This window comes from Thermothielavioides terrestris, chromosome 1, assembly GCF_000226115.1.
Source record: "Thermothielavioides terrestris NRRL 8126 chromosome 1, complete sequence".
Lineage (NCBI taxonomy): Eukaryota > Fungi > Ascomycota > Sordariomycetes > Sordariales > Chaetomiaceae > Thermothielavioides > Thermothielavioides terrestris.
Genome location: NC_016457.1, coordinates 1,613,508 through 1,854,567, shown reverse-complemented (window position 1 = coordinate 1,854,567; position 241,060 = coordinate 1,613,508). Strand labels below are relative to the sequence as shown.

The 241,060-nt window shown below is 57.6% G+C and overlaps 73 protein-coding genes across 73 annotated transcripts; 36 read left to right on the top strand and 37 right to left on the bottom strand.

The window, feature by feature from the left end:
* Nucleotides 1–1,648: 1,648 nt before the first annotated feature.
* On the top strand, nucleotides 1,649–2,717 carry THITE_2107095 (transcription factor-like protein). The gene has a single exon (XM_003648948.1). It carries the CDS (start codon nucleotides 1,825–1,827, stop codon nucleotides 2,665–2,667), a length of 843 nt encoding a protein of 280 aa, XP_003648996.1. The 5' UTR covers nucleotides 1,649–1,824; the 3' UTR covers nucleotides 2,668–2,717.
* A 3,235-nt stretch (nucleotides 2,718–5,952) lies between these two features.
* On the top strand, nucleotides 5,953–7,214 carry THITE_2107093 (uncharacterized protein). The gene is made up of 2 exons (XM_003648947.1): nucleotides 5,953–6,181; nucleotides 6,243–7,214. The coding sequence occupies exons 1-2, from the start codon at nucleotides 6,156–6,158 to the stop codon at nucleotides 7,108–7,110; spliced, it is 894 nt and encodes a 297-aa protein (XP_003648995.1). The 5' UTR covers nucleotides 5,953–6,155; the 3' UTR covers nucleotides 7,111–7,214.
* Nucleotides 7,215–7,529: 315 nt separating this feature from the next.
* THITE_2107090 (uncharacterized protein) lies at nucleotides 7,530–11,737 on the top strand. Its single transcript, XM_003648946.1, has 6 exons — nucleotides 7,530–8,761; nucleotides 8,850–8,980; nucleotides 9,031–9,119; nucleotides 9,169–10,002; nucleotides 10,057–10,475; nucleotides 10,537–11,737. The coding sequence occupies exons 1-6, from the start codon at nucleotides 7,704–7,706 to the stop codon at nucleotides 11,480–11,482; spliced, it is 3,477 nt and encodes a 1,158-aa protein (XP_003648994.1). The 5' UTR covers nucleotides 7,530–7,703; the 3' UTR covers nucleotides 11,483–11,737.
* Nucleotides 11,738–12,417: 680 nt separating this feature from the next.
* Nucleotides 12,418–14,641, bottom strand: THITE_120585 (uncharacterized protein; the record flags this gene model as incomplete). Its single annotated transcript, XM_003648945.1, has 4 exons — nucleotides 12,418–13,609; nucleotides 13,662–14,037; nucleotides 14,101–14,261; nucleotides 14,331–14,641. The coding sequence occupies 4 exons, from the start codon at nucleotides 14,639–14,641 to the stop codon at nucleotides 12,418–12,420; spliced, it is 2,040 nt and encodes a 679-aa protein (XP_003648993.1).
* A 2,911-nt stretch (nucleotides 14,642–17,552) lies between these two features.
* Nucleotides 17,553–18,997, bottom strand: THITE_2107087 (uncharacterized protein). Its single transcript, XM_003648944.1, has 3 exons — nucleotides 18,233–18,997; nucleotides 17,916–18,051; nucleotides 17,553–17,840 (listed from the first exon to the last, which is right to left on the bottom strand). Exons 1-3 carry the CDS (start codon nucleotides 18,728–18,730, stop codon nucleotides 17,638–17,640), a joined length of 837 nt encoding a protein of 278 aa, XP_003648992.1. The 5' UTR covers nucleotides 18,731–18,997; the 3' UTR covers nucleotides 17,553–17,637.
* Nucleotides 18,998–19,723, bottom strand: THITE_2107085 (uncharacterized protein). The gene is made up of 2 exons (XM_003648943.1): nucleotides 19,505–19,723; nucleotides 18,998–19,443 (listed from the first exon to the last, which is right to left on the bottom strand). The coding sequence occupies exons 1-2, from the start codon at nucleotides 19,624–19,626 to the stop codon at nucleotides 19,350–19,352; spliced, it is 216 nt and encodes a 71-aa protein (XP_003648991.1). The 5' UTR covers nucleotides 19,627–19,723; the 3' UTR covers nucleotides 18,998–19,349.
* On the top strand, nucleotides 19,715–20,258 carry THITE_2107084 (uncharacterized protein). Its single transcript, XM_003648942.1, has one exon. The coding sequence runs from the start codon at nucleotides 19,817–19,819 to the stop codon at nucleotides 19,994–19,996; it is 180 nt and encodes a 59-aa protein (XP_003648990.1). The 5' UTR covers nucleotides 19,715–19,816; the 3' UTR covers nucleotides 19,997–20,258.
* Nucleotides 20,259–21,812: 1,554 nt separating this feature from the next.
* THITE_2038228 (60S ribosomal protein L43) lies at nucleotides 21,813–22,327 on the bottom strand (the record flags this gene model as incomplete). The annotated part of the gene is made up of 4 exons (XM_003648941.1): nucleotides 21,813–21,891; nucleotides 21,956–22,054; nucleotides 22,137–22,202; nucleotides 22,278–22,327. Coding segments are annotated over 4 exons (294 nt in total), but the record flags the coding sequence as incomplete, so codon positions are not given.
* Nucleotides 22,328–23,207: 880 nt separating this feature from the next.
* THITE_108026 (uncharacterized protein) lies at nucleotides 23,208–24,663 on the top strand. The gene has a single exon (XM_003648940.1). It carries the CDS (start codon nucleotides 23,355–23,357, stop codon nucleotides 23,664–23,666), a length of 312 nt encoding a protein of 103 aa, XP_003648988.1. The 5' UTR covers nucleotides 23,208–23,354; the 3' UTR covers nucleotides 23,667–24,663.
* Nucleotides 24,664–25,673: 1,010 nt separating this feature from the next.
* THITE_2107079 (uncharacterized protein) lies at nucleotides 25,674–27,509 on the top strand. The gene is made up of 3 exons (XM_003648939.1): nucleotides 25,674–26,135; nucleotides 26,293–27,010; nucleotides 27,111–27,509. The coding sequence occupies exons 1-3, from the start codon at nucleotides 26,056–26,058 to the stop codon at nucleotides 27,402–27,404; spliced, it is 1,092 nt and encodes a 363-aa protein (XP_003648987.1). The 5' UTR covers nucleotides 25,674–26,055; the 3' UTR covers nucleotides 27,405–27,509.
* Nucleotides 27,510–28,533: 1,024 nt separating this feature from the next.
* Nucleotides 28,534–30,934, bottom strand: THITE_2107076 (uncharacterized protein). Its single transcript, XM_003648938.1, has one exon. It carries the CDS (start codon nucleotides 30,727–30,729, stop codon nucleotides 28,648–28,650), a length of 2,082 nt encoding a protein of 693 aa, XP_003648986.1. The 5' UTR covers nucleotides 30,730–30,934; the 3' UTR covers nucleotides 28,534–28,647.
* Nucleotides 30,935–34,472: 3,538 nt separating this feature from the next.
* Nucleotides 34,473–36,160, top strand: THITE_2140896 (uncharacterized protein; the record flags this gene model as incomplete). Its single annotated transcript, XM_003648937.1, has 3 exons — nucleotides 34,473–34,804; nucleotides 34,960–34,994; nucleotides 35,076–36,160. The coding sequence occupies 3 exons, from the start codon at nucleotides 34,473–34,475 to the stop codon at nucleotides 36,158–36,160; spliced, it is 1,452 nt and encodes a 483-aa protein (XP_003648985.1).
* On the bottom strand, nucleotides 36,104–37,419 carry THITE_2073494 (uncharacterized protein). Its single transcript, XM_003648936.1, has 2 exons — nucleotides 37,158–37,419; nucleotides 36,104–37,069 (listed from the first exon to the last, which is right to left on the bottom strand). The coding sequence occupies exons 1-2, from the start codon at nucleotides 37,164–37,166 to the stop codon at nucleotides 36,338–36,340; spliced, it is 741 nt and encodes a 246-aa protein (XP_003648984.1). The 5' UTR covers nucleotides 37,167–37,419; the 3' UTR covers nucleotides 36,104–36,337.
* A 6,611-nt stretch (nucleotides 37,420–44,030) lies between these two features.
* Nucleotides 44,031–53,234, top strand: THITE_2084158 (uncharacterized protein; the record flags this gene model as incomplete). Its single annotated transcript, XM_003648935.1, has 2 exons — nucleotides 44,031–44,037; nucleotides 53,077–53,234. The coding sequence occupies 2 exons, from the start codon at nucleotides 44,031–44,033 to the stop codon at nucleotides 53,232–53,234; spliced, it is 165 nt and encodes a 54-aa protein (XP_003648983.1).
* A 99-nt stretch (nucleotides 53,235–53,333) lies between these two features.
* Nucleotides 53,334–56,671, bottom strand: THITE_2107069 (uncharacterized protein). The gene has a single exon (XM_003648934.1). It carries the CDS (start codon nucleotides 56,286–56,288, stop codon nucleotides 53,589–53,591), a length of 2,700 nt encoding a protein of 899 aa, XP_003648982.1. The 5' UTR covers nucleotides 56,289–56,671; the 3' UTR covers nucleotides 53,334–53,588.
* A 569-nt stretch (nucleotides 56,672–57,240) lies between these two features.
* On the bottom strand, nucleotides 57,241–59,082 carry THITE_2107066 (uncharacterized protein). Its single transcript, XM_003648933.1, has 2 exons — nucleotides 58,271–59,082; nucleotides 57,241–58,212 (listed from the first exon to the last, which is right to left on the bottom strand). Exons 1-2 carry the CDS (start codon nucleotides 58,782–58,784, stop codon nucleotides 57,578–57,580), a joined length of 1,149 nt encoding a protein of 382 aa, XP_003648981.1. The 5' UTR covers nucleotides 58,785–59,082; the 3' UTR covers nucleotides 57,241–57,577.
* A 173-nt stretch (nucleotides 59,083–59,255) lies between these two features.
* Nucleotides 59,256–60,164, top strand: THITE_2169241 (40S ribosomal protein S29). Its single transcript, XM_003648932.1, has 3 exons — nucleotides 59,256–59,425; nucleotides 59,540–59,639; nucleotides 59,743–60,164. The coding sequence occupies exons 1-3, from the start codon at nucleotides 59,364–59,366 to the stop codon at nucleotides 59,749–59,751; spliced, it is 171 nt and encodes a 56-aa protein (XP_003648980.1). The 5' UTR covers nucleotides 59,256–59,363; the 3' UTR covers nucleotides 59,752–60,164.
* On the bottom strand, nucleotides 60,146–62,309 carry THITE_2107061 (uncharacterized protein). Its single transcript, XM_003648931.1, has 3 exons — nucleotides 61,993–62,309; nucleotides 61,909–61,937; nucleotides 60,146–61,837 (listed from the first exon to the last, which is right to left on the bottom strand). The coding sequence occupies exons 1-3, from the start codon at nucleotides 62,159–62,161 to the stop codon at nucleotides 60,704–60,706; spliced, it is 1,332 nt and encodes a 443-aa protein (XP_003648979.1). The 5' UTR covers nucleotides 62,162–62,309; the 3' UTR covers nucleotides 60,146–60,703.
* Nucleotides 62,310–64,217: 1,908 nt separating this feature from the next.
* On the top strand, nucleotides 64,218–65,591 carry THITE_133795 (uncharacterized protein; the record flags this gene model as incomplete). The annotated part of the gene is made up of 5 exons (XM_003648930.1): nucleotides 64,218–64,311; nucleotides 64,385–64,614; nucleotides 64,674–64,875; nucleotides 64,998–65,117; nucleotides 65,299–65,591. 5 exons carry the CDS (start codon nucleotides 64,218–64,220, stop codon nucleotides 65,589–65,591), a joined length of 939 nt encoding a protein of 312 aa, XP_003648978.1.
* Nucleotides 65,592–66,119: 528 nt separating this feature from the next.
* On the bottom strand, nucleotides 66,120–68,864 carry THITE_2107058 (uncharacterized protein). The gene is made up of 3 exons (XM_003648929.1): nucleotides 68,450–68,864; nucleotides 66,944–68,378; nucleotides 66,120–66,839 (listed from the first exon to the last, which is right to left on the bottom strand). Exons 1-3 carry the CDS (start codon nucleotides 68,534–68,536, stop codon nucleotides 66,394–66,396), a joined length of 1,968 nt encoding a protein of 655 aa, XP_003648977.1. The 5' UTR covers nucleotides 68,537–68,864; the 3' UTR covers nucleotides 66,120–66,393.
* Nucleotides 68,865–69,371: 507 nt separating this feature from the next.
* On the top strand, nucleotides 69,372–70,889 carry THITE_2107054 (uncharacterized protein). The gene is made up of 5 exons (XM_003648928.1): nucleotides 69,372–69,525; nucleotides 69,641–70,091; nucleotides 70,172–70,375; nucleotides 70,441–70,499; nucleotides 70,577–70,889. Exons 1-5 carry the CDS (start codon nucleotides 69,476–69,478, stop codon nucleotides 70,692–70,694), a joined length of 882 nt encoding a protein of 293 aa, XP_003648976.1. The 5' UTR covers nucleotides 69,372–69,475; the 3' UTR covers nucleotides 70,695–70,889.
* A 7,176-nt stretch (nucleotides 70,890–78,065) lies between these two features.
* On the top strand, nucleotides 78,066–79,767 carry THITE_2107049 (uncharacterized protein). The gene has a single exon (XM_003648927.1). It carries the CDS (start codon nucleotides 78,261–78,263, stop codon nucleotides 79,515–79,517), a length of 1,257 nt encoding a protein of 418 aa, XP_003648975.1. The 5' UTR covers nucleotides 78,066–78,260; the 3' UTR covers nucleotides 79,518–79,767.
* A 390-nt stretch (nucleotides 79,768–80,157) lies between these two features.
* THITE_2107047 (uncharacterized protein) lies at nucleotides 80,158–82,290 on the top strand. The gene is made up of 4 exons (XM_003648926.1): nucleotides 80,158–80,479; nucleotides 80,609–80,691; nucleotides 80,770–81,072; nucleotides 81,148–82,290. The coding sequence occupies exons 1-4, from the start codon at nucleotides 80,466–80,468 to the stop codon at nucleotides 82,092–82,094; spliced, it is 1,347 nt and encodes a 448-aa protein (XP_003648974.1). The 5' UTR covers nucleotides 80,158–80,465; the 3' UTR covers nucleotides 82,095–82,290.
* Nucleotides 82,291–83,356: 1,066 nt separating this feature from the next.
* THITE_2107044 (uncharacterized protein) lies at nucleotides 83,357–84,281 on the top strand. Its single transcript, XM_003648925.1, has one exon. The coding sequence runs from the start codon at nucleotides 83,461–83,463 to the stop codon at nucleotides 84,121–84,123; it is 663 nt and encodes a 220-aa protein (XP_003648973.1). The 5' UTR covers nucleotides 83,357–83,460; the 3' UTR covers nucleotides 84,124–84,281.
* A 176-nt stretch (nucleotides 84,282–84,457) lies between these two features.
* THITE_133791 (uncharacterized protein) lies at nucleotides 84,458–86,027 on the top strand. Its single transcript, XM_003648924.1, has 8 exons — nucleotides 84,458–84,614; nucleotides 84,684–84,771; nucleotides 84,828–84,899; nucleotides 84,971–85,004; nucleotides 85,070–85,280; nucleotides 85,341–85,432; nucleotides 85,492–85,653; nucleotides 85,707–86,027. The coding sequence occupies exons 1-8, from the start codon at nucleotides 84,590–84,592 to the stop codon at nucleotides 85,791–85,793; spliced, it is 771 nt and encodes a 256-aa protein (XP_003648972.1). The 5' UTR covers nucleotides 84,458–84,589; the 3' UTR covers nucleotides 85,794–86,027.
* Nucleotides 86,028–86,362: 335 nt separating this feature from the next.
* On the top strand, nucleotides 86,363–87,519 carry THITE_120565 (uncharacterized protein; the record flags this gene model as incomplete). The annotated part of the gene is made up of 3 exons (XM_003648923.1): nucleotides 86,363–86,441; nucleotides 86,751–86,946; nucleotides 87,060–87,519. The coding sequence occupies 3 exons, from the start codon at nucleotides 86,363–86,365 to the stop codon at nucleotides 87,517–87,519; spliced, it is 735 nt and encodes a 244-aa protein (XP_003648971.1).
* Nucleotides 87,520–87,946: 427 nt separating this feature from the next.
* Nucleotides 87,947–89,470, bottom strand: THITE_2107031 (uncharacterized protein). Its single transcript, XM_003648922.1, has 2 exons — nucleotides 88,750–89,470; nucleotides 87,947–88,609 (listed from the first exon to the last, which is right to left on the bottom strand). The coding sequence occupies exons 1-2, from the start codon at nucleotides 89,267–89,269 to the stop codon at nucleotides 88,182–88,184; spliced, it is 948 nt and encodes a 315-aa protein (XP_003648970.1). The 5' UTR covers nucleotides 89,270–89,470; the 3' UTR covers nucleotides 87,947–88,181.
* Nucleotides 89,471–91,331: 1,861 nt separating this feature from the next.
* On the top strand, nucleotides 91,332–93,488 carry THITE_2107028 (uncharacterized protein). The gene is made up of 2 exons (XM_003648921.1): nucleotides 91,332–91,942; nucleotides 92,003–93,488. Exons 1-2 carry the CDS (start codon nucleotides 91,618–91,620, stop codon nucleotides 93,268–93,270), a joined length of 1,593 nt encoding a protein of 530 aa, XP_003648969.1. The 5' UTR covers nucleotides 91,332–91,617; the 3' UTR covers nucleotides 93,271–93,488.
* A 166-nt stretch (nucleotides 93,489–93,654) lies between these two features.
* THITE_2107025 (uncharacterized protein) lies at nucleotides 93,655–96,301 on the bottom strand. Its single transcript, XM_003648920.1, has 2 exons — nucleotides 95,883–96,301; nucleotides 93,655–95,796 (listed from the first exon to the last, which is right to left on the bottom strand). The coding sequence occupies exons 1-2, from the start codon at nucleotides 96,133–96,135 to the stop codon at nucleotides 94,040–94,042; spliced, it is 2,010 nt and encodes a 669-aa protein (XP_003648968.1). The 5' UTR covers nucleotides 96,136–96,301; the 3' UTR covers nucleotides 93,655–94,039.
* A 453-nt stretch (nucleotides 96,302–96,754) lies between these two features.
* Nucleotides 96,755–98,703, bottom strand: THITE_2042644 (uncharacterized protein; the record flags this gene model as incomplete). The annotated part of the gene is made up of 4 exons (XM_003648919.1): nucleotides 96,755–98,135; nucleotides 98,202–98,311; nucleotides 98,367–98,425; nucleotides 98,490–98,703. 4 exons carry the CDS (start codon nucleotides 98,701–98,703, stop codon nucleotides 96,755–96,757), a joined length of 1,764 nt encoding a protein of 587 aa, XP_003648967.1.
* Nucleotides 98,704–99,311: 608 nt separating this feature from the next.
* Nucleotides 99,312–100,829, bottom strand: THITE_2107023 (uncharacterized protein). The gene has a single exon (XM_003648918.1). The coding sequence runs from the start codon at nucleotides 100,605–100,607 to the stop codon at nucleotides 99,795–99,797; it is 813 nt and encodes a 270-aa protein (XP_003648966.1). The 5' UTR covers nucleotides 100,608–100,829; the 3' UTR covers nucleotides 99,312–99,794.
* Nucleotides 100,830–100,988: 159 nt separating this feature from the next.
* Nucleotides 100,989–103,474, top strand: THITE_2107018 (uncharacterized protein). Its single transcript, XM_003648917.1, has 3 exons — nucleotides 100,989–101,550; nucleotides 101,620–103,012; nucleotides 103,103–103,474. The coding sequence occupies exons 1-3, from the start codon at nucleotides 101,319–101,321 to the stop codon at nucleotides 103,158–103,160; spliced, it is 1,683 nt and encodes a 560-aa protein (XP_003648965.1). The 5' UTR covers nucleotides 100,989–101,318; the 3' UTR covers nucleotides 103,161–103,474.
* THITE_2107016 (uncharacterized protein) lies at nucleotides 103,475–105,372 on the bottom strand. Its single transcript, XM_003648916.1, has one exon. The coding sequence runs from the start codon at nucleotides 105,198–105,200 to the stop codon at nucleotides 103,788–103,790; it is 1,413 nt and encodes a 470-aa protein (XP_003648964.1). The 5' UTR covers nucleotides 105,201–105,372; the 3' UTR covers nucleotides 103,475–103,787.
* A 362-nt stretch (nucleotides 105,373–105,734) lies between these two features.
* Nucleotides 105,735–107,301, top strand: THITE_2107012 (uncharacterized protein). Its single transcript, XM_003648915.1, has 6 exons — nucleotides 105,735–106,068; nucleotides 106,130–106,183; nucleotides 106,276–106,371; nucleotides 106,462–106,686; nucleotides 106,761–106,863; nucleotides 106,913–107,301. The coding sequence occupies exons 1-6, from the start codon at nucleotides 106,039–106,041 to the stop codon at nucleotides 107,020–107,022; spliced, it is 618 nt and encodes a 205-aa protein (XP_003648963.1). The 5' UTR covers nucleotides 105,735–106,038; the 3' UTR covers nucleotides 107,023–107,301.
* Nucleotides 107,302–107,829: 528 nt separating this feature from the next.
* THITE_2061844 (uncharacterized protein) lies at nucleotides 107,830–109,552 on the top strand. Its single transcript, XM_003648914.1, has 4 exons — nucleotides 107,830–108,135; nucleotides 108,206–108,994; nucleotides 109,056–109,097; nucleotides 109,152–109,552. Exons 1-4 carry the CDS (start codon nucleotides 107,944–107,946, stop codon nucleotides 109,422–109,424), a joined length of 1,296 nt encoding a protein of 431 aa, XP_003648962.1. The 5' UTR covers nucleotides 107,830–107,943; the 3' UTR covers nucleotides 109,425–109,552.
* A 2,221-nt stretch (nucleotides 109,553–111,773) lies between these two features.
* THITE_120558 (uncharacterized protein) lies at nucleotides 111,774–114,171 on the bottom strand (the record flags this gene model as incomplete). The annotated part of the gene is made up of 4 exons (XM_003648913.1): nucleotides 111,774–112,031; nucleotides 112,152–113,281; nucleotides 113,338–113,448; nucleotides 113,514–114,171. The coding sequence occupies 4 exons, from the start codon at nucleotides 114,169–114,171 to the stop codon at nucleotides 111,774–111,776; spliced, it is 2,157 nt and encodes a 718-aa protein (XP_003648961.1).
* Nucleotides 114,172–114,698: 527 nt separating this feature from the next.
* On the top strand, nucleotides 114,699–117,728 carry THITE_2107005 (uncharacterized protein). The gene is made up of 6 exons (XM_003648912.1): nucleotides 114,699–115,076; nucleotides 115,145–115,441; nucleotides 115,504–115,783; nucleotides 115,834–117,000; nucleotides 117,052–117,386; nucleotides 117,457–117,728. Exons 1-6 carry the CDS (start codon nucleotides 114,909–114,911, stop codon nucleotides 117,676–117,678), a joined length of 2,469 nt encoding a protein of 822 aa, XP_003648960.1. The 5' UTR covers nucleotides 114,699–114,908; the 3' UTR covers nucleotides 117,679–117,728.
* THITE_2107001 (uncharacterized protein) lies at nucleotides 117,728–119,400 on the bottom strand. The gene is made up of 4 exons (XM_003648911.1): nucleotides 118,942–119,400; nucleotides 118,091–118,867; nucleotides 117,946–118,005; nucleotides 117,728–117,889 (listed from the first exon to the last, which is right to left on the bottom strand). Exons 1-4 carry the CDS (start codon nucleotides 119,190–119,192, stop codon nucleotides 117,778–117,780), a joined length of 1,200 nt encoding a protein of 399 aa, XP_003648959.1. The 5' UTR covers nucleotides 119,193–119,400; the 3' UTR covers nucleotides 117,728–117,777.
* Nucleotides 119,401–120,264: 864 nt separating this feature from the next.
* THITE_2040709 (uncharacterized protein) lies at nucleotides 120,265–124,128 on the top strand (the record flags this gene model as incomplete). Its single annotated transcript, XM_003648910.1, has 4 exons — nucleotides 120,265–120,296; nucleotides 120,359–122,769; nucleotides 122,837–123,456; nucleotides 123,847–124,128. The coding sequence occupies 4 exons, from the start codon at nucleotides 120,265–120,267 to the stop codon at nucleotides 124,126–124,128; spliced, it is 3,345 nt and encodes a 1,114-aa protein (XP_003648958.1).
* A 1,022-nt stretch (nucleotides 124,129–125,150) lies between these two features.
* On the bottom strand, nucleotides 125,151–125,557 carry THITE_2107000 (uncharacterized protein). Its single transcript, XM_003648909.1, has one exon. The coding sequence runs from the start codon at nucleotides 125,353–125,355 to the stop codon at nucleotides 125,179–125,181; it is 177 nt and encodes a 58-aa protein (XP_003648957.1). The 5' UTR covers nucleotides 125,356–125,557; the 3' UTR covers nucleotides 125,151–125,178.
* Nucleotides 125,558–126,763: 1,206 nt separating this feature from the next.
* THITE_2084134 (uncharacterized protein) lies at nucleotides 126,764–127,109 on the bottom strand (the record flags this gene model as incomplete). Its single annotated transcript, XM_003648908.1, has 2 exons — nucleotides 126,764–126,944; nucleotides 127,060–127,109. 2 exons carry the CDS (start codon nucleotides 127,107–127,109, stop codon nucleotides 126,764–126,766), a joined length of 231 nt encoding a protein of 76 aa, XP_003648956.1.
* Nucleotides 127,110–128,312: 1,203 nt separating this feature from the next.
* Nucleotides 128,313–130,314, top strand: THITE_2148749 (uncharacterized protein; the record flags this gene model as incomplete). The annotated part of the gene is made up of 3 exons (XM_003648907.1): nucleotides 128,313–128,385; nucleotides 128,590–128,762; nucleotides 128,822–130,314. The coding sequence occupies 3 exons, from the start codon at nucleotides 128,313–128,315 to the stop codon at nucleotides 129,776–129,778; spliced, it is 1,203 nt and encodes a 400-aa protein (XP_003648955.1). The 3' UTR covers nucleotides 129,779–130,314.
* Nucleotides 130,315–130,796: 482 nt separating this feature from the next.
* THITE_2106996 (uncharacterized protein) lies at nucleotides 130,797–131,888 on the bottom strand. The gene has a single exon (XM_003648906.1). The coding sequence runs from the start codon at nucleotides 131,517–131,519 to the stop codon at nucleotides 130,893–130,895; it is 627 nt and encodes a 208-aa protein (XP_003648954.1). The 5' UTR covers nucleotides 131,520–131,888; the 3' UTR covers nucleotides 130,797–130,892.
* A 1,012-nt stretch (nucleotides 131,889–132,900) lies between these two features.
* Nucleotides 132,901–133,324, bottom strand: THITE_2106995 (uncharacterized protein). Its single transcript, XM_003648905.1, has one exon. It carries the CDS (start codon nucleotides 133,187–133,189, stop codon nucleotides 132,935–132,937), a length of 255 nt encoding a protein of 84 aa, XP_003648953.1. The 5' UTR covers nucleotides 133,190–133,324; the 3' UTR covers nucleotides 132,901–132,934.
* A 37-nt stretch (nucleotides 133,325–133,361) lies between these two features.
* Nucleotides 133,362–134,021, bottom strand: THITE_2084131 (uncharacterized protein; the record flags this gene model as incomplete). Its single annotated transcript, XM_003648904.1, has 3 exons — nucleotides 133,362–133,636; nucleotides 133,744–133,885; nucleotides 133,941–134,021. The coding sequence occupies 3 exons, from the start codon at nucleotides 134,019–134,021 to the stop codon at nucleotides 133,362–133,364; spliced, it is 498 nt and encodes a 165-aa protein (XP_003648952.1).
* Nucleotides 134,022–134,834: 813 nt separating this feature from the next.
* On the top strand, nucleotides 134,835–135,994 carry THITE_2106993 (uncharacterized protein). Its single transcript, XM_003648903.1, has 2 exons — nucleotides 134,835–135,333; nucleotides 135,420–135,994. Exons 1-2 carry the CDS (start codon nucleotides 135,107–135,109, stop codon nucleotides 135,826–135,828), a joined length of 636 nt encoding a protein of 211 aa, XP_003648951.1. The 5' UTR covers nucleotides 134,835–135,106; the 3' UTR covers nucleotides 135,829–135,994.
* THITE_2106992 (uncharacterized protein) lies at nucleotides 135,995–137,894 on the top strand (the record flags this gene model as incomplete). Its single annotated transcript, XM_003648902.1, has 1 exon — nucleotides 135,995–137,894. A coding segment is annotated over exon 1 (1,492 nt), but the record flags the coding sequence as incomplete, so codon positions are not given.
* Nucleotides 137,866–139,780, bottom strand: THITE_2106989 (uncharacterized protein). The gene is made up of 4 exons (XM_003648901.1): nucleotides 139,346–139,780; nucleotides 139,122–139,287; nucleotides 137,946–139,072; nucleotides 137,866–137,890 (listed from the first exon to the last, which is right to left on the bottom strand). The coding sequence occupies exons 1-3, from the start codon at nucleotides 139,584–139,586 to the stop codon at nucleotides 138,130–138,132; spliced, it is 1,350 nt and encodes a 449-aa protein (XP_003648949.1). The 5' UTR covers nucleotides 139,587–139,780; the 3' UTR covers nucleotides 137,866–137,890; nucleotides 137,946–138,129.
* Nucleotides 139,781–141,289: 1,509 nt separating this feature from the next.
* THITE_2106983 (uncharacterized protein) lies at nucleotides 141,290–145,331 on the bottom strand. Its single transcript, XM_003648900.1, has 6 exons — nucleotides 144,420–145,331; nucleotides 144,113–144,360; nucleotides 143,992–144,054; nucleotides 143,422–143,937; nucleotides 142,820–143,360; nucleotides 141,290–142,767 (listed from the first exon to the last, which is right to left on the bottom strand). The coding sequence occupies exons 1-6, from the start codon at nucleotides 145,102–145,104 to the stop codon at nucleotides 141,500–141,502; spliced, it is 3,321 nt and encodes a 1,106-aa protein (XP_003648948.1). The 5' UTR covers nucleotides 145,105–145,331; the 3' UTR covers nucleotides 141,290–141,499.
* A 933-nt stretch (nucleotides 145,332–146,264) lies between these two features.
* Nucleotides 146,265–147,277, bottom strand: THITE_2106978 (uncharacterized protein). Its single transcript, XM_003648899.1, has 2 exons — nucleotides 147,070–147,277; nucleotides 146,265–146,990 (listed from the first exon to the last, which is right to left on the bottom strand). The coding sequence occupies exons 1-2, from the start codon at nucleotides 147,112–147,114 to the stop codon at nucleotides 146,385–146,387; spliced, it is 651 nt and encodes a 216-aa protein (XP_003648947.1). The 5' UTR covers nucleotides 147,115–147,277; the 3' UTR covers nucleotides 146,265–146,384.
* Nucleotides 147,278–150,006: 2,729 nt separating this feature from the next.
* On the top strand, nucleotides 150,007–151,688 carry THITE_2152817 (uncharacterized protein). Its single transcript, XM_003648898.1, has 3 exons — nucleotides 150,007–150,215; nucleotides 150,338–150,795; nucleotides 150,881–151,688. The coding sequence occupies exons 1-3, from the start codon at nucleotides 150,144–150,146 to the stop codon at nucleotides 151,149–151,151; spliced, it is 801 nt and encodes a 266-aa protein (XP_003648946.1). The 5' UTR covers nucleotides 150,007–150,143; the 3' UTR covers nucleotides 151,152–151,688.
* A 218-nt stretch (nucleotides 151,689–151,906) lies between these two features.
* On the bottom strand, nucleotides 151,907–155,232 carry THITE_2106972 (uncharacterized protein). The gene is made up of 3 exons (XM_003648897.1): nucleotides 154,737–155,232; nucleotides 152,633–154,672; nucleotides 151,907–152,554 (listed from the first exon to the last, which is right to left on the bottom strand). Exons 1-3 carry the CDS (start codon nucleotides 155,044–155,046, stop codon nucleotides 152,079–152,081), a joined length of 2,826 nt encoding a protein of 941 aa, XP_003648945.1. The 5' UTR covers nucleotides 155,047–155,232; the 3' UTR covers nucleotides 151,907–152,078.
* Nucleotides 155,233–156,271: 1,039 nt separating this feature from the next.
* THITE_2106971 (uncharacterized protein) lies at nucleotides 156,272–158,209 on the top strand. Its single transcript, XM_003648896.1, has 4 exons — nucleotides 156,272–156,380; nucleotides 156,449–156,544; nucleotides 156,623–157,367; nucleotides 157,422–158,209. Exons 1-4 carry the CDS (start codon nucleotides 156,366–156,368, stop codon nucleotides 158,084–158,086), a joined length of 1,521 nt encoding a protein of 506 aa, XP_003648944.1. The 5' UTR covers nucleotides 156,272–156,365; the 3' UTR covers nucleotides 158,087–158,209.
* Nucleotides 158,210–158,534: 325 nt separating this feature from the next.
* On the bottom strand, nucleotides 158,535–160,358 carry THITE_2041542 (uncharacterized protein; the record flags this gene model as incomplete). The annotated part of the gene is made up of 3 exons (XM_003648895.1): nucleotides 158,535–158,654; nucleotides 158,805–159,920; nucleotides 160,008–160,358. The coding sequence occupies 3 exons, from the start codon at nucleotides 160,356–160,358 to the stop codon at nucleotides 158,535–158,537; spliced, it is 1,587 nt and encodes a 528-aa protein (XP_003648943.1).
* A 617-nt stretch (nucleotides 160,359–160,975) lies between these two features.
* Nucleotides 160,976–163,054, bottom strand: THITE_2106969 (uncharacterized protein). The gene is made up of 3 exons (XM_003648894.1): nucleotides 162,428–163,054; nucleotides 161,882–162,353; nucleotides 160,976–161,806 (listed from the first exon to the last, which is right to left on the bottom strand). Exons 1-3 carry the CDS (start codon nucleotides 162,669–162,671, stop codon nucleotides 161,239–161,241), a joined length of 1,284 nt encoding a protein of 427 aa, XP_003648942.1. The 5' UTR covers nucleotides 162,672–163,054; the 3' UTR covers nucleotides 160,976–161,238.
* A 62-nt stretch (nucleotides 163,055–163,116) lies between these two features.
* Nucleotides 163,117–164,826, top strand: THITE_2106967 (uncharacterized protein). Its single transcript, XM_003648893.1, has 3 exons — nucleotides 163,117–163,385; nucleotides 163,460–163,591; nucleotides 163,655–164,826. The coding sequence occupies exons 1-3, from the start codon at nucleotides 163,341–163,343 to the stop codon at nucleotides 164,498–164,500; spliced, it is 1,023 nt and encodes a 340-aa protein (XP_003648941.1). The 5' UTR covers nucleotides 163,117–163,340; the 3' UTR covers nucleotides 164,501–164,826.
* Nucleotides 164,827–166,165: 1,339 nt separating this feature from the next.
* THITE_120545 (uncharacterized protein) lies at nucleotides 166,166–167,122 on the bottom strand (the record flags this gene model as incomplete). Its single annotated transcript, XM_003648892.1, has 1 exon — nucleotides 166,166–167,122. One exon carries the CDS (start codon nucleotides 167,120–167,122, stop codon nucleotides 166,166–166,168), a length of 957 nt encoding a protein of 318 aa, XP_003648940.1.
* A 1,442-nt stretch (nucleotides 167,123–168,564) lies between these two features.
* On the bottom strand, nucleotides 168,565–169,805 carry THITE_2106964 (uncharacterized protein). The gene is made up of 3 exons (XM_003648891.1): nucleotides 169,365–169,805; nucleotides 169,001–169,273; nucleotides 168,565–168,878 (listed from the first exon to the last, which is right to left on the bottom strand). The coding sequence occupies exons 1-3, from the start codon at nucleotides 169,565–169,567 to the stop codon at nucleotides 168,755–168,757; spliced, it is 600 nt and encodes a 199-aa protein (XP_003648939.1). The 5' UTR covers nucleotides 169,568–169,805; the 3' UTR covers nucleotides 168,565–168,754.
* Nucleotides 169,806–172,585: 2,780 nt separating this feature from the next.
* THITE_2040998 (uncharacterized protein) lies at nucleotides 172,586–173,741 on the top strand (the record flags this gene model as incomplete). The annotated part of the gene is made up of 2 exons (XM_003648890.1): nucleotides 172,586–172,980; nucleotides 173,045–173,741. Coding segments are annotated over 2 exons (1,092 nt in total), but the record flags the coding sequence as incomplete, so codon positions are not given.
* A 1,231-nt stretch (nucleotides 173,742–174,972) lies between these two features.
* Nucleotides 174,973–177,305, top strand: THITE_2040898 (uncharacterized protein; the record flags this gene model as incomplete). Its single annotated transcript, XM_003648889.1, has 8 exons — nucleotides 174,973–175,122; nucleotides 175,200–175,232; nucleotides 175,322–175,351; nucleotides 175,413–175,516; nucleotides 175,602–175,920; nucleotides 176,010–176,577; nucleotides 176,663–176,818; nucleotides 176,950–177,305. The coding sequence occupies 8 exons, from the start codon at nucleotides 174,973–174,975 to the stop codon at nucleotides 177,303–177,305; spliced, it is 1,716 nt and encodes a 571-aa protein (XP_003648937.1).
* A 3,215-nt stretch (nucleotides 177,306–180,520) lies between these two features.
* Nucleotides 180,521–182,005, bottom strand: THITE_162453 (uncharacterized protein). Its single transcript, XM_003648888.1, has 3 exons — nucleotides 181,808–182,005; nucleotides 181,592–181,745; nucleotides 180,521–181,519 (listed from the first exon to the last, which is right to left on the bottom strand). Exons 1-3 carry the CDS (start codon nucleotides 181,832–181,834, stop codon nucleotides 180,615–180,617), a joined length of 1,086 nt encoding a protein of 361 aa, XP_003648936.1. The 5' UTR covers nucleotides 181,835–182,005; the 3' UTR covers nucleotides 180,521–180,614.
* Nucleotides 182,006–184,983: 2,978 nt separating this feature from the next.
* On the top strand, nucleotides 184,984–186,826 carry THITE_2106958 (uncharacterized protein). Its single transcript, XM_003648887.1, has one exon. The coding sequence runs from the start codon at nucleotides 185,612–185,614 to the stop codon at nucleotides 186,509–186,511; it is 900 nt and encodes a 299-aa protein (XP_003648935.1). The 5' UTR covers nucleotides 184,984–185,611; the 3' UTR covers nucleotides 186,512–186,826.
* Nucleotides 186,827–193,611: 6,785 nt separating this feature from the next.
* THITE_2106957 (uncharacterized protein) lies at nucleotides 193,612–196,357 on the top strand. The gene is made up of 2 exons (XM_003648886.1): nucleotides 193,612–193,975; nucleotides 194,200–196,357. The coding sequence occupies exon 2, from the start codon at nucleotides 194,336–194,338 to the stop codon at nucleotides 196,187–196,189; it is 1,854 nt and encodes a 617-aa protein (XP_003648934.1). The 5' UTR covers nucleotides 193,612–193,975; nucleotides 194,200–194,335; the 3' UTR covers nucleotides 196,190–196,357.
* Nucleotides 196,358–198,352: 1,995 nt separating this feature from the next.
* On the bottom strand, nucleotides 198,353–200,056 carry THITE_2106953 (uncharacterized protein). Its single transcript, XM_003648885.1, has 2 exons — nucleotides 199,042–200,056; nucleotides 198,353–198,949 (listed from the first exon to the last, which is right to left on the bottom strand). The coding sequence occupies exons 1-2, from the start codon at nucleotides 199,970–199,972 to the stop codon at nucleotides 198,621–198,623; spliced, it is 1,260 nt and encodes a 419-aa protein (XP_003648933.1). The 5' UTR covers nucleotides 199,973–200,056; the 3' UTR covers nucleotides 198,353–198,620.
* A 1,081-nt stretch (nucleotides 200,057–201,137) lies between these two features.
* Nucleotides 201,138–201,426, bottom strand: THITE_154085 (uncharacterized protein; the record flags this gene model as incomplete). The annotated part of the gene is made up of 2 exons (XM_003648884.1): nucleotides 201,138–201,300; nucleotides 201,368–201,426. The coding sequence occupies 2 exons, from the start codon at nucleotides 201,424–201,426 to the stop codon at nucleotides 201,138–201,140; spliced, it is 222 nt and encodes a 73-aa protein (XP_003648932.1).
* Nucleotides 201,427–202,875: 1,449 nt separating this feature from the next.
* On the bottom strand, nucleotides 202,876–205,511 carry THITE_2169226 (uncharacterized protein). Its single transcript, XM_003648883.1, has 4 exons — nucleotides 204,849–205,511; nucleotides 203,766–204,792; nucleotides 203,208–203,665; nucleotides 202,876–203,110 (listed from the first exon to the last, which is right to left on the bottom strand). Exons 1-2 carry the CDS (start codon nucleotides 205,010–205,012, stop codon nucleotides 203,814–203,816), a joined length of 1,143 nt encoding a protein of 380 aa, XP_003648931.1. The 5' UTR covers nucleotides 205,013–205,511; the 3' UTR covers nucleotides 202,876–203,110; nucleotides 203,208–203,665; nucleotides 203,766–203,813.
* A 586-nt stretch (nucleotides 205,512–206,097) lies between these two features.
* Nucleotides 206,098–207,203, top strand: THITE_39085 (uncharacterized protein; the record flags this gene model as incomplete). The annotated part of the gene is made up of 3 exons (XM_003648882.1): nucleotides 206,098–206,138; nucleotides 206,225–206,442; nucleotides 206,554–207,203. 3 exons carry the CDS (start codon nucleotides 206,098–206,100, stop codon nucleotides 207,201–207,203), a joined length of 909 nt encoding a protein of 302 aa, XP_003648930.1.
* An 82-nt stretch (nucleotides 207,204–207,285) lies between these two features.
* On the top strand, nucleotides 207,286–213,428 carry THITE_2106944 (uncharacterized protein). Its single transcript, XM_003648881.1, has 3 exons — nucleotides 207,286–207,364; nucleotides 207,429–207,769; nucleotides 207,965–213,428. The coding sequence occupies exons 2-3, from the start codon at nucleotides 207,700–207,702 to the stop codon at nucleotides 213,385–213,387; spliced, it is 5,493 nt and encodes a 1,830-aa protein (XP_003648929.1). The 5' UTR covers nucleotides 207,286–207,364; nucleotides 207,429–207,699; the 3' UTR covers nucleotides 213,388–213,428.
* A 1,693-nt stretch (nucleotides 213,429–215,121) lies between these two features.
* Nucleotides 215,122–216,889, bottom strand: THITE_2106942 (uncharacterized protein). The gene has a single exon (XM_003648880.1). The coding sequence runs from the start codon at nucleotides 216,657–216,659 to the stop codon at nucleotides 215,376–215,378; it is 1,284 nt and encodes a 427-aa protein (XP_003648928.1). The 5' UTR covers nucleotides 216,660–216,889; the 3' UTR covers nucleotides 215,122–215,375.
* A 626-nt stretch (nucleotides 216,890–217,515) lies between these two features.
* On the bottom strand, nucleotides 217,516–218,004 carry THITE_2041986 (uncharacterized protein; the record flags this gene model as incomplete). The annotated part of the gene is made up of 1 exon (XM_003648879.1): nucleotides 217,516–218,004. The coding sequence occupies one exon, from the start codon at nucleotides 218,002–218,004 to the stop codon at nucleotides 217,516–217,518; it is 489 nt and encodes a 162-aa protein (XP_003648927.1).
* An 846-nt stretch (nucleotides 218,005–218,850) lies between these two features.
* THITE_2020276 (uncharacterized protein) lies at nucleotides 218,851–220,007 on the top strand (the record flags this gene model as incomplete). Its single annotated transcript, XM_003648878.1, is given in 4 exon segments — nucleotides 218,851–218,969; nucleotides 219,044–219,071; nucleotides 219,086–219,660; nucleotides 219,716–220,007. Coding segments are annotated over 4 exon segments (1,014 nt in total), but the record flags the coding sequence as incomplete, so codon positions are not given.
* A 664-nt stretch (nucleotides 220,008–220,671) lies between these two features.
* On the top strand, nucleotides 220,672–223,039 carry THITE_2037471 (uncharacterized protein; the record flags this gene model as incomplete). Its single annotated transcript, XM_003648877.1, has 4 exons — nucleotides 220,672–220,828; nucleotides 220,944–222,078; nucleotides 222,130–222,643; nucleotides 222,815–223,039. 4 exons carry the CDS (start codon nucleotides 220,672–220,674, stop codon nucleotides 223,037–223,039), a joined length of 2,031 nt encoding a protein of 676 aa, XP_003648925.1.
* Nucleotides 223,040–225,082: 2,043 nt separating this feature from the next.
* On the bottom strand, nucleotides 225,083–228,731 carry THITE_2106937 (uncharacterized protein). Its single transcript, XM_003648876.1, has one exon. It carries the CDS (start codon nucleotides 228,536–228,538, stop codon nucleotides 225,206–225,208), a length of 3,333 nt encoding a protein of 1,110 aa, XP_003648924.1. The 5' UTR covers nucleotides 228,539–228,731; the 3' UTR covers nucleotides 225,083–225,205.
* Nucleotides 228,732–241,060: the final 12,329 nt, after the last annotated feature.

The following is a 241,060-nucleotide window of genomic DNA, read 5'->3' as shown; positions in this document are numbered from 1 at the left end:
ATGGAGCACGAGACAGCGCGCTGTGCAACTCGGTTGTACGCTCGAGACTTGCCTCGGTCCACAGCAGAACCGACTGCCTCTTTCTGCCACCGCCTTAGCCCGGCCTTTCGGCGGAACTTGATTGTTTCGGCTAACTACTGTGTAGAATCGAAGCCCGGCGATATCTCCAGCAGTGATTTCGTTTAACTGCACATCGTACCATTGGCCAAAGGGTCGCCAACCGTCAACCACAATCGTGGACTGTGCACCACTGTCTCTTAAGGGTTCTGATATTGGCTCGCGCGGTGCTGTGTCTGGCGCGGGGAGACCATCCCATCTCCGCCAACCGAGCCGAGCCGGGGTCCTCTGGTTTCGCCGCCGGCCGACCCCGGTTCCGGTGGAGGGTAATCTTGTGAACCGAGTTTTTTCACCCCCCTCGACCCTCGCAAGAAGAGGGGCCCTTCCGTCACTGCGCTCATTACCCAACGGTCTTCTAGAAAATTGCGGGTCGCGAAGCTGCCCGCCCACTTCACCCAGTCAGCTCTCGGAGGATTCTCGTGCTAATCAGATGCCCCTGTTCCCTCGGCCGAGCATGGTTGTTGTCCCGGACCACCTGCTGCCTCGCTCACGATTGGGCGGAGGAGGGGACCGAGGACGGGTGTGCCGTCTGGTCCGCCGTCCCTTGCCCCCGTTTCTGATCGCTTGGCCGGGCAAGACAGAGGCGCGCGCCCCTCTCCCTCCCTCCCTCCCCCCACTTGAGCATCCGCTCAGAACCCCCATCCGCATCCCCACCGATGCTGCTCGCGGTCCTGCCATTCCCCATCCAGCCGGCGCGGCGCTATTCCGACTGCTGGTGCTGATGTTTCTTCCCGCTCGGCAGAGGAAAGGGAGGGCACGTCCCCCGCAAAGTCTGTTGACCGGTCTTCCGTGCATCCGCAGTGCACTTTCGCGGACATACCGCAGTATGTACTGGTACCTAACTCCGCCCCTCCGCTTGGCGTCCCTTGCTCATTAACTAACTAGTGAGCTTGGATGTATGTACACTGCAGTATGTGTCCTTCGTTTAGAGTCTCTACCGGGCCCCATCCGCCGTCGAGATGAAGGAGAGACTGCTGTATGCTCTGCGAAGTAGGCTTCGAGTGTCTCAACGCTGCCGATGACTAGCAGTAAATGCTCAGGAAGAGAGGCGTGCAACGCATCCTTGCCTCGCTTCTTCTGAAAGGGGACGAACCCCGGCCAGGAACCTTGCCCCATCTCGACTAGCAAGGGCCTTCGGGAATGCCTGCCAGATCGCCCCCCCCGTTGCTGAACCTCCTTCCCTGTATGGTTGGAGCGGTTCTGCACCAGCACTGCACGCCGCGTTGAACATTCCCTGAGAAGTCCACCCTTGGACCTCGCCTCAGAGGGCCCCTGCCGCACCACCCTTTGGGCCCAGTGCCGAACCCTTCTCATAAAACGGGCTCCGTCCAGGACCTCCATGTATTGGCTTACACATATCAAGTACATACATACATAGAGAGTACACACTGCCCGACGACCTGGTCGCGACCTGCTGTCCGCCCCCTCGCCATCATCTCTCCTCCGGACGCCTGACCGAATCCTCGCCCTCTTTTCCTTGTAGACGAAGTCCCCTTTCGCGTTTCCGCGGAATCTCACTCACGGACCCGGCCATCGTGGGCGATTTTTTTTGTAGCCTTCCTTTCGCCGTCGGCCACAGCAGAAGAGTAGACGGGCAGGCCTCGTCGGGGTTTAATTGGTAGTCGCGTTCCGGCTTCTGTGGCGAAAACTGTCGGCTGCCCCCAGGGGACACGGCATGTTCCCATGTCAGCCACGGCCACTTACACGATGGCAGAGCTGAGGGGTGAGACGCAACACGGCAGTCTATGGTCCGGCTATGGCAACCCGGTGCAGATGGCGGGCCGGTTCAACCCCCAGGACCCGTCAGTATCAGTGCCGCCGCCGGCGTCGTCACAACTCGTCCGCCCCAGGAGCCACACGATGGACTATCCGCCGCAGTACCAGCCGGGGCGGCCCGGCCAGGAGGAGGCCGAGCCGTACGACAGATACGGGCATCCGTCCATGAGCATCCCCAGCATTAACAGCCTGAAGCGACCGTACTCGCAGGTAGACCAGGCGCCCTACACCGAGATGGTGCAGGACCTGCGGGATGACTACAAGCCGCCCAACCACGACCAGAAGCTCCTGTCGTTCAGGAAGGTGGGCGACAAGCACACCATCGTCGACGCCAAGGGCCGGATCCACGAGATGGAGATCGACGCGCAGCTGCATGGCATGTTCTTCCTCTCCGAGTTCCCCTCGACCACGAGCGACGGCACCGTGCTCAACGCCGAGTTGACGTGCTACCGGCGCAACCTCTTCCAGATCAGCGGCAGCCTGTGCTTCCCGCAGATCCCGCTGTCCGTGCTGCTCGACTCGGGCGAGACGAGCCAGATCAAGAACATGGAGGTCAGCATCTCGGCCATCGAGTCCGTCGACGGCCACCCCGTGCGCCTCATCGTCATCCCCTGGAAGACGCCGCCGCCCAACGCGCCCGAGGTCAACCAGGCGCCCGACCAGGAGCCGCCCACGCTACCGCTGATCCCGCCGTCGGAGGAGGAGGAGGAGACCGGGGGCGACCACTATGCCATCTACCCAATCGGCTGGAGGCGGCTGCAGTTTAGGATGTGAGTGCTGGGCTGCTGTCATGTCGTGTGCAGAGAAGGGGCAGGAAAAGAAAAAAGAGAGACGGAGAGGCGAGGGAGAGACAGAGATCGGGGAGAGACGGCTGCTAACCCCTGATTCTAGAGCGACGGCCAACAACGGGCGGAGAAAGGAGCTGCAGCAGCACTTTGTGTTGCACCTCAAGCTGCACGGGACGCTGGCGAACGGGCAGAAGCTGGTGCTCTCGGAGCTGACGACGGCGCCGATCGTGGTGCGCGGGAGGAGTCCGCGGAATTTCCAGGCGAGAAAGGAAATTCCGCTGCTGGGATCGAGCGCAGGCTCGCGGGGCCAGACGCTGGTGGAGACGGGCCACGGCATCGTCGCGCAGGCCGTCATCCTCAACAAGCCCCCATACGACTCGCGGCCGCGGTTGTCGAGCTTGGACGTGCCACGGTCGGCCTTCACCTTCACCGCGCCGAAGCAAATGCCGCAGAGCCCGATGCAGATGCGGTCCAAGTAAGTTATCCCCTATTCTCCTCCAAATGAAAACTCTCCGCGGCAGAGAGTCCCGTGGAGCAGCGACGGGCGAGAGGGTTACTCGGCATCGGCAAGCGGAAAAGGGGCAATCAACGCTAACCCCTCGGGCGCCAGCTCCTACCCAACAACATGGAACCCCCCGCCGCAAGTCTCGATGCCGCATACGCCCGGGTCAGCCACCTACCCGGCCTCCACCATGGCCCCAGATCCCTACCCCAAGATGCCGCTCTCCGGCGCGCCCGCCTTCACCACCGAGCCGCAGGAAATGCCGCTACAACCGACCTCGATGCCAGCCGTGCAGCTGCCCCTGACAACGGCCACCCACGACCCACACCACAGCCAACACCACCACCAGCAGCACCACCCCCACCCGCAGCACCCCCCGCAGCCCCCGATCCGCACGCAGTACGCAACCTACCCGACCTCGGCCGCGCCGCACCACCTGGCCCTCTCCGCGCCCAGCGCCGCCGCGACCCCGACCGCAACCGCGCCGCTCCTCTCGCCGGACCCGGCCGCCGCCCTCGCCGTGCCCCGCTACATCGGCGGCGGCGGCGGCGGCCCCGACGCCGGCGCCAACCCGCGCCCGTCCAAGTCGCCCCGCCACGCGAGCCACCAGTCGGCCGCCTCGTCCATCTCCACCACCAACGACGCAGCCTCCGCGACCGGCGCCGGCGGCGCGAGCGGCGGCGAGTACCGCTACGGCCCGTCGCCGGCGGCGGGTACCGGGCCCAGCGGAGGGGCCGCTGGCGGTGCTGTTGGTAGTGGTGGTGCGCCGCACGAGGTCAGTCCTCCCGGCGGGGCGCCGCCGTCGCTGCCGCTGCCGCCGCCGCACGGGCTGGTCGTGCAGCACCATGCTGCCGCGGGGCCGGGGTACGGGGACAGCGGCGGTGCGGCGGGGGCGGGGGGTCCTCATCCTGGTGGTGGTGCTGGCGGTGGTGGGAACGGTGCCGGCGCGCCCGCGCCGGCGAGGGATTACTTCCCGCCTTCGCAGGGGTGGACGACTACGGCGGGCGAGGCCGCGGCCGGCGCTGCCGCGGCGGATAGGCCGTATGGATACCCCGCGCCGGCGGGGGCTGCGGGCGCCAAGCCGGAGGTGCAGGGCCAGGGCGCCGCCGGGGTGCCGGCGCCGGGCGGGTATGGGTATGCGTGGAACACGGCGTGAGACGGTGTGTATGTGTTTGTTTCCGTGCTGGCGTGATGTGGTCTGGACCATGCGGGGTTTTGACGGGCGGCCTTCGACTCGGCTCGGCTTGGTTCAACTCTTCTGCGCTGCGGCGTCCGGTCCCATCGGCTCGACTGGAAAAAAAGGGGCAAGAAAGGCGGGATGAAGCGCAGACGACGGGCGCTTCGGTGCCATGGAGACAGTGCTGAGATGGGTTATTGTATTTTGCGGCCGGTTCGTGTTGATGGTGGTGGTGGCTTTCGTGCCTGCAAAAAACACCGTGCGGTTATCTTCCTGTTTTGTTTTGTTTCGTTTCGCGTGTCAGTGAAGGCCGGCTGGGGAGGACAGTTTCTTGTTTCTGTTTCTTTGTGCGATGTTTCACCGGTCCGGTTTGCCCTCTTGGTCCCCCCGTTTCTTCCCCGTCCCCAACTCATGTGATGTTTACTACGAGATACACTTCCATGGAGAGCAAGCGGCAGCTGTTTGGATTGATACCACCCCCTTTTGTGTTCCAAGTCCTCTCTCTCCCTGCTCATTGCCCGGTACATACAAGCTTTCAGCTTCAATCATGAGTATGTATGGTACATTACGACTGATGAGAGTGCGCGTGGTTTCTACTCTGTGCTCCTTGGGGCGTGTTATGGAGGCACGTTGGAAGGTGTCTGTTGTGTGCAAAGGAGGCACTGTACATGTACATACACATCCGCCTCATGCCTGTGTGGTAAGGTAGTTTATGGAAGGACTTCAGCGTCAAATTCTGGGCTGGAGTCCATGGCTGCTGTGCGCATTGTATGAAAAGCATGGGAACATAAATGTTCAAGCGAGCAGTCTATTTTCGTCGTAGCAAAAGACTCAACTCCAGATGAATGGGAGAAGTTTAACTCAGCTTGGAGTTTACAATTACTGGTGCTATTATTGCAACTTGGGTAATAAGACAGCCGAGGTACGGATCCAGTACACAAAGGCAGACTGCTACTCATGGGTAGCCCGAGACATCTGGTAGCCGCCCATTTTGCGACCTCGCTGTCGACTGTCTCAACATCGGCATGCCCGCATTGATCAAATCTCGGCTTTGTACCGAGTTTGGTACACTAGCCCGGGGGTTCCGAAACATCTTCTCAGGTAACGGAACTACTACTCCGCCAGTGACACGCCTGGCCTTCCTTGGCCGGCTGCGTCTTTGCCGCTTTGGCCATATGGCCGGGTCAGGGTGGACAAGCAAGGCGTACAAGTTCAGAGGCAGAGTCCCGCTTACAGTAGTTGTTGAGACAGCGTATGTCACAACTCGACTTGCGAAAATTAGCACCACCTCAAACCTGAGTGACCGCTCCAAGCGATCATTTCATTGTCGTTACGCTCTTCGACCTGGTCTGTCCTGCGTATGTGGCACGGCGACCTCGATATTCGATACTCCGGGAGCTTTTCGTCCCTTGGGTGCTTTCCACGGCGCGCCATCAAATTGCCCATCTCATCGAATTCCTGGAATCACTGGAAGGCGGCGGTTGCACCTGCTGGTGAAGGGGTATCTTGCCGCCCAGCGAGGATTTGCGAATGGATTCGTGAAAATAAAGCCACGATGCAGGAGTCGGTCCTGATTCTTAGCAGCAGGGAGTGCGGAAAGGGAGTGCGGAAATGCTTTTCAACACGCACTGGTTACTCCGTACACCTGGCTGCCAGCTGGCGGAAAACATGAACGCTTTCTGCTTGCTCACTCAACAACGGAACCCTTCGCACGGCACTCACCAAACCGCAGCAGCCAAATGAAGGGAAATCCATCCCAATTCTCGACACTCCCAACCTCCTAGCACAGCATGTCATGTTTGAGCTGCCAGATGCCAAGCGGTATGTTGATGTCCGTCGTCTGCCGAATGCCGTTAAATTCTGAGACTGACGGCCTCAGCAGAGTAAGGCGAGATGAGCTCTACGAGTCCTCGTCAGACCGGCACTCCAGTCCCGAGAGGGACGATGCAGAGGATGCTGAGCTGCGGGCCAAGCTGAACGCCCGTCTCTCCGGTCTCCTGTCAGTAGATCTGGGGCCGCCTGGCCCCGCACCAGCCACCACCAACATCGGATCCCAATCACCAGACGGCGCAAATCAAGCCGGCGTAGACTCAGAGCCGAAAGCAGCGGCAAAACCGGAATTTGAATTCCGCCTCTTCTCGACGTCGGCCCCGTCCCAGAAGGTGGTGCTCGTGCCCGATGACGAAGAATTCAAGTACGACGGGCCCGCCATCTCGCAGCGGCCGCTGTCACATTACATCCGCGGCGAGCTGACGCCGCGCGAGCGCGAGCAGTTCCGCTTCGCCGCCGTGACGGCGCACGACGTGCGGGCCTGGGCGCAGCAGCGCGCCTGGGGGCTGGAGGTGCCCTGGCGCGTGACTAAGCTGACGGTGACGGCGGTTGGTGGGAAGGGCGCAACCGGCCCCGCCGCCGCCGCTCCTGCTGCTGCGGATGGACTGTTGAGGCAGCAGTCTATCGAGGGTTCTCAGGGAATGGAGAAGACGAAAACGAAGAAAAAGACGCGGCCGGGGAAGAAGAGCAGAATCGTGCTGCGGAAGAGGAAGAAGGCGAAGGAGGAGGCGGCGGCGGCGCTGGAGAAGCAGAGAATGAGCAAGGAGGAACACTTGCGGGAGAAGAAGAAGCGGTTGAACAGGGAGAAGAAGCTGAAGAGGAGGCGGAAGGAGAAAGAGAAGAAGCTGGCTGCGAAGGGCGCCGCGGGAGAGGGAGACGGGGCCAGAGGGTCGGGATCAGAAGCGGGAAGTGCCGGGTAGGAGTAAGGCAGCATCCTCGGACACTTGGTTAGGTGGTAAAACATGCCTGTTTGGGACACTCCATTGCTAGGAACTCCAAATCTGGGGGGCATCTATGAGCCTGCCTTTGGCATCCATAAATAACCCTGGAACTAAATGCTCAAATGAAGCTGGGACATGTCGGTAAGTTGTATCTCGTTCATTTAGTGCTTGCTACCTTCAGAATTACATGCTACCAAAATGTCATCCGAAAACTGAGATGTACCAATTTTCAGTAACCTTCTGTATTACACTACATTTCCCCTCGCTTGCTCTTTCCTTCCATTCCTTCCATCGCGCCTCAACCTGTCGCACCGAACAGTTGGGCAAGAACGCACGAGCCAAGGCGAAAGTTGGCCTGGGTTAGGTGTGGACGGCAGGTGGCAGTTCTTGGCGCTAAGCACAGCAGATCCCTGCATCCCACCAGCTTAACGTTAACTAAGTCCACCGAGCTTAACGTTAGCTAAGTCTACCGTTGTATTCCGTATTTGTCGTTACTGTGTGGTGTTTCTACTTTCCCTCTTGCTGAACGCTGGCCATTACCGCCAAAAACCGGTGATGGTTCGCCAAACAACATGAACGCGCTGTGGTCATCACGCGCCTCGGGCGACGGCGCTGCAGCTGGCGAGCCGCCGGCCGCCGACCCCTCGACTGACGGAACGACGGCAGCTGCGACCGAAAACACCGAGCCTGGACCAGCTGCGCCCTCCTCGATCCCTGCCAGTCACTCGCCGAAAGGGCCCGTCCTCCAGCGGAATCAGCAGCCCTCGGCCCCTCTGCCCCCGGCCGTGCCCTCAGTCCCGGCACCCCCGATTCCGCAGCCTCACGCCAGCGCCACCGACATCGACCCGGATACCACCGACGCCAACACCAACAACGACAATCATGTCAGCGCCCTGGGGGCCCCGGGGCCAGCGCAGGGGCAGCTACCGGCTCAACCCTTCCCCCGTACCCCAGTCCAACCCCAAGGCCAGCCTCGACCTCACTCCCCACCCCAGCAGCAGCAGCAACAACAACAACAACAACCCCAGGGCCAGGGCCAGGGCCAGGGCCAACCCCAACCGCAGGACTCCCTCTCGCTCGCCCAGCTCCGTCGCATCGTCGCCGACTTCCCCCGCGCCGCCCCCGAGCCGACCGCCTACGACTACGTCTACACCGACACCTCCCCGCTCGACGAGGAGATCGACGAGTGGTTCATGTACAACTTCTGGCAGTGGGTGCGCCTGAACGCCGCCAACCGCGCCTTCCACTCCGCCTGGGGCCGCTTCGCCCCTCCGTCGTCCTCCGCCTCGACGGCGGCGGGGTCCGCCGGACAGACGGTGGTCAGTTGGGAGGAAGCCGGGGACGAGCATAGGCGGGCGTTTGTGCGGCGGCTTCTGGACGGCGTCGGCAGCGCGGATCGTATCGCGCGCGCCGAGGCCGTTGGCGCGCTCGTCTACTTGGTTCTTGGCCGGTGGACGGAGACGGTGAAGGCCGCCGGCGCGCTGAGCGCCGCCGTACTGGCGGGAAAGGCGCGGTCTGCCGCTACGCCGGTGCAGCTGGCGGCGATGAAAGAGGGCGTGCGGGTGGTGGCTGAGTGCGGGGGCATTGAGGTCGTGTGGAAGGCGCTGAGGGGCGTTTTCGAGCTGTTCTGGTAGGTTGCGTCCGACCTGGGATGGATGCGAGGCCGCAGGGAAGGTCGTAGCGAGTGTTGCTCTGCTGTGCGGTGCTGACGGAGGCAGGGCCGATGAACTCCCTCAGAACGTGCAGATGGCAGCGGAGGAGCTGATCCATCTGATGACCGTCGTGTACATGGCCATCCTGGAGGCCCTGGACGACCCCGAGGGCATGGATGAGGTCCGGCAACGGCTGGGTAAGTGTAACCCGCCGCCAATGTCGACGGCAGCACGCTGACCTTGACAGTCGGTCTCAACCCGAGCTTGGTTAGCTTCATGCTTCGTGTCACCGCCAAGCTGCGGTGGGATGAGACGGGTATTCTTCCGCAAACCCAGGTACTGTCCGCGGTCGCCCTCCACCGAGCCAAGCTGCTGACAGGCCCAGATATTGCTCCTCTTTTGGAAGTCCATCTTGCTGGTGTTCGGTGGCTCCAAAGAGATCGCCGAGACCAAACAGGCGACCAGCGAGATGGAGGGCTGCGAAGACAAGGAGACCATCACGGCCTCCCCGCTCGACTACCATATCTTCCGCCAGGAGATTACGTCCAAATATCCCGCTTACGTCCCGCCCCAGCCGCTTTTGCCCCTGGATGCAGACCAGACTTCGATCATCCCGCCTCTTCCCAACCATCCATCAAGAAATTCCGGTCAGAACGGAGGCCTATCCGGGCCTTCTGGCCACGGAGGAGGCGCCTCTATTCTCCACCAGCCCGTCCATATTGCCACTCCGGCCCCGTCACCGCCGCCTAGTCCCGGTGTAGGTGGCAAGGCCGGCAAGAAGCAGAACTACCAGACGAACCAGAACTTTCCGTTCATGTACCCGCCTCTCGACGCCACAAGCAACAGCGCGGGCGGCAAGGGAGGCGCCGCGCTCCAGGATCTGCTGGTGGGCAGGAAATGGGAGGGCAGCGACGTCCCGGCTTCGATTCTCGAGGCTGGCGAGCTCTTCTCCAAGCGAGTGCGCATGACGCGTGCAACCCGCCAGCTGTGGAACGAACGGGAGGAGTTTCTCAAGTTTGAACGCGGCTACGCAGCCGACGAGGACATCATCGACGAGCTTGACCTATCGTCGCTAACGCTGGAAGAAAAGGAGGAGCTGGGGCTGAACAAAGCAGCTGACGACCGGCCACCAAAGCCGCCCACGACAGGGGCCGACTACGGGCCTCGTGGCGTCGATCAGCGGACCAAGGAACGGCTGGATGCCGTGGAGGAGTTCTACGTGAGTCTGTCGGATTTGTCTTTGTGGTGCCTCGTCCCTCTAACTTCTCCGCAGAAAGAAGCACTTCCCCACCTCCAGTCCGTAGTCATCGTGCTTCTAAAGCAGATCATGGCGATAGCTAGCAACTTGGCCTCCCCCGCAACTGCAAACGGCCCACAAGGTCCTCCCAGTGCCCGCCCGAACGGTGGGCAGCAGGACGCGCCGAACGGCATGAATGGCGCTTCCAAGGGGGACCCTTCCTCCCCGCTAGACGCCGACGTGGACGAGCTGCGAAATAGGGAAATCGCCGCCAAGGCTGTTACGGGCATCCTGATACTGCTGCTGAAGTGGCTGAAGCTCTCTCACGTCCTCAAGTTCGAGTACTTGACTCAGCTCCTACTGGACTCTAACTATCTCCCCATGGCACTTAAGATATTCGCGATGTATGATGTCCAGCAAGTCGTCGAGAGCCGGACGGACCGGCTCGAGCACAGGTGAGCGCGCTTTCCTCGTTGCTTTTGCAGTCTTGCGGGGTTTGCCGTTGACTCCCCACAGCTTTTTCTACTTCTGCGGCTCTCGCGCAGGCGTAATCCCTCCTCAAAACACCGTCCCGAACCCGACGGCGACCGAATTTGAAGACGTCAGCGACGACGACGCCGCCCCGCCCCCCATCAAACGGCGCCGCTCACCCCCGAACGCCCCTTCCGAACCCGATGCTTCTTCTTCCACCACCTCCTCCCTCCCAGATCAATCCGTCCCAGCAGGCACCGAACAGCCGCAACAACAATCACAACCACAGCCACCCCAACAACAACAACAACCCCCTCCCCGCCCCGAAGTCGACGAGCTAGGCTGCCCGCTCAACCCGCTCCCCGCCGAGCCCATCACCGACTTCTCGCGCCGCAACTTCTTCTCGCTGATCAACTACCTGCGCATCATGCAGAAGGTGTGCAAGCGCCGCGGCCACCGCAACATGATGATGGTGCAGTACAAGTCGTCCAACATCCTGCGCAAGGCGCTGCGCGTGCCGCAGCACGAGCTGCGCCTCTACACGCTCAAGCTGTACAAGAACCAGGTGCCCTACTGCGGCCGCAAGTGGCGCCAGTCCAACATGCGCGTCATCACCGCCGTCTACCTGCACTGCCGCCCCGAGCTGCGCGACGGCTGGCTCGCCGGCGTCGACCTCGACGCCGAGGTCGAGGAGTCCCTCCCTCAGGAGCAGGCCCTGCGCAGCCTGACCCACTGGTTCAACCTGCGCCGCTACCCGGAGCACGTGGTCGCTTCTGCCGCTGGCGAGGGCGCTGCCGGTGGTGGTGGTGGCGCGTCGATGGCGCTGGTGAGGGAGGCCATGAGGGAGGAGCACGACTTCTTCGCCAAGGAGCTGGAGAAGGCCAATTTGAGCTGGCTGCTCGCGGAGCAGCAGATGGCTGGGGAAGAGGGCGGTCCCGGTGGTCCTGGGGACGGGAGCATGGCCGGGTGGGAGCAGGAAGGGTGGGGGTGAAGAGGAAGGAATGGATGCTTTTGTTGTTTTGAGTGGTTGCCATGTGTAGCATAGTTCATGTGTCTTGTGAGTGTTTCGTGGCGTTTCTCGGCTGCATACTCCTTCGGTGGCAAGTCGGCGTTTGCGCTGTCTTCAGAAACATCTTCAATGGCAAATCTGACGGATTTCTCGACGAGTTTCATCGCAACAGCCATCGGAGGGAACTGGTGGTTCCATAAGGAAGGTATGATATCTTATATATACCTATGGCCTCGTTTGACCTCGTCGTCCTCGTCAATCGTCAATATCCCCCCTGATTCAGGATTGGTTGCAAGAGAACTTGTCCCTATCTGCTTCGGGCATCTGCACTCATCGCAGAACGCAGCATGTCCGCTCCAGATTCCCTACCCTACTACTCACTCCCTTTTGGCCCTGTTTGCCCAGGATTGGTTCCTACACATGAAGTACCAAGAGAAAAGAAGAAAAACATCCTTGGCATAAGGAGGGATGAAAAAGTGATGAAAGAAGTGAATGAAACGTGACAAAAGGCCGCTGCAAGATGCTCAGCAGCAGCGACGAACGCGTACAGCTCGCTGCCCGCGGGCGGCCCGCTCATGTGGGAGACCCGTCTCTGGACACCGCCATGAAGAAACGAAAATAAAGGATGTCCTTTTAGAGGACATACGAGGAAATGAAAAAAGAGAAAGAAGAAAAAACCGTATGCCGTCACTGAGAGACGATACAAATCCCGAACAACGCCTTGCTATGAGGGACTGGTGAAATCCAAGAATGAAATGCCGGTGGTGTTTCTGTACGCTGGCGCACAGGACAGCAGGGTATTTTTTTGTGGCAGTCGTGAAACGTCCTGAGCAGTTCTCTATCAGATGGCCCTCCCAACACCAGAAAATGCTTTTGCAAATCGAGCCGCACTGTTCGGGTCGGTGCCCGTCTGTGGTCTAGATCCAGGCGCCTTTGGCATCTGCCGATGGCGGTGTCGCGTCGCCCGTGCCACGGCGGCGCGGTGGACTTCGAGGGGGAACGCCATTTGTTGTCTTCGGTACCGGCATGCTGAAGCCGACGCCCTTTGGACTCGGTAGCTTGACTTTGGTCGGGGTCTGCGGGCTGTAGACGCTCGGACTGAGGGTAACCTCCTCCTGCGGCGGTGGCTCAGCCTTGGGCACCTGGCTGTTGATCTTTGGCACCGGAGGCAGCGTCTTCATCTTCGCGTCCTTGACCGGGTCGCGCTTTGAGGTCGCGTCCGCCGGTTCCGGGGGAGGGACGGATATGGCGGCGGAAGCGTCCAATGGCCCGGGGCGCTTGGGGTTCTCCAGACCAACCGGCTTCACGACGCTGGGACAATCGAGAGTATGGGCGACATCGTCGCTCGCGGCAGTCCTATCTTGGGCCAGCGGGGGGATGTCGTCGACCGAAGATAGACGAATCCCGATCTGAACAGTTGCCGAAGACACCAGGGACGAATCTCTCCGGTGCCGCATGTTTGCGAGGTTGGCCATCGAAGGTGGCGGCTTCAAGGCGTCGGCAGGTGAATACGTAGTCGCCGGTAAAAGGACCATGGATGTTTTTGAGGCGACAGTGCTTCTCGGGAACAGAGAGTATGAGCGCTTTCGCAGGTGGCCTGCAGCCGGCATCGTAGGGATGCGAGCAGGTTCCGGTGCCTTGGGCATCAGTACGGATGCCACGGCGGAAGTGAATTTGCTTGACCGAACGGGGTTAGGGCTTCGTCGACCGTTGTGTGTGGAGGCCGACTTGGTGCTCTTGCTATCTGACGCCTCCGCCTCGTTCTCACCGCTGAGCAAAGTCACCTCGCTGTCCACCCGGCGCAGGGTCCGCGATCCTGCCACCTGGTCGTTCATGTGGCCAACCGAGCCACCGGCGTTGTCATCCGAATCGTTCGAATCGTAACGTGCCATCTTATAGAACGCCCGCCTGTTTTCGTATTCGCCGGCTTTGTCTCTGGGTCCAATGGTGGTCGCAGGGCTCGACTTGAGAAACAGGTAAAGGCCACCGGTCATCAGGCCGGAGACATTTGCCACGACCGCCGCGATCATGCCCAAAGTGAGAGCGTTGGACAATTGGCCCCGACCGTCCATGAAACCCTGGACGAAGAAGAACGGGATTAAAAACGCCTTGGAAAGATCAGCCGCAAGACATTCCGTGGCTGTTGGGGAGGCGACTCACGTTTGAAACGACGGCAAGAGCCAGATAGTACACCATCCTGGACGCAGCCACCCGGGCAGTTATCTCCACCTTAATGCTGCGGTGCAGTCTAACGCAGATTATCACGACGCAAACCAAGATAATGCCAGTAATGGCGATGAATAGTGCGAAGCAAGCGATCGAATAGTGCGAGACAAACCAAAAGAGCGAGGACAAGCAGAAGTTCGGAGAGTGGTCGAAGTCGGCGACAAGGAAGTTGGCCAGAAGGAGCAAGCCAATGATAGATAAGCAAACCGGCACATTGTACTTGCCCCTGGGTGCGAACGGCTGCTTTCGGAGGGCTCTGATGGCAACATCAATTCCAAGAACCAGCTGGGTGTAGGGAACGATGAACACAGCTGTCGGCAGTGTTAGCAAAGCACGCGCAGCACTCCACACCCGCTGTGCGCCAGCTGACGTACCTGGCAGCATAAGCTCCGCCAGCCACGTACAGCCCGGACCGAAGAGCGAGTCCAGGCCGGTAGACTGGGCCCCAGCGAAGATGAAGCTTTGAATGAAAATTCCAACGGAGAGCACAAGCGGGTAGACCTCGGCTTCAGGGACGAAGGTAAAGCCGTTACGTCTGATGCTTGTCAGCGACTGGAGCCCCCCAAGCCAGAGAGTAACACAGGATACCCGCCACAGAACTCACCTGAACCTGAAATTCCTGTCGTTCCTCCTCTTCCTGAAATAAGAATCGCACAAGATCCCCACGGCAGTGGCGAAGGCGGCTATGATGTTGAGGGAGGCTAGAACGATGGTCGACGTCCTGATTGATCTGGTGGTGTTCCACGTCACCTCGTTCAAGAAGCGCTGCCGGCTGATGGTGCGGTTGGTTTCCGACTGGAAGATGCCACTCCCCGACCTGTTGAAGTGGTCGAAGTTCGCCAGCACCCGCCTCGTGTCGTCCCGCGACTCCAGCCAGTCGACGCCCCCAAGGGCCCCGATGTATGTTGGCGACATTGGGCTATATCGGCGAGCAACCGCGAGGTTGGCGATGGCGATGAAGCCGTACCAGCGCCCTCTTGCTCGTCCGTCGTCAAGTCATCTAATCCGCCCTTGAATGATCTCGTAGACACGTCGTCTGGCGATGGCTGAGGTGGGGAGAGGTGAGGAAAGGAGGGATACGCGCGGTAGGACGAAATGGAAGAGACGCAGATTGTAATGCTATCGTCCCAAGGAGCCCGCCGTGCTAAGCAGGGGTTGGCACACTCGAGCACAACCACGGACCAGACGAAACAGTGCCCGAGCGACGCAACTCTTGCTGCCCGTCCACAGCTGGGAATGATAACAGGGGTCAGGGGACGATGAACGGGCGAATCGAAGGCGAGGAGGGCTGCGTGGAAGACGGGAAGCACGCACCCCCCACTGGCCCCCATCCAGGCTGGAAGGATCTTCCAGAAGAAGCCTGGTGCTGGTGCTGGCCAGGGACGCATTGAAGCTCGAGACGAGGCATGCTGTGAGTTCCCGGGGCGGCCGTCTGGAGAGTTAGAGATGGGACGAGACGCTGGCCAACCGGGGTTTTCCGTGCCACATCGTGGACCACAGCTAGCATAACAAGTAGCACTCGATGGATGGTGCTGCGTGTGAATAGAGTTTGGTTCAACAAACCAGCGGTCACTGACCGAGGTTTCCCGTTGGATCACGGAACCGACCAGAGTACGGATTACCTTTGGTCTAGCTCGACCGGATTGTAGCTCTCTCGAGACGTGAACAGCCAGCGAGAGGTATGTTCCCCCCACAGGAAGCGATGAGAAAACGCGGGTTGGCCGATGAGGGACGGGAGTGAATAGCCAAGTTTGGGCATCTTTACCGAGTTCGGTTCGCAGCAGCCTTCGGTCCTCGTAGCAGAAAGAAGGTGCCGGGCCTGGATGCATCACGGGGGGAGAGGTGGGGGAGTTCTTGGCGGCGCCGTGTCTCCAGGGGCCCTGATGGTTTCTGGGATCTGATGGAAAGAGCGCGATCCGGCGTCAAGCAGGAGGCTGAGGCAGGTGCGAGCCGCTGCACCCAAGCTTCCGAGCTCGCCCCGAGCTCAGGGAGCTCAACGGGCATTGGCGGGGCACCGGCAAGGCATGAGTTGCACCCTTGCGGTTGAGGCAGTTTTGTGACACGCCCAGGTTTCGCGTTCCTGCAAGAACCGCTGCTTGGCTTGAGCTCCCAAGCTCCGCTGTGGGGCGCACCTGCCCTGCATTACCGAGACCCCTGCTTTGCAGGGCTGACCCCTGCTGTGTATCAAACATGGAACCTTGCTCGCACTTCAACTCAACATCCGCAGGAAACGACGGCTTCAAGATGTCAAGTTCTCTGATGAGGCCGCATTTCTCCGACTGTGCTGCAAAGGCTGGGACATACGTTGTCTTACGTCCAACTAATTCCTGGATGATCGCCGCGATCAAGCCAGGCTATAGTGCATTCTGAACGGAGCATGACATATCGTGTAGCTGCTCTGATCCCCCAGCTTACTTCACCGTGACAAGAGGACGGGGTGCCTGCTGCCGCCCCATCAGATGAGCCGCGCTGCGTGTAGATATGATGCTGACTTTGCGAGCAGTAAGTAAGCAGTGCGGTGGAGTTTACAACGTACCTAGTAGATCTTGCGCATAAGCTGCATAGCCCACACCTACACCACTGTGTCTCCGGGGCGCCAGGCTCACATTCTCGACCTCGACTCCATTAGCCACCCACGTTTCTCGCTCGGCCCCGCGGGACCCCGCCAGTTTTTCCACCTTCAGCTTCCAAAAGACCGATCAGTCAGCCTTCAAGAAACATTCTCTCCGTAAGCCCGTCTCCAGGCATCCCAGTGGCCCCTGAATCTCCGCTATACACTACGTACTCATCTTGGTGACCCATGGGGCTGTTGCACGGATGCTCCCGCTCCAAGCTCACCAACCACTCACGTCCATCCATCCAACACCGGTACCCTGTCCTGAGTTAGGGTTTGTGTCAAAGTTTCGGAAAGCCCACTTCCCATGTCCCCGCAGACAGGGGATGTGGGTGGCCTGGGCCCTTCTGCTGCCCCCTTCCGCTACACGCCTCGAATGGAATAGTGTAGACGCACAATAGCACATGTCTCTGGTCATGCTGGCCAATCTTTGTGGGGGAGAAACATCCTGTGCAGTAGGATCAGATCGCGGCCCAAGACCATGTAATACTACCTACGTAATGTTCGCACACATTCATCCACATAGCACCGTGTGATCTAGGAGCCTGCCTCGCTCTTCTCACCGGACTCCGCCAGGTTCAACATCCGAAGCAACGGCTCGGCCGATTGCTGCTGGAACTCGGAGAATTACAGCCGCGCTGACCCACGTCTTGACAGCGGCACGGTATTAGAAGAACGGAAATCCATGGTCCCGGGCGGCGAGGCTGACAGGCCCACCTGCGGGGCCTCCCAAGAGCGGGCCCTAATGAACTGCAGGCCTTACATACATGGTTAGACGGTACACTGGACAGTAGTTGGTTTGGAGGGACCGAGCGTCGAGACATGGCCAAGGGACCTGGAAGCTGGCTCTTCCGAGATGGCGAGGGGCCCGCCTCGTCACCTACAACGGCGCCGCAATAAGGGTCGCAGATACGTGCTGCAACCGAGTTGGCCGAGGGGGTTGCTGGCCAACCTGGGTCCATGGGACTCTACACAGTAGGACTAGAAACCGTCACGGTGGCTCCTGCTTGAGAAGATGTCGCACCCCGCGGGGCCACCCAGCATGAGTTGGGCTGCCGGCGCCGCTGATATACTACGACCCTATGGTATATACATCAACAAGATTGAACCAGATCTGGTGATTGGAAGAGCTCGGTACGTAGCCTTGGTGCGCGGGAGCCCACACAGAATATCTGCGGGAGAAAAAAAAAAAAAAAAAAAAAAAAAAAAAAAAAAAAAAAAAAAAAAAAAAAAAAAAACCCGTAAGAGCAACCAGTAAAAGTGAAGATCGGGCTCATGAACCACAGTCATCCGCGCCTCATTTCGCCTTCTTCTCGCCCAGAGCCGTGGCCCTCACCCTGAACGCATCGAAGATGTCATCTGCTGCGACATAGATGGCATACAGAGGAATTACAACCCACAGCCCGTTGAAGAAAACCAGGAAAACCCATTTGTACATGAAATTGCTCGTGTCGAGATTAGCACTGGCGGTCAGCCACTCCGGCATGAAAGTCATGTATCCTGCGCGTGTCAGTCCCACTCTGCCCAGCACCGATCAACGAGTAGGGGAAAGAGCAAAACAACGCCAGAACCTACCGCCATAAAGCTCGGCCGTCGCCAGAATGATCATCACCAGATTCGCCCGCGGGCTCTTCCGCGCAATGTCGTAGCAGACCAAGCACGCCATGGGCCCAGCAAACAGCACCGTGAGGATCTCAAGGCTGAGCACAGTCTGCCCAAAAGTCAACCAAGGTCAGCATCGTCACTCCATCACCAGCAACCCTTTTTATTCCTTTTATTTTATTTTATTTCCTTTTTTTCGCACTCTTCCCTATGGCAGGCGGAAAAAAAAAAAAAAGAAAAAGAAAAAGAAAAGAAAAGAAAAGAAAAGAAAAAAGAGAGAAAAAACCTACCAAGTCAACCCCAGCCCACCGAAAATCCGCCCTCGCATACACCATCCACAGCTTCGCCAGCGGATTCTCCCCGCCCGCCTGCGGACCGTGCGCCACCGCGACCGCGCCGCCCCCCTTCAACCCGCCGCCGAGATAATTCACCGGATCAGGCCAGTAGCCCGTCCCGGTCCCCATGCCCGTCCCCGTCACACCATCACCACCACCAGCAGCTCCACCGGCAGCAGCAGAAGCAGCGAGGATGCTGCCGACGGGCGCGGCGCTAAACAGGCAGTGGTACACGAAGCTGCCCTCGAGGAGGAAGTGGATCAGGGCGTCGAAGGCGTGCCACACGAAGAGCGCGCGCAGGCGGGCCGGCGTCGCGCGCGGGTCCAGCACGCGGCGGGAGAGCGCCAGGGCGGCGAGCAGGATGGCGACGGTCGAGGCGAGCGAGGTGAGTGTTGTGGTGTCGAAGAGGGAGGGGGTTGTTGTTGGGGGTGGTGGTGGTGCTGTGGAGGACATCTTCAGGGGTGTGTTGAGCGGGGCAGAAGGCGGGTTGGGGAGGGTTGCAAGGTGGATGGTATGTTTGTTGGGTTACCACTCCTTGGGAATGAATTGTGTTCAAAGAAATGAAGAGGGGATGAGGTTGGACATTGGAATCAACGCGTTTGGCGCCAAGACTGCTTTGGCGGCCGGCGCAACCCCTGTTCAGCATCGCCTTGGCGGGGTGCTGATTGGATGAGGCGTTGATGCATGTCGGGGGAAGCTGCGACGGCAGTGCGGATTAGTCACGTTCATTTTCGCGTTGTGGAGAGCTTCCTGGACCGCACTTCCATGCCAACGCCTCGAGACGACTACATTCACACACGCCGTCACCAATAGTCGGGAACAATCTCTCGGGCAACGGATGCGTATTGTTTAACTACTTCGGAGCCAGTGGGTATTGTGATGTGATGCGATCCATCCTCTCCCAGAAACCGAACATCCCAGAGAGATAACCAGGCAAACCCCTGAGACCCATCCTCCTCAGCGACGCCTCTCCAAAAGCCAGTCCATCATGATCAACTCGAAATGTGAAGGTTTCTCGTCGTCACGCCGGGCGGCAAGCGGAAAGAGAATTGTCAGAGCCATTGCTTCCAGGTTAGTGGGTGGTGGCCTGCTTGTTGGCCTCGGCCGAAGCGTCGTGCTTCTTCTCCTTGGTCTTGTCCGAGATGGCGTCACCGGCAGCCTGGAGGCTATTGTTCGAGTTAGCAGGCAATGTTCAAGAAGCGGAACAAGAGAAACGAGGTTGCCTACCGAGTGCCGATGCCAGCGTTTTCGTCCTTGGCGACGTCCTTGTTGGCCTCCTTGGAAGCACCGTGGGTGGTGCTCTGGAGCTTGTCGGAGACGTAGTTGCCGGCGTTCTTGATGGTGTCCATGATGGGTAGTTGTGGTGGTTGTCTTGAAAGTGAGTTGTGAAGAGCTGTGCTGAAGGTCTTGGCTTGGTTCAGATGGCTGGTGTGATCATGGGAAGGAAGAAAGGATCTGAGCGGCAGGAGGAGCGAGGCTTTATACACACCATCATCGCCCCTCGTCAGGCTTGCTTGCTAGTCTGGAATCTGGCATCACATGGGGGTCAAGCGATACGTCATACATGGGATGCTCCGTCCTCCTGGCGATCGGATGAAACTGCTTTGCGGTTGTTGGAGCTCCCAGACTGAACGGAAGGCCAGCGAAGACGGGGACCTTGCAGGCCACACGGGGCACGGTGTGACGTCAAAGATGCTTGAGCTCGGTCTTGTCACATAGGACAACCGCAAACGTTGTAGTGTAAACTCAGCTCTACGGCCAGGGTAGCTCGGATACATGCTGAAGTAAGCTCCATCCTGCCTCCTCATTGGCGTCCCCGCTGTGACTCCGGCCTGGTTCGTGGCCTTCAAGTGCCCTTTTTTTCACTCGCTGTAACCTCGGCATAACCACGCACATTCCTCAGCCGACTGAGCAAGGCCGTCTTCTCCTCTGTCCTTCTCTTCTCGGCTTGCGCCCACAGTAACTCCAGAATCGATGACGTCCTCGAGGTAGAAACTGGGAAACTGCCAAGAACACCGCCCGGGGAATATCTCCCGCATCGCGCTGGCATCCTTGTCACAGACGCAAAGCGGGGCTTTATGCGGTCAATCGGATGCGTGATTGGTTGCCCTACGGGACTGACCCACTATGACGTAGCTTCTGGCTTCCTCGCCTCGAGGCGCACCCTGTCGTGTACACAACGTGTGTGTGGTAGGCACACTACTTCAATGGCTGTGCTATTGTGAAGTTTGGCCTACGAGAAGCCGACTTACGCGTTCTCGAGTAACAGCCGCCCCTGCAGTTGGCCCAGTGAGGTCATTGGCTTCGCGACCGGCCCCTGTGCCCCGCCACAGCCTGGCCCCAGACCCAGAAACACTTCAGTACGGAGCATCCATACTTCCCAAAGTACAGTATCAATGTCATTGTGGCTTGTGTTCTCGTTACTTGAATATGCTTAGGTACCTATGGGCATACCTTTGTCAAAAATGAGCACGATATAACCGCCAGGTTTGTTGCCTCGGTGCCTAGGTGGTGTGCGATACCAGCTTGCTGACAACAGCAACAGTGATCAGTGCCAGTGGACCACGAGCAGCCGTCATGTTCACACTCAGCCACACAAGTTCTCCCCCCAATTTCCATTCAAACATTCGCCGCTGGGCATTCTCGCCTGTGAACCGCGATAGAAGCTCTGTGATCTCGGTGTATCTCGGTGACGTGTGCCTCGGTCCGGTTCGCGTATGGCAGCCCCAACGAGCCGAGCCGACGATAGTTCCGGTTTTTCCATGACCGATCCATTTTCCTGGTGATCTGGTGTGACTAAGTCTCGACATGTTATTGTCCGATTTACGTCGTTATGTTCAACAAACGGCAACGTGGCCACGGGCCATGAGAAAGCAATTGGTGCGAGGTGAGTGTGGTACATGCAATACCTCCGCATGCCGCGTTCGTGGGCACTTCATCCGTACAAAAGACGGCCACGAGTCGTACTCCGGAGATGATGCGTGCGAGGAACCTAGGCAGCGGCCAAGGTAGGCATGCATCTTCGGCCCTTCCTTCATTGATGTTCTGGGGGCATATACAGAGTACGAGAGGCCAGCCAACTCGTGACATGCCAGTCTTTCACAGGAATGAGGACTGGCTAACGAGTCCCAACACTTCTGGACCAGCAGCTCCCGCACCGTGTCCTATCAAGCTTGTGTCACACCGGGAACTTTTCAGAGGGACGAGGCTAGTGATGCCAGGAGGAACACTGCACTGCTATGTGCCCGGACTTCGTGATCTGATTTCCCGGAGACATCTGAGGCGGCCCGAGAGTTGGGGTTGCTTGGAACGCACGGCTTGCAAGCGGGGAAGACCATAGGCTGGTAAGTCCCATGAATATCCCCTTTACCTTGGCTTAGGGGGTCCTGTGTAATCGACCAATCAATTCCGCGCCAACGTGGCAACACAGCAGAAGCCAATGTGAGCCTCAACAATGTCCCAAGAGCCTCCGGAAACCACCAACCTGGACGTGCCTTCTATCTCCCCGTGTGGTATGTATTCCCGTATCCATCTCTTAGCAGGGTTGCATGCAGCCCTCATGGATCTCGCGCAGGCGGCGAAGAGTGGATCGGGCGCTCGCACCAGCGAGAGTTCTGAAGCCAAAGGAGGGTTAAAATCCGTCCATGATCCCTGGAGACAGAACCACGGTGGACTCACGAGAGTTGGTAGGCTCCTCCGGTCATGGTCTTCTTGCAGCGATGGCACTCCCAGATGCCTGCAGACACGCGCTTAACGGAGAATTTACCGCAGAACGCGCTGGACAGGAAAGTTAGAGAATGCTTGGTCTCTGGGCGTTGGTCTGTTGCAGTAGGGACGAATGGATGTCGGGACCACGCACCAGGTGTAACGAGCGTGTTGCCGTATCTCCAGGCGCTTGAGTTGCTTACGGATGGAAGCGCCGTACCTGACGTCGGTCGGTCCATGTCAGGAATTGCGAGGGAGCAACGTGGACCGAAAGCCTTGCGCGAGTTGGACTAACCTCACACCGTACTTGCCCGAAATACCGACTTCTGCGGCATTGTCAGTCAGCCGACCTCGAATGGCATGGAAAGGAGAATCTTGCTGCTTGTGTGTTTTGCCATATTGGTGGCGTAGTAGGATATTTAATGCGGTTGGCAGGTGCTGGCGGCGAGAACAAGCCAAAGAGACGGGAGGAGTGTGATGGATTTATCAAAGTTTGCAGGTTGATACACCGATGCCCTAGTGTGTGCCCTAAAGTTAGGCAGAAGAAGGAAGCGCAGAGGGGAGTTTACTGTTCGGGGCAGACCACTTCGTTTTACCACATGCTCCTTCCAGTTTGAGAACAAAAGTAGTTCGAGGAGTCAGGTAAATAATGGCAGGCGTGACCGAGGGTGCCTGGGGGATCCCCAGAAACCTGGGTTAGGGATCGCTCACACGGCCCGAGAAGCTTGGAAATTCAGTAGCCAAATGCGGAAAACTAGGTAACAGGCATAAGAATGCCAAATGGGATGTTTTCTTCCTCATCTTGCCGCGCTTCTGGCCTTACAAAGTGAAGGAGGAACCCTAGGATGACCAGGCACTACCACAAGGCCAGCGACGTGATGCACACGTACCTGGTAAGTAAGCTGCCAAAAGCGCATCTGCAACATGCATTCCATTCATGTAAACCTAGCAATTCTTGAGGTTATTAGATGGAATCGCGTCCTGGCGGAAACCATCGGCCGGCCGGCCGATCATGCGGCGTAGGCCGGAAGCGGATCTTTCGGGCCGCGCCAAGACCCGAGATGCGCCGCCGGCGCTGTCTCCACTTCTCCGGGTCTCCGCCACAACCGGCATCGGCGGCACGAAGAATAGCACCTCAGGGGCAGGCTACCGTAGGCCCACATCATCCTGTTTGATGGAAAAGTGCCGCCGTCTTGCCTATGCCACAACCTCCAAGGCTGAAGCTGCCGAGTACATCAATGGCGGGGTTGACTACAACAGGGCATACAACTGGGTAACACTTGCCCAATACCGCCTCGGACTCGACCACCACCCTTGTGAGGACGCAGCCTGATACGTTGCAGCCGGAGTCCGTCTGCCGCAATCGGACCACATGGGCGCGGTTGTTTCCGACCTATCTCCCCGGAACGCCCTAACGCTGAACTGGGAGTCTCGCGTTGCGCTTCTCAGGGATTTGAGTTCCAACTTCCAAGTCGGCCGTACCTCCGCCTTCACTGCCCCAAAACTAACGATCAAAAACCACAGGCATTATATCGACCACCAGGACTGCAAGTTCCTGGGCCGATCTCAGCGCCACGGGTTCCCCCCAATCATGCTGTGCTCTGGTATCGCAAGCCCGGGCTGCGTGGCTCACGTTATCGGCGGCATCGCGCTGGTCAACGTCGAATCCATGGTGGTATGGTAACAAGTACCGCTGATCATGGTTCGGGCCATGGAGTCTAGGCGACCATGACCCCGATGGATGTCGCTGTCGTGGACGGCAAGCTGGGACCCTTCATCCTACCCGATGAACGGAATCCGACGCTCTGCATCTATGAGCCCACGTGACGAGCTCCCGTTGCTGCTGCCCACAGGACAGAACAAGTGGGGCCATTTGAAGCTTCTCGTTGGAGCCTGTGTTCGCTGGGCTTTCTTCGAACAGGAAGGGGAGGCTGCGTATCCGCGAAGAGGGCTTCAGCCGCCAAGCTGGAACCCGTGGAACACCGTCGCTCACCGACCCGGCTGCCCCGCGAGAATGGTGATGAGCGTGGACAGGGAAACGCCTCCTCGTCTCGAGTGAGGGCGGGCCCGGCCGCCTTTCATGCATGCGAAGGCAAACTTGGGTCTGGTTGAAAGCGAATGATATTGAGCAGGCTCAACGAGGTGGTGTCGCCCAAAGAGGTTGCCGGAGCCGCCAGTGAAGGCGAAGGTGATGATTCGAGTAGCAACATGTAAGAGAACTGGACCAAGTGCTTGCTTAGCAATTGCTGCATCACCACGATCTTCATCACCCAACTGTTGCACGCCGCCGCCGGCGACCAAGTACAACTTTAACTATCCGTGGAAGATCACATACCCGGCTCTCCAACAACAGCTCCAGTGGCAGGAGGCCAACAAGTATCTCGGGCATCATCCACTGCGGCTTGCCCATTTCTAGCACCGCGTTTTCGGGCCAGATCGTCATCAAACATGGCGGCGGGCGTAATCAAGTCGGCAACCCGTTACGGCAGGCGAAAACAGTGCTGCCAGGATGGTCACCGGCTTGCGGTTCGATGGAGCCGGCAACGGCGAGTGGAAATATACGTACTCAAACAGCGAGCTGGGCACCATTACGCTTGACAACGCTCTCAGCATCGCGAACTTGAGTACCGCACCGTGTCTTATTCGGCGCATCTTGGCGCTGCCGCCGTCCACAGCCCGCGCACGTCGACGGGCACCTCCTCTCGGGTACAGCGTGGGGGGCGGTAGCCCAAGCACCACCAACCCGCGGCGCGCTGATGCAGATGTAGTATTCTCCTGCAACGGCACTCTCGAGGCCTTCGCCATGGCCGCGAAGCTGCCCGCTGTACGGCTTGCCTGGCAAGAGGGCTCCTTTATCATTTGATCAAATTAGACTGCCGGTTGCAGCAAGTGTTTCGCTTTCCGATCGCCGAGCTTACTGCACGAGCTATCATAGCTTGTAAAATAAAATGAACTTCTAAAGTTTGGACGAACCAAAGTTGAGTTGCTACCCAAGGGCGAAAGAGAACCTCCAAACACAGCGCAGTGGGGCTCTTTTGTGCGGATTCCTGAAAACTCGTCTCCACTCAAAAAGCTCGGCATCTCATCATCAGTTTCGTGGCAAACATTAGTTACATTCATTACATAATCCCGCAGTGCGCCTCACCGCCCTACTCATAACTTACACAGTATTGTGGGGCGCAGCTGCGCGGGGCAAAAGCCTGGGACAACCCAGGCGATGAGGCTTGCCTTCCGATCATTGTTGCGAGGAGTGGTGTGACTTACACTAGGGATCGAAATCGCAAATGTCTCGTGTATGCATCAATTTGACCCCCCTTGTTCGGGACTCGTTTAAATCCTGCAAGCCCTGAGCCTCCTGCCTTCTTGTCGAGTGTGGCTTTACACAATAGACGCATGCCGCGGCTGCGTCACTGTCTCCAGATCCTTGGAAGCCGATAGGCTCGTCGTCGAATCTTCTAGTGTACAAACCATTACACACCCGCACGCCGACCGGGCAACACGACCGCTGCCAAGGCAATTGCAAAGCCTCGTCTTCGTGCTCCCATCAAAAGCCTCCAGTTGGCGAGAGCCTCGTCTTGCTTGGACTGTGCTCTGGCCTTCGCGAGCATTTGCAGCCCTTAATCCAAGAGTTTTACGTGATCCAAACTCCAATACCCTTTCCTTGTGCCGTACCTGCCCCTGCGAAGCATCCAGAGCTCTCTGGAGCTTTCATGTCGCCACCAATTCCTGCCGCGGGAGCCACAGCCACCATTCGCCCACTTCATTGGCATTCTAAGCTGCAACGAGCGACCTGCAGCGACTAGAATCTGCTATCCACACGCTGCCCTTTCCAATTCGACGTCGACACAACCGACCGGCATATCTTCCTGCAACCCGACCCCATCGGGGTAGCGCAGGCCAACTCACTCCGCACAAGAGCTACCCTGCTTCTGCTTGCTAGACACCGACCACAGCAATAGCAACAACAACGAACAAGTAGATCAGACGCAGCAGCAACAGCAACAACAACAGCGTCATCTCATCGATTCCGCCAACGACAGCCTCGTCGACGAACTTACGGCAAACCATCCAAGATGGTCAAGGAGACGAAGCTCTACGACCTACTGGGCATTAGCCCCTCGGCCTCACAGGACGACATCAAGAAGGCATACAGGTACGTTCGCCGCCCATTTCCTCTCCTGTGTGCTGCGCTTCGGCACCTATCATGCGTGTTTCTTCGCACGCATCTAGCTCGACATAATCTGATTTGGTTCCATCTGCTTTCATCATCACCCTTGCGCCGCGTGACCCTGTTGCTAACCCCTCACCAGGAAAGCGGCTCTAAAATACCACCCCGACAAGAACAAGGACAACCCGCAGGCCGCCGAGAAGTTCAAGGAGTGCTCGCAAGCATACGAGATCCTCTCCGACCCGGAAAAGCGCAAGATCTATGATCAGTTCGGCCTCGAGTTCATTCTGCGCGGCGGCGTCCCCCAACCCGACGGCGCTGGCGGCCCGAACCCCTTCGCCGGCGGTGCGGGCGGCATGCCCGAAGGCTTCGCCTCGTTCTTCGCCAACGCCGGCGGTCCAGGTGCGGGTGCAGGCCCGCGCTTCAGCACGTTTAACTTCCACTTCACCGATCCCGACGAGCTCTTCCGCAACACCTTCCGCGACAGCGGGCTGGGCGGCGGCATGTTCGACGACTTGTTCGGCGGCGGGGCGCGGTCGTCGACCTCGTCCACCGGCGGGCGGAGCCGCGGGCGGGGCTCCTTCGGCGAGAGCGCGCGCAGCGCCCGGGCGCCGACGCCCGAGGTGACCACCGTGGAGCGGCCGCTGCCGCTGTCGCTCGAGGACCTGTTCCAGGGCGTCACCAAGAGGATGAAGATCAAGCGCAAGATGTTCGACGCGACGGGCAAGCGCACCACGACAGACACGGTGCTGGAGGTGCCCATCAAGCCGGGTCTGAAGAAAGGCAGCAAGATCCGCTTCAAGGGCGTCGGCGATCAAGAAGAGGGTGGACAACAGGACCTGGTGTTTATCGTCGAGGAGGTAAGCCACTTTTTCCCCTCCTGTCCCTCCGCTCATTCCCCTTCCCCCCACCGACCGACTCATGAATAGATTGGATACTAAAAAAACACTTCGCACACAGAAACCACACCCGCTCTTCGTCCGCGACGGCGACGACATCATCCACACGGTCGACTTGGACCTGAAGGAGGCCCTCACGGGGTGGCAGCGCACCGTCACGACCATCGACGGCAGGAACCTCAACATCGAGAAGTCCAACCCCACCCAGCCCGGCAGCCAGGACTCGTACCCGGGCCTGGGCATGCCCATCTCCAAGAAGCCCGGCCAGCGCGGCAACTTCATCGTCAAGTACAACGTCCGCTTCCCCATCACGCTCACCCCGACGCAGAAGCAGCGGTTGAGGGACATCTTGTAGATTTTCTCACACCGCCCCGTATCTATTGCGGTGATTGGAAGCGATTTTTTTCAATGGTGGGGTGGGCTGGAAGGATATGGTGCGGGGTGACTTTGGGTGGATGGGTGGCGGCGGTCTGCTTTTCTTTCCTGGGACTCGGAGTGCATATCACAGAACATCAAAGTACAAACAGCACCTCCTCATGACGGCGGCGTTTTAGGAGTTGCGTTTTTATTGGCGCCTATCTATTTCTTTCCTTGAGGCTGGGCTGCCGGCGAGGAGGGAGGACGGTGAGGAAGAAGGGGCGATACGGGATGGTGCATCAGGAGGCTGAGACTCGAGGGCGGGAGAAGGGGAAGGAAAATCGAGTTGGATTGACTGTTTCATTTTTATTTCTTTTTCCCAAGCAATCCCAGCCATGGCTTTGAGGGCTGCCTCCGGGGTCTGGAGCCTATTGAGGCCCATGGTTGCTGTCACGAGATTGACGATCACAGCGAGACGAAGACAAAGAAGACGAGACGAAACCATTTACAAACCGTTTGCGCTTTTGATCGTGATTCTCTCTGATAATAACCAACTAGTAGGCTCTGCAAGTTGATTATAGAGTAATTAATAGAGGGGGTTAATTACTCCAGCTTCAGCTTGTTGCTCCCGTGTATCGTTGGGTACCTGATGTAGGTTGGCCATGTAACGTCAGAGAGATTGCTCTTGTTTTCTTTCTTTTCATTATACACTAGCATTCCAAACGGAATGCTTCCAACAGAGTTGTTCTCCCGTTCAGGGCAAGCATGCACCTCGCCCCTTGCGCCTTCCATCATGTTCAGATAACCAGATCGTTCCTTAGATGGGCTCAACTCGCTCAACATCGGCAGTCTCCCTTCCCTCCCTCCCTCTCTCTCTCTCGCGCGCGCATATGTACTACAAAATAATACGCGTAAAATTAGAAAGCCAAAAAGACAGAAGTCCAGAATCGAAGACAGGCCATCCGAGATCCAAGCTCGTCCTGTTTTTTTATGTCGGTTGGGAAGGGCGGTAATGTCGCGGGTGACAAGATACCCAGAAATACTGCGGTTGCCTTTTGTCAAGTCAACGGGTTGAGTGAGCGTAGCTCCTCCGCAATGTAGACGCCAATGCCAGGGCAATCAATGATATTCACCAATACCATGTACCGGGTGATATCAGGAATGTTAGGAATAAGAAGGGGAGTAAAACGCCGCCCGGGCGAGTAAGTTCAGAATGAGAAACGACTTGGAGACAGCATCGTTCACCACCTGATCTTGCTGAGCCGCGTCTTCAGATCCGGGGTACCCGTCCTCAGGTTCCTCGACCCCAGCTTTATGACGGCTGAGCGCTCACGCAGGTCGAACTCGACGGCCCGGACCATGACCCGCTTCTCTTCGGGGATGGGGACCGGGTTCGGCCGCTGCGGCCGGTGCGGGGATCGGCCGGGAGGGTACGCGCTGCCTCCGGCAGAGCTGGAAGTGACGGAAGCGGCGTCCCACTGTGCGCTTCCGAGCTCGGAGCGGGACTGCGCCAGGGGACTGCCGTTGCTCGTCGACGGGCGGGACAGCGAGGTCTGAACGGGGCTGGAGCCAGGCGTGGGGATCGTGTTGCCGTAGCCGGTGCCGTCGAAGAAGTCGATGCCTTCCTCCTCGACTTCGGCAATCCACATGCCGATCCGGGCCGTCAGCTCACTGTCCCACATCGCTTCTCTGCGGGCGCTGCTCCGCAGCAGTTGGATAGCCTGCCTGCGAATGTGCGGCTCACGACACTTAGTGGCGACGACATACAGAGGCGGGACGATGCCCAGGTCGGCGCTGAAGCTCGGCTTGATGTGGCGGGCGGCGTACTCATGGCCGCCGAAGATGTCGGGCTGGTAGCGGTGCCGGTGGCGGCAGAAGGCCGGGTCCGGACACCGCCTTGCCGCCGCTCTCCTCTCCTCGTCGCCGACCACCTCGATGGCGAGGTCAACGATGTTCTTGAAGTAGGGGACGAAGTTGTCAAAGTGCATTTCGCTGTCGCTGAAGGTCATGAGGAACAGGATCTTGCCCATGATTTGGAACATCTTGAGTACGGCGATCGCGGCCTTTTCCTGGCTGCTTACGCCCGGTGCGGTCCGGGATGCGAGGATAGGGTCGAATGCTTGGGACCAGGCCTCTATGTCCGTTTTGAACGAGACGCCGTAATGCTGTAACGATGTGGGCAGCACGCCCATGACGCCGTTTTGAGCCTGGGCAAACATAATCTCGGTGAAGCGGAGGAAGCGCTCGCAGAGCCTGTCCCATGACAGGCGAGCCTCCATGACGGATGCAAACCGGTCCGGGATGGGGTCCTGACTGATGCCGATCGGCGACGAGGCATCGGACGCGGGAGAAGCGGGATCTTGCGCCTGGCTCGAGGTTAGGCGCACGACCCACGGCTGGGGGAAGTGGAAGGCCATGTCGTAAGATTTCGCCTGTATGGCGAGGCGGGTGAACATTTGGGTGAGCTCCTCCTCGACCGGCTCTTCAGACGAAGCGAGGAAGGCCCGCCTTCTCTCGGCACGCAGCTGCTCCAGCAGCCCCAAGCCCGTCTGGATCTGAACGATGGCTTGTCTGTGGTCGCCGACAAAGGAGTCAAAGCAAGCCAGCAGCACGCTGGCCATCAACCTCGTCCTATTCGAGGTTGTCGCGGCCGACTCCCCCTTCACCAATGCGTTGCAGGCGTGGGAATACTGCCTGAAAGCCATTTCCCAGTGCCGCACCGCGCTGTCCCGGGGGTCCCTGTCCGGGTATGGCGACGCGGGAGGTGACTCGTTCGACTTCTCCAACGTCTTGTATAAGGCGCCCAGCGCCACAACGGCGTGACGGATGGCCGGCGCGGAATGGCACTCCTGCAGAACACTCCGGGTCCAGAAGGCCGAGTCGAAAAAGCCCGATAGCTCGTTGGCGGTGTGCTCACGGAACAAGTGGAAGTACTGGCCTTCCTGGTCACTGAACGGTAGGTTCATCGACGGACGGTAGAGCATGGTCACGGCAACGGGAGTGGTGGGCGTCAACGGCGGGGTGGTCCGTCGCTGGTGGTACCTCACGATTCGCCTAGGAGGCAGCTGGACCGGCTCGCGGTTCAGTGGCGTTGCGCTCGGTGCCGCGGCCACGAGCGGCTTCGGGGCGATCTTGATCTCCTCGAAGGGACGCGCGCTCCGGGGCGGCGGCGGGTAGCCGGAGCAGATTCTCTTGGATCGGACACAGTTGGCACACGCAGGTCGTTTCTCGTCGCATTTGATCCTCCGCTGCCTGCGAGCCGCGAACGTCAGCGCCGCCCAGGTGCAGGGGGCCGTTCCGCGCGGAAAACGCCAAGGGATCATGCTTACTTGCAGTTGTTACACCCAGTCTTAACCTTCGGCTTGCTCGTCCGGACGCGCTTTGGCTTCAGCGCAGCATCGCCCGAGACAGGGCTGGCGGCCACGGCCTGGGGCTGCAGAGCGCCCATCGTCGATGTCAAGAAGGCCACCGCTAACTATCGTGATCGCTCCGGCCTCGGCAGCCCGCAACGGGGCAGGTGTCCAGCTCGTCGCTCTCGGCAGTTGGCGTTCCAGCGGCACGAGCTAACCCCCAACCAATTGCGCCGCCGGGAGTGGTACGGCCCGTGTCAAGCTCGAAGAAGCAACTGGAAGCTTGCCCACCGTGTGGGACGAAGGCTCCCCTAATCCGCGCCAGTCTTGGAGAGTTCGGACGACAGACCTCGCTTACTTCGTCGCGTTCAGATGATTTACAGTCAATCGACCGTATCGGACGACGGCAGAAGGCAGGGACGGTCTGCGGCTGCAGTGGGCGAGACCTGGTAGCCGAAGGGCAACGTTGAGGCGCCGACAAGTGAAAAGATCCCGCTGGAGTCGCCCAGCTGAGGATCGGGGTCGTGGAGGGGAAAAAGAAGACAAGACGGGGTCGACATGGGGCAGTGAAGTACCAGGATCCGGGGCGAGGCTCATGGGGACTTAAAGAGCCCAAATCTGTTTGGCCGCTCGTTCTGTGGCGGCCCTTGTGCCCCCTTCTGCAGGCCCACTGATCCGCTGCGTGGATCCACTGTAGCCCACTTCCTCCCTGCCGTCAGGGTCGGGACCGCTAGCCTCATTACAGGGATCTTGTCGGTATCATTCTCTGCGGCTCGGCCTCGACCGTGGTCCACCGCTTGGACGGGTTCCTGAGAGCGATAGGTGCGCTGGTGAGGTCGAGAGTTGCACACTTGTTGTACGCGGGTCGAGGAGTTGAGCAAATGCGCAGTGCCGCTGGACTAAATTGCGGCCTTAACCAAAACCGCACCAACACGAAGAACGTTTGACGCAACGCACACAATGTGTGCGCATTCCGACATCCAGGCTGATGACTCGACGCTCTCGCGATGACCCAGGGTGGCACACGCTGAGGTGGTGGCTCTCCGCGTCAAGTCCCGGATTGGTTGGCGAAGCTTGCTTGATTGCCGAACTTCTCGCTGACGTCGAAGGCTGGGAAGGGAGCAGTTGCTGCCTTCCAGGTTTCCATCCCCGGCTGCGATTGCGTACCTCTTTCACAGTACTGCAGTATTGCCTACACAGTACCTAATGTCGTCGCCGGTCCCATCTTGGTCGGAGCGTCGACGCTGTCACGACGGACGGCGCAAAGCCACACGCTCCAGGAACGACCCGCGAGCAGCCCGCCTCAGACTCACTACCTTAGCGAGCACTGCCTCGAGACTCGCATCTTTCCATCTCCCCGCGGCTCGCCCAACTGGGTGAAAACGCGAAAAATTCCTCAGAAGCCGTTTTGTGACCAAAGTCGGGGACGATCCTCGGCTCGAGAGTGAATGCATTTCGTATGCCCTGCCCTGCCCATACTCCCGTCCAGACTCGCGGTGAAGCAGCCGAGTCTCTGCACAGTGTCAACCCTCAACCCCCTCCCCACACCCCGCCCCGCATCCGCAGCAGCATCGTCGTCACTGGCCTGTGCCGGTGAGCCGAACAACGACCCGCGATAGCGCATGAGTGTCACAGACGCCCGTGTGCGACGGCCTGGCACGTTCTTGTTTTGTCACGATTATCCACCTTGTATATTTACGGCTTGTTAATTTGCTGGGCGTCTTTGCTTGGTCGCCACTCAGGATGCGGGGTCTGCCAGTCAGAATGCCGCTTTGGTCTCCACCTATCGAGACGATCGGCTGGGCCGCTGAGTGCCGTCCGCAAGTGGTCGCCGTCCCACCACCCTGCGCCGCTCCCTTACACGGTACTGACCAGCTCGGACCTCTTCCGGCTCTTTTCTTAGCAAGGCCTGAGCCTGGCCGTGGCCCGAGATGGAACATATCTTCCGACTGTCTGTCGAACGGGCCGTTTCCGACCGCGCTTGGGTAACCACAAGGGGGGGATCACCGAGGCGGCGGGTCCGGGGGGCCCACATCGAAGGAGGCACGGCCCCTCTCGAAGACGTGCCCCATCCACTTCAGCCCTACGAGGTGCCCGCAGTTGGGGGTCGCCGTCCTGCGTCTTACTTAACGCCGTCCCAATTGGCCGTCTCCGCTGTCGACCACTCCCGCGCGCAGTCGATCGATGCAGGCGCATCCTCTGGGCCGGCAAAGGAGCCCTTCCGTGTCTGCTGTCTGCGTGCCCAAATGACTTCACGCAGGTCCGAATTTTCTATCTCCACCCCGGTCGACGTGAACCACACCCAACTTGGTGCCCCTGGTTCGGCCATCGCCGTCTCACCTCCGGGTCCTGGAACGGCCGCGGCAGCGCGGTAAATCATTGCGCCGCCGGCACAATTGAAACTTGATACCCGAAACGGAAGCCGTGTTTTCGCTGTGTGGGTTCATTATGTAGTGTACGGAAAAGGTACCTATGTAACGTTAACGGTGTTGGGAGCAAGCCATTCGCAGCCGGGAAATAAGCGAAGCCAAGCATTGTGGCTGCGGCGGGGTCTTGCGCTCCTTTCAGGTTTTGCCGTCGGGCGAAAAGCTGCCACCCCGCGCTGGCTCCTCTCACCGAACTCCAGGACATAGACGCTGCGCCACACACTCGAGACACGGGGTGGCATTGCTGAGGTGGGTTTCGAGAAGCTCACTCAAATGCGGCCAGACCAACAAGAGAGAGGCGGTGAGCCCTCCCAAACCGGCGGGACCGTGACTGTTTCGTGTCGTGGCGTGCCAAGACGGTCTAAGCTCCGGCTCTTCTCCCGCGTCAATGGTCTGCTCTATCCGGAGTGTAGTTCGACTGTGTGGTGTAACCGCGAGAAGCGCACCTCCTTCAATGGAGCGTGCCAGACACCACAGCGAAGCGCCATGTAACCTCAATAGCCCCTGTCTGCACTATGGAATCCTGCCTGCATACCTACACCAGCCGAGGAGAGGAGAAAGCGCACGAAAACCACGTAGAGCTGCTTCTGACTGCATTAGGTACTGTGGCAGCATCAACGTTACATATCTAAGGTACATAGCAGGTAGGCCGTTTGGAGAATGGCCCAAGAAAACCTGGCAGACAGGCGCCAAAGCTCCACTCCAGCTGCAGGGTGCAGGGAGCTCTCGATTCGGCCCATCTTCCTAAGCCGGGCTTGCCGCCGAGCGTGATTCGACGGCGGTGTGATGCTAAGGTGCTGCCCCCAACTCTTGGTACCCAAACGCCCGGAAACTGAGTGGCTCCGCGGCGTGCCACCGAGCATGCTTGGGTCCGCCTAATCCTCTCTCGGCCAGGGAACGACACAAGCTCGGCTGGTCCAAGGCCCTACCACGATTGAGGAACCTCCCGTATTGCGATGTGACAAGATGCCGAGGAAATCGAATCCCACTGAGGCTTCCCAGAATCCATCCCATCCGAATTAGTGTAGACGGGAGGGACCTGGGATGCAATTGAGTTCTCTGCCAACAGCATGCACGTCATAGCTACAGGACATCCCGGCCAACTAAATGGACCCCACTTTTCTTTTCATCCCAACGCCATTGCCGATCATGAACGGCGTCTCTCCGTTCATTCACCGGCCGCACTGCAAATGACAACCCCGGATAAAGAAAAACAAGACAAAATCTGACCGCAAACATAGTGTAGATTGCTCACCGCCACAAGCCCTTGTTAGCGGGGACCATCCAACCATGGCGCCGCCCACGCTAGCCGACGTGATTTTCCCAGAGCAGGCCAACCACAACTTCTCGCGCATCCTGGGCGACCTCAAGCGCTCGAACCTGTCGGTCTCGAACCGGCTGCGGTCCATCTGCCGCGACGCCGCCTTCGTGGACGACGTCGCGACCGCGCTGGGCCACCTGCCGCTGGTCGCCAACGAGCGCTGCGGCAGCTGGTACATCGACCCCGCGCGCAAGGCCGCTTCGGCCTACTTCAAGAGCACCGACGGGCACACGGGCCAGTGGAAGTTCAGTACGAGGAGGCTGAATCTGCACCTGCTGGCGTTGATTGGAGATGCGGGTGGGTATGTAGTCCGTTGACTGTGTAGCAGGTTCTCATTGAGTTTCTCTTCGATATGCGGTAGCGTAATAGTTTATCGCCCCTTCATTCCACAAAGCCCGCGCCGGACCAGTCATCCATCATTGCATAACAGTCTCTGACTCACGCCTACACCTGCAGCTGTATTATCGTTGACTCAACTCGCCGAGGCAAACGTAAACCTCCCTCCCTTCCCCCCCCCCCCCCCCCCCCCATCTTCTCTTGAAACCATCAACTGAGACAAGAAACCAATCCAGGCATGCCCGACGCGCTGAGCAAGACGGTACCGATCTGGTGCGCCGTGCTCAACCGCGCGCTCTTCCCCTCCCCCGCGGGGGCGGCCTCCCACCACGACCACCACGCGCTGGTCACCCCGCCCAACGTGGTCTCCGCGTCAGAGGCGAGCCAGATATCCGCGCTACTCCCGCAGTTCGCCGCCTCGTTCGCGGCCCTGGCCATCGACCCGGCGCCGCTGCGGCGCCAGCTGCGCCACCGCCCGCTGCGCCCCTTCTGGATCACGCCCGAGGACGACGACAACCACCTCGCGCTCGCCGCCGCCGGCGTCGCCCGCGTCGCCCGCGAGCTCGACTGCCTCCCCGTCGTGTGCTGCACCGCGTCGCGCCGCGTGGCCGGCCCCGGCGCCGAGATCGGCGAGGGCGGCGGGTATGTCCAGGGCGCGGCTGACGACACGGAGAACTGGGCGCTCGGGCTGACGCCGGCTGTGTTTTGGAGGCATCGGGAGGCGCTGTTGGGAGCGCAGGAGAGCGAGCTGCCCGCGCTGATCGCCGAGTTGGTCGCGGGGGAGAAGGAGGAGAGGGCCAGGGCGGCGGGGGAGGGGGTCGGCTGGGAGGTGAAGAGGGTGGCAGCGCCGGGGGTGTTCGTGGGCACGCTGGCTGGGAGGGGGAAGGTTCTTGCCGAAGGCGGCGCGTGCGTGGTTGCTCTCGTGTCCGGGACGACGGAGCGGAGCGAGTGGGTCAAGGGGCCGGCGCACTTGGAGGTCGGACTGGGCAAGCACAAGGCTGCGAGTCGGCAGCTGCGGGATGCGCTGCCGCTGATCTGTGAGTTCGTCTTGCGGTACCTGAGGAGGCCACAGACGGGCGAGAACCGGGTCGTGGTGCTCTGCGAGTCCGGCAGGGACCTGTCTGTGGGCGTCGCTCTCGCGATATACTGCTGGTGCTTTGACGATGCCGGAAATGTGCGATCGGATAGTGACCGTGTGACGTTCACCAAAACCTCGATCCGGGTGAGGCTTGGGCACATTGTGACGGCGCTCCCGGAAGCCAACCCCAGCCGGGCAACGCTGCAGAGCGTAAACAGTTTCTTGATGGACTGGAGAAAATAGAGGCAAAATCACCGCGACTTTCTCCCGCCGCCGTCTATCGTGTGGCTCTATTCTAAACAAAAATGTCACCCACACCCTGCTGGTGGGACATGACGATGCCATCCTGTCTAACTGACCTCGCCCCCGGAAGCCAGTCCACCGCGCCAACCGAACAAGAGAGAAAAGCAAGAATCTGATCTAGACCTCGCCCTTCTCAATCTTGGCCAGGCAGTCGTCGAACTGGCTCCAGTCCTCCATGACCACCACGGCGCCGGCTTCCCTCAAGACCTTGATCATCTTTTCCCGCTCGTCCTCCTCGTAAGGCCCCACGTAGCCGATGACCTTGATGCCGGCCCTCGTCGCGCTGAGCGTGCCGCTCTTGCTGTCCTCGACGGCGACGCACTCGCCGGGCTTTTTGCCCAGCTTCTCCATCGCATACAGATAGATGGCCGGGTTGGGCTTGCTCGTGGGCGTCGGCAGGCTCGTGGCGGCGCTGAAGATGTCGTCGCCGAAGTACTTGGCCTGGCCGACCTTCTCGACGCTGGCCTTGACGCGGCGCAGGGCGGAGCTGCTGACGACGGCCAGCCTGTAGCGGCCCGAGGCGGCGAGGCGGGCGAGCACGTCGTCGACGCCCGGGCAGGCGACGAGCTTCTCGCGCAGCTTGGCGATCACCACGTCCTCCTCGCGGCGCACGTACTCGTCCAGCTCGTCGGCGCCCAGCTCGAAGCCGTACCGCTGCTGCAGCGACGTCATCATGCCGCGGAAGTTCTGCCCCACGAACTCGATGATCAGCGTCTCGCCCGTGAAGGGCTGCTGCAGCGGCACCTGCTTGGCCGCCGCGATCTCGTTGATCAGGTCCGCGCAGCCCTCGAAGGCGAGTTCTTCCGACAGCACCAGCGTGTTGTCGCAGTCGAATAGAATCGTGTTTATCTGTCCGGGTGGGGGAGGAAGGAGCGTCAGATAGAGCCCAGCAGGGACGGGAGGCAACGGGAGAGACTGGGTAGTGGGTGTAACTTACCTTGGACATGATGACGGCTGTGGATGGATTGGGCTGCCGCAGTACGTAGGCGCGTTCTATCTTGTGTTTACGATTCGAACCGAGGTGGACCTGTCTGTCTTCGATCGGTGCCGAGGCCGCCGTGGACGCAAGAATTGGCGTGTTTCAAAACGGTTTGGTCGAAGACGCAGTGCAGACTGCGTGTTGTGCGAAAGTGTCAATTGGACATGCAGACTGCCCGGAGAAATAAATAACTAACGGCCTGCACCCTCGGGCTGCGCCTGGCGAAGGGAACAGACAAGAAACCAACACACGGGGAACTTTAACCCCGCTCCCGCGACCCTGTTCATCAACAATGGAGCCCTGGAAGAAAGCCCCTCGGCACCCCAAGGCCGGACGGGGCACCTGTCGATCTGTCGTCATAGTGGAGCTGCAGCGGGCCGGTCCCTGGAAAACCTTTGAAACTCTGGCTGCGGCCGGCCTATCAGAGAGGGCCAAACATCCGCCCAAATTTAGCGCCGCCGTTTCAAGGTGAGATGGCCTGGGTCTTGGCGGGCGTTGTGGGGCAATCCTCGATTGAGATCTTGGCGACAACGTCCTGCCGTTTCCAGATGCCGCTCAGCCGGCATGCGATGCCGCTTCTCCGAGGTTCAAAGCAAGTTTGGCGAGTGTAGGGCTATTATCTTGGAGCTGGAAAGGGGGTTATTCCCACTCTCTGTATCGGGGCTGCGAAGGAATGCCGAAGGGATCGTGGGATGCTCAGTCAATGTCAGTCCCGGAGCTCGAAGCTGACGTTAGCCTTGGCCGCGCCGACCAGGTTGAAGGACCGAGATTCATGCGGTAATCCTTGAATTCAGGGTTCAGCTGCATTTGTGGAAACCGATACCCGCCGAGATAGCCCGAGGCGTGGCCGCCGACCCCTTCAACGGCTGATGTTTACATGCACTAGTAACTATGTCTGAGAGACCTCCACCGGGAGGCGGTATCAGAACGTACCTAGCGGATCATTCACTTCTCACGCCGAAGGCGGTGCAGCATTTAACACCTCGTAGATGTGTAGGTTGAGCAGTTCCTCCTCTAGAACCTATTGACCAGGTCAGCGGCAGGGGAAGGTAGCTGATCATCCAAGAGGACCGTACGTACGTGCTTGTCGCATTTCTGTCACACTACTTGCATTACCCAACATTATACAGACAGCTATGGGTGTGTCTCTATACCTATAAACACTGGATCACCTCTGGCTTGGCCATTCTCACAGTCTTAGTTCCACATTCGATCGACCCTTGGCTCTGCGCCCGGTAGGTGCTCCAGGGAGCAGGATAGAGAGCGCTGGACAACCGATGTCCAGTGGAACGGATGGAGCCGGTCGCCATGATCCTCAGCGGCCCCGCTGATCACCAAGTGGGTTCCGCCTACACGGGATGTATATTATTGTGTGTTTCCCAGGTCTTGGTCGGGGTGAAGGGGGATGTTCAAACCCTTTGGTACCTTAGCGCGCCAGGGGGGGGTGCCAAAATGGTCACCACCAAGGTTTTACCGCCATAAGATGGTATTGTAGCTGTATAACCATATGTCTATACCAAAACCATCACGGCTATACTCGTAGAGCTAAAATTGTGAAATCCTTGGTGTTTGATTCTAGTCAGATATTCTTTCGTCGACAAAACGGTCCCTATAATAGTGTTCAATTGAGTGCGTTGTACTGCTAAGGTAGTATATCCACCCTAGCTACAATGTCTATGCTATAGCTTCTGTCCCCACTATATAGTTGACTCCATTTTCAGTTAATCTTGCTCCTATATATATATTTCTACTCGAAGGACTATTTCTATTTATAGTAATCAACTCCGACTAGCAATATAGTGTTGAATCTACATTTTATTCTAGCTAGTGATAGTATATAGATAAGGAATATATCGTAGGGGTAAAAATACCTAGTAATAACAGCTATTCTTTTCAAGGGATGTTCTTTTTTATATAAAGGAACTATACCTAGATAGGTTTTGTTATTAAGGGGGTATCGATATACGAATCAGTCTACAATTCGAGACTATTTACAATAGAGGAGATATTAGCGTATTAGATAGTCTATGATTCTCGAGACTACTTTGTAGTAGAGGGGTATCGGCATATTGGACGGGCTACAACTTGAATTGAGCTACGATAGAGAGGGTATTAACTTAGAGTCAATCTATAATTCGAGACTACTTTATAGTAGAGGCGGTATTAGTATATTAGATAGTTTATAACTTAAACTATACTATAATAGAAAGGGTTATACCCTAGGAGATAGTATAGGCTACTTTTGGTAATAGAGATAAATTAGTTAGTATTAGCTAGGAGCGTTAAGCGTATTAAGCATCTTAGATCCTAACCACCTATATTTCGAAAATTAGGCAACCACTTCTATCTATTTCTTAGGGTATTAGTACCGTCTACTCCCTATAGTATCCTATAGATTAAGGTTACCTTCGACCTTTAAGCTACTATCCTATCTAGCGACACTACCTCGAAGTCGACTAACGAGATCCTTTTAGATATCGCCCCTCTATTGCTTAGTATCAAGGCTAGTATCAAGGCTAGTATCGAGGCTACTAGTAGTATAATGACCAAGCTTATCCTATATAACACTACTATTCCAACTAAGAAGTCGGTCTTCTCGACCTTCTCTAACAACTAGCACTAGCGTACTAGACAACAACCTACTTAGTAAGTTTGAGCTTATAGGTATTCTGCCTACTCCCTACAGTGTCTTGTAGATTAAGGTTACCTTCGACCTTGATGCCAATAGTATTATATCCTATATATTAAGGTTACCTTCGACTTTGATTATAAACGTTTTAGCTCTTGAGAAGGGCATTAGCAAGACCAACTATATTACTATTATTAACGACAAGGGCCGCCTATCTAAAGAGGAGATCGAGCGTATATATATTTACTAAGGCTAAGAAGTTTAAGGAGGAGGATAAGGCTAAAGTCTATTATATTAATATAGATAAGAAGCTCAACGAGTTGGACAAGAATACGTTCTACTCTAAGATAATAAAATCGTCAACTAGCTCAACGAGTTGAATAAGAATATACTCTACTCTAAGGTTGACAAGATTGTTAGCTAGCTCGACACGCTTTGCTCTAAGATTAACAAGATTATTAGCTAGCTCGATATACTCTACTCCGAGATTGATAAGATCGTCAACTAGCTCGACGAGTTGGATAAGAATATACTCTGCTCTAGGATTAATAAAATCGTTAACTAGCTCGATAAGAACTAGCAAGCTACTTGCAAGGAGTATAAGGAGCACTAGAAGGAGCTTAAAGCTATTGCTAACCCGATTATAATAGAGTTATCCTATAGTCTACGACTTAAATACAATTTGAACTAAGCTATAGTAGAGAGGGTATCGACTAAGAGTTGGTCTTTGATTTAAGACTACTTTATAGGAGAAGGGGTATCGATATATAAGATAGTCTATGATTTAATAGAAGTAGTTTAGATTGCTAATAATTACTTATATCTGTTTTACAGTTAGTCACTAGGTTTACCGTTGCTTCTTGACTTTAAGGGTGTATATAGTAGGGTTAGTAGCTTAACGATTGTCTCTTAGGTCCTATATAAATTAGCTAAAGCAACGCAATGTATTTGACTAACTGTGAAATCGTCTAGTGGTATATCTAATGTATATAGGCAGTTAATCTAGAAGGCAATCTACGAAGTCTTTAAGACGATCTAACTACGAGATTAGTAACTATTGCGTTATATTGGCCTACTATACTAGCCTACTATAGATATCTCTAAAACTTAAGACGCTATCTCTAAACTATAAAAACCCTATCTATATTAACAGATTAAGTAAGCTTAGATACTATTTTAGCAATATCTTCTAGATCCTCTACGTCCTCTATATATATAGCTATCTCGAACTTGAAACTCTCTTAGCCGTTAGTATATATAGCCTTATCCTATAGTATAGACTTATCTAGATTCTCTATATCCTTTGGATATATAGTATTCTCAGAAGTCTCTATATCCTCCTTATATATAACTATCTTAAACTTAAAAGTCTCTTCGCCATTGGCGTATATAGCCTTATCCTATAGTATAGACTTATCTAAATCCGCTATATCCTCTATATCCTCTATATATATAGCCTTCTTAAGAGTCTCCTCGCTATTGGCGTATATAGTCTTATCTAGCGGTATAGCCTTACCTAAATCCTCTATGTCCTCCGTATAGACGGGGGGGACCTATTTCGCTAAGCCTTTGTCCTTCTTCTACCAAGGTATAGTAAAGAGGCGGATCTCTTTACGCTTAATCAACGTATATATGTTAATAGGAAACTATAGAACCTTATCGACGACTAAGGGAGAGAATAGCCTATCGTCTAGGTATCTAATAAACAAGTAGGTAACTAGTTTATCGTTATTTTAGAAGAGAGTATAGGTTAAGGAGATTCTAAATAAGGAGTATATAAGATTGTTAAGTAGCTACCTAGCCCTCCTAGGAAGTATATTATATAATGTCTCAAGCTTTAGGGAATACCTATATATTTGACTAGTAAACTAGAGACGACGTTGTAGAATCCCAAAGTAATAGGCTAGTAGGATTGTAGTATTCCCTATATAATAGGCTTTTATAATCCTACCTTAGATCTATATAATAAGCTAATTAGCCTTATTCGCCTCTACTCTCTATTTAGGGCAATAGAGCTTAAAGCGTTTAAACTTAGTATCTGCCTCTATATTGTTATTGTTATTAGGAGGTGTTGTATACTTAGTGGCCTAGTCTAAGTCAGTGTCGTTAAGTATAAAATCCTTATCTATAGGATCGTCGTTATCCAACCTAAGCTCGCTTAGATCTACGATATACTGACAATTAGGCTTTAGATTAGTATTTACGATATACTAGTAGCTAGGCTTTAAACTGATGTCGAAGCTAGTAGAGGAGCAAGGCTCTTTATATTCCATTTCCTAATATTCACTCTCATTGTTTTACAACTCTTTAGGAGCGATTACTGAGTCCTCTTTAGTTATATTAAACGCTTCCGACTCTAATTTATCTACCTTTTTATTGTTCTACTTCTTCGACTTCTTAGAGTTTTCTAGATATATAAATATTAGTATTAGGGCCTAGTTGTTAGAATAGTGTATCTTACTAAAGGGCTTAGTTATATACTCCTTTAGCTTCTTAATATAAGGAAGGACTATACTTAAGAACCAAGGCTCTATAGGATTAGATGTTAATATAACTATAAAATCGGTTAAATGTTCTAAAGGCGTCTAACTCTTTATAACCTTGTATTCCTTAGAGGAGGGTTTACACTTTTTAGTGCTAGCTTCTACCGGTATTTGTAGTATAGTAGGTTCCACTAGCTTATCTCCGTAAGGGTCATTGCGCCTTAGCTTTATAGATTTTATAGTTATAGCCTTCTTTAGCTCCTTATAAGTTTCTAGGTTAGTGTCGCTTTCGTTTTTATTAAGACCCTTGTACACTAGCTTCTTAGATCTCGTAGTTAGGGCCTTCTATAGTTTCTTATAGGTCTTAGACTATCCTACTATAATAGCGTTGTCGCTATTATCATCTTTAGCTTTATTGCTTTTTTATAATATATCTAGACTAGATATCGTTAAATAGAGTTGTCCCTTCTAGAGGTTGTTATAGTTGGATAGTATAAACGATTAACCATTGTCTATTCGAATTTACTATATAAACTAAAGTATTACTTTAGTAGCCTTGGGGTATATTGATTTGAAGAGTCTCTAGTTCTTAGCGACTTAGGTATTGTCGCTAAGACTGCTCTCTACTAGGTTATTATACGACATTAGTATACCGACGAAGTATATAAGCTCTAGGCCTTCTTCAACTAGGATCTTAGGGTCGCTAGGTTGTCGTTGCTTCTCTTTATAAGCCTATTCGGCTAGTCGATCCTAGAATATACGACTAAAGCCATTGATCTAAGAAGTGTACCGTAGCTTAGGTTTCTTATTGTCGCTTAGCACTAGCTTAGGTTTCTAATCGTTATTAGGGGGGTTGTTATCGCCTACATTCTTAGTCTTACTAATATCGGTTTTCTTATAAGGGGGTATAGTGTTTTCGATGTACTAGGAAATGTTGATTATATTAGGTTTCTAGCGATAGATAGCGTTAAAAGAAGTAGCAATGTTTTAAAGTGATGTAGGAAGGAGAATTGGATATAGGAGAAGGACTAGGTAAGAAAGTAGGTTAAACGGGTAAGAATATAGGAGAGTTGGAGGTAGAAGGAAGTTGCAGTTGACCAATTGCTTAGTATCTATAGAAACTCGAACAACTAGGAGTAGTTAGAATTATCTTACCTCTTCTTTACTTTAAGTAGGATAGAAACAATTGAATATTATATATTAATAAAGAATAATAGTAGTTGACTTAGTAACTATAAGATCGACAATTAGTAAGTAGGTCGGTGAGGTTATATAGTGTTGAGAACTAGATACTAGAAGAATAGTGTAGTTGCTAACTAGAAAAGTTAGCTAGGGTTAGATATAGTATATAGATATAGTATTCTTAGTATAAGGAAAGGTTTGGATTGATATACTGTATATTAGATACTGATTAGCTCCCTTTCCTTGGAAAGCAACTGTAAAATATCTAAAGACAAACACTAGTGTTAATAGTCGGGTAGCGATAGGTGTTTCTAGTTTATATACCGCCTTAGGAGGTACGTTAGCCTGCTATTATATCCCTTAGGTCGTAACTATATACGAGATATATAGTATCGAATATAATCTTATCGCTAGTTATATTATAGTCAAGTATACAAGACGCTAGTACAAATGTAGAACTGTTGATAGCTAGAGCTTAGTTTACTATAAGATGTCTAAGAGCAGCCTATACTAGTATATATAATTTCCTAGTCCCTAATGGTAGGTAAGTAAGGTCTATTACTTCTACCTTAAGGAATAGATGTCCTCCCCCCTCTAGTATATTATAACTATAACAACCTTTTTTTCTATAGGTGTTAGTCTAAATCAAAGCTATAAAGCTTGTCTAGCTACTTACTTCTTTTTCCTATATATAGTAATGTCTAGAGCAAATGTACTATAGCTCTAGCCCCTGCTAGCAATGTACGAGATAGCAAGTCCAAAATTACGAAGACTGTTGTATAAGCTGGTTACGTCACTCGACGTTGGTTAGGACGTAGATATTGGGATCGTTGTCTATACTTAAGAACTTCCTCTTCTCTTTCGGCTTGTACCTCCTACGTTTAGCTTTTAATAGCCGCTTTACCTTAGTAGGATCAACATAGATTGTATCTTAGAACTTCGTAGTTGCAATATTCTTCTAGCGATTAATTAGCTATTTATAGTCATATATTAGTCGACCGTCTATAGTCGCCTTAGTTAAGTGAGTTAGGCTAAGGGCGAGCTAATCTATATACTTCTTAGTAGATGTCCCAATTTCTATAAATAGCGCTGTCTATTTAGGTTAGTAAAGCTTATTAGATATATAGATAAATTATTTTATAGTTAGGCGATAGTACTTACCTTTGTACTACCTATAGACACTAGGTATACTCCTACCAATGTCGATATACCCTTTGTAGAAGTTGAAAAGCTCTATAAATAATTGGTAGTCGTAGATCTACTTTAGTTTTATATAGAGTAACTTAATAGAGATATATACTATAAACATTAGGTACTTTTCTATATACTTTTTAATAAAGGTCTGAGGGTCTATAGAAGTTAGTAGATAGCCAACGCAATAGCATTAGGTTCTATACAATAATCTTATCTAGATAGTGGTATTGCTATATAGATGTGTTACTAACGATATAGGTAGTATAATAGTTTTTAACGAAATCTAATAGTTCGCTAGTAACGTCTTAAAAGTTGAACTTGACCAATTCTTCCTTATTTATAATATATAGAGTTAGGAGGTATACGATATAGGCTATATATTCGACCATCTTAAGCTAGTCCTAGACAGCTCGCTAAATATTAGTTGGTAGCGCCTTATAGTACTTCCTCTTCTTTAGCTTCTTATTAGCTAGACTCTAGATGTTGGCTACTAGGTCGCTATGTCTAGGGGGTAACGGCTATAATCCTCTGTTAGTCTAGTCTATAGCTATACTATTTGTATACCTAAGGGTGTTCTATAAAAAAAAGGTAAGAGGTATATTCGATAGCGACAATAAGTAGACAACTTACTACGACGACCTATAGGCTAGCCTGTTCTCCGACTTAGCTCGCTAGAATAGTGAGAAGCTTCTTCCTATTTTAATCGCTTACGTCTATATTGCTTAAGTTTAGGTTATTGTATTAGACTTAGGTATATTAAGCTTATATACTAACTAAGATATTCGGAGCTAGCAATCTAAGCCCTACGTCCTACGTCTTTAGGATAAATAGGTCTAGGTCCTAGTTATCGTCGAGTATATAAGAGAGTGACCTAGTCGCTATTGCAACGAGAGTAGAGAGAGGGCTGACGATAGGATCTAATAGGCAAGGGATAGCGATAATAGATAGGAAGTATATAGGTATAGATTCTGCTTAGCGACTAGAAATTCTTATATAGGCTAAAATGTTCTAACGTTGGTAGAAGAGGTAAGAGCGATAAAGTCGCTTAGGGTAAATAGATGTATAACGGGAGCCTTATATCCAATTCGATTATAATAGCCTCAATAGCGGGGTTTCTAGATCAAGCTACTAAGTTAGGAACCTTGCCGTTAAGTTCAGTCCTTATATACACTCGACAACTTGCTCTACCTACTAAATGGGTATCGATATATTTTATAATATAGAGCTCTAGATTTATTCTTCTATTTGCCTTTTACAACCTCTATATCCTAAAGAGGTAGAACCCTTATCTAAACGACTTCTTTAAAATATAAAAATAAGTCTAGCTTAGCGAAGCCCTATCGATACTCGAAGCTATATAACAACTATAAAATTACTAGTCTTCTCGTAGTACTATAGACTAGGATAGGATTAGTCAATAGCTAGATGTAAAGTCGTTTAGTAGACTAGATGTAGACTACCTACCTAAGACATTGACTAAGCTATAAGATTACAACTCTATACTATTGTATATAAACTATGAAATTTCGGCCGATTAGCGGAATACCCTTGATACTAATAGGGAGATATAGTAGCAGATCGATACGTTAGGTTAGGATATAAGCCATTTATAATATAGGACAGGTAGTTTAGGGGTAGACACTATATATTTAGACTTATACAATACTGTTAATACCAATGTCAACAACGATTAGCAATTAGTGGATTTTATTGCTAGACTTCTTATATAAGCGCGATAGTTAGACTAGGCTAGTATAGCTAATAGCGACGGTTTCCTAGAACCTAACGAGTAGCAAGACTAACTTACTAAGTATATATTAGAATTATCGAACGAGAGGCTAGCTCTAGTCTATACAACTAGCGTATTTTCCTATTTAAAGGGTATAGAGCTTAAGGATATAACCTCTACTGTAGATAGGTACCCTATACCTTTCGATCTCTCCCTATTTAAGCTTGCTCTCGCTCTCTAGAAGAAGAAGTACAATATCTCCTGTTTAGCCTACTCCTATCTCTACAACGTCCTATAGCTCGTTAAAGACCTTGACGAGCTAAGAAGTATCTCTTCTTAGAAGGACACGTTAATATACCGACTATACTACGTCCTACTATACAATACTTTATAGAAAGCGACGATTAAGTTGGACTAAAGCATTCTCCTAAGCTAGGTAATATATACTAAGCTAATGTTGATTGTTAATCTAAAAGATATAACTCGATCTCTGCTTAGCTTGAAGTTCCTTGTCTAGAAGATCTATATTAGTATAGCTTAGGTGATGGATAAGCTTATTATAGAACCGTAGTAAGCAAGGTAGTAGAGGGAGAGTATCTAGACGATAAGTAGGAAATTCTTCTTCTACCTAGACAACAACCCTATCTTCCCCTTCGACTTTGTTAGCTTTCGGTATAGCCTAGATAGTATAGTCTATAGATATAGGAGCGGTAAATTATACGACCTTCACCTTAGCTAAGTCTACTACTATAGCCTAGATTTTAGAGATAGGCATTTTATATAACTAGTACTGTTAACCTAGTTGGTCTTTACTTAGTTAGATATAACATCTGAGATATAGAGAGCATCTTCCCTACTTTTAGCTTATCTAGCTATACCTAGCTTAATCGAGCTAATTCTTATAGAAGATTCCAAAGTTTCACTCCTCCTAAGCTAAATTGTCTCCTAACTAAACAACGTATAGCTCGACTATAACTTCGATCCTATAAGCAAAGCAGTGATAGCGACCTCTAATGCTAACCTTAACTACGACTTTATATTTATAGTATAGTATATCTTCAACTAGAGAACCAATAAATTCTAACCTTTATAGTTATCTTCTCCCTATTGAGCTAAGTTGGAGCTTTGAGCCTAGGGTAGATAGTATTTCGTCGACAACTTTGTTAGTCTAAATCGAATCTTGCTTCTCTAGAATATATTTTATAATAGATTTGGCCTCTATAATAACAACTATGTCTCTCTTATCGGCATTTATATTATTACACTGTTCTTCGAGGAGTAGTTATAGAATTAATGCGAAGAGATGTTTCTACTAACCTTTAGTCCTTTTAGTATAGAGATCTCCGATATATTCTAGTCTTTAGTCTACCTTATAAGTCTTAATTAAAGGAAGTAGATCACTGTCGACAATAAGCGTATCTTTATATATAGTTTCATCGTATATATTACTAGCGATATAGTCTTGTAGTAAAAATTGTCTAGGTATAAGTCTTATTAGGCTACCCTCCTATATCGTAGCTATTAGGTTAAGATCAACGAGAGATTAGATCTAGCGTTCGATACTATGAAAAATGGACGATATCACTAGTAATATATCGACGATATTATATATATCTAGTCTCTCCTAACCAAGTTGGCGTAATCCTTTACTAAGACTAAACTCAGTATCTACAACGATACTAAACTTATCAACAATATACTGCTACTATTCCTAGCGCTCGATATCATTTAGATATAGCTAGCAGATACTATATATTCTAAGTTCGCTAGCCTTATATAAGTGCTAACCAACTTCCTTTTTAAAGACAAAGGCTTCTTATATAAGCGGTACTAGAAGGAGATGGCCTTCGTTCTCTAGACTTTCCTATTTCTACTAGGCTAGCTAAGGATTTAGAACCCTAAGACCTATCGTAATTCTTTCTAGATAAAGGAGTATAGCTAGCTTGTCATTCTTACTCTAGTCCTAATGTCGAGCTAGCTCTAGCTAGAATATATTAAACCTAAGTTCAACTAGCTTTTGGTCAACTGTATATCCTAGTTTCTCGATATTTCTGACTTCTCCTATAGTACTAAAGCCTTCTAGCCCTATAAATAGCTTATTACTATATATTAGAAATTTGTATAGTTAGCCATTACAATCTTTAGTTGTACCTTGTCGGTTTTACCGGAGGAACTAAAACGTATTATCATTTCTAGTTGGCGAGCAGTGCAATATATATACTATGTGCTTAGCAAGGGAAAGAAAGTTGCTATATAGACCTAAAGGCAGCTTAGAGAAACCTAGAGTCGATAGCGAGCTACTACTTCTATATAGCGACGAACTACGCTACTACTACCGATGTTTTCGAATATACAATTGGTATAGTCCTACGTTGTCCCTGCTCCGTCGGTCAACCTATTGCTATCGGTCAACCTATTGCTATTGGTCAACCTATCGCCGTTGGTCATCTTATAGGCTTTAACCTAATATAAACCTATTTCTATAGATTAGAAGGGCAACGAGATTCTTAGAAAGAAGGGTCTACTAAACATCTACTAGGGTTTATATTTACTAGACGTCGCCAACGAGTATAGTTTATATCGCTTTACATTGACATTCTAAGGCGAAGACTAATATAAGTAAAAACGAACTTAGTGCCCTAACAATGGTAGGACAATAGCTAATTACAATAGGGAATTTACTTAAGATATTTTTATAATAAACTATTGAAATATAGCTTTGATCTTTATCCAATGTATAAACGACTAGCTTTTAATATCATTTATCCTTATAAGAAGCTATAAACAATGGTACTCTAAAATCTATAGTATATTTAGTGTATTTTACAAAGCTTGCCTATCTCTAGTAGTAGTATATAACCTATATTTTAGCGTTGACAACTGTTTCGACAACGCGCCTTCGCTTAAGCTCGAAGCCGATAGCAACTATAGAAACCTGCTTGCCCTTAATCGCGTTTCCTAAACCTTAGTTAAGGTGTAGAGCGATAAACTTCTTTATATACTTTCCCTTTGTAAGTAACCGAAAGATAGTAAGTTTATATAGCTTCTAAGAGACGTGTTTAGCAACAACTATAATCGAAAAGCAGTTATCTAGGGAAATAAGCCTTTCTAGTAGGCTAAGAAGGTATCCTTTGTAGTATAGTAAGTTGGGCAAGGTCGCTAGAGCTTAGGCGTATTATTAACGTTAATAGGGACTAGTCAACAAGGATTGTTTTTATAGTTAGTAACTTTATAAAAGTCTAAAAGAGAGACAACGGTCCTAAGATCGCGAAATTAGATAGGCTATTTACTTTCTACTAGACTAGTAAGATATACCTTTTTACAGTTTTGACTTTCGTAGTTTACTGAACAGAGGAGCTGATAGTCGAGGCTATCTTTGAGGCACCGATTTACAATCTGATGGACAAGCGGGGAATTGTTAGGCTCCTAAATATTCTTCCTAACTAGTTATAGATTATACAGTATATAGATAGGAGCTATATATATATTATATATAATATATATATTATATAGCAAGACAGTAGACTGAACTAGACTTTTTACAGTTAATATCAAATTAGGTAGTAGGTTATACTATAGCGCTAATATAAGACGACTATATATAGGAGAAATAACTAGGAAAAGGACCAAGGCTATTAAGCAGTACTATCGTTAAGACCTCTAACGAGCTATAGCAGGTCTCAACTATAATACGATATCTAATAGTTATAGATACTAGTTATTGTCTATTTAATGTTCCTCTACTAAGCTAGCTATACCTCTTGTTGCTACTATAAGACTAACTACGAGATTTCCAAAGTAGTATTACAACCAACCTATTAATCCTCCTCTTCTACCTAAGCGAGCATAGTACTAAGTTGCTAGGTACAATAAACATCTAAGATAGGATTATATCTAGCCTAGGTCTAACCTATATCCTAAGAAAGACACTTAACAACCTTTCCTGCTCTAATGTACTCCTCAACAACATTTTAGTACTATTCTTAAACCTAGCTAAAATATATACTATCCTTGTCGAGAGAGAGGCCTATCGGGATATTAGGTATTAAGGGCATCCGAGGACGGATAATGTACTTAGTATAGAGAGAGAAGTAAGTGGCATTGAAGTAATTGAAGGTGACATCTATAGAGTACTGCCTTTAGAAATCCTATTGGCCTTGATATAACCTCTAGAGCTAAGGGGCATTTATACACCAACTTAATCTCGCTAACCAAGGTCTTTATCTTAGCAAAATAGCTTATATAGAGTAGGGGCTAAGCTAATGGCTATAGATTTTACTGGGATAGGTTAGTTAGTATTGGATATCGTTAGGCCGTTGAGCTAAGATAAGCTAGCCTAGCTCTAAGATATAGTAGACTAAACTATAATAAGTTTAGTCCTATCTATATACTATACCTAACTAAGTCCAACATTTTCTACCCCTCTAACATCTTCTGTCTAGTTGCTATTGCTTTTCTCTATTATCCTATCCAACTAATAAAGTACATCAACTGTCTAGAAATAGAATCTACTAATTGTAATAGACTCGCTCTTTAAAGGATTACTATAACTATCTAGTTGCTAGCTATCGTCTTAATTAGCGTCGGTATACCGACGCTAGTTTTATAGTTCTAATTGTCTATAGATATAAGCGTATTCCAATATTACAACTATCTAGTTGCCAGTTACCGACGGGACTTAATAAGCGTTAAACCTATAGCTATATCATATCTTTTTTTTTAGTTATAAACCTTGATAATATATATAAGTGTATACGTTGTAACTTTCAACTACTATAAACTAACATTAAGCGATATTAGTTATAGTAGGTAGTGTAACTACTAACTATCAATCGCTAGGAACAGTTATTGCAACGTAGGAAGGACCTAATACCGGTGGCGTAACTACTAACCATTAATCGCTAAGAACGGTCTTTACAACGTAGGACTCGATATAAGATATAATAGCTTACTAAGCTAGCTAACAACTCAAAGTAAGTAAGCGCTTGCCTCCTAGTACTTGACATCTAAACTTACTCTAGTATAGGTGGTTAACTATAAAATCCTAGAGCTATAGTATCCTAGATCTAGATCTCCTATTGTATAATAGCCGATAGCTACTCGCATTACATCGAGTAAATAGAAGAGAGCTTCTTAGTAGCTAGAGATATTTCGTAGTTAGTCTTACTCCTAGTAGTATTCTTACGTCGATAAAGCGATGTAGATATATATAGTTCTTATACTTATAAGCTATCTGCTAGGCAGGTTAGACGTAATATCTAGGCAACCGAAATCTATCGCCGTTTATAGCGTCCCTCGCCTCTTTGCTTGCTATTTACTTAGTTTCGCTCGACTTCGTAGTTGCTACCGCAATACTAGGACTCTATATATTGGCTAGACTAGTTAGCTAGTTCTAAACCATTATCTATCTATCTCGCTAATAAGAGCGGATTATAACAAGTAGTATATACAACGTTGGCTCTGCAATAGGATCGATATAATAGTAAGTATATTAAGTTTATTATACTATTATAAGTATTTAGTATAATCAGCTAATCATTAACCTTTATAATAGGAGCTACTTATTCGCCTAAAAGATAAACGATATAAATATAGTATCTAGAAGCGCAATGCCGATAGAGACTACAATTCGGGATACTATCTAGCGAGGCAACAAGAGGCGGGCCAATAAAAGGTGGTACATTGAACTAGGATAGTAGATAGAGTTGCAATAGCTTGAATTAATATGTCTATCTATATATAAATTAGTACCTAGCAACGACATTACCATATAAGCCGAGAGTTATCTCAACTATAAAATATCCTTCTATTAGAACCTATTACCCTTGCCGAAGAAGATCCTCAATGCTAAGAACTAACTTATATATCGAAAATGGCTATAGTGCTTAACTGTAAAAAAGAACAAGCTCTACTAGTAGGACTGTCCTCTAGTTGTAGGATACTATCTCTTAGTTACTATATTCAGATTTGAATATAATCCTAGATCGAAGATATAGTTTAAGCTTTAAGATACATCCTTATTAGGATATCCCAAAGACAACAGTGTATTATTAATAGGGGTTAATATATAATTCTAGATATTATTTATAATATAGGATTTTATAGTTAGAAGACTATACTTAGTAGAAATGTTATATATTTAAAATAATATTATAATCTAAAATAATGTCTTCTAGAGATATCGTAGGTCTAAAGCAACAGTAACGTCTTAGGACATATACAACTGTAAGATCTATTCGAGTCAAGACCTATTGAAGCTAACGCAAACTCTTTTACTAGTAATCTCCTAGATAGAATGATTATATAGCTGTTAGATTGACTCTTCCTGAAGCTGTCTTACAGTGGGGACCGGTAGGCGTCTATTTTCCAAGCGAAATATCTTGACGCTGCAAGACGGTAACCGAGACCATTTTGCCACCCCCCCCTGGCGCGCTAAGGTACCTATGTACCGCACAGTACGTACAGCGGGCGAGGAGTTGGAACGCTTCCAGCCCAAACCTTCATCCGAACTCCGGCCGCCGCACCTTCCCGCCAGCGCTATATATACCAGTCGGCGCCTTCCCACTCCCGTCCCCCGCCATTGGGAAACGCGCTGCGTAGCTCAATGGCGGGGGCGCGGGGAGTTCGCCCGGGGCACACCTTGAAGAGGACGCTCACAAGGTCCCCCGTTCGACTCCCCGCCGGGGCGGTCGGGGCACACCTTGAAGAGGACGCTCACAAGGTCCCCCGCCGCCTATCCAATCCCCTGGGCGCCCGCCGCCCCAACCCGACCCCCCTCGCCCCCCAGGGCGCCCGCCGGGCGCACCTTTCCGGAGTAAAACCCCCCCCGGGGTTTTCGTACCTGACCACCTCCCTACCCGGGGGGGAGCTGGTCAGGGAGCTTTTTGGGTTTCCGGCTTCTTGATCAAATCGTGTTTCGTTTCCCTGACTGAGCCATACTTTTCTTTTCGAGTTGGAACTGGCATTCCAAGACTGCTTCATTACGCGTTGCTTTTTGTAGGTACTATGCATACATTCAAAATACACCCACTCTCTCCTGCATTACTTGGCCCTCAACCCAAAAACAACCATGTCTCTCATCGACAACCTGGCTCGGCGCCTCGTACATACCTCTCAGTTCATACCGACAACCCCAAATCATGAGGACCCCGCTGGCCACATTATCATCCGCCTCACAGCGGCGGCAGCTCCTCCCGGCATATCGGGCACTGCAGCTTGTACCTAAACCAGCCCTCCAAGCACTTGGTGTGGAAGATGTGCCGACACGGCGTGACCATGTAGACCCTGCGGGCAAACACGCCCACCAGCCCGCCGGCGGCCGACGGATCCTTCGCGTTAGCCCTCACGACCGGCACCTCGAGCACCTCGGTGCAGATGGCGCAGTCGATCGACCGCAGCGCCATGCCGTGCCGGCGCAGCTCCTTCTCGCGCTCCCGCCTCCTCGCTCCGTCCTCGCCTCCTCCCTCCCCGCCGCCGCCGTCCCCAAACGACCAGCTCCTCCTCCTCCCCGCGGCGACAGCAACCGGCGAGCTTGCCGCGCTGTCCCCGGCCCCGCCGCCACCCAGCCCTGCGGAGGAGGAGGAGGACGCCGCCGAGACGAGACCGATGGGCAAGCCGCCGGCCTCGGCATCGTCCTCGCGCAGGACGGGATGGTACTCCCAGACCTCGGGGGCCCAGCTGCGCGGCAGGCCGAAGCGGGGGCCGAGCACGTCCTGCACGGCCAGGACGACGAGCTGCAGCCAGAGCCAGGCGACGAGGACGGCGAACGCGACCGCGTCGGGCTCGACGAACAGGATGTTGTCGTGCCGCAGGTAGAAGTAGGCCAGCGGCAGCGCCCGCAGCGCCGACTGCCCGACCATGAAGCGCCAGGCGAGCGCCCGGCGGCTGTTGCGCCGCGCGTTGCGCCGGATCTGCGGCAGCCAGAGCGACAGGTAGGCGAACGCCAGCGCGTGGAAGAGCGCCGCGCGCGCCCGCGGCGGCCACGCCATCGACATGGCTGTCAGGATCAGGATCGCGATGCCGATCGTCACGAAGGTCCCGGTGATGGAGGCAAAGGCGCTGACCCGCGGGCGGGGAGGAGTGGTGGTTGTTGTTGCCGTTGTTGTTGTTGTTGTTGGTGGGGTGCGGGTAGTTGGCAATGTGAGGGCGGCAGCGCCTGAGGCGGCGTTCTCGGCTATTTCGGCGTCGATGTCTTGGTCGGAGGGAATGATGACTGGGGGCGAGGAAGGACGAGCAGCGCTTCCGGCGGTCACGGGGGCAGGAAGCATGCCGGGGGAAGTTGATGTGGCAGCGGCGGGGGACGGGGCCGCGGCGGGAGGGGTGCGTGATGCGTTGGCTTCGTTGGTTCTATTCTGCTCGCGCCGCCGCTCCGGCTCTTGGTGCTTGTGAATCTCGGACAGGAACCCAGCGCCGATGGCCATGGACATGAAGGCGGCAAAGGTGAGGATCAGCGAAGGGAGGAACGTGTTGGTGGCCGAGAGGCTCCAGGCCGACGAGCATGCAAAGACCAGGCCATCGGCCAGCAGCATCATAGCGATCGTCTGGAAACTGATACGCCCGAGCGTAGACGGGGTATTTGACTCCTTCATTTGCGTTTTGAGCAGCCACAGCTGTGCCATGAGAACGGCGGCGAACCCGAACATCCACGCCTTGGTCCGAGACAGCAGGACCTCTGATTTGACGCCGACGAGGTGCTGCCCCTCGACCGAAGGGAATAGCGGTGGGCCCTTGGACTCGAGGTAGTAGGCACAATCCGGAGACCATGCGACGAGCGACATGCGCAGGTCCGGGGTGCCTCTGGAGGGCGCGCCGGTGGGGAATCGGAGCTCATTCTCAAGCTGATCGACGACGGGGACCAGCTGGTCGTCGAGCCCGGTCTCGCCGATAAATATGGGGTCCAGCGGATGAAGCTGCAAATACATGATGTACTCGCAACGCGGCAGCGGAACCGAAATCTCCTCTTCGACCACCGGGGTCCAAGGGTTGCTGGGGTCCGCAAATCGCCTGCGCTCCTTCTTGCGGAGGACTTCTCCCAGAGTCCGGTTCAGCAGTTTCTGGCTCGACTGGAAGAAGTCCGGTCCGGGGGCGAGATGAGGCAGGCCAAAGATGCCGGAGAACTTTTCGGTTGTCGTCGTCAGTAGGATGGAGCCCTGCCGCGGCCAGTGCACGCCATGGAGTCGGACGGCGAAGCTGGGTGCCGAATTTGCCTCGTCCTGGATGTCGGCCACGGCCGAAATCTCTCTTGCCATGCCCGCCGACCGCGGGCGCTGGCCCTCCTCTGTCTCCTCCTCATACGGCGCGTCGTCAGCGTCCTCAGCCAGCCGCAGCAAGATCGTGCCGTGGGAGCCAGTCACGTTCCAGCCCCATTCGACGTGGCTGTCTACCCAGTCGACGCCGGGGGCAATCGCGGTGAGATTGTAGCCGCTCGCCTTCCTGACGACCGAGCCCGGGCGCCGCACCCATTTCCCATGCACGGTGCCGGTCGCATTCTGCCACGTCTTGGGAACCGGCCCATGGTCCCACTCGTCGGGACCGTCCTTCGGCGGATAGGCGTGGCGGCTCCACTGACGGCAGCGGTCCCTGAAGTAGGGGAGATCGACCCAGGCATAGCCGTCGGTCTGGCGGAAGCCGGTCAGGTTGAGGAAGCGGGGAGCCTGCCACGGCGGCGCATCCTCCACGGCTTCGTGAGGGTCGAAGTCGCCCCATTTTGTGCTGTTCAGCACGCGGTGCGCATCGCGCAGGCGGCCGAGGCGGGATGCGCCCATGAAGGGGCCCGTGATCAGGGCGGGGCCGTCATTCCGGGAGAGGATGGTCAGGAAGAAGATGGTGAGAAGCAGCCAGATTCTCGCATTTTCGCGCGATATGGAAGGCATGGCAGCGGGAGGGGATGTGAATCATCGCTTGGGCGTGCCAAGTTCGTGATGTTATGGGCAGAGCAGAGGGGTCATGGTTCGTTCGCTGACGGATCCGGACGGTTGGAACAGATTGTTCATCGATGAGCGGCCTGACACGTACAAGCTCGAGCCCGGAACGGGTCACTCGGTTACCTGGCCGCTTCGGCTACTGCTTCATTTCATAAAACGTAAAGGTTGGACTTTTCCCGAGACCGACAAGTAGAAACAGATTGTTCGCTTTGGGAGAGATGTGAGAACAACAGGCGCTGATGGTTCGCCTGTTCAAGGACTGGAAGAGTTGAAGTGAGGTGAACTGCCGGATACAGTCATCCATGTCCAGTGTAACATCCATGGCAGTGGCGGCCCCACTTGGCAGTTAAGGCTACACTGCGGATACAGTGCTGCAAGTGCTATGCACAGTGCAGTCCCCCTAGGTTTCCTGGCGAAGTCTCTCAGTTCCGCTTTCATAGAACCCTCCCATCTGTTGTAAGACATTAAAGGTAGCAGGTTGCACGCTGCCAAGTCAAGCACCAACCCGCCTCACACCCCTTCTCTGAATCTCTCCCAAAAGATTCAGACTGTAATCTCAGAAACAAGCGAATATGGCGTCCAAGAACGATTCAACAGCGGCCAGCCAAACCGCAAGCGTGCGCTCACCCCCTCAAACCCCCCCATCTCAGACCCATCCCCCCCATACAGACATAGGATAGGTACTTACTCCGATTTGCATCCCACTCACCGCTTTGCAGCAGACAATCGACGACGCCCGCGGCGAGCTGACGGCTCACATCGAGGACCTGCTCAACACGCTGTCCAACAAGTTCGCCGGCATCTCCAGCGAGATATTCGCCAAGAGTAGGTTTGCCTTGCCGTGGCCGCATTATGAGAGCATGCACTCACTTGCCGGCCCGCACAACACGCACGCTGACATGGGTTCTAGTGGACGAGATGTCGCGCCGGCTGGACAACCTTGAGGCGCAGTTGACGGCCAACAAAGAGAAGAACTCTGGGTCTAACTGATGCTTGGGGTTATGGATAGCGGTTTGTTTGCAGGCAGGAGCATACGGAGTTTGCGGAGTTTGACGGGAGGAGCATGGGATAGCGTCGCTTGGTGAACCAGGTGCCGGGTAACATCAGTTGTCACGGAACAAGCCGGCGCCATTTTCTTGAGCCCCAGATCAGCCGAGACCCGAGATGTAACCTTCATGGAATTGGAATTGTACATTGCTAGTTCAGCCAGACCATGGTATGGAATCTTCGTCTCAGAGTTAAAGCTCCTCCTTCGCCGCCTTCTCCTCCTTCTCCTCCTTCTCCTCCTTGTCCTCGCTCTCCGTCGGCTTCTCGACGAACTTGCGCAGGATGTTGGTCTTGCTGGTGAGCTCGTCCAGCTTGGTGGGCGCCAAGCCGCCCTTCTTGATGATGCCCTCGAGACGGGCGAGCTCCTTGGCCGCATACTCCTCGCTCTTGCCCAGCTTCTCAAAGACCCGGAGGTAGTACTCGGCATGCTTGGCCTGCGCCTTGTCCGTGAGGCTCTCGGCAGTCTTCTTCGCCTCAGCCGCCGCCTCGCTTAGCGCAGTGCCGCCGACGAGCTTCGCGACGACGGCGTCGAGCGACTCGATGGTGCCGGCCACCGCGTCGAGGCCGCCGCCGACCGCGCGGTGCGTGCCCGCTTTCTCGTTCAGGAAGGTGACAAACGCCTCCTCGGACCGCGCGCCGCTGTAATCCTCGGGCGTGGTGCTGCCTGCCGGGAAGAACTTGATGGTCGGGTACCCCTTCACGCCGTACTCGGCAGCGGTGGCCTTGCCCGTCTCGGCATCGGCGTCAACCTTCGCGACCAGGACGTTGGGCTCGTTGGCAAAGTTCTCGGCGAGCTTTTCCCAGGTGGGCGCGAGGTTCTTGCAGTCTGCGGATCGTCAGCGCAGGTCTCGGGAAAGAACAACCAGCGGATCTAGATAACTTACGGCCGCACCACGGGGCGGTAAAGGCCACCAGGACGTTCTTGTCCCCGCCAATGTGCTGCTTGAACGTCGAGTCCGTAAGCATGACCACGCTGCTGGGCTTCGCCACCTTCTTCCTCGCCCGCACGCCAGTCTTCTCGGTGATGAAGTTGGACAAGCTCTCAAGGTCCCGACCCCCGTTGTACTCGGTAGGCTTGTCGCTCTTGCCGTCGAAGAACTTCAGGGTCGGGAAGCCCTGCACGCCGAAGCGCTTGCCCAAGTCCCGCTCGGCATCGGCGTCGACCTTGGCGATCTGTACTTTGTCTTTGGCATGCTCGAAGGCAAGCGCGAGCTCCTCGTAGATGGGCGCGAGGTTCTTGCAGTGGCCGCACCACGGCGCGAAGAATTCGACCAGCGTCGGCTTGCCGGATTTAAGGACCACCTTGTCGAAGTTATCCGGGATGAGGTCGAGGACAGCCGACTTGGCGGCAGCCGCAGCTGCGAGGCTGGCGAGCACGAAGCTCTTGATGAGCACCATGGCGATCAAGAATAGGTACCGAACACCACGGCGGCTGGTCGGAGGTGAAGGGAGAATTGGATTTTTACAATTATGCACCTCAATGCGACTCTGGCAGCAAAATGAGATGAAAAAAGAAGTCGACCGCCCGCCAAAAATAAACTAACCCAAGTCTGGGAGCAACAGAAAGGGTGGCAACGGGCAACGGGCTGCTTTGAAATCGCCGTCAGAAGATGCCACTTTGCCCATCAAGCCACTGTCAGCATTGAGCATTGGAGGAGCTCACCCCTGGCCCTGGCACTGCCCCGCAAGCGAGAACCACACCGCAGAACCATCACTGTGCCAACAGAACCAACCGGCACTGTCATGCTGCTCTTGATAAACGATAAGATAACCAGCCACGCACGCCACATTCCCACAGCCACCCAATTGGCAAGCCCTCCCGCACAAAAAAGTCTCCGCCAATTTTGACCAGCGCGGCTTTGCACGAATCGAAATCTCGGCCGACGGCGTCCTCAAGACGACACAACTCCCCGTTTCTCCCGCAGCCAATTCTCCTGCTCTCGCAAGCGGAAACCGAACAAGCCTTCCATCGTCAAAATGGCTCACGATAACGTCTGGAACTCGCGCCCGCGCAACTACGGCAAGGGCTCCCGCTCTTGGTAGGTCCAGACGAAGCAGACGAGCAACGGAGGATGAAGAGGAGGGGAGGAGAAGCAATGACGAAGAAGAAGTAAGAAGAAATGCTGACCAGTGGGCGTCTTGGAACAACACAGCCGCGTCTGCAACCACACTGCCGGTCTGATCCGCAAGTACGGCCTCAACATCTGCCGTCAGTGCTTCCGCGAGAAGGCCGCCGACATTGGCTTCGTCAAGGTACGCCGCTACTTGAACACTGCCAGCCGGTCCCAATATGTTCGAGTCGGCGCGTGGGCGCCTTCCAGGGGAGGGATCTATCTAACTGGGTTCTTCTCATCAGTACCGGTAAACGAACGACCGAAACAAACGATGGCAGCCAGGGGTTGAGTCGAGGGGGGATTGAGACGCGAGGTGTGTGGATGGGTTGAGAAGCGGACCGGCGGCGTCTCTATGACGCCAAAAAACGATTCCAACAGGCCGGCGCCAAGGCATGTGTTGTTCTTGCTTGGGTTGCTCGGGAACGGAAGGAGCCGGAGCTGGGGGCCAGGGCCATATGCGGACTTAGAGGAAGCACTGCGGGCTTTTACCCCCAAGTTCACCGGGCTATGGAGTTCACACGGCGGGGTTTCTTGCTTGCACGAGTCGCGCCGGCAAAGGGGAAATACCAATTCGGAATGAATCCTACGCACTCATCCACCCGTGTAATCTTGCCCGCCACTGGCCGCTGCTATCCTGTTCGTTGCTGGGGAATCGACACGGTTGGGATAGGAGGCAGGAGTACGGATTACTGCGTATGGGATATGGAACACTTTGGCTTCATGAGGTGTGTGTCCGCAGACTCCTCGACCGTTCTCGGAACAGACGCTGCCCATTGCAACCCTACTCTTCCCAAGTCGATGATACCCCCTTAGCAGACTGGTATGACTGAACGGCTGACCCAGGCGTGCGTTCATCAACCTTCATTATTTGCCCCGTGTATGCATATTTCTTCTATACTACAAGGGTAAGAACAACTCTATAAGGGGAGGGGAGATCTCTGAGCCCTCAAATGGTCACACATGGGCGCAGCTCCCAAGCAACGGCGCCATCATAAAAACAATACATCCATAGACACAGATTGTACATACATTGTACAGCGGGCTTTGAACTCCGCAGCGCCTAGCCGCTCCGCCCTGCCCACAAGAAACCACGGGACCCAGATCCGGTCGGCCTCCCTCTCTTGTGCACACACACCACACCGTCTTGTGTGGATGCCTTGCGCTTCCCCGACATCGTACATTTCACTGCCGCCGGGCAGCCGTTTACTCGATGATCCGGGTCACGAGACCGGTGGCGACGGTGCGGCCGCCCTCGCGGATGGTCACGCGCATGCCGGCCTCGACGGCGATGGGCTGGTGGAGCTCGGCAACCATCTCAACGTTGTCGCCGGGCATGACGATCTTGGAGTGGGGGTGCTCGGTGCCCTCGGGGAAGGTGAGGGTGCAGGCCTCGTCGGCGGAGCGGATGAAGATCTGGGGGCGGTAGTTTTGGTGGAAGCCGGTGTGGCGGCCGCCCTCTTCCTTGGTGAGCGCGTAGAGCGAAAGGAGGAACTTCTTGTGCGCGGTGACGGTGCCGGGCGCGGCGACGACCATGCCGCGGCGGACGTCCTCGCGGCGGATACCGCGGAGCAGCAGGCCCGAGTTGTCACCGGCCCTGGACTCGTCGCACGACTTCTTGAAGGTCTCGATGTCGGTGACCTTGGTCTTGATGATCTCGGTGCCCTTGCCGATGATCTCGACGTCGGCATCCTTCTTCAGGACGCCCCGCTCGACACGGCCCGAAACGACGGTGCCGCGGCCGCCGATGGAGAAGACGTCCTCGATGGGCAGGAGGAACGGCTTCTCGGTGTCACGCTCGGGCGTGGGGATCCATTCGTCGACCGCATTCAAGAGCTCGTCGATCTTGGACTCGCCGATTTCGGGGCGCTTGCCTTCCAGCGCGCACAGGGCGGAGCCGAGGACGACGGGGGTGTTGTCGCCATCGAAGCCGTACGACGTAAGCAGCTCGCGCATCTCCATCTCGACCAGCTCCAGCATTTCCGGGTCCTCGATGGCGTCGACCTTGTTGACGAAGACGACGATGCGCTGGACACCGACCTGGCGGGCCAGCAGCAAGTGCTCACGGGTCTGGGGCATCTGACCATCCGACGCGGCGACGACGATGATGGCGCCGTCCATGCTGGCGGCACCGGTAATCATGTTCTTGATGTAATCGGCGTGACCGGGGCAGTCGACGTGCGAGTAGTGCCTCTTCTCGGTCGAGTACTCGATGTGGGCGGTCGAGATGGTGATACCGCGCTTCCGCTCCTCGGGGGCCTTGTCAATGGCGCCATAGTCAAGGAAGTTGGCCAGGCCCTTCTCGGACTGTCGCTTGGTGATGGCGGCGGAGAGGGTCGTCTATCGGGGGAAGAGTCAGTTTAAGGGGATTGCAAAGCCAAGGGGGAAGCGCGACGGGGCATCGGCCGGACCTTTCCGTGGTCGACGTGACCAATTGTGCCTGGGAAGCAACTGTCAGCAGCAGGGCGACAACACATGGCGGGCAATTTGCATACCGACGTTGACGTGAGGCTTGGTGCGCTCGAAGACGGCGTAAGTGCGCGCGAAGTTAAGGACAGGCGTCCTGGCCTGGCGCTGCAGCGAGACAAGCGGGCTCTGGGTCTGTCTAAGGGAGAGGCGCGCCGTCCGCAGGAACGGAGCGATCGTCCGTAGTGAGGCAGGCATCTTTCTGATTCCGGGCACAACCTCGCAAACACACCGAAAGAGTGGAAGGAGGAGCGGAGATGGTGGAATCCGCAGGTCAACAAGCTGGCGAAGGGAGTCGGGTGTCTCCAGTGGAAAATTTGGCTCAACTGTCGCCAAAATCCGGCGAACCAGGGCCAAGCACAGCAGAGGATCCGCAGCGGGCACGGATCGCCCTCCGCCTCGAGCCTCGCGGAAGCAGCGCTAAACTGGCCCTTGTCCACGTGCTCCCGCGAGGCAGCACCGCGGAGAACGCGCCTTCTTCGACCAGCTGGAAATCCACGCGCTTCTCTAAGAAAGAGCCCGGGACCTCCGATTTCCCCTAGTCCGTGCTTCCTGTCCACCCAAGTGCACCAACAGGTCGAAAACTACCTGGTACCCGTACCTAGACATTCAGCGAGTGGCTTCATACATTCGCTGCCACCGCTCAGAAGTCACGGTCTTGGTACTCCTTGCACTCAAGCCGCGCACATCAGCGACCTTCTGTTCAGGGCGGCGGGACAGTACATGGGCGGTGTCATTCCATTGGGAAGCATCCAAGCGGAGAAGACAGCGGCCAGTGCTTGCGGATCCGGGCTTTGTTCGGCCTTGCCGTGGGCTCGAGGTTGGAAGAGGGACGTCGCCCGGTCGTCCTCGGAGACGCTCGGGACGACGGTGGGAACATCTGGCTCGTGGGAAAGAAACGGGCCGTGATCGACGAGTGAGTGCGAGCTGTTCAATATCCCAGATCCGGTTTACATGTGATGCTCCAATGATGGGTGAGCCTGCTGGAATGGACCCGAGTCCTGTGAAACCAACGCCGAGATCTGCTGCCTCTCTCCCGGCCCAGATCCCATCTCAGATCCCGCGGCCGTTTGACCGATCGCGGCATGGAAAGACAGAGCCAGCACTGCTGTCACTTGGGGCAGGACGCCCCGGACGGCGGAGTTAGCCGAGTGATGTCGTTGACACGGACCAGACCTTTGGGGAAGTGAGGAAGAAACAAGGTCTGGTGACGCGAACACCAGAACAGAAGCCGGACTGCGCGATGCGCTTCTGTCTCGACGTTGATGTCCGCCCTGACCGCACACCCCCCTCGGTCGCGGCAGTTGCCTGCCCCTCGTCATTCTGCTGCCACGCAAGCCACCATTTCTCGACCTGCGAGCCGGCTCCTCTGACACCACATCGGTGGAGATGCCGTCCGTGCTGGTTTCTGGCGGCAGCCCCCACCCTTCTGCTTCATGCCCTGGCATGCAGACGAAGCTATTCAAGCAAGCTGCCATCATCGCTGGCTCAGAAGCCTGGTCAAGGTTGGCCAAGAGATCTAGAGCAGCGCCAAGATCAAGCTTGGGCCTGAGCGCCGCTTGAAAAATGCGATTTCGACGGCGCCTTCTCACCTGGCTTGGTTATTAGGTGCTTTGGAACATTTCCAAGGCCTTGGCAGAGTCTCAAGTCCAATTGAGCCCGTGATCGACCATCTTCAAGACGTCCCCCGCAAGGGCAGGGCTTGTTTACAAGGGATCATACCCTTGCCCGGATCTTGCATTCCGTGGTCCTCCCGCCTGAACTTGCCCCGTTCACGACAGTGTTTATGTTCAAATCCACTTCCACCAGCACCACCGCCATTCCCCGACCACCCCACCGCCACCTGAGATCTCCAGGCGCCAGATCACTTGCTTCTTTTCTTGATGTTTACTTGGCAAGTGTCACTGCAGTTTCAAGAGCTTGAAGCCGCCCATGGTTCTTCTCCTGCCAAGCTTTTTGCAGTTCCAGCGAAGCAAAGCATGCCTGGGACCAGGCAAGGCGACGAGAACCTCTCATTCAACCAGGGGTTCAGTCCGTCTAGACTGTCTATATAGGCCTATGTGCAGCAGCGTCCTTTTTCTCCTGCTTCTTTCGTAGTAGCTCATGAGCTGTGCTCGTCTGTCGCGGTCCGGTAACTCGCGGCTTCGTTCCTCTTGTGTCATTCACTTCGTCCGCTGGCCGTCGTCGCTTGGTCGCTTTGCTCTAGTATTTAATCCCTTTTTCCATTTCGAGCACTGCCCAGTTCTTGACCAGGATGGTGAGGTATGCCTTCGTTACCTTCGCTGGATTGGCCGCGGCGTTGCCGCTCAACATTAATCTCGGGGCCTACTCACCAGCACTAGTTGTCGGTACGAGCCCGACCCCAACCCCGACTTCTTTTCGTTGCTCACGGATGATTCCTATCGCTTACCGGGCCAACAGGTGATGGTGAAATCAGCTTCGGAGGTAGGCAGGACGTGTCGAGTCTCATCACCGCGCTCGAAGGCGCTGCGGTTAACGCAGCCGCAGGCGCAGCCAACGCCGCTGCGGGTGGCAACGCCAACACAGCGGCTGGGGGTACTGTGGTCGCCGCCGCCGCCGCGACCTCGGCTCCCACGCCTGTGCCCACCGCCGCGGAGAGCGCAGCCACAGATCCGGTGCTTGCCGAGCAGGTCCGTCCTATCTATATCTGCAGGGCGAACGCCCTTGACTGACGACCCCTTGGCAATAGGCCCAGCAAATAGCCAGCCTCCAGGGACTGGGAAAGGCCATCGCACCCCGTATCGGGGACGGGAAGCTGGGCAAGCGAGACCTCGCTGGCTTCAACCGGGCTCTCACATTCGCCGAGGCCGCCCTGACGAAGGGCCCCAAGGTGGAGCTCGGCACGGGCGCCGAGGGCTCCGGCGTCGGTATCATCGTCGACCACAACACCGGTATGTCTAGTGGCGGCAGCCGACAGAATCCGGGGTAACACCGGAGCCATGCCTTTCTAGCCACCTCCCCTCCGTAACAACCCCAACCTACACCCACCCGCACTGACGCGACGATCCAACAGTAGGAGGAGGCCAAGGCGACGGCGCCGGCGCGGCCGCGAAGCGCGACACCACCGCCGCCACCGCCCCCCGGCGCCGCGTTAAGGTGACCACCATGTTTGTGCGCCGCGGCATACCAGCCTGTAAGCATCCCCCTTCTCTACCTTCCCTTCGGAACCCTACGCCCCGTTCCCCGTCCAGTCCAAACTCCATCAGTAGCACAACACAACACACCACAGCGTAGCATAGCACAGCCCATCCACACCAGAAAAAGAGAAAACAAACAATCAAGCCCACCAAAACTAACAGACACCACCACGCCAGCCCTACAAGCCCGCTCAGAAGACGTCCTCGCCGCCGCAGCAGCAGCCGCCACCGCCGTGACCGCCCGCGCGCCCGCACCAGCCGACGCCAGCGCCAACTCCAACTCCAACACCAGCCCGGCCGTCCCTGTGTCGGCGGCGGCCAGGCGCGCCGAGAGCGCGTTGCTCGACGCGGTCAACCTCAACGTGGACGGTGACGCGGGCGTTACCATGACGTTTGTCGAGCCGGTTGAGGAGGATGGGGAGGCGGAGGGGGATCAAGGGGAAGGGGAGCGGCAGAGGGTGGTTGTGTGATTGGGGGGGGAGAGGGGAGGATACATATTCTGTGTTCTATGACTACATGTCTTTGGGTGGATGGCGGTTGGGGCGGAAGGAACTGCACAGAGTAGATTGTGTGTTTTGGTTTGGCTTGATCTGGCCGTTTACTGCCTTGGCTTGGCTCGGTTTTGTGATGTATCGCTTGGGTTTGTGCCTGGAGCTTTTTTGTTTGGGAGCGGTTGTGAGTGAGAAGTGCAGTAGTTATACAGCATCAATTGGAACCTGATCTGATGGGCTCGTATTTCGTTTTGGACCTTTTTTTTCAGGCTAGGTTTGTATGTCTGGCCAGTCACGGGTGGTACGATGTTGAGCTCGGAGACTTCCTGGCTAGTGCCACTTGGTTGGAGGGTGATAGCGGTGGGTTTTAGAGACGCTGGATCAGAGAATTAGGTGCGAAATCTAGGAGGCGGTAAAATCAATAGAGACATGCAGAGTAGTTGTGAGATCTGGGTCCGCCTGCTGGCCAGTGAGGACTCAGAATCTAGCAAGAAACATCAACCCGGTGGCCAAGGCAAGTAAGTGTGTCTGAACAGTTACCCGTAAATATGCACTAGATCGGTGCATGACGCATCAAGTCTATTGCGACGAGTAGCGGCCCGCCTACTGGATACAGATATATCTATACAGGGTGCATATACAAGCGGTTTCTACATGCTTCCGCTAACAAGATGACCTTTGGTCCTTCAAAACCAGTCCTCCTCAAACGAGCCATGTGTCCCATCAAGCCGGCCTCCGGGGCGACTTCCGGCATGTACAGCGCGCCGAAAAAAAAAGGGCCTTAGTTGCCCCACTCCTTGAAGGCCTTCTGGCGCTGGCGGGTGTTCCAGCCGAGCTTGGCGCTGATGCTGTTGATCCAGTCCTCGCTGCGGCGGCCGTGGGGCTGGACGCAGGCGAAGGGGTAGCGGCTGGCGCTGACGGTGACGTAGTCGCCGGGGCGCAGCTCGACGCGCTCGCGGCCGTCGAAGCTGGCCCACGAGCTGGTGCGCGCGTCGTAGGGCACGCCGAGGCGCAGCACGATGGTGTCGGGCAGCACCACGGGCCGGAAGGACAGCGTGTGCGCGCAGATGGCCGTCATTAGCATGACCGGGTTCTCCGGGTGGCACAGCGAGCCGCCGGCCGCGAGGTTGTACGCGGTCGAGCCGGTCGGCGTGCTGACGCAGATGCCGTCGGCCGAGACCGACGTGAAGTGCTCGTCGTCGCCGAAGATCTCGATGTTGGACATGGCTGGGGTGTTGGGCGTTAGTCAGTTTGCATGATGGTTGGGGGGGGGGGGGGGGGTGGGGGGAAGGAGGAGAGTGAAAAGGAAACGGGGGTTTGCTGGGACTTACTTGGGTTGGGTCCCCTGTCCACAACGACTTCGTTCAGCACCTCGTACGTCCCGTCCGGGCGGTGGGTGTGCTCGTCATCCTTCTCCTCCCCTATCAGCTCCTCGACGAGATCCCGCGGCGGATCCTGGCCGTCCCCGTCCACTTCGGTCTCGGCGTGCTCGCCGTCCTGCTTCAACCGCGAACCGGTCTTCTGGCTGCGCATGACCGTCGCCTCGAACCGCAGCCTCAAACTCACCGTGACGCCCTCGTCAAACGCCGTCGTCAGGGTCCGCTTGTACTCCTCGAAATCGAACTTGGTCAGGAACCCCAGGCTGCCGAGCGCAAAGCTCAGCACGGGCGGCACGATCCGCTGAAAGAGCCAACTGGCGTACAGCACGGTCCCGTCCCCGCCCAGCGTGATGACAAAGTCGAACGTGTGCGGCCGGGCCCGGCACATGCCCTCCTCCCAGAAGCACAGTCTCTTCTCCACGTCCCAGCTCGCCTCCTCGGTGACCTCGCCGGACTGGACGAAATCCCGCCTGACCTCCTCGACCAGGCCGGCCGCGTCGAACTTGCGGTTCTCGCGCAGCTCGCGGTCGACGTAGACGGTGTACCGGACCTCGCGCTCCCTGTCCAGCAGCCAGCGGCACAGCTCGCGCGTCTTGGCGATCAGCTCCGCGTCGTGGATCTTGGTCAGCAGGAAGATGGTCTTGACGCGGAAGCGCAGGCGCATGCTGCCCAGGCGGCGGCTCAGCTCGCGCACGCCCCAGGCCATCTCGCTCAGCTGCTTCTTGGTCAGCAGCCGGCTGGTGGGCGCGTCGGCCGAGGCGGACCGGCGGTCGAGCTGCGAGGGCGTGCGCGAGAGCGCCGGCTTGCCGACCATCTCGCGCCGCCAGTGCTTCTCGTCGAGCTGGCCGTGGGTGGTCGTGCTGGCGCTGGCGCTTCCGTCGTTATCGTGGTCGCCGTCGTCGTCATCGCCGCTGCTGCCGGTGGGGGTGGCGGTGCGGGAGTCGGCGACGATGGAGGCGTACGGGTGGCTTGCGGCAAACTCTTCCTCACCCCCTTGCTCTTCGTCATGGTTGCCATCTTGCTGGACGGGCTGGGAGCGTGGGATCGCGCCATGGCTGGTGCTCTTGGGGTCGAGCGAGCGGTCGAGTCCGGCTTCGGACGAGTTATCGTAGGCCTCGCAGGTTGCGGTGCCGGCGTGGGGGTGATGGACACGGCCGACACTGGCGGCGTCGCGGTCCGGACTTTGGTCGGGGTGGCGGCGATGCGGGAGTTTGTGGCGGTGGTGGTGGTGCTTTGGTGGCCGCCTCTGGTTGGCCAGGAACTGGTGGACGAGACATTCCGTCCTCCGGCGGGCGGGCGGCGGTGTGCTGCGCAGCTGCGGCGGGACCGAATCGGTCGCAACGAGAGAGCTCTTGCGGCGGTAACGGTTGGATTCGTCAAAGAGAACCTGCTCAGGTCCGGTCAGCGGACGATGTCACGGTAGCAGATGCGGCCGGACGGAAGGGGGGTCTTGCTGACCTCGACCGGAGTGCGGTCCTCGTCGCTCGCCGAGGAAGGGGCGTCGTCGAACGAGACCTGTCTCGGGGAACTAGTCCTCTCGGTCATTGCGTGCGAACGGAATCAATCGACGGAGGTCGTCTTTGTTTCCGTCGTCACCGCCGTTGCCGCGATAATGCGATGGACAGGTATTCCGAACCGGTCCGAGAGAATCTTGGCGTCTGCCAGGCACACCGAGAGGCGGTCTCATCCAATGCCTGATTCCGTTGTTGCTGTGATGCTGAAGGCGAAAGCGGTGATAGGCTGGCACATCACTGTTGTCTCGTTCGCAGTGAGCGCCCCGTTCCCCGTTGCAAGGTTGTCCCTTTGAGCCGAGGAGAGCACATCAAAGGCAGGTGGTGACGACAGTGCGAGGAACCCTCTGCTGCTGCTCACTCGGCGCGACGTCATGGCGGGGCAGCTGCAGTAAAGATACCATACGGATTACACTTCGGATTACACTGCCTGGTACTGATAACATAGACCACCTGCCCCACCATCGTAACCCAGACCAGTCATGAGTGTCACTTCCAGTCTGCAAGTTCAGCACCTGCCGCTTGTGAGGTGAGTAGCTGTGTTGATTGCTCTGAATACTCCGGAAGCAATTAACCACTAGGTGTTAAGTGGCTGGTTATCCCAGGCGCTTGCAGCAAACAACAGCCAACGCAACAGTCAACCATCACGGATCGGCTGTCTCGATCCCTGATGAGATACGAATTAGGTATCCTTGCATGGGCATCACCTTCCCCCTTTGCAGTGAGTCTCTGACCACTCGGAGATCTACATTGCACGGTGGTCATGGTCTGTGAAGACTGCTGAGACTGATTTCCCGCGGCGCTCGATGCCGCCCACAGGATGCAGCGTTGTCTCTGGTAGCTCAGCCAGCTGACCGTGGAAGGAAGAAGACAGCCGAACGCAGCACAACGGGTCCCATCCTGCTGTGCCTAGTAGACACCCGAGTTGTCTCTTTCCACGAAACGGCCTTAGGAGAGGAAAACGGCCAGCAAGATGAAGCACCTCGTCCTCGTAGGCGCGTGTTACCTGGACACAATCCTGACGTGAGTACCCATTGTGCGCAGCCCAAAAAGCCGAGTGAAGGGTCAGACGACGGTGTTTAGTTAGCACGGATGGAGGTCTCACACACAAGACATAACGAGCAATTGGCATTTACAGCGTGCCGCGCTTCCCCGCAGAAGACTCCAAGCTGCGGGCCACGGCCGTCCAGGTGCGCCGCGGAGGCAACTGCGCCAACTCGCTGGAGGTGCTCGCGCAGCTGCTCGCTGCCGGGCCGCATCGGCTGCCGCCCGTCAAGCTGCACCTGGTGTCGTGCCTGCCCGACGCTGAGGCACCCGCCACGAGCAGGATTCTATCGTCGTTTGGCCACGGCGCCGGAGCCGCTGCCGTCGACTTCGGCTACTGCCTCTACCGGGAGGGCCACCAGGAGCCTGCGAGCAGTTACATCATCCGCAGCGCCGAAACCGGGAGCCGGACGATTGTGAACTACAATGATCTTCCCGAAATGACGGCGAGTGAGTTCGAGAGGATCGTCGATGCCTTCGCTGAGCACAGGGACGGGGATGGGGGTGACGATGGCGACGGGGTTGGGTGTTGGTGGCATTTTGAGGTACGCGACGTCGTCACTCTTGATGTGACGTGACTTGGTGCTGGGGATCTGGCCGCGATGGCTGACTCTCGGTCGCCCAGGGTCGAATCCCAGAGACAACGCTTCGATGCATCCGGTACCTTCGACAGGCCCTGTCGCGCTGCACCATCAGCGTCGAAGTCGAAAAGCCCGGCCGGGAAGGACTGGTAGAGCTCGCGGCTGAAGCGGATGTCGTCTTCTACTCGAGAAGCTGGGCCGAGGTAAGTTCGTGTCACAGCGAGTCTCTTCCGAACCAACCAAGCAAGGTCTGGACCGCATGAACGAGCATGAACGAGTTGCGAGGCTGGCAGCTAAAAATGCACCTAAACAGAATCGGGGGTACACCAGCCCAGAGGCGTGTCTGAGGGCCGAAGCGCCATCATCGAGGGCGTGAGTCGTTTCCCTGCATTGAAGCCTGCCGAGAGGCTGCTTGACTGACAGCGCCGTGTGGGAAACTAACTTCGTAGCTCGTTCCTGACTTGTACGTGGGGGGAGCAGGGTGCTGGGGCGCTTGTGCTCCCCAGTCGTGAGTACATCCACCATCCTGCAAGTCCATTCGGAGACAAGATATCAGTGGTCGAGTAGGTGGCCGTCTTCTGTTCCATTTCGTGCCTCTTGGGGTGGAGACGCATTTGCCTAGCTGCAGGTGAGACGACGTGCAGGTTGCGGAGAGTCTAGGCGCTGCGGCCTGCAGGACTGGAAACCGCCGTATCGCACTTGCATCCCGTCGGCATGCCGCGTCTTTGCCTTGCGACTGACGCTCATCGCCGAGATCTGCTGTGCTAACCGTCTTGTTGCACGCCCGCAGCACCGTCGGGGCCGGCGACACCTTCATCGCTGGGATGCTGTACGGGCTGCATGCTGACTGCTGGAGCCCTGAGGCGACGTTGGCGTTTGCGGTGGAACTGGCCACCAAGAAGGTCCAGAGGGAGGGATTTGCAGGTCTGACGGTCTAGGGTAAGGTTGACTTGGGCCTAAGTTCCCTCCTGGCTGTGGGCTCCGGGCGACTTGCCGTGGGCGCAAGGAATGGCTGATGCTCTCGTGATGATGACGTGGAGAATCTCAAGCTCCCGATGGTCGATGCGAGTCAACCAGGGAGGCAAAGTCTCGGGATAGCGCGGGTAGTGTAGCAGGGGGACTGAGATGTGCACAGCGAAGGAGGGAACTGGATGGCCTTCGCGGTCAAGCCGTCCGGAACCAATCCCCGCGCCGGCGGGGCGGGGGGGTTTCAGGGCTGAGCAAGGTTGGGATGGGGGGTGGTCCAGAACGCAGAGCGCCCAAAAAGCGCCGAGAAGGGGGAGGGGATGGGGGTTGTTTGGCCGAAAGTAACCCGCGGCGGCGGATCGATGAACACAATGCAGAACCCGGGTCTGTCTCGAGTGACCAGCCCTGCACGGTGGGAGCCGTTCCTGTCGTGCGGCGGGAAAAGGAGCGGTGAGTGCTAACTGGCGAGCTCCTCCACTACACGACGGGCGCCGCTCGCTGGTGGAGATGGCTACCTGAGTTATTGGGTGGGTGACAAGTCTCCCTGAGCTTACACTAGTGTAGCTCACTTACGACACCACACTAGTATGGTACCGGAGGTCGCGGACTGAGTCGGCCGACCGGTCACAGGCGCTGGCTGTTGATCACCGATGTCCGCTCGGCATTCCCAATAGTGGAAGCAAATTTGTTCAACGGGGCCCGACGGCTCGATACGACCAAGCCGGACGGACAAGCTAGCCGGCCAAATGAAGGGAGATTCCTTGTGTCTCCGCCTCGGCCTGCTGGTCAACAGTTGCCGAGCAAGCGGGCGCGACATTTTTTTTCTGCCTGTGGAGTTCCAGGAAGGAGAGAGAAAAAAAAAAATTTGCGGCGCACCTTTGCTGGTTCTTTTCTCGAGCTGTCGAAGGTGGACACTCTCCACTCATTCACGACTCCCAGGAATGCGCAAGATGCCCCCCAGTTGGATGGTAAGGTAGGGAAGGGCGGTGTTGGATGTTAACCCATGCTCAGCTGGCAAACGTCGCGTCGAGCCATCAACCTCCCAAGCCTGGTGCATCAGCGACAGAATGTGGGAACGAGCTGCCTTGATGTGACGGGACCACTGATTGCACGGCAGCAGGCTGCCAGGCAGCAGCACACAGTGAGACGCATCAAGGCGCGGCAAGCCGAAGGGCTGAATGGGAGGGATTGCGCGCGGGGGCAACAGGCCGAGGCATTGCCGGATTGATGAGAAGCCTAACACATCTCGGTGAAGTGAAAGGATACAAGGACGGTTGATGCGACTCGAGACTGGGCGACTCGGCGCAGCACGCAGTGCAGTCCAGAGTCACATCCGGGAGGGCTTCTCCTGTGCCACGTCTGTTGAGGGCTTGTTGGTGTGGGTGCGTGAGCCAGTTGATGAGCGACATGCGCGAACGAGCGAGCGATTCAGCGGATCAACGGCCGAGAGATGATTGACGGACGACCAGACCCCATCCGGTCGAGGCTGGCATGCCGAGCCTCCTTTTGGCTGTTTTCTCGCTGGTGCAGGCCATTGCCGGGGGCGTCAGGTCGGTCGTCGTTAAAGAGGTCCCGCCAAGACTAATTTCGGAGACTGCCGCTTACAAGTATTTACAATCGCCACGGGGTGAGCGGGGCCGCGACAACATCAACAATGAGAATTGCAAAGACTCGTAGCAACAGCTTCGCGAAACCTCAACCAAATCGAAAAAAAAGAAAACGAAGTTAACCCGCACCCTAACCTTGACCCTCACCCTAACCATAACCCTCACCCTAACCAGCGGGGGGCTGGCGCCGCCCCCCGCACCCCCGGCGAACTAACCTTTGGCGATAGTGCAAACCGCTTGGCGGTCTTGGCGGGGTACTGACGCTGTAAAAACATTGCCGACAATTGGCCGAAATTAGTCTTGGCGGGACCTCTTTAACGTCTACCGTCAGGTCTCCAATTTTCGCTATTTGATACTCCGTCCACGCTCCGGGCTATCGCTGCGATAGTGTAGTCGCTGGGCCACCAAGCCCGAACGTGTCCCAATTCCTCCCGGCCGTGTCGGGGCCAGGGGGGGAGGGGTCCTCGGATGCGGCAGAAACACCAGACCAACCCCCATCCATGCATGAGGTGATGGATGCGCGGCGTAACTCCACAGCCCTGGTAGGCCACAGGGCATGGGTACCGCGGTGCGAAGGCTCGCATAGCGTGTTGCAGGCCGAGCTGAGAGGCGGCAATATTCCGTGCAAACTAAAAACCAACCACCTCGTTACGCCGATGGATCAGCTGCATCCAACTTCCAGGTGCGTAGGTAAGGTACCTTAGTGGATCGGGTGCGTTACGCGAGTGACAAGTCCTCGGAATTGATTGGTACCTGGTACCTTACACGAGGGAATTGAGTTAGTGCGCCTCCGTCCACGGGCTTTTTGCCTTCCAGGTAGCTCCGTACACTACCTTACGGAATACATGTCACTTGAAGGCGCTGATTCCTGCCAAGCTCGCTTACTGTGTAGGCCAGCACCTGAGGTCTCTCTCCAGCGACTTTCCATGACCTCCCGCCGATCACGCCACGCATCCGGGCATGTAGTGTATCACCTGAAAGTTGACCGGACCGTGCTTACCTGGTACCTTTGAGTTCTCTGCTGTGCGGTGGTACCCTACCGGACCTTCCATTTTCTCTGTTTCTCTGGGAGTCACGACACTCGATGGTCTGGCAGGACGATGGCCGCCCTGGATTTAGTGTACACTACACTGCGAAGTGTAGTTACTCTAATGGGCAGGAGCCATCCGGGGGGTGCGGTTCGATGTCTTGGCTGTCACCCACTTGGAGAAACCCGGGCCTCTGCTGTCCACTCTCATCGCTCTCAGTCAGCTTGAGCCTTCAACCCAACTACACAGTATCCGTCGTCCTTCCCAGGCCGTCGTTTGGCCCGTTGAGCCATACATTACCAGCCTGGGGTGGCTTGTCGTACCACCCGCATCCCCCTTTCCTCTCGGTAAACCGCCTTTGGCATCGCGCTGTCCAGTGGCAGATCCCGCTCTGCTGCTCCCGACCTCACAGCTGACGCGGCCAGCAAAACCAGTAGCTAACATTAGCGAACAGCCACACCACTTGATTCTCAGTGAGCGTTGAGAAACCCTAGGCAAACGACACAGAAGAGGGCGAGTCATCGGGACAACGCAGTGAAGAAGAGTACGAAATATGGACCTCACACCAATCGCAGAGTGAAGCTTGCAAGGTACGTACATGAATGTAGTGGACACGTAAGGTATTACATGACCGCTAACTCAGGTAGTGTCATTTATACTAGTGTAGCTGTCCCAAAGCCTGTCGTCGCTCTTCCCTGAGCTTGGGTGTTGTGGAGCGCGGCGGGGTCTCACATGGGCAGTTGGAAAAGCAATCGACGCTGCGAGCCCTTGCCGTGGCGCCCGTGAACCCCCGCCGTCCCCAAATCTGCGCAGTGGCATCCTGTGGTCCCCTTGAATGCGTGCCCCTCAATCGGGCCATTTTCCTGTGCAATGAAGGGGATCCCACAGGCGCCGAAACGGACGCTTCCATCCTCAGACCTGGATTCTCATCGTGCACTCCGTTTTCGGAAGGTCTTGATGGCTCCTGTCGGCCCCCTGATGGAGACCCAGATCGGAAAGGGGAAGACGAGCAAGGACTCGTCGACCCGCCCAAAGGATCAGCGGCTGCCGCAACTCGGGCCCATTTGTTGCCTGCTGCCAGTCGGGAATAACTAGTGGCGACGTTGCGACGCCCGCAAGCTGGCCAGCAATGCTGTCGATGGTCCGCGGTCAGGGCCGATGCGCTGATAGGGCGGCGAATCTGAGGGCACGAAAGCAAGGATCACGGCTTGTCCATTCACTACTAGTACATTACATAGCGTACGTGCATACCAATAGTACAGGACTCGTACTGTGTAATAAGTAGTACGTCTGCGTCGTTACCCTCTCTGAGTCAGCCTGTCGGCCCTCATCACGCCCCGCAAACGACCAAGCTTAGCCGGCATCATGGAGGAAATCGGCAATGCGGAACTTTCGGTGCATGGTACCGGGCCGCGCGGGTTCAATAACGTTACCGTCTTTCTGGGGTCTTGCGCAGGCTGTCTGATGCAGAGGACAGCCCAGAAGCTGCACGGAGTTGGAGGCTGACACTTCCTGTCTTCGCGCCAAGGAATCAGACTGAAAATAGCGTCACCCCTTGCTGGGTTGCGACCCTGGCAGGCTTTGCAGCATGTCAATCCTTGGCATTCTTCGTTTCCGCGGGCAGGGGGTGCTCGCGAGCCAAGCGGCGGTTGGGTGCTTCCACGCACCCACCCGAGATACTGCGTGTACTGTACACGGTACCTTCAGGTTTATCCTGAGGCAGTTACCGAAAACCATTGCATTGGATATTTTGCTAAGATTGATCAGGAGAGCAGAAGTCAACCATGAAGTCGACCCGGTGTATGCAACAAGCAAGCTGCTATCCTGCGGCAGTGAGAGTTGGCGATGCCCCGAGGGATGCATCGGTGCTCTATCTTACGCATGTAGGCTTTGTACCTGATGTACGGAAAGCATGTACCGGATACAAAGTAACGTTAACTGAGAAGCAATGCCGCATCAGATTCGGAAACAGAAAACAATCCACATGGGAGAAGAGGCGCCTGGACGTCCCAGCTGGGGCAACATCTCCGTTCCGGCCAATCATGTTGGATAGCTCCCCAGAATTCACCACGGGCGGTAAGTTGTGGGGAGACGGAGGGCGCGATCTAAGTGTGGATCTTGGAGCGGGTCCTTAACCACGCTGGATTTTATGGACCTCGGGCGTCAAACCTCCACTCCCATCTGTCCAAGCGCAGCCCTAGGGTGTGTAAACCCGAAATTGGGTGTTCCGTTGCATCCTGGTCAAGCCGCACCCCTGCCAGGTTGTCACCCAAACTTCGAAGCTTGTGGAAATTGACGCGAATGCCACACTGCAGCAGCCCGTCTCTCAAGTTTTACACCGGTGGATTCCGTCGTGTACTTCCGTATTCCGTGCGCATTGCTGTGAACCGAAGCTCACAATGCGCAGCATGACGCACCCAGCCACTAAGGACACTCCCTCCCGCAGTTTTAGTAATAGGGCCGGCAAGGGTAGGGCGCCGTGTTTCAACAGGCATTTTTCGGCCAGTCGCCAGTGATGCAAAAGGCAGAGACCCAAAGGAAGAGGAAGATTGAAGCAGGCGAGGGTCATGCCTCACGCATACATAGGTACTTTGGGAATACCAAGTACATACAGCGCTGTAGTATACATGGCGGGTATGACATACAGACGGTGTACAGGAATACTCGTCCCTCGAAAATCAGTCGAAAATCATATTGTTATGGAGTACTGACTCGCCGTGACGAACACATCAATGGACCTCAGGGTGGCGCCCGTCGGGGAGACTGAGAGTGGACCGTGCTCGGGGGAACGACGAGCGACGAGTCGCAATCGCCCGGGCCATGCACAAATGGAAAGTTACGCTAGTGCAGTTAACTTACACTACCACCGTGCCGCGGCACCAAGCAGGGGCCAGCACGCCCACAGCATCCATGATTTCAAGCCAGCCTTCGTTGCACATGCCATCCCTGGTCAACAAGCCGCACCTCAACAGCCGTTTCCGCCATCGCCGCCGTGCGAAACACATGCGTTTCATCCAGACACGCCATACCACAGCCTTCTGTTTGCACGCCCCGCCAATGATCCTTGTTGGAGCCAGGGTGCAGCTCGCTTCTCTGAAGCTCGTGGGTCTGTACAGTACGTGTAGTGTACTGTGTAAGGACGACACGTTGTGTATGTACATCCCCCAGTGCACCGAGAGTGCAAGATCCTTGTTAACCACCCGGGCCTCCACTTTGCTGCTGTTCCTTTGCCACGAGCCTTCACTGACGGGACTTCCTCGATACGAGGTATTGCGAGTCCATCGTCGTATCACTGTAATAGTATAGTTACAGTAACAGCCAGCTGCATACAACTTCGGAATACTGCGTTTGCAGTTACTCCACGGTGCTCTGTGTGAGCGTGAAATGGGCTGCCATACTCGGCTGTTCTTGAGTTACTACACTGCTCCGCACACTCCTACGTGACTAATCAGTAAGGTAGGTAGTGCACCAAGTAGTTCAACTCTGAGAACGGAAGGATTTGCAGTTCAGGGGTTCATTCCAACGACAGCATCCCTCACGCACATTAGCGGGAAGGGTGTACGGAATATGGATACGCAGTCCAGAATAGGTACAGTACGTGACATGCAGATTCGGTTGCAACACAGTACAGAGGTGTGTGGTAAGATACTGTGGCACGGAGATTCGCGACTCCAGGTAAGCGGTTTGAGTTTCCAACAACCCTGCAGTCCAAGCTTCACCATCTGCCCCATCCGCTCGCGCCGCTTAACTTTCCCCCGTCTTTTCCGACGCCCCGATCCTTCGTCGTGGCATCGCACTAGTGCACCCGCCACGACCGGGGTACAACGACTGGGCTGTACGGAATACTTCACATTAAAACTGGCCACAAACGGCCCGCTGCAAGGAATTCGAGACCTTGCTCCCGGACCATCCCCCCTTTTTCGCCTTCGCAGTACCACTGCGCTACGGATGGAACTTACCGGAGTATCGAACGTTTGCTTGCGCCCATCCATGCCGCCTTGGGCCATGCGGCGGCCATCCATACCTCAACCGCGGGGCCCAAACCACTTCGATCAGACCCTCTCAAGGGCTGGCAGGCTAAACGATCCCTGCAGGCCCATATGACGCAGAACTGCGAAAGCCACGATGGCCCGCCCCGGTGACATGGAACCAGCTCCGTTGATACGCGGTCTTGCTCCTGGCATGCCAAAGTGGCGCCGAGTGTGCGCCTGCTTGTTCCTCTGAGTATGTATGTAACTATGCGCCGGTGTCTCCTCCGTGCCAAACACGATCCGGTAGGCTCCCTTGCCGTGCTCGGCTTGACCTTCCTTGATAAATTCTCCTTCACTCCGCAAGCCTTACCACAGTAGTCACTTAGTCTTGGGGTGGGCGACCTTTTGATACCAACCCCAACTCCGGCTTCTCATCAACGTTCACTATCTTCACGCGGTGTCTGGCAGAAGTCTCTGTCGTGCCGTCCTCCCTCAGCTCCTTATCCTCCCACTCTATAACCCCATGCCTCGATAATAGGCCTGCGGTTTCTCTTCATCAAGATGATGCCTTCTTTCTTCAACGCCGACATGGTCGGTGTTCCTGATCACCACGCCTCTGGCGGAGGCTACACCGTCGATTCAATACTTAACGAACTCTCACGACAACTCATTGGGAACACGCGGCGGTATTCGAGGGCGTCGAACGGGCAGCAGCGGGCAGGCAACAGCATGAGGATATCCAAACCCGGTAGTGCCAGCAACAGTCCGAGAGCGTCGACCCTACAATCCCGGAGGAGGACCTTGATCGGAAATGGGTTCCAGGGCAGGATCCAAACGCGGTCTCCCGCGATGGGCCAGCCTTATCTGCCTACTCCTGCGTCAGAAACACCGAGCGAGTCCTTCTACGAGCGGGAAACACGCCCGGCGCGCCCGCTCAGCTGGCATCCCTCCTCGCAGCAAACGCATCAGTCGCTCTTCCCACTCCAAGACACCAGCGGCAACACGGTGTTGTACCCGTTCCCGGCTTACAGCGACGCCGACATGCTGGCGGGCCTACAACACTTTCCCCCAAGCCCGGTGGTCTACTCGGGCTACGCCTCGCCGGCGGAGCCATTCCCGCCGCTCTCGCCGGCGTACTCGAGCTTGGAAGTGCCGCAGATGTGCTCACCCGCGACCCAGTCTGTGCGGGTGCCGCCGCAACAACAGCAACTGCAGCAACAGCCCGCCCTGTTCCCTCCCCTCGCCTGCTCGAACTGCTCCTCGAGCAGCACGGCGTTAGAAACGCCGTACCTCCCTCGTCCCCGCGCAGCGCAAGACTCGCCGTCCTGGGACGCTTATCCCAGCAGCTGCGGCAACGCCCTCCTCGCCCGGTCCACCGCACCGCCCACGCCCGAAGACTTCGCGTGCAGCCTGTTCCCGGACCAGTCGTTGGCCGGGACGAGAGGTGGCCGGCAGCTACAGCAACAACAACAAGATACGACGACGACGAGGGGCTCGGCTGCCGGCACCCAGCCGCCGCCGGCACCGCTGCCGCCGTCATATCAGCCGCTGATCCACGACGACGAGAACGACGACGAGTCCGAGGGCGAGATCTTGTACGGCATGGGCCTCTACGACGCGCCGGACCACAGCAAGACGCCGAGCCTGCACCAGTCCGTCGTGCTCTCCCTGCTTGGGGGCGCCAGGGACCAGGAGCCCGACACGGGCAAGGGGCTCGGGCTGAAGCTTGAGGACGCGTGGGAGCCGCCCGCGAGCGAGGATGAGGAGGAGGGGGCCGAAGAGGATGGGCAGGGTCAGGAGGAGGAGCACAGCGAGTGAGAAGTGTAATTGGTATGGTGGCTTGATCTATTTCTTCGCCTTTTCTTGGCTTTCTTCTTTTTTTGCTCTTCTTGCCTCTCCGCTCAGCTTGGCCGCGTGTACTGTGCATCGACAGCGAGGCGTTTTCGGGTTATGGATCGAGGGTTATGGGTAAACGGATACGAGGCATGGGCATCGCATGCACTACATTGCAGGATGGGCACGGACAAGGCACCTCAGCGGACAGCGAATGGCTACGGAAAGGCGTCTAAACCGGTAAAGGGGATGGGCTGGGTCGGGCTGGCTTGTGTCGGAAAAGATCAGAACCCGCCGGCCGGCAAAGCGACATTGCACCACAAGGTAGTGTATTAGTTGGGTAAGGTAGTTACATCAAGCCCTTGAGTTCCCATTTCCCGCTGGATGACGCATGCTGTTTGGCAACGCTGCTCTTGCCCAAGCATGCATGGATGCAACATCCGAGGGTAGGCGTGCCAAGCGGGGCCGCTCTCGATCGGGCACCCCTAAGTCAAAGTGTCGTGCCTACCTAAGAATTGCGGCGGAAGGCCTGCGGTGATCATGCGTGGTGGGTGTGGGTGTCCCGTTTGGCTTTGAGTGTTGGCTGAGTAACAACAGCTCAGGCTAATCAACTCGGCGGAAACCTGCCGAAGCGAGCCGTTGACCACCTCCGGGACCCCCTCCACTGAAATTTGGCGCCCAGACGAGCAAATTCTCGGGGCCGTTATCGGAACGCCCGATAGGGAGGAGAGAGGGGTACCACGGCGGGGTGGAAAGTTACCGGCAGAGTTGAGGCAAGCCGCCAAAAGAGACCGCATACGCAAACCAAGTCGCCCCGACAGTCACCGTTTTGCTGAGATTCTGCCTGGCGAGAGAGCAGGAATTTCCCGGCGGATCCTCGCAATTACCCAGTCTCACAGTCGCACAGTCGCGGCCGCACAGCACACAGACAAGATGGCTTCGCAACAGTAAAGAGCCCCACCATTGATTTGCACATCCCGCCATCACAGGGCTCGCCCTCCCGCGTCACCCGCCCTAGCCGGTAATGGTGTGCGTCGTCGTCCAGACAGCGGCTGACATGGACTGCCCGCTTCTAGCAAGGTGCTCATGCTCGGCGCGGGCTTCGTGACGCGACCCACCCTCGACATCCTCAGCGAGGCTGGCATCTCGGTGACCGTTGGTAAGGCTCCGAACCTGACGGTCGAACTTGGGAAGTCCTTTCGCGCATTGGACCGTTGACCCCCGTGTAACCCAACAGCCTGCCGCACGCTCGCCAGCGCCCAGAAGCTCTCGGCCGGCGTCAAGAACGCGCATCCCATCTCGCTCGACGTGTCCGACGACCAGGCGCTGGACGCCGAGGTGGCCAAGCACGACCTCGTCATCAGCCTGATCCCCTACACCTTCCACGCCACCGTCATCAAGTCGGCCATCCGCAACAAGAAGAATGTCGTTACGACGAGCTACGTGTCGCCCGCCATGCTCGAGCTCGACGCCGAGGCCAAGGCTGCCGGCATCACCGTGATGAACGAGATCGGCCTGGACCCGGGCATCGACCACCTTTGTAAGCTTACATAAAAAACCACAAGGATATTGCCGGGGACCGAACCCGCCACGCGTGGTGCTGACGCCTTTGCAGACGCCATCAAGACCATCGACGAGGTGCACCAGGCCGGCGGTAAGATCCTCAGCTTCCTGTCGTATTGCGGCGGCCTGCCCGCGCCCGAGGACTCGGACAATCCGCTCGGCTACAAGTTTTCGTGGTCGTCGCGCGGCGTGCTGCTGGCGCTGCGCAACGCCGGCAAGTGGTGGCAGGACGGCTCCGTCGTCGAGGTGGCTGGCAAGGACCTGATGAAGACGGCCAAGCCCTACTTCATCTACCCGGGCTTCGCCTTCGTCGCCTACCCGAACCGCGACTCGACTGCGTACAAGGAGCGCTACCGCATCCCCGAGGCCCAGACCGTCATCCGCGGCACCCTGCGCTACCAGGGCTTCCCGCAGTTCATCAAGGTGCTCGTCGACATCGGCTTCCTTGAGGACGCGCCGCTCGATATTCTCTCGCGCGCCGTGCCGTGGAAGGAGGCCACGCAGGCCGTCATCGGGGCACCGTCGTCCTCCGCCGCCGACCTCGAGGCGACCATTCTGTCCAAAGCGACGTTCGAGTCGGAGGAGGACAAGCGGCGCATCCTGTCGGGCCTCCGCTGGATCGGCCTGTTCTCGGACGAGGCCATCACGCCCAAGGGCAACCCGCTCGACACGCTGTGCGCGACGCTCGAGCGCAAGATGCAGTACGAGGAGGGCGAGCGCGACCTGGTCATGCTGCAGCACAAGTTCGAGATCGAGCACAAGGACGGCTCGCGCGAGACGCGCACCTCGACGCTGTGCGAGTACGGCGACCCCAAGGGCTACTCGGCCATGGCCAAGCTGGTCGGCGTCCCCTGCGCGGTCGCCGTCAAGCAGGTCCTCAGCGGGCAGATCGCCGGCAAGGGCATCCTGGCGCCCATGAGCGCCGAGATCTGCCAGCCGCTGATGAAGGAGCTCGACGAGAAGTACGGCATCAGGATGGTGGAGAAGACCGTCTCGTGAGCTGGGGGCTTGGGTCTCTGTGGGAAAAAAAGAGCGGGATCTGAAAATAGATGAGGAATGAGGATAGAAAAAAGACAATGACTCCCATGGACTGTTGCTGCGCCGTTCATGAGCGAAGCATGCTGATGATGGCCAAGTGTGAAATTAAAATCCTTATCGTCGCCTAACAATGGAAGAAAGTCATCCCTGCCAAATCGGCAGGCGCACAGACCAGATACGATAGCCCACTAACAGTACTCCAGCGACATTCATGTGTAGAAATTTCAACTCACCATTGTTGCTTTACAACTTATACTACATCAACGCCCGTCAAAGGCCAATCTCTCATCGCCACTCCCCCTCGCCCAGCGTAGATTCCAACCGGAGGGGAATCTTTACGCACTCTGGCCAGGATGGTCCAGTACATATTCACCCCCTGGCGCAACCGCCGCGAGCTGCTCGCCGTGCGCCGCCAGTTCTACCCGGAACACCACCACCAGCCCTCTCCAACTCAATCTCAGCCTTCTTGCCAGCCCAGGCCTGGCGCCGCTACCACCACCACCACCACCACAGGGAGCAGACAGCGCCCCTACGCAAGCAGCAGCAGAATCAGCAGCAGTAGCAGGAGGAGCAGGAGCAGGTGGAACGCGACAGCAACAGCAACAACCCCCGCCGCCCACGAAGAGGAAGAAGAAGATGGACTTGAAGAAACCGAGGCCGGCCGTGAGGGTGAGAGCGAGAATGCGAGTGAAAGTGAGCGTGAAAGTGAAAAGCAGAGGCAGCGGGACAGGGAGATCCGCGCCGGCAAGCAGGCCGCCGTCGCGCGCGTGTCCATGTGGATGCAGCGCGGCGGGTGTCCGCACATGGTCGAGTCGACCGCGCTGCTGACGGCTGCCGTGCTGAGCGATCGGGATCTGGATGCGTGTGGGGGTCATCTTCCCGGTTGGCATCTTCCGGGTCGGGAGCGGGTGGGGTGGTTTGATGGTGATGGTGGTGAGGATGGGGGGCCGGGTGGTGGTGGAGGTGGTGGTGGGAGGGGAAGGGAACTGCTGGCGATGGGAATGGGGATGGGGATGGGGGTTGGGGCGGACGGGTATGCCGTGCGGGCGGCGTACTCGGCGGCGTTTTGTCGGTGAGTATTTTTTTTTCTTCTTCCTTTCATGTTTTTATGCGGTGTGAGTGGGCGCCTACGACGGAGCGGACAAGGCAAAACACAAACACGCCAAAAAGATCGGTTGTTCTTCGTTCTTCGCGGGAACGGGGAGGGAGACTAGGAGCCGGAGTCGCGATGGAAACACCCGCACCCGCCTACCCACCTATTCAAAGCTGACCACCGCCCAGCTTCGTCACCGGCCTGCTCGACTCGCACCAGGACAAGCAGCGCAAGATGTCCATGTACGACGTGGCCAAGAGCGTGGGCCTGCCGGCCACCTTCGTCGAGCTGCGCCACCAGGCGACGCACGAGCAGCTGCCCTCGCTGACCCGCCTGCGCGGCGCCGCGGCCAAGGCGCTCGCCTGGATTTGGGACTACTACTGGCAGCACCTGTCCGAGGTGGACGGTGCTTCTCCGGGCTCGGGCGGGGCTGCTGCTGGGCAAGCAAAGAAGGAGGAGGAGGAGGAAGGAGAGTTGAGGGCGCTGCTTGGGCGGTATCTGGAGGGCGATGAGGCGGAGGAGGGCCTGAGGGCGGAGATTGGGTGGTATGACGAGGCGTTGGTGCTGAGGACTTTGGGTTCTCTTGCGGATGAAGCGAGAGATGGCAAGGTGCTGCGGCGGGTTGTGGCAATGGAAAGGGAGATTCTTGAGGGCGCCGGGGATCCAGATCGGATGGAGGAGGATGACAAGGCCGAGGAGCAAGATGTGAAGGACCTTGAGCAAGTGAGAACTGAGTTGGGCAAGGCGTGGGAGGTGTTGAAGGAAGTGGAGGAGACGGAGACGGCGGAAGCACAGGCGGACGACCCGATGGAGGAGGTTGAGATGACGGACGACCGGCCGGCTTGGACGCTGTATGAGGAGCAAGCCTGGGTGCCGAAGCCCATCGGGGTGGTCTAGAAGAGACTTGAGTCGCTGAGCAACACACTCAACCCCTTCCCCTAACTCCACGAGGGTTGACGGAGAGAGTGGTCATGTGACTGTGGGGCACTCTTAACTGGCTTGCAAGGCCATGGAATGCTGCTCCGTCGTGTTCTGTCCGCTACTGCAATTGTCCAATGTTACGTCATCCAGTCGCATCCGTGCAGCATCCTCCGCGGGTATCAGTCCATCCTCCGCGGCTATCAAATCCCGGGTTCGCTGGTTTACGGTACTTAAGGAGGGATAGACGCATGTCTCGGGGCGTTTGAGCGTCGCTGTGTGTAACTTGATATCCATGTTCGCCTTCACTGCTGCAAGGCGTCTCCTTCCGCAAAGACTCGGCTCGTTGACTGCGACGACTGCAACTGTAAGCCGACTGCGCACGTTCTCGCTTCCAATTCATCGCGACGCTCATCGTGATTCCCAGCCGGCTACCGCTCGCACAATGCATATCCAATCGATTCCCATGTGTATGTGCTCAATAAACAGATAGCTTCCATCCAGACTGGACTCGAGTTTGACACAGCGCGAACCAAAAGGGACGGGGAGGAGCGACAACTACGCCTACCTCGTCGTCGATGACAAATCCAAGGAAGCTGTCATTGTGGACCCGGCCCACCCGGCTGAGTGAGTGAGCTGCGAAGGAGGAGCGCACGGGAAGAACGGAAGCTCACTCGCGCCAGGGTCGCTCCCGTGCTAAAGAAGGCCATCAAGGACGGGTCGATCAAGCTCAAGGCCATCATTAACACCCACCAGTGAGTCTCCCCAGCTAGGCGGCGATCCGTGAGTCTGAGAATAAAGAAAAGCGCTGACCGTCGGTCGACAGCCATTGGGACCATGCGGGCGGAAACGCGGGGCTCGTGAGTATTGCTCCCAGACAGACGGGGCCCTTCCAACTGGCTGCGTTTCTGACCCAGCCTCCCAGCTCTCTGAGCTCGGCCAACCGCTCGAGGTGATTGGCGGCAAGGACTGCCAGAAGGTGACCAAGACGCCAAAGCACGGCGAGACCTTCAACCTCGGCAGCATCGCGGTCAAGGCGCTGCACACACCGTGCCACACCCAGGACAGCATCTGCTTCTTCATGCAGGATGGCGACGACAAGGCCGTGTTCACGGGGGATACCCTGTTCCACGGGGGTACGTTTGCGTTGCAACCCTGTCTCGATGGCTCTGGTGACAGCCCGCTAATCGTGGCAGGCTGCGGCAAGTTCTTCGAGGGCACGGGCGAGGAGATGCATAAAGCCTTGAATGTGACACTGGGCTCTCTCCCCGACGACACCCGGGTCTTTGTGAGTTGCGGATACCACCGGCCGCATGCAAACGGGCCATGAATGCTGACCCTTCGCAGCCGGGCCACGAGTACACCAAGTCCAACGCCAAGTTCGCGCTGTCGGTCCTGCCCAGCCCCGCAGTCAAGGCGCTGGAGGCGTTCGCCAAGGACAACGCGGAGACGCAGGGCAAGTTTACGATCGGCGACGAGAAGCAGCACAATGTGTTCATGAGGCCGCAGGTAAAGTAGTCCCCGCCAGGGGCTCCCATTGTTGCCGGCTGACCCGGAAACAGGACCCGGAAATCCAGAAGGCCACCGGCGAAACCGACCCGGTGGCCATCATGACCAAGCTGCGCGAGATGAAGAACAACTTTAAGTGAGTCGGATTAGGGGCGGGCCGAACGACGCGGGAAGGAGATTGACCCAGATGTCATGCTCAGGGAGGTGGCTCCTCCCGAGAAAGCCAAATGGTAGCGACGGAAGACCTGTCGTCGGTAGGACGTTACGCTGGAAATCAAATCAGGCACGTACAGGCAGGCAGGTAGCCAGCTGGAAACTTAAATTAGCTTACACAGTGGATGTCTCCACGAGCCTATGCCATCGAGATCCGACAGAAATCCCGGCGCTGTGAACTCGCGGACGCGTCTGACGGAGACACGGGGGTTTCGCTCTTGCTTCACCGTCCACACTCGCGCGCCCTGGGTTTGTATGAAGGCGACAAGCTCTAGCATATTATGAAGCAGTCGTCACTCGGACATAAACGGGAGAAACGGGGAAGACGACAGAGGGATCAGGAGGCGACTGAAATCGCCGAGCCGATGCATGATGGGATTCGATCGGCATCACCTGCGTTTTCCAACCTACCTTGGAATTGCTTCTCTTCTCCCCGGCTTGAACTTTGCTTTGTCTGCACTGAGAATAGGCAAAGTGGCGGGAGGGAGAAGCGCAAATGTCAATCCAACTGCTTGCTCTCAAGAGCGCTGTGCAACTCTTGCAAGAGTGGACGCCCACACTCAGATTCGGGTTGTGTTGAATGGGAGAGAAAATTTTGGCCCAGCTCGCGGGAATTTGAAGTTCTGGAATAGGTGGATGTCCATCACGTGCACTGGCGCGCAGTTGGCGAGACCCCGGCTCCACTGGGAACAGCAGGCCGCGACGCTCTTGCGCTCATCGCATTTACTGTTATATCACCGAACCCCACGAGAGCAAGATTCACTGCAAGCGGCGTCAATTGTAACGACAGCCATGGTATGCCACCCACAACTTGAGTACTTGTCAACCGAGTGGTCATACTTACCTTTTTGCTGGACTGCAGCCCCCGAAGCGCCGCCGACCAGCCGCTGGCGCATCCTCGTCCGCCGCCGCTTCGACCTCCAAGGCGACGGCCGCGCGCCCCTCGAAGCTCGCAAAAGAACACAACCTCACAGCGGAGGAGGAGGCCGAGATCCGCGAAGCCTTCTCGCTCTTCGCCGAGCCCATGGAAGGCGAAAAAGAAGGCGTCATCCCCATCGGCGACGTTAGACGCGCACTGATGTAATGACCTACCCCCCTTCCCCCCTTCCCCGGCCCCCGCTCTCCCCAGCATATCCAACTCCACAGTGCAGTACATAAGGTAGTAACTAACAACCACCGCCTCCGCCCCATAGCGCCCTCGGCATCCCCGCCAGCAGCCCCGCCCAACTAGCCACCTTCACGGCGACGCTCGACCCAGACGACGAAGGGTTCGCCACGTACGGCGCCTTCCTCGGCATCTGCGCGCTGCAGCTGCAGGCGCGCCGGCGCGACGACGACGAGGAAGCGCACCGGGCCGAGCTCGACGAGGCGTACGCGCTGTTTGCCGGCGGCGACGCCGACGCGCCCGCCATCACGCTCGAGCATCTGAGGAAAGTCGCCGCGCTGCTGCGGCTGGATCAGCCTGCGCACGGCGGGAGCGGTGAAGGTGGTGGCGGTGGTGGTGGTGGTAATAAGAAAGAGGGGGACGGGCTGGTGACGGAGGAGGTGCTGCGGGATATGATTCTGGAGGCGAACGGAGGTGCCGGGGTGGGGAAGGGGGTTGCCAAGGACGAGTTTGACCGGGTCATGAGGAGGGCGGGCGTTTGGCGGTGAGAGGCCGGGGGGCTCCAAGTTGGAGGAGTGAAGTGAGTGAATGAGCGAGTGACTGAGACGGGTGAACGTCTTGGAAAGAACGATACACGCCGCGTCTGGGGATGCGAAGGACGGTGGTGGAGAGACGGCTTGCCCAGCAGGCAGCGGCGCATTGGCGCGACGGTGGCATCCCGTCGGTGAATGGAAGCCCATACCGCGGGAACCAGCACGCCGATTCCGGGGATGTCGATTGGACCAGTCGAGGAAGGGCGTGCCGCGGAGATCACGGAACGAACGGACCACCGACAGCCGGCATGAGAGGAAAGAGGTGATTCATATCCTGATACTCGCTGAGGTTTACGAAGGAGCTAACTTGTTGAAGTGAACGGGGAAAAGGCGCCACGCAACGACTGCCAACGGCAATCTCGCCCAGAGGCGTAAATCCAGCATGGAGGAAGGACGATGCCGGTCATGACGGGGGATATCTGAAAGAACCCTTCTTTTCGGTTGGTGGAGGGAGACAGGCCCAAAGGGTCTTTGTTGTTATATGCGACACTGCAAATACATTGCGAACCGTATCGTGTAAATCAAGCAATCAGCATAACACCCATTTTTGCACAACATAGCCGCTCATATCATGCCGTCATGATCATCGTACCCATCTACCCTGCCTTCACGCACACTTACTCCCCGCCACCCGAAGACGCAGCCACCGCTCCACCCCCAGGCTCTGTCCCCTCTTCCGCACCGCCAGTAGCAGCAGCAGTCTCCTTCTCCTTCTCCTTCTCTTGCTGCCCCGTCTTCTTAACACCAGTCTCCTTAGCCTCCTCGGCCTCCCTGGCGGCCGCCGCCGCGGCCGCCGCTGCTGCCTCGCGCGCGCGCTGCGAGTCGAGGACGGCCTGCAGCTCGGGCGGGGCGCGGAAGCCGGCGTGGTCGGCGTGCCGCTTGTAGAAGTAGTTGTCCGGCTTGGGCCGCAGCTCGGGGGGCAGCTCCTCGAGCACGCACCGCAGCAGGCCGTCGATGGAAGCCCGGCGCGACGCGTCGCGGTGCCACACGGACACGAGGTGCGAGTTGAAGCGCACGGAGAGGCCGACGCCGCAGATTTGGTCGCCTACAAGTCAAGTGGGGTGGGGTGGGTTAGTGGGTTAGTGAGTGAGTGGGTGGGTGGATGAGTGAGTGTAGATGGGTGGGGTGGTGAGAGCGGGGAGGGAGGAAAGGAGGAAAGGTGGGGGGGAAGAGAGAGTAACTAACCTTCTTCGAGCGCGCTCTGCAGCTTCTCGCCGATGGCCAGCAGCTGCACGCGCGTCCACACGTCCGGCCCGATGCTCTTGGGCACGCGGAAGGTCCAGCTGCCGCCCAGGATGTTGCGCCGGTCCTCCCAGACGGGCTTGAAGCCCGACTTGAACAGGTAGATGCTCTCGCGCATCTTGATCTGGTCGACCGGCATGTTGTTGTTGTACCGCCAGAAGTCCTGCACGCTCGCGATGCGGTCGCCCACCTGCTCCAGGTGCGCCTGGTACTCCCCCGTGCTGTTGTTGCTGCCGCTGTTGTCCGTCTTGGTGGCGCCGGTCTGCTGTGGCGGCTGCTGCCGGTCGAACCACACGTTCCAGTAGTGCTGCGTCGGCAGCGGGCGCATGGTCCGCAGGAAGTTGCGCTTGGCGTCGTCGCGCTGCTCGGCTGGCGACGACACGCTGCTCATGGGCGAGTTCGGGTCGGAGCTCTGCGAGAGCCCCGAGAGGCCGCGCGTGAAGAGCGGGGGGCGCGCCGCCATGTTGGATGTTGGCTGGGAGGACAGTGTCGAAGACGGGCCAGACTGTGATGTCTGCTGAGGCGACGATGCGAAGTATGGAAGCTCGGGGAGAATATAAGTTTCAACAGCGAGCGGGTGGCCAGCGGAGGATGGAGCTCAATGTTGCTCGGTGGGAGGTGGTGGTGTGTGGTGATAGGTCGCACGACCAGGCTGGGGCGGGATTGATGGGTCGGTCCTTGGCCCCTGTTTCGTTTCAACCGCCGGCCAAAAGTTGCGATGACGCTATTCGGAGAGACGAAGCGCTCTGTCTCCTGCTGCTGCGGAGGAAGGTGCCGAATCACCCGCGAGTTGCTAAGGTAGTCAAGGGTTTGACCCAACGGTGCAGTGGGACGTTTAACGTTAACTGCTGCGTAGCTAAGTGCAGATGAAACAACGAAACGAGGGGCAGGGCCGAGCTGGCGTTTTGCTACGCGGGGGGTCAGACCGCCTCGTTCCGGGTCACCAGGTTCAGGTACCGGGTTGCCAGGGAGGTCTGTACGGAAGACAGGATGTAGCTCCTTCGATACAAGGAAAGCGAAGAGGTGGGTGTTCAATTGCTACCTGAGTTACAAGACATGCAACTGACTTCCAAGAGAGACGTCTCTGGACAATGAGTGGGTGGAATCCCTGCCCGTCTCGCCGGGTGCTCTTCCCTGCCAGGCCGAAGCTGAAACGGGACCCGGAGGGGCAGCTTGCCTGTTTCAACATGTGGCCCCGAAGGACAGGGCAGCTGACCGTGGGGCTGAATGGCCATTGAGCAAGCGCTCCATCTTCGCACTGTGAAATCTCGCCAAGAGGACGCCGCCAAGCTCTCGGTGCTCTCATCCGCAGGGAGACCATGTCTTTGTTTCCACTCTATTTATTTTCATGCTGGAAGTTCGGCAGCGCTGAGGGTTATTGCCATGCAGAATGCAGCTTCCAAAGCCGAAGTCATGGCGCAGCTGAAGCATCGTGTTGCTGAATGAGGAGGGGAAGTTGTTTGAGCATCCACCGCGCTCTGCGGGGTTACCTGTCTGGCGGGCCAGCTGGGCTCGCTGCTGGCCACTGCCGGCCGCCGGGCCAGAGGTCACCCATTCCGGCGTTCTCAGTTAACCAGAAGAGGAGGCCAACCAGCGGTACCTTTGGAACGAACCTTTCCCAATTTACATGCAATTCGTCTCCGTCCCACAGCACGTCCATGGTTTTCGGCCGTCGGCCGGCCGGTAGCCCTTGACCCTGTCATGGATGGCTTTGCTCCATTGTTCTTTGGTTTCGAGAGCCTCGTGGCTGTGAGGACTCCCGCCGGTCAAGTTTGGGCCAACAAACACCAATTCTGGTGGCCAAGACACGACGGAACTGGCGCTGGGCAAGGCTGAGCGAGCACACACGATACTCTCAGTCGTAACTGTGAACACCGCGGAGTACGGAGTACCTGCTCTGGTAAGGCGCACCCTTACGTCAGTGGGGCTCTTGGCCTGTTGAGGTGGGTCATTGCTGGCGGGACCACCACCTGGACCGTTCGAGTCCTTCTCTGAATCAACAACGTGACGGGTGAGACTGAGGTGTGAGGCCCAACCTGAGCTACCTGAAGAGACGCCACGAGATCGGTCGGGATAGCGCTGTAACGCTGGAGGCTGAGCTGTCCGAGTGCAAGCTTTGGACTCTCTGAAGCTGTGGATCTTCAATCCTCGAACTCGCGCTCCGTCCGTCATCACCACTGGTTCATCCACTCCGTCTCCTGGTGCATGTGAATCGAGCGGCACTGCACAACCAGCGTTCAGGTACCTCGCAACCTGCCTCTAATTGGTCTCAATCCTTACTTATCCATGTAACTCTTGCAAACTCATACTATCTTCTGCAACCGTCATACCTGGGCCCACGCTGAAGCACACCAGAGACACACCACGTCGCCCGGCTCGTTTCTGGATCTTTCCTTGCTTGACTCCTACTTTCCTGGTCCAGCAGATCGCCCGCCAGCTGGCGTTGGGCAGAATAGCAACAAACTACGGATTACTTTCACCGCCGATTTACGCCTTGCTTCGAACAATACGCGCCTGACCTATTGAAGTGGCCGCAACTGCTCGGTACGCGCCCAGCTTGACGCCCCATCTCCTTAGCTATTGTCCTTCCTACTACCTTATTGTCCTGATTATCTCCTTATTGTCTTCCTTGCCTCCTTATTGTCTTCCCCTTTCTCCTTCGCCCTTCTCGATATCCTTTCTTCTTATATCCCGACAGTCGATTTCTTTTTCCCATCTGCTGGAGTTTAACCTTTTCCAATTCGACCCTCCTCCGTTTGGCTTTACTTCGTCCCATCCGCCTCTGTTCTTCGACCTCCTGCTCTCTGCGCCATGGCCCCAATTAGGATCGTGGTGAAGGACAGGGCGCTCCTCGCCGCGGGCAAACCGCGCCCCTTTGTCAAGCCCGTTCAGCCCGTTAAGCAAGCCTACGCTGTCCAGCCGCCTCGTTCAAAACGGGGCGACCTGGCCATGCTTTGCCAGGCTGTTGACATTGCGCTCGAATATTTCAACAGCGACGACAGCGTGCCCCTTTCGACGCTGACAGCCAAAGCCAGGATCTGGGCGGATCGATACTTTAAGGGCTATCGCTACGCAGCAAAGCGCCCGACCTCCCTCTTGCGCACTTTCCCCAACCTGTTTAACTTGGAAGTTGAAGGTAAGGTCTAAACTCCGCTTTCTCTGCGGCCTCTCGAGCCCTAACTGACACGTTGCGCAGCGCCCCTCCGACTAGTCCCGAAGGTCATGCCCTCCCCGTCGGCTTCCGAGCCCGACGGGGCCAGCCCGCGGGAACTCCGCCGCGCTGAGCGGCGGTCCATGAACAGCGAGGCGTTCCCCGAGTTCGCCGAGCCCACGCTTGCCTCTGACGCCGAGCTGGACCAGATCGTCGACCTCCGGACTCGGCAGCGCGGGGCCGACTCCGCCGCTAAGCCCAGGATGCGGGTTGACGCCGCCATGCTTCGCGGCTCGGGCCTGATGAGTGTGCTGCCCGAGTTCCTGGGCCAGCTAGCTCGCGCCAACCTCGAGACTGAGACGATGCTGGCCACCAATCCAGCCGCCGTCCGCTTCGAGCTCGACGAGGATGAGGCCGCCGAGCAGCCTCACATTGAGATGAACCTCTTTGCTGGCTTGGTCGAGCCCCAGCGCCGTCGGCGCCAGCGCGGTGTCGTTTTACCCGGGGAACCTGCGTTCAAGCTCCCTACGGATTCCGAGTCAGAGAGTAGCGAGAGCGAGTCCAGCGTTAGCGCCGTGCAGAGGAGTCCCAGCCAAGATAATGCGAGCGACGAAGACAGCGGTGATGATACCGACGCTTCGACATCGACGACCGCCAGCCTGCATGCCAACCTCAAGAAGCGCAAGTCAGCGGCGCTGGAAGACGCCGACGACGCCGAGGCGGCCAGCCCGCCCAACAAGATCCGCATACAATACTACTACCCGCCCCTCAAGCTCCGTCACTACGACATGAAACGGCGGAAGCTGGTCAGCCGCGCCAACCCGGCCGCAGTCCCCGACGACCCCTTCGACAAGTGCCGGGAAACGCCCACAGCGCCCGCTGCGCCGTCCACGCCGAGCCGCGACAGACCAGCGCACACGGACAGCAGCAGCACCTCTTCTCCCTCCCCCTCCTCCGCCCCGTCGCCAACTTCCTCCTCCTCCTCCTCCTCCTCCGGCGGCAGCAGCCCAGTCCCGATCACCAAGATCCGAGTCCCCAGCCGCAGCCCGGACGGCTCCCGCTCCGCCTCCCCGGACAGGATCATCGTGCTCCGCCATCCCGTGCTGTCGCCGCCGTCTGCAGAGAGGCGGTCGCCGTCCTCCTCCTCCGAGTCCTCCTCCTCCTCCTCCGAGGAGCCGGGCTCGCCGGGCGCTTCGTCAAGCGCGTCGTCAAGCAGCAGCAGCAGCAGCAGCAGCCGCAGGCCCCGGATCAAGCTGCTTCAGAAGAATCGGCCGGGTTCCGCGGGGAAGAGGCTGATTGAGGAGGTCGAGTAGTCAGTGTTTTTGGGGGTGGTGTTTCTTTGTTTGGACAGGAAAGCTGGTGGAGACGGTATCGTGCAGTTTGGTCGTTTCGTGGGGACGGTGGTTTTTAATGTTCGCATGGCTTCGGCGAGTGCATTTACGCTGATGAAAAGAGCGGAACTGAATGGGATAACTAGGCGTTCTGACGGTCATACTGCATTGGGGGCGACCGGCTGGCGTTGCATGATAGAGGAGTCGGTGGTTAGAATCCGGTTCGGCCCATCTACTTATTGCTCGGCGTCATGGCATGGGCATTTGCATTGGGTTTAACTAGCTCGGGGAGGAGATAGATACCCTACGCAGCCATTTCCTTCCCAATTTTCACATTGTTGCTCTGCTCTGGGAGTTGAGGTATCACCGTGAAGAAGGACATTCAAGTATGGACAACTCGAAGCGTGTTCGATATACATGCACAAAGGGAATCATGTGTTTTATCCTCGATCTCAACAACCAGACTTGGCGACCGTCCATCTCACAACGCCTTGCGCGTTCCGCATCCCACACCCCCCAACCTCTTCCGACTTTATGCCATGCCTATCCTATGGGAACCCGACAAGCCAACACCCAGGAGCCCCCAACTCCATGGAGTAACAGCAACAACGATACAAAATACAACTCCGCTTGCTCTCATCAGTCAGGTCGTGAACCTATGGTTAAGAACAACCAAGCCAAACTAGGAAAAATGGAAAAAGAGAGAGAAGGATCATCGTCGTCGAGTCCGCGTTCCATCCCAGCCATTCATTCAGACGATGATATTGGTCATATTCCCCAGCGGCCGGCGCTGACCGCCGCCGCGGTCGAGCAGGAAGCGGGACTTGTCGTCGCCGATCTTGCGGCGGAACAAGTCCAGATCGCGCAGAAGGCCGCGCATGTGCTCGTGCACGTCGTCCGCGTGCCGCTCATATCCCAGGGGCGCGGCCGCCGCCGCCGCGGCGTCATCCTCTTCCGTGTCCGCCGAGGCGTACCCGTCGTCGTTGTTGTCGTCGTTGTCGTTGTCGTTATCTTTCTCGGCAGCATCAGCAACGTCGCGGCGCTCGTTCTCCTTGTTCTCGTCGTCGTCACCACCACCGCCAGCAGCCGCACCTTTTCCAGACGCAAACACGGCCGGCAGCTGCGGGATCGGGTTCCGCAGGCTGTCGAGGGCGAGGCGGAGGTGGCGGCGCAGGGCCTCGTTCTCGGTCTGCAGGCTGCGGATCTTGCCCTCGGCGACGAGGCTGCGCTCCTCCATGGCCTGCTGCAGGGTGCGCACGCGGGCCTGGTACTCCTCGAGCTTCTCCTCGGCCTCGCGCGCGTCCTTCTCGCGGCGGCGCGAGTCGCCGACCACGAGCTGCAGCGCGCGGATCTCCGCCGCCATGGCCGCGATCTGCGCGTCCCGCTCCGCCGTGCTGATGCTGTCCACCTGGTTGACCACCGCGCGCGTGCGGATGCGCTTGGCCTGGTCCGCGTACCGCAGCGTCGACAGCGTCTCCTCGTAGTCCGACGGCGCGATGCACGCGATCATGGCCGTCTTGGAGTTGCCGCCCAGCGAGTCTTTGAGCAGCCAGGTGAGGATGCTGTCGCGGTAGGGGACGACGGAGGAGGAGGAGGACGAGGATGACGAGTTGTGGTCCTTGCGCGAGCCGTTGCGCCCGCGCTGCTGCTTGGGGTCGGCGAGCGCCGCGATGACGCGGCCGAGCGTGGTGAGGGACTTGTTGATGTTGCTGCCCTCGCGCAGGCGCTGGCCGGTGGCCTCGGTGGATTTGGCGCGCTCGCTGCCGGCCAGGTCGACCAGGCGGATGCGGGAGCTGCGCTCCGTCGTCTCGTCGGTCTCGAGGTCGTGGTGGATCTGCTTGAGCATGATGGTGAAGACGGCGTGGCTGCGCGAGCTGGTGTCGTTCATCTTGGTGCTGGCCGTCGTGCGGTTGCTGTCGCCCATGCGCATGTACCGGAGGATCTCCTGCAGGCTGCGGACGGGCACCTCGGTGAGGTCCTTGACGTAGGGGCCTTCGGTCGGGGACTCGCGGATCTTCAGATAGTAAGGCGGCTGGTGCGGCACGACGGGGACCAGCAGGTCGCGGACGTGCTCGTTGTAGACCTCGAAATAGGATACGCGCACGTTGTAGCTGATGTTGGGCGTCTCCTCCTGCGCGGCTGCGATGCGCTCGAACAGGTCCTCGCATGTCCGCGGTATCAGGCCCGGCTGGTCTGGCGTGCCCATCATCGTGTACGACTTGCCGGAGCCGGTCTGGCCGTAGGCGAAGATGCATGTGTGGTACCCCTCGAAGTTGTGGTCCAGAAACTCTTCGCCCAAGCTGTCGTAGATGTCTTCCTGCGTCGCGTAATGTTCGTCATTCGGGTCGTGGCTCCAGAAGCTCTTGTCGAAGGTAAAAGTCTTTTCCTCGACGACCTTGCGGGACCGCGCCCGCGCGTTGGCCGGGTCGGTGTCGTTGGGGACGAGCAGCGTGGTCCGCTGCCGGACAGGGTCCATGCGGATGAGGCATTGTGCATTCCGCTCGATCTCTGGGCGTGTATATCCAGCATCAGCATTAACGTAACGTGCATCCGAAATTGTGTGTATCCCGGGCGTTATCGAGAGTGGCCCTCACCTCTCGGCAGAAACGCGCGCACCCTCACAACCACACGCACATTGCCTCCCGGATCCGCCCTCGCGTGCGGCGGGACGGTGCCATCGCGCGAGCGCAGCGACGGGGTGCTCGCGCACGAGCGGACGGGGCGCTGGGCGACGTCGAGGTAGCCTGCGGAGTGCGGCATCAGGCGCGGGTCGAGCGAAATGCCAATCAAGGTCTCATTGATGTCGTCGACAACGTCCCGGAAGCGCCGCTCGAGGTTACTGAACATTTAGTTTCGCAGAAAGGGGCTCGTCGGCCTGGGTCGCCAGCTGTCGCTCTGGTGGGCTCCTCCTGCCTGCGATTGTTTACTCTTGCCCCGGTTGGGTGTCGCAGTTGCCGGGGTGAACGAGTGCAAACTGGCGGCCGTGTGCAGGGGTTGGTTGGGCTGGGAGCTGCAGCTCAGTTAACGTTAGCGGGGGCGGCAGCGTTAAACCCTGGAAAGTGGGCCTCTGTACTGCGCTGGCAGCAAACAGCCAGTGGCCCGAGCCTGCCACTTGCCAACCACCGACTGAATAAAATATCAAGGTAGTTGTTTGGACAGACGATGGGACTTCCTGGGACTGAAAAAAATTTGGAAGGCAATGAGAAGGAAGAGGTGGAAGAGGAATGAATACAGGGTGAAAAAGGAGGCAAAACTGAGTGCCCTTGAAAATATGTGCAGACAAGCTGGCAAGGCAAGGGACTGCCAAGGGTAACCGAGACAGAAACAAAGATCGAGGACGGATTACAACTCTCGCTCTTCAAACACCCGTCTACCCATCTATCCACCATCTTCAAAACGCCTAGCCAGAATCCCCATCCCCCGCGCCTACCCTCCTTCCAGATGAAATCACCGACCAAAAATGCAATCATGCCCGCTTCAACCCCTTACCCAACAGCTCCGCCCCAACCTCCCTCACCAGCCGCAGCCCGGGAAACGCCTTCTCCTTGGCCAGCACCACATCCGCCGCATCCATCGTCCTCAGCAAGTCCGCCAGCTCCCCCTCCACCGGCAGCCGATACGCCAGGAAGCCCAGCGCGAGCAGCATGCCCTCGAGCGCCTCGGCCGACGCCGCCTCCTGCGCGATCGCCTCGAGCGCCGCGGCCGCGAGCTCGACCTGGTCGGCCTCCGGCAGCGCGTCGCCGGGCCCGTCGCGGCGCCGCCTGCTGTTGGCCAGCGCCACGTTGAACAGCAGGCCGGCGGCGGCCACGCGCACGCTGCCGTGGCCGGCGTCGAGGAAGCTGGACGCGACGAGCTGCGTGAGGAGCGCGCGCAGGCGCTGCGTCTCGCTGTCAGCGGCGAGGATCCGGTCCGGGTAGAGCGGCGACGTGAACAGGTTGCACGCCATCTGCAGCGTGACGAGGCGCAGCGCGTAGGGGCAGCCGGCGGGCGGCAGGGCGTGCACAACGTGCGCGAGCACGGCCGTCACCGTCCGCTGCGCGGGTTCCTCGGCTAGGTAGCCGCTCACGCGGGGGTCGATGAGCGCGCACCGGAGGAGGTCGACGACGGTGAAGAGGAGGTCGGTCGGCAGGGCGGTGAGGGAGGCGCGCACGACCGCGGTGAACGCGTCCATGTCCGGCAGCGTGGTCTCGGCTGGTCCTTCGGACGATCGAGTCTCGATGAAGCGCTTCATGCTCTGTATGGCCGGATCTGACGCGGTGGGGCCCATTTTGGCGAGGAGCTTTGGGAGAGGCGGCACCTTGGAGAAGATGACGGGTTCGGCGTTGGGGTTGGAGAAGGTGGGTAGGTTGAGTGCTTGGTGCGGGTGTGCCGGCCACGCCATTTCCACCAGGAGCTGGGTGTTGCCTCGTAGAGCACTCGGATCCGCCCCGCTCCATCGATTTTCCTGCTCGCCCCTGAGGAAGGTAATGAAGGTCGGCGTCGCCGAGACGGCGTAGCGGCTGCCTATGTCGAACGCCTGTGAGATGTCCACCCTGATCAGGGCGCCCTTCTCCCCAACCTCAGCAGCCAACTCGTCATACAGCGGGTAGAGTGTCTTGCACGGAGCGCAAGTCGCTGAGGTGAAAAATACAACGGCGCATGATTTCCGGAACTTTTCCAGCAGCTCGTCGAGCTGAGCAAGACTAGAGACTACATGTACTTTGCCCAGGGGGTGGTGCAGTTGGGTCTGGGGCTTGACTGAACTTCCAGGGGTTTGCTGCTCAATGCCCAGGATGCCACCGCGACGCTTGCTGGCGTTGATCTGCTGAGTGAGGGTGGGCATGAGCATCTGGCCAAATGGAGAGTCTCTGTATGCACGGGTTGGTATTGGTTAGTCAAGAGTACTTTGCACGCTGGGCCCGTGGGACACGCACAGCACGGCTTGCGGCATGTTAATGATATGGTCGGGTATGCCTTTGCCCAGGAGAAACGTGGCAAAGTCATTGGAGAAGTTGTTGCAGTTGTGCCGGAATAAGTCGTAGGCCTAGAGCTGTTAGCGTCCATGCACGCTCCCGGCCTGCGACGTGCTGTCCACATACCTCGACGGTGTATATCTCCCGCAGTGAGTCTAGGTACTCCTCGATCACATTCAGTGGCACTATTTTGACGACAAGCTCAGCAGCTGGCGATCCATATTTTACCGAATACTTTCGGGTACGCACGTTCTGTCTTCCCAAGGTGCAACCTCTGCATTGGCTGTCCCAAGTGCGAAGAGCCCGGCCTGATTGCGACCACGTTGCCATCATACACATATTCCAGCCCGTTCAGCTCAATTGACGTGTGGTAGATAGCGTCTAGTTGGAAACCCAGAAGACCCATGGACATTTGCCGGGCCAGGCCTCCGGAGAGGTCGTAAACGAGTAAGTGGACGTCCATGATCGCCGCCGCGATGTGCAAGAGTGCAAGAGGAAAGCGTGAGATTCGAGTAACACTGTGCTGAGGTGGTCAGGAAAGGAGCGGATACGGTAGGGACCCAATGTGTACACGTCGATGCTGCACTTGCACAGCCTGCGGTTTCAAAGGCAGCAAGGCGTGACGACGAGAGGCGAGGTTGCCGTTTCTGGAAGGTCGAAGAAACCGGGAGTGGGTTGCTCACAGCGGCTTGGACAACCCGGAAGTGCCTGTACGTTACACAGGGACCGAATGTATTTCACGTATATTACGTCGCCTTTACAGACCTGAGGTTGTCCTGGATGCCCGTCGGCTGGTTCGGGAATTCACGCAGCGGTTTCTGGCTATATCTTGCTGAGAGGTTCAAGATGAACGACACCTTGGTGTATGCTAGATGCGACGGTTTAACTAGGGCGCCGCCGTGTTCGCGCCCTCCACCTCCTTTTCGATAAGCTGAAGTTGGGGGATGGCCGGCACGCTCGCCGCAGGTGATCTTGGCCTCCTTGGTAGCTTGCTCCAAGACTATAGCGGCCGCAGAGGCTGAAGACTGGGCTCTTAGCACATGTCCGTCTGGGATTGTTCGGACGCAGCAACTTACGGCGCCCTCAGTCTCCTCCCAGGGTCTCACAGAGGAGCATGCTTCCCGGCGCCCGGCCCGCACCCGGGATGGTTGCGTGCCTCGTAGGTCTCGCGCGGCACGGCAACCAAAGGACGTCTTCTTCCACGGGTGAAAAATATGAGGTGCCGATGGTAACACGCTGAAGTCGGCGTGACTGGAAGTGGGTAGTAGGCTGGTGCGCTGAAGAATGCGGCTCGTTTTCGACGAACCGATTGCTGAAGACTGATGACGGGGGAGGTTGATAAACGGCAGCCCGGTATCTTGAGTTTAGAGCACCGTTGACCGCCGCGGGCAGCCTTGGGTGGTGAGGAACCAGAGGGCTCTCACGCCAGCCCACGGAATCCCGCATACCTCGTCCTGCTTTTCATCTCCGTCTTCTCTGCCAGCGGGACATCCATCGACTGATCTGGAGTCCACGACCCGTCGGCTGCAAACTGAGAGGGCTAGCTGCCTGGTTTCACCGGTTTGCAAGGTAGAACCTTAAGTCGTCTGGGCTCACGAAATGCATCCTGGGAGGCGAGTCTCGCCGGACATACTTTGACAAGAGCGGTTGGAAGGGGCTTATTGGGTATTCGTCATCGAGTTCCGGCCATGCGGCAAGTGAAAGAAAGGAAAGATGGGCGGCAACATCTATGGTCAGCGGCTGGTTGGCCGAGTCGTTTGTCGAGCTTGCCAGCCTGTCCAGGTCGGCGACGATGACGATGTCGCGCAGGGCTGGACACGCGCCAGCGACGCTTCGGCATACCCTCACGAGCTGGACAAAGGACTTGCCTGTCCAAGACATCGCAATGTGCCTGAGCTGCGACACTTCATTCGCCTTGAAGCGATCCAGGAAGACAAGTGAGTCGGCGGACTCGCCGAGATAGACGACCGTCTTGTCCATATCGATCCACGGAACAGGTGCCGCGGTTGGGCTCCATCCTCGGCCGGCGAGTGGGACGTAGGTCCGCTCCATGACCCGTAGGGCTTCTCTGCACGTCAGGCCCGCCAGATATGTCGCGGGACCGAGGAAGTCCAGGGAGAAGCGGCCGGGATGCTCGGCGGCCTCGCCAGCCGGGACGGGTTCACGAGACACAGCGCATACAGTCCGCACCGAGAGCGCCTCTTCCCAGACCATAAGTCGTAGTTCGGCCGGTAGTCTCCAAAAGCAGGTGAATGTGGTGGGCAACATGTCTGTCGTGGCGCACGATGGGGTACCACTGGGCGGTTCTTGCCTCCCGTCAGGATTCCCGTCAGGATTCCCGTCAGGATCCGGCGAGGAGGGCGGCATCTTGGTGGCAGGATAACGCTGTTGATAGCTGTCACAGCACAGGGTGGGTGCGATTGAGCTGCGCTGCGTTGATTGAAGTGTGCGTGACACGTCCACGGCGCAACCTTGAATAGTAGGTTGCGTCGGTGGTGATTCGGTTGCTGGTGGTAGTGGACGGAGGATGGGAGATCGGATCTACTGATGGTTGCCAAATCGTAAACATGGAACTTGATGCCGATCGTACGGAGTACGGTATTCCGTCTTCCGCACACTACCAGCCCGCTTCCAGCGTGGGGGAGGGGTGGCGCCAGATTTGGCTGGGGTCTCCGTAGTGCAGTTTTCGGGAAGCGCTGCCTCGCCTCCAGATTTGGCCGTGCAGGCAAGGATCTCCCATGGCTCGCTCGCATCGCCATTCCCTGCAGGGCCAAACATCGAGACCCATTTCTCCCAAGCCAAGACCTTGGACAGCTGACAACCCCCCTAATCAAAACCCGTTCCAAGACGGTTTTTCGGCGTCTTGCTCCCGACTTTGGTGGTCAAACAGGGACAACGACCTCGTCCCTGCGTTACCGCTTTGGCCACGCCTTCGCTTTCATGTCTCTCGTTTAGAACGACGTTCAATTGATTGATTTGCCACCCTTGGCGGGCATGTGCGACCTGGTCCCGTAGCCAGCTCCACCCCCCTCTCCTTGCGATCTTTGGCGCCTCCTCCGGGACGTCGAACCCATCCCTATGCGACGCACGTCGGTCTCGCTGCCGACGAAGCACATCGCCTACGATCCGCACGAGAAACCAGACCGCTACGAACCGCGCAACCGCCACGCAAGCCTTTCGGCGAAGATGCAGTCCGCCTGGGCGTTGCAATCGCAGCGGACCCGCTACCTCAAGGCGGGCGCCATCATTTTCGTCGTGCTTGTTCTCTTTTATTGCTTCTCGCCGGCCGGCGTCGATCTCTACCATGGAGGTAGGTTGCGGCAGGGACCACGTTTGGATGTTGGCGTTTGGCGCTCTCTTGCTCACCACCTCCTCTCAGTATCATCAGACCTGGGGAACAAAGCCCAGGGACCGTCACAAGGCCAGATGCCCGCCGATTCGTCGTACGGCACCGACCGATGCACGAGGTCCTTTTCCAAGGACAAGCCGATTGTGCAATACGTGCTCATGATCGACGCTGGCAGCACCGGCTCGCGGATCCACGTCTACAAGTTCAACAACTGCGGCGCCGCTCCCGAGCTCGAGGGCGAGGTTCTGTTCAAGCAAACCGAAAAAATCGAGGGCAGGAGCAGCGGTCTGAGCGCGTACAAGGACGACCCCGATGCGGCTGCCAAGAGTCTGGACCCGCTCCTCGATGAGGCCCTCAAAGTCGTGCCGGACAAGCTGAAGGCCTGCAGCCCCATCGCCGTGAAGGCGACCGCAGGCCTGCGCCTGATCGGTGAGGAAATGAGCGCCAAGATCCTCGAGGCCGTCCGTCACCGTCTCGAGACGAGCTACCCGTTCCCCGTCGTGTCGCAGCAGGAGGGCGGCGTCTCCATCATGGATGGCTCCGACGAGGGTGTCTTCGCGTGGATCACCACCAACTACCTGCTCGGGAAGATCGGCGGCCCGGACCACAGCGAGACGGCGGCCGTGTTCGATCTCGGCGGCGGCTCCACCCAGATCGTCTTCCAGCCGAGCTTCGAGGGGCTCACCTCGGGCGGCATGCCCGACAAGCTGGCCGACGGCGACCACAAGTACGAGCTCGAGTTCGGCGGGCGCAAGTTCAGCCTCTACCAGCATTCTCACCTGGGCTACGGCCTGATGTCGGCGCGCGGGGCTATCCACGCGACGCTCGTCGACGACCTCCACAAGGAGCACAAGGACGACCTCTCGTGGACGCACCAGCCCGTCATCCACCCCTGCTTCTCCGCCGGTATGTCCAAGACCATCAAGGTGAAGCTGCCCGAGGATCATCCGCTCGGTCCCCAAATCGAGCTGAACATGACGGGTCCGGCCACCGCGGCGCCGACCCAGTGCCGCCGCCTGGCCGAGCGCATCCTCAAGAAGGACGCCGAGTGCAAGCTGGCGCCCTGCTCCTTCAACGGCGTGCACCAGCCGTCCATCGCCAAGACGTTCGCGCGCGAGGACATCTACTTCCTGTCGTACTTCTACGACCGCACCCAGCCGCTCGGCATGCCCGAGTCGTTCACGCTGCGCGAGATGGCCGACCTCGCCGCCCGCGTGTGCGCCGGCGAGCGCGACCGCGCCTGGGACGTCTTCGGCAGCGTGCCCGGCGCCCTGGCCGAGCTGCGCGGCCGGCCCGAGCACTGCTTGGATCTGAACTTCATGCTGGCGCTGACGCACACCGGCTACGAGATGCCGCTCGACCGCGAGGTGCGCATCGCCAAGAAGATCAAGGACAAGGAGCTGGGCTGGTGCTTGGGGGCGAGGTAAGCTCACTCTTTTTTTCACTTGGCTCATTTCCCCGGATTTATATGATATCGTTGATGATGTATGTATGCTGACTTCTGTGTGTACAGCTTGCCGCTGCTGTCTAAGGGATCGGGCTGGCAATGCAAGGTCACTGAGGTGCATTAACGGAGAAGAAAAAAGAAGGGGAACAAGCGGCCGCCGGGTAGGGTCAAACCCGGATGATTGGAAGCGGCAAGCGGAAACATGCATTATTTTACCTGTTCATATACCAATACCAATGCCAGGCCGGCTAGAGGCCGAGCGCTGCGCACACTGCGATGGAAACCGGCGTTATGGGCAAGGGGGCTAATTGTAGGGTTTGAAAGAGGGGGCGAGTCGGACTCGGCCCCTTACATCGGATGGGGAGCAAAGCGAATGCTACCTAATAATCCATGCGCGTCGTCGGTCCAGCAAGCTGGCTGTATGTCGACCTCTTCTTGACGTACAGGACACCCGGTTGCCTAGTACCAAGGTGGCCCCTTGGTACTGTTTGTTTCATGAACCCCGGGCTACCATCAAGGGCAGCACATGCCTATCGATGCCTTAAACGGGCTCTCATCTACCCGTGCCAATGTTTATTTCATTCCCAATTCGGCGTAGTATTCAACCCTTCTTTTTTTTCCAACCGTTATTCCTTTAAACTCAATATCTAATTCACCTATCCATCCCATACCCAACCCCTCCTCCCCCCACTCCAAATTCGGAACAACCCAAGTTAAGACTGACCCGTAAACCTGCAAGAAAAGAGAAAAATTACCCCGGCACGGCAACCATCCCAAGGACGTCCTCAACAACCTGCTCCGGCCCGACGCCCTCCAGCAGCGCCGCCAGCGCGACGGGCTCGCTGCCCCACTGCGCGCTGCGCTCGCGCGCGGGGCTGTCCACAACGCGCAGGCGGTGCGGGTACACCTTGCGCGCGGCCAGCGCGACCAGCGCGGGCGTGACGTAGGCGAGCCCGTGCAGGGCCGCGAGCGCGCGGCTGAGCGACGCCAGGTGCCGCGTCGCGGTCGGCGTGACACCGCTGCCGCTGCCGTTGCCCGCTGCGTCGACGGCGCGGTGCAGGCGCAGGAAGGTGATGATGTTGGCTTGGTAGCGGAGCACGTCGATTGAGGTGTAAGCTGTTTGGGATAGCTGGGAGAGGTGGGAGATGTCGGCCTCTGTGAGGGAGGGGAAGGCGGGTGCAGGTGCGGGCGGGGTGGGATGATGCGGTTGGGATGGGGTGGGCATGTTGGTGCTGGTGCTGCTGCTGCTGGTACTGTTGTTTACGGTGTTGCTGTTGGCGTTATTGTTGTTGTTATTGCTGTTGTTGCGCGTGGGCCAGCTCGGCTCGGCGGTTGTCAGGCCGAGGCCGGTCCCGAGAGAAGAGTGCCGCTTCACTTTCACCACGCTGGTGCTGGAGGTTGTGGATGCGCCGTCGTCATCGAGCTCGTCGTCGGGATTCTGCCGGCCCAGTTCCTCGTCGAGATAGGGGAAACCGTCCTCGTCTGGATCGTGCCAGTGGGAAAGGTAGAGGAAGTCGTTCAGGTGCGGTGTCACGCGCGCCTGGCCGCTGCTGGGGGCGCCGACGAGCGCGATGAAGAGGAACTGCTTCGGCGCCGTCTGCACGCTGGTCCGGGTGAAGATGCGCCGGGTGCGGAGGAGCTCAAGCGCTTGGATCTGAACGGCGCGGGGAGCGCGGTTGAGATCCTTGGCCAGGATGACATTGGCAATCCGCGGTTGAGACGTCTGTGAGCTGCTCCCGCTGGCGCCGATAGACGGCGTGCCTGGGCTTACTGGGACGCCGGTTCGCGGCGACGGGTTGATCGGGAAGTAGGACCCAGACGCAGAGGCCGGGCCTCCGCCTCCCATCGACGAGTGGGATTGCTCACGGCGGGGGTGGTAAGGCGAGACTGACCGGGTGTTGCTGGGCGATGGCGGTGCGCGGACTGGGGGGACCAGCAGGCCTGTCGCGAACTCATCAAGCGTTGTGTGGGCGTGGCAGCTGATGATGGCCGAGTTGAGGTTGAAGGTCTTGGAGGCGATCAGGCGCAACTCCTCGGCGAGCTCGTCGACGCTGTCGGGTTCAGTGCTGATCAGGCAGTGCTCGCGAGCAACGAGACACAGCAGCACCGCGAGCCCCAGGTCACTGAGGCTGTGGACCTTGTCCAGGAGCTGTTCATCCGCCATTGCCTAGAGTTCTGCCGGCTGCGGAATCCCTAGCCAGGCCATGTAAGATGGCAACGACAGCAACACGCCGAGGAGGGCACTTTGAAGAAGGCCGGGTCAAGTAAGCGCTCCGTCGCTCATTCACGCCTCATCTCGGTCAGACTCATTGCAGGCCTGTGACCTGCCACCTTGCCATTCCCAAGTTCTGCCTTCCCCCTTATCCAGCGGTGGTAGATCCCCAAGGCAGGGTGCGCGAGTTCGTCTGCCTGCCCTCGGAGTCGATCAGTCAGTCGAGGCCGTCACGAGGTTCGAATGAGCCATACCAGGAAGTTAGGTAGTGTCCACGGATGCTTTTCTCTTATCGATCAAGGTGAGTAAGGAGCTTGGGCCAAGCACGGTGAACGAGTGCAGGAGGGGCTGGGATGGAGCTTGTCCCCGCTTAGCCTATGCCTGAATCCGCATGGTTTCACCAGTGGGCCAACGCCAACACAGCGTCTGATTGGTCTGACCGCCAATCAGGTGCGTGCCCTGCCTTGCAGCCAGCCATCGCAGCCGGCTCGGCTCCATCGTCACTCGTCCAACGGAACGCTTGCGTCCATACGCTACCGTCCGCCCCGTCTATTTATCAGAGCTGCGATCTGCGCCTGTTCGTTGAGCACGCGATATAGCCTTGACCGCTCACCAACCCCCACCGTCGTCCAGCGCCCAGCGCCTCTTTGATTTCCAACTTGCGGCCCGCATACCAGCCACTCTGGGTGTTTCAGTCTGACGTTAACTGTGGTACATCCTCGACGCGCCTGCCTGCCCGCCTGCTCGCCTTCCCACAACGTCATCGACGGTCCAGCGAGACAGCGCCGCCATGGCTTCCAGGAAGAAGGTCCTGTTGAAGGTTGGCTGCGCCAGAACCTGTGCAGCCCGTCGAGCGTTGCTGATGGCATTTGGGTATCTAGGTTATCATCCTGGGCGACAGCGGTGTCGGCAAGACGAGTCTGATGAACCAATATGTACGCTGCCGCCCGCTGCACACCCCCACCCATCCGTTCCCCAGCGCAACGCACCACGCGAGCGCATCTTCTGACTATGCATTGGAGCACAGGTCAACAAGAAGTTCAGCGCCAGCTACAAGGCGACGATCGGGGCCGACTTCCTGACGCGGGAGGTGATGGTGGACGATCGCCAGGTGACGATGCAGGTGCGTGCGCGCGGGCAGCCCATCATCTATCATGGAGACTCTCCGCCTGAGAAATTGCACGCTGACACGCGCGGATGGACCGCATAACAGCTTTGGGACACGGCAGGGCAGGAGCGCTTCCAGTCGCTAGGCGTGGCTTTCTACCGGGGCGCCGACTGCTGCGTGCTCGTGTTCGACGTCAACAACTCCAAGAGCTTCGACGCGCTCGACAGCTGGAGGGACGAGTTCTTGATCCAGGCGTCGCCACGAGACCCGGATAACTTCCCGTTCGTGGTGCTGGGGAACAAGATCGACGTCGAGGAGAGCAAGAGAGTGGTGAGTCGGGCTGTTGGGGGGTGATGTTGCGTTGCGCGGGGGGCCGAAGCGGGACGCTGACGGTTGATCCTCAGATCTCGACCAAGCGGGCCATGACCTTTTGCCAGTCGAAAGGGGGCATCCCGTACTTTGAGACCAGCGCAAAGGAGGCGATTAACGTGGAGCAGGCTTTCGAAGGTAAGTTGGGCCTGGCTTGGTGCGTTGCTGCGCGTGCTGACGTTTGCAGTCATTGCGAGGAACGCGCTGCTCCAGGAGGAGTCGGAGGAGTTCAGCGGAGACTTTCAGGACCCCATCAACATCCATATTGAGAATGACCGGGACGGCTGCGCGTGTTGAGCAGGGTGCCAGCGCTATAATGATGCAGGTTTGACTTGGGCGTTCTTGCTTTCTGTATGATATCACGCTGGGTGTGTCTGGCTTGTGTTGTTTTGGACTCGGCCTCGATACAGACAGGCTTCCATCCCGTCCGAGGCTGCCCGAGGCTGCCCGAGGCTGCCAGGTTTTCCCCGGGAATGCTCCATAGAGGTACATTGGGAGCAATCAGAATAGGTCACGTTTGAAATCTAGGTGGGAATCGTTACACATGTGCCCGTGCGGTGTCTGGAGTTAACTGAGTGACATCTGCTGTGCCTTCCTGGGGCTTGCCCGCTACAACCCTAACCCTGGTGCTTGGGTGAGTCTGGACAGGGGTGGTGGGCTTGCCCCTGGCTGTTTCGTCGTTTGAGCCGACCAGATCGAGCTTCGGCTTCCAACCCCAGTTCTTTGGACAGCAGTGTTGTCGCCTTTCCGCGACATTCCTTGTGGCCCATTCCCTCTTTTTTCTCTCTCTCCTTTTCGAAATTTCCTGTACTTTCCGACGTCAAGTCGGCTCGCTGGTCGCCCGACCCTGGCTTCGACCGGCCCATCGCCGGCTCGTCGGTGTGTTCGGTGCCTGCGGTTCGCTCGGAGAATGCGCACTCGACCTGTTCCGTTCCTCAGGCCGCCTCCGTTCATTCCTTCATGGGGCTGAAAGCCCCAGCGACTTAGCAACTTCATACGCCGAGACGAACACAGCGTTTGTCGGTATCTCGTCAGTGCAGAGCGACACACGGGAGTCCACGCTCTGCAATGGCGCCGTCCGAGCCCCTCCTGCCAGGGGACTTAGCGGATCACACAGCACCGGCACATACCGAACACCCGAGCTCGTTCAATGATACCGCCGCTGCCTCGACCTCCTCCTCTTCCGCCCGGCGCAGGTCGCCGTCGACTAGCACACCAATGGTCGCCCCGGATCCACCGCCGGAACCGCTCCTCGCGCGGTCCTCGTCCTTGGCTACGATGACAGCCGGCGGCGGTGGCAGCAGCATGAGGGAGCAACTCGGGCTAGCCGGGATCGCGCGCCGCACGCTGGGTATCGCGTTGCTGCTTGTGGTGGTGTTTATGTGGACGCTGTCGAACTTCATGGCTAGTGTGAGTACGATGACGAAAAGAAACGAACAGTCTTTTGGAGAGGAATTAGGGACTGACTGTTTTGCCGCAGTATATCTTCTCCGACGGGACGTACAACAAGCCGTTCTTCCTCGTCTACGTCAACACCTCGTGCTTCGCCGTCTCGCTGATACCGCTCGCGATACGGTACGTCTTGAAGCACGGTGTGCGTTCGGTGTCGGACGCCGCGCTGGCGCTGTGGCGGGAGTGGCGACTCGGCATGACGCCGCTTAGGACTCGGGACCAAGGGGGGGAACACGGCAGGGACGAGGACGCTGCTGCCGGAGAGCGGCTGCTCGTCGATGACGAGGGCAGCCTCGAGGCGCTGGATCTACCGCGCGGGCAGGACAAGCTCAGCGTCGGCCAGACGGCGCGGCTGAGCCTCGAGTTCTCGATGCTCTGGTTTGCCGCCAACTACTTTGCCTCGGCGTGCCTCGAGTACACGAGCGTCGGGAGCGTGACGATCCTGACGTCGACGAGCAGCATATGGACGCTGATATTCTGCGCGCTGACCAAGATCGAGGTCTTCACCGTGCGCAAGTTGATAGGCGTGCTGGCGTCACTGGCCGGGGTGGTGCTCATCTCGTCGGTGGACCTGTCGGGGGCGAACGACGATAATCGCGGCAGCTTCCCGCACAAGTCGACGGCGCAGATCGCTATTGGGGATGCTATGGCCTTCTTCAGCGCCATCATCTACGGCGTGTACGTGACGGTCATGAAGAGGCGGGTGGGCAACGAGGACCGGGTGGACATGCCGCTCTTCTTCGGCCTGGTGGGCTTGATCAATGTGCTGCTTCTCTGGCCGGGCTTCTTTTTGCTGCACTACACCGGCATTGAACCCGTGGGTGTTCCCTGACGCCAACTCGTGAAGGCGTTTTTTCTTTCTAACCTAGACTGCCCAGTTTGAACTGCCGCCGACGGCCAGCGTATGGACCATCATCGCGGTAAGACCTGCCGGAAAACAAGCGAAGTTACCACTCGCTGACCCCCAATATCAGGTGAACTCGGCGGCCTCCTTCCTCAGCGACATCCTCTGGGCCTATGCCATGCTCCTTACGACGCCGCTCGTTGTCACAGTCGGCTTGTCGCTGAACATCCCCCTATCCCTCATCGGCGAGATGATTCAATACTCGCAGTACTCGAGCTGGCTCTACTGGCTTGGAGCCGGGGTTGTGTTTATCTCCTTCTTGTTTGTGAACCACGAGAGCCACGAAGAGGACCGCGACGGTAAGGACCAGTCGGTCGGTGGGTCAATAGGTACCATGGTATAACTTCCTTTTGCTCGGTTGGAAGACCATTGGCACTTTTCCTTGGCTCGTTGTTTACGCAGGTAGAGGCTCAGAGATAGACAGCATCAGGATACCCAGCACAGGTTTCACGCTTCGTCGAGGTCACAGCGAGAGAGCATGTGCCTGTCTCTTTTCCCAGCCTCAGAACAAGGAATTCAAGCCAGTTAATGAATGTAGCAGCGATAAACACTGGAGAAAGTTCTCCGCTGCCCTTCTTACCTTCCCTTATAGACGTCTCCTTCCTTTCTTTCGTCCCTACTGGAGCCATTCGAGGCTCGCTCATGCCTTCCGTGCCAACTTTGGAGCCGATCAACCAGCTCAGGAGCGATATGACTGCTGTACAGTCCGTATTGTTCTTGTGTTTCCCCATCGATTCTTGCCCTAGACTGCTATCGTAGCCACGGCAGCCTGCTGCAATACATGCAAGGTGGACAAGCCCGTATGGCAAAGCAGGCTGCCTTCTGTTCCCTCATTTCTCGCTCGCTAGCACCAAGAACTCGGCACACTGATTCCTTTAACTTCGCCATAGCGCACAGCTCTCAGAGCGGCCGACGCAATCACTGCCAGCAACTGCATTAAACAGCGTTCTGAAATGGCCTCTCAAGGCGCCGCCTCGGGGTCGTCGGACCAGCCTCCCCTCGGCGACCGCATCAACACGGCTACCAGAGGCCGCCACTTGAAGCTGAACCAAGACATCCTGCGGCACCTCCCCGACGCGCTCCCTCCGTACGCCAGCGACCCATCCGCCTACGTCACCGGCCTGCTGCACATCGCCCCGATCTACCAGACCTTCGAGTCCCTCTGGCAGGAAATCCTCGACGCTCACCCGCCCGACCCTCGACACTCACCCGCTGCCTCCGCGACAACGTCCCACGAGCCGGACACAACACCCTCAGCCAGCAACACCAACCACCCCGGCATCCAACCACCGCCATCCTCCCGCATCCCAAACCTCCTCCGCACCCTCCACCTCCCTGCCCTCCTGCGCACGGCCCCGCTCCTGCGCGACATACGCACCATCACGGGCTGGTCCACCCGCACCACTCTCGCCCAGCTCGCCGCCATCTCTTCCGCACCATCTTTTTCTGCCTCCTCCTCCTCCCCATCCCCTTCCGCACCCTCCGCCTCCCCGCCCACCGGCGCTGAACCCGACACCCTTCTGCTGCACCACCAACCCCACCAGAAACAACAGCACCAGCAGCAGCAACAACACTACCAACAGCAAGCGCTGCCCGCCTTCCTGCACCACATCCGCCGCACCGTGGCCGCGCGCCCGCACGCCCTGCTGGCGTACGCGTGGGTGCTGTACATGGCGCTGTTCGCGGGCGGCAGGGAGATCCGGGCGGCGCTGGAGGGGGCTGCGGGGGAGGGGTTTTGGGGGGCTCTGCCTGTGTCTGCGTCTAGCGCTGGGGCTTTGCTCGTGTCTGGGGGGCGTGGGGCTGGGAACGAGGACTGGGATGATGACGAGGACAAGCAGGAGCAGGATAAAGCGGGGGCGGGCAAAGGGGAGGAGGGAGAGCAGGCGGCGGCGCTGCCGCTTGCGTTCTTCCGCTTTGAGACGCCGCTGGACGGGGAAGACCTCAGGGCAGAGTTCAAGCGGCGCTTCGAGGAGGCCGGGCGCGCGCTGACGCCGGCGGAGAGGGACGAGGTGGTGGCGGAGGCGAGGCACGTCTTTGACGGCGTCGCGTCGGTCGTTGAGCAGCTTGCTGGCCTCTGCAAGGCGGCATCCCGCGCCAGCACGCCGGCCCGGGTTCGGGGCCAGGAGGTTGCTCCGTGGCTGTTCTTGCTGGCATTTGTCATTGGGTTGGCGTCAGGCATAGGCCTGGGGTTGGTTTGGGGTGATGCTGTGTCCCTAAGGCTGGCGTAGTCGGGCGTCCTTTTCGGGAAGCTTAATGGGCTGAACCTCTTAGTTTCCTCAATAGCATCATCTTCAGGTACTCCATAAAGCAGAATGATACACCCGAGCGCTTGCTTCGCCTATACAACCAGTAGAGACATATACTGCGTACCGACCCGTGAAGCCAGCACGCTACTCCCAACATAAAACGACCCCACGGAAGGGCCATGTCCTACTCCATATGCGCCGTACCCCTTTCCCGTGGTATGCATGCCGGGTAGTAAACAAACCCAAACCCAAGCGCCGCGCCTCAGCCAGAGAGCCCCTGGCGGAACCGGCCAATGCAGACCCAATCCAACCCAACACGCAGTACCCAGCCACCCGGAAAGGCGGAAGCTCCCGCCCCGGCTCAACACCGTAAATCCACACAAAAACAAAATCCACGCACGCTCAAGCACGCACACACCCCTCCACACCCGACCGACCTCCCTCCCTCACCAATCATCTGCATCGCCATCCCACCGATCGCCGACGTCCGCCCAGCCGCAGCCCCACCTCCGCCCGCCCGTCTCGCCGCCCAGCCGCAGGTCGGCCGCCCTCGCCCGGTCCTCGCTCCAGCAGCGCACGAGGAAGTCGTCCCCGACCGTGACCAGCTTGCCCTCGCTCGTCCACGCCACGGCGCCGACCTCCTTCCCGTGCCCGCGCACGAGCGGTGTACCGCGGCGCCCGACCGGCACGGCGCAGTCCGCCGCCTGGCGCGAGAAGAGGTTGCTCATGCTGTTGCTGCGCGTCAGCGCGGGGACGGCGGCGGTTGCGGAGCGGAGGCCGGGTCGGGATGGGAAGGGGTTGATGTTGTTGTCGTCGAGACTGGCGGTGGGGCTGCCGACGTAGTATAGTTCCTGCTCCGCATGGTCTGCTGAAGACGACCACGCGTCGCGCAGGTAGCGCTCGTCGGTGGGGAAGAGCACGGCGACGCCGTCGGAGCTGCCGACGGCGAGGAGCTCCGAGCGGCCGTCGGCTGCGTGCCGGATGGCCGCCTTGACGTAGAAGCTTGTTGCGTGGAAGAGCGGGTGGCGGAAGCCGTACAACGGGCCAAGGCCCGAGTGGGCGGTGCCGTGCGGGTGGTGCCGCCGCCGCGGGGGCTCCGCGCCGGGGCGCGCCGGGGTGAGTTCGGTTGCGTGGCCGAGTACCAGGTGGGCGGTGCTGTAGGCGTAAACGGTGTTGTCTTTGCATAGCGCGTAGAGGCGCGAGCCGTCGCCGCCGAGCGTCATGGAGCAGATGCCGAAGGGGCGGAAGGCGGCGTGGCCGGGTGGCGGGGCTGTAAAGGACACCGGGGTGCTGGCTCTGTGGTGCCGGCTGGTATGGACCGCGCGAATGTCCCAGAGCTTGATGCTCGCGTCGGCCTCGCACGCGCTCAGGAGGAGGTGCTCCCGTCCGGGCGGAAGAAACTGCAGCGCTGTGACTGACACCTCGCCGATCCGGCCGGGGACTTCGCCTACCCGGGCCACGTCACCGAAGGCCGAGTTGACTGACTGGCCTTTGGATGGCCGCGTTGTCCGCGCGTGGGCGTCCCAGATACTGTTGACGACACATCCTGGGCTCAGCGGCTTGGGTAATCGGTGGTGCAAGCCGGCTTCGGAAGATACCGTCAGATCCTGCACCGGGCCGCCCCGGCACCGCAGGTCCCAGATTTGCACGCTGCCGTCGCGGCCCGAGGTTGCTAGGACGCATCCCGACCCACGGCCCGGCTGGAAACGGACCTGTTTCAAGGACGCGGTGTGGTGGCCTAGGACAGAGATGGGCCTCTGCGTCATCATGTCGATTACTCGCCCCGTCTGGTCCCCCGACGCAGTAGCCAACAAATAGTCGTCCTCTGAGAAGGCCAGGTCGATGATGGCGTTGCCGTGGGCCTGGAAGGACAGGTGAATCTTGGAGAAGTCCCTGCTCGAATCTAGCAGTCGCACATAACCTTCCTCGTCGCCGACCGCCACGAGCCTGTTTCCTGAAAGGGGTCAGTCGGCAAGTGGCATGTCGCGCTAGCCTGACGCCAAAACTCACTGTGGCATGTTGCTGTGCAGAAGGGTATGGCACGAGGCGCTCCCTCATGGCTGGATGAGAAGTGCACATCTTCCGGCCGGCTGTAAAAGTCTGCCGTCTCGGTCCTCCAGTCTGGCATGGCTGGTTAGTTAGCATCCAGAGAAGGCACAATGAGAACACGCCATGTGCATTCGTACCAGCCACGGGACACTCCAGCGGTCGGTCGCTGGCATAGCGCATCGCGCCCGTCATCCTCTGCACGAGCTGAGCGCCCAGTCCTCGGCGATGAAGCGGCACGGGCCGCTTGTACAGCGGCGTTGCGGCTGTGGGTTCCTCCTCGTCGTCCTCGGGTACATCGTCATCTACAAAAACACCGTCTCGCAGGCCCTGTCTAGACTTTAGAGACTGTATTGGGCTGCTCAGGCCGGGCCTCAAGTCCGGGGTCGGAAGCAGCGGCGAGGAGTTCAGCGGCGACGGCAGAGGGTTAGTCTGCTTCTCTGGTGTAGTAAGCTGGACCCTGCGACGCTTGCTCCGGTGTGCGTCCTGGAGATGAGGCAGCGGCAGGCTGTCGTGACCGAGATCCTCGGAGGGGGGCTTGAGCGGGCTGGACGGCGTCTGGCCGCGATTGAGGGCCGGGGCGGTCAGGTCGCAGAGGGCCTTTCGGACGGCGCTTGGCTTGGACGAGACGCGGGATCGCGGAGTGAAGAACCGCTGAAACTTCCTAGGTGTTATCGACGGATTTCTTCGCTCCTTGCCCCGGCTCGGCGGCGCTCGGGGGGGCGACGAGAGCAAGCTGGTGCCCAGCGTGCCCGAGCTCTTGGCCGCGGAGGAGGGGGTCTTTCCGATTTCTGACATGGTTGACGGGAATTCTAACGAGTGATGTCCAAGTCCTGCCTCGGTCGTGCGCATGCAATAACCTGGCCGCGATCAATTGGCCGTATCAATGCTTCAACCGTCGGGAACATGAAAAGAATATTGTCGACGTCTCGCTCAGCGACGCCCGCTATTACAAGCTAATGCCACTCTACAGCCGGCAGACAGTGACAACCATGTCGGAGCGAGAGCGCAGCCTGGCTGTTGCAGAGTTCGATGGTGAGCAGCAGGCAAGCCGAGACCGGCTGGAGGGGTTGATACGGGTCGCCCGCTCCGTTCCTCAGAAATCGCCTGCAGGACGCGGTCCGCGGTTGCTCGTGTATGTAGGACGCGCTGGCGGCCAGGGGGTGTAAGATGGTTGGAGCTGCACCGAGCCTATGAGGTGTCGAACTGAGCTTCAGCTACCGTGTCGGGCCAATCAGCAGCCCCAATCGTGCTTCAAGTGCTTGCAGCAGCGGCCCCGCTGATGCTAAGTTCAGAAAACGCAAGAGCAGGAGCAACCCCGCCATTGGTCTCGCTAATGTTAGGTAACACACCATTTCGCCTGAACGTTCACTTATCGGCTTATCTGGCCTGCGTCTCCGCCAAAAATTTCGGTGCATGCAACGTCCACACGGCCAAGTTCGTAGGCCGTCTTCCGAGATCCAGGCCGTCGACACCGGGGCCCAGTACGACACCACGAGGAGGATCGCATCGCTTGGCCCAGAACAGCCGACACAATGGCGATCCAGAAGAAGCACGGCAAGGGCCGCCTCGACAAGTGGTATAAGCTCGCCAAGGAGAAGGGATACCGCGCTCGTGCCGCCTTCAAGCTGATCCAGCTCAACAAGAAATATGGCTTCCTCGAGAAGAGCAGGGTCGTGCTGGATCTCTGCGCGGCGCCCGGAGTAGGTTAAAACCGCGGGCGGAGGCTGCATGGTAATCTGAGAGTGTGCGCGGGTGCTGACGGAACCAGTCATGGTGTCAAGTGTGCGCCGAGACGATGCCCAAGGACAGCATCATTATCGGTGTCGACCTCGCTCCCATCAAGCCGATTCCCAAGGTCATCACCTTCCAGAGTGACATCACAACCGAGAAGTGCCGGGCGACCATCCGCACACACTTGAAGACGTGGAAGGCCGACTGCGTGCTCCATGACGGCGCTCCCAACGTCGGCACGGCCTGGGTGCAGGATTCATACAACCAGGCCGAGCTCGCGCTGCACTCGCTGAAGCTTGCCACCGAGTTTCTGATCGAGGGCGGCACTTTCGTGGTATGTTTCTGGAAGACAGGGGGAGAAACTGGAGGAACACGGATGACCTGACACCGCTGCAGACAAAAGTATTCAGGTCCAAGGACTACAACCCCCTGCTGTGGGTTCTCAACCAGCTGTTCACCAAGGTTGAGGCGACAAAGCCCCCGTCCTCGCGTAATGTCTCGGCCGAAATCTTCGTCGTATGCCGCGGCTTCAAAGCGCCGAAGCGCATCGATCCGCGCCTGCTCGACCCCCGCTCCGTCTTCGAGGATCTGAAAGACCCGGCGCCAAACAACGAGGCCAAAGTGTACAATCCCCAAGTGAAGAAGCGGAAGCGAGAGGGCTACGAGGAGGGAGATTGTATGTCACCTTTGTCATCCCCCAGATTTGCCGCGCTAACCTCGGCGCAGACACGCAGTTCAAAGAGATCGCGGCTAGCGAGTTCATCCAGACGACCGACCCGATCGCCATCCTCGGCCAGTACAACCGGCTGACGTTCGAGCAAGCACAAAACGGCGATGTGGCGCTGGCTGCGCTAGACAGGTTGCCCGAAACGAACGACGAGATTCGCGCCTGCTGCGCCGACCTGAAGATCCTTGGGAGGAAAGAATTCAAAATGTTGCTGAAATGGCGCCTTAGGGTACGCGAGATCTTTGGGCTCCCCACGAAAAAGACAACCAAGACTCCGATCGCCGAGGAGGTGGCAGAGGTGGAGAATATGGACGAGGAGCTCAAGATCCAGGAAGAGCTCCAGCGGATAAAGGAGAAGGAGTTGTCCAAGAAGAAGAGGGAGAGGCGCAAGGAAAACGAAAAAAAGCGCAAGGAGATTGTGCGCATGCAGATGAACATGACGGCGCCCATGGACATTGGGATGGAGCAGGAAGGGCCCCGAGGCGAAGGCGCCATGTTTCGCCTCAAAGCGATCGATCAAACTGAGGCTCTGCGCAGGATAGCAAAGGGCAAGATGGCCATGCTCACCGAGGCCGAGGCGAGGAAAGACCGCGACTCCGGCATCGGCTCTTCCGGCGAGACGGACGACGAGAGTGACGATGATGGGGATCGGCTGGAGCGGGAGCTGGACAACATGTACGACCAGTACAAGGAGAGAAAAATGGCAGCCGACGCGAAGTACCGGGCCAAAAAGGCTCGGCAAGAGCACGCCGACGAGGAGTGGGAGGGCGTGTCGGCCAGCGAGAAAGGGGACAGTGATGACGAGGACTCGGCGCTTGAAGAGGACAGCAGCGACGACTCGGACGCCGAGGAGCGGGGGGACACTAGCAAACCGCTTATACGGGACCTCGATAACACTCCTCAGGACGGGACGGGGCTCTCAAAGCGGGCCCGCGGTTTCTTCAGCCAGGATGTCTTCCAGAGCATTCCGGGGTTACTCGATGTTCCGGAAGAAGAGGAGGAGGCGAGCGAGGATGAGGTGCCGACTATCCAGGAGCAGAAGAAGAAGCACAAGGAAAAGCCGGCCTCTAAGGACGAGGAGGGCAGTGGTGACTTTGAGGTGGTCAAGCGGCACGAGGATGATGACTGGGAGGAGACGGAAAAGAAGACCAAGGACGGAAGACCCAGTAAGTTGAGGTCCTACGCAGCCGGTCCATCCGGAGACTGACGTTGTTCAGACATCGACATTATCACCGCCGAAGCCATGACGCTGGCTCACCAGCTGGCCCGCGGCGAGAAATCGGCCCACGACATCATCGACGAAGGGTACAATAAATACGCCTTCAAGGACCGGGACGGTCTGCCCGACTGGTTCCTGGATGACGAGAGGAAGCACGACAAGCCGCACAAGCCCATCACCAAGGAGGCGGCGGCGGCGATCAAGGAGAAGCTGCGGGCCTACAACGCCAGGCCGATCAAGAAGGTGGCCGAGGCGCGGGCGCGGAAGAAGCTCAAGCAGGCCCGGCGGCTCGAGAAGCTCAAGAAGAAAGCCGACCTGCTCGCCAGCGATGAGGTTCGTATACGACCCCTCTTTTTGACTCGTGCCTCGTCGCTGCGTACCACTTGCTGACTCATTATCGCAGGGCATGTCGGAAAAGGAGAAGGCCACCAGCATCGCCAAGCTGCTGTCTGCGGCGGCCCGGAAGAAGCAGAGACAGCCGGTCAAGGTTGTCAAGGCCGTCGGTGTGAACCGTGGCATCGCCGGCAGGCCGAAGGGCGTCAAGGGCAGGTACAAGATGGTGGATCCGCGTATGAAGAAGGAGATGAGGGCGCTGAAGCGGATCGCGAAGAAGAAGAAGAGATAGCGGCAAGATTGGCGGAAAGGGGACGGCACGGGGCGACTTTAATCCAAGGGCTTCATACCAGATGCCACGGCCGGCTTTAGAGTTTGGAATACCACATGTTTAGGGGGGAACGGTACCGCCGTCGTCTTTGCAGCTGCTATCTGTCTTGCTGGATACTGACCTGACAAATGTGCTCAACGGGTAGAGCGGGCCGGTGAAGTCCATGTCGTACCTAGCCAGCCACATCAGGGGTCGGAGGCAACGAGGTACGGGAACTCGGAAACTTACCAGTAGTTGACGGCAATGCACACCCCTTCGGGCGAGCAACTCTGCGAGACCTTGTGATACCTGCCAGTTACCTCTGGCGTCAGCATATGTCTCCACAATCTCAATCTCAAACCAACAAACGCTGGAGGGCAGGAAGGCAACCCACCACAAGCAAGGCAGATACAGCATATCCCCGGGCTCCAACGTCACCCTCATAGGCTGCGCCAACCTCGAATACCTCGTCGCGTTCTCCTCCGGCCGATCCGGATCCCAGGTCGGAAACGGCACCATCCCCTTCTTCCCCTCCTCCTCCTCCTCCTGGTCGGCCTCCTCCAGGTCCTCGTCCAGCACCAACTCCAACCCGCCGCCGCCGCCGCCGCGGCGCCCATCCCCCGCGGCGCCAACCACCCGCCTGTACCGCGCGCCCCTGAGCAGCCGCTCGTTCACGCCGGGCTGGAACGCGGGCGGCAGCAGCGTGAAGTGCTTGCGGCCGGCGACCTGGACGTACAGGTTCTCGTAGGCGTCGCGGTGCAGGGCGGTGACGGAGCGCGAGTTGCCGATCCACAGGTTGACGGCGTCGGGACCCCCGCCGCGGGCGCCCGCGGCCAGCGCGACGCGCGCGAAGGCGATGTCGCGCGGCACGTGCGCCTGCAGGCGCCGGTACTCGTGGCGCAGGTTGTCGTTTTGCGTCTGGGCGTAGCGCACCTCTTCGGGTTCCCCCCGGTGGTGGTGGGCTTCTGCAGAGGGGGTTGAGGAGGAAGGGGAAGGGGGTGAGGAGGAAGGAGATGGGGATGGGGGAGGAACAGTGGCTTTTGTTGCTTTTTCTTGGGCGGTGAGGTAGGAGAGGAAGGCGCTGAAGGGCTGGTATTCTTCGTGCGGTTTGGCCAGGACGAGGGTGGTGGTACCGTCCGGGTTGGTGAAGGGTGTCGGGGCGTCTGCGTTGCTGTTTGGGAAGGGGTGTGTCAGCGATGAGTAGCACGGAGGAAGAAAAAAATGAAGAAAAAAAAATTAACATACCCCGCCGGCGTTACAGCAACATTGACAAGCTGATCGCCCAGATACTGTGTCAGAAAGTCGACAGTCCATGTCCTAGTAGCCTGCCAGTCGGCTGCGGCACCCCTCACGACGAAAGGCGTGTTCCGCGCAACGAATCTCATGAATTCGAGCGGGCTCGGCTCCTCGGTGAGCTCCTCGACGATAGGGCTGTTGAGTTCATTGTAGTTTGTGATGAGCTCCTCAATTGGATCTTGAGATTGGGGGAGCTCCATGGTGATAGTGTGAGGCGTCGTGGGCGTGCCCGAATGCAATCAATGTGCCATGGAGGTCTGCTTCAAATTGTGGCTGAAGGCAGCCCCCGAAACACTCAGAGCAGCAGAGAGACCAAGGAATTTGGGACAGCCAACGGGTCTCTCAGCTCTGACATTTATTCTGCTGCCTCGAACCGTCTTTTGAATGCAGACCAGCAAGGTGTCTGAGGATTGGGGACAAATGTTTCCATCAGAAAATGATATTGTGCCTCAAGACGGGTATGGGCAGGGGCTTACTGTGAATCTTTGCCGTGGTTCCCCCCAGACCCAGGATGCTTGATTATTGTCTAAGGCAATGGATTAACATGTGGCTTAGTTACCTATGTACCTGGGTAGGTATTTGATATAACTGACCGTTTCCAGGTTTGGAGGCGTTTGCTGCTGGGGTTGTGAGTGGCAAACCTGGTGCTCGACCGCGTGTCCCCACTCAAGCAGTGGAGCACGGGTCCCCAGCGGACCGCTGCAGCGATGGGTGGGATCCCGAGTTTCCCCATCTGGCCGGTCAATCGAATGCCGCATCGTATCACCAACGCAGACGGGAGCCCCACTAGACCAGTCCAGCCAAGGTGTACCAAGTAACGGCTATTGAAGAGCTGGATCTTGCATCGCGAAATCTTGCTTCTCCTCGACAGCCTCAGGCCGACAATCAGCAGCCCATCTCAAACTTTCATCTGCACTCCTTGTATGGATTATCCGTATCCGTACATGCATGCGAAAGGGTCGCGGTAGCTGCCCGGGGGCTTCATTGCATGCTGCTTCATTGCATGCTTCATACACCGTCTCCCGGATGCATCAGCCCAGGACGCCGCCAACCAACATCGTTCCTGGCACTGCAGTCCCGAGTTCGAGAGCTCATCATTTGTGTAATTAAGTCACCTAGTTCTTCCTTGCGGCCAAGCACGACCATTCCCAGGGTTTTCTGTGCGGACACCGCATCGAGACACGCCTCGGCTTCAGCTCTCGGGGACGAGGACGAATTCCGGCTCATGACTGGAGTGCCCCCAAAGACTATGCACGCCCCTTATTTTCTACTATGTTGTGGTATCTCCTCTATCCGCTGAGAGGGTACGTGCTCTTGCTGCTTCCAAACGCCGTCTCTCGCATCTCCGGGTCCTGACTTGCTGCAGGACCACCGAGGCGCCAGTGCTGGCTCCCACCCATCCTCTACGGAAAGCCTTCACGCGCTACGGCACCTGGGCTGCTCGCCATGTCGAGACCATCCTGCCCCTGTCGGGCGCAGTGGTCTTCTTCTTTCTCTACCTGTTTCCGTTCCTCTACACCACCGACGCCGCCAACATCACGAGCGGCGTTTCTTACCTTCCCCATCACGTCTGGACCAATGCCCAGCCCCTGAGCGACCAGGCTGCCGTCGAGCCCGATGTGATCATGCGCTCCATTTGGGTCCACGGCTGCTATATGAAGGCTCTCCGCCGGGACGTCCTCCTCGGAGCCCTCGAGTTGCAGGACGAGATCCTCGGCCCCACGACCGACTTCGACCCCCGCCAGCCACCCGGCCCCCGAATGCTCCCCGAGCCGGACGCCGACCTGGACCGCCAGCAACGGGACTTTTTCCACATCACAAATGGCCTGACGAACCAGTCGTGGTTTTTCCACTCGCCGCTCCAGTACTGGTCCGGCTCTGCCGAGAAGATCGCCGCCGACGAGGACATCGTTGCCACCGTCAACGAGCGGAAGTCCCAGACGACCTCTGTCAACACAACCCTGCGTCACCCCATCGTCTTCAGCGGCAAGCGCTTTGACGAGCGCCGGCTAGTCGCTGCAGATGCGCTCGTCATCACTCTCTTTCACCTCCGCGACTCACCCGTGGGCCGGCAGTGGGTAAGAAAGGTGGAGGCGCTGGCCCGGACCTCGGAACGCGATGGCAAGTGGCAGATCATCCCGCCTGACGGCAGGAGTCTCTCGAACCAGCTCTACCAGTTCCAGTTTCAGCCCATGTCGGCCTTCGAATGGGTGCTTCTGACGCTAGCCTACTCCCTCACCTTCGCATACCTGCTGCTCTCCCTGTCCAAATTGCGGGCTTTCAAGTCAAGGGTTGGCCTCATGGTCACCGTCCTGGCGCAAATCGCTGCCTCCATCTTCTCCAGCTTCACCGTGTGTGCCATCTTCAAGATCGACCTTTCCCGCATACCCTACTACGCCTACCCCTTGGTGATCCTCACCATCAGCTTGGAGAACTCGTTCAGGCTGATAAACGCCGTGATCGTCACGTCCTCCACCATAAGCACCAGCCTGAGGATAGGCGATGCGTTTGGCGCCACAGCCCACATCGCCATCGCCAACCGAGCACAGAACTTCTTGCTCCTGCTCGGCCTGGCGAGGATCACTTCCGCCGGCGTCTCGGCCTTCTGCACCTTCGCCGCCATCGCCACCCTCTTTGACTTCTTTTACCTTGCCACCTTCTTCCTCTCGGTGCTCAGCGTCGACGTCCGCCAGAGAGAGCTCTGCGAGCTGGAGAAGGCGTCTCTGAAGCGGGCCAAGTCCTCGCACGGCGGCCTGCCGAAGGCGCCTTGGATCCGCGACTTGCACCCCTTCCGCCTGGGCGAGACTGCCCTGACGACTCGGATCGTCGGGACCATTGTCCTGGTCGGCTTCGTCCTCATCGCGCAAGCCCATTACGTCTCGGAAGGCCCCCACCGGTGGCTGAACCAACTGTTCAGCATGTCATGGAGCGCGGCTGGGCGGGCTCCCAAGTCTTCGCTGCTGGTCGACATCCACCAGGCCAGGAGCCCGACTTCCTGGCTCCGCCTCCAGGACCGCGAGACCGCGCGCGAGGTCATCAAGGTGGTCAAGCCCTGGGCCCATAGCTACGTGGCGCGCATCTACGACCCGATCATCTTCGTCTTAAAAGGGGCTGACCGCACGCCCGACACGCAGGAGCCGCTGTTCCTGCCCGCCGTCTACGACTTTCTCCACCATCAGATCCCCCAGTTTATGGTCTGCTTGTCAACCGTGCTGGCTACCCTTTTGCTGTTTACGAAGTACCTCATCAAAGACCGGCTCCAGGGTGACGGTGCATCCGACCACCCTGACGACGAGCCGTTGTTGTCCGTCAGGTCTCTCAGCGGAGGCCACGTGCTAGATGTCGCCATGCTGTCGGCGTCGCCGGGGGGCAAGCTGGTGTCCGTCGGGCTCGATCGGGCTATCCAGGTCTGGGATCTCCTATCGGGCACCCGAAATCGCGTGTTGTCCGACCCGGAGGTGCCGCTCGAGAACCCGTTCCCGGTCTTGAGCATGGCGATCGATGACGAGTCCAAGTGGTTGGCGCTCGTTTCGTGGCAGAGAGTCTTCCTCTGGAACATGGAGACGCGGCAGTGGGCGGAGACGAGAGAGGTAGACCTGGGAGGGCATCGACCAGAGGCGGTGTTCTTTGTTCTCAAGACGCCAGACACGCCACCAACTTTGGTCTTGGTGAGGAGAAACGGCGTGGGTTTGGAGTTGCAGCTGGAAACTGCAAAGTCTCGGGACTTTGTAATATGCAAGACGCCGCTGGTCTGGGCTGTCTCATTCACCGAGAACAGTAAGTCAAACCGCCGGCTGAGCAGCAGCGAAAGCGCTTCCGATTTGCTGACCATGCCCGCCTTTAGACCCAGCCCAACCTAACGCCCGGTCCATCTCCATGCTCACGGCATCTCGCAAGAACTGTATCCATCTCGTCAGACAGCAGGGGGATGAGTGGCTGTCAACCGAGGTGAAGCTCGAAGGGGAGCGCGAGAGGCGCGACGTGCATTGCCTGCTCCCTATTCCAGGACTATCAATGTACCTAATCGGCCGCTCCCAGTCGGTGGATCTGGTTGATCTCGAGTCGTCAACCATCATTCACACCTTCCGCACCGAGATGATGCAGAAGCGGACACTGAAACACATCGCCTTCACGCGGCCGCAGCAGTCTGGCCTCGAATCACTAACATTATCCTACATCAGCGCGGAGACGGGTGAGCTGGTCGTACACAGTTACCTATCCGCAACCGCGACCGACACGCCATCTTCTCCCCCTCCCCCCGAACCGCTGGCCAGCACCGCGCACGGCCGGTGGATCCCAGCGCAAGAAGCCATCAAGCACATCTCCAATCCCGGCGTCTGGGAAGCCCTTCCCAGCGGGAGCATTGTCGGCGTCCGCCGAAAACCATCCCCTACCCCATCACCACCTCCACTCTCATCACCCCCTCTACTAGGCACACTACGCAGACGAACAGTCAGCCCATCCGTCTCCTCTTCCTCCTCCTCCGCAGCCGACGGCGCGCGGGCCTCATCCCCAGCTCAAGGCTGGGAAGCCTGGGTCCTCCACAGGCTCGACACAAGAAGCGACTTCGACTTCGAAACGCGCCCGCTCGACGATCCGCCGCCGCCACCGGAAGAGGAGGCGGAGCCCAACCGCACCCTCTCCCTCTCGCCCTCCCACCCCTCTCACTCTCACCCTCACCCGCGCTTCCCCTGCTCCTCCTCCTGCCCCCACCACCAGCGGAACCACGACGACAGCCAACAGCAGCAGCAGCAGCAGCAACAGAAAAAGAAGAACCTCCTGATCGCCGACCTGGGCCCGCTGGTCCGCGTCGGCAGCGTGAGCGTCGCCGTCGGTTTCGGCGCCGCCGTCAAGGTCGTCAGCGTCGGCCACGCCTACTTCGACCGCTCCCCGGACGGGCCGCTCGGCCTGGGCGGCGTCGGCCTGGCAGGCGGCGACGGCCGGCTGCAGCGGGCTGTGGGTCTTGGGGTTGGGGTCGGCGGGAGGAGGAAGAAGGCTTTGTCTGCTTCTGGGAGGGGGGCGAGTAGTAGTCTTGGTGGTGGGGGTGGGGGTGGGGGTGGGGGTTCGCTTGGGGGACGGGGGAGTGGGAGTGGTTCAGTATGGGAAGGGGGAGGGGTGGGGAGTTATGGGTGTTAGGAGTATCCGTAGTTGGGGAGTACACTAGATAGACTCGGCTTTGTTTTGTTTACCCCCGGATGGCGCACAAAAACGGTTGGAACTTAGAAGTTGGGGTTGGGAGGTAAAGATGGGCCTGCCTCGCATCGAATGCGGCTTGTAACCCCTTTTTCTGCTGGATGGACCGCGGATATGTACACTACCTATGTACGCGTAGAATACCCCTATCCATTGTACCATATATGGACTCAACGTCGTGAGATCCTCGAGGATTACAAACATCATTGTATGTACCACTGCCCTTGGCGAGATCGCTTGTGGCGAAGACCTTGTTGCCGTCAGGCGTTGTGGCACGTGGCTCGCAGCTGAACACTGTTATCATCAAGAGCAAGCATGTAGTGACGGCCTCCGCAGGTGGAAACCCCTCCCCGGTCTCCAATCTAGGTAGTCCGGTTGATGCCTTCGGAATCCAACACCCGCCTGGACCTGGCATCACTGCCTCTCGTGCACGAAGAGAACAACACACTCCCGCTTAGCCGTAGTAGGTGGTCGCTTCGGTCTTACCGCCATAAATGACCCTTAACGCCCTATAACGCAATGCTAGGACCGTCTATATCCCGCGTAGGACCGTTCATACAGTCATAACATCGTAACATCAATCATAGCTTCATAACCAAGCCACAGCACCCCCAACCGGTGTACCGGTAGCAAACGAGCAACCCACCCGAACAAGACATTAACCACCCCCCATCCCCTTGATGGTCCCCCTGGCCCGTTCGATATCCTCCTTGCTCTTTTACAGCCCAACTATCACCATCACCCCTCCCCGCTCCTGCCTCCCAGCATCACCTCTAGCACCACCTGCTCATCCTCCCGTTCCTCCTTCCCCCTCACACTAGCACCTCCTCCCCATCCTCCTGCTCCCGCTCTCCCTCACCCTCCTCTTCCGCCTCCTCCTCGTCGTCCTGGTTGTCATCGTAGCGACGAAGAAACAAGAAAAATCCCGGCACAGACCATTACTCCCCCCCCCCCCCCCCAAATATCGCCGATGCCGCCGTCATCTGATATCTATCACCTCACCACCGCGGCGTGCCGGCAGCAGTCCTCGCACGGCTCGTCCAGGCGGATGGTCTGCCAGATGTGCCGCTCGCCGCAGGGGTTCTGGCGCAGGGCGGCGGGCGGGCAGAAGGCGGCGAAGGCGAGCGCCGTGTGGGCGCAGGCGTGCTGGAAGGCGTAGTACCTGCACATCTTTTTATTCCCCCCTTTTTCGTTTCCCCTCTTTTTCTTCCCCTTTTTGTGGTGTGGATCTGTCTGTGTCTTCCCCGGTGTGATGCCGCTCTGTTAGGTCGCGCTGGGGGAGAGTTTCTCGGGGAGTTGGACAATAGGAGTGGTGCTGGTCAGCTTGAGTGATGTTGATGGCTGAGGTCGGCGATGGTTCGGCTGGGAAGGAGTAGTCGGGGCGTGAACGTGTGGTGCAGGGAGTAATTTCACCTATGTTGAGCGCAGAAGAATTGCGAGAAGGGAGATGCCACTCTGAACCTAGTGAAGAGAAAATGAAGACGTGCTGACTTATAAAACCTGCCTGTGCTGAGTGAGGCTCATGAGCCGTCTTATAACACTCGGCAGATGATAAGTCACAAAGCACTCCTCCAGCTGGAGTCGCGCCTCACCCGCGCAGCACCGATCCGCCTGACGCGCGCCAGCTGCGCACCAAGCTGACAGCTTCTTACCGGAGTAGGTAGTCGACTGGTCAGCTCTCAGCTGCGCTGCGCACCGCTCGTGTCGCCGGCGACCCTCCATCTCGGGTGGCACACGGACCTCGCGGGCCGAGCTGACCACGCCGGGCTGATCAGCCTGAGTTACGCGCGTGACACCTCGCGCGAGCGGCGGGTGCAAGCCCCGTTTCTTGAAAGACCTGACTCCCGTCGCAGGAGAGCTGCGTTGAGCTACGAGTATCCGTATCCTACCCCAAGATGTTTGATAGGACGCCGGAGCAGCCGTGCGTGTGGACGCCATATGCGGTCCTCATGAGGGCAACGGAAAAGCTATTTTACGATCCCACCAGTGGGCAACTCGACCACACAAGGTGTGCCTCGGACTGAGCCCGCCGTCCGCCACCCACCGAGAACTCACGAATCGCTTTTGCCTCGTCAGCTTCCGAGAAAGGAATACGACTCTGAGCAGCTGTGCAACAACCGCGCCATATGGCCTGCTGCGAGAATCCGGGACTCCGACACGAGCGAAGCACGCAGTGGCATCGCGCACGCCAAGACAGGTAGCCACGAGATGATTCCCGAGACAGCGAGCTGCCCGTCTAGGGCTGCAGGATGAGCGCGGACGACGTTGTGTAACGATCGTGACAGCCACTTGCTGCCGATCCAAGGGCGTAAACCGGACAATCAGGTCAATGGACGGTCAATGGACGCGGCGCTCGCTCTCCTTCCGACGGCTGGAAATGTGCGGAGAACCCGTGCGAGGCTCGAGATGACTTTCGGGGGCCGTGTTTGCGGTGCGCACTCCGTCCTGCTCTCGATGGACGATTACCTTCGATTTGCACTCGTTGCTTTTGACTGACGGCGGCTGGGATCCAGGGCCTCCCGCTCACCGCCAGTTCGGACAGTTGCCCGTTTGTCGGCAGGCCGCGCATGCTGAGCTGTCAGAGACCAGACACAACAACCACCATGTTGTGTAAAGCAGACGCGCTGTGCTGAGGGTGGTCGGAGGATGGCCGCATCATCGGAGGCCAAGCGCGCCCATCGGGAGTGGGCAAGTCGAGGACGTCGATGACCAGTGGGAGATGGTCGACATGGGTGGTGCAGAAATGGCGATGGCTGGGGCTGGAAGGCCCGTCAGCCTTGGCGCGACCCTTGGGGTTAGTGTACGGAGTAGGAAGTAAAACAACTGGGAGTGCTTCGGGACAGTGGTCAATTTCACGTTAATCGAGTACCTTACCTAAGCAGCAACCGCAACGGGTTGAACGTCCTCCCCCGGCCGGTGGACATTTTGATGCTCACCCCTTGCTCTCGGTTCCGACCGCTTTCGATTCCATCGGCCACTCCTTCCCAACTGCGGGATTCTTCCGTCCACCCCGCACCTCATCCGCCCGGGCAGTCACTCATTTCAGTCATTCTTTTCACTCTCGTTGTGTTCAAGCTCAAACTGTATATATACTATACATTTAAAACAGCCAACGCGTGCGGCACCCCAGATTCTGCTACCGCCATGCATCGCGCCTGATGCGTCTCGCGCGTCTCGATTTTCCTCTGGGAACCTGGTCGGTCCGGCGGTGTCCCCGCCCGAATGGAGTCGAGGGGCGTGCGGCTTGCATCTCAGTGATTGAGGGCGGTGGACAACTCACCTTGCAGCGCACCATCTGCAAGTCCTCCAACGGCTGCGATTCGCTTTCCCACAGTTTTAGGCCAGAACCAGGGACCGCCCCCGTCATCGCTCGCTGTCCTATGACATCGTCCTTCGCTCGAATCTGCTTCCTTTCTCTGTCTTGTCTTGCCTTGCATTGTTGTCCGCTGAGGTGCGCTAGCCTGGCCGCCGAGTCGGGTCTTTGTTGATTTGTCCAGAAGCATCATCAGCCTGGCATTCCGGCCCATCCTCCGCGCCACAGTCCCAACGGGTCCACCGTTGTCGCTCGTTCATGCAGGAGGACCTGCACGTCTCCTTAAGACCGTCTTCAGGCCCCAGACCGGGGCGTCGTCTGCTGCCGCATGCACCCTCTTGTTGACCTTGTTTACTTCCTCCCCAACTGCCCGATCGATCGAGCACTGCCGCGGGTCACCTTGAATCGACAGCTTTCGATCCGACCCCCGGCGCCGGGCTTGATCCGCGCCGCCAATTGACCCACTGCTGTCGTCGAATCGGCCCCAGGTCGGCTGTCTGGCGTTGCCGCACCTCGCAAGGGCTCCACCGCCGAGATTCCCAAGCCCAGACCAGCATAGCTTGGTCTCGCCGAGTCCACCTCATCACCTCAGGTTCGGTTCTCGGTCACTCGAGCGCCCTGTGCTCTTCCAAGAAGAACTGCAGGCGCCCTGGTCCAGCGTTCGCAAGGTGGTCCCCTCTCACGCGCGTTTCCGGCACCCTTCCAGAACGGCTCGTGTTTGGTACTGCAGACATCCGGGGAAGGCGAGCTCCGTGTCATCTCAACCGCCGGTCACTCCCATCCGCCCACTCGCTCACCACGCGAGATCGCCGCCATGCTCTGCGCCATCATCCGCACGCCTACCACCTTCACATCCGAGCCGCAATCCTCCTCTGGGCCGTCCTTTTGTTAGCGGCCGTCCCCCTCACGGCTGCTGATTCGCTGTCTATTTGCGGCCTGCCCTGTACAGATTGCCTCTTTCAGTCTCTTGTTTTCGCTGTATCATATTGGTCAGTGCTCCTCCAATGGCTGAGTCCGCTGACGGTCTCGAGATTCTGATTTTCCCGGCTGTAGTCCTTTGTAATTACAGCGCAAATTTCCCTCCCGGACAGCCCAGCTCCTGGTGTTGAAGACTAAGGCGGTCCAACCGATTTTCAGCATATCCCACGCCCGCCGGTCTCGAACTATCCATGCGCCACTGATGCAGCGCCGAAGCAAACCGACCGGCATTCGCTCGTTTACTGCTCTTTGGGAGGAACTAGGTTCATCACGCAACCTGAGCGCGGTCGGTTCAGCGGTCCTTCTTCACCAACCTCTCTATTCCGTCCGGACCACATCCTTTAGTCGTTCCGCCGCGAGACCATCGGCGACCACCAGGCAGGAGCCGTCTTCATGGCTTCCTCAGAGGTTGACCAGAAGTTTCTCGGCAAGCTTGCCAAGGCCGTGGAGAACGACAACCCACTGCTCGCCTCCGTCTTGTTCCGCATTCTCGGGCTTTCCATCAACCTCTCCGCCCAACTAATCAAAGCCCGAAAGCAGCGCCGCCAAGATGCGGCTCAGGCGGCAGCCGCCTTGGACCTGACGTGCCACATCATCTGGCTGTCGCGCGAAGGGCTGGTCTTACTCCAACAATACGTTTTGCCCATGGTTGGCAACTATGTCGAGTTGAAGGTGCTGGCATACAAGCTGCGTGCCTCTTTTTACCACATCTTTGTCCTCTTCCACAACACTCCGCCTGTTTCTACCATGGGCGTCTACACTCCGGAGAGCCAGGCATCGTCAACGGTCCCGGGCTTACCGCCGTCGCGCGTCGACAAAGGCAAAGGCATCGCGAGGGACGACCAAGAAGCGGACCAAGCCGGGAACCCGCCCACGGGCGGACCGGTAGCCCCTCCCCCAGGGTTCGGCCCAGCACCGCCCACCGCCTTCCTCCTGAAGCCCGGCAATTATCTCCCGGAAGCGCACCAATACTTTCGGGAAGCCGTCCAGCTGGCGGAGCAGTTATTATGGGGGTCGCATTCGCTCCGCCTATCGGTCAAGACCGAGTACGCCGCCTTTCTCTACGAGTGCATCCACGACGCCGAGGGCAGCCGAAAGCTGGCGAAAGATACCATCGCTGAGGTCTACGAGGCCACCGAGGGTATCGACAACGATATGTTCAACGACGCCTGCGAGCTCGTCACGGTGCTAGGGAAGATGATGAAGCGGGGCCTCGGCAAGGCGCAGGGCTCGAGTTCCGGCACCCAAGGAACGCCGCGGGCTGAGCAGGGGGAGGGAAGTGCGCCGCCGGGGATGATATAGCTGCCCCCGCCTTGAGGACCGCCTTTGGTCCCTCTCCATTGAACCTCCGGGGCATGTCGAGGAGTATATTCTCGACATAATCATCCCTTTCCGCGTCCGGCCTGCTACATTCACCACACCCTCCCGGTCAACGCCGGGGCCGATTCGACCCCTCCGTCCAAGGCGTGCGCGGCATGCCGACTCCACAAACACAACACTTCGATCTCCGAGGATCAGTATTCATGTACGTGTACATAGCGGGGCACATTGGCGCTTGCGGTTTCTTCGTTCGTCACTTTAATCTTTGCATGCTGCTGTTTCCGCCTTGCTCGTCTTCTTCATGATACCCGGAGCGTCAACAGCAGGCGGCGGTGGTGTCTCTCTGGCTTGGACTGTAATTTATTTTGGGGCGGTGCATTTATTCTGGCCCTAGCTGCTCGTCTTTTTGGGGCCATGGTGGGCAACGCGGCGCCTTTGGCAATGCTACTTCAGAGAGACACAAGCAGGACGGGAGGATGCTGTGCATTTGGAGCGGAGCAAGTACCTGTCTCCTTTCGAACTTTGAGTGAGCAAGTTGCCGACGATCTGACGGTGTAAATGTAGGCCTTCTGACTGTTTTAATACATTGATCTTGGGTTCTGGTCAGCACTTCGGTATACCTTGTGCTACTACGCCTGGCAGTCGAGTTCTGTCACGTTCTCACTTCTCATCATCCCGCCTCCTCGTGTCATATGGCTCATGAATTCTCTGCCGCTTTACTTGATACCCGCTAGCACCCTCACTGTGTCATTCACCAGCCGGCTCTATCAGCTCTCATCGAACCGGACGCCCCTGCCAGCCCCAATCCAAGTGGTTTTCCTACCGTTATTTACCTGGCCAAGATATCCAAGTTCGAACCGACGCGGATGCCCCTTCTCCCAGTTTACTTGCCCGGCTTTTTGATCCAGCCACTGCTGAAAAACAAAGCAAGCTCCAACTCCCTTCTTTGCCCCCTCCTCCCCCCCTGTTTGTTTGGGAAAGGACTCGTCGATGTCGCAATCCACCCACCCCTCACCCTTGTGATTGAGCATCTCATTTCTCGTTCCCATTTCCCCCCTCCCTTCCCTTCATCCTGTTGCTACCTTCCTTGCTGCTGCTACTGCTGCTGCTGCTGCTGCTGCTGCTGCTGCTGCTGCTGCTGCTGCTGCTCGTGCTCCTGCTCGTTCTGACGCAACTGCTGCAGCAGCTGCGCTTCCTCGGAGGCGGTCAGCGAGATCCCCGACATGGAACTGGAACTGGATGAGGAGGTCGCCGAGGCAGCAGCAGCAGCGGTGGCGGCAGCGGTGGCGGCAGCGGTAGCGGCGGTGGGTGGAGAGGTGGAAGAGGAGCGGGCTGGAAGAGGAGGGGTACCAGCTGGTGGAGGGGGCCGGCGGCGGCTGGAACGAGGCGGGGGAAAGGTGTAAAGAGGAGGATGCCGGAAGGGGTTGACCGGTTGTTGCTGTTGTTGGTGTTGATATTGTTGCTGTTGATGTTGCCGCTGCTGCTGCCCGCCCTGGGACTGAAACAGCTGGCGCTGCGGCACGGCGCGATAAAGGGGTTGCGGTGCGCGTGAGTCGGGCCGGAGAGCCGGCAGACATGCTTGCGGTGCTGCCGACGATGGCCGGAGCGACGATGCGGGGACACCGGTAGGATGCGGCGGCTGCTGCTGATGCTGTTGCTGCTGGAATGCATCCCAGGAGGCCCGTCTGGCAGGGACCAAATAGTGTCTGCTTGCATCGTACATGACCACTGGACCGGCTGCTGTCTCAATGGTCCGGAGGTGACCGAGGCATCGCATACCGTCTGGTGGCCGCTGGTAGGAGGGATCGAGCTGGGTGCGAGGCCTGGGTTCGATCGGGATGGGGCGGTCGGCAGGAGGACCGCGGTAACTAAAAGGGTTACCGCCGGCGACTGGGCCACCCGTCTGAGGGCGGGACTGCATCTTTCAACGCCCTCCGGGTTACGTTGTAGTATTGCCGGTGCGCAGGCGTCCAGAATATTCGTGGTTCTGCGGTTCCAGATGGTCTTCGTGCACAGAATTTACCGCGGGCGACTCGGGCCCAGCTCCCTTCCTAAGGAGGGAGTGATGCTCGTTCCTTCCTTAAAGACAGCAAGCGCATTGGGAAAACAAACCACGGTCCAAACGTTGAGATGAGTTAAGCACGGGTTCAATCTATACATGAATCCGTGCATGGTGTCGTCCGCTCGCTGCTCTCGGAGACCACATGGGATGGGTTATTATGCACGACCAAGAACGCTGGTGTATTACAAGTTCAATGCGTGATGTGTGACTCCATGGATGGGATCTACTCCAGCCTACTTTTGCTGCCAGTACTATACACTTCGCGCTTCTTCGGTGGGGATTCCGGAGTTGAAAAGCAGTCGCTGTCAATATCCAGCTCTGTAATCCCTCTCCATCCTCATCATGCACCTGGAATTTCCGGCCAATTTGGCCAACAACGACGACGAAATGAGCCCTATATTAATCGTTCAGCATAGACTTGGTTGTTTTGGCGGAGCTGTCCGCCTGCCGCCGTCAGATACCAGGCACACACAGTTTGGGAATATATTTTCTTGCCACGATACGTTGCAGGTCTTGCGACATTGAGACGGTCACGGGTCAGCAAAGACCGTCGAACCTTGCTCCTCGGTCAGTTGGTGTGGCTCATTCCGTGGTGGCACAAAGCTTCACCCTGTCAGACACACAATGCCTATCATGTCTCGCGGGACCCAGGAAAGAGCCGAAGAACAGACGGGGACAGCCAGCTGAGCAATTAGTTCCGGCACTGGCAAGAGCAACCTATCAGCACCCATCTGATGGACAGTACCTAGCCATCGTTGCCGTCTTGCTACGCTGCTGCCTGGGTGCGGGTCTACGTGCATGTGCAAGCACCATGATGGTCAGGATGGAAGGACAGAGAGCTCCTCCCGCTGTTAGTATGGTCAACCACTTTAATCACCGCCGAATAACCGAAGTTAAATTCCAGAAGTACTACCAAAGAATTGCTCATCTCCTGTACCTACTTTAGTTTGGTGTTTGGTCACAAAGCAGCAGAACGAAAAGAAGCCCGAACTGCCGAAGCACCAGTAACCCTAACCTTCCTTGCCCCTGAACCCCCAATGTCAACAGAACCCCTGGCTCCCGCATCCAAGCAGAAGTCACCACTCCTCCTCAATCGAGCCTCCGTCTCCGTGGCACCCATAGCCATACCCGTTGCCATTCACACTCGGATATTCACAACCCATCCCATCCTCTCCTTCGTCGGACACATCCTCCACGCTAGCAGGTTGATACCTCGGACGCCCCCACCGCGCGTCTCTCCCTTTTCCCTTGCCCTTGCCCTTCTCCTTCGCATCGTGCCAGGGAGACCCGAGCCCACCGCCGTGCCCATCACCTCCACCCTTGTCCTCCATCGCCGGCCCGCTCTCAATCCGCAGTTTACCCTTCGTTCTGCCGCCCTTCGATCCCCTGAACTTCCCAGCGCTTCTGCGATCCCCCCGCCCGCGTCGTCCATCCCCGTCGCCGTCCCTATCCTTTCCCAAGCCACCACCGCTACAATCATCATCGGCATCACCCACACCAGCATTAACACCACCCATAACCGCCACCCATATCCCCATCCCCATCCGCATCCCCATCCCAATCCCCATCCCCATCCCTGTCCTCCTCCTCCTCCTCCCGCCACCCTCCAGCAGAGTAATCGAGCCGCAGGCGCGCCAGGGCAGCGCTCGCGTCCGACATGGGAATGCTGGTAGGCGGCGGGAAGGCCTGGGCGAAGGTGACGGTGTTGGGGCGGGCGGCGGCGCGCTGGAGGTAGGCTGTTGTGTGGGACAGGGGGAGGGACTGGGGTGCGGCGGCGGCTGAGAAAGGAGGAGGGGGTAGTGGGGGTGGAAAAGGAGGTGGTGGTGGTGGAGGAGGAGTGAAAGTGTCCGTTGGGGGGGATGGGCTGTGCCCTGGATGCGGGAACGCAGGGGGCTGGTGGCGAGTTGAATGGTGATGGTGGCGGTGGATACGGTGAGGGTAGCCACCAGTGGTGGTTGGAATGTGGTTTGTGGGGGGTCCGGGCGGGACCCCAGGGCTGTCACAGGTGCAAGCCGCAGGAGGATGGTCTAGGGAGAGGATTGTGAGTTGTTGCTGAAACAGGAAATGACATAGCCCACTTACTGCCGCCGACGCCAGTACAGCCGGGACAGTGCCAGTGATGGCAGCGTCTGTCGTAGGCGTCCTGAAATGGGAGCGTTCCATCACAGACAGTGCGGCCGCTTGGGTTGAGTCTGGAGCACTTGCAGCATGTCCAGCCCCGGGACGGGCGGCCTCCTCACCTGTTTCGTTTGTGTGCTTCGGAGAGCATTTTGGGAACGCTGGACGCGAGAAATTCGATATGGGGGGCTAGTTTGCTCCTATAAAGAAAGAAAGAAACCACGGGTTTCTAGGATAACGAGGAAGGGCCCGAGAACGGCGGAACAACATAAACTTTTTATACCTCTCAATACAAAAATGCCCATAGAGGCAACTGTATCTTCCCGCGTCACTGGGCCCTGTCTTGTGCCACCCCAGCGGTACAATGCATGGTATTGGCTGTATGTCGCAGACAACCCAGGCATATAAGAGCTCAGATTGTCTTGCTCACGGCACAGAACAAGACAGGATAATACCGCGCGGCAACAAGCCGTAGATCCAGGGGCGAGCTGTTTTAGCTGGTAGATACTTGCTGATCGTGGTAGAATCGCTTCCTTGCGTTTAAACATTGCCTTTGATCAACCGGCGAGGTGCCTAAAGGGTAGGTGGTCGAGTTATGTTTTACCAGACGGCAGAGCTAACCCCATCCCAGGAGCAGAGAGAGGAGGAGGAGAGCACTAGCCATAAGCCGGGTAGCCCTCTGGGCCGGCAGTTGCACCCGAAGCACACATTTGGGCGACTCGATCCAAGCCGTTTCTTTCGTGTAGAATCGGGGATATGGGCGGGAATCTTTTAGAGCCTGGATTGCTGTGTAAGCTGCCCGAGTTGTCTTGGAGAGCGTACCTGGTAGGTAGTCTTCGGCCGGGACAGCCCACAGGATGGGCTCACCAGGGCCGTGGCTAGCCCAGTCGGGAACTGAGAACAAGCAAAACACTCCCGCGAATCCTTTTCCTCGAAATTTGATGCCGGCAATCCGCGGAGCCGCATGAGCCCTGAGTTGGATGTTCGCTGGGAGAGTGACCAGCTTGCTGAGTCAGCAAGGGGCATAATGTATCGAACGGTATCTCGCAATTCTCAGCCCCTTATCTCGACCATGAAGCACGACACTCCCCACTTACTCCCCAGTTCCGTTCTCAAGCGATAACTTCATAATGGAGTCCTTGCAGCCTCTCGGGCCCAACTATGCCGCAGCAATCAAGCTGATTGACGAGGCACATGCCCAGGACCCAAACACCACCGCCGCGCCGGTCGACGGGGAGTCCGTCCCCATCCCCTACGAGCTTCACTATGCCCGGAAAATGACGCGCTGGCTGGCCTCGCGCAAGCCGGACGCCTCGCCCGCGCTACAACTTGCCTGCCGGGCGCAGCACTTTCGCCGGTTCGTCCCCCCGGGCCTTTGGCTTCCCGGGTTGCATCTGTTATAGACTCATAGACTCACACGCTTTCTCGCATCGTCGATCGTAGCTGGGAACTGCCGCGCTCCAGCTACCCCATGACGCGTGCAGGCTACCTGACGTGGCGCGCGAAGCAGAAGGCGCAAGCGGCGGCGCAGGTGGCCGAGCTGCTGTCCTCGTCGCCGGCCATCCAGCCGCCGCTGACTCAGGGCGAGATCGAGCGGGTGGCGGCGCTGGTGAGGAAGGAGAACCTGCAGAGCGACGAGGAGACGCAGGTGCTCGAGGACGTGGCCTGTCTTGTGTTCTTGGACGACCAATTTGACAGCTTCGAGAAGAAGAGCGAGATTGACGAGGAGAAGATGGTGGGCATTCTGCGGAAGACGTGGGCGAAAATGAGCGAAGAGGGGCGGAAATTGGCGCTGGGGATGCAGTTGAGTGACAGGGCAAAGACGCTGATCCAGAAAGCGCTGGACGGCTGAGGAACACAGAGAGGGCTGCACTTCTTGGTGCCCGTGTCTTCCAACTTCAAATTCCTGACGTGCATAGGTGGGGGAGCTCCTTCCTCCGCAGACCCCAGCCGGACGGCCACCTAAGCCGGTGCCTGATTGCGGCGTCTCGGGTCTCCACCTCAATGCTTGGCTACCCGCGGCAGGGCCCCACCCGCTCGGTGTAATCCCCGCCGAACAGGCCCCGCCTCGGCGCTCCGGCGCCGCTAAAGAGCCGCCAACTCCTGGTTTGGGGCCCAACAGCATGTTTTCGGACCGTTAGTTGTCCCTGCGTCTTTTTGCATTGTCCTTCAGACTACTCCCAATGCCGCCCGCAATATCGCCAGCGGAGCTTGCCCAGCACAACACGGCGGACTCGCTCTGGCTCGCCATTGACGGCGAGGTTTACGACTTCACCGAGTTCGCGCCAACACATCCCGGCGGCATAGACATCCTCCTGCAGTACGCCGGCAACGACGCCAGCGCAGCTTACAATGCGGTGCACTCGCCGTCCCTCGTCAAGGCCATCCTCCCGACGTCTAAGCACCTAGGCCGGCTGTCCTCACCCCTGCCGCCGTCTCCCTCGGCAACCACGCCGGCAACAGCACCATCTCAGCCTTCTAAGCCCCCACTATCCAGCCTCATATCGGTCAACGACTTCCGCCTGGCCGCACACACCTTCCTGCCGCCGAAAACGCTCGCATTCATCTCCTCCGCCGCCACCGACTGCCACACCCACCGCCGCAACAGCACCGCCTACTCCGAGATCACGCTCCGCCCGCGCGTGCTCGTCGACGTGTCCGCCCCAGTCAACTTGGAGACGACCATCCTCGGCCAGCCCGTGCCGTCGCCCATCTTCGTCTCGCCCACGTCGCTCGGCAAGACGGTCCACCCGGAGGGCGAGCTCGAGATCGCGCGCGCGTGCAAGGAGCTCGGCGGGGTCGCCCAGGTCGTCAGCACGAGCGCGAGCTTCTCGGTCGCCGACGTCGTGCGCGCAGCCGCCGAGCACCCCGCCGCCGCAACAAGCCCCGGGTCCGGCGCCCCGCCCTGCAACCCGCCCGTCTTCCTCCAGCTCTACGTCGACAAGAACGCCGCCAACACCGCCGCGCTCCTGCAGTCCCTCACCACCAAGGGGCTCGACGGAAAAACACCCACCGACGAGCCCCTGATCAAGGGCGTCTTCCTGACCGTCGACGCCCCCGTCCCCGGCAAGCGCGAGGCCGACGAGCGCATCCCCGCATCCCCCTCCCCCACCACCACCACCCCAATGGCAACGCAAGTGACCCCGCAGACCGACGCGCGCGGCTCCGCCCTAGGCCGGCTGATGGCATCATACATCTCTTCCTCTCTAACCTGGTCGCGCACGCTGCCGTGGCTGCGCAGCCAGCTGGCGCGCGGCGGCGACGGGCTGCGGCGCGTGCGCGTGCCGCTGGTGGTCAAGGGGGTGCAGACGGCGGCGGACGCGGTGCGGGCGCTGCGGGCGGGCGCGGCGGGCATCGTCGTGTCCAACCACGGCGGGCGCAGCCTCGACACGGCGCCCGCCAGCGTGCTGGTCCTGCTCGAGCTGCAGCGCTGCTGCCCCGAGGTGTTTGAGCGCATGGAGGTGTTTGTCGACGGCGGCGTCGGGCGCGGCACGGACGTCTTCAAGGCGCTGTGCCTCGGCGCGCGCGGCGTCGGTGTCGGCAGGGGGGTGATGTATGGCCTGGGGTGGGGGAGGGAGGGGGTGAGGCGGGTTTTGGAGAGTAAGTCTTCTTCTTCTTCTTCTTTTTTTTTCTTCTTCTCCTGGCTTTGGCAGGGTGAGAACAGAGTCGAGCTGAGCTGATTCGGTCATGCCAGTCTTGAACGACGAGCTGGTCACGACCATGAAGATGTGTGGGGTGACGCGGCTGGATGAGCTGCATCCGGGCCTGCTGAACACGCGCGCGGTCGACCACCTGATACCGGAGACCTTGAGCGAGGAGCACCCGTACGCAAAGTGGCGGAGGAGTAGATTGTGAGGGGAACGCCGGGGTTGGCAACTTGATAGTTCTGGAGCGCCTGTCGGTGGGTGCAACCCCTGAACTGGTCAGTCCAGTCGTGGTCACTGGGATGGTACTGCGTGGACAGCATACCAAGCGTCAAAGCGAGACACTCTTCGGCATATTTCAAAGACATCAATTTCCCCGGGTACACAGCCGCCGTGCTGGAATCATACCACATATCCAAGATAGCCAGTATATACCCCAATCAAGGGGCTCGCCCATCAAGACGCCCAAACCAGCGTTACTACATCCTCCCCGTCCTCCCCGTTGCTCATTAACCCTGCAGCTCCCTCAGCTGTCCATCCCCCCTCTGCGTCGGCAACTCGACTGTATACGCCACCGGTGCGTAACCATACTGCTGCCCCTGCTGTGGCGGCTGCTGCTGGTACCCCGCGCCGGGCGCCGCAGCAGGCGGCACATTCCCGAATTGCTGCTGCACATAGCCCTGCTGCTGCGGCGGCGGCGGCGGCTGCTGCTGTACGAACTGTCCCTGCGGCGGCGGCGACGGTGTGTGCTGCGTGGGATAGCCCTGGTTGGGACTGTGGGGTGGAGAGGAGCTGGGAGCCGAGCCGAGGGTCTGGTGGTCGCCGCCGCCGCCGGCATAGAGGGTGCTTTCGGTCGTGCTGTAGGCGACGGGCTTGGCGATGCTGGAGCGCGGATCGAACTGGTTGAAGCCGGCGCCGGCGGCCGCCACACCGTAGTAGCCTTGCGGAGGCTGCATCTGGGACATGTGCGGGCCGGGCGGGCCGGGAGGGGGAGGTTGTTGTTGCGCAGCAGCAGCAGCAGCCGCGGCGGCGGCGCCGGCGGCGGCGTCCGTCTTTTGCTTGTTGTTCAGTCGCATCAGCGCCCAGATGCCGAGGCCGATCAAGGCGAGGGCGGCTACGCCACCGACGACGCCGCCGACGATCGGGCCAACAGGGGTCGACGAGCCTTGGGAATCGGTGGTCGTGGCTGGGGCGGGAGTGGGGGAGCTTGAGCTAGGACTACCGCTGGAGGATGAGGAAGAGGAGGAGGATGAAGAGGAGGAGGAGGTGGAACTCGAGCTTGTGGTTGTGGAGATGCTGGACGAACTGCTGCTTGTTGATGTTGTGCCGTCGGTAGAGGTGAACCAGACTTTGTCTGTACCCGCAGCGACAGCGCAGCCGAGCAGGGTGTAACCGGTAAACCGGGCATCGTAGTATAGATGGGTAATGCAATGCGGATATGTCGAGTTGCCGCTGCGACGTGTAAGCCTGAATCCCTCTGCGCCAACTGGGATAAACATACCACCAGAGGGTGAAGCCGTTGTTTGTGGAATAGCTGGATCGCTCCGTCGAGTCATAGCAAGTCGTCCAAACGGGGCAGTAAGTGGAGCCGTCATCGCAGCATCCAATATGTGAGTTGATCGAGTTGTATACACAGTTGGCAGTGGCGTCGCAATACAGCGACGAGACTGCACAGCTTGTTGTTAGTCGGCCGTCGGCCACCACTTGCTCAAGGGCCGGACTTACTGCCGATGCCGTCAACGTATGCGCAAGTGTTCTGCGTGGGATCTCGAGCACGAAGTCCATCTCGAGGCTCAACCTCCGGTGGCGGGGTCGGACTCGGCGGGTTCATGCCCAGGGACGGCAAGTAGGCGAGCGTCTCGCGGGGAGGAATCCATCTTGGGCCATTATCGCTCCATTTCAGAACCTTGGAGTCGGCGATGCCAAGCGCACAGGCCAGAGCGGCGAAGCGGATGGCCTTGCTCATGGCTCAAGGATACGGAACAGGAGCACGGCGACAGGCCCGCTGGCTGGGGAAAATCAACAAGAGAGCAGGAGACGCGTCCCCACGCAGGTCATGACAAGACTTTTCCCCGCGAAGAGGAGGGACCGGGGCGCTGGACGCACCGGCTGCGTCCCGCTTTTTGAGAGCCATGAGGCTCTTGGGGCTGCAGCCACGCCAGAACCCCAGCTGAGCGCGATGGCGGATATTGGATGGGAGGGACGGAAGTCTCATTGGCAGGCGGCGCCGGGATGGAGCTCGCTGGGGGTTAGCTCGCCCATGTACGGAATAGCGTCAAGGAGAAATGGCGGACGGGTTCGGGCCACTGCCCGCGAAGAAACGGAGAGCGGAGCGCAGGTCAAGACGGGAGGGCGCCCTGGCGAGTCTCCCGCCTGTCGTTGCGTCGTTCCAAGCAGGAAGTAATCTGTAGACGTATACTAGATGATAACGTTGTCCTCTCCGGTAACTGAGACGCTAGACGACCCTCGCAAGTTCTCTCTACTCACTGAATCCTGGCGATCACAAACTTGCCGGCTCGCCTTGAGCTGGTCTCCAGCCAGCCGGCGCAAATCAACGCCGATCAGCCGTAAGCCATGGCTACCTGTTGAGGAAAGGCCGAGACGCGTGGATTGTTGGGCGTTAGTTTGTCAACTAAGCCGAACCAGGACATCGGTGGCACCTGGCTCGGGGCTGGCCCGACAAGCTGAAGATGCCACGATGGCTGGACCAATTGGGACGGGGCTACCCAGTACACTAGTGGAGTGGTGTCACTGGTGTGTATGTAGCTCGCTGCAGGTTGCTACGAGGGTTATCCTTAAAGAGGTCCCGCCAAGACTAATTTCGGAACCTACCGCTTACAAGTATTTACAAATCGCCACGGGGTGAGCGGGGTCGCCACGACTTCGAGCAACATCAACAACGAAGAATTATAAAGACTCGTAGCAACAACTTCGCGAAACCTCAACTAAATCGAAAAAAAAGAAAACGAAGTTAACCCGTACCCTAACCTTAACTTAAATCCTAACTATTAACCCGAACCCTAACTAGCGGGGGGCTGGCGCCGCCCCCGTACCCCCGGCGAACTAACCTGTAGCTAACCCGTGGCGATAGTGCAAACCCCTTGGCGGTCTTGGCGGGGTACTGACGCTGTAAAAACATTGCCGACAATTGGCCGAAATTAGTCTTGGCGGGACCTCTTTAAGATCCAGCTGCTGGGAGGGCGCCGCATCCGCTGAGAACGCTGCTGAGCTTCATCAACCGACCATCGCCGTGGTCTGTTTCACGGTCTGTTTCCATCGTCGTTCAGATCCGAAGTCGGCTCGATGTTTTCACTCATCGTTTTCTCCTCTGTTCTTTCCGACCGGCGGCAGTGAGCAGAAAAACGGAAATTCAGCTTTGAGTCGCTCGTCATTGTGCCAGGCTTGTGCCTGGACCCGGCACAACCGCCTGCCGCCCTCGGATAATGAGATAACGGGATAATTAACTCACGTTAAGGGGTGGACACGTGCTAGGAGGCTCCCCACGGCTCCCGCAGCAGCCTTGTGCGAAACCACCTGACCTGTCTCATCAGGAAATCCACCGTGGAGACCAAAGGAAACCGAAGCAGAAACAAGCAGCCAGCCTCGTTGCCGTCCATGCAGGAATAGGTATTAGCTGGGTATCGACAGTCGTATCCGTAGCCAAGACACAACTGTATTCTGTACACAGTATAGTAGCCCCCACGACCAGTTGCGGCAACTCAAACAAACGCCTCACGATATGTAGGCATGCCGCACTCAAACATCGATATCAAGACTCCAACAGTGCTTTATCTCCCTAAACGCCACTCGTCTCTTGCAGCTCGCGTCCTCCAGTATCTCAGATGCCCCGCCCATACCCCCCTCACATCATCCCTAACCTCACCCCAAATCCATATCCCACCCCGAAAACTCCGCCCCAAAGTCGCTAGCCCCCGTCAACCCGCCAAAGATATCATCCCCGCTCAAATCCAGCCCGCCGCCGCCACCACCACCATTGCCGCCACCATTACCGCCGCCCGCCCCAACCTGCGCCGCCAGATCCGCCGGCGCGCCGCCTCCCAGCGCGCCCAGATCAGGCACCGTACCGCCAGCGGCAGCATCCAGCCCGGCGGCGTCCAGCGCCATAGCCGCGGCCGCCGCATCGTGGTGCTCGCCGGCTGCCGCGGCGGCGGCCGCAATCGCGTCCCCAAGCGCCGCCGCGTCGGCCCCGACGTCGACGCCCAGCCCGCCCAGCTCGGGCTGCAGCATGGCGGCCGCGGCCGTCGTTTCCGGCGGCGGTGGCGGCGGCGCCATCTGCGCCTCGACGCGCCGGTGCAGCCGCACGACCGTCTCGGCCAGGGCCGGGTCGCTCCGCATGGTCTTCTTCCAGTCGTCCGCCTCGGCTTTGAGCGCCTCGCGGAGGGAGATGCGGCGCTGTTGCGGGGCGGGGGTCGAGGCGGGGGTGGTGTTGTTGTTGTTGGTGGAGGAGGCGGCGGCGTCGGCGGCGGAGGGGGGACCTGTGGCGGCGTTCGCGAGCGAGGGGTCGTTGGTGACATCCGGCGCGCAGATGATAGCCGTGATGACGTCGTATGCAATGCCCGCCTGCGGGCTGTCGGCGAAGGATTTGAGTTCTTCGAGCAGGATGGAGAGGAGCCGCTTGGCCCCGAGCATTTTCAGCGCTGCGAGGGTCTGACGGTGCGTGTAGGCCGCCGGCATGCCGTTGAGAGGCGGCTGCTGGGCCCATTGGACCAGGCTTTGGACTGTGTGTCGGACGGCGGCGGTCAGGCCGCCGTGGGTGATTCCGCTCCCGTTCGTGGCGTTGGTGGCATGCATGCTACTCCACGATTCGAGCTCGGTGTGATCGGCGCCGCCTGTGCGGCGGGAGACTGCAAGATTGTCTCTGATAGCCTCTAGCAGGGGCTCGATCTCTTGGCACTTGGGGTCTTGGCGCTGGTAGGAGCGAAGCGCGTGTTCAAGTGGCTTGGCCACGATGTTGAGGACCGAAGATAGCATGGTTGACGCCTCGTGCGATATGGAGCTGGGGCGAAGGATGGGTTGAAGAGTCTTGATGATAGCAGTCTGTATCTGGGGCCCGCCCACCCAAAGCTGATTCGAGAGGTACAGGATTGCCGGCACTAGTGACGGGAGCAGAAGAACGCCGACAAGATCTATCCTTATGGTCAGCACAACCCGGTACGCGTTCCCGGACCGGACACTTACATTCAAGCCCGCATTTTAGCATGTCGTCCGTCAACCGCCCCGCGCTCAGCGCGATGACCACCTGATGGAAGAGCGTGGGCATCAGGAGGTAGAAATCCTGAGGCGAACATGAGGCCATCAGGTCGTCGCCGAGGCCGCCGGCTTCGGTATCGAACAGCCCATGGATCCAACCGTTCAAGTGGGCCTTTTCTCGCTCGTTGAGCTCCTCCAGCGGGCGGCAGAGATTGCCCGCGTTCAACAGCTTCCCCACGAACGAGTCCGGCGACCGAATGCCCAGATCGGCGGGCGAGAGGTTATAGCGGTAGACAAAGGCCAGCAGTAGAAGCAGTATGGACCCGAACTCTTCGTACACTGGGTGGTACTCGCCTTGATCTTCTTCGTATCCTGCCCAATTGTCGAGCAGCTCACACAGCGGGTGGAGGATCTTCTGGGGCTTGTCGAAAAGGAGCAGCACGTCCAGTGACAAGGGCTTGGCGGCGAGCTGGCTACACAGTTGCTTCAGGGTCATCGTCTCCTTCGTTCGGCAGAGATTGCCAATAACCTGGCGTGCTAGGGTTAGTACTCAACTAACTCCCCACTTTGCTTGAAGAGCATCCGCATACCTCAATTATGGCCTGAGCAGCGGCGCCCACGTTCCCGTTCATGTTATCCAATTCGACGATCAGCTTCTGCGTCCTGTCTACTTCTTGGAGGCATGATTGAACCAGAATCTCCTTCACGTAGCGGCCCTCGTCCGGCAAGGATTGGTAGGTGATGTCGCCAAGGAGGTTTTCTATCGCCGCCTGCGAGAGCAATCCGTGCAGCTGGCAGGAGAAGCAGAAATCCTGGCGGACCGAGTCGTGGAAGGAGGAACCCGTGTTGGACATCTCGAACATGCCGGACAGGGTGGGGAAGACGTTGGTATCCACCTGGCCCAACGCTTCCGTGATGCACATCTCCGGGTTGAAGGGGTATACGGCCGACGAAGCGGCGAGAGAGACGAGAATCAGGGGGACTTTGTTGACCACGTAGGACTTAAGTAAGTGGCCGGTCCTGGGTCCTTCGTTGCGGAAGACGGCGTTTGCGAGGAGGTCGAAGGATGCTAGAATGAGCTGCACTGCGGTTGATTGCACATCACCCTGGCCTTTGTTAGCGAAATCATCCCCCTCACGTAACATCGCGGTCGCTCAAACCTGGTATCTGTTGTGCAAATACGTAAACAGGGCGCTGTCTTCAAGCATCGGCCGCCCCACAAGCTATGCACAACTTGTCAGCAGAGAACTCTTAGTCGTGACTTTCCAGGCCTAAACTTACGGCAGCACTGAGGTAGATGTAGAGACCGGCTCGTGTGTTGACGACGGGCACCTCAGGAATCTGGAGGCTATCCAAGCCGATAAGATTGTCCATGTAGTTATTCAGCTCAGACTCCTTCTTCTCCGAAGGCAGGAACTTGCAGAGCGTTTGGGTCCGGAACAGTTCCAGCGCCCCGGCTACCTCGGGCATAACTTGCATTATGCACGGCATGAAGGCCACCAAGCTGTCTGAGAGCGTCTTGCAGAGGCCTGTCCGGCGGTCAGCATCGGCTAGAAGATCTCGAGAAAGGCAACACAATGTCTCCTACCTTTAAAGGCGGGCCGGCTCAGCGTTTTTATCACCACCGGGTTCTCACTGAAGGCAAAGACCAGAAGCGCAAACGCATTCCTGGCGCGCGCCGTCTCGTCCCTTGGCGGCATGCCGTGGAGCGAGCTGAACGCCTCCCTCGAAAAAATGGCGGCGGCCTCGGTGAACAAGGGCATCCATTTGGCCAGCACCTTGGCCACGTGGATGGCAGTCTCGGCCGTCGTGATGGCCGTGCCTGCGTTCACGGCCTTCGCGAAGCGCCAAAGCAGAATCTCATCGATCTCGTACGAGTTCTGCCACCTCACCAATTTCCCAGGCGTCTTCTTCTCCTCTGCTGCCCCATCCCCAGGCGCCGCCGACGCGCCATCCTGCGGCCGCACCAGCTCGTGTATGGAAGAGTATTTGTAGAGCGCCCGCAGCACAGACGCGATGTCGAGGCGGCGCTGCTTGAGCAGCACCTGCAGGTAGAGGAACGCGCGGGGATCGAGGCTGTACCTGGTGACGTCGGAAGGGCGGAGGATGAAGTCGGCGAGGATGACGGGCGGGATTGGGTGCTGCGAGAAGAGGATCGGGACGAAGGCGGCGAATTTCTCCTGGTCGAGCCGGCGGTTGAGGGCGCGGCGGATGAACTCGGACCACACCGCTACGGCAGCAGGCAGGCCTGCTGTCGCTGGGCCGGCGTCCATGATTGCGGCATTGACTCACGTGGTAGCACTTGCGTAGAGAGGGAGCAAAAAATAGGGCGGGTGGTGAGAGGGTGCGCGATTACATGATCGTGGTGTTTGGTGCTTCGCGCGAGGTTCGTTGCGATGCGGCACGCGGCTTCAGCTTCGCGGGAGCTCTGAAAGGTTCCAGGTTGTCGGGGCTGATCCCGATTAACTTCCTTAATGGGACGGATCTGGATGGATTTGCACATGCTGCAGGGGCAGAGTGGAGCCTTGAAACTCCCCAGCTGGGGTAACCAAGGTACGGATACCACAGTCCGGTAACTTACGTTAATTCCGGGGTTGGGAATTGGGGATTCCCAGACGGATATTTTGTACTCCAGTGGAATGAAAGCGTCCATCGTGCACGAAGTCGTTCTTCTTGGCGCATCTTTGTCTGTCCCAGTTCATCTACACTAGCATGCTCAGCAACCTTCTTTGTCTTCTGGAAGCCTGTTCGGCATCTACGTCAAAGTTTGGTGGAAAACTGCATGTAGATCTGCGCGAACCATCTCAGCCGCTGGGAGCCCGATAGTTGACCACGGCGGACCTTACTGCCCATCCATCCCAGTAAAGGGGTAGCGGATCCTGACTGCAAATACCTCCTTGAGGTGCCTTTCTTTGACATGACCTCGACTCTCTTTCTGCCTTAACGGCTACTCATACTACTGCACTGATTACACAGCCCCCCACACTCGGCTACCGCATCCTGTGTTAGATAAGCCCCATGCTTTCTGAATGTCCATGGCACTGTCACAGTATAGGCACATGCGTTCGCTCTTTCGCTCCATCTGCTTCCATCTGTTCCAATATAAAGCAGGGACCTGCCACGCAAGAAACTCCGTGCCTCCAGGGCCATATAGAATGCAAAAGTCCGGCTGCCCGAATCCCAAGTGGTATCTCTCACAGCCGTCCAAAGTGAACGCCTTGCTTGCTGCCACAACCACAACACAGCCGGAACCATTATCACTCCTCGCGCTCCCGTCAATCCTCCTACTCCCGCTTAACCCGCACCCCGCCATCTGGAGGCTGTCTCCCCCAGCCAGAAGATGATGCCGCGCCGGGAGCCCCTGTCTCCACCGATCGCGGTCCTAGCATCCTATTCAGACCATGAGCATCTGCCACAAGCTCGATAACCCTTGCTCACCTCAACATCGCTTTTTTTGCGGCCCAACACCGTCAAGCCCCCCTCTCGACATCCAGGAAAACAAAGAGTATTCAACCAGACAACCAACCAAAGAACGAGAAGAAAACAAAATAACCTACCAGTCCTGCATAGCAAGCCACTCACTCCACGCCGCCTCGGCGGCGACGATCTCGGCCTCGGAGACGTTGCGCAGCGGCCGGAGGAACGGCACGGCCTCGTCGGCGCCCGCACCGTCGTAGGCGCGCTTGACCTCGAGCCAGGAGCCGCTCTTGGCCGCGAACATGTAGTTGCGGCGCTCCAGCTCGCACAGCGGGCGCACGCCCCGCTCCCAGTCGTCGCCGAAGAAGCTGTGCAGCACGCCGGGGAAGTCGAAGCCCGTCGCCACCAGCCGCCGGATGTACGGCTGCAGCGTCGTCGTTGTTGCCGTGCTGTACGTGAGGGGAACGCCGACGCCGCCGTCGCCTAGCGCTGCTGGAGGAGGTGGCGGTGCTGCTGGTGGAGGCGCGAGGCCTGCTGCCGCCGCGGCTGCGACGGCTGCGGGACTCGGGGTGTGCGAGAGGAGGAATTCGGCCTGGGCTTTCTGGAAGGGCAGCTGGATGTTGATGAAGGCGGCGAGGAATTGCACGGGGCCGTTGTACTGCGCGTGCTTGAGAAAGTACCGCACGCAGGACTGGAAGTACGGGTACCAGTCAACGATGTCGAACTGGCCATCCAGGAAGGCCTGCACGGGAGCAGCGTTAACAGGTTTGCATATGCCTCACGAGAAGGTTTCAGCTAAAATGGGGGTAGCCGTGATGTACCTGTCCCTCTTGGAAGGGCTGTTCACCCGCACGAGCTGCTGCCATGACTTGCTGCGGCAGAATAGAGGGAACGCAACCAACGGACAGGGTTTGCTTGAGAAGAAGCTGTCCCGTCTGGGCGGGCAGGCGGAGTTGCGTCCACCGACACGAGAATCTGTAGGGCCCAAGAGCCTCTGCTTACAAGCTTGAGTGCCTTGCTCGTGACTCTTCACGCAGAGTGCGTCCGTGGGTCACGGAGCGAAGTGCTTTCAAAGGAGATGGAGATCATGCAGAGAGCATGTCCGGCGTGGTTGAACGTCGTATCCAGGAATCGAGGCCAGTGAGAAGAGGTCATGCACAAGAGCCAGCATAGAAGGAGCGTCAGGGGGTAGATGATGCTATATAGTCAGCCCAGACTCCTGCAAGGGGCCTCATGCGGCCTGGAAATAAAAGAGAAGTGTTCGCCGGGCAAGTTAGCTAGGGACCGGCATGTGACCACTCCCAATCGCGAACAGCTGGGCAACGAGGTGAAGATGCCATTGCAGTCGACAGCTGAACCTCTGTCGGATGATGAACAAGGAAGCCTTGCCTTACAACCTTGCATGGCGTGGCACCGATGTGGAGGCAGCGATCATCAGGGTTGGGTGTTGCTCGACGGCCAGGGAGACACCCGAGGGGAACAGGCAGGGAGCTGGGAGCGAGCCACGGCACCCTCAAGCTCTGCCGTCGCGCACCAGGAGCTCGATCACAGCAGACAGCAGAACGACAGCGCCATTGGAATGGGCTTGGGCCATACATTCGCCGCTACAACGCAGCCGGAGGCCGCTTCTGGCTGACGGAGCGCACTCGCAGGTGAGACTTTCGCCATCGAGGTTCGATGAGGCGGGCCACAGGCGAGATGAGAGTAGGTGGGCAGGGTTAGCAGTTGACGGCCCTTTGGATTGCGCGTGGCCTTCGAACAGCAAACCGGAAACAAGTGGAGTGGCGATCCGGCAGCCGGCGGCGCATCCTACCTTCGACGAACGTGGTTGCGAGGACCGTTTTATTCACGGCGCTGGGCGGGGAGCACGGTGGGGGAGGGTCTGGGTTGGCCCTGAAAGGGTGGTGCATCCGAACCAGGGACCAGGGGTTTGGCACAGGATCTGGCCGCAAATCAAGATCCAGCACGGCTCTCCCGCAGCTCGGCAGTCGGCAGGGGTTGCATGAGCCGAGCACGAGGTCCTGTCCAATCCCAGCTGGAACATTGACCTGCCGAGGCGCGCGATTCAGCTTTCAACGCCATCCCGAGACTACACTAGTGCACCGTTCCTTTGAGCGGGAGCCGCATATGGCAAAGTCGAGAAAGCGTGTTGGTGTGGCAATTTGGTTGCGCTGGTCTCTCACACGGCTCTCTGGTGGCAAGGTTGTTGGGGCCGTCAGTCACTCCGATTCGACGGTGACAGTCGCTTGGGATTCCCAAGTACTGTAGCTTAACTAACCCCCAGGTAGCTCAGGTAATCAACAACAGAAGGAGGGTATCTGCAATGTCTCATCCAATCACCAGTTCATGTAACCTTGCACATGCACAGTCCGCAACAGGGGCCCATAGTGGCGATCATGGCTTGAGGGTTCGTGGCTGCTTGTGGACCAGTGCCATCTAAGAGTCTCCGACACACCATGGAAGGTAGGCGACTTTGAAGACAGCTCAAGTTGCTGCTGGCTGCCAACTACCTGTACCTGATAGGTTCACAGTCAAATTGAGTTCACGTTATCCATAGAAGCAGGGTCGGAATGCTCGCGGCGGCATCACACCTGGCTACTCGGCCGATCGGTCGGATTCGTTCAGCTTGACAGGCCATTGCCGAACCAAATCCCTGCCCCATTTTGCTGTCAAGCGTTCCTTGTGGCGGTTTTTCAGCGACCTTTGGTTTTGCGAATCTACTGTGTAAACACCCAACAATCGCTTGGTCCTGTCAACTGTTTAAACGGCTCGGCTTCAGCAGCAGTGGAGGGCTCGATCTCTCGTTGTGCTCGATGCGTGGACTTCCTTCTCGGTGCCGCCTAGTCTGTGAGCGCTGTAATCGACGTGGACGCTGCATCGAAGGCTAATTAAATCCAGAGCGATCTGTTGCCACGGGTGCCGTTTGCCACTGGTATGGGGGAGTTCCAGGTCATCCGAACTGCTGAGGTCTCGAGAGCGCTGGTCTCCGGGTTAGCGGTGTGGAGATACACATTTGTGTCTTACCTTTCGATGATCCAGGAATCCACGAAGTGCACAGTACGGAGCAATTACCCAGGAAGGCTGTGTCAGCCAGCTGGACGACTCAATGGCAGCATGCGGGTTCCTCGGCCGACGACACTCATTGCGGCTCAACGGTCATTAAGGTTGTCTTCGCGGTCGGGCATATCGAGTCCACACCCGAACTGGGCAGTGTTGTGAAATCCATGACAAAGCGATCTGCCGCACCCATGGATCTTTTTCCCCAGAGGATGCAGCCACATCGGCGCAAGTCTCGTACCAGACACGGGCTCTTCACTGCTCCGACCTTGGAAGGTGAGGTGAAGAGGTGAGCGGGTGACTACTAATTAGTGGAGAGCCTGTCACCCAGTGTTCGTCCATCAGATTACTGATTGATCAATGAACTGTTCCAACTTGCGTTGGAAATGCCAGATACGAAGATCAAGCTGGCCGGGAACAAAACGACTTCAAACTCAACAAATAGCTGGTCAGAGCCTTGTTACCTGGTCTTGTTCATTCCATCATTTTAAGCGTTCCCATATGAAATTGTGGTAACCTGCGAGAGGACTTGCGAGGTCGATGACGAGTTGAACCCCCCTGTCCAACTGTCTCTGCTTAATCCGCAAACCCCGATGAGTAGTTATTCCGATATGTGCATATTTGGGGTAACGACTGCAGTGACCTCGTGCCGGAGTGTTTGAGCCAAGCGGCGCGCTAGCGACAATTGACCAGATTGCACACACGTTTTTACGACATCGATTCTTCGAAGCTCCCAGTTGGGATTTGGACCTTCCTCCCAAACCCCCAACTGCCTCCTTCCCTCTCCCCTTCGTCAACACCTCCCCCTTTCCCCTTTTTCTCTTCGGAATCCGGCACAATGGTCAACTTCAAGTGGTCTTACATCGCCCTGCTCGCTCTCCGCGTTGCGACGGCCTTTGCCCAGGACGATGTGAGTTGAAGCGTTGCCCCCGTCCTCGTCACTGATCCCAATGCCGCCCCGACGCCTCTCCGACCCCTTTTTGCTCCCCTCGACAGGTCCCCGCAACAAGTGCTCATACAGAACCGTCCCAGGCCGACGCCCAATCCGGCACGTCGGCGAAAGTCGACCAGCCCGACCTCAAGGCCGATATCGAGACGACCTTCCCCGATGCCGACATCTTCGGCGTCAAGATCGTCAACGGCCGGATCACCAAAGCGCTGATCGAGATTACCAACCACGAGGAGACGCCAATTGACGTCGCCTTCGTTGGTGGAATGCTCAAGACCACCAAGCCCTTGCCCGATGACGCTCCCGCGTCCGCCGCCATTCTTCGAAACCTGACGGCCGTCCGGTACGACGTCTCCATCCCGGCCGGCGCGAAGCACCAGCTTCCCTTCCAGTTCGTCCTCGACATGATGCCCCAGGACGTCATTGTGGAGCTCGTCGCCATCATCTCCAACGCGGCCACGAGCCAGATCTTCCAGGTCCAGGCCCACAGCGGTCCCGCCAGCATCGTCGACCCCCCGACTAGCATCTTCGACCCTCAAATGTAAGCCTTCCTCTCCTCCTCCCACCTTCCCCCACTAAACCAAATCCGTCTAATCAAACCAACACAATCTCTAACCCGCTGCCAGCATCTTCCTCTACCTCTTCCTCACCGGCGTCTTCGGCGCGACGCTCTACTTCGTCTACAAGACTTGGATTGAGGCGCTCTTCCCGCACGCGGGCCGCTCCAAGGGCGGCCACAAGAAGGGCCGCAAGGCGGCTTCGGCCGCCGAGGCCGAGCCGCTGTCGGGCTCCGAGTCGGCCGGCGCCGCCAGCGGCGCCGACAGCAAGGGCTACGACGAGAGCTGGATCCCCGACCACCACCTCAACCGCCCCGTGGCGCGGCGCAGGGCGAAATAGATGCATACCCCCTTGCGAAGCCCGAGGTCTCGCGCATACATCTTACCTGGTTTTCCTGGGAAAAGAAAGAGGTCGGGGAAGAGAACGGGGCGAGGTGGGCGAGGGATGCGAGGGATGGTGCAAAGGTTGTGTGGACTGGGCGAGTCGGCGGGTGTAGGATGGGAAGCGCTCGTGAAGGACGGGGAGAAAAGCAAAAGGGCGCACAATCCGCCTGCTTGTGCTATTTCGCTGATTGTGTTAATGATCCGCATTGCCATCTCGCTTTTTGTCCGTGTACTACGGTTGGGCAAGGATAAAAAAACGGGAACGGGAGGGTGTCGATCAACCAGCGAATTTGAGGCGTCCCTGTTTTCTCTTCGTGTTGTTCTTCCATCTTTGGGGGACACGGTAGCATGACTGAGAAGGTTTACAAGGGACGGAGGCGGCGAGATGCGCTTGGATTCATGTCACCAAATTGGATCATACACTGCACTGCCTGTATGATATTGTACATACCAGACTGTGGCAGGTTGGGAAGATGTGAGCCTATTACATCGACTGAGCGACTTCCCGTGGTCGGCCATCATCACTCCCTGACTCCATAGATATCCTTGTACCAGTATATTGTAGGCTCGAGGGGGGTATTCCGAGCAGCTCTGTCCACACCTAGTAACAACACTACACAGCACGCCTGCTCGTGCGTTCCAACAAGCCAGCCGGACACGAACAAATGAAAGAAAAACGACCCGGAGAGGAAAGACCAGAAAACCGCTGCAGCCGAACACCAACCCCCCGTCCCAGAATCTCATCCTCAAAACGCCGAGTCCCATCTGCCCCGAGCACTACTCGCAGCAGCTATGCAAAAGACGTTGTTTCCCTCCTGGCGCGCGCTCTCTCACTCACACCGCCCACAGCCAGTGGCGCGGCGCGGCGCGGCGGGGCGGCTACCTAAAACAAGATCGACCTCCTCCCCCTCCTCTTCGCCATCTCCCCAGCAGCAGCGTCCTTGCCGATTCCACCCACACCCACGCCCGCGCCAGCACCGGCCCCGGCCCCGAAGCGGTGCAAGTCCTCGATCTTGGCCAGGACCAGCTCGAGCAGCTCCTTGCGCTGGATCAGATCGAGGTGGCGGCGGACCTTGGGGTCCTCGCGGGCGAAGCGCTCGAGCCCGCCGCCGCCGGCGGCCGACATGTGCTCGCGCAGCTTGGCCTCGACCTCGCGCGGGAAGCGGACGTAGAAGTCGTGCAGCATCTCGACCTGCAGGAAGAGCACGGCGTTGCGGGCCAGCTTGGAGGCGACGGCGTCGAGGAAGACCTCTGGGCAGTAGTACTTGTTCTCGGGCCGACGGCACTGGCGTGACTTGGCGGCGAGGATGCGCAAGTTGATGATGTCGGCGCGGTCGCGGAGGAAGACGGCTTCGCGGCCTGGTTGGGGGTTGTTAGGATTTTGTCGGAGAGTTGATGGGGAGGGAGGAGGTAGAGCACAGGAAGGGGGATAGTTACCTCGTGCGAGAAGCGCGGCGCTGAACCCGCCCGCTCCGCTGGGGTGGTCGCCCTCAACAATGATCTCGCCCTTGCGCGCCTTGTCGACGAACGACATGACCTCCTTGAGCTTCTTTTTGCCACCGACGGACGCCTCGAGGCTCTTCATGGCCGCTTGGCACTGCTTGAGCTCGCCCTCCAGGACGCCCACGACGTGTTCCCGACCCTGGGCCCACTCGTCCGGTTGGATGTCGGGGTCGAACTTGTACGGCTTGAGCGAGATCTCGATGCCGTCGCTTGTGGCGTACGACCGGTCGGCGAGCACGGTGGACGCGGCCTCGCTGATGACCTTGCGAGCGGAGGGGTGCTTGGCGAAGGATGACTTGTCGAGGAGCTTGTCGATATTAGACTGCACAGCCGAGGCGGCCACCGTTGCTGCGAGACGGCCCACGCCGAGCCTGGTGAGCGCTGACGTAGCCGTGTCGAGCTGACGATGCCAATAAGGAGAGTCCGGGTCAGCCTTCGGCAGATCGGCAATATTATCCGGCTCCGGGGGCGCGACCAAAAGGTCTTCTATCGGCCTGTTCCAATATCTTGCTGCAAGCTGGTCAAGCACCTTCTGGTCGAGGGCGTCCTTGAGAAGGCTGTTCAGCTGGGCACGGCCAAAGCTGGAGGTAAATTCGTGAAATTGGTGCTTGAAATCGTCCAGGCTCGCGGCCAAGTAGGCCTCGGCGCTCATGGGCTGCTCGTTGTACTGGACCTTGAATTGATACGTGGTCTCCTCGAGCTCCCGCTGGATGGCGTCTGTCGTCTCCTGTAGCCTGGAGGACATCTGCTGCTCCAGAACCTGCAGCAGCTTCTTGCGGAGCGTGATGGTGCCGGTACTAACCCCGGATTCTGGCCCGAACTGGGCTGGATACGAGTTAAAGAAGGACTTCTCGTTCCTGTTAATGCCTGCTAGGAGGTTGCTGGCCTCTCTCCTGAAAAGGCCGGTCTGCGGAGGCAGCTTGGAGATCACACCAACATAACCCAAGCGAAGGGGGTATTGCCTGTCGTTCAGAATCGCCGCCCCCTTTTCCGGCTCGACCAAATCCATCTTGGTGATGACGCCAATCGTCCTTTCGCCTCTGGGATCGACTCTGCGGCTGGCCTGCAGAGCGGTCGAGTTCGCCAGATCCGTATCGGCAGCTGAAATGGCCAGGATAATGTTGGGGCCTCGGATATACTTGTCGCAAAGCTCCGAGATCTTCCGCTTCAGCTCCCGCGGCTGGTTCTCCCCGGCCACCTGGATGTAGCCGGGGAGGTCGATAAGCGATAGGTCGGGTATCTTTGGCGAATGGATCGTGAGCCGGATGGGGTCGTCTGTAACGCATAGAGACTCGGGAACGGATTGGTTGAGCTCCGTGAGGGTCTTCTGAATCAAAGAGAAGTCGGTGACCCTCGTCAGACCGAGATCAGGGAATTCGCCATAATCGGCCCGAGCTTCAGGGTCGTTCACTAGTGTTAGCTCGATCGGTCGCCGGGTGATCATATTGCTCCCCTTCGGTAGGAACTCGTGGCCGACGATAGCTTCCAAGACTGAGCTCTTCCCCGATGACTGCGACCCAATCACGACAATAGACGGTAGCGTGACAGTGCTGGACTGGCCGACTTTCTGGAGCAGGTTCCGGATCTCAATCATCCGCTTCGTGATGTACATCATCTGGTCGTCCTTCAGGATCTCCTCGGGCGTCCGGTCGTCATGTTCGTCGGACTGATCATAGCCATATGCGGCGGCCGAAGCACCTGCAACGGCGGCGGCGCCGACCCTGCTCTGCAGCGGCGGTTCCGGCCCGCCTGGCCCGCCCTGTCCACCCGAGCCATGCCTGCCAGAGCCGGCCTCGCCCTCCCCCCGCATGATTTTGTCGAGCCATTCGGGCATCTCGAACTGTTCTTTGGTGTTGCTCCACCCGCGTTTCGTTTGTTCTGCAATGTCCTTGGCGCCTCCCCAGAGGCTCGAGGCGGTGGACGTGACGGCGTTTTTCATGTTGCCGTACATCTCCTGCGCCGAGTTACTGACCTCTGCGCGCTGTTAGCGAGGGACCTCGCAGGCAAATCAGGCCCTATTGTCACGAGTCGTCCTTACGAATTGCCTGATACTGTATCCAGCCCACGGTGCCGATTGCCAGGCCGCCAAAAAGGGCGGGGATCCTGACGAACTTGAGGGCCAGCTTCGGCAGCAGGCGCGCAAAGGAGGCGTTTCGGACAATGACGGCATTGTGGTAGGCATTTGCGGGAAACTGCAGCGATCTCCGAAAGCTGCGAGCGGCGAGTTCGGCGCGCTGGATGCCGCCGGTGGGCAGTTGGTGGAAGTGTCGGACAGCGCGGACCGTGGCGTGACGGGCGGCGAGGGGCGCCGTCGCCATTGCCCCAGCTGCACGGAGCTGCGCGCTCATCGTGGTGCGGGCAGCGGCGGTGGGAATAGTTTACGGCAGCATGGAAATCGGCGGTGCCGGGGTTGAGCCGGAACGCAACACGCTGGCTACCTATCGAGAGATGGATGCTTCTGCAGCAAATGACGATGTCCATGCCGCGGTTTGGAAATTGGGGGACAAGGGACAAGCCCCACCTCGCTGCGGCTGCTGGACTCTCTACGGTTTAATTGCAATCGCTCAGCTGGGGTTTAGTTAACTAACAATAACTGAAGGCCAACGTGCATACTGTGGTATGCTGGGAAGTCATGTTCCCAATCAATGATCTGCCTGGCGATTTATCCTGGGTACCCCTTTGAGTTCCTTTCTTCTTTGCCTTCTCAGAGCGCCATAGTGAGGGTACCTAAATATGCGTCGACTTAGCCTTAACAACAGCACAATCAGCAAAGCGTCTCGAGTACTCTTGAATACCTTACTCCGTACGCATTACAGTAATGAAACAGGATTATTCGTTCTGATGGGGTGGCCCTGTTGCTGCAACCAAAGTTCCACACAGCCCCTGCAACATTTGTCGGGACTGGAATGCAACATAACGTCAGGCTCATTGTGCAACTTCTTGGAGCGAACAACCGGGTAGCTAGTGTAGGAGACTTGAGGGCGAAAAGACACCGAGCGATGTCGAGAGGAAGAAGATACTGTTCGGTATGGTGGAGGGGAAAAAGGCCCCTCTCTACCTGTGTACACTACATTTCTGAGGGCACTGCATGGACCCTGGCCCGTCTCAGCGGCAGGTGTATCACGGCAGAAGCCAGTCAGATACACCTCAAAGTCTCAGTTGTCTACCGGGCTCGACGGTGCAGTTCGAGCTAGTGTGGAAACCATGAAAAGTATTTTGACCGCTCTGTTTCGCTGGTTCTGTTCTCTTGTTTTCTCAGAGATCTGAAACCCAGCTAATGTAGGGTTCCGCAGTTTTGCTCTCGCGTGTGTGCAGGTCAGAGGTACTCCGGAGTTTGCTCGCTGAAACTTGGAGGATCCCGCCATTTGAGTGGTCGATTTCGTCAGCCCTGCGATCGGGAAGTTGCCTCGAGCCATGCCCTTGTTCGTTCCTGACTCACTTGCATACTCCAGACCCACGCCGCTTCGGTGAAGTTGCATCCGCACGCGGGCTGCTCGTCACACCATCGCGCAACTTTGGTTGAGGACTGGACCCGATTGGGAATTGCTGAGCAGGCTCTGCCCGTTTTCTTCACCCTTGTTGCAAGTCGTTCCAAAGCGAACCCCTCCACCACTCGACTTGCGCCTCCGCTCCTTCGCCTGCCTCATCTGGGGCACAATCCGCCACCATGTGCAGGTTCCTGGTAAGACCGTCCCATCATTGTCTCTTACCGAAAAGATAGTGGTTGCTGACCCTGCTCGAATTTGGCAGGTGTACAAAGGCAGCGACGAGATCCTGCTCTCGAAGCTCGTCCTCGATCCGGCGCACTCTATCCTCAAGCAGTCGTTTGACTCACGCCTCCGACTTGTACCCCGCCCCTCACCCCCTCCGCAGTACCTCTTGACTTGAGGGATTCGAGCTCACATGATTACCTCCGTCACATAGGACACTCGTCGCGGACAGAACAATGCCGATGGCTTCGGCATTGGCTTCTACACCGACCCGAAACTCGGCGCCGCGCCGTGCCTCTTCACCTCGACCACACCCGCCTGGAACTGTGTGAACCTGCACCGATTGGCTTCCAAGACGGCGTCGCGGTTGATCTTTGCCCACGTCCGCGCGACCACCGAAGGCTCTCTGAGCGAGGACAACTGCCACCCATTCTGTCACGGCAGCTTGATGTGGATGCATAACGGTGGCCTGGGCGGGTGGAAGCAGATCAAGAGGAGGCTCGGCGAACGGCTGGCCGACAAGTGGTACCTGGGCGTAGTAGGCGGGACCGACAGCGAATGGGCGTTCGCCTTGTTCCTCGACACCCTGGAACGTATGGGACACGACCCCAGCTCCCAGCCCGAGAACGGCTTCGGGCCGACGGTGCTCAGGAAGGCGATGCTCAAGACGATTGCCCTGATCAACGAGCTGATCGACAATATTCCCGAGAGCGTCATCCACGCCGAGAACGTGGACACCAGGAGTCTCTTGAACTTCGCCGTCACGGACGGCCACAGCATCATCTGTACTCGTTATGTCGGCAGCTCGTCCGACGAGGCTGCCAGCCTGTACTACTCGTCGGGCACGCTGTGGGAAACGAGAGCGCCAACGCCCGATAGCCAACACTACCTGATGGAGCGGAGCGATAAGGGGGCGGATGTGGTCCTGGTGGCCAGCGAACCGCTGACGTTCGAAAGAGGTACGACGGCCCATATCTGACCCAGGCAGCACATCAGCGCTGACAAGTCTTTAGAAAATTGGGTTAACGTCCCAACCAACTCGATTCTCACAATCCACAACCAGACCGTCATGGTCCACCCAATCATAGACCGGTACTACGACCGCAATCCACACCACCGCCGCTCAACCGCCTTCGTCCGCACCAAGGGACTCTCTGCCAATGAAAAAGATACATCTCGGTCCGGCACCCCCTTCAGTCCCCCAGGCTCCATCCCGGCGATTCCCTCCGCACCCCACTTCCCCGAGCAGCCGGAACCGCACAAGCAGCGCTTCCGGGGTCCCACCATCCCGACCATTCCCTCCAGTCTCTCCCGCTCCTGCACGCCAGACGCCTTCTCCTCCACCGCCTCGACGCTACCCCACTCCCGCACGCCCCTCTCACACGCCGAAACCGCGGCGCCAGACCCGCAAGCCCTTCAAGTACCTCCCCCGCCGACGGACATCAGGGCGCTCACCGACCCGCCGATCGCCCGGCCCGCGCCGCAGCAGCCGCCCGCGCAGGGGAACATCAAGAAGAAGCGGGCGTCGCTGAGCGCGGTGGAGGCGGCGGCGCACCGCCCTGGCGCGGCGGCGATGGCGCAGCAGTACTTTGACGCGAGCCCCGTCACGCCGGAGCCGGTACGCACGGAGTTTGGCAATCCCAATAAGATCGCGCGGCTGTTTCCTGAGTTGGCGTAGCAGTGAGGCCGGGTCGCAGCGTGGTTCTCTTTTGCGTGGTGTTGGGCATGGTGAGGGACAGGAATGGGATAGGGCTTTGAAGATCGTTCGTTCGAGTTAGGCGACTGGCGTTTTCAGGGTGGGAAGGGCATAGCGAGCGTGTGGTTACCTGTTGCTGATGGATGTATTTATGTAGTCCTGTTCGTAAGTACCCCATGCGTGCACACTGTTATTATTTGCCCCTTATGGTAGAGGTAAATAGGCAATTTACTTCTTGTGGCGTATTTGACCTTTGGCCAGAGTAGATAGGTACCATCTACCTCGGATACTCAGGGTGGGTTGGCCAGTCGCAGCACTCAAACTGCACTCGAACAAGCATCGCACTGGTTGTCCATGATGTGAGAAATCCAGGATATCAATCCTTTTTCCATTCGGAAAGTTGTCATACAGGCATATATGACATGGACCATCACCCATCCGAACAAAACTGCACCGTCACCTCCCACCGCAGACTCCCGCCCCTCCCATACCCGCCCTCGCCCAGCCGATTCTGCACCACCCGCGCCAGCCGCCCGCGCAGCTGGCTCAGCTGCGCCGCCGGCCCCGCCGCCCCGCCGTCGTCGTCCATACCGCCGCCGGCGCCGGCGCCGGCACCATTACCCGTCCCGTTGGTGCCGCCTCCACCGTGACCAGTGCTGCTGCTGCTGCTGCTGGGGTGGTGGTGGTGGTGGCGGTTGACCACGACCTTCAGGTTGGCCATGGCCAGACCGTAGTGCACCTGCCAGAACTGGGCCTCCTCGACGCGGGCGACCTGCGGGTCGGACTCGATCTCGCGGAGGACGGAGGATATCGTGTGGTTGGTGTTGTTGGTGTTGGTGGTGGTGGTCGTGGTGAGGAGCTTCTTCTTTTCGGAGTGGGATATCCTCGGGTCCTGACTGGCAGCGGTGGCGGAGGAGGAGGAGGAGGGCAGCCCGCCGCCGCTGTAGCTCATTAGCAGCATCAGGCCCTGGGCGACGGCCAGGCGGGTGCCGAGCACGAACATGCTGGCGGCGATGGCGGCGCAGATGAGGCGGTCGAGCCAGAGGAAGAGCGGCACGCTGACGAGCGGGAGCAGCAGCAGCAGGAAGGAGAAGCAGAGCGTCAGGAAGTGGAACGGGTTCGCGAGCAGGCCGGCGCCGGGCAGCAGGCTCGCCAGGTAGGGGAACGGCACCCGCATCACGCGCCGGATCCGCCCGTGGTTGCGCAGCCCGTACGCGCTCACCAGCGTGCTGACCACGGCCGCGAGGCTGGCGAAGTCGACGGTCCCGGGGGAGACGTAGCGCGCGTGGTGGGCGTGGCCGGCGTGCGCCGCCTGGTCGCTGCCGGCGGTCGGGTGGTGCGGCACGTGCTCGCCGACCGTTTCGAGGAAGTGCTTGAGGTTGTGGGAGATGAGGTCGAAGCCGCCGAAGACGAGGAAGACGGACATGGCGAAGCCGGCGAGGACCTCGGCGCGCTGCAGGCCGAAGGGGTGGCGGATGCTGGAGCGCCGCCAGACCTCGAAATTGCCCAGCACGTCGACGGCGACGCACACGGCGGCGGAGCCGACGTCGAAGAAGACGAGGTGGGAGAGGGCGGTCATGGCGAGCGAGCCCTCGGCGGCGAAGAAGACGTACATGGCGACGGCGGCGTGGCAGCAGCACCACCAGAGGCGGGCGCGCTGCTCGCGCTGCATGCTGGCCCAGGCTTCTTTGAGGGTTGGTATCGGGAGGGAGGCGGGGAGGACGGGGGGCGGTCGCGGCGGCGGCTCCTGAAAGATCTGGTGTTGTGCGCTTATGGAGCTGTGCTTGTAGCGGTGGCCACGGCGCTGGCCGATGCTCTGGGGCACGCGATGCGGTGGTCAGCGGCCGACTTGGTGGGCGGTTCGCCATTATCTGGAAAAAGAGACAACGCAGAGGTGACATACAGATTTGACCGGGGCGGTAGAGATGAACTGCGTCTGAAAATTGAAGGGATTTTTGGGCGGGGATGCGCTGATGCCGCCACTGGCGAGCCTGTCTTCGGTCGCCATGGCGGGCGTATGTTCGGGAGTCAGCGGGCGCAGCGGCGTTGCGTGGTGAGGATGAAGGAAGGCGGCGGTGCTGAGCAAGGGCTCCGTGTCGTCGCCGTGGTTGTCGCGCCCGTCTTGACCGCCGCCGGCCTGGTCTTGGTCGTCGTCGTCGTCGTCGCAAATAACGCTGAACCGGAACGCGGGTTCTCCAATGGCCGTTCTTGGCGGGGTCCCCGGTGGTTCAGTACGGTGCAGGCTCGGAGCCATCTGCTGGTCTACACTAGACGACAGCGCTGGGAGTGATCGTGTTGGCACCCCTGCGCGGGCCGTTGCCGTCGGCAGCGATCGTCCACAAGCGGAGCCGGTCGGGGACCTTGATGATTATGAGCAGGGGTACTTCCTTTTACGCCTAGCGCGATATTCAATGCCCGGATCTTAGCAGGGATGTGCAATTGTCATAACCGACTCCCAGGTCAAGCTTCAATTCAAGCATCCATGCTAGTGACGGAAGCACCCGTCCACCTGACTCTCTGGTCTTGATGTCCCTGAAAACTTGACAATTCCAGCTGATGGTTGGTGCGTCCCGACCCAGCCAAACGCAGCGGTTCTTCATCGTTGGCCAACGACACGGACCCGCTGCTCCTTGAAGACACCACCTAGGTAGTTATAACGCTGTGCTCGGCTCGGAACAAGTCGAACAGCGAGGCTTAAACTCGGTGAATCAATCCATATCCTTGTGTTGACATATGTGATTCGCGCTTGTTTCATAACATCCGCCCCGTTGCTGATGCTGTACCCTAACCCTCAATCGCAAAATCAACCCTAGAAGAAGGCTCGGTTCCCGGCAAGGCCCGTGGCAAGAAAGGACATGATTTATTGTAGACGTCGAATTTGAGTTGAGCCCAATGTCTCTCTTCGTCGTGTACTACGCTGTGACCGAGCCGCCGGGGGCCCCGCGATCCCCGCTCGGATCTTGAGCCACCGTCAAGCTGTCTGGACGAACTTCCCCAGAGGCCGGCTTGGATCGCATTCATCAGATCCAACCGCCGTCGTCGCGTTTCGAATGTGATCCATGGATGTGAATTCGTTTCTATACTGAATACTGTGACTATCGCGTCAACGGCTAATCCGTGGGGTATATCAAAAATCAAACAACAAAGCCGCGCTGGAACATCTCCTGCCGTATATCAGGCATCAACTCTGGATCCGTACTCCCCTGCGCCCGCCATATGGTAAGTCGCCACTCCATTGGATCGGCCAGTGGCCTTGCATCTGTTGTTGTTGATGTCGATGATCTCGTATGAACCGCTTTAGGCGGCTGCACCATCTGGTCATCGGGTTCCTGTCCCGACGGACTCGGGCGCTCCATAACAGCCACAATCCCGGGCTCGGGGTCTTCCCTCTCGTCTCTCGATTTCGCAAACCTGCTCGAGTGCCAGCTTGGCAGCTTGATCTTGGACCACGAAGGCCCTTGCGGCCCCTTTTCGGATTGCCGCGGCGGCCCCGGCTTCCGGCGGCCACAGTGGGCCGAAACCCAACGACCGAAGGCCGACCTTTTGATTTTCCGCGCCAGCGGGCCGAAGATGGGTAGGCAGGCGCAGACCATCGACATGGCCGTGTGCACTTCGGTCCAGACCTCCGTGTTGGAGTAGCTCGGCACGCGGCTGCCGGGCGGGTAGCCCAGGATCACCTTGACCAGGCCGGTGATGATGACGCTGCAAGCGTTTTCCGCCAGTCAGCACACCTAGCGCTCCGCTCCGCATGGAAACAAAAGCCGGTTAAGTACTCACAATCCGCCCAGCAGGAAAATGCCCCCCACGGTAAACTTTTGCCTCAGCGTCAGGCCCATCCGCATCATGACGCTGATGGGCAGCGTCAGAATCAGCACGTCGAGGAAGATCTCGCAGGCGCCGGCGGCCATCCAGAAGATGTTGTAGTTGATGCAGTACCGCGGATCGGCCAGGCTGTTGAGCCAGCTCCATTCCAGGGGCCGACAGTTCAGGAAGGCGGTCAGGTTGCAGGCGAACCACCAGCTGACGACGAGGAAGCTTGCCACCCAGAGCTGGAACCGGAAGGCGCGGCTGACGTAGAAGATGCGGTTGTACATGAACAGGATGCCCAGCTTGGTGGTGCCGGCGATGAGGAAGTAGAGGATGGAGCAGGCGAAGGCGAGCTTCAGGTAGAAGATGTCCTGCGGCGTGTAGTCGTAGTTCGGGTTTGTGTTCTCCGAGACCCACGTGCCGTTGGGGTCGACGCTGTTGCCTGCACGCAATTGTGAGCGGAATTTGATTTTTTGCTGCTTGATGATTCGCGCATTCGGCGGTGAGCGTATTTACCCCAGAGCAGCAGCACGGCGGTTGCCAGCGTGAAGATGACGGCCGCGAAGATGAGCCAGTCGTCCCAACCGAGGCCGAGCCGGGTGAAGATGCGCGTGTAGAAGCGCAGAGCAACCGAGATCACGGCCAGCGCGATCACCAGCCCGCTGACCCCGAGCGTGGCATCGCCGCTGCCGTCGTCGGTGCTAGACGGCGCCGCATCGTTGTAGTCGGAGCGCGCTATTAGCAAGCTCAGCGGAACCATGGACAGCAGCGCTGGTTCAGTCGGCGGGGCTTCGGGCCCTGGTGACACTCCGGGGAGAGATATGTGTGAGGTTTCCGGACGACTTGACGACGACAGGGCCGGCAAGCGCCCTTAAAGTTGAAACTGGCGCATAGTAGGGTTGCAACGCGAGCTCTTCGTGAGCCGTGAGCTGACCAGCGTGTGGCAGCAGCAGCAGTCTGCTGATGACGCCAAGAGTGGGATGGCTGCGACATATTTGAGTTCGCGCAAATGAAAATAGCGACTGAGCCTCCATCGTGCAGCGGTACGACACCGTTGAACGAGTCTATAGGGCGATGAGCCGGAAGGATTTGGCGCTGCTGCCTTGGCTTCGGGCTGGTTCTTGCAGCTTGGTGGGGGCGCACCCGCCCGCATGCAGAACACGCGATACAGCTTTTCCCCGCGAGTGGTGCATCGGGCAGTTACACGGCACCCCACGGAATCATCCGTACAGCGATGAGCCCCTGCTGCGCCACACCCCGGGCCGTATTGTGAAGCGCCAATCAAGTGCAAATCGAGTTTGTCGGTGATCGACAATCGCCCTTCAACAACACCAGACTGCGACTCTGGACCGCGGCTCGCACGAGGCGGTGTATCGCAACTCTCAAAACCGCCAATCCCTCTCGAGGGATTGAGCAAACCCGCAAAGAGATGGGCTCATTTCTGTCGAAGAACGAATTCCCCGTTGAGGGCCGTGTAAGTCCTTCATTGCTGTCTCACCTATTGCTGCCGACTTCATGAGACTGACAACGCCGGGCGCCACCCTTTAGACGGTCCTCATCACCGGCGGCTCGCGCGGTCTAGGGCTCAGCGCAGCGCGTCAGCTCGCCGGAAAGGGCGCGAATGTTATCATCGCTGCACGCGATGTCGGCAAGCTGGAGGAGGGTGTTGCCCACATTTCGGTAAGGCACCGTGGTACGTTGCGTCCTGTTATAGGAGCACGCCCACTGAGCAAGTGAAACCAGCAAGGCGCCCGGTTCCCCGACAAGCAGCGCTTCCACTACATCCGCGCCGACGTGACCACGGCGGCCGAGTGCGCTCGCGTGGTGAAGGAGGCGACGGCGTGGAACGACGGCGCGCCGCCCGACATCGTCTGGTGCTGCAGCGGCAGCGCCCACCCGACTCTGGTCATCGACACCCCCGTGGAGCAATTCCAAACCATGATGGACAGCAACTACTTCTCGTGCGCGTACATGGCGCACGCGATACTCAACGCCTGGCTGCGCTCTCCCGCGCCCGCGGACGCCGACGCCGGCAGCAGCCGCAAGACCCCTGCCCCCCCGGCGCGCCACCTCATCTTCACGGGCTCCTTCGTCTCCTTCTACAGCTTCGCCGGCTTCACGCCGTACGCGCCGTCCAAGGCGGCCGTCCGCTCGCTGGCCGACTCGCTCTCGCAGGAGATGAACCTGTACGCGGGGGCGCGGCCGGACCTGCCGCGCGTGCGCGTGCACGCCGTGTTCCCGGCCACCATGCCGACGCAGTCGCTCGAGGACGAGAACCGCGTCAAGACCGACCTGACCAAGGCGCTCGAGGAGGGCGACCAGGTGCTGAGCCCGGACGAGTGCGCGCGCCGCGCCATCGCCGGCCTCGAGGCCGGCGAGGAGCTCGTGCCCACCTCCACCATCATCCGCCTGGTCATGACCTCCGTGATGGGCGGCAGCGTGCGCGGCGGCTTCTGGAAGGGCCTGGCCAACACGCTGCTCGGCTGGGTGGTGCTGATCGTGATGGTGTTCATCCGGTGGGATATGGACAGCAAGGTCTCCAAGTGGGGGAGGCAGCACGGCGCGAGCGGGATGCTGGGGAAGAAGTGATGGTCGGCTGAGGGTCAGAGCATTGTATTCTGCTGATTATGTTGTTTCGTGATCGAGGTTTTAAGGAGTTTAACGGCTGAAGCAGGCTGGGAAAATAATTGCTGATCGGAGAAAACAGGCCACGTAGTTAGGGATTCGCTTTCCCAATATCTAGTAAGCTATCAAAAGTCGTCAAGGTCAATAGGAAAGCCTCCCTGTTCCCAGGCTGTCGCGGCCTGCAGCCTACCAAGAACTGTACCTTATCATTCCTTTGAACTTGCCATGCCTCTCGATGGACATGATTCGATTAAAAGGCGTGCTCCTCGACGCCAAGTTGCCGGGTAATAGCACACTTGATCGAGCGCTTGAGTGCCTTAACCGCCTTCCCGTCCACGGCTTGAGGAACCGCTCCGCCGCCGACGCCTATACCCAGGACGGTAACAAGCAGCTAGCCGTAGTGGCTGCAGCGGCGTCCAAGAGCGCCAAGACGTACACTATGTCTCCCATGCATGGTGCTTCAAGGCATTGTAACCTGAGCTAATCATAGGGGCTGATGCACAGCCATGCCAAGAAACGCTGGTTGTTCAACGAGCGGCACAAGGACAGACCGCCCGGTGCCTTGGCAGGTCTCTGTACCCACAGCCGCGTCCATGCCGTGTCGCGGGATATGGTCGTCTTCCACAATCCCAGGACAGGCTCACCGTTCAAGACTGATGCGAAGTGCCGGAAAATGCCAGCAATCTCGGGAATGCGATATTGTTCAATGATGAGTAACCTTCCGGAGTAAATCTCGACGACCTTTTCCCATGCGGCGCTGAGGTAGACGGGACCCGGGGTTGGGGAACGCAATGCTCTTGTAGCGACCAGCCCAGCGAGCCAAGGCGCTTGTCGAAAGTGGGACGATCCCGGACGTCGCCATCATAAAAGCGCACGTAACAACTGGAGTCACGGTGTCGGAAGAAGACGTCTCGGCTGCTGGGGCCTCTCTGGAATGATGAGCGATTGCAGTCGAGTCACCTGCCGCAGGCCCTTTCTTGACAAGTTCCACGCAGAACGGGCACAGATCCAGCTGCTGCATTCAAAAGTGTCCTCCTCCATTCAGTCGCGACTGACTGTTGGATTGTCCAACACTTCCCACAACACAAACCCTACCCTGTGTTTGCTCGAGAGGAGTACATGGCATAGCTCCCCACATGCCTAAGGTCGGGTACGAAGCACATCAGACTCCGCACCTGCGTTTGGCGGGGCTAGGACACGAACGTCAATGAACGGGAAAGACTGGCTTGTGGCGACTCGGGTATGGACAGTGCTTGCAGCTAGATTTTTAAGTGTGTCTCAGTAGCATCTGTTGAACCACTGAGCTAAGAAGTTTGGTTGCCCCATTTTTCGTTATTGGGACTTTAGCTCAGGGCCGTTCTATGCTGACAGCATCTTCGTTCATCTAGGCAGCCAAAGACCCATATAAGCAGTCAATCTAGCCATGATTTGAGCCTTCTCCATTGGTTAGGCGTCCGGATGTCCATGGAAGACGGGGCGGAATGATCTTGACTCGTCTGGGGGTGTGCGCGCTGAGTAACAGATTGTAACGACCTGAGTCACCACCGTCTTGTCCATTGGAAAAGGGGGAAACCGAGGTATGACATGTCCAGCTTGCCCGCCGGAGGCACCGCTGCGCCAGACAACACTTCAACTCGACTTTTGCGGCGCCCCTTTTCCCTCCGCTGCAGCTACCTCCGCTTTTCTCCGCCTGATCCCGGCAATGATCTCCTTATAGTCGGGATACCTGATGTCCAGCTTCACACCCGTCCTCTTTTGTATACGAGTCACCATCACCAGTCCAATCGCCGCTGGGTTATTCTCGGCTTGCTCCCAATACTCGACATCCGGATCCCAATCCTCGTCCTCTTGCCACCCATCTTTGTACCATTGTTCCACCAGCTCCTCCCGGAAGTAGCATTGTGCCAGGTCGACGATGCGTGGTGTGTTCGACTTGCCGTCTACGACCACGTTGCGCGGTGCACAATCATTCATGATGATGCCGCGCTTGTTGATCTCGTGCGCTGCATCAGCGGCCGACTGGATGACCTGCTGCAACGTCCTCAAGTCTTGTGGCAGGGGACCTAGCTCCACGTCTCCCAAACAATATCCATCGATGCGTTCTAGAAGGATGCCTCTAACATCGAAGTAGGGCGCTGCCTCCGGCGCTATGCTCGTCGCGAGCTTCGTGGGCGACAGACTTACATGGGCTAGCATGCGCGGAACCAACTTGCCCTGGAGATCGGCGAGTCGGTTGTAGGCCTTGGTCTCGCATTCAAAGTACTCAATGCAGTCGTGCCATAGCGTTGCTTCGAACTTGGCAAGGCCTTTGGTGCGATCGGGTTCCTCAAGGAACTGCCGAGCTGCGATGGGGAGTGTCTCAGTCTCGCTCTTTTGCTTTAGGTAGTGGATGAATTCAGGCATCATGCCCCGCCCGACGAAGGTCTCAAACGCTGCCTCATTTTCCTGCGTGTATGGCGCGGGCTTGTTGGTGAGGATATTGCGGAGACTTGAGCCAAATCGACGGTCGTAGAGCTTGAGCACGCCGTGGATAAGCTGACCACGCCGGGTTTGGAAGCTGACATCCAGTACAACGGCCATGGTCATCGAGAGCACCTTGCTGATAGTGGCGGTGATCCGGGACGGCAGGTCGCCGGAGTAGCTTTCGCATACTTGGAGATCTAGTGGTTGTCCTTCTCGGTAGGAAGCAGAACCGAGCGTGTCGGCCCTTTGTGAGAATCTTCCGGTTAGCGACACGGTCAGTTCCAACAGTCTCACATGGCGTTTGCTTACATTGTGCGTGATGCGAATCTGCGCTGGGGGAGAAAGGACTCAACAGCGACAGGAGTCACGGGAGGAGACAGTCTTGTTCGCTGTTCCGCGCGGGGATCAGACCGTTGTGAGATGCAGACGGCTCAAGGGGGACGGACGGGAAGTTGTGAAGTTGAGGGGCGCTGAAGACGGTCAGCTCAAGCCCTTAATTAAGCGGTCAAGGAGTGAGGGTCGCACACAAACAGTCGGGATGTTCGCAACCCCGCGGCGGACAGGGTCTTGGCGCCGAATAAGCATAGGTATTTAAATATTTAACTTAAATCTCCATCGCGATTGCTTGAGGGGCATTCCACAAGACTCGAAGGGTGTGAAAGACGTGGAATGGGCCACGCCTGCCCGCCTCCGTCTCGGGCGCCGCTCATAGTCGTTACGAAGGGAGCTCCACTCCGGAAATGCAAGTGGGATCGCATCTAGTAAAGCACCGGGTGAGCGATGAGCAGTGCGTGCCGTCAGCAACTGTATCCATGTAACGCTGGAGATTTTGCAGCGCGCAGCGGTGCAGCAGTGACACGGGTAAGGTAAAAACCTTACTCGGTACTTCAGAGGGTGTGCAAGCGAGCGTAACTCTCATGGTGCTATGGGTGAAGGGAAAAGATCCATTCACCTCTAGTATGTGTCTCCTCAACGGCGGCCGGTCTCCGTTCTGGTGATCGAGACACATGACCAGTGATGAGTACTCCAGGAGTCCAGAGGGTGTGCAAGCGGGATAGGACTTGCATGACGAGCTGGACCGCCTTGTATACAAAACGCCCCCGAGACCCTGCTGGACCAAGAACTGCACCCACCCCCACAGGACTTACACCGTGAACTGCGCTCAAAGATTCCCGAGAATAACTCAACAACTCCGCCCATCAAAGCTTCCTGTAAACCCTAAGTTCCAGTTTATTATTGCCATCTCTCCCTCCTCAAACCCTGGAGGTTAAAAACATCAGCGCGAGGATGGCTTATCTCTGTGCAAAGGACCAGATCGCCAAGAAGCATGAGAAGATCAAGGGGATATGGTTCGAGTACCGAGAACTCAAAGCTCGACGCCGGTTTATCGAAGCCGGACAGACAACAACCCCAAAGCCCTACTCTAGCTAGTCATACCCGAAGAAGATAGGATAGGCGGAGGATCTGGCGGGCGAGAATGGCAGGGCTCTTTCTCCGGTACGACTTAACTGGGCTCCAGGTGGCACCGCGGCCGGTGGAGGAGGGCTCAATCTTGTTGAAACCTGGAATGCCTTGATGCGTTTTGCGCAGATGATTGCATGACAAACTTGATGTGATGTATGCGGTCTACTCCCGATAGGATGCATAAGTTGCAAGAAAATCACGAGCTTTGGATATCAGAACGACGAATCGACTATCCCTCATGTACCTTTCCAACCTGTGCACTTACACATCACGCTCCTCAAGTGTCTCCACCTAAGCCAGCCAAACGTCAGGCAGCTCCTTGTGGCCGCCGGTGCCCTCCACGGGCACCTTGTTGGGGTTGGACGACAGTACAACAGCCAGCAGGCGCACCCAGTCGTTGGTACGGTTCGAGAGCCTGAGTATTCAGGGAATGGTCAGCAAAGCATTCTCATTTTTCGATCCCAGCAGGAAGAATAAAAAAGAAGGGAAAAAAAGAGAAGAGAAGGGCCAAGAGGGCGAAAAAGAGGAGACACGCACGCATGCATCATCCCGCGCTGCGCCACCACATCGCCCGGGCGGCAGACCGTCTCGACGGGCTCGCCGTGCGTGGCCTTGCCGTCCCTGACCTGGTAGGGCACCGGCGCGGGCGTCAGCAGGCTCAGCGCGCCCGAGATCACCACCAGGTAGTCGGTCGACGTGGTGCGGTGCATCGTGCCCTCCGTGTTGGGCGCCAGGTCGATGTAGTACATGTTCAGGCCGCCCGGCAGCACGATGCCCATGCCCGGGACCTCGTCGAGGGGGATGTCGCCGCTGGGAGAGTCAGTATTTGATTTATTTGTGACACAGTAAAGATAGGTAATTAGCTAGGGATGAGGCCCGCGGGACGGGCAACAAGACATACTGTCCGTCGTTGATGGTGGGGATCTGCTTGCTGGTGGCCACCCTGGCGCGCATCAGCGTGCCGTTGAGGAGGGAGTCGACCTTCAGGTTGTCGATCTTGATCTCGACGCCCGGCTCGGCGTGCTCATCGCCGTGGTATTGCGAAGGCAGGGGCAGGTTGGAGGCCGTGATGCGGCGGGGAGCTGGGAGGTTGTAGGAAGACATTGTGGTGGGAAATTGTGTGTGTGGGAGGGATGAGTGTGGTGGAAATCGAGGAGCCTTGTTTCCCTGAAGCTTTAAGTTGAGCCTTTTGAAACTGAGGTCGATGGTGTTGAAGACAATGAGTGATGAGGACGATGCCAAGGGGTTAGGGGGGACAGAGAGCGATTTGAACACAGAAACTGGAAGGTAAATATACTTTTATTTACACGATGGTGGCATTTCTCATCGTGATAGGCACGGGATATAGACCCTGCTGAAACAGAGCCATGTAAGTCGTAGCGCAAAACTGGTTGGTGGCTTAGGGTGACAAATGCAACTCTTACAATGAGGATCATTACTCAGCCAAAAGGATTAACCATTGCCTAGACACTGCACATACACTGCATAGAGGCTTTAAACGTCTGCCTAGTCAAAGGACAAGCATCATGTTGCATTCCCCACGTAATCAAAAATCCAGGGGGAGGTGTGTCCGGAGCAATCAAGCAGCTTCGCGAAAACTGTGCCACATGCTGAGTACCCCCATTTAGTCTTTTTTTTTTTTTTTTTTTTTTTTTTTTTTTTTTTTTTTTTTTTTTTTTTTTTTCGCTGCTGGTGTATGGTAACCAATAACCAATATGAAGGATCCGACAGCTTGCAGCGTCGGGGACCGTAGGACATTTGCTGAGCAACTGAAAAGCCCGAAGACTTGCAACAAAGTAGCTGTTTGTAATTGACGTTAGTTCACCGGGACATCTTTGTCCCAGCTGTGCCTCCATGCTGGCGACCCGTCTGCGTCGCAGATTGCACACACCCCCTGACGGAATTTTGACAGTCAAAGATGCCCAGAGCATCGTGAGCTCAGTGAAGGGGCCTTGACGAGATCACACACATTTCTAGAAGACTGGCAACAGGCGCTAGCATTCACTATTTACATACATAAGGTACCTAACAGTCAACTGAAAGGGTTACTGCGCCCACCTTGCACTAATTGCCTGCCACGAAGTATTGAGAGATATATTCTGAAGTTGATCTTGAAGAAGCCTGTACGAGTGGGAGTTGCAGGTAGATACTGAGCTTTTAATAACTATATATGAGACATCTTCTCTGTCAGGCTGAACACGACGAAGCTGACAGCTTCACATTCAAACGACTCTCTTCTGCGGTATGCACCTCCTCCTCCTCGCCGTCATAAACAGCTTCTCTCCAGCAAAGCACCCCCTAATTACTCGGCCTGCTTGTAGTAGTTGGCCAGATCCGGCCCCGCAAGATCGAACTCGACCTTGGTGAGGCGTTGATGCCGACCAACCACAGCGTCTTCAGATCGGCGCCGGACCATTGACGGTGCGGTGGCAACATGGCAAGATGCAAGAGTCGAAAGCGAGGGAGCCATGTCGAAAGACGGAGCTGGAATAATAAGCCGGAGCCGGTGTGCGCCTGGAAAGGAGAGAGATGACACAGCAACGATGTTTAGGCGGCTTGTCACCAGGACACCGGGGTACTCTGCTGCATCTATAAACTAGTTCCCATGGATTCAAGGCTCGATACCGCCGAATGGCGCTACCGAAGTCCGCTCACTCTCCACTTCTACTCGCGACAGCGCTCACGTCTTCGGTTGGCTTCTGCCTCTCCGGCAGCTGAACCAAGGTAATCCGTCCTGGCGCAGGGGGGCTTTGGATGGCGGGCCCATCACGTTTTGCGATGTCTGTCGGGCTCCGCGACTGTCGAAGGCTGATGCTGTACTCGGTATTGTTTACGCCTCCTGAATCTCACGAAAGATTTTCGAACCTCAGCCTTAGGCATGCGGCTCTTGCTCTGAACACGCCGCCGCGCGTCGCTTGTCCAATGAGTGGCTAGCCGCATGACCTTTCCCGGTGAGTCTGATTCCGTGGTTGGCTGATGGAAGGGACCGATCCTGCAGCCCAGCAGTGAGGGAAGAGCAAAACTGTAGAACCGCACCGCACATGAGCGATGGGTTTGCGCTGCGATGATGGTGAAAGAGGCTTCTTCCGTTAGAACGGAATATGGCATCCGCCACCTCTCTACATAATTCGTAATGGGTGAGGTAGGTAGTCTGCAGTACTGTACGACGGTCTGTTCGGTATCCACAGGACTTCCGCGTTACACGAAGGTGGTCGACCGGTGTTCACCTGGTGTGTTACATAGCATAACTATGTGTATGGACACGAAGGAGTCGGTGCCGGCCGCGGCACCAAAGACCAGCCCGAGATGGGGGCCGAAACTTTTAAGCTTAATCGACCTGTCCGGGTGCGACCCAGTGGGGGATTTCGTTCTTCCGGAGGTGGTTAGGGGGGTAGGAAGGGGGTCGATGACAAATCTGCAGGCGATGACAAAGGGTGCGGATTAACTCCAAACAAACGACCTACCTTTGCGCAACCAACAAGCCAAACACGCAGGATATTGGTACGTGGGTGACGACTGGGATCTGTTGGGCGGCTTCGCTTCGGTGCATGTGCAGACTCGGGGAGGAGTCGAGAAACAGTCCTTGATGTGGACTGGTAATTGCTTGACCAAGACTATTTCATGATACTTGAATGATTCGAGGAAATGCAGATGCCAGGTGACGAGATAGATGCATAAGGAAAAAAGAAAACAAGACGGAAAACACCCGCGCATACAGTCAGTGCCACCCAGATTGAATGAACGAACCCCGTATTGCCATGCAGTTGTATATACAGCCCTCCACGTCGCGCCTCATGTATCAGAGGAAAAGAACAGCGACACCTTCTCCACAATGTGTCGTGAAGTCGTGATGCCTGTCCAGCCCCCCCCCCCTATTGTAACCTATCCCGGCTCCGTGATCTTCGCCTCCGCAGCCGTCCTTTTGCGCGCCTGCGCCTGCCAGAAGCGCGAGACGCCCAGCAGCACGAGCCCGATCATGATGGAGACGCCGCTGTACAGGTGCATGTACGTGTAGTCGCCGTGGCCGACACCGATCAGCACGCCGGCCAGGGGCGGGCCGGTCAGGCAGGCCAGGCTGCCGAGGCTGCCGCCAGCAACTCGACCGACTTCAACGTCTACGTGCCGTGGTCCGACAACAGCCTGATCAACGGCAAGAACAACTACAACTGCTCCATGGCGCCGGCCAACTCGACGTGCCACGAGCAGGCCTGCCTCGCCCACTTCCGCTTCCGCCCCGGCAAGAAGCACCGGCTGCGGCTCATGAACACGGGGGCGGCCGCGCTGGTGCACTTCAGCATCGACGGGCACAAGATGGAGGTCATCGCCAACGACTTCGAGCCGCTGGTGCCGTACGCAGCCGACTTCGTCACGCTCGGCGTCGGCCAGCGCACCGACGTGCTCGTGACGGCCGACGCCGACCCGCGGGCGACGTATTGGATGCGGTCGACCATCTCGCTCAACTGCTCCGTTGCGCACACCACCGTGGGCCGCGCCATCGTCTCGTACGAAGGGAGCCGGTGGCGGGGGGGGCAGGTGGCCCACCAACGCCACCGCCAACGCGCCGGTGCCGACGCCCAACAGCACCATCAGCGCGGCGGCGGCCGCGGCCGACGCCAAGTCGTTCCTCTGCCGGAACGACGACCTCGCCAGGACGGTGCCCTTCTTCCCGCAGCCGGCCGACCCGCACCCGGACACGGTGGAGACCTACACGATCGACCTGCTGACCAACGCGACGGGTAACCACGTGTGGACCATCAACAACCGCACGCAGTACACCGACTACAACAACCCGGTCCTGCTGCAGGCCTACGCGCAGAACTTCACCTTCCCGACCCCCCCGCCGCCGGGCACCACGGCGGGCGACCCCAACGTGTACAACTTCGGGCGCAACCGGACGGTGCGCGTCGTGCTCAACACGGTCTACCAGAGCGCCCACCCGATGCACCTGCACGGCCACGCCTTCCAGGTGCTGGCCGAGGGCCCCGGGCCCTGGGACGGCCGCACCGTGGTCAACCCGGCCAACCCGCTGCGGCGCGACAGGCACATGCAGCGCCGCTTCGGGCATCTGGTCCTGCAGTTCGCCGCCGACAACCCGGGCGTCTGGTCGCTGCACTGCCACATCGCGTGGCACGCCAGCATGGGGTTCACGATTGTGCTTCTGGAGCAGCCGGCGGAGCTGGCCAGGACGCAGGTGCCGTTTGTCATGCGGGAGACGTGCGAGGGGTGGGATCGCTGGTCGAAGACGCATGTCGTCGACCAGATTGATGCGGGGATATGAATCCCCCTGGGGGGTTTCTCCTTTTTCTTCGGATTTACTATATTATATCTCCAAGTAATGTCTAAACACTAGAGTGAACTAAGTGGACGTATTCTTGGCTTGGCTAGCCCGGATCAAGCAGTGATGAAGTTTGTCGAACCTAACGGCATATTCGTTATTGCAACTTCGTCACTGGTTAAGTCCTGCCCTCGGATCAGCATCTACGACGTGGTTTCTGGACAGAAGTTTGAGACACCCAACCGGAACACGATCGTGCGCGGGGACGATTGCTGAGATAGGCTGAGCCGTCAACTCCAGACTTCGGAGTCGTTGGAGCCAGGACTCTGCTTGGATGAATGGCAACGCTTCGGCCCGGTTTGCGGCGGCACCCTTTTGTACCGGGCGATGGAGCCGCGGGTGTTCTCCATAGTTCGAAACTCGACCTGAACTTGAACCTATTAAAAAAATTAACTAATGCCAGTCGTCCTACTTTCCTAACTACCTAGGTAGACAGCGCGATGCAGCTGGTTCAGACATGGACCATGACTTCGCATACAGGAGTGATTATTGATTGTTTTATGGACGCGAAACGTGTTCCAGCTATGAGGAACACGAGACGGGGCATGAGCTTCAAGTCACCACCTGTTCGCCTGTTTTTCCCAAGTATCCCTTCTCTTGAGGACTTCGAGCGGTTCCAAACCGGTGCATCCCCCGACCAACTACCCCGGGCGGCCCCACCCTCGGCCCGGACCCCCGAAGCTGCCGTGCAGCGCTCGGCGCCGTCACCCCTGTCGGGTGATCTGACGAGCCAATTGCGACGCTCACTCGGTGGGCTCGGACCGAGCCGCTGACGGGATTGGACGGTTGTGGGGAGGTCGTGGGGCCAGCCCCGGCTGGTGTAAGTGAGATCGCAGGACACGCGATGAAGAGTTGGATTTGTTTGCTGTGCAGAGAGCCCGAAGCCAGGGTTGAAATCAAGCATCAATTTGTCAGCCCGAGATGCAGCCCCTTTTCTTGCCGGCTATCTCCATGTGTCTCTACTTAGGACCTCTTATGCCGCCCTCAAAAGCAGCTGTCCCCTTACGGTCCATGGCCGCGGAAGCGTATAACTGCAGAAGTCCCGTAGGAATACGCAAACCAGCGCGCTCCTTAAGCCCCGAGTCATAGAGGCCTTCGAAGACGACGCAGAACCGCCGCGCCGGCTGAGAGGTGACAGTTCCGCAAGATGGGTGCTGCCGACGGAACAGGCGCCATGCCGAACCGTCATAGTGACCAAGACGAGAACACCTCGGGTACAACTGGGGGCGCCAGCGACGTCGAAAAGGGGAACGACGGAACGAACAACGACAATGCGCCCGGTGCGCCGCACCCAGAGCCCAAGCGGACCGTTACTGGTCTGAAGGTGAGTTCACTGCTCGCTGCTCGCTGCCTCCCCGGCACCTCTGCGCTGGCTAACGCAATCACTTCCCTATTCTTCAGTGGTTTATCGTCTTCACCTCCTTAATGTCCACCGTACGTTTTCAACTGATGAGCCCATCCGAGCCTCTTTTCCAATATCGACGGGCCAGCTGTGCAACAGTACGCGAGACTGACGGCGCTAGGTCCTGCTCTTCGCACTGGACAACACCATCGTGGGTATTCTCAACTGGTTTGTGGCCCCGGAGCACCAAGGCTAACTCTACCGCCGTGCAGGTCGCCACCATCCAACCGTCCATTGTCGAGACATTCAACGACCAACAGAGCCTGGCATGGATCGGCGTCAGCTTCGTGCTTGGCCAAGTCGTCATCCTGCCCATGTGCGTGTGGACTCCCCGGCGGCGATCAACCCCCTCGCGGCGAAGGATGTCCGTCTGACTGTCCATCTTTTCCATCTTCTTCCAGTGGCAAAGCGTACGGCATGTTCAGCATGAAGATCCTGTTCGTCGCCAGCCTGGTGCTGTTCGAGACCGGCAGCGCGATCTGTGGCGCCGCGCCCAACATGGACGCCATCATCGTCGGCCGCGTCATCGCCGGCGTCGGCGGCGCCGGCGTCTACGTCGGAGGGCTGACCTACATCAGCGTCCTCACCACGCCCAACGAGCGCCCGCTCTACCTCGCCATCCTCATGTCTGTCTGGGGTGTCGGTAACGTCCTGGGGCCCATCGTGGGCGGCTCGTTCGCGACGAGCTCCGCCACCTGGAGATGGGGTTTCTACATCAACGTAAGCCAAGCGGAAGCTGCGGCGTGCACGTCAGGGCCGGATAATGAGGAGACCCAGCGATACTGACCCCTTTCTCCTCTCATACTTAGCTTCCCATCGCCGCCGTCTTCGCGCCCGCGTTTCTCTTCAGCCTGCCCAACATCAACGCGATGCCGGACACGCCGTTCGGCCGGAAGATGCGCATGCAGGACTGGTTCGGCCTGGTCGTCTTCACCGGCTTCTGCCTCTGCTTCTGCATGGCCGGCAGCTTCGGCGGCACGCTGTACGCCTGGAACAGCGGCTCCGAGATCGCGCTCTGGGCCATGACCCTCGTCCTGCTGGTCGTCTTCGTCTTCGTCACCGTCTACCACCCGCTCGTCCCCGCCGAGTCGCGGCTCATGCCGCTGCACTTCATGCGCACCAAGGACCTCGTCATCGTGCCGCTGCAGGCCTTCCTGGTGGCCGGCAGCATGATGATGTCTATCTACTACACCCCGCTGATCTTCCAGTTTACCAGGGGCGACAGCCCCCTGATGGCCGGCGTGCGCATCCTGCCGCTCATCTCCATGATCGTCTTTGGCTGCCTCTTCAACGGCTTTGCCATGCCCAAGTTCGGCTACTACAAGCCTTGGTTTGTCGTCGGCAATGCCATGCTGGTGGCCGGGGCAGCGCTGATGAGTACGTGGGGGATCTCTCCTTGTCCGCCCCGAGCAGTGCGACAATGATTCGCAATGGATAATACTAAACGCCGGATTACCCACAGCAACTGTCACCCCATCCATCTCCAACTCGTCCCTCTACGGATACACAGTGCTCATGGGCCTGGGCATCGGCGCGTTCCAGAGCGCCGGCATCGGCGTCGCAAGTGCCCTCGCGCCGCCAGCCGAGATCAGCAACGTGGTCTCCGTCATGACCGTCGGTAAGTGACGCCAACCCCCCGTCTCCTCCTTTCTCACCCACAGTCCCGAGCCGGTCCAACCCGGCTCTCCACCAATCCAGCCCATCACTGACCGGCTCGCGCAAAACAAAAACAAACTGAAAAAAACACAGGCCAAGTCCTCGGCATCATCCTCTCGCTCTCCGTCTCCGGCTCCGTCTTCACCAACCGGGCCATCTCCAAGATCGCCGCGGCCCTGCCCGACATCCCGACGGGCGAGATCGCCGCGCTGATCACGGGCGCCAGCGGGCGCCTGTACGCGCGCCTCAGCGACGCCGAGCGCGCCGTGGTCGTCGCCCAGATCATGCGCGCCATCTCCGACGCGTTCTACTACCTCGTCGCCATCACGGCGGTGGGTTTTGTGACGTCGTTGTTTTTGAGCGTGAGTGTCTACCTACCTATCCTGTCTTGGGTCTCGTTTCCAAGCGGCTGCTTTGCGAAGTATTGTGAGATGTGGTGCTGGTGCTGATTGACTCGTTTGTTTTCTCTAGTCGAAGAAGCTGTTCCTCTCTGGGGGCGCGGCGGCAGTGTAAGGGTGGCTGGTGCTGATCTAGGTGATGCTGTTCGCTTGGACGGTGCTGGACGATGGGCGCAGCGGGAGGTTGGGGAAACTGGCATCGCGGGATAGGCGTTGATAATCAGGTGGTTTGATCGTACAAGGGGTTTGGAGCCCGCTTCGCGGGCTCGTGGGTTTTTGTCTGCATTTTTACATCATATGACTTGCTTACTGTTACTACTAGCTATCTGCATTACCTGCGTACTCCTGGCCCACGGCTTGCCTCCTGGCCTACGGCTCCCACAGTTGCCTACCTACCTACGTTGTGCCTGCGTTATACCCCCAGTGCCTGCGTTGTGCCCCTGATACCCACGGTATGCCCCCGGTGCCCGCGTTGTGCCCCCGGTGCCCACAGGTGCCCCCCCGGTGCCTCCCGGTGCCTATAGGTGCCCCCCCGGTGCCTCCCGGTGCCCCCGGTGCCTAGGTTATAGCCCTAGTGCCCACGTTGTGCCCCCGGTGCCTACGGTATGCCCCCGGTGCCTACGGTATACCCCCGGTGCCCGCGTTGTAGCCCTGGTGCCCCTAGTGCCCCCAGTGCCCGGGTTATAGCCCTAGTGCCTATGTTGTGCCCCCAGTGCCTACGGTATGCCCCTGGTGCCTATGGTATACCCCCAGTGCCTACGGTATACCCCCGGTGTCCGCGTTGTAGCCCTAGTGCTTGCGTTGTGCCCCCGGTACCTGTGTTGTGGCTCTAGTGCCCCTAGTGCCTACGTTGTGCCCCTAGTGCCTATAGTATGCCCCCGGTGTCTGCATTGTGCCTCTAATGCCTACGTTGAGCCCCCGGTGCCTACGTTGTAGCCTTGGTGCCCACGTTGTGCCCCCGATACCTGCGTTGTAGCCCTAGTGCCCCTAGTGCCCGCGTTGTGCCCCCGATGCCCACGGTATGCCCCCGGTGCCCGCGTTGTGCCCCTGGTGCCCGCGTTAAGCCCCCGGTGCCCGCGTTGTAGCCCTAGTGCCCGCGTTGTGGCCCCGATACCTATGTTGTAGCCTTGGTGCCCCTAGTGCCCGCGTTGTGCCCCCGATGCCCACGATATGCCCCCGGTGCCCGCGTTGTGCCCCTAGTGCCTACGTTGAGCCCCCAGTGCCTAGGTTATAGCCCTAGTGCCTGTGTTGTGCCCCTGGTGCCTATAGTATGCCCCCGGTGCCCGCGTTGTGGCCCTAGTGCCCCCGGTGCCCGCGTTGTGCCCCCAGTGCCCACGATATGCCCCCGGTGCCTGCGTTGTGCCCCTAGTGCCCGTGTTGAGCCCCCGGTGCCCACGGCATGCCCTTGGTAAGTTATAGCTAAAGAGGTCCCGCTAAGACTAATTTCGGAGACTACCGCTTACAAGTATTTACAATCGCCACGGGGTGAGCGGGGCCGCGACGGGGCCTCGACGACTTCGAGCAACATCAACAACGAACAATCGTAAAGACTTGTTGCAACAACTTTACAAAACCTCAACCAAATCGAAAAAAAAGAAAACGAAATTAACCCTCACCCTAACCTTGACCCTCACCCTAACCATAACCCTTACCCTAACTAGCGGGGGGCTGGCGCCGCCCCCCGCACCCCCAGCGAACTAACCCGTAGCTAACCTATAGCGATAGTGCAAACCCCTTAGCGGTCTTAGCGGGGTACTGACGCTATAAAAACATTGCCGACAATTGGCCGAAATTAGTCTTAGCGAGACCTCTTTAGCCATCAGCCCTTGGTGCCTGCGTTGTGGCTGTGGTGCCCGCGTTGTAGCCGTGGTGCCTGCGTTGTGGCTATGGTGCCTGCGTTGTGGCCGTGGTGCCCGCGTTGTGGCCGTGGTGCCTGCGTTGTAGCCGTGGTGCCCACGTTGTAGCCGTGGTGCCCGCGTTGTGGCCGTGGTGCCCGCGTTGTGGCCGTGGTGCCCGCGTTGTAGCCCTGGTGCCCGCGTTGTGCCCCGATGCCCACGGTATGCCCTCGGTGCCTGCGTTGTGGCTATGGTGCCCGCGTTGTGGCCCTGGTGCCCGCGTTGTAGCCCTGGTGCCCACGTTGTAGCCCCGGTGCCGCCCACGGTATGCCCTACGTACAGCTAGCCTGGTTGCCCACCTAGCCGCGGCTCCCCTAGATGCCTACCTGCCTACGGCTAGCCCAGTTGCCCAGGCTCCTACGTACGGCTCCCCCGGTTCCACGGTATAGGCGCGGAGCCCACGATGTAGACGCGTAGAGAAAAGGAGGAAAAAGGAAAACAAAACAACGGGGAAAGGAAATGACGATTTAGCCATAAGCCAATAGAAAGGGAAGGAAAAATCACTAACAGCTCTGTACCCTGTATCTGTTATTTGTTAAAGCTAAAGAGGAGGATTGCAAGGCCAAAGAGGTGGAGAGCAGTAACAATTAGTTAAGGAGGACCCCTGCTTAGCAGCTAAAAGGAGGATCGCACTAACCGCCCAGTTCTGTAGTATATATATTAGATTGAGATAGATAAAAATGGATAACATTGTGTATTAGTTCAAGAACTTGAACACATTCTACCCACTTTTCATACCTCTGAGGTTAGTAGACGTTAAAGAGGTCCCGCCAAGACTAATTTCGGCCAATTGTCGGCAATGTTTTTACAACGTTTTTACACAGCCCCGATCGCCAAGGCGTTTGCACTATCGCCAAGGCGTTCAAGCCGTTAGTTCGCCAAAGGTACGGGGGGTGGCGCTAGCCCCCTACTAGTTAGGGTTCGGGTTATAGTTTAGATACAAATTATAGTTAGGGTACGGGTTATCTCGGTTTTCTTTTTTTTTCGATTTAGTTGAGGTTTTGTGAAGTTGTGTAAAGTTGTTGCGACGAGTCTTTGCGATTGTTCGTTGTTGATGTTGCTCGAAGTCGTCGCGGCCCCGCTCACCCCGTGGCGATTGTAAATACTTGTAAGCGGCAGTCTCCGAAATTAGTCTTGGCGGGACCTCTTTAACGACGACCCTGAGGTTTTCAAGGCACGTCGATCCCCAACGCCATGATGCTCGGCCATTGATAACCCCTTGACTCCTGTCAGAACCTGGGCCTCAATGTCAGGGGCTCGGCACCCACGGGCCGTACTGCCGTAATTAGGATCCACCAGAGCCACAGATCTGGATGCCCAGAGTAGCCCTCTTTCTACACACACTTTGATCAATACAACGAACAACACCATCATTGATCACCATCTCTGTGTATCAGGCACTTCGTGATAGCTTCATTGTCTCCATCCTGCGCAGTAGCTCTGTCAACTCCTGCCGCCCAGTCCATCACGGGCGCTTCTCCGTCTGCTCCGAGAGCAGCTTACACGCATCATAGTCCCTCTCAAAGAACCGCGTCTGCTCCTGCCTCAGTCTCTGCAGCTCCGCCTCCAGCTCCGCCACCCGCGCCGCGGCCACCGCGCCCCCGCCAGAAGCTCTCCCGACCGCGCCCAGTAGATCGTGAAGCGGCCCGTCGTGACCCTTCCGAGCAACGTCCACCAGCTCGCGCACGCGGCCCTCGATGTTGCCCAGCATCTGCTGGTAGTCCCGGTTCGTGACCGGCGGCGCGCCCGCCGAGGGCACCTTGCGCATCCAGGCCATGTACTCGGCCACGGCGCTGGCGAGGCCCGCTACATCGCATTCGCGGCGGATGACGGACGAACAGTATGCCCTGAGGGCGTCGAAAAGGGCCGTGCTGGACTCGGCGGGGGGTGGTTGTCCCGTTGCTGTGCCGCCCACGGTCGTGTCACTGTCGCCGTACGTGGACGGCGTCGATCTGTGGTTAGTATCGGGGGCTAGTTGGGTAGTTCTCAGTTGTTGCTGCACGTGGCCGTCTTGGTGGATGTTGTTGAGAGGGAGCCCGGGTTGGAGGCATAGCTCGGCCGGTGATCTTTCAAAATCCATCTCTATCTGCTCACCACTATCGCACTGGCCGTAGTTTCCCCCTGCCGTTCCGTTTGGACTGGCCGTTGCTTGGGACGAATGCAGCTCAAAGGAGTTGCCGAGAGGACTGCAGAGGGAGTTAACAGCGACCGGCAGCGTGTTGGAGACCTCCATGAGACTCGACGGTGCCGGCGCCGGCGCCGGAGCTGAGAAGTCGGGATTGCTAGGCCAGTCAAAGACGAAGGAATCCGGCATCGTAACAGAGTTGCCGGAGCGCCCGCTCATTTTGAGAATCAGGGACTCGGTCTCGTCTTGCCGGCGCCCCAGAGTTGATTAGCCCACAGCATACATGAATGGTCTCGCTCGGACGGGGAGCTGCTCACTCAAGCGCTTTTGCAACGCCTCCACCGTCTCGCTCAGATCAGCCTTGGTTGGCCTCTGCTGCGCGGAGAGATAGACGCACTGCTCCCCTGCCCGACGGCATCTCCCGCAAGCCGGCTGTTCGCCCGGACAGCGGACCTTGCGGTCTCGGCAGAGCTTCTCCCATGTCAGCACGAACAGCGAACCGTGCCAGAACTGACGGGACTGAGGACGCCCACCTGGCACGCTATGCGGCGCGAGCTCATCTTAGTCGTGTTGGATGGTGCATGGTCCGAAGCTATGCAGACCAGCTCCAGCAGCCGGTGTTGCCTTATACGCTCACCCCTCCGTTGGGTTCTGTTGCTTCTGGCGGGCGGGACGGCTAGGTACCTACATATGCTGCCGCCGTCCCCAGTTGCAGGGCCGAAGAATTTCGGCTGACAAATGCTGCATCCTCCCCGTTCTCTTGGCCCTTGTAACACTGTATTGTAAGAAGAGCAACCAATGCGGCACGAAAGCAAATAACCTTATTCCGAGCTACTAACACATTGGATACTTGTCCGGAATAGATAGCTAGCTGGAGGACAATCAAGACATCCAACGCACCCATCCACTCCCTACTGTCTCCTTGCTACAGTACTCGTCGTACTTTCTACTTTGCATTTCCGGCCTTGAAGTCTGCCCTGGCGCGATCTCTTTCATACCGGGCTCCAGAACCATCACTCTCCAATGTGCCGGCGGTGCAGTCCGGCTAGGTGCTCGTGCGCGTCAAGGCGTTCGGCATCAACCGCGGCAACATCCTGCAGCGCGACGGCAAGTACCCGGGCATCGGCCACCTGACCAAGAGACCAAGATCATGGGGCTCGAGTTCAGCGGCGGCGTCGCCCAGCTGCGCGACGACAAGCCCGAGGGCGAGTGGAAGGTCGGCGACGAAGTGTCGGCTTGCTCTATGGGGGCCGATATGTCGAGTACGTTGACGTCGACAAGTGGATGCTCATCAGGAAGCCGAAGGAGCTGTCGTTCGCCTATACGGGCGGGCTTTGCGACGTGTGATCCCCCCCCCCCCCCCCCCTCCTTTTTTTTTTTTTTTTTTTTTTTTTTTTTTTTTTTTTTTTTTTTTTTTTTTTTTTTTTTTTTTTTTTTTTTTTGCGGTCAGCACTGACACATTCTCAACGATGTTTCCTGAACGCCATCCTGAGGAGTGATGGTGGGTGTAGAGAAAGGTTCTGATTCTGACTACCCTTGCGTTTCATCTGGACCATCTTGAACTGCCATTAGAGAATGGTAAGCAGTAAGCAACTTACTATGGGTTTATGTGTTCCATCAGTATCATGTGTAGACCGCAGCCATATCAAGGCTTCTGGACGTCCTGCCGTCTCGGGATTGTGGCAAGTTATACAACTAACTACCCAGACCCTCAGCGAGATGCTCAATGGCAGTTTGGCAGTGTTGCTCACCTCTCGCAATCGGCTGGTCCTCCACCCAGAACCGAAAAGCATATTCTTTCACTTTTCTTTCACTCTGCGGTCCGCCGTTCCGTCCTCCTATCTTCGATGCACATTTTGGGGCCAGAAAAAGCCTTTCGCTTAACCATTTCAATAGCAAATTGAAGACAATGCTCATTCAGTTCATTCAACGGGATTGGCTTCTTCCTTCCTCCCTATTCCCCCCGGTTTTCTCCCCCTCTTTCTTGTCCTTGCTCCCTTTCTGCTGAATCTGTTGTTCCATCATTCTCACACGATAACTAGTATCTCAAAGCTGCACGGTTCTTTTCACGCAACTGGCGGTTCTCTGAGAGCACCTCCGCGCTCATGCTCAAATTCTCAAATACCTCCTAGCGCACAAGTACAGGATCAAGCCCGTGGACATCTCGATCAACCCAGAAGCCTGCGCCAAGACACCTACGATCAACTCTGAATTGCATGCTGATATCAACAAGAACCAAGCGGCCATGTAACGCTGTCCATCATGACTCCCTTGCTGTCCCCAACGCGTCAGGGACGACCGAGTAGCCGTGCCCGCCACCCTGGGGACCTCGGAGAAGCCAAGTTGAGCCCCAGCCAGGATAAGCTCCCCCCTGCTTGCTCGGGACGGTTTGCATCGGCTGCTGGCCAAGAACTAAATACAAGACCAAGGACGGGCCGATTCTACCACACACACGCCCAGTAGCTTGCTTGCACTCCGCCTGCTCGTTGTCTCGGGCATAATGACCCATCAGCTCCGCGATATTGCGGCTAGTACGTGAGCACGACGCCGAAACCCTGTTATAGCCGGCCTCTTCTCGAGCCGAGGGCGTTCCATAGGCGCTGGATACCTCGTTTATGAAGTTGAAGCCCATCCCGCAGCTTCCAACCAAGGAGGTGAAACCGGAATGTACAACGTCGGCACGCGTGGAAAGAGAGTTGACCAGCCTGTGTGGCCGACAAACCTCAGCGTTGAGGTCTTCACAGCTCATAGATGCGAGGAGCTCATGAGGTGACCTGCTGGCAATTTGTCGAGAGTATGACGCCTTCCTTACTCCAGGGCTTTATTTGGGAGCACACAACCTGACCACAAGCTGCATCCTTTCATTTGAACTCCCCTCAGGTGATAGTTAGTCTGGTACACTATGTACCTGCCTACATCCAGCTAGGGCACCGCTGTTCCCGTGGATACACTATGGAGGTACATACTATTCGAGCCGGCCAGAGCGTTTACTTGACTAAGTGCAATGATCGCCCTACTCCCTTTTAGAACGAATTCATGCAACTCCGGCAAGCCGTGAACTTGTCGTCCAAGCGGAGAGCCATGACCCTGGGACTTACACAGATTGGCCCGAGTTTTTCACAGTACCAGCTGAAACCTGATAACTGTGGCCGACAACTCTTCTACAAGGAGAAACAAATTAAACTTGTATTTCGCCAACTGACGCCTCCGTGCTCATGTTTGTTCATAAAAATACTTTCAACTATTGCATCCCAGCGTGGACAGCAAAATACGGATTACAAGACACTTCTCGACAACACGACTCCGGTGTATTCCATCCTGATACGGTCCCGCCCTGGACATGAACCCACTCCCAGCTGGCCCCACTCGCCATGAACCAACCGGACATCAGGACCCACCGATGGCCGATAACTGTAAGGTACCGACATCACAGCAGGGTCAGAAATTCGAGGTATGTCATCCCAGCACCCGCACCGTCAGCGTTCACCCTTCCCCCTTCCCCCTTCACGACTCCTAGAGAGCCCAGCAGGTTCAAACGCACGATACCAATGCGGAAAGCCGACAGCGCCAGCAGCCGGAATTTTTTTACCTCGGTCATGGGAAGGGCTTAGGCTGCTGACTTGATCCCCTTGATTCAGGGTTGCCGATTCCACGGCCCGGCGGTCCCACTTCTTCCAAACGGAGGCCGGGTGTCGCGAAACGGCTCCCAGCAAGTCGCGGAGCAACAAACTGCGCCCGACGCATCGCACCTTCCCTTATTATCAGGAGCTCATAGCTGCCTGCCCACGACCACGATGGACGAGCCTGTTCCACAAGCGGGCGCCAGCCCCGATACACTGCCTCCTGCAGCGAACCGCCCACCTGCACCGGCCCGGAAGCGGAGTTCGTCTGGCGCGGGGGGTCTGCTGTCCAAGTTGCCCTTCGTGCGGTCCACAGGCGAGCATCGCCCGCGATCTCGTCGAAACACAATTGACGCCGACCCGGCCGGCCCGCCACCATCGCTGCCGACGCCTATCCTCGTCACCATCCCTGCCGAGGCATCTGAACCTCGCGCCGCTGCAGTCGACACCGCGCCGTCGCTGTCCTCGGATATCCACCACCGTCAGCCATTGCAGCCGCCACAGCAACAAAAACCTCGTCGACGCAGAGGGTCGTTACGGAAAGTCGCACTGCTTGGCCGAGGCGCCCAACGTGAGCGGCGCGAAGGGCGTGCTTTGAGCATCGACACACAACTTGGGGCGAACGGGGCCAACGGACGGCCGGTCGGGACCAAAGCCACAGCGCAAGCAGGGGGAGTCACATCAAGTCCCGTACCCATTGACGGAAGGCCCAGAGCGATGGCGATGCCTGGAGACAGCGACAGCGACGTGTCGTCGCTTGGCTTGGGCATATCAGACCTGACCCCGCGTCCCAGCATGGAGGGGTACAACGCGGTCCGGTCCGAGCCCCCTGCCCGAGACCCTACGACGCCCACGGCAACCCTGGCCACCACACCGGGCCCCCGCAGACCCACGGCGGACTCGAGCCCGAGCATAAGCTACAGCACCACCGACGACGAAGACGCACTGCACATGCCCCGACCCAACGGGCCCCACCCTTTCCCGCGCCCTGCCAATCCCTCCTTCTCTCTCTCCTCCTCCTCCGACAGCCTCCTCCGCCCCGAACGCGCCTCCCTCTCCTCCGGCTCCGAATCCTACTACCCCTCCCGCCCGCCGCCTCACCCTACCACCACCAGCGCAGCCAGCACCCTCCCCTCCGCCGTCCAACGCCGGCGTATCGCCGCCACCACTACCACCACCACCAACGCCACCTCAACCTCCACCTCCCCGACCCCCCACACCGCCAGCGCCACCACCAGCAGCAGCATCAACACCCGCCCGCGCGCCAGATCCCCGCTGGCGCTCACCTCGCTCGCCGCGAGCCCGCTCCCGCCGGCCGCCCAGCCCGACCCGGACTGGGACTACGCCGAGACGGCCTGGTGGGGCTGGCTGATCCTGGCGGCGACCTGGGCCGTCTTCGTCGTCGGCATGGGCTCGTGCCTCGGCGTGTGGAGCTGGGCCTGGGACGTCGGCACGACCCCCTACGCGCCGCCCGAGCTCGAGGACGACCCGACCCTGCCCATCGTCGGCTACTACCCGGCCCTGACCATCCTCACGGGCGTCATGGCCTGGGTGTGGGTCGTCGTCGCCTGGGTCGGCATGAAGTACTTCCGGCATGCGCAGGTTAGTGGGGATTGAGGATTTGGGGTTGGGTTGGTGGTGGTGTGGTGGTGTTCGCGTGTTTAATCTAAGGGGGGGAGTGGACGTTTGTGCTTTGCGGCTTGCTTTGCCTGGCTTCGGTCTGCATTCATGCATGGATATATACCCATTAGATGGCGGATTAGAGATGCTTGTTTGGCTTGCATGTTATAGGTTTTCATCTAATCTCAATCACTGACGACCCGGAATGTTCAAGAATATCAAAGGCCGGCGTGAATGCGCGGACAGACAAGGCTGAGCAAATCAAGTACCGCCCGGATCGAAGCGACCCTCTCCGTCGGTCGGCTCGAGCCTTGTCGCACAGCAACGGCTGTTGCGAACACCGTTCCATGACAACGCAACCCCACCCCTTTCACGACCCGCGGGGAAGGGACACTACTTCGAAGACGAGTCTCGGAGATGTGACTTTCGCAGTTGAGGAAACGCCAACATCCCTTCGAGTCCCCAAGCAGACATCCGCTCAACCCTCAGCCCAGCCCCAACCACTCACTCCTACACGACGTCTGCGGCCTGCCACAGCCATCCATCCACCCATGGATGTGTCGCGTCCTGCGCACGCATGGGTGAGCAGGCGGACACAGAACCCCGGCCGCCCAACAAGAGAGCCTGCACAAGCGCGCGTGTTTCAGAAGCCGCCATGAAGTAAAAGGCACCAGGAATGGGAACTGCAGGTCAGACAGAATTCAGTGATCCAGCCAGCCATGGCTGGTGGCATCGACCCAGTGCTGCGGTAGCGCCCCCAGCGGCGCGCGGCTTACGATCGCGGGGGCAGCTCTGATTGGATCGCGACGCGCTGTGCGCGGCCATCCTGCAGGCATTGGAGGGGGACTGTTGTTTTTGGAGAAGATCCATCAGAGCTTCTTCACAGCCTCGATGTCTTTCCTTGCATCCAGTTTCACGGGCCATCCCTTTTTCGTCGACAGTCCATTCATTTCGGGTAGGGACCTGGTCATCTCCAAGGTTTCAGCTGCGTTCTTGGGCCAACGGCGCGCGACAGGCGCGACTGCAAGGAGAGGAGACGCGCTCCAGCCCGCAGCCGCAAGTGCGACGCGCCTCTCTGACGCATGGACTGTTGTTCGCGCGATCAGACCGGGACTTGACGCATGGACTAGGTGTTGTTCGCGCGATCAGACCGGGACTTGACGCATGGACTAGGTGTTGTTCGCGCGATCAGATCGGGACGGCAGAATGCAACAGCAGATGGCGCAGCGCCACCTCGAGAACGCACGACAGGGTGTTCGGGACACGGTCCGGCGCTCGGAACCAAGCGTTGCGAAGCCCGGTTAACAGGACATATGAGCACGGGCAGCGGAAGCCGCTAGTTAGGTCCCCTTCATCATCGTCATCATCCTCCTCCTCACTCGTGGTGACAACCTACCTTGGAGGAGAATGAAATCATGACGGCACGCGAGAGTTGTCGGCACACTGGCGCAGGAGCGCAAATGCGCACTGCCATTGGAATCTGGAGAACAGACAGCCGCACGCGCAGGCCGTGATGCGATCAGACGGTGTGATCCCCTGCGAGGATGAAACAGGCCGCCCATTTGGCCCCGAGCTGTCGATATAACCAAGCGCTGCAGGGGCCTGCAGAGGGCAGGTTGACCTAGTCGCTAGGTGATTTTCAGGTTAGGGTTGTTGGGCAAGATCCAGGAGGCTTCACGATGGTTGTTGATATTCTCTGTACTAAATATTCAGCTAATTGGTTAGACGCCCTTGGCTGTGTTTTCGGGTTCCACGGTACCACAGCAGTGTGCATCGTGCTCCGAATCTGAGCCGCAGCCATGCCTTGTCCGAGACGGACGGCATGTTGTGTTGAGAGGATGGGTTCCACGCTGGAGGTTATAGAGGTCCCGCCAAGACCAATTTCGGCCAATTGTCGGCAATGTTTTTACAACGTTTTTACGTAGCCACGATCGCCAAGGCGTTTGCTCTATCGCCAAGGGGTTAGTTCGCCGGGGGTATAGGGGGCGGCGCTAGCCCCCCGCTAGTTAGGATTTAGGTTAAGGTTTAGGTATAGGTCAAGGTTAGGGTGCGGGTTAACTTCGTTTTCTTTTTTTTCGATTTGGTTGAGGTTTTACGAAGTTGTTGCTACGAGTCTTCATAATTTTGCATTGTTGATATTGCTCTAAGTCGTCGTGGCCCCGCTTACCCCGTAGCGATTGTAAATACTTGTAAGCGGCAACCTCCGAAATTAGTCTTGGCGGGACCTCTATAACCACGACCGGTTCTACTCCACTTCCTCGGTGGCGCTTGGTATATGGTCGTGGTTATAGAGGTCTCGCTAAGATTAATTTCAGAGGTTACCGCTTATAAGTATTTACAATCGCTATAGGGTGAGCGGGGCCGCGACGACTTAGAGCAACATCAATGCAAAATCGTAAAGACTCGTAGCAACAACTTCACTAAACTTTAACCAAATTGAAAAAAAAAAAAAAAAGGAGGATAACCTATACCCTAACCTTGACCCGCACCCTAACCTTAACCCGAATCCTAACTAGCAAGGGGCTAGCGCCACCCCCCGCACCCCCTGCACCCCCGGCGAACTAACCCCTTGGCGATATACTAGAGCAAACGCCTTGGCGATGGTGGCTATGTACTGACGTTGTAAAAACATAGCCGACAATTAGCTAAAATTGGTCTTGGTGAGACCTCTATAACCTCTAGCCGGTACGTTCCTACTAGGTCTAACCAGCTTTCGGTCGTCGTTAAAGAGGTCCCGCCAAGACTACCTTAGCGCGCTGGGGGGGGGTACTAAAATGATCACCACTTAGGTTTTACCGCTATAAGATAGTCTCCTAACTATATAAGCATTTGGCTTTGTTAAAACAATCCTAGTAATTGTTATAGAATTGAAACTATGAAATTCTCCTAGTTTAATTCTAATCAGTTATTCTTTTATAGATAAAACGGTTACTGTAAGTATATTGGATTGAATGTATCTTAAGCCTATAGGAGGATATCAAGGTTAAGCCTTCCTCCTATACTGAAGACGATTTTTCTAGAAAATCATTTTCCCTATATACAAGTCCTAAGCATCCATTGCCTACGCGTAGGTCCCAGGTCCCGAGCTTCCATTGTCTACGCGCAGGTCCCGGGTCCCGGCCTTCCATTGCCTCCGCACAGGTCCCAGGTTTCCATTGCCTATACGCAGGTCCTGGGTCCTAGGCTTCCATTGCCTCTACGCAGGTCCTAGGTTTCCATTGCCTCTGCGCAGGTCCCGGGTTTCCATTGCCTACGCGTAGGTCCCAGGTCCCGGGCTTCCATTGCCTCCGCGCAGGTCCCGGGTTTCTATTGCCTGCGCGCAGGTCCTAGGTCCCGGGCTTCCATTGCCTCTGCGTAGGTCCTAGGTTTCCATTACCTCCACGCAGGTCCCAGGTTTCCATTGCCTGCGCGCAGGTCCTAGGTTTCCATTGCCTACGCATAGGTCCCGGGTTTCCATTGCCTATGCGTAGGTCCCGAGTTTCCATTGCCTACGCGCAGGTCCTAGGCATCCTTTGCCTAGCGTACTAGCTATATAGATGATATATCTCGCCTAGAGAATCTAGAATTGTAGAGTGACATAGAATAACGTAGAGTGACATAGTAGTCTAACTATAAGCTTGTAAATTGTAGAGGTCTCGAGTTCAAATCCCAGTAGTGTTCTGCTTTTTCAATTAAAATAAAGTAAAGATAGTAGATAACTATAAAAAAAAGAAAAAAAAGAAAAAAGAAAAAAAATCAATATTCCTTTTTCTATCTATATAGACAACTATCTAAGATAATTTTCCTAATATAAAGCTATCTTTCTAATATAAGCCCCTTTTTAATTTAAAATATTTCTTTATTAAAAGAATCTTATCTATAAAAAAATAAATTTAAAGTATAGGACTTTTTTATCTCTTAAGATCTTTTTAAAGTTAAAATAATCTTATTTATTAAAGAGTATTTTATAAATAGGATTTTTTTATTCTTTAAGTATCTCTTTAAGTTAAAATAGTCCTAGTAATTAAAGAATATTTTTATTTAAAAATATTTTAGCTATTAAAATATATATAAGCTTAGTTTCTTATTAAAATATTTTGACACTCCAAAATGGTCACTAAGATCATTTTAGCACCCCCCCCTCGCGCGCCAAGGTAATTTCGGAGACTGCCGAGTACAAGTAATTACAAATCGCCAAGGGGTGAGCAAGCGGCGACGACTTCGAGCAACATCAACAACGAACAATCGCAAAGACTCATCGCAACAACTTTACGAAAACTCAACCAAATCGAAAAAAAAGAAAACGAGGATAACCCGTACCCTAACTATAACCCGTAGCCTAACCTTAACCTAAACCCTAACTAGCGGGGGGCTAGCGTTGCCCCTCGTACCTCTATAGAGCAAATGCCTTGGCGATAGTGGCTACGTACCTTAGCGCGCCAGGGGGGGGTGGCAAAATGGTCTTGGTTACCGTCTTGTAGCGTCAAGATATTTCGCCTGGAAAATAGACGCCTACCGGTCCCAAGTTCAAAATGTCTCTTCAAGAAAATGATCTTCAACTAAGAGGATTAATTTAAATAAAATAGAAATTTAAAGAGTAAAAATATCTTATAATAAAAATAATGTTTTACTAATAAGATTATTTTAAATTAATATTAATATTAGTAATTAAAGATAATTATTAAAAAGAAAAAGAAATTTAGAATTTAAAATACTTTTAACTAATTTAAAATCAACTTTTAGATAAAAGATTATCTTTTAAAATTTTATTACCTAGGTATATATAAAAGTAAACTCTCCTATCTATTCTAAGCCCTCTACCCTTTTTCTACCTCTTCTCTTCTTTTTTTTCTCCTTTTTTCTTTTTTTCTTTTTTTCTTTCTTCTTTTTTTTAATTGAAAAAACTAGACTCTACGAGGAATCGAACTCAAGGCCTACACATTACAAGCTTACAGATTTACCATTACACTACGAGACTACGAGGCTACGATTTTACAGTTATACCTTAGTTTGAATTTCATACTTATCTAGAAGGCTTAAGCTGAGGGGCGTAGGCTAGAGAGTATAGAAAAGAGGCAAAAGCAATCTTCTACATAGAAAATCATTTTCAAAGAAAATAATCTTTAAATTAGAAAAAAAGCTTAACTTTAAAATCTTTCTATAGATCTAAGATATATATAATAAAAAACTAGTATAGTGATTATTTTACTATTAAATATATAATTTATCTAAGTGATTCTTATACTATATAGTGATTTTAGCTCTACAATAGTAGTAGTAATCATTTTTATAATATAAAGTATATTGTAAACTAGAACACTATTTTGGCTCTTGGAAACTATAACAGAGATCATTTTGCCACCCCCCCCTGGCGCGCTAAGGTAATAACCTTGTAAAAACATAGCCGACAATTGGCCGAAATTAGTCTTGGCGGGACCTCTTTAACGTCCACCCAGCTTTCGCCGCTACGTCATTGCCCATCCAAGCAGCTGCGAAAGCCGCCCGGTCGGGAAGCTTCGGGTGCCGTGTAAAGGAAATAACAAAGAAACCCGCTGCGGTAGATGAGCAGCGCATAGCGTTTCTGTTCAACCATCTCGTTGCGGGAGGGCAATGTGTCTGGCCGCTGTGCTGGACGGCTCCAGCTCATCTCGGGCTGCCCGAGTCTGCGGGATGTGGGTCGATCGCCGCCGCCGGCGGAGTTGACCGAGTGAGTCTTTCCGTCATTTTGGAGGGCGGGACCGAGACCGAGAATGGATTGTGTACTGCACAAACGAACGGCACTGAAGCCCAACTTCCTCTGACCGTCGCTGTTCGTCCTCGAGACGCCGACGTGTAGGTTGTGCTTGTGCTATGCACGCTTAAAGTAGCTGGAAAGCGCGATTCGTGGACTTGTATCGCAGTGAATGCGACTTGCTGGGATGTCCTTTCGCCAGCCAGGGGCAATTGTGGTCGCAACGGAGCGAGATCGTCGGTGGGGACTGGTGCTAAACTGCACGCGACCGGGGGCCCCATCTGGCGACTTCTCTGGACAGAAGTGTGTCGATGTCCGAGTCGACCTCGGGGCGCCTCGGCGAGAACAGCAGCCATCAAAATTGCGGGCCGGATCCCGTAAATGACCAACGACATTCCCCTATTTACCTACCTCAGCACATAGGGAAACTCTCATGGTTAGGTCGTGAAGCACTGGTTTCTCTCGGCTGACGAGCGCCCCACTGGTAACGTGAGGGTGAAAGTTGCAGGTGGCGGTCCCACCTGCGGGTTAGATTGCCGAACTCTTGAATTTGTCAGAGGGTGGTTCGCCATGAGGTCGCTGTTGTGTCTACTCCAACACAAACGAACGGTAATGGGCAAACCAAAATGATAGTCCAGCCTGCCGCAAAGCAGACCAGCAAAGACAAGTGAAAACGCCGCAGTCGAGTTCGGCTCCAGGCGCGTCTCGGCTTGCGGCCAGCAGCGGCCGACGGCAGTGCACCGGCGATCCGAGGCGACTGTCTCAACCCTCGTCATGATGAGGGCCGGATGAGTGGCCGCATCAGGAAACAGACAGACACACAACAAGGCGCTGCACGCTCGACGTTGAGCGAGAAGTGGGAAGCTGCCTCGAGAGATGTGCTTGGGTATCTGTAGGCAAGATACAGCACCGCACTCGGCACACCGATGCAAGCAATGGGGAACCTCTCCGTCTCAGCCCCCGCGTATTGCCGGTCATCCAATGCTTCGAGACAATGGACAGATCACCCCGCAGGACCTGGACCTGCTGGCGAATCTGCCCCTTCCCACGTTTCGTGATCGTTGACCCAAACTCGAGCTGTTGGTCGAAAATCAACCGACGGTCAAAGCAAAATTGGCGATGCTAGCCAGTGTCAGTGCAGTTGGCAGTGCCTGGAGAAAGGGCAGATTGCATGGTTAAATTAAATTTTGAACAACCTAGTCCAGCAGTTGCGCCTTTCTCGCAGTTGGTCGGGGACACCACAGCCCATTCGCCTCAGGCAGCAATTTGAGACCCCGCGGGGACCTGGACCCACTGCCCAGCTGGAAGGCGTTGCAGACGGCCCCGAGGGCCAGGGCCCAAACCGGCAGGACGCAAAAAAACCCAGCTGTTTCCGCCCGTTCGTGGCTGTGGTCTGAACCTCTGAACCCCATCCACCCAGCCTCTCACACCATCAGGCACAGCGAGCACCGGGTCGCCTCTTCCCACATCCTCCAGTCCACATCCAACGCCTTCTCGCAACAACCAGTCCCTGCATCTGTCATCTACACTCTCGAAATTCTCGCCTCGCAGCTAAAGAAGCCACAATCGCTGTGCTGCCCACGCATTCGCTGCCTGCATCCTCGCAACCTCGGAGTCTGGCCGCGGCTGAGGCATTTGGGTGGACGGACTTATTCGCCGCTCGTCCATCAACCCGCCGAAACGCGCAGTCGGCCGCTTCGAGAGCCTTCAATTACCTCTGGCGTTGAATACGCCGGCCTTAAATACCTCCTGTACGCTTGATCCATCGTCCGCTTCCTTCCCGCTTTCTCGTTGCGTGGTTTCCCATCCGTCGCCGGGCCAATTTGCCTACGTGACCGCTCTCGGCGCCGACCCAATTTCGCGAGCGTTTCGCCCTCCAAGTCGGGTATGATCATGCAAGCCCCAGCATCCCACGAACGCATAACAACGAGAATGGGCTTCATTTTCTAACCCTTCTTTTCGAAACATTCGATAGGGCGAATACCTTCAGTCACCTCTCGGCCCTTAAACGCGATACTTGGCCATTGAAACCGCGCCAACGCCCTCCCATCTGACCTCCGCCCCCTCTCCTTGTCTTGTGCCTACCTCGTGCTCCGTGGAGGCAAGCCAAGATGAGGGAAGCCAACTTCAGCATACCCAATGTCAACAAGGCATCCGTGGGCATCACCACGGCCTTGTATGACCGGCGAGCTCTCGACTGCACGTCGACCCTGCCGCTGATCAATTCGCTGAATCACCTGGCCTATCTCACCACCTCCTCGGCTAGAATCCGCGACATTCTCACCGTCGATGGCGGTATCGAGAGATTGGTCTGCATCCTGAAAGAGGGGCGCAGCAAAGACATGATGGACATGTGGAAGTGGAACCTGGCCTTCCAGTGCGTGGTCAACATAGGAGTTAGGGGCACAGAGGCGGTCCGGACCCGCGTCGTCGAGGCCGACATGGTCCCCGTGATTGCCACCATCCTCGACAACTACATCAAGGTCATCGAGAAGGTGCGCGAGAAAGCAGAGGAGGCCAAGCAAAAGTCGGACCATCACCGCCACAGAATCGGCGGCAGCAGCCGCGTGCACAAGTCGTCCAGCTTCTCGTCCAGGTCCGGGAACCTCGACGTGGATCAGCGAACGTTCCGCAGGCAGGCTCCGCCACCATCCATCGATGTGTCCGCCGCGCTCGCCGGGCCGTCTACGTCAGCAGTCAATTCCAATGCAGACCCGACGCCCACCGCCCCTCAATTCCAAGTGACGCCGCCGGCCGACAGGACTCCATTGACTGCCCACCGAGCCCTCCACCATCATCACGCTCTCGTATCTCCTAGCCCTCACACTGCGCCACCCCTCGCGCCCGTCGTGCCATCTATGGATGCGGCCGATGGCTTCGTCAGGCCTATGCGGGACGCCGATCGTCTCGGCGGCATCCTGCCGTTCCCTCGGGTAGCGATGACCTCGCAGCCAGCATCCCCGACAACGCCCCTTCCGCCACCGCAACTCCGATCCCCTACTGTGCGACCGGCCTCGATTCTTACTGCGAGCGCCCGCTCTCGAAGGCGGCCATCCATCCGTCCTCAGCATTCGACCGCCGCCGAGTCGGACGACATGAATGCCGACAGCATTACCTCGGAAGACTCGCCCGATACTGAGATGGCGGGAAACGCAGAGATGCAAGCAGAGGTCGGTGTGCAAGAGATTACGGTGGAAGATGGCGACAGCGTCATGGCCGGCGGGGCCATCGAACTCACCACCCCAACGGCCTCGGAAACCCAGGATGCCGGGGCCTTCAACATTACCCACCAAGGCCCCGTCGACGGCAGCGTTGCTACCAACAACGCGCCGACGCCCGTCCCGGCAATGGGCCTGTCCCCGAACCGGCCTACTCTGGTGAGCCCGCCGCAGCCGGCCCTGCCCAACGCCAGCGTCCCGCGCTACCTGTTGGATCGCCAAGTCAGCCCGAACCCGCAGATGCTCGCCGCCATGCCGAGGGAAGAAGACGTCTTGATGTCACTCCAACTTCTGGCGTATGTCTCCAAGTACTGCAACCTCAGGAAGTATTTCCAACGGAGCCACCTCGTCCCCAAGCTCAAGATCGGCAAGGAGATCCAGCTTCTCGACGGCGTCGACCCTGCCGCACTCGAGGGCGAATTGGGGGAGGAGAACGAGGCTGCCGAGGAGGAATACTGTCTTCCTAACGACCTGAACATCTTCCCGCTCGTGGAGAAGTTCACGGTTAGGTACCACAGCACCGACATGCAATACTGGGCCGGGGTGGTTATGAGGAACCTGTGCCGCAAGGACGACACACGAGGGGGGATCCGGCAGTGCGCCTACTACCAGTGCGGCAAGTGGGAGGAGTTTACGCGACAATTCGCCAAGTGCCGCCGCTGCCGACGGACGAAGTACTGCAGCAAGGAATGCCAGAAGAGCGCATGGGCATTCCACCGCCACTGGTGCATCGCTGCGACGCAATGACGGGGCAGACTCCGTTTGGGCAGTTGGGAAAATGACGGTCGATTCGACGCTATTGATACCCCCCGGTTCGTTTGCTCCTTCACCACCCCGCCGGGATACAATCGAGTCATTCTGGCATGGCGTTATTCCATAATGTCTACTTGGCATGGCGAAAACTTTCTAGCGGCTGTCTCTTTCTCTCTTCCCTCTAGCAGCATGGCGAAGTACGGCGGCGCGCAGCACAGCACAGCACAAGCACAAGCACAGCATATTCTCTCTCTTTCCACACACATCACTGGCGGGCTTCCTCCCCGGCAGGCAGGCATGCAGGCAGGCAGGAAGGCAAGGTGGGCAGCATGGTTGGCGTTGCACGATACCACGAGGATTTTGTTCTCCCTATTCTTTTGTGTTTTACTTCCCCTTCGGCAGTCGATTGGGGCAGACCTCGTCGTTGTCCTTGTTTTTTCCTTTGTTTTTGTGTTGGTCTTTTTTTCTTCTTTGCTTTATGTTTTTTTGCTTAGCACGTCAAAGTTCAGAAGGCGAAGCAAGTCATTCATAAACTTTAAAACTCTCGATAACGGTAACCGAACGCAACGCAAGTAACGGACGGACGAACGAACAAACGTACGAATTCCTTGTTTTTCGCGATCTCCTTCTCTCCCTCTATCTCTGTTTCTCTCGCGCGCGCTCGGAGAGGGGGTCTCACTACGTACCTTACCTACCTACCTCAGGTACCTACTTGCCTACGTACCTACCTATCTATTCTTTCTATAAACAACTACGCGACGACCGAGGAACCTACCATCTTGATGTTGTGAGAGAAGTGTGATGGCGGCTGTCGTGAAATGACGCGGGGGCGCTGTGTGCCCTGCCTGGGTGGGGGGACAGTCGGGCGCGCGGGCGGCAGAAGAGGTGGTCAACTTTTCTTCGAGATGGGATGGGACTGGACCTCTTGTGTTAGGTCCCGGGTTTGTCTGTTTGTTTGTCTTTCCCCCTTTTTCTGGGGAGGTAGACACTCACCCCATTGAGGTGCAGTGCAGTCGGAAGGCGGATGGGGATGCGGCATTGCACACCCACCCTGGCTGGGATGTGTCTTGTTTTATTCTTTCTTGTTCTGGTTGTTTTGCTTAGTTAGCATTTGCCAGTCCGCCGTCGCGGGTGGTTGTTTATGCTGCGGTCTGCAGAGCTGGTGCTTCTTGGCTATGTTTTTTCTTGGCTGGCTCCTGGTTAGGAGATGATGGATGATTGCTGAGTTTATACGAACTTTACTTACCCTTTTTGTTTTCTCCCTCCCGCTCTTGATACGTTCTCTGGATGGGCATGGTACCTACATGAAAGCGTGTCGGTCTGCGTCTCCCAGGGGCGCGGTGTTGGTGTTGGGCTGGTGGAAGGGGGTGGGCGTCGCCCACGCCGGTGATGGTGCTCTCTTGCTGGGATGGTTGGGTCCTGCCTGTCTTGTCTTTCCTTGGTTGCCTTCTTCTTCTGTCTTTGTGCTCGGAGAAGGCCTGACTGATAAGCACAACAACCATTGGATGATTGGGCGATGCCCGGATCGTCGGATGGGATCCGGGGTCAAGGAATAGGTGGATCTGGTGTGGGAAGGAAGGGCCCGTCGCAGGACTGCTTGCTTACCCCTGGGTTTTGGAGGAGGGAGTTGAGTGAGGCTTGTTTGAGGTAATTTATGATCAAGGAGCACTACGGTCGCTGTTTTGAACGGCCTCACTGAGGATGAGGTCAGGGGAGGAAAGCCCGAAGGCGAGGGGGATATAACGTGAGTGTGGTTGCGCACATCCTGAGAGCCGCGCGGCCTTGGGCAATGGGAGGAGAGCGTTCGAGGACATGGTGTTCGTCCAAGTAGTACGGGCGAGCTCCAACTTGATGGCGAGGACCGTCCATATGCTGTTGTGGACTGGCATTGCGACGTGCTTTTATTACGATACCAAGGGCTGATGGGTTGCGACTAGCATCTAAATCTTGAATATACCCGCGTTCTCAGATGAGGTGCGCTGGTGAGAATCGGTTTTTCTTGACATGGTAGCTTGTTTGTGTGGTCATCCCGAGTGGAGGTGAACTCGAGAGACAATAACTAAGCTTCTTTGTTCAAACCCATCAAATCAACCAAGTGAGTGGGATATCTTCCCTGGTGGGCCGTTTTCGCTTACGCGGCGCGAGAAGCCCTTTCACACACCGATAGCCTCGTGGTTGGCTGTCTCAGGGAGGCCGTCCTCGAAGCGTGCAATTCAATCCTGTTTTGAGCCATGCTCTGGCCGCCACGAACATATCACACAAAACTCGTGTGTTACACATGGGAAAAACAAGCCTTTCCCAGGCTTTTCTTGCTCTCCCAGATCAGAAACGTGGAATGGATACACCCCGCCTTGGGATTACCCTCTCCTTACCAAGCCAGACCGACTCACCCACCCGAAACACACGGCCAAATCATGCACAACACCTACTTCTTCGCAGCCATAGCCTTCCGCCTGCTCTTTCCCAACCTGGGTGCCTTCCCGCCCTTCTTCATCCGCCGCACGCTGAACCCGCTCAGGTCGCCCGACGACACGGCATCGCCCGACTTGGCGAAGCGCTTCTTGCCGCCGAAGCCATACTTGGCGTTCTTCTTTTGGCGCTTGGCGTTGGGCTGGCCGTGGTCGCCTGCCGAGCGCTTCTTGCTGTTGTGACCTGCCTTGTTCGCGTGCGACGCCAACTCGTTGTCGACGGCCACATCGAAGATGTCGTCTGCTTCGGTCGCTCCGAGGGCGGAGGAGCCGCCTTCTTGCCGTTCTGCATTCCCCCGAAAGGGCAAAGATTAGTAACGGCGCAAGCTGAGGGAAGGCTTGGGAGGGGAGTGAAAGTGGGGGGAGGGGCGAGCGTACTCCGCTTGAGCTGATTGATCTTCTCGAGGGTTTCGCGCTTCTGCTTGGCGCGCTCTTGCTGCTTCTGCACCTGAACCTGCTTGCCGAACTTCTTCAGGTCGCGCTGCTTGCGAGCCTCGGCGGCTGCCTTCTTGGCCGTCGCCACCTCGACCAACTTCGCCTTCACCTTCTGCATGGTCTCGTCGCTGCGGACCGTCTCGGCGAAGTAGTCAGTTGGCCGGGTGAACGGCACGCCCTCCTTGCGCAACAGCGCGCGACCCTGCCGGGCGGCTTCGAGGGACTGGTTCAAGAAGGCCAGCTCGCGCTGCAGATCGTCGTCGATGGAGGGGATGGAGTCCTCCGTCTTTTTGGACGAGACTATGGACTGGTGAAAGGCGAAAGGAACGGTTTTGGGGTTCGTGTCGAGGGCGAATCGTCGTAGGGCGGTAAGGAGGCCCTCCTTGTTGTTGATTGTTTGGCGAACGCGCGTGCCGGCTGCGATCTGCTCTTCGTCTTCTTCATCTTCGGCGGAGAGCTCCTCAACATCGATCTCCTCCTCGTCGTCTTCATCGTCCTTCTTTTCGGGCTCCCCGTCTGAATCGAGCTCTGATTCCGACTCGGAGTCGTCTATCGCGGCCAGGTCGACGCCACCCTGCTCCTCCTCGTCGTCTTCGCTGTCCTCTGAGTCGCTATCCTCCTCGCTCAATTCTTCACCAACAGCTTTCCTCTTCTTAGTTTCTTTCCCGCTAATTGGCTGGGGCGCCGGCTGCTTGTCGTTCTCATCGCTGTCCGCGTCCTCCCACTCCTCTTCCTTGCCGTCGATTGCTTTCTCGACGGCAGGCTCGTTGCTCTTCCTCCGATCGGTTTTTTGCTTGTCGGCCTTGCCGCCGGTAGACTGTGACTTAGGCTTCGACCCTGCTTTGAGGGACTGTGCCGCGCCTTTCTTCGCCATGTTTTGGGGTTCGCTGTTCGCTGGTGGTGGGGACGATGAATTGATCCAACGCTTTTGCAGCTTCTGGAGGCTATCCATGGATCCGAAACTTTTTTTGGCTGGCCTGTGAGTGATAAGATAAGATACAGTAGTGGGGATTTCAATGCATCGCAGCGTGGGGCGAGGGAACGGCAGGACCCTAACCCTTCCCCATGGCGTGTAAGTCGGAGTCCATTCGAGTCGAGGTGACCAAATGGGGGTCAGCGAGAAATGTAAGCAAAGTACCAGGTACCTTCTGCGATGCTGAACCCATCGTTAAACTATCAAGGACTCGCTCGGCATTCCGACTAGATGCCACCTAACAAGCAAGTCTATCGCGGGGTGGGAAATAGGAGAAAAAAGAGACGAAGATTTGCCAATCAGTTAGAGAGAGGGCGAAAACGCTGAGAAATGCGGATTCTGGAAAGAACAGTCATCGCCGGTGGCATTTACTTTGCACTCGACATGCGAGCCTGAAGACCCGTACTCGAAATACTGCCGCCAACAGTGGCAGCACTCTGCCACAATTCACTGCACCATGATGGAGACAGTTCATTCTATCACGAAATCACCAAAGCAAGACGGAATTCAAGAATGTGTCAACCGGCATAAATTGCTATATACTCATTTCCTTCTCCATATACTAAAAAAACAGCAAACCGTCAGAAACAACCTCCTCATCCCCCCAACCCTTTCCCTCCCTTCCAAGATTTTCTCCCTCACGCAGCTGTCACCAACTTCTTCCAAAAAAGAAACAAGCTATATATACCCTTCCCATTCCCATCCCACCACGGAGTGAAAGGCCAAGAAGGTCGCGAATCTCCTCGCCTCCATGCCGGGGCTGCCGAGGACGGGAAAGAGGGGAATCAAGACTGGTCCGGTGGGGTGGTCGTATATAACGTGTGCGTTTTTTGGCGCCGGCTGAAAATGATGACGGCCTCGAGAGAGAGCGTTTAAGGCAGGGCGAAGAAGCCAAAAAAGAGTGAGTGAATGAACGATGCTGTTCCGTCCGGCTGCCGCGTGATGTTGCAAAAGTTCTGGATCCAGATTTGGTTTGTTGAGAAGCGAAGACAAGGAAACGTGTTTGAGGTAGGCGAGGGTGGTCGGATGTGAGGAGAGAGCCGGTTGACGATGTGGGTTGTGGTGGTTACGAGCGTGACGAGGCATCGCCGACGGGGTCGACCCTCAGGGTTGGCAGGGAGGTCCTGAGGGAGGCGGGAGGACCTTCCTGGAGGATCATCGCGGTGACGATGACCATGTTGTCGACTGAGAGAGGGGGATGTGTGTTGTCGAAGAGGACGGAGAGGACCCTCTTCATGGGCTCAGAGATGCGCTCGTGCGGCCGCTCGCACCGGGCTGTCCCCGGTTGTCATTTACATGACAACGCAGTAGCCGTTGAAGTTGGTCTGGGGAGCGGGAGCCTGGGTGGAAGGCATGTTGATTGATTTGGGGGTTTGGCTTTGAAAACGCTTGATGTTGTTTTGGATGCTTGCGAATGTGCGATGATGATGAGAGCAGAGAAGTCGGCTCTGGGGCGGAGCAGCAGGCCTGTCTTATACTTTTTTTAGTCTCGGTTCAGTCCATCTCCGGAACGCATTCAATCCACCGTCTCGTTGTTATTCTTCCCGTCGTCTTGCAAGGATAGGAGAATGGCAAGCCCTCGCCAGTGCTCGAGGTATTCTTTCACATCCCTTGCTTTGGAGTTGCGATAATACAAACACGCAGAAAGACCATGTTCACGAAGTGAGGCATGCGGCTGGGAGCTTAGTATTGTGCGCTTAGTATTGTCCTGTTGGCAGATAAGGGGGAGCAAGGCGGAATGAGCAGCCTGGCCACGGCGGACAATGACTGGGCGTTGCCGATGAGGCAGGCGAGGAGTTTCTAGACTACCCTAGAAAGGAAACAACGTGGCGACCACGGGACAACAAGGTCATGCATTTCCGACCCATGACGATGAGGATATGCTAAGAAAGGGGCATTTTCCGCAGTGTTGGTTGACCATTGGAGAAAGGGTCATGGTGGCGTTGAGCTTAGTATTGTTCCCCCTGAGCCCCTTAGTATTGTTGACCAACGCCCCTGTTTGCCAATCCCCAGCCGCAACTATCCCTCGACCCACAAAACTCGGGATCAAGTCTTAATCGAGTCTTCCTCGCTCCTAGCCACCGAAAGATTGAAAGAAAGCTTTGCCGGAAGTTTGCCGCCCGCACATGACAGCTCGCCGTGGATGGGTCCCGTTCCTCAGCCGCTCTCTGCCTTCCACGCTTTCAACCCTAATCAAAGGGAGTAAACAGCGACCTCCCCAGCTCCCGAGCATCCCTTGCCCCAGCCGCAAGCCTAGAATCGAGTGAAAGGCAGCCTGTTCATGACAGCAATCAGCAAGAGCGTCCAGGCGCCTCGACGTGTCGGCGACTGTGCAGCAGGACGGCGATGGACAGCCGGAAGAGGGAATGTCGGACAGGTCTGGCCCAAGTAGGTCCTGGCCGCCCTCGAGCAGCGACTTGGCCGTAGCAACGGATAATGACCAGTCATCCCGCTCACACCGCGGGACAAAGCACACCATCAGAAGAGGGAAGGGGAGAGGAGGGGGGGGGGGGGGGGGGGGCAGGGGAGGGAAGGCAGGGCAGGTATGACAAATGACAGACGGCGGGAAGTTCTTGCAGGGGGGTAAACTACGCACCACTTCCCCCTGAGCGTGATCACGACCCAGGGCGCGCCGCTTTCGTCCACCTCCTTCTCGACCTTGGAGCTGAAGCAGATGGCGCTCATGATGCCGTCGCCGAACTTCTCGTTGATGACGGCCTTGAAGGCGTACCCGTAGTTCTGCACGATCTCGTACAGTCGGTAGATGAGCGGCTCGACGGGCGGCATGGGCCCCGCGCGGCCGCGGTCGGGGAAGCCCATCATCTGCGAGGCGATGTTCGACTCGCGCGACAGGCCCAGCAGCTGCGTCAGCTTCTCGGCGTCCTCGGGCGACGCCTGCGCCTGCCCGTAGAACAGCGCCGCCACGGCCACCTCGCTGCGCCCGAGGTGCTGCGCGATGTCCTCGAAGGTGAGCCGCTTCTGCGTCTTGGCTTCGAACAGCGTGGCCGAGTAGGCTGGCAGGCGGTCGATGATGGAGGACTTGGGAGCGGTGCCGGGCGGGAAGTGGCCTTTGTCAGGAGTCACTGGGCTTGGCGAAGCTGGGGAAAGCTAAGTGCACACGTCAGGCCACACTTACATCGAGGGAGGCAAGCCTCGATTGTTGCTCGGCGATGGCCACGATGGATGAGCGTCGCTGCGGAGCTGCCATTGCGATCGATGATAGGCTGGATGGTTGCGTGGCCTTGGTCTCTTTCTTGCCGTCCTTCTAATCTCTGGATGCTCCAGTTCTTGATGATGAGCTCGGAGAGGTTACACAACGGGGATGTATATGCCCTCTGCTGGCTCCCTAATGCTGCTTTCCTCGTTTTTATAGCCCGGAACCCCTCACTCTCCAAGTTGCCAGGCTTGCAGCTGCCGTCTCATTGCTCGCCCAGGAGTTGGAGACGGCGTGTATGAGCTCACCAGCCCCACCTCCGGTGGGTGAGTTGCGGGCAATTCCCCGCAGGAGATAAACCGGCGAGTTCGGAGAGCGGGGTTGTGATACCGGGCGAAGATACCACTTGCGGATCACTTCCACTTCCTCGGAGCTGCCACCTTTCCGTGTGTCATCAAATGCGTGTTTCATCCACATCTCCATGGTCTACTGCTGGCTTCCAAGCATATTCATGCACCAGCAATCCCGGACAATTCATACCTGTAAACCCCGATCCAAACTCCATCTAGCCCCACAAGCACAAGCCGTCTAAAACGTGTCCGGCCTCGTCCAGTCCTGTCTCGTCGCCGCATTCAAGTCGTCGACGTTCAGCATGTCAATGCCCTCCTCTACCAGGATTTGCCACAGCCTGTTCCGCACATGGATCGGCCACGACGGCAGGTTCCAGTACCGCGCCTTGAGCCCCCTCTTGTGAGCTTCGCGAAGATGCCGCCTGATCTTCCTGAGCTGCGCCGCGCTTGGCTCGCCCCTCCACCACACCGGCCCAATAGCCCGCCAGAAGTTGACGCTGGCATAGTACGAGTTGGTCGCGTCGTACGGCGAGTTCTCGAGCTGGTCTAGCGGCGCGTCGAAGAAGGCGTCCCGGCGGTATGAGGACGACGACGATGACGGCGTCGAGTTCCCCAGGATCTGGTCAAACGGCGTGTTGCCCGTCCCGACGACGGTGATGGGCCGCGCGTGGAACTGCCCGTCTTCGAAGTAGCTGAGCCAGCCCCGCTCGCGTAGAGGGGAGAGCTGCTTCACTACCCAGGGCCAGGTCTCGGCGCCGTCGGTCTTGAGGTCCACGAGGAGCACCAGCGTTTGGGACGGGTCGGTGCTGAACACCCCATTTGTCGTGCCGTTGTAAAACTCCGTTGCCGGGTTCTGTCGGGTCAGGATCTCGATGAGCGGGTTGACATACAGCGTCTGGAAGGTCCGGTTCGGCTGCAAGCTTGCCGTGTCGTGCCCGACTAGGAGATCGCCACGGCGCAGCCAGACGTCTGCCTCGACCCCCGTGCAGCCGGCGTAGAGAGCCGAGAACAGCGGCACGTCGCGCCAGTAGTCGTTGTGCGAGTGGCATGGAACGGGTACCACGTCTCGGAGGAAGTCGGCTGGATACCATGCGAGCTGCTCGGTGCCCGTTCCTGGCTTTCCCCAGTTGCCAAATGGGTTGTCTTTAGGGCCGTGCTGCCTGGAGAAGTTCTGCCCTATTACATCGCCGACTTTTACGGCCAGCAGGATCATCGCTCTGACGATGAAGTCAGCAGCGCCTCTTCGGTACATGTTGAAGGACGTCGCACTCACAGCAGCGCTAGCCCCAATAATAAATACGAGCGCCATGTCCATCTTGCCCTCGACTTCTGCGGAACAACCAGATCCGCATCGTCTACGTCTTCCATGTCGCCCGGTATGGGAACGTATTCGACCATCACGGTCGACTTGGGCCCGCCAAGTTTCCAAGAAGCCATGGCTGACCGGAGAGCAGAGAAGATGGAGTATGCGGGCTGCCGTCTGTTTTGAGCTGCTCTCTCTGCGCCAGCTCTGAGCAATGACGACTGCCGGGGCAGTCCATCCCCAGCGTCCGCGTCTCGGACTCCAGCTCGTGCAACCGCTTCCCGGCCCGAGCCCTTGAACTCCACCAGCCCCACCGACCCCGGCCGCATCATCAGAAGGCTTCCAACGGGACTGCGGCGGGGGACCGATCAGCTTCTGCAGATGGAAACCGGCTTGCCTGCGTTCGCGACAGTGTCGTTTCGCTGCGGCCACTCAGGAGAAAACGTGCGCCGCTCATTGGCTGACCGGCGGTCGATCGGCGAGCAGGCGCGAGGTTGAGACTTGAGGTAAGGAAGGAGAAGAGAACGGAACGAGGGAAAGAGAGAAGGACACAGATATACACTAGATGGAAAAGGGGAAAGAAAACATGGAAAAGAAAGGAAAGCAGAAAGCAGAAGCAGGAAAACACGAATTGAATCAGAAATGTTCATTCCACTCGGTCTGAACCTGGAATAAGCCAAAAGGACTTTGCCGCCTGTGCCGGCCGGCCTTGGCAGCATCCGGCCGGGCAGCCCCTGGCCCGAAGCGTGACAGCGCTGAGGGTGGCACTGCGGCCCTTGCCGACGTTCTGGACCAATGTCTCACGCAGCTGGAATAATATTCGGCCCGGAGTACCAGCATGTTAATGCGTGCATCACGCCGAATGCCGAGTCAGTCGTCTAAACCGTTCAGGAACGTCGAATTGGAATGTCCCCGGCTCCATTCGCAGCCAAGGTCTTATAGCGACGGCTTATGAAACAAACCGTCCCTGAAAGCACGAGTCATGTTGGCCTAACTACTGTGCGCAAGAACCCTCGCGACTTGGGCAACTTGAGATGGCGCCAGAGCAGGCTGGGATGAGGGGTGTGGGAACTGTCCCACTGAGTGGGGTGGATATAGTGTAAGGTTTATCGTTATCTTATCTCGTCTTGTGGGGAAATTTTTCCAGCTTCGAGACGTTGCTTTGAAGAACGAAACTGGCCTTCAACACGGAGTACAACTACAGGCCCAGTCGCCCACAATGCCTCATAAGCACACTCGGAGAGAGAAGGACGAGTCAACGTAAGTGTGTGCTCATGTATCTATCCCCTTACCCAATGCTCTCCTTCTTTTGGCGTGAATTGGCCCCTTCTGGATCTGACTGTAAGCAGCTTCGACCTCCCTCCATCACAAATCGCAAAGCCCCTTCCACCGACAACCATCTCCAAAAAGAAGAAGGCGGGGCAGAAGAAAACCGACGATGTCCCAAAAAAGAGCGGCCAGAAAAGGAAACGAGGTGGGGCAGACGCCGACGATGCGCCGCGCGCCTTCAAGCGCCTGATGGCGTTCGCCAACGGCAAGACACCACGCGACGGTCTTGACAATGGTGACGGACCAGGAAAAGGCAAGGGCAAGACAAAGAACAAGGACAAGAGCGGCGCCGAAAAGAGGAGCAAAGATGGTACAGCCATGAAAACAACCACGCCACCGTCATCAGACCCGTCAGCAGCAGCACCTACAGCCCAAGACCTCAAAATCCGGCCCGGCGAGCGCCTCTCCGAGTTCAGCCGCCGCGTCGACGCCGCCCTGCCCATCAGCGGGCTGGTCCACAAGACGGTCAAGAACGGCAAGGACCCGCTCGGGCTCAAGGTGCGGCGCACCAAGAAGGAGCGCAAGATGCAAAACATGTACGCCGAGTGGCGCAAGATAGACCGCAAGATTAAGGAGCGACGCGAGGAGGAGCGGGAGCTGGCCGAGGAACGCGAGTTGGAGAACGAGGCGCTCGGCGTGTCGTGGAAACTCGAGCTCGAAGCGGCCGCGGGACAAGGGAAGAAGAAAGGAGGAAAGAAAGGCAAGAGACGGCGACTCATCGGCGAGGTGGGCGGGCCGGAGGGCGATCCGTGGGAGGAGATCAAGAAGAAGAGGGGGGAGGCGAAGGTGGGCCTCAATGATGTTGCGCAGGCGCCGCCTGAGCTCAAGCTGCCGCGCAAGAATCTGCTTGTGCGCGGCGCCGCCGTCGCCGTGGAGGATATTCCCAAGGCTGCGGGCAGCCTTCGGCAAAGAGAGGAGCTGCAGGGCATTCGGCAGGAAGTGGTGGCTTCGTATCGGAGGATGATGAGCGAGAGGCGTCCTGCCCTTGGGACGTAGCTACCTTACGTTAAGCAGGGCGGAGATAATCAATTTGAATACGCCCGACAGGTTCGCTTTCTCTTGAGATCTTCGCCCAGCGCAATGCGCAACGTGCATTGCGCTGGGCGAGGACCACCTAATCCTCCAATCCCAGTGTCCCTGTGTAAGTGAGGTAGATGGTACAGCTTTTTTCCAAGCTCTCGCATTTCCTCTTGCTTCTTTTTGGCTCAAGCTTAGGGACAGGACCTGCTGTGTAATTCGTACACGGTTCTTTGTTCCACTGCCTCTCTGCGAGAGTCGAAGGTGGTACGTACCTCTAGTGCTGAGCAGCACCCCACCTTGCCTCACTCTGCCCCTCCAAAAATCCTCCCGCATCTGCGCCCGTCGCGTTTCCCGACTGAATCAGCTCCATTCCGCCACCACGAAACCGCGAGCACCAGAGTTCAATTCCCGCATCGACTCGCCATCGACAAAATTTTCAACAGCTGAGAATGAGAGCGGTTGCACCGCAATCATGAGCGGGGTCGGTCTTGAGGTCCTGCTCGAGGGCCTGATCCCCGAGATCGCATATTCTGGAGAAAAAGGTGAGTCGTCAAACCTTTGATCGGCTTCAGTTATTCCCCCCCTGCACTGCGAAATAGTAGACAAGCTTCCATCGAGTGTCATTGATCCGACCGATATCCGGGTCGGTCGTGACGTACCCCAGGCGGCATGCCCACGAGAGTCGCTGGACGCATGAGTGGCTATCACGGCCGAAGGCGATGCTGACTCGATATCAGGACTCTCGATATCTGAATTGCTGAAAATTGTCCGGCAATATCATCTCAGTCAAGGCGGGCACAGTGCGGCGTTCCAAGATGGCGTTGCGCAGATGCTGCGTCAGCCGGTCGACGAGACAAACCTTGAGCAATCACTTACTGAAGCTGAGATGGCATCGGCCCGTTGGGCATGGGACTGGTTGCGATCTCGTCCGCAAATCCTAATCAATGGCAACAGGCGTTGGAATCGGCTGGAGTTCAGCGAGGCTCTTGCCCTGCCGGAAGCCGACTCCGTCGACCCGGCGCTCGGCTCTGCATTAGGAGACGCCAAGGGCACAGGAAAGGGAGAGTCCAAGAAGGCGAAGAAAACCCTGACCGTCCGCCCCAGGATACACCCGTCGGAGGATCTAGTGTGGCAGACCCTGACTCGCCATGGCGTCGACTACAAGCGAGTTCCTGCTCTCGAATGGGCCTGTTTGCAGGGCATCGCGTCCGCTCGCGCCGAGGGCATCCTTCAGAGCGACCTTCGGCGCCTGGTAGACCAAGACAAACGGTCCCTGCCGAAGCGGACGGATTCCCTCGCCCGGAAAGGCTATATCGCCAAGCGTACGGTCGTTGTGCAGAAAATGAAGACCAGCAGGCTGTGGCTGATCGATTTCGCCCCTCCGCTTGTTGAAGAAGAGACGTGCGGCCTCGACTTGTCGCCCGAGAACCTGAGCAAAGACCTGGAACCAGTTCCCTGGCACCCGCGCTGGACCGGCGACAACATCGACATGGACGCCCTCGGCAGAACCGCTGTCGGCGTTGTCAAGGCTTTCAATGTCATTCGATACGCCGATCTACGACTCAAGATGGGTGTCTCGGGCAAGCGGTGGCAGATGAAGACCCTGGCCAAAAATTGTCAGCGTTTGGTCGATGTGGGCGTGCTCAAGTACGCCGCCGCCTCCTTTCCGGGCTCGCGTAAGGTCTTCCTGGACTGCCTGAAGTTCGTGAGGGACCCGAGCCCAGAGGAGTGGGACAAGTTCCTTGCCACGGGGAAGAAGACGTCGCAGTATTCGGACCCGACTAGGCTTCGGGAACCGAAACCAAATGCGCTGGCTCTCTACGGGAAGTCGGAGGATGGCGGAGGCGGCGGTAGTGCCGACAGGTCCAAGCTAAAGCGCATCTTCAGCGGCTGGACACCCGAGAAGCCTCTCGCGCAGACTGTCTTCGAAGTTATCCGGAGCGCCGGTCCGGAAGGGGCCTCCAACCCTCAGGTCAGCGTGGCAACAGTTGGCTACCAGCATCGACGGTACCTTTCGAGCTACCTAGCGAAGGTTGCCGAAACCCAGCAACCACCCCACCTCAAGAAGTTCCAGATCGTCAGCAAGCTTGTTCGTACAGGTAAAACATCCGCCTATATGTTCTCGGCCCCTGGGGCCGCTGGGCTAGCTACTCCTTCCAAAGTCGACGAAGACGCAGATGAAGGGGAACAGGCGCAAGCGCAGGCGCAGGCGCCGCACAAGGAGTCGCCAGACTCTACCGGCACGGATTTTTACGGCTTTGGGGCGGTGCGACCTAAGGCTTTCTGCAACGGGGAGAACATCTCACTCTCTGAACTGTCCCGCATCGCTAGGGAGAAAAAACCTTCATTAAAACGGAAGCTGTTGCCTCGCATCAGGCTCGAGCAGCAAGTTGCAACCGAACCCGTTCCCGAGGCGACGACTGAAGAGAACGTTGCCGCGGCGAATCTGAACGAAGATGAGCAACCCTCTGGATCCAGAGACACCCGAACTCGCAAGCGGCGCTTCGAGGAGACCTTGGATGACGCCGAGGTCGCAGAAAACGGCACGGCTGGGTCATCTGGCGCCCAAGATCGTGATGTTTCACCCACGGTTTCCGCGGCCAATGGAGTCACCGAGGCCGCGGCCGACACGGTTGTTGCCGTACCAACACCAACAAAGGTTGAAGACGTCGTTTTGGACGTCCGGTACAACGGCCTGGCTGGAAAACTGCAGGTCCAGCCCCCAGACCGCACAGTCACCTTCGTAAGGTCCGGCAGAAGCTCCAGGAAACCTCTGGTGATTCCCATCGACGATAATCTCGATGAGCCAGCCATTCGGGATGTTCCGGGGAGTGACGAGAAGAGTCTGGTGTTGACCACGGGAGCCAAGGACGGGGCTTCGCCCTGGACTTACGTGTTTATCTTCGACGATGAGAGTCGAGACGACGCCGCCTTGATTCAACAAGGTGTCATCAACATCAAATCGCCCACCTCCAATGATGAACCTACCGCTGCCCCCACTGAGCCGCCGGCCTCGACTGAACCGCCGGCCTCGACTGAACCATCGGCCTCTACTGAACCGCCGCCCTCTCAGGACATTGTGGTTGCCACTCAAGACAACACCATTGAGGTTCCGCCGACAGCGTCCAAGGCCGCCCGCGGCAAAGGAGGCCGCCGTGGAGCCGGTCGAGGCAAGGGCAAGAAGGGACAATCTCTGCCTGCAGGAGCAAAGCCTTATGTCTGCACACTCTGTGGCGGAGCGTGGAAGAACGACATCGGCCTGAAATACCATCTGCAGAAGGCTCTGGTCCCCTGCAATCCAAACTTCGACCCTGCCACTTTGCTTGAGCGATCCCGAAAGCGCCGCAAACCATCCCCTGTGCCGCCACCCTCCCTGGGCGATTCGGAAGCAGGGGATGAAGAAGCTTCGGGCCGCACGCGAAAGTCAAGAAGCACACGGAAAAGCGAGAATAAAGCGGAAAAGAAAACCCTTTATCTGCCATCCAAAGTTCGGACGGCTATGCGATCTTCGCTGGATCCGAAGCACAAGTTCCGAGGACTTGATATTTCAGATGTTGGTGATGAGGATGAACCGGACAACGTGGCCGCGCAACGCTCCAGGCCGGTTTCCAGAGGCACAAGCTCCCACCTGGGTGGGCCGTCCAGACACCTGGAACAGGGACAAGATGTCCTGGGAGAACCCCTTCCGGCTGTGGGTCAGTCAAGCGCCTTGAAGGAAGGAAGACCCTTCAATGTCGAATACCGGCCTTCCACGCTGACAAACACAGTCCGTCAGGTCCAACAGCCCCCCGGCACCGGTGATGATGCCTCGCAGGTTGATTCGGCCGTCACCGATGCCCGTGCTCTCAACTCTGTTCTCGACCGGAAACAATCAGAACCACTTCCTCATGCTTTACCCACGGCTCCTGCCACCCCATCAATCACCCGCGCCTCTGAGCACGCGCCGACGTCAAACAATGCACCTGATGGCAAGTCATCCTCTCCTACCGCTGGCAACAATTTTACTTTGAGGCCCACAGACGGGACCCTTGCCCGAGATCAGTCTAGGACAGAAGCTTCGCCATGGGAATCCATCCCGGCTAGTCGGGCGCAACCTCCTCAAACTGAGTATCCAGAAGCGCCATCCCAACAAATGGAGCAAATCATCGAACGGGATGTGTGTGCGGAGCCGTGGAACTCGCACAATGAACGTGCTGTCCTCAAGCCTTTCTCCAGCTCGACCAACTACGCCCGAATGGCAACGGATGCGAAGAAGCGGACTGCTCAAGCCTTTGACATCATCAACTACATCCTGGACAACAACTGCGGGGTGTTTCCGGGCGAGAAGGCTCTGTTTTACGCCCTCACCAAGGTCTTCCTGAAAGAGTTCAGGGACCAGATGCCGCCGACCTGGAAGAACTATGTCAGTGCAGTGAGGGCGCTGGAGACCCGCAAGCTCGCCGCCGTGCACACGACCATGGTCAAGACAGAGAGGGGAAGGCTGCAGACATGCACGTTGCTAGTGAGGACCGGTGTGGATCCCAATGGGATGGTCCCCAGCATTATGAAGCAAAAGATGCGCGAAGCTTATCCGGGCATCTACATCCCCGCGGCCTTTTCGCCCACTCAGGAAGAACTGGCAGTGCTGCAGGAGCTCGACAAGAAGCCGCCGCCGACTCCCGAGAAAAATGGCAGGCCGAATGCTAATGGCCAAAAGTTCCGCAGCAGGCGCAAGATTGAAGAGATTGAGGTTTTCAATGCACCCTACTACACCCAGACCGCGCCTCCTGTCGAGCCCACCAAGGATCCTCTCTGGCTCAGGGATACTGAGCTGATTCCGGAAGACGATTACATCGGTCGGAAACGATCAGCCCCGCACGATTTCCCGGCCGGTCCCTCCCAGAAGAAGCCGAAGACGGACTTCGAAGGCAATCTGTTATACGGGGACATCCCTGTGGATCCGAATCTCTTGGGGGGTCAAGCTGCGGAAGATCAGCCCTCTGTGCTAGAAGCGATCAAAGCGTATAGCCTTTTGCCATCGAGGGTGGGCGGACGCAGTCGCCGCAGGTTGTCGCACTCAACCAAACCGTTGACCAAACTCTCGCCCGAGCTTGGAAGGGTAAAAAATCCAGGGTTGGCCAGTTTGCCTGCCTCCTTCTTTGGCAACGCCGCAGACGATACGACGGACCAGTTCGCCACGCCTGCGATTCAGTTCTTGGAGCCCAGCACCGGCCCCGAGGATGACGCTCAAGAACCTGGGGAAACCCAGAGCCAGAGCCAAGTGTCCAGTCGGGAGAGCAGCGAGGATGTCTTGGACGAGCCAGAAGCAAAAGAGTCACAGACCGGCAATGAGGAAGAAGTCAAGGGACCCAAGAAGTACAGATTTGTGTACCCGTCGGTCTTGGAGCCCGTGTCTGGATCCAAGTTCTCCTGGCCCGAGCTGTCCGCGGGCTTCTTTGAGCGCCACGGTACCAGCTTCACTATGAACGGCTGGATGCCCAGTCGGAAGTGGCTGCTTGCCCAGAACTTGCCGTTCAGCGCAGAGGAGATGGCCGAGAATCAGCAATCTGAAAAGATCCAACTCCGCGACTGGGTCGACAAGGCGTACGCAAAGTTCTGCTCCACCGTCAACCAATGCGCTGCGTGGGAGCAGTCGCAAGCCGGCACGGCGGTGATGCTGGGTGGCTCTGTGGCCCCCACGTACATCTACATTAACGTCTCCGCGCCGGTGTCGAAGGCCCGTCCGAAGACGCCCGCCTTGACGTGGTCCGACGACACGATGTACAGCGTCGACACTCTGCCGTACGAAGAGCTCGAGGACGACGATTACGGGGACGTGATCTATGTGGAGGATGCGCCGCCGAGGGCTGCCGCGGGAGAAGGCGAGCCCGTGCTCAAGAAACGTCGCGTGCAGAAAGCGGGTGAGACACAGGTGAGGCGACTTCAGGGAAGGCCTCCCAAGCTCAAGCTGCTGCCGATCAAGACGATGCGGGAGCACACGGCGTATCCGAGATCGGCGGAGGACTTCCTCCGCACTCCAGGCGGCGAGAACGAGGAACTCGATTGGTCGAGCGAGAATGTTCGGCTGGCGGCGTTCATTGTGGTTACCACACTATTGGGCGGTGTCGACAGGGTTGTGGACTGGGGGTTGATGATGAGGCTCATGCCCGACCAAACGTGAGTGACTTTTCTCGAACCTTGTAGGGAGGCGGCTGCTGACGGTAAGCAGAATCAGTCAACTCCGGCACTACTGGGGTGTCCTGAAGAAGGATCGTCTCTCGACGATTGTCGGCTTGACCGAGAAGTTCCGGCGAGCGTTCCTCAAGGCGTACGAAAACAACGAGATTCCACCTATCGACTATGACAATATTCTAGCGTACGATTGGAAGTTTTTGATCAAGTGGACGACCCAGCTTGACACGGCGGAGCGACGGACGCTGCCGTCCACGCGGGAGGCCTTGGACAAGGAGTTCACCGTGACCAAATTCAAGCACGGCAACCGGGAATGGAGAGAGGCCTTCTATCACCCGCAGCGCTCCATCTTCAACAAGTTTCAGGATGCGACATCCGAACCGCTCGCCTTCTCAGCGGACAACGCTCCTGCCCCGAAACTGAGTACCGACATGGTCGTCGCAATGTCCTGGACGCGGTCCCTGTGCGTGACACCAGTCGAAGCGTACTCGGCGGATGCTGTTCTCTACAGGCGCAACACCCTGTTCCCTGGCCGCAGCAAAACGGAGATCACCGAGTTGATGATTAAGGGCGTCGACCAGCTCCAGCGGGAGGGCGTGATCTCCAAGTCGTCGTCGAAATGGTCCAACGGCCGGCGGTGGCGCTTCAACACGAGGGTGCTCGACGCTCTCGAAAAGGCCGCGCAGCAAGAGAAGTTCGCCAAGGCGGTCCAGTTCAAGAAGGAGCTCGACCAGGCCTTCCGGGCGGGCGAGAAGAAGAAGCGCGTCACGTACCTGACCAACGACGGCATGATCATGGCGCTGCTGAACCTGCAGGCCAGCGGCCGCGTCCGCGTCGAGACCACGGGCCAGCCCCACGTGCCCATGGGCCACGAGCCGGGCAACTACGAAACACGCAAATACACCAAGAAATACCTGCACTTCCGCCTCGACGTCGTACCCACCGACACCTACCTGTTCGACGAGGTCGACAAGGACGAGAACCCGAACGAAGACGCCTCGCTCGCGGACCTGCGCGCGCGCATCCGGTCCGCCGCGCCGCCCACCAGGGGCCCCGGCGGCGCGGTGCCCGTCTGGTGCGACGTCTTCGGCCGGGTCGACCGCGAGCGCTGGCTGCGGTACCTTAGCGCGGTGCTGATAACGCTGGCGTCGCGCGGCTCGATGCGCGCCCCGGAGCTGGTCAAGACGCTCAAGCCCGTCCTCATGGAGTTCGAGGCCGAGCTGATCTTGCAGTGGGCCGCCGGGCTGGGCCTGCTCGAGACGCAGCTGGAGGGCTGCGCGCCAGCGGTCATGGAGTGGTGGTGGATGGCCGTCGAGCTGCAGAGGGAGGGGTTGGCTGCGACGTCGGCGGAGGAGCCGGTGCCGGGTCCCGTGACGGCGGGTGGGGCCAGGCAGAGGAAGGCGCTGCCTTCGGGGCGGCCGGCGAGGGTTGTAGAGGAGGAAGGTGGTCTTGGTGCTGATGTGGTGTAGTGAAAGGGGAGAGGCTTGTGATGTTCACGTGGGAAACTGGCTGTTTTTGGGGGGGAGCTTTGCTTCTGTTTTGTGTTTATGCCTGGTGCATGGTTATCTGGTTATGGGCAAAAAGCGACGGGGAGATAGAGGTTGGACTCAGCGATACCCCTGCGCACCTGCATTTCGCATAGTTGGGAGTTAGTGAGCGGTTTGGACGACCAAAAAAAAGGCTCTTTCACTGTTTTTCTCGTTCATCAGTGCCAGATTATGTGGTGATAGACCTCGCCGCGAGACCTCCACCTTGGGCCATTGTGCGCTGACGAAATATTACCGCGCTGACTATGATTGCAGGCATGTTCGAATGATCCGTGACAGGAGAGCATGCTGGGGATGTCGGTGGGATTACAACTGTCTATACAACGCCCCAACTCCGTGTCAAACCCAAAAGCATGCATGCATGGCCGAGAGCGCAAGAAATCAGGCGGCACTGCGTGGAAAGGAGATGGACAACTGCCCTAATGCGCAATCAGGCGAGCATGACCTTGGCTACCACGGCGGCTAGCAAAATAGCCACGGCGACGATCAGCAGATCCAGCCACGCTGGCACATCGTCGGCGACCCTCCGGTCGATCTGCCGCAGCGCCGGGCCGGCCGCCACTGGCGGTGGACTTGGGGCCGGTTGCACTGTGCCTGTCCTCGGCGCCGCTACGCTCCCACCTGCCGTCTGTGACCCTGTCGCAACCGCCGCCGCCCCGCTGGTGCTCATAGGCGTCGTCTGCACAAACCCCTCCGCCAACCTGGCACTCTCCTCATCCTCCCCTTCCCTCTCCTTTCCCTTTCCCTCTTCCCCGGGTTTCCGCCCTTCCATCTCGTCCCTCCACCCCATCTTCAGTTCCGCGGGCACCACCACCTCCTCCTCCACCCCCGCGCCGCCCTCCCCCGCCCGCTCCCTCACCCGCTCCTCACACTCTGCCAAGATCTCCCCGTTCGTCTTGTTCCCGCCACACACCCCACACCGCCAGCCGACGCTCTCGGCGGCCAGCCGCCGCCGCACGTCCTCGCCGGCCTCGAGCCCGCCGAGCTGGCCCTTGACGTCGGTCTCCATGAAGGTGCGCAGCGCGACCAGCGCGGTGCGGATGCCCCAGGCGGGCTGCCAGGTCTCCTCGTGGTGGCCCGAGATGCTCAGGCAGATCTCGCGGTTCGTCTCGAAGCGGCCCGACGGCGTCAGGAAGCGGAACGACGGCGGCCGCAGCGGGTACGACGGCGGCAGCACGATGCGCCCGTGGTAGGCCCCGCGCTCGAACGCCGAGTTGGGCGGCCCCCGCAGCGTGAAGTGCCACTCGAACAGGTCCGTCTCGAGCGGCGCCGCGTGGTAGTCGGCCGACGGTGACGTCGTGAGCTCGTGCGCTTCGCGGACTGGAAAGGGGGAGAAGGGGGGTTGGTTAGTTAGTGAGTTGGTTGGTGGGGAGAGGGGAACTGCTGCTTTGGAGAGAGAGAGAGAGAGAGAGAGAGAGAGAGAGAGAAGCGAGGGATTGCGTACGGATGCGGCGGATGGTGGGTGATTTGGAGTTGAACTTGGGTGTTGGCGTTGTGGCAGCCATTGCGCCCGACTTGCGGAAGGGGGATACGTTGCTGTTGGAGGAGTGCGGTTTTTACTGCAAATCGTATTACAAAAATCTCCGCCTTGGTGAAGGTTCGCAAGAAGCAGCCAGCCAGAGTTGAAGTTTGGTATGATCAGGGTAGGAAATGTTAGGTGGCGGGATGCCGGTGCTGGTGGGAGCTTGATGACGGTGACGGCACGGTGTTGCATTCAGACAAAGCGGCCAAGTTGCAACAACCAGGATGCGGCACCTGAGCAGCGGCCCGGGGCACCTAATTATTCATCGCTTCGACATGTCACACTCCACGTGCAGCTTATCAAAGAAAAAAAAAAAGATGTGTTTGGGAATCCTGTGAAGTTGCAAGTTGCATTACAACGACCACCTGCTTCAAGACATGTCGTGACCTTGTTGCAGGTGAGGTGTGTCTGGCGTAAAGATCCCGAACGTTGACTTTGCAACGGCGAGCCATGCTGTGATGGCTGATAAGCCCAGATACGGCCCCGGTCACTGTTGCTTTATGCATTTAGCTTACTATCACAGTACCTATAACGTTAGGGCCTTTTTGTGGGGCTGCAGTGCTTCTCCTTATCACGAGGCCGTAACATCGGTGAATCTGGACCAAGAATTACGATGGCCGTGGTTTTTCTACAATAACATAAAAAAAGAAGGAAAAAAAAGGAAAGAAAAAAGGAAACAGAATGTAAGAAATAAGAAATCAAGAAAAAAAGAGATAAAAAGGAGAAGAAGAAAAAGAAGGAGAGAGCGAAGGGGTGAGAGAGCGAAGCAGACGGGAAAGGACAGGCAAGAAAGACAAAGAGGAGCACTGGTTTCTCGGATGCTATTGGTCCTGCCTATCTTACTGCACCAATCCCTCTCAAGTCACATCATAGGCCGGATTTGTTCTCTCTCGCCTGTACCGTGGGCTGGAGACGAAGAGGCTTGTGAGCCGGAAACATGTGATACCTTGTGCGTTAAAGATTTATCACAGAGTATCTAGAAGGGAAGCGCTACTGTTTCTTGGTTCGTCGTCACATCGGCAACTATAGAATGTAGAGCTCTTCTCAATTATTGGTCTTGATCTCCCCCAACGAGCTCCATCCCCTCGAAGAGGTCGATCCAATCGGCCAGTCTTTCTCTGATGAATGCGTCCAAGTCCCAAGGCTCTGAAGACACGGCCTCCATGTCTCCGTTCCAGACGTACATATCCGCGTCGACCGTCTCCCCACTTGGCTCGCCGTTGCTATCGAGGATCGTGACAGTAACGAGAGTTGGCATGTATGCCTCGCCTTCGAAATCGTCCAGCTTCCGGCGTTGGGACGCCGTTTGCGGGGTAAGGAGATAGCCGTCGATCGACGAAGATATGTTGTCTTGCTTGACGGCGGCGGGGTAGTCGCGATTGTGAAGCGAAAATCGTGAGTAGCCGCTAACTCTCGCTTGGCGAACGAGAGCAGATACAGAATCAACGTTGGAAGCGTCGCCTGTCAAGACCCACGAGAGAAGAGGCAGCGCACACATGGTGCCATAGATGAAGATTGGCCTTGGTTGTGTCGACATCTTATGATATGCTGTGGATGCGTGGAGGGGGTTGGGGAGCTACTCGAAGAGCAGGCAGCTAGCCGACTACCAAATAATCTAGTAGGCAACTTTCATGTAGGAGAACTGTGATGTGTTTTGCTCCATTTATCGTCGTGCCGGAAAAAGGCCGGCTGACGCACCGCTTTTGATAAATGACAATGACAACGAATTTCGCTGCTCAGGAGTTGGAGTTCTGGCACATCCATCGACACGCAACTCTGCATTGATAACAGTCACTTGACCTACCCTCCGGCACTGGTAGCATTCATATCCATCTAGAAAAGGCCGCTTACGGATGGCCAGAATGATAAAGGAGCGAGAACCCAAAAGGAACTTGTTTCCCTGTGCATGTGGTTCTATTAATGACTGCCGATCGTTCTTCGCCCGCCGTCTTCCTGAACCCGGTCGAGTTTGGTGGGATGCTTTGCTCCTAGCTGGTGGCTTGTTAGAATCTAGTCAAGCTTGCTATGCTCCTGTCATGCGGCCGAGAATGAATGGGGTGGTTTCTCTCTCTGAAGTTCTTGCCGTAAAGATAACCAGCGCGCCTTCCCGCAGGCGTAACCAATCCCAAGCCGCAAGCCATCTCGTCCCTTCCTCAGATTTGATTATTCGTCGCTTCAAATTTCGCCTGCCTGCTTTTTCTCCTCACTTCCACAAAACTTCCATTTGCATTCGGAGGGCTACAAAACCGGACCGAGGTTGTCCCAGTCTGGGCCTGCGAAGTTCGGCTGCTGACTCTGGCACCTCCGTCACCAGCGAACAAACGACGGGATCCGCGGTATTTTTGCAGTTCTTTCCTCGACCCAGCCGCAGGCAACCGTCAACATGAAGGTCACATGCAGAGATTGCAAACTCGAGGTGGTCAACCAAGCTGCCTTGGCAACGCACTGGCGAGAACAACGGGATCAGGGCAACCGGCACTATCACTGTTTGGAGTGTATGCTGTTGTTCCACACCCCGCAAGCTGAGGCTCGCCATCATATAGAGGCAAGTTGCTCGACCACGATCCGCTCGTAAGCTCTGATTTCGACCGACCGGGGCTAACGGTTCTCCCGTTTAGTTCCACCAAGCGAAACAGGACCTTGATTGCCCTGGCTGCGGCGAGCGGTTTGCCGCGGCGGGTGGTCTGATCGACCATATTGAAAAGGACCGCTGCCACAAGATTAAGAGCGGCGAGTACGCCGCTCGCCGCGAAGAGAAGCTTGCCTTTGCGAGAGAGCTGCAGCGACGTCATCACGGCGAGACCGTCGATTTGCCTGATGACGACCTGTCAGTTGCCAGCCTGAGCCTGGCCGAAACGACGGTCAGCCGACAGGGGCCTTACAACTTCACCCCGTACCTTTCGAACGCTCGCGGCGTTCCAGTTAGCACCTCCAGCCTCTCAGCTCTTCGTCCGAAGGCAACGAACACGGTTCGGCCTAACCCGGTCACATTTGCGATGAAAAAGCCCGACTCTCCGCCCGACCCGCCAGCAGCGATGCGTTCGGCACCGAAGCAACTTGAAGGAGCCCAGAGGCAGGGCCAGAACAAGCTAAAGGCCTGGCCGCAGCACGATCCGCGGAACCCAGGATGGAATCCCAGGGACTACTTCGTGACGTACATAAACAAGTACAAGTGCCCACATGACAACTGCGGGTGAGAATCCCTTCGGTCTTGATGCTGTACCGCAAAGTATTGACAGAGCGCACAGAAGGTCGTTTGCAAGCCCTCAAGGCCTGCGCGCTCATCTTATGTCCGAGATCCACACCAGCGCGACCAAGGTGCAGTGCCCTCGCTGCTGCCGTTGGTTCGGCAGTGCGGCAGCCATCACTCAGCATGCCGAATCGCAGGGCGTGCGGTGCGACATTCGCGAGACCAACGGCTACAGGCAGTTCCTCGACCAGCTGACGGCGGGCATTGTAGACACCACGGAGAAAAACGAAGATGGAACCGAGAAGTATACTGTGCCCGAGGAGGCCCGGGAGCTGTTTGGAACCTCGCAACTCAAGAAGGAGAATCGGATCTGGAAGGGCGAAGAAACACTGCCGAAGGGCTGGTGGTAGAAGCGAGCGGGTGCCTCCGAGTCTGAGCCAGCATTAATAAGCGGAGCATTTGAAAGAATGGCCGGATAGATGGCACAGATTGATTTGCTCAGAATGTCAGTCGACTGTGCTTTGTTTTGGTTGGTGTTGATGGCTTACTCAAACTCGAGTCCGACTCTCGAGGTTGTTTGCTCGGAGAATGACACGCAACTGGAGCGCCAGGGGGGGCACAAATGACAGGGGTCCGCCGTGTTCCGGGCGTGCCACGCATGCACTTAGCATCCTTCTTCCGTGGACCAACATGATTGGACCAGCATCAAGGCTGAGGGCAGGCGAGGCGCAGCATCCCTGCATCTTCCTTTCGGGTTCCCAACTTGTCGGGATTTATGTTCGACCTCGTCCGTTTCCCGCGCTTTCAGGACAACCATGGATTGTCGACTCCTGGCCGTGGCCATGAGCTTACAACGTTAGTTGTGGCTGCAAATACGAACAACCCGAATAATCCGTGCTACACTACAAATTGACCGATGCCTGCCGACTGATGGACACGACGCTGCGGCTGCTTTCCGCTTCCGATCCCGATCCTGATCCCGATCCCGATCCATCCGCCCCCTCCGCTCCAGACATGGCCTCCTCGGCTCGCCGCTGGGCGCGCAAGCTCGAGCGCTCGTGCTGTAGTAGTATCAAGTACTTCCCTCTCCTCTTCGTCTACGGCCTGACTACCTGGGCCGTCTTCGTGCTGGTTACGCTCAGCTTCAATGCGCCTAGGGTGTCCTGGCTTGGTGAGTCTTGTCGACTGTCTCTGTCTCCCCCTCTCTCGAAGACCTACCAGAGTTCGTGCTGGTTGTGTCCTCTGCCTTTCGCACCGCTAACCAGGCCCCGTTGCCCTGCCTCTAGGCAAGCCGACGGCCGTCGCTGGCACCGCTCTCTACCTCATGCTAAACTGGTGCTACACCGCCGCCGTCTTCACCCCGCCCGGCAGCACCACCAACGACAATGGCTACAGCACCCTTCCCACCCACGCCTTGCCGGTCGCTACGTCCTTCACCGTCAAGTCCAACGGCGAGCTGCGATTCTGCAAGAAATGCCAGGCTCGCAAGCCCGACCGCGCCCACCACTGCTCCACCTGCCGCCGCTGCGTGCTCAAAATGGACCACCACTGTCCCTGGCTAGCCACCTGCGTCGGCCTGCGCAACCACAAGGCCTTCCTGCTGTTCCTCATCTACACCTCCCTCTTCAGCCTGTTCTGCTTCGCCGCCTCCGGCGCCTGGGTCTGGGAGGAGGTCTTCGTCGCCAACACGACCTACGTTGACAGCCTCATGCCTGTTAACTACATCATGTTGTGCGTCATCGCCGGCATCATCTCCCTGGTCATTGGTGCTTTCTGCGGCTGGCACATTTACCTGGCCACCAAGGGGCAGACAACCATCGAGTGCCTCGAGAAGACCCGCTACCTCTCCCCGCTGCGCCGCAGCATGCACCAGGCCTACATCAACCAACACACCCCCGGCCAAGGCGTGCCCTTGCCCTCGTACGGCCAGCAGCTCCTCGACCTGCACCAGAACGCCCTCCCCGGCATAACGCGCCCGGAAGAAGGCGAGGACGTCCGCCGCGATCCGTCCCCCGTCGCGCGGCACCACCACCACGATCTCGAGTCCGGGCCGCCGACCTCCCCGCTGTCCAACGGCCCGCAGCTCCAGGCCGGTTCCCGCCGCTTCACCTACGATGAGATGGAGCGCTTCCGCGCCCGTAAGCGCTACGAGGAGTATCTCGACGAGCAGGACTCGACCAAGCTGCCCAACGCGTTCGACCTGGGCCCGAAGCGCAACCTGTTGCACCTCTTCGGGCACAACCCGTGGCTGTGGGGCCTGCCGATCAGCAACACTACCGGCGACGGCTGGAGCTGGGAACCGAATCCCAAGTGGCTGGCCGCCCGGGAGCGGCTGGCGCGCGAGCGGCTGGAGCAGGCCGCGAGGGAGCGCGCGGCCGGATGGGGCCCGGGTGCGGACGACACGGATGGCGACGAGCAGCCGTCGTCGTTCAGCACTGCGATGGCAGCACCGGCGGCGGCCGGCGCGGGGAGGCATTACCTGCGTCCTCGCCCACGGTCACCACCACAAGCGTCTCAGCTTAACGGCAAAACCACCATGGCCACCCCCAGCCTATCACCCCTGCCCTCACCCGGTGTCGGCGGCCGCAAGACACCCAGCAAAGCCGACCGCGTCCTGGGCCGCGACCCGAACCTGTACGCGGACGAGCCCTCGCCCGCCCCACGGGCCGGCGGCGAGACGGTTGCGTTGAGCCGGCTCAGCCAGACCGGGAGGACGATTGAGGACGAGCTGGCCGAATTCGATCGGGAGGAGGAGGAGCAGCAGCAACAGCAGCAGCAACAACAGCAGCAACAACAGCAGCAGCAGCAACAACAGCAGCAGCAGCAGCAGCCGCAACAACAGCAGCAGCCGCAGCAACAGCAACAGCAGCAGCAGCAGCAGCAGCAGCAGCACCACCACCACCACCACCACCACCACCACCACCACCACCACCAGCAGCAGCAGCAGCAGCAGCAGCAGCAGCAGCAGCAGCAGCAGCATCGGGGGGTAGAGGAGACGGAGAAGGACAAGGAGAAGGAGAAGGACAAGGACAAGACGAAGGAGAAGGAGAAGGAGAAGGAAAAGAAGGAGGCGGATAGCGATACCGACTCCGACGACGGCGGGCTGGTGAGCCAGGCCGCCGCGGAGAGACAGCAGCTGCTCCCGCAGCTGAACGAGCGGAAGCCGGACGAGGCCGAGCGGAGAGCCCTGAACGTCGTTACGAACGGTCGCTGGCGCCCAAGGAACCCCGCCTCGGCGGGTACCCTGCTACGGGGGCCTAGGTCACCGGGCTTGTTGGGCGGAGCTGCCGCCGGTATTGGTGGTGGTGGTTTTGGAGGGAATAGCGGTGGGAGGAGGTCGGCTTGGGGGTCATCTGAAAGCGACGATGATGGCGTTGATTGATTAGGCATGGTTTTGGAGTATTGTAAGGTTTGTTTCTTCTTGCCTTGGGATGTAAGCGCTGTCCGAAGCGTTCTGTTTGGTACTAGATCTTGTTTGGTACTAGATCTGTTGTATCATTCCCGTGTGAACTGGATCGTGGGTGGTGGTTTTATTTTGAACAGCGCATTGGCGTGGCCCCTGAGCCCTGTCTTCTTGCTTTCTTCCTTGCTTAATCACTGGTGTAGCGGTTGCTAGGGCTAACTATCCCGTTTTGCTGTTTCTCTCGCATCAGAGGGGCACGGTGAAGGAACCCCAGATGGTTTCTCATAAGCATGGTCCTGGCTGGCGTCTTCCGTCTCTCTCGCTCGATGTCTATTTTAGAGTGATCGCCGCCGGTCTGTCATGCTCCCTGACGTGGTACATATCTATACCCCTTTGCATACTCCCCATACCTACACTGCTCGGGCAGAATGATCACGGGAGACAAACGCTCGATGTAAATACTGTTTAGGCCGCTCCCTGTAACAGTCCGGTATGTCAGACAGACCGGAGGTGCTACAACTTGTTGAGTACGAGACACCGAGATACCGCCAACGCTCCCCTCCCGTCAAGTTGGGGCCCCGGCAATGCTAGAAACCTGCCATCACAGTAGCGATCTCAGAGTTCAGAAGACCATTCATCCCAGTTCCGCCAAGCACGCATGTAGATACGCACATACCTTTGCATTCACACACACATCTCGACTGGGAGAGAGAAGGAAGAAAAGAAGTGAGAACATTGGGCACCTCCCACTCAGTTCGCAGCGTGAGCCGCAGGCAGGCAACAATATTTACACCCATGGACCACACCACACAGCTCCCTCCGCTGGACCATGCAGATCCACATTGCGCCTAGTAATAATGCGTACAGAAAACCGATCAACTCCAATCCCATTTCAGAGAGAAAAAGAAACACGGCGGACCCAGTGCTCTCAAGATTGCCTCCAAACCCCACATACATGAACCGATTCCCTCGCCTACCAAAAACAACAGGTGCAAAGCCATATGACCACAGAGTTTTGAGCTAAACCCTACAAGTTGCAAACACGATGTGATATGACTGACAAGCTGAAAGCAACAACCCGAAAACCCTCCATTGCTCGTATGTGGCCATGTCATGCATGGTAAAACGCCAGTGTCCCGCCCGTCCCAGTGCAAATGTCCCGTCAAACAAGATGCCGAATAACAACAGCGCGAAAACCCCCGTGAAATAGAGCCGACCCAAAGAGAACCAGTCATGTTGGTAAAAAGGTTGAGATGCTGACTAGCAGCAGAGAAGAGGGGAAAAAGAAAAAGACAACGCAAAAGATATCGGGCGCTGACTAACACAGCCCTGCCAGCCAGCCTGCCCAAATGCATGCATGGCCCATCAACACGCCAAACCCAGAAACCGACCAATGCACATATGACCAGACCCTCCCTTGATAACACACTCCAGTCCCCGACCAATGCTTGTATATGCTGCCCTGTCCGTCCCTGTCCCTCCTTTGTTCCATGTAAGAAACTCCCACTGTCCCGAGTGTCGCCTTTCCCGGCTGTTCAATCCCAGGCAAACCGCCGTCAACTTGGAAACACAATGTCGACGTTACCCCTGGTTCAGAGAGGGGAGAATAAGAGAGGAAATGAATGTATGAAAGAGAACCATCAAAATCAACAATCCCGGATATTTTTTCGTGCTTCCGCCCGTCTATAGCCCTTCGCGCCGTGTCGTCAATGGAAAATTCGCAATGCGGGTGTCATGATCGTATCAGAGTCCGTTTGGGTCCGCCACCAGGACATGTCGACAGCGCATGAGGAGATCTCGAACCTCCCCCACGCGAAAGCCAGCTGTCCCACTTTAGAGAACGCCTCCCGATGATGAGAAAAAAAGGAGAAAAAAAAAAAAAAGATGACCGTTGCCATGCATTGTCTCCTCCGTATGAACAGCTGAACTTCGAACCGGCAGCTCGGGGTGCCACGATGAGTGATGAGTTCGGGACCAGGGAGAGGAGATGAGTAGTCGAGCGCCGTTCCGTGATGTCGAGATGATGGAAAGCTGCAAGGAAACCGTGGAATATGGTGTTGTTACATGATCGCAGAATCCTCCGCTTGCCGCAGAGTGACGGCTGCAAATGAACATGGCGAACGAGGCGACCGAGAAGCAAGACAGCTATGTCCGACCGCTTTCCATGCTGGACTTGGGGCTGGTGTTCGTCTGGCTAAAGACATTCCTTCCGATGTTCTTGAGTTTGTTGCCGTTTTTCGGAGCATCCTCTTGGTAGGCGACCATGATGTCGGTTACCGGCCCTCTTCGGATCTTGCAAAAGAGGGTCGAAAACAGGAAGCGTTCGCCGTTGTGGTTGAGCAACGGGATCGTGCGGTAGCCCTGCTTCAAGTTGCTGAGCTTGGCAGTGAACGTGGCGAGAGGCGACGATTTGTCGCTGAGCTTGACGCTCCATCGCACAAAGATGAGATCGGGATACTTTGTGGTGACGTCGAACGAGAAGGTCTGGTTGAACTCGGGGTTGAAACCATTGTCGCGGACGACCTTGGTGCGCTGCTTGAGCTGCATCTGTTGCGCCGCAGCGTACGCAGCCGCATCCGCTTTGTTCCGCTTGTCGTCTGCCATCAGCACCTCGACCTCGACGTAAGGATCCATGGTGCGCTTCTCGCCCAGGTTCCAAGGCCGCATTAGCTGCTGCGCAGAGATGACGACGATCTCGAACGCAACCTTCTTCCGCGGCCGCTTGCCAATACACTCGTCGGGCGATAAATTAGGCATGACCTGGATCTGCCGCCCCTCGAGCGGTTTGAGCACGTAACCCGACTGAGCAGTGCCGCCGTCAAACATGGCTTGGTTCAGCTGCATGCCGGTGTCGAATGTCTGCCAGTTGAGGGCGGCCATTTGCACTCCGCGCTTCCAATAGATGAGGGGATCGAAATTGCTCGAGTTGATGCGCCCACCGTTGGGATAGACGCGCATCATGTACCGCATGTTGTGGCGGTACAGAGCGCTCTTGCCCGCCGGCGGCTGGCTCTTCTCGGCAAACGTCTTTTCTTTGAATGAGAAGATGTGGTTGAACTTCTTGGCGTCGGGGCTGTCGAATCCGTCAAAGTGAATACCCATGCAGTACACGCCCAGATCGCCCAAGGCAGGGTGGATCTTGCTGGTGGCCTTCTTCACCACGCTCGCTTCGCCTTCGCTGTCGCACTCACTAGGGCTGCTGCTGCTGACTGGCTCGTGCACCAAACCTTCGGTGATGGTGTTGATCTGTCGGTTAGACCGAGAGGTCAGTGCCGGGCTCAGAAGAGGGCTCGGCGGCGAGGGAACGGGCACGTGTTCCATTGCTAGCGCGCGTTGGTAAGGCGACGGCAGGCTGTTGCCGCGTCGCCGTCCGGTCCGCTCGACGGTCCTGATAGACTCGTCCGACTTCTTCACTTTGATGAGAATGCGGTCCATCAGGTCCGATGGAGAGGGCAGGCGGTCCGAGGAGGGGTCGAGGGGCGCGCGGACCAGCTTGTCGCCAAAGACGTCGATCATGATCTTCGCCATCGTGATCTGCACCGCCGGCGGGCAGCGCACCTCGAGTGAGATCCACAACGGGAAGTGCGACTTGACGAAGGCGTACTTGTTGATGGTTCTGATGACCTCGAGGAATGAGATGCGGGTCGTCAGCGAGTGGCCGTGCATCACAACCGGTTGACCGTCTTGGCCCTCCCAGCAGTCTATTTCGACACAGCGGCAGCCCCGCATGAGCGCCGATATATAGCCCTCATGAGTCGAGGCGCTGGCAACCTGCCGGCCGAGCAAGTAGGTGTTGTGCGAGCTCGAAATGTAGTACTCGTTCATCGGCCGGTCGAGAACGTAGTTCTGCGGCTCCTTAGGAATGACGTCGTTCCATGTAGACGTGAGAAAGCTGGAGAAGGCAGCCTCGGACATGGTCGAGCTCTCCTCGCCGGCAAGGGACTGCTTCTCGACGTCCCTCGGCCTGCCCTTGCGGGAGAAGCGCGCAAAGACGGTCTCCCAGTAGGCCAAGTCGTCGTCGACGTCTTCGGCCTGCACCTGGCGCAAGAATTGGAAAAACTCATCCTTGGTCATTCCACCTTCGGCATCGCTAGTGTGCGCTTGATACACGCGCCGGATGTCCTCGCGCGTCTTCATGAGCCGCACAAATTCAAGGAACTCGTCGAAATTGAGACGACCACTGCGGCTCTGGCTGGACGGCAGGTCGTCCGAGCTGGCTCGTCTGCCCTTGGCCAGGTCAAATGTCCTGCGCAGCTGCTCGGTGGAGACGTGGATGTGCAGGCTCCGACATACGCGCTCGACGCCGGCAAAGTCGATATGCTCGTCCTCGGGGGAACGCAACTTCCCCAGCTGCTTGTCCATCTCCATCCCCCAATACGCACGGACGGCTTTGTCATGGAACGACATCAGACTCGTCGCGAAGTCCTGTCGGTGCTTGGTGATGGTCTCGAGGGCCTGGACCCACTGCTGGAACGACTTGTCCGTGTCCGCGATGAGGTGCAACGTCTTGGTGCCCGGCTTGTTGGGAAGCGTATAGATCAGCGAAAAGAAACGCTTCTCCACGGCTTCGGGCAGCGCCGCGTCGAGCCGGTACTGCCGTATGTCTTCTGCTGTGCGTATCTCCTTGATGTCGTCGATGTACACCGATTTTGAGGACCGATTCCTGTCCCACCAGATCTTAGCCGAATCGGGATCGAGGTACACCATGATTCTCTTGGTGCTCTTTTTCTTGGTGACTTTGGTCAGGGTCATGCCCTGGCGAAGGGCGAGCGGGATCAACCCGAAGCCGTCGGAAGGAGTCGCGGAACCCTGCGGACCAGACTCGGCGAGGGATCCATCGCTGCCACACCGTTCCTCAGCCGGAGCACCGGTGTCGACCTCAGATTCGCTTTCGAAGGGGCTGACGTTCTCCAAGGGTACGCTCGGGTTGCTCATGCTTCCCCTGCGGCGCACCACGCCGGGGCCCACGCTCGCATCCCGGCTCCTCGAGTTGGTTGACGACGGCCGTCTGTTCATGAGCACGGCGGCTTTGCTGCGGACGGAATTCGACGCCCGGCGGACGAGGCTCATCTTCACAGCCTCGCCCGTGGACGTCGTTCCAGGGGATTTGACGGTGGCCTGGTACAGCGAGGATGTGCTGGTCTTGTGCGACAGCTGAGGCGCAACTGGGTCAACCAGTGGCTTGCCGCCGACAGGTTCTGGAAGTTGGAAGGTCGGAGCCCACGGGTCAATCTCGTCGAGAGCCTTCTCCGGGAGAGGCTCGAGCGGCTCGGGGGAGTTTTGTAATGAGCTTCCCGAGGTCAGCGCCGTCCCAACGGTCTCGACCGACTGGGCGGGTGAGCCATGCTGGGAGGCGGGCGAGATGGACGAGGTCCTCATAAGGGAGCTGGAAACAACGACAACGTTGGTGTCGGGACCCAGGTCAGTTTTGACTTGGCTGGGACGCGCTCGACGCGTCCGGAGGGAGTCGGAAGTCATGGTTGAGATGATCGAAGGTACCAGAACGGCTGGGACCGAGGGCGGCGCTCACAGCGCCAGAGAGGCTGAGAGAAGAGGGAGAGAGAGATCCAGAGTGGCAGAGGCAGGTGGGTGGACGTAGTCAACCAGGACTTGAATGTGGAGCGCCACGGCCGCTTTGGAAAGAGAGGTGCGGAGGGCTTATAAGGGACGAAGTGCCTTCCACCGCATTTTTTTTGGGGGGGGGGATGCTGTCTGACGTTCCGGCGCCTGCTTCTCGGACAAACAGAGAGGTGGGGAAGGTATAGACGGGCTCCACGATGCCGGCAGACGCAGATCGCGTGGGGATAAGGTTTTGAGCGGCGCAGGGCGGCCTGCCGAACAATGCAGCAGAGGCGAGCCGGAGAATGACGACGACGGCAAGCCGATGCGAGATCAGCAAGCTGCAAGGTGCGACTCGGACCTGTCGACCTGCCGACCTGTGGTCTTGCTGCAGGTGTATATGCGGGTACCGGTACAAAAGACAACCCAGGTACCGGCACGTACGACTTGCTTTGTCGATGCGTCGATATTTGGGACGCCGTGTGAGAGGCCGTGTTGCTCACAGCGGCAGAATGATGAAGTGGCCAGCCGTATGCAAGTGGCTCTATTTGGGCATCCCAGGATGCCGGTTCGGGGGGGTGAGGGTGGGAAGTAAGGCAGCTCGGGAGGCCCACAAAAACCAGGCGCAGGGGGGCCAGCCAGAAGGCGGGAAGGAGGTGATGTTGAAGTCGCAACGATGTGCTGCAGATGAGGATAATAAGGCAACCTTCCGTGTACCCTTCATGCAGGGCTTGGCGCTAAGAAGAGTTCGAAGTAAGCGTCGCGCTGGATGCAGGCTCGGGATGCGCCTGTCGCTAGCTGCAGCTTGGCAGCAGCACGGCCAGACAATGGGCGTGTAAAAGGTCGCGATGACCGGTCGGAGTACGCCGCGGGAAGGAATTGATGTAAACCGGGGTTGCTGGGGAGATCTGCGGCGTGTTCTGCGTCTCAAAGCAAGTCCAGCAGCGAAAATTCGGCCGAACTGTTGTCGTCTGTGGACAGGGAGGTATGAATAAGGTCAAGTCTTTGGCCTGGCTTGTGACAAGGGCCGCAGCTGCGTTGACGGCGGCGTGATGTCGATGGCTGCAAATGGCCAGATGCTCGCACCGTGTCTTGTCGTTGCGCGCGGGTAATGGACGTCAATGGCGGTTCGGCGTGCGCAATTGCCGTTCAGAAGAGCAAGTTCGATCCAGGGTATAACGGAATACGGCATGTGCGTGTGTGCGCGTGGCTGCGAAATCTATTTCAATGCTGGGTGCTGGCGGTGATGGATGGCGAAGACGGTCCTTTTTGTCTTGTCGTGTTCCACAAGGTAATGCCTGGAAATTATCATTGTGGGACGACCGTGAGGGCGGTGCGGGAGCATGGCCAAGGACAGGGGCGGTTTGGGCGGTTGGCTCACAAGCGATCATCGACGAGAAAGAAAGAACAGCCCAGTGGATGCGAAAATTGTGTCATTCACAGGAAGTGTACAGAACCCATCGTTATCGTTGATGTATGTAGCACGTATCATACGACTACTGGGACTGTGTATGTACATACAGTACATACAGTACAATACAGGATCTTTGGCATTGGACCCTCCCGCAGCAGGGCTTGCATGCCCCAGTGCGCTGACCTATGGACTGTGGTAATTCCCTTGGCCGGAGGCACCGAATTGAAAAGACGGCTTCAGGTTTTCACGAAAGTTCTTGCCTTTTCGGGGAATTGTAACTGCTCATTTCTGAGGTGCCCAATCAAGGGGCAAGGCGCAGACAGGCCCAGGCATGAGTAACAGATTGAATGAACCTGACTAAGCTGAGAAGCCTCGACACACAAGCTTGCTTCCGCGGGATCTTCCTAGTTTCACATGAGAGATACATACTAAGTCATGACGATCTCAACTGCCAAGTCGATCACAGACAGGAGTATACACTGGTTGGGATTCCTTGGGGGGGTCGTAATCACCAGGCTTGGAAAATGTGTTGGCGCAAAGGACAGGTGAATCTTCCATAGCACCCATCAGTGGCGCGAAGCAAGGCGGTACAATGGTATGGAAAACAGAGGCACATTACAGTAACGTTACAGACCGTTACACAGCGCGCTCCTCCTCGGCGCTGCCCGGACTCGGCTAAGGAATGCAGCCTTGCATGACCGCGCCTGCCCTGCGAGCTTCCCCACATTGTGCACACATGGCTTGTCGCTGTTTTCCTGCCCCTCCTTCACTTGACAGCCCAATTCCTCTGCTGCGTTCTGCGGAGGTACCGTGTATTATTAGTATGTTACCTCCTGTGCATTACAGTAAGTATTGTGGAGCTTTCTTTGAGGAGGATGACGTTCTCTTCGCTCGCCTGTGCTGGGGAGCCGTGCGAAGTCTTTCCTTTCCGTCTTGAAGCATTCATATCACCCAGTCTTCGAGACCTACTTAGATAGGAAGTACCTACCTACCTATCCAGACAGAGAGCGAAGGGTGGTGTTTTATGCGCTTCCATGTCGTGACTGCGCTGGCTACAAGAACTGAAGACAGAGAGCTCCAATGACTCAACATCAGAGCCTCTGAACTTTCTGGGGACACGCCCCGCTTCATTTCCATCACCGCCATGTGGACCTGCCGTGACCCAATGGGCCATACTTGGCTTTGTGGGACAAAGCAAAGGATTACTTACTTATTTCCTTGCAATTTACTCGCTTGTTCACCGACATTTTGCCGCCTTTGAGCACCAGCTGTGTCATTCGGACCCGATGCGTTCCGAGGCTCAGCTCGCAGAGCTTCGTTGGTTGGTCTGAGTGGCCTCTGCCCCAGCCCAGGGCAGGGCGCCAAGCAGCCGAGTGCCCTTTCCGGCGTAACTTACGCAGTACCTGTAACGCACAAAACCTGCCCTGCACAGCATGCCATGGCAAACATTTCCCCTTCCCCATCCGGAAGATGGGCCGGCAACGGTGATCACTCCCTGCCCATCTCGCCATCTCGCGGAATGGAAACGATCAACTTGAAGATCGTGTTTCTCCCAACTACGATCATTATTACGGCCTGTTCCTAACCAAGGAAAGCGGTCGCCCATCTGTTTGGCATTTAGGAGTGTTGGAGCAATCAGAACATGCACGAAATAGTGTACTTACACTTAGTGTACGGACTAGTGTAAAACCGTACGGAGTACAGTACGGAGATACTGCTTCAACCCAATTCTCATTTTGATTGGACGCCTGGGTGAGCGATTCCAAGGTTGAGCCCATTGGAATGCGCCGAGGGAAAGGTAGCGGTCGCCCAAAGTTGCGTCACGAGGACAGAAATCTCAGCAAATTTTCGCGTCAGTTTATCTCAGGACAGCGAAAAGCCCCTGCTTCTCGTGTACAAGCCAGGGGTGAGATCTTATCGCTTCCCACTCCGCCAATGATCGCAAGCCCTCCCAAGGCAGCGCTGTCTTGGCAGAGCCCTTTCCAGCAAGCTGAGTGCCGTCTTTTCCATCAACACGGATCTGAGGTCGGATCTGTGCGGCAATTCAGGGATGTTGCAACCCAGGTGCGTGAGGAAGTGCAGTTCCGAGGGGAATCCGGATAAGGAAGGCTCTCGTCTGCAAAGCCCGCAATACACTAACTAGTATAATTCGTACACTCCTGTGCACACAATGAAACACGAACAGGTCCAGCAAAGGACCCCGTGAGAAACACGGGAGCGAATCCACGTGCCCATCCCTGAACTCATCGCTGAGCTGGCGCTCGATACCGCCGCCATGGTGGGGCTCCTGGCTCTGAAACGGCACCGGCGCAGATCCGCGACCAGAAGAAAGAAGGATTTGCCAGATTCGCATTTCCCCAAAAGCCCGTCGGATCCTGATCCATCAGCCTCCAGCTTTCGCCATGGCGCTGAGCAAGCTGTGAGCCTGGGAATGCTGAATCATCTGACGAACATTCCCGGATCTGGGGTGGTTCGGGACCCCACTGCAGATCGGCGTGGATCCCGATTAGGCGCCGTTGCGCGGTCTTGCCCTGTTTCATGTTCTGGCAATCCAAGGGTCCCTCCTGGGTGATGACGTCTGACTTGACAGCGGCTGGCCAAAGTGGCTGTCGAGGCCCCGCTGCTCAGCGTTGCCACTGCCTGCTGATGGCTCACAGAGGATCCTTTGTCCCATGCCAAACAAACACCTTGTGCGTTGTCACTGTTTCTCCCCACAGAGCAAAGAAGCAACCTCCACAGTCAGGCGCCAATTAATTCGGCCATACGTCTCGGCGAGTACGGGGCCAGGCTTCGGTCACAGCAAACGGTCGACGCCCAGGGAATTACCCGGAGGAAAGCGACTGCCTCTCGATGCGACGACCTTCCCTTTGTTCGTATTGGGGCCTCCCACAGCGCAACCCTCGCGGCTTGATGAGAGCGAGCCCGTGGCACCGGAAGTCAGTCACCCGACAACCTCTGTCTCCTCCTTCTTATTCCATAGTGGCGGATCTTACGTCGTATGGCCCTGTCCAGGGACGACCGGGGCGAGCGGGTTGTTTCCGGGCCGCGAGATGGAACAGCAAATCCGCGCAGCACTGAAAGCGCCTGTTGCTACGGGATACTGTACATGGCAACTCGACGGGAGGGGCCGGTGCCGCAGCGGGCGCCCTCCCGACGGCTGCACGATTGCACGCGCCATTTTCTCTCCCCGCAGCGAAAACCGAAGGGAAAGGAGCTGTTGATCGCAGGCGACACCAGGGAAAGGTTTCCGGATTCAGCCACTGGAAAGCAAGTCTCCAACCCAGCCTCCTAGCAAACCGGTCCATCTGTGAGTCTCTAAGGTCCAGGTGGTTTTCCTTTTCCGGGTATTTCCCCGCGGCAGTTACGAATGCAGAATTGCGCCAGCCGTGCCGACCACTGTCACAGGTGGGCCGATACCTGGCTCTCGAACGGCCCGGTGGTGATATCCGATCAGCGGGCAGCAACGCGCATCGACACAAACGGCCAGCGGAGGGCCGAGGTGGCCGCAATTTCGGTTCCCTCCTCTGCCCTCATCCTCGGCACCCCACGCTATGTTATCACTCTTGTTATGACATTGTCGAGATGCAGTAGCTCGCCTTCGCGCATCCAATCGCTACCGTGTGCGGTGTGCGTCCCAGCGGACTGCAGCATGCCGGAGAAAGTGGGGGATGCCAGTATGTCGAGGAAGCATCGCGAGGGGTTGTACTGGACTCTATAATTGGGCCTCGTCCCCGCATCGACACGGATGCCGCCCTGCAGACAGCTCAATCTGGGAGAGGGACACAGGTCACGAGCGACCTTCACGGCCCTGATGTAATAAAGGGCTTCCTGACCAAGTAAACAGTCGATACGTGGCCTGCAGCCCCCACGGGCAGCGAGACCAATCTCCATTGGGTACGCACCACCCTCGGGCACGTTTCGCGCAGGTCAGTCAATCATTAACATGTAAAAAATCAAGCAAACAGCACATACCTTACCTATCCCTACCTACACAGTACTGCAATAAAAGGTACACTACCAATGAGAGATCCTTGCAAGGTAGCAGCCATGCTCATCCAAAACAACCCCAAGCGGATGCCCCGCGACCCTTTTGGCTTGCTGCACATCATTTCCGTTGCAGCGTGCATAGATCGCCAGCGGGGATAGCGAAAGGGGAAAGCGTTTCGTTTCACACCACACGAATAGGCGAGGAGAGTAGGCGAGGAGGAACAAGAAAATCGAACGATAATGGGTAGTGTAGTGTACTCCATAATCCGTATCACCGAAATGTGCATGACAATCGAAATGTCAAAGTTCCATGAGCATCATCGGCAGGCCTCCCGCTGGGAACACCAAGACAGGGGTAGGCTTGTGGCCTTTACCGAGGACGCGGTGTCCACCAGGCAGCTCAGGGGCAGCGAGGTGTGTGCGTGTGCCTGCTTGGAAGCTTCCCCCTTTCATCCCATCTGTTGTCTCGCGTGTGGTGCCGTTGGGCAAAGGTGGGCCCCTTGAATTTTGAATTCCTTGCTTGGCCCAAGGCATTCGGCACACACGGCATGTTGATTGAGCAGATCATGGGCACCCAACGACTAACGAGAGGGCAGCTGGCAAATGGACTAGTGTATTTTTCTAGAATCCTTCGATTCCAAAGTTCAGCCTGGCAGCTCGGAAGGCTCCGCCTCCGCAAAAGCCATCCCTGCCAACCCTTCCTCTCCGAAGCGAACCCGCCAGTTCGGCTGCGTCGGAAAGAGCCCAGGGTTTTGTTGGTTACAGGAGTGGGGCTGGTAACTATGACGTCATTGCTTGCGGTGGATGGCGTGGCCTGCATTCACAGTAGGAGTTGGCGTAACTATCCGTATCCGTACAGTGCTGGAACATTTCCGTATTCCGTCCACAGCACATACCAGGCAGTTACCACGCAGGCAACAGCCAGTCCGTGATGCCATGTCGGGCAGGAGCGGTCCGCGATGCTTCCTCCGGGCCTCGCTCACACTCTGCAGAGCTGCTGGTGACCTCCGCTGCCTAGCCATGTCCGCAACAAGCACAGCCGGGCAATAGTAACCCCTCCCGGATAATAAGACAACGCATCGAGTTGTCCCGATCCGGCCAAGGTGGCCCACGCAAGAGGCAGAGGCAGACGCAGATGCAGATGTTGCAGCCTTCGGCCATTGGCGCGCAGTCGGTCATGTGCCGATTTCCATGACCCGCCGGCGCTCGCTTGCACCTGCAGCGTCCGCGAGTTGCGCTGGCTTCGTTTGCAACTCGGCGACTCGACCACTCAGGCCGCCAACTCAAGCAAGTCCGCCCCGCGTGCTTTCGTGTTGCATGTTCCACGAACCAAATCTCACCCTTTCTTTCACCTTCCCCACACCTTGGCCTGCCGCACTCCTCGCCTCCCCGCCTACCGTTTCTGGCAGTAACCTACAATGGTGTACAGTTGACACAGGGACACATCATGCACAGTCCGGATTTGGCAACCGTGCAACCTTGCCCACGAAAGATCCGATCGATGCTGTGAGCCGCCGACCGTTCGATGACACGACAACGCTGGTGGGCAGTCGGTCACTGATGGGGCAACGCCCTTGAGTCTATTCTGAGAGAACGGTTGCCCTTGCTCAAATGTCATGTCAAGAACGAGATAACAATTGATCGCAGGGGTCGCTGTCAGCTAACTCACGGCTTCGTACCTCAGCGCCACAAACAACCGGCCTGTTGTCTGCAAATAAGATTGACGCGGCATCCAAGATCAAGCCTCTCGAACCCGCAGCCAAGCCCGTTCCTCCGTCGCCTTGCCGCCTCGTGGCAGCAAATGCGTGACAACTTGCCTACCAAAGCAACTAGTTTGGTGTAGTCAACCGCAAGTCAGTCCTCGCCGGTCTCGCTTGCGAGCCGGGGAGCGGGGATTTGTCCTAGCACAACGCAGTCAGCCGCAGCCATGTGCGCCCAGCATTGGAGGTGACGACCACATCGGGCATTGGGCCGCCTGATCCCCTTGCTGCCATTGCCGCTTTGGGTCTTGCACATTGCATGCTACGGCCTTGGCTGTCCGAACCAGTCGGCCCTTGCTGTGTGAGCTATCACATCCCATCCTGGACCCAAGCACGCCACGACCTTGCAGATCGAACCGAGTTGCGGGTGAGACGAGGAAAGCGACAACGTCTCTGCTGTGGGGTTTTGCTTGTTGGGCCCTGCTTGGCGCCGCGCCTCGATTCCCTTCTGTGGGCGATTCGGGTCGGTGCGGCCGCCTCACTTGTCGATCGCACGATGTATGTTCACAATGAGCAAGAAAGCGTGGCCACTCCGCGTGGCTGCTGCCTACCCCTGCTTCGGTATGTACGCACATTTGCAGTAAACCCCTGCCGGTGTGTATCCGTGGCTCGCTGGCGCAGCTCTGGGTGTTGTCGACAACACTTGACATCATCGTCCCCGTCAGTGAACAAGGGTTCGCTCACCGCGACTCTCCCCGACTCAGCCTGGCACAGACCGAGCGCTGACCGCCCAATAACACAGCCGCCAAAGCTCAGACCTTGCGTTGTGTAACCTCAGATGCACAATGCATCGCCTGCTTGGCTCTGCTTGACGACACGACCCTCGGACTTTGCTCCGCCGTCCCCACAACTGCGAATCAGTACCTCCGAAGTGTAGTTAACCAGCCAAGCCGACCAGAGTTAGAACAGAGGATGTATGTATGTATCGAAGAGTGAGACGTATGCACAGTGCACCAGAGATATCGCACGAAACATGCTACCCCCCCGGCTTGGTTGGTTCTTTTCCTCATCCCAGAGCCAACGTCATCCAGCCCAACGCAATCCAGTCCAATCGAAGTCCATGCTTTGGCCAACAGCCCCAGCAAGTCCCAAGCTGACTGAGCCTCTTCACGGACGTGGCTGGCTGACCCAGACGGGGTGCCAGGGACGTCAGCCCGCACAGACTTGCCAGCTGCGTCTAGATACCTACTGTGTAGATAATGCTAAACCTGCGGGACGCAGGCTGGCAAGAGAGCTATAGTTATTCCGTAGTGCTTACTGCTTAACCGTGTGTCTTAATAATTGACGGTCGGGAACGAGCTAGCTGATGATGGATCGCGGGGGCAGGTGATCTGAAGCAATGTCACCCTGCTATCTTCTGCTCCCAGTTTGGTGATGTTCGTCGGCTGTAACCTGTCTGCAGTGATATGCTGTGTTATTGCGGTATTGACTCTTCGCTGGGAGAAAAAGGAGGGGAGAGGATGCGATGGTAGAGCATGGTATGGGGACCTCTCTCCCTGGCGATGGTGTCATCCTTTCTTGTTGTTGAGCTCGTCGCCCGGTGCGACGCTTTGCGGTAATAACACGGGAGTTGCTGAGGCCAGGGGAGGTAGCTGTGAGCATGACTATCGGGTTGGCTTTGATGGGCTTGAGGATGGAATGGGAGCGGTGCTGTCGCATGGCGATGTGATCTACACCGCAGGAGCGTTGCTTGCTGTGTTCGGGAAGGGGTTGCTGTGCGCGGGTTGACCGCTACACCGTGGCGGCCGATTGGATGCTCTGAGAACCGCCCGTCGGAATCCCACTGGATACTGTGTAGCATCCATCGACAACATGGACGAGTTGACAGATCGCGGCGTGTCCTTGGCTACCCCTGGCTTCCACGCTCGGCTGCTTCCGAGACTACCACTACTCCTTTGTTGTGCAGAGACACACGGCCCGTTCTGCCCACCCTATTGATCCCTTGTCACGGTACGGGATAGCCTCCGGTTCCTGTTCTTCTTCTTCCCTGTCCGCCCATAGCCGGTGCCGGTCGGGAGTGTGCTCACCCCCCCCCCCCCCCCCCCAGAGGGTCCTCTAGCTTCCTTTGCACCTGTTGAGGGAACACCGGGGGGCGAAGGGACAACGTCAAGAAGAGCAGTTTCATTCACCGCCGATCACTTAATCGGAAGCCGTCAGTCACTGGATGCGTCATCTGACGGACTGACAATGCTGCTTCACCGGCCATTCTCGGGTACCACCCTTGATCAGGGACCTTGGTCGATGTTGCTCGAAATGTGACAAGCCGCAAAGCCTGTGCAGGTGATAGGCTACACGAGATGCCAGTGCAGGGACGGGTCCAAGGGGTGGAAGATGACAGATGGGGCCTGCATTGCATGACGGCCCTGGTGAGCTGGAAGTGGTGAGTGGACTGGGAGGAAGTCTCCGGATGTCTTCGTCACTTGTTCTGCCACTCTGCCCAAACACGCGGTGCGGGCCAACCAGTGTGTCACGGCAGCACCGGGGGAGTAAAGCCGGTGGAGGCCGGGGCAATCCGGCTTTCCGAGTCCGCCCCTCCCTCCCTCCCTCCGGCCATCCTCCTTCTTTGGCGGTCTGCGTGCCTGCATCGCTGGAGGACGAAGGCGTCATGTCGCACTGCGTTTTGACGGCCTGCAGGTGACTCGTTGCGCTGCTGCAGCTACCCGTCTCGTCCCCAGGCGCTCATTCGTGGTCGGGTTGGACAAGCGGCTTCGCTGGGACGAGTGGTCAGTTGGAACAGATGGGTGTGTAGAGGCCATCCACCACCGTTGGTGGTGTGGTATGTGTGGTAGGACTGCATCCTCGGCATCAGATAAGCGAAGGGGGCGAAGATGTGAAGTGCGGAATATTGGTTGGCTCGGAGTCCTCCTGGATGGCAGACATCAGATACAGGGGCGTATCAGCACGGTATTTCGAGCGGTGTGACTGAAAACGACAAGCGAGCCTCAACCGGAATGTCTGATATTTGGTTGCCTTCTTTTTCCTTTGCCGCGGGTCTCATGCGGTGGAGTGTTTGGTGCTGTATCTGAAGTCGTGCAACCTTCGGGGTCTATTTTGGGCATCATCAGCCGAGGCCGAGCCGTGCTCCTGGAAGGTAACCAGACCGCTTGTCACGACTGCTTGCAAATTTCAAGGTGACACGGCAGGTTCGGCGGCCTCAGATGTGGGCTAAAGCTGGCCAGGTTTGCCTCGGGGACATCTGCTTGAAAAGGGGTTAATAAACATACTTCCCAGGAAGGCAAGCCGGGCAACATGCGGGATTTAGGAGAGAACAGACTGCAACAGTGTGTCACTCAGCTTCCACATCCGCCATCGGTGCCAATTGCAATGTGGTTGCGCAGCATTTCTGCCTCACATTACTCGATCCTCGTAGTAGACATCTCACCAACTGGCAGCCGACCGTGCCGGGGATCTTGAAAGCATAGAATTCCCTGATAGCAGTACAAGGGATGGGTTTGGGGGGGTTGATGTTGTGCTGTGCAGTATCGGACTCGAGAACCCGGTTGATGAGCGGAAGAGACCTTCGACCCAGAAGGGCGGCACGCAATGTACATACACTCACATGCGCAGTACGTTCGAATAACCTTCTGCTCCGAGAGGCCAGAGGAGATGAAGGCAGACATCGGCGTGCTGAGACTTGCTTGGCGGCAGAAAATCCTATTCAAAGCACTATGGAAAGGCGGGCATGGACCAGGGATGCGGGAGACGGAGATATGGGACGGACATGGCTGGGCTCTCCCAGGAGAGTTGCGCTTGGGAGTGAAACCCGGCAACCTGTTGTTAGGACTGTGTCTCGCACAACAATCAGGTTTCGAGAAGCATAGTAAGAGCCCGTCAACTCTGGCCGCTCGCCGCGGAGCCTAGCGAGTGGTTGGACGGTGCTAGGACAAAGACATATGATGAACGGAATACATGCGGATTCTTTCCCCCCCTGGCAGTCAGTGTCTTGTCCGGGCATGCTACCTGGCAATACTTGCCACTACAAGCGAAGGTGGCTAAACCAAGGAGGGTCTTCCGCCGGGTATGTCTTGCTCTTGCCTGTCTTGCCTTGCCATGTCGCTGTCTTGCCTTTCTCCAGGAAGCCTACGCTGTGATGTGCTTTCGGGTAGCACAAGGCTCGGTAACTGCCGTGTGTGGCTTGGGTTGAGAGATCGACGACCCGCGTTCAGACTGAGTTGGCTGGCCCACTCAGGGGCCGAAGAAGCAGCCAACTGGTTTCTCATGCGATGAATTGTTTGCTGCTGCCGCATACGTTAAGCTGCTTCCGTTTCTGGTTCCGGGTCTGCGTACGGCTCGGACTCGACTCGGAGGTTCATAGCCTGACTGTGGTTGTCTCAAGCTTCGAGACATCATTTCCCTCTCCTTGACCCAGAGATTTGGTATCCAGACGGACACTGTACAGGGTGCCGAAGCGGGAGGCCACTCGCAGCGCGGTATCGAGTCTGGCAGCAAACAAGCAAACATGCCCGCCCCCTGCTTCCCATCCCTGCCCAAGTCGTTACGGCTCTCGTAAGCCTGCAGGCCGACAGCCAACTTGGCTCACCGGTCCCTCCACTCACAGCAATTTGCAGCCGACAAGTTGAGAATCATGCCACGCGAGTTGAGCGCCTCCTCCTGCTGTGCATAATCCCATCACTGACACGTGTCCAATCCGGACAACCCAGCTGAGACATGTCTCTGCTTCTGCCTCAACCGCCATGCTGTCAATCCGGCCCGGCCATCTGCAGCAGGTCTTGCCGAGTACCTCCAGGGAAGCCGGTACTTCGCGAGACCCGCCTTCCCAGCCGCAGCGCCTGACATGATCGAGCAATGGGAGGCTGGTCGGAGGGGGGTGAGGCAGTTGCAGCTGCATGCACAACACAACATAATACAGTAATAATCTGCGCCGGAGAGCAGAGCGCAGGCAGCAAGCATTACCTCCGTACATACCATTAACGCATCCCTTCACCGTTTGTATTCTGCGCCGGCCACCTGTCTCGGCCGAGACATGCACCGGAAAAGGCGGGCAAGGCAAACGAACACGCAGGAAGCAAATGCAGGAAGAGGAATCGGAAAGGAGAACCATTAGTCAGAGGAAGGGGGGAGTGCCCGCTGTCTCCGAGGCGGAGACGCAACCATGCAGCCGGTCGGCCCGTGAAGTGTGCCTTCTTGCATGCCGTTGCCGCGGAGCCTCGGCAGATACGCGAAACGAGACCTGCAACGAAGCAATCAATGGAGGACATTTGCTTTTCTCTCCTCGGCAGTTCCTGATCTGGAATGAGTCGGAGAGCCGTTCGTACTTAC

What these genes read in the sequence shown, in the direction of transcription:
- THITE_2107001 (XM_003648911.1), bottom strand. Translation starts at nt 119,192, where the DNA reads ATGGAGCTCCCCCAATCTCAAGATCCAATTGAGGAGCTCATCACAAAC. An exon ending in CTGTATCTGCCTTGCTTGTG is followed by an intron (nt 118,006 to 118,090) that starts GTGGGTTGCCTT and finishes GGTAACTGGCAG; the next exon opens with GTATCACAAGGTCTCGCAGA. An exon ending in TGCATTGCCGTCAACTACTG is followed by an intron (nt 117,890 to 117,945) that starts GTAAGTTTCCGA and finishes GTGGCTGGCTAG; the next exon opens with GTACGACATGGACTTCACCG.
- THITE_2061844 (XM_003648914.1), top strand. Translation starts at nt 107,944, where the DNA reads ATGGTCGCCCCGGATCCACCGCCGGAACCGCTCCTCGCGCGGTCCTCG. An exon ending in TGTCGAACTTCATGGCTAGT is followed by an intron (nt 108,136 to 108,205) that starts GTGAGTACGATG and finishes GTTTTGCCGCAG; the next exon opens with TATATCTTCTCCGACGGGAC. An exon ending in ACTACACCGGCATTGAACCC is followed by an intron (nt 108,995 to 109,055) that starts GTGGGTGTTCCC and finishes TAGACTGCCCAG; the next exon opens with TTTGAACTGCCGCCGACGGC.
- THITE_2106937 (XM_003648876.1), bottom strand. Translation starts at nt 228,538, where the DNA reads ATGACTTCCGACTCCCTCCGGACGCGTCGAGCGCGTCCCAGCCAAGTC.
- THITE_2107090 (XM_003648946.1), top strand. Translation starts at nt 7,704, where the DNA reads ATGAACGCGCTGTGGTCATCACGCGCCTCGGGCGACGGCGCTGCAGCT. An exon ending in GGCGTTTTCGAGCTGTTCTG is followed by an intron (nt 8,762 to 8,849) that starts GTAGGTTGCGTC and finishes TGACGGAGGCAG; the next exon opens with GGCCGATGAACTCCCTCAGA. An exon ending in GTATTCTTCCGCAAACCCAG is followed by an intron (nt 9,120 to 9,168) that starts GTACTGTCCGCG and finishes TGACAGGCCCAG; the next exon opens with ATATTGCTCCTCTTTTGGAA.
- THITE_162453 (XM_003648888.1), bottom strand. Translation starts at nt 181,834, where the DNA reads ATGAGCTCGCGCCGCATAGCGTGCCAG. An exon ending in CGCGCCGCATAGCGTGCCAG is followed by an intron (nt 181,746 to 181,807) that starts GTGGGCGTCCTC and finishes ACATGGGAGAAG; the next exon opens with CTCTGCCGAGACCGCAAGGT. An exon ending in GGCGTTGCAAAAGCGCTTGA is followed by an intron (nt 181,520 to 181,591) that starts GTGAGCAGCTCC and finishes GGCGCCGGCAAG; the next exon opens with ACGAGACCGAGTCCCTGATT.
- THITE_2106967 (XM_003648893.1), top strand. Translation starts at nt 163,341, where the DNA reads ATGGGCTCATTTCTGTCGAAGAACGAATTCCCCGTTGAGGGCCGT. An exon ending in AATTCCCCGTTGAGGGCCGT is followed by an intron (nt 163,386 to 163,459) that starts GTAAGTCCTTCA and finishes GCCACCCTTTAG; the next exon opens with ACGGTCCTCATCACCGGCGG. An exon ending in AGGGTGTTGCCCACATTTCG is followed by an intron (nt 163,592 to 163,654) that starts GTAAGGCACCGT and finishes AAGTGAAACCAG; the next exon opens with CAAGGCGCCCGGTTCCCCGA.
- THITE_2106993 (XM_003648903.1), top strand. Translation starts at nt 135,107, where the DNA reads ATGGAGTCCTTGCAGCCTCTCGGGCCCAACTATGCCGCAGCAATCAAG. An exon ending in CGGGCGCAGCACTTTCGCCG is followed by an intron (nt 135,334 to 135,419) that starts GTTCGTCCCCCC and finishes CGTCGATCGTAG; the next exon opens with CTGGGAACTGCCGCGCTCCA.
- THITE_2106958 (XM_003648887.1), top strand. Translation starts at nt 185,612, where the DNA reads ATGGCGATGCCTGGAGACAGCGACAGCGACGTGTCGTCGCTTGGCTTG.
- THITE_2106971 (XM_003648896.1), top strand. An exon ending in TTGACTCACGCCTCCGACTT is followed by an intron (nt 156,545 to 156,622) that starts GTACCCCGCCCC and finishes TCCGTCACATAG; the next exon opens with GACACTCGTCGCGGACAGAA. An exon ending in ACCGCTGACGTTCGAAAGAG is followed by an intron (nt 157,368 to 157,421) that starts GTACGACGGCCC and finishes ACAAGTCTTTAG; the next exon opens with AAAATTGGGTTAACGTCCCA.
- THITE_2106972 (XM_003648897.1), bottom strand. Translation starts at nt 155,046, where the DNA reads ATGAGCGCGCAGCTCCGTGCAGCTGGGGCAATGGCGACGGCGCCCCTC. An exon ending in GATACAGTATCAGGCAATTC is followed by an intron (nt 154,673 to 154,736) that starts GTAAGGACGACT and finishes AACAGCGCGCAG; the next exon opens with AGGTCAGTAACTCGGCGCAG. An exon ending in CGCCGCGCTTCTCGCACGAG is followed by an intron (nt 152,555 to 152,632) that starts GTAACTATCCCC and finishes ACCCCCAACCAG; the next exon opens with GCCGCGAAGCCGTCTTCCTC.
- THITE_108026 (XM_003648940.1), top strand. Translation starts at nt 23,355, where the DNA reads ATGGGCGCGGTTGTTTCCGACCTATCTCCCCGGAACGCCCTAACGCTG.
- THITE_2107018 (XM_003648917.1), top strand. Translation starts at nt 101,319, where the DNA reads ATGCGACGCACGTCGGTCTCGCTGCCGACGAAGCACATCGCCTACGAT. An exon ending in CGTCGATCTCTACCATGGAG is followed by an intron (nt 101,551 to 101,619) that starts GTAGGTTGCGGC and finishes ACCTCCTCTCAG; the next exon opens with TATCATCAGACCTGGGGAAC. An exon ending in GGCTGGTGCTTGGGGGCGAG is followed by an intron (nt 103,013 to 103,102) that starts GTAAGCTCACTC and finishes CTGTGTGTACAG; the next exon opens with CTTGCCGCTGCTGTCTAAGG.
- THITE_2152817 (XM_003648898.1), top strand. Translation starts at nt 150,144, where the DNA reads ATGGTCAACTTCAAGTGGTCTTACATCGCCCTGCTCGCTCTCCGCGTT. An exon ending in CGGCCTTTGCCCAGGACGAT is followed by an intron (nt 150,216 to 150,337) that starts GTGAGTTGAAGC and finishes GAACCGTCCCAG; the next exon opens with GCCGACGCCCAATCCGGCAC. An exon ending in AGCATCTTCGACCCTCAAAT is followed by an intron (nt 150,796 to 150,880) that starts GTAAGCCTTCCT and finishes ACCCGCTGCCAG; the next exon opens with CATCTTCCTCTACCTCTTCC.
- THITE_2107028 (XM_003648921.1), top strand. Translation starts at nt 91,618, where the DNA reads ATGGCCCCAATTAGGATCGTGGTGAAGGACAGGGCGCTCCTCGCCGCG. An exon ending in GTTTAACTTGGAAGTTGAAG is followed by an intron (nt 91,943 to 92,002) that starts GTAAGGTCTAAA and finishes CACGTTGCGCAG; the next exon opens with CGCCCCTCCGACTAGTCCCG.
- THITE_2107061 (XM_003648931.1), bottom strand. Translation starts at nt 62,161, where the DNA reads ATGCCTGCCTCACTACGGACGATCGCTCCGTTCCTGCGGACGGCGCGC. An exon ending in CAAGCCTCACGTCAACGTCG is followed by an intron (nt 61,938 to 61,992) that starts GTATGCAAATTG and finishes GTTGCTTCCCAG; the next exon opens with GCACAATTGGTCACGTCGAC. An exon ending in GTCACGTCGACCACGGAAAG is followed by an intron (nt 61,838 to 61,908) that starts GTCCGGCCGATG and finishes TTCCCCCGATAG; the next exon opens with ACGACCCTCTCCGCCGCCAT.
- THITE_2106944 (XM_003648881.1), top strand. Translation starts at nt 207,700, where the DNA reads ATGAGCGGGGTCGGTCTTGAGGTCCTGCTCGAGGGCCTGATCCCCGAG. An exon ending in CGCATATTCTGGAGAAAAAG is followed by an intron (nt 207,770 to 207,964) that starts GTGAGTCGTCAA and finishes ACTCGATATCAG; the next exon opens with GACTCTCGATATCTGAATTG.
- THITE_2107049 (XM_003648927.1), top strand. Translation starts at nt 78,261, where the DNA reads ATGATGCCTTCTTTCTTCAACGCCGACATGGTCGGTGTTCCTGATCAC.
- THITE_2107069 (XM_003648934.1), bottom strand. Translation starts at nt 56,288, where the DNA reads ATGCCTTCCATATCGCGCGAAAATGCGAGAATCTGGCTGCTTCTCACC.
- THITE_2107058 (XM_003648929.1), bottom strand. Translation starts at nt 68,536, where the DNA reads ATGACCGAGAGGACTAGTTCCCCGAGACAGGTCTCGTTCGACGACGCC. An exon ending in AGGACCGCACTCCGGTCGAG is followed by an intron (nt 68,379 to 68,449) that starts GTCAGCAAGACC and finishes GGACCTGAGCAG; the next exon opens with GTTCTCTTTGACGAATCCAA. An exon ending in GGACAGGGGACCCAACCCAA is followed by an intron (nt 66,840 to 66,943) that starts GTAAGTCCCAGC and finishes CCAACACCCCAG; the next exon opens with CCATGTCCAACATCGAGATC.
- THITE_2106995 (XM_003648905.1), bottom strand. Translation starts at nt 133,189, where the DNA reads ATGGAGGACAAGGGTGGAGGTGATGGGCACGGCGGTGGGCTCGGGTCT.
- THITE_2107031 (XM_003648922.1), bottom strand. Translation starts at nt 89,269, where the DNA reads ATGGCGGCGCGCCCCCCGCTCTTCACGCGCGGCCTCTCGGGGCTCTCG. An exon ending in GCAGAGCGCGCTCGAAGAAG is followed by an intron (nt 88,610 to 88,749) that starts GTTAGTTACTCT and finishes CTTGACTTGTAG; the next exon opens with GCGACCAAATCTGCGGCGTC.
- THITE_2107016 (XM_003648916.1), bottom strand. Translation starts at nt 105,200, where the DNA reads ATGGCGGATGAACAGCTCCTGGACAAGGTCCACAGCCTCAGTGACCTG.
- THITE_2106957 (XM_003648886.1), top strand. Translation starts at nt 194,336, where the DNA reads ATGAGGGAAGCCAACTTCAGCATACCCAATGTCAACAAGGCATCCGTG.
- THITE_2107023 (XM_003648918.1), bottom strand. Translation starts at nt 100,607, where the DNA reads ATGCCGCCCTCCTCGCCGGATCCTGACGGGAATCCTGACGGGAATCCT.
- THITE_2107066 (XM_003648933.1), bottom strand. Translation starts at nt 58,784, where the DNA reads ATGGTGCTCATCAAGAGCTTCGTGCTCGCCAGCCTCGCAGCTGCGGCT. An exon ending in TACCGCCCCGTGGTGCGGCC is followed by an intron (nt 58,213 to 58,270) that starts GTAAGTTATCTA and finishes GACGATCCGCAG; the next exon opens with ACTGCAAGAACCTCGCGCCC.
- THITE_2107044 (XM_003648925.1), top strand. Translation starts at nt 83,461, where the DNA reads ATGTCCATGTACGACGTGGCCAAGAGCGTGGGCCTGCCGGCCACCTTC.
- THITE_2107047 (XM_003648926.1), top strand. An exon ending in TGGCATCTCGGTGACCGTTG is followed by an intron (nt 80,692 to 80,769) that starts GTAAGGCTCCGA and finishes GTAACCCAACAG; the next exon opens with CCTGCCGCACGCTCGCCAGC. An exon ending in CCCGGGCATCGACCACCTTT is followed by an intron (nt 81,073 to 81,147) that starts GTAAGCTTACAT and finishes ACGCCTTTGCAG; the next exon opens with ACGCCATCAAGACCATCGAC.
- THITE_2107087 (XM_003648944.1), bottom strand. Translation starts at nt 18,730, where the DNA reads ATGTCCTCCACAGCACCACCACCACCCCCAACAACAACCCCCTCCCTC. An exon ending in GGTGGGCTGGGGTTGACTTG is followed by an intron (nt 18,052 to 18,232) that starts GTAGGTTTTTTC and finishes ACTTTTGGGCAG; the next exon opens with ACTGTGCTCAGCCTTGAGAT. An exon ending in GACGGCCGAGCTTTATGGCG is followed by an intron (nt 17,841 to 17,915) that starts GTAGGTTCTGGC and finishes TGACACGCGCAG; the next exon opens with GATACATGACTTTCATGCCG.
- THITE_2107000 (XM_003648909.1), bottom strand. Translation starts at nt 125,355, where the DNA reads ATGTGCAGGTACTACGCCTTCCAGCACGCCTGCGCCCACACGGCGCTC.
- THITE_2106942 (XM_003648880.1), bottom strand. Translation starts at nt 216,659, where the DNA reads ATGCAACACCGTGCCGTCACCGTCATCAAGCTCCCACCAGCACCGGCA.
- THITE_2107095 (XM_003648948.1), top strand. Translation starts at nt 1,825, where the DNA reads ATGGCAGAGCTGAGGGGTGAGACGCAACACGGCAGTCTATGGTCCGGC.
- THITE_2106989 (XM_003648901.1), bottom strand. Translation starts at nt 139,586, where the DNA reads ATGAGCAAGGCCATCCGCTTCGCCGCTCTGGCCTGTGCGCTTGGCATC. An exon ending in ATACGTTGACGGCATCGGCA is followed by an intron (nt 139,288 to 139,345) that starts GTAAGTCCGGCC and finishes CAAGCTGTGCAG; the next exon opens with TCTCGTCGCTGTATTGCGAC. An exon ending in AACGGCTTCACCCTCTGGTG is followed by an intron (nt 139,073 to 139,121) that starts GTATGTTTATCC and finishes TACACGTCGCAG; the next exon opens with CGGCAACTCGACATATCCGC.
- THITE_2107025 (XM_003648920.1), bottom strand. Translation starts at nt 96,135, where the DNA reads ATGTTCAGTAACCTCGAGCGGCGCTTCCGGGACGTTGTCGACGACATC. An exon ending in GCGCGCGTTTCTGCCGAGAG is followed by an intron (nt 95,797 to 95,882) that starts GTGAGGGCCACT and finishes ATACACGCCCAG; the next exon opens with AGATCGAGCGGAATGCACAA.
- THITE_2169241 (XM_003648932.1), top strand. Translation starts at nt 59,364, where the DNA reads ATGGCTCACGATAACGTCTGGAACTCGCGCCCGCGCAACTACGGCAAG. An exon ending in GGCAAGGGCTCCCGCTCTTG is followed by an intron (nt 59,426 to 59,539) that starts GTAGGTCCAGAC and finishes GGAACAACACAG; the next exon opens with CCGCGTCTGCAACCACACTG.
- THITE_2107084 (XM_003648942.1), top strand. Translation starts at nt 19,817, where the DNA reads ATGGGGGTCAAGCGATACGTCATACATGGGATGCTCCGTCCTCCTGGC.
- THITE_2106953 (XM_003648885.1), bottom strand. Translation starts at nt 199,972, where the DNA reads ATGGCGAAGAAAGGCGCGGCACAGTCCCTCAAAGCAGGGTCGAAGCCT. An exon ending in GATCAATCAGCTCAAGCGGA is followed by an intron (nt 198,950 to 199,041) that starts GTACGCTCGCCC and finishes GGGGGAATGCAG; the next exon opens with AACGGCAAGAAGGCGGCTCC.
- THITE_2107079 (XM_003648939.1), top strand. Translation starts at nt 26,056, where the DNA reads ATGGTCAAGGAGACGAAGCTCTACGACCTACTGGGCATTAGCCCCTCG. An exon ending in GACATCAAGAAGGCATACAG is followed by an intron (nt 26,136 to 26,292) that starts GTACGTTCGCCG and finishes ACCCCTCACCAG; the next exon opens with GAAAGCGGCTCTAAAATACC. An exon ending in TGGTGTTTATCGTCGAGGAG is followed by an intron (nt 27,011 to 27,110) that starts GTAAGCCACTTT and finishes CTTCGCACACAG; the next exon opens with AAACCACACCCGCTCTTCGT.
- THITE_2107093 (XM_003648947.1), top strand. Translation starts at nt 6,156, where the DNA reads ATGTTTGAGCTGCCAGATGCCAAGCG. An exon ending in GAGCTGCCAGATGCCAAGCG is followed by an intron (nt 6,182 to 6,242) that starts GTATGTTGATGT and finishes CGGCCTCAGCAG; the next exon opens with AGTAAGGCGAGATGAGCTCT.
- THITE_2107085 (XM_003648943.1), bottom strand. Translation starts at nt 19,626, where the DNA reads ATGGACACCATCAAGAACGCCGGCAACTACGTCTCCGACAAGCTCCAG. An exon ending in AACGCTGGCATCGGCACTCG is followed by an intron (nt 19,444 to 19,504) that starts GTAGGCAACCTC and finishes CTCGAACAATAG; the next exon opens with CCTCCAGGCTGCCGGTGACG.
- THITE_2107076 (XM_003648938.1), bottom strand. Translation starts at nt 30,729, where the DNA reads ATGATCCCTTGGCGTTTTCCGCGCGGAACGGCCCCCTGCACCTGGGCG.
- THITE_2106964 (XM_003648891.1), bottom strand. Translation starts at nt 169,567, where the DNA reads ATGTCTTCCTACAACCTCCCAGCTCCCCGCCGCATCACGGCCTCCAAC. An exon ending in CCCACCATCAACGACGGACA is followed by an intron (nt 169,274 to 169,364) that starts GTATGTCTTGTT and finishes TGACTCTCCCAG; the next exon opens with CGGCGACATCCCCCTCGACG. An exon ending in CAGCGCGGGATGATGCATGC is followed by an intron (nt 168,879 to 169,000) that starts GTGCGTGTCTCC and finishes CTGAATACTCAG; the next exon opens with GCTCTCGAACCGTACCAACG.
- THITE_2106978 (XM_003648899.1), bottom strand. Translation starts at nt 147,114, where the DNA reads ATGGCAGCAGCTCGTGCGGGTGAACAGCCCTTCCAAGAGGGACAG. An exon ending in AGCCCTTCCAAGAGGGACAG is followed by an intron (nt 146,991 to 147,069) that starts GTACATCACGGC and finishes GCTCCCGTGCAG; the next exon opens with GCCTTCCTGGATGGCCAGTT.
- THITE_2106969 (XM_003648894.1), bottom strand. Translation starts at nt 162,671, where the DNA reads ATGGTTCCGCTGAGCTTGCTAATAGCGCGCTCCGACTACAACGATGCG. An exon ending in CGCCGTGCTGCTGCTCTGGG is followed by an intron (nt 162,354 to 162,427) that starts GTAAATACGCTC and finishes AATTGCGTGCAG; the next exon opens with GCAACAGCGTCGACCCCAAC. An exon ending in ATTTTCCTGCTGGGCGGATT is followed by an intron (nt 161,807 to 161,881) that starts GTGAGTACTTAA and finishes AAACGCTTGCAG; the next exon opens with CGTCATCATCACCGGCCTGG.
- THITE_2106983 (XM_003648900.1), bottom strand. Translation starts at nt 145,104, where the DNA reads ATGGACGCCGGCCCAGCGACAGCAGGCCTGCCTGCTGCCGTAGCGGTG. An exon ending in GAGCCGGCCCGCCTTTAAAG is followed by an intron (nt 144,361 to 144,419) that starts GTAGGAGACATT and finishes ACCGCCGGACAG; the next exon opens with GCCTCTGCAAGACGCTCTCA. An exon ending in ACATCTACCTCAGTGCTGCC is followed by an intron (nt 144,055 to 144,112) that starts GTAAGTTTAGGC and finishes AGTTGTGCATAG; the next exon opens with CTTGTGGGGCGGCCGATGCT.
- THITE_2107005 (XM_003648912.1), top strand. Translation starts at nt 114,909, where the DNA reads ATGGCGATCCAGAAGAAGCACGGCAAGGGCCGCCTCGACAAGTGGTAT. An exon ending in TCGAGGGCGGCACTTTCGTG is followed by an intron (nt 115,442 to 115,503) that starts GTATGTTTCTGG and finishes ACACCGCTGCAG; the next exon opens with ACAAAAGTATTCAGGTCCAA. An exon ending in GACCAAGGACGGAAGACCCA is followed by an intron (nt 117,001 to 117,051) that starts GTAAGTTGAGGT and finishes GACGTTGTTCAG; the next exon opens with ACATCGACATTATCACCGCC.
- THITE_2106996 (XM_003648906.1), bottom strand. Translation starts at nt 131,519, where the DNA reads ATGTACGATGCAAGCAGACACTATTTGGTCCCTGCCAGACGGGCCTCC.
- THITE_2169226 (XM_003648883.1), bottom strand. Translation starts at nt 205,012, where the DNA reads ATGGCTTCTTGGAAACTTGGCGGGCCCAAGTCGACCGTGATGGTCGAA. An exon ending in TTATTGGGGCTAGCGCTGCT is followed by an intron (nt 204,793 to 204,848) that starts GTGAGTGCGACG and finishes CTTCATCGTCAG; the next exon opens with AGCGATGATCCTGCTGGCCG.
- THITE_133791 (XM_003648924.1), top strand. Translation starts at nt 84,590, where the DNA reads ATGCATATCCAATCGATTCCCATGT. An exon ending in GACCCGGCCCACCCGGCTGA is followed by an intron (nt 84,772 to 84,827) that starts GTGAGTGAGCTG and finishes CACTCGCGCCAG; the next exon opens with GGTCGCTCCCGTGCTAAAGA. An exon ending in GGATACCCTGTTCCACGGGG is followed by an intron (nt 85,281 to 85,340) that starts GTACGTTTGCGT and finishes TAATCGTGGCAG; the next exon opens with GCTGCGGCAAGTTCTTCGAG.
- THITE_2107054 (XM_003648928.1), top strand. Translation starts at nt 69,476, where the DNA reads ATGAAGCACCTCGTCCTCGTAGGCGCGTGTTACCTGGACACAATCCTG. An exon ending in TTCCGAACCAACCAAGCAAG is followed by an intron (nt 70,376 to 70,440) that starts GTCTGGACCGCA and finishes GCACCTAAACAG; the next exon opens with AATCGGGGGTACACCAGCCC. An exon ending in GAAGCGCCATCATCGAGGGC is followed by an intron (nt 70,500 to 70,576) that starts GTGAGTCGTTTC and finishes CTAACTTCGTAG; the next exon opens with CTCGTTCCTGACTTGTACGT.
- THITE_2107012 (XM_003648915.1), top strand. Translation starts at nt 106,039, where the DNA reads ATGGCTTCCAGGAAGAAGGTCCTGTTGAAG. An exon ending in GGAAGAAGGTCCTGTTGAAG is followed by an intron (nt 106,069 to 106,129) that starts GTTGGCTGCGCC and finishes TTGGGTATCTAG; the next exon opens with GTTATCATCCTGGGCGACAG. An exon ending in CGAGTCTGATGAACCAATAT is followed by an intron (nt 106,184 to 106,275) that starts GTACGCTGCCGC and finishes ATTGGAGCACAG; the next exon opens with GTCAACAAGAAGTTCAGCGC.